Below are 285,504 nucleotides of genomic sequence, written 5' to 3'. Positions count from 1 at the left end.
ATGGTCCGATGTATTTGGGCCCTAGCTTTTTACAGGGAACCTGGCCATGTAGATACTTAGTAGACAGGTAGACCAGGTCCCCCACCTTCGGGACTGCGAACGCTTTTCGCTTCTTATCGGCCTGCTCCTTATTCGTTATCGCAGCCCGCTCCAGCGCTTTTTTCACTGCACCCCAGGCCCCCTCAATCTGCCTCATCTATTCCTGTGGCTGACAGGGATCCTCGTGCCCCGGGCTGCATTCGGGGATGGGGACAAAATCATTACCCATAACCACTTTGAAGGGGGAAAACCCCGTACTTCTCATGTACAGCGTTGTTATACGCTACTTCCGCAAACGCTAAAAGATCCACCCAGTTGGTTTGCTGGTACGATACGTAGCAACGTAGATACCGCTCAACGGCGGCATTGGCTCGTTCGGCTGCGCCATTGGTGCTAGGGTGGTACGCCGTACTGAGTCCTTGGGTTGACCCGATGAATCTAACAAACTCTTTCCAGAAACGCGCCGTGAACTGTACTCCCCTGTCCGAAATGATACGGCGTGGTACCCCATGTAGACGGTAGACGTGAGTTACAAAGAGCCAAGCCAACCGACGTGCTGAGGGCAACCCTTTACAGGGAATAAAGTGGGCCTGCTTGGAAAATAAGTCCACCACTGTCCAAATAACATTATGGCCCTTACTTTCGGGTAACTCAACAATGAAGTCCATAGCTATATCCTGCCATGGACGAGTAGGGTCGGCCACCCTCTGTAGGAGGCCCAAAGGTTTTCCCACCATAGGCTTTGTGGTAGCACAAACGTGGCATCGCCGTACATAGTCCTCCACCGTTTTTGTCATGTGTGGCCACCAAAATTGCCGACGTGCCAAATGCAGGGTCTTCAGAAACCCATAGTGTCCAGCTTGCTTGGTGTCATGACACCGATACAGCACTCGTTCCCGTAAAGGGGCTGGTACATAAATGCGGGTCCCATGCCAAGCTAAACCATCACGCATGGCCACGAACTCTGGGTGGGCCTGTAGCCAGGTATCCCCCTGAAGGGCCTTCCTAAGGTCTTAACAGAACTCGTCCTGCGCTGCTAGAGCGGTGTCCCCCTCCTGACCTGGACCTTCGGTAGGCACAAGCGCTTGTACAACGTCCTCCCTCTTCCCCTCAAACTGCGGCATGCGCGACAGCGCGTCCGCCAGGAAATTTTTCCCCCCCGGAACATACTTCAATGTGAAGCGGAATCGACGGAAGTACAGTGCCCACCGTACATGCTTGGGGGACAGCCGTCGGGGTGTCTGCAACGCCATCAGATTCTTATGATCCGTCCACACCTCAAACGGGTGGACAGCCCCCTCCAAGTGATGTCGCCACAGTTCCAATGCCCAGCGTACCGCAAAAGCCTCCTTCTCCCATATTGCCCAGGCACGCTCTGCAGGAGACAATTTCTTAGACGCATAGGCACATGGTTGAAGCACCCCGTCGTTGTTTCGTTGAAGAAGGACGGCTCCGAGGGCAACGTCGCTTGCGTCTGCTTGGACCACGAAAGGCAGGGCAGGGTTTGGGTGTCGTAAGATCGGTTCTTTAGCAAAAAGAGCTTTTAACGTATCAAAAGCTCGTTGGCACTCTGCAGTCCACCCCACCCGTAATCCGGGACGTGGTTGCACTGTTAGCTGTCGTGTGCGAAGAAGGTCCGTAAGTGGCAGGGCTATGGCCGCAAAACAGGGTATGAATTGGCGATAAAAGTTCGCGAAGCCTAGAAACCCTTGCAACTGCCGCCGTGTCCGCGGGGCCTGCCACTGCTGGATGGCCTCCACCTTTTTTGGGTCCATTTCCACCCCCCCTGCAGAGATTCTGTACCCCAAATAATCAAGTTGCTGCCGATGGAACTCGCACTTGGACAGTTTCACAAAGAGCCATGCGTCCCGCAATTTGGTTAGCACCTGCCTAACCAAGGCGACGTGCTCCTCCATCGTCTCGGTGTAAACCAGGATGTCGTCTAGGTAAACCAAGACCCCACGATATAAGAATTCATGCAAGACCTGGTTAATCAATTGCATGAAGACGGCAGGGGCACCTTGTAGCCCAAACGGCATCACCCTAAACTGGAAACTCCCCAGAGGACAGTTGAACGCCGTCTTCCACTCGTCCCCTGCTTTGATTCGGACACGATAATAGGCCTCCCTGAGGTCCAGTTTGGTAAAGACCCGGCCTTTAGCCAGGTGGGCCAACAGGTCTTTCATTAGTGGGAGCGGGTAAAGGTGCTCAACGCACACCGCGTTCACACCGCGATAGTCCACGCACAGTCTAAGCCCACCATCCTTTTTCTCGCGGAACAGCACGGGCGCCGCCATCCTAGACCGTGCTGGCTGGATGAATCCCCGCTCCAGGTTCTTGTCGATGTACCGCCGGAGTTCCTGCATTTCTTTCGGGGACATAGCGTACATCCGGGGTTTTGGTAGCTTAGCGCCCGGTTCCAGCTCAATGGCGCAATCCGTGGAGCGATGAGGTGGTAGCATGTCGCACTCTCGTTCATCGAAGACGTCCAACAGGTCGGAGTATTCGCGGGGTACCTGAGCCTCTTGCACTAACCCACCCGCACAGGCCCTCTCTCGTTTCCCCGTGTGTAGTGGTCCCAGGAATGCATGCTCTTGCGGAGGCTGTGGGCCCAACCCCAACCGGAGATGGCGGCAACCCCCCTCCCACCAGATCGTAGGGCCCCACCGATCCAACCATGTGAGCCCCAGAATCACTGCCTCGGTCATAGAAGGCACCACTATAAACCGCAATGTCTCCCAGTGATCGCCCATCTCCAACCGGATTGGTTCAGTGACGTGAGTGACAGGTGCCCCCCCCAAAAGAGACCCATCCACCTGCTGAAAGCGTAGAGGGCTAGTTAGCCGCTTCACCGTAACCCCCAGTCCTACCACCACCGCTTGGCTCATTAGGCACCGTGTGCTACCTGAGTCAACGAGGGCTTTATATGCTTTCCTCTGACCGGTGCGGGGACTAACCAGCACCACAGGGAATACGAAGGGACAGACCGGAGCACTTACCATTGGGTCTTCGTCTGGATCCTGTTCCTCTGGACTCTCGTACGGTGGGGGCTGTGTTTCCACCGGCGTCTCCACCCGAACAGGAGCAGTTGGTCTGGAGACATCTCCGCCTAGCTGGTGAGCGGCCCGTGTCCGTTCCATGGATCTCCGGGTTCCGGTCCTCCGTGCTGGGGAGGCAGAAGGAGCTGGCTGGGCAGGAGGCAGAGGACAATCGACTGCCCGGTGTCCTGGCTGGTCACATCTGAAACACCTCAGGACAGCCCGTGCTGGCTGGGAGGAAGGCCGTGTAGACGCCACCACAGATGGCTCTTCCACTTTCATCTTCTCGGCCGGCCGTCGGCTTCCAGAAGGAGGATCGAACCGGCCTCGCACGTCCTGCAAACCCACGTCCAGCTCCACGGCCACACGTAACCACTCCTGCAGTCGCGCTGGAACGCCGCGGACCACACAAGCCCGGCGGAGAGCCCCATCCAAGCCAGCCCTAAAATGGTGGACAAGAAGACACTCCGGCCACGAACGCAACTTCCCGGCCACCTTACGGAACTCCCTCACGTACTCCACCGCGGGTCTGCCTCCCTGCCGTAGGGAAAGGATGTCGGCTTCGGCCCGCTGCACCCGGGAAATGTCCTCGAAACGAGTCCGCAACGACTCCAAAAACAGGCCAACATCCCCGAGCTCCCGAGCGTGGTCACTGTATAAATCGGCTGCCCAAGCCGCTGCCTCCCCTTGCAGGCAAGCTGTTACTGCCACCACCATAGCCCGCTGGGACACGTAAGCCTGGGCATACTGGTCCATATGTCCTATCACCTGGCCCAGGAACATCGCTAGGCGGTCAGGGTGGCCATCATAAGTAACTGACAAAGGTGGAGGTCCCCATACCACTCCGGGTCCCCACGAAGCCACTTGCGGGCCCAGCACCGGAGAGGCTCCAACTCGCCGTGTCGTCGACTGGCCAGGCCTATCGTCCGTCCCTGACCACATCCCTGCAACACCTCGCCCGAGGCCTACAGGAGCAGAACCCTCACAAGGCATGCCAAGACCAGGTTGGTTCTGGTGGGATGGCGCATCCAGAGGTGAATGGGTTGGTGCAGCCCGTCCCGCCGGAGCCCCGGCAGGGGACCATTGGCCTGGCTCTTGGCCACCAGCCTCCCCGAACCTGTTCCGCAGAATGTCCATAGTCCGGTTGCCTGGGGTGGTGGAATAACTCCACTCCTCCCCCTCGTCCTCCACAAGGCACCGCTCCCTCCACACCGACGAAGGACCCCTCAGCCGGGGTTCGTGGGCCTCCTCGTATCCTCTATGGCCCAGGGCAAGGCCCGGCCTCCTCCCTCTGCCGAGGCCCTGGCCCCCTGCCTCCATTGGCTCCACCATGCAATCCTCGAGTAACGGTGGCCGCTGCCTAGGCCGAACCGCCGGAAGCACAACCTCCCCCACATCCACTGTCCTGGAGGAGGCTACACCAGCCCCGGCCCCCATCTCAGGCCCGACCTCTTTCTCGGAAGCAGCCGCCGAGGCGAGCCCCTGCAATCCCTCCGCCATACAACTCACCCAGTTGTCGCTCGGAAGGAAAAATGAAAGGGTGAAAACGCTGGCTTTCTCTCCAACCTCGTCCGGAGAGCAGGAGATTCAAGCAACCGAGACGAAAGCTGAGTTTCCAAAACGGTTTAATAAGCAAAAGCAAACGATCTTCAAACGAAACAAAGCCAGCGTTGGCTGCTACCCGCATCCAACGCTGTTAAATACACATTGCCTGTAGACACCCACGCCCCACCCAGCCGCACCCTCTTCCGCCCATCCCCTATTTAACTCCCATTTCTCCCAAACACCTTCCTTTGCAACACGCCCCGCCACCCGGCACCCTCTATCTCCCAGGTGAGTCTTCTCGCGAACGCTCGTCCCCTCGCCGCCAGTCACCACCCCCACCCCGTCCCTGCTCCCGGCACCTTCCCCCCTGTGGTGGACACACCTCTGCCCTGCTGCTTGGCCCCCCCTCGCAAGGCTGGCAAGCCTCCAGTCCTGTCTTGTCGTGAACGGGCTCCGCTGCCGAGGGCCCCGCCCGCCAGCACCGCAGGGGCCGAGTCACTGACTGGCTTGTGCCCATGGTCCTGCGAGGCCACCGTAGCCGGCAGGACGAAGCTGAGGCCAGGACCCTGCGAGGCCACCGTAGCTAGCAGGGCGGGGCCGGGTTGCACGACGCGCGTGCGCACTAACGGGGCTTCAGCCAGCTCGGCGGTCGTGCGTGGAGGCTGTTGTTGCTGCCGCAGCTGATGGGCGCTCTCCCGACCCGAGCCGTTGGGCAGAGGAGCAGAGGAAGCCGGCGCCGGTGAGTGTCGCGCCCGTGGCGCCGCTGGGCGTCGAGCCCGCGGGGCGCGACAGCATTATCTTAAGTTTAACTCTCGGTCTCTTCCCTGCCCAAATGAATTTATTTAATACCTCTCTGCCATTCCTCCAAATTTGAATCTTTTTTAAGTATAGGTATCATTTGAAACAAGAATAAGAATTTAGGTAAAACATTCATTTTCACAGCTGCAGTTCTTCCCAATAAAGACAATTGTATGTTTTTCCAACTATCTAATTCTTTTTGTATTTTTCACCATAACAATTCATAATTATTTTTATATAATTTCGCATTTGAAGCTGAAAGATATACCCCCAAGTATTTAATCTTCTTAACTATTTCAAATCCCGTTAGTTTTCCTAAAACTTCCTTTTGTTCTTTAGTCATATTTTTAGACAATATTTTAGGTTTTTGCCTATTTAACTTAAATCCAGAGACTTGTCCATATTGTAAAATTATTTCCATTAAATCTATAACCGATTGAGTTGGTTGACTTAATGTAATAACCAAGTCATCCGCAAACACTTTCAATCTATAATCTTGATCTTTAATTTTAATTCTCTTTATTTTCTTTGATTCATGTATCTTGATCAACAATATTTCCAATGTTAAAACAAACAATAATGGCGACAGCGGTCAACCTTTTCAATTTTACAAGCTTCTGTTAAACTACCATTGATTAATTCTTTTTTAAATTTTGCATTTTCATGTTCTTTTTTAGTTTTTATTGTTGTGAGCCGCCCTGAGTCCTTAGGGAGAAGGGCGGCATATAAATATAATCAATCAATCAAACTGATCAAGGAGAGTATTTATAGCTAAAGGTTGACATGAGGGGTCCTTGGTGCTCTCTGAACTTGGCTGTTTTCTTGCAGATTTTCATTACCCCAATTGTGAAACATCAGCAGTGCTAGTAGGGAATGGGGTTTGCTGTTAATTTATATTCTTGTAGTGGGTTGCCCTGTTAGTATAGGAAGGAGTGATCTTAAAGGTTTTTTGTTTCTTTGCAACAAAGTTCAGAGAGCGCTATGCTTTGATTCAAACTGGCAGAAATTTTGTATGAAAAGTAAAGTAATTAAAATTTGGGGGGCCAAGGATCTTGATGTGTAACATATTACAACTGACAGGAAGAAATAAGAAACTTTGGAGAAATCAAGTAGATCGAGATTGAAAGAGATTATAACTGCTTGAAAACTGTAGCTAATCAAGGAAATTACAATTAAGCAGATTCAAACAAGAGAGACAATGCATGTAGTGAAGATGTCAGGGTAGATCTCACTAGAAAGGGAATTCTAAGGAAAACATCCTTAGAAAGTCCACTTTTCTCTCCATTATCAGATGTATATAATGGCAGAGGAGTTTTCTGTAAAGATGAAGTCTCCAGAAGTCTCCCTTCTGCCTTGCTGTGTCCACGATCTGGAGACCTCCCCTCCAAGAAGAACATCTGTAATGTCAAAGCCCTTCCCTTCCCTTCCTTCCATCCCATCTCCTCTTCCTTCCCTCCCCGCTATTCTGAAAGCTTGAGTAAATACTACAAGGAAAGAATTGGGACGCACAGCACAGGGAATCTGAGCAGCAGAGCTGAGCAACACACACAGAAAGGAAAGTGAAACAAAAACACAGACTCAGGAATGCAAGATCAGCTCAGAACGTCTCCAACGTTTCGCTTTCTGCAAGGAAAGATTGGGGACGCGCAGCAGGGGGATTCCACATTTCTGATCAGCTGATGACTGTACCCCCAGCCCCAACCTCTACCGTCGGGCCCAGCTGCACAGAGTCACCAGCGGGGGGGGGAGTCAGGTGGGCACGTTTTTCCCTCCACGTTCTGATGGCTTCGCCTAACTTGGCGCAGATCAGAAAAAAAACATGTGCCTTGATTCCCACCTGCTGCTGCGGGTTGAGTCCTGGGGACTCATTGCCGCTTTGCTTTCCCCTCCATAAAGAACATCGGGAAGAGGAGAGGGAGGAGGAAAAGAAAATGGACAACCTACCTGCCGATGCTGTCTCTGTCACCTTCAGGCTCAGGCTTGCTTCTGGGGGAAGGTTGCTGACAATGAGTCCAAGGAGAGGGCGGGGCCTCACTTTGCGCCTGCGCTCTTCACCTGCAGGCTGCCAGCAAGCAGCATGTTTTCTGGCAGCAAGTGAGCTGCTAAGCACATTGATTTGTGCTTTATTTATTTATTTATTTATTTATTTAATTTGTATACCGCCCTTCTCCCGAAGGACTCAGGGCGGTGAACAGGGCAATAGATAAAACAAGATACAAAAATTAAAAATTATTAAAAAGTAATTAAACAGTGCCCATAATAAATTAATACAGATTAAAAATTAAAATCCATTTATAAAATCCCACCCCGTCCCATCAGGCCAGGCCAGCTTGTTCAAAGAGATGGGTTTTAAGATCGCGCCGGAAAGAGCGGAGATTGGGCGCCATCCGGAGCTCGACCGGAAGATGGTTCCATAAATCCGGTGCACCCACAGAGAACGCCCTCCCCCTGGGGGCCACCGGTTGGCATTCTTTGACTGGTGGCACCCTGAGGAGGCCCTCTCTGTGGGAGCGTACTGGGCGGAGGGAAGTTGACACCGGCCACAGGTGCTCCCCAAGGTATTTAGATTGTAAGCCGCCCTGAGTCTTTGGAGAAGGGCGGGATATAAATAGGATTTTTTTAAAAAAGTGCAGGGGGGGGCAGGAAGGCAATGCCGTGTACCACCAGCCATGTGCTCACGTACCACCAGTGGTACGTGTACCACTGGTTGAAAAGCCCTGTCCTATATAACAATTTGGAGATATCACATCCTGGCTAGCCAAATGGATTGTACTGAACTTGGAATGCAGATTTGCATGTTTTTGAGGGGCACCCTTCTAAATTTTAATCAGAATATTAATTTTCATTTTTTTTTCCATGCAGATGATGTCTCTGTGAATGAGAACGACAAGGAACCAATGTTAAATCTACTCGAAATAGAGAAGCATAAAATAAAAGCAGTCCTTTGCCATCAGAGGGACACCAAAATGCTAAGGAGAAAACAGCCACAAAATGGAAGGGAGAAGCCATCCACTTTTCTTGGTATTTGTGGCTTCCTATCCAAGCAAGCTCAGAAAGAAATGAGAAAAGAAAAATATAGAAAAGAAGAAAACATGAATTTGAATTACATAACTATGGCAGAAACCAGACTAAAAAAAACATGGATACCTCATAACTCCTTCGCTTCTACTTCATCAAAGAAACCAAATACCTTTGTAAAAACTGGGGGGGATTGCAGTCTGAGCAGGAAGAGGAAACTCTGCATGAAATGTGGAAAGAGTTTCAGTAACAAAACGAATCTTACTTACCACCAAAGGATCCACACTGGAGAGCGACCGTATAAATGCCTGGAATGTGGAAAGGCCTTTACCCAGAAGGGACACTTTAATCTTCATGAGACGATCCACACTGGGGACAGACCATATAAATGCCTGGAATGTGGAAAGACCTTTAGCCAGAAGGGAAGCCTTAAACTTCATGAGAGGATCCACAGTGGGGACAAACCATATAAATGCATGGAATGTGGAAAGTGTTTCATTACCAACAGTCATCTTAATTACCACCAAAGGATCCATACTGGGGACAGACCATATAAATGTATGGAATGTGGAAAGAGCTTTACCCAGAAAGGAGAACTTAATCGTCACGAAAGGATCCACATTGGGGACAGACTGTATAAATGCATGGAATGTGGAAAGAGCTTTACCCACAAAGAATATCTTAAACGTCATGAAAGGATCCATACTGGGGACAGACCATATAAATGCATGGAATGTGAAAAGAGCTTTACCCAGAAAGTAAGTCTTAATCGTCATAAAAGGATCCATACTGGGGAGATACCATATAAATGCATGGAATGTGGAAAGACCTTTACCCAGAAAGGAAAACTTAATCGTCATGAAAGGATCCACATTGGGGACAGACCATATAAATGCATGGAATGTGGAAAGAGCTTTACCCAGAAAGTAAGTCTTAATCGTCATAAAAGGATCCATACTGGGGAGAGACCATATAAATGCATGGAATGTGGAAAGACCTTTACCCAGAAAGGAGAACTTAATCGTCACGAAAGGATCCACATTGGGGACAGACCATATAAATGCATGGAATGTGGAAAGAGCTTTACCCATAAAGTAAGTCTTAATCGTCATAAAAGGATCCATACTGGGGAGAGACCATATAAATGCATGGAATGTGGAAAGACCTTTACCCAGAAAGGAAAACTTAATCGTCATGAAAGGATCCACACAGGGGAGAGACCGTATAAATGCATGGAATGTGGAAAGAGCTTTACCCAGAAAGGAGATCTTAATCGTCACGAAAGGATCCACACTGGGGACAAGCCGTAGAAATGCACAGAATGTGGAAAGAGCTTCATTAGCAAAAGTAGCACTGGGCTACTCAGCATGCTTCTCTTTTGCTGTCAAAGAGACTGGCTGAAAATGTCCCCCATCAAAAGGTGTTCTACGGGCAACTCCTGGACTAGGCTGGCTAAATGAACTTTGGATTTCAAGGATCTGAGCCTTCTTCAGCCTGCATTTTATCCTCTGAAAAGGGAAAGGAGAGCTGTCATGCTGCAAAGGACTATAAGGTGCAACCCCCTCCAGCTCCAAAGCTGAATAACATTCCAGAGTGTTCCATGCTTATTATTTTCCAACTGGAATAATCTAGATGCAGAAATGATCACTGAACAGTCAGTGGGAAAAGGACATCCGGAGAAGACTTACGATCTCTATTGTGAAGTTAGAGACCTGCATGTTCTTGATGTGTTACTAATTTAACAATTTCAGTGATTCACCTAACAAATGGGGCAAGTAAAGTCTTAAAGAAGCTTCTTTTCTCCGTCTCTCTTTCTGTGTCCCATTCTCTTTCCCCATTGGGTTTTTTTTCTCTCTCTCCCTCCAAAATATCCCTTTGTATCCTCTCCTTTCCCCCCCCCCTCCTCTTCTGTTTGGTGTAGTTGCAGCTGAGTCCTTTCACTGAGGCTACTTCCAGAAGGGCCAATTAAATGGAGCCCCCCTGGTGATCCTGGGCACTCAGTGCCCTGGCAACACCATAGCTCCAGCTGACACTCTCTCAGGCTTGTGTGGTTTGCCACCAGTTCAGCTCACCCCCCAGTACACTTTTCCACTCCCCCCCCTTTTTTTACACTGCTTTTCAACCCGCCATATGTGTTCTACCTGCCCACTTGCAAAGTACCACCAGTGGTACAAGTACAACAGGTTGAAAAGCACTAATTTAAAGAATGGAAGAAAAACATATCAAAATATTATTTACTATTTTTATTTGCTGCCTGTCTCGCCACAAGGGGGCTTGGTGCTTACAGAATTAAAAGCAATTAAAAAATGTGTGTGGTCCTTACTCAGTGTGTGGTCTTCAATGGAACTGCATCTATTTGGAGGGAAGTGTGTAGTGGGGTGCGCCAGGGCTGTGTTCTAGGCCCAGTGCTCTTCAGAAGATAGGCTTAAGATTTGTCTAGTTTAATGTAGAGAAGGGCGAGGGGTGACATGATATCTCCAATATCTCAGGGGTTGCGGCAAAGAAGAGTCAAGCTATTCTCCAAAGCAGCTGAGGTGGGAGAAGAAGCAACAGATGGAAACTAATCAAAGAGAGATGCAACCTAGAACTAAGGAGAAACTTGCTGACAGTTTGAACAATTAACCAATGGAACAACCTGCCTCCAGAAGGTCTGAATGCTCCAACAATTGAAGTTTTTAGGAAGAGACTGGACAGCCAATTGTCTGAAATGCTATAGGGTTTCCTGCCTGAGCATGGGGTTGGACTAGATGACCTCCAAAGTCCCTTCCAACTTCACATCATCATCATTATAAAAATAAAAATATGTATAGCAATAAAATTATAATACCTCTGAAATAACAAAAATAAAAATTCATGAAAGGAACAATCGAACTATTGTACGTGGGTGTTAACCTGACAAATGAACTGTATGTTGTTTCAAAATAATTAAGGTATGGGTTGAAGTTGATGAAGATATGGTGAGGGAAAAGCTACAGTTGTTCGGGATAATTTCTATTATTAAGAAGAGAGATTTATATTGAATATTATTTTGTTGCAGACAAAACCTACCAGTATTTTTCGGATCATAAGACGCACTTTTTCCCTCCAAAAAGGGGGAGGGGAGGGAAACAAGGGTGCGTCTTATGGTCCAAAGGTGATCTGTATGGCCAGCCTCAACCTCCGCAAGTGGAAAGCAAGGGAGATTGCCAGGAGCATGAATCGGCACGTGCTGAGAAATGCCGATCTCGCGCTCCTGCAATCTCCCTTGCTCAGTTTCAGCTTCCCTTGCTACAAGAGAAAGCAGGCTGAAACGGAGCAAGGGAGAGTGCCAGGAGCGTGAGATCGGCTGATTCGCATTCCTGGCAATCTCCCTCGCTCCGTTTCAGCTTGCTTTCTGCAAGAGAAAGCCAGGCCACAGGGCTGCCTCCGCGGGTACTGCTCTAACACGGAGAGGGAAGGACAAAGAGGGAGGGAAGAAAGGAAAGAAGGAAGGGACAATGGGAGATGGAGGGAGAAAGAAATAGAAAGGGAGAGAGAAGGAGAAAAAGGCAGAGAGAAGGAGAAAGAAAGGGAAAGAAAGATGGAGAAAGGGAGAAATAGAGGGAAAGAAAAATAGGGAGAGAAAGGGAGGGAAATGGAGAGAGGGAGAAATAGAGGGAAAGAAAAAAATAGAGAGAGAGAGAGGAGAGAAAGAGGGAGGGGAAGAGAGGGAGGGAAAGAGAAGGAGAGAGAAATTATTAGTAACATGATTGTTAAGTGAATCTGGTTTCCCCACTAACTGCTTGTCAGAAGGTTCCAAAAGGTGATCACATGACCCTGGAACAATGTGACCATCATAAATATGAATCGATTGCCAAACATCCAAATGTAAATCACATGACCCTGGGGATGCTGCAATGGTCATAAGTGTGAAAAATGGTCATAAGTCACTTTTTTCAGTGCCGCCGTAACTTTGAACAGTCACTAAATGAATCGTTGTAAGTCGAGGACTACCTGTACTTTATCATTTTTTTTCTTTTTTGGGGGTGGGGGGGTCAGATTTTTGACACCTTGCTGGGTGACTGGTGGTACTCGGACATTGCCTTGTCCTAAAACAGAGCCTTGGTGGAGCAGTGGGCTAATGCCTCCTTAAGTAACATCAGCTGCCTGAATTAGTGCAGGTTCGCATCCCACCAGGCTCAAGGTTGACTCAGCCTTCCATCCTTCCGAGGTAGGTAAAATGAGGACCCAGACTGTTGGGGGCAATAAGCTGACTTTGTAATAATGCCGCTTGGGGGGGGGGCAAAAGCCCTAATAAGCAGGCATATACATAGAATGAAGGCTATTGCTAAACACATTGATTTATGCTTAGATTGTAAGCCGCCCTGAGTCTTCGGAGAAGGGCGGGATATAAATGGGATTAAAATAAAATAAATAAATAAAATAAAAAGGTACAGAGGATGAAAAGGTGGAAAAGCCCTGTTTTAGTATACCGGTACTATTTGGTTCAGAATATTTTTTTTCTTTTTTTCCTGCTCTAAAAACTGGGTACGTCTTATGGTCAGGTGCGTCTTATGGTCCGAAAAATACGGTATTCTCTCAACTGATGTAACATTTAAAGCAGGGCTCTTCAACCTTTTCACAGATTGTAGCACTTTTAGGATATGGCAATATTTGAGTACCACCAGTCACCTACCAAGGTATCAAAAACCTGGTGACCGAAAAGGGAAAATGTGATAAAGTACAGGTAACCCTCGATTTACAACAGTTCACTTAGTGACTGTTCAAAGTCACCATGGCACTGGAAAAAGTGATTTCTGACCATTTTTTACACTTATGACCATTGCAGCATGCCAAAGGTCATGTGATTTACATTTGGATGGTTGGCAACTGATTCATATTGATGATGTCCCGGGGTCATGTGATCCTCTTTTGCAACCTTCTGACCATCAAAGTCAATGGGGAAGACAGATTCACTTAAGAAATGTGTTACTAATTTAACAATTTCAGTGATTCACCTGACAAATGGGGCAAGTAAAATAATAAAATGTGACAAAACTCATTTAATGAATTTCTGTGTTCCATTCTCTTTCCCCATTGGGTTTTTTTTCTCCCTTTCCCTCCAAAACATCCTTTTATATCCTCTCCTCTCTCCCCACCTCCTTTTCCATGTAGTTGCAGGTGACTCCTTTCCCCAAAGCTATTTCTAGAAGCGCCAATCAGATGGAGCCCCCTGGTGATCCTGGGTGCTCAGCACAGCCCTGGCCAACACCATAGCTCCAGCTGACTCACAGGCCTGTGCAGGTTGCCACTGCTTCAGCTCATCCCCCGCTACACTTTCCCACTTCCCCCCCACACTTTTTTTTACATTGCTTTTCAACCCACCATACGTGTTCCACCTGACGAAGTACCACCAGTGGTACATGTACAATGGGTGCAAGAGCACCAATTTAAAGAATGGCAGAAAAACATATCAAAATAATATTTAGTAAATTTATTTGCTACCTGTCTCAACACAAGGGGGCTAGGTGCTTACAAAGGTAAAGGCAATCAAACAGTGTGTACACTGAGGGAACTGTGTAGTGGGGTGCCCCAGTGCTCTGTTCTAGGCCCAATGCTTTTCAACATATTCACCAATGATTTGGATGGGTAACTCATCAAATTTGCAGATGATGCCAAGCTGGCAAGAATAGCCAACACCCCATGACCTTGACAGACTTGAACATTGGGCGCTATCTAATAAAATGAAATTCAATGGTGAAAAATATAAGGTTCTACATTTAGGCAAGAAAAACCAAATGCACAGGTATAGTATAGGTGGTATCTTGCTCAATAGTAGTAACTGTGGAAGGAATCTCTTACTCCTAGTGGACCAGACATGTCAAACCCATGACATCACAGGACATCGTGTGACATATCGGAGCTTTTTCCCCATGGCCAGCCATAGGGTGGGCACGGTTTCTTTGTGACACGTCTGGCCCACGGGCCAGCGGTTTAACACCCCTGTAGTGGACACTCAACTTAAATATGAGCCAGCAGTGCTGTGATGCCACCACGTGGCTGTTTTAGAGTAATTACAATGTGGGCAGTCAGACCCTCCTACCCTATGATGTATTTGCTCTTCCCTCCCCTTTCTAGGATGGACTTCCTCCTCCTTTGTCTCTGGAGAGAATCTCATCCTCCATTATTCGGCTAACGTGACAACAGCAGACTTACACAGACGCTGGGAATATTACCATTTTCTGACCTTGGAGATACCTTGGAAATATCTTGAAAATGCTGTACAAATGTCATCTTACTCTACATGCAATAAAGGTATTTCTATATGATAAAGGGTGTTTCCACGAGTTCAAACTATCTGGAGAGAACTGTTAATGGTAATGGCCTGCTTATATAGACCATAGAAGTCTTATCAAGGGGTTAATTACAGTACAACGGCTTTGGATCCAAAATAAGTGCGCTACAGCTGCAAAAAAACCCAATACACTGCTAGGCTGCATTAGCAGTGGAATAGAATCAAGATCACAAGAAGTGCTAATACCACTTTACAATGCCTTAGTAAGACGACACTTGGAATACTGCAACCAGTTTTGGTCACCACGATGTAAAAAACATGTTGGGACTCCAGAAACAGTACAGAGAAGAGTAACAAAGATGATAAGCGGACTGAAGGGTAAAACACATAGGGAACGGTTGCTGGAATTGGGTTTGTCTAGTTTAAAGAAGAGAAGGACGAGGGGTGACATGATAGCAGTGTTCCAATATCTCAGCGGTTGCCACAAAGAAGAGAGTCAGGCTATTTTCCAAAGCGCCTGAAGGCAGGAGAAGAAGCAACAGATGGAAACTATCCAAAGAGTTAAGTAACATAGAACTAAGCAAAAACTTCCTGACTGAACAATTAATAGGTGGAACGATCTGCCTCCAGAGGCTGTGAATACTCCAACACTGGAAGTTTTTAGGAAGAGACTGGACAGCCAATTGTCTGAAATGGTATAGGGTTTCCTGCCTGAGGAGGGGGTTGGATTAGATAGCCTCCAAGGTCCCTTCCAACTTAATCATCATCTTCATCATCATAAAAATACAAATATATATAGCAATAAAATTATAATACTGAAATAACAAAAATAAAAAATCATGAAAGGAACAATCAAACTACTGTACAAATGCATAATTTTCCAGGTGGCTTCCCTCTTCACAGGAATTTATCACCCAAACCCCACTGTAACAGCCAGAGTTGAGTTGGGACTGGAAGTAAGCAGTTCTTGTTTCCTATTTACAAACTGTGAGGTGTTCTCACAATGAATCGTTAAAGGTGCTTCCAAGCAAAGGCATCACGCAGAGATGCAATCATATTAGCTTTATTCATGATAGATCAAAAAGAAAGAAATACTTGGCATGAAAGCATTCATGCCTGCATGTGAGAGAGAAATAAAATAAAACAAGCTAGCATAACATGACTAAAAGAAGGACTAAGAACTAGAAGGAGAAATGGAGACTAGAAGCTAGAAGTAAGAGCAGCCCCTCGTGCAGAGGTATTTATGGGGGGTCTTGGTCCCTCCCTGACCATAAAACACTCTCACCAATGGGGCTGTGGGTCCGAGACCCTTGGCTCATCAGTGGAAGCAAAGAAGCCTCTTTGCCTCCATCTGATGACCCTTTTGGGGAACTGCCAATGGCTGGCACTAAACATCTAACAATTCCCCTTCTTGCCAGCCAATGACAGGGACCAGTGAATGTATGTAAGGGGCGAGCAGGTGTCATAGACATGCATGAAAACATTCAGAAGGCCAAACACAAACGCTTACACAGAAGGTTGTGCCGGTCAATGGGAACAGGCTTGGTAAACAGATCAGCTATCTGGTCAGCTGTATTACAGTGCTCAACATGTATAAAACCCCTTTTGGTAAGCTGCCTGACATTTTTATAGCGTATGTCTATATGGCAAGATCTGGAGCCTACTGCATAAGCCTCCGAGATTGCAATTGCGGCAGTGTTGTCCTCTAGAATTTGGATGGGCAGAGGGGGAGATGCCCAGATGCTTGTTATCAGCTCATTAAACCAAGTCAAATCATTGGCCGTGTCTGACAGGCTGGCATATTCAGCCTCGGCCGTGGAGCAAGAAATAAATTTTTGCTGCCTAACATGCCAATGTACTGGGCAGCCATTTAGCAATATGAGGAAACCAGAAGTGCTCCGTCTAGTTTTGGTGTCGCCAGCCCAGTCTGCGTCTGAGTAAGCGGAGAGCTGGGCCGTCTTCCCCTTCTCTGGTTCTAGCATAAGGAGAGCATCAGCTGTGCCCTTTAGGTATCTAAGCACCCTTTTAACAGCAGTCCAGTGGAATTGCTTTGGGTGTTCCACGTGCCTGGAAAATAGATTCACAGCTAAAGCTATGTCAGGTCTGCTCCAATTGCTGATGTATAGCAAGGAGCCAATCACAGATCTGTAAAGCGTGTTATCTGTGAACTCAGGACCGTCCTTATGGGTGTGGTTGTAAAAGTCGCTTTGCATTGGGCTATGCCTAGGATTAGATTCTGTCATTTTGCATTTGGCCAGTAATTCCTCTATCTTTTCTTTTTGAGATAGAGCGAACCCCCCTTTAGTGGCCAAAATATGCACACCCAAGTACTTGTCAACCCGCCCCAAAGACTTCAGAGTAAATTTTTCTTCCAGGGCCTTGGCAAATTCATCACACCCTTTCTTGTTAGGCCCTACATATAATAGGTTGTCCACATAAACTAACACCCGTTCTGTGGTTCCCTTGGAATTGCGTGTGAAAACGCATTGATCTGCATGAGATGCTGAGAAACCAACTTGTTCTAAACTCTTTCTAAGACAGTCATACCATAATTTCCCTGACTGCTTGAGTCCATATAACCCTTTGTGGAGCAACCATGTATTTCCCCCTTCTTGCTGGTAGCCAGGTGGGGCCCTCACGTAGATCTGCCGGTCCAAGTTGGCGTGGAGGTAAGCCGTCTGGATGTCGAATTGGAAGACTTCTTCTCCCAGAGCGGCTGCAGTCACGAGGGCGGCCTTGACGCTCTCTGCCCGGACGGTTGGAGAGTAAGTCTCCAAATAGTCCTCCATATAACGCTGAGCGAAGCCCTGGGCTACCAAACGGGCCTTATACAGGTAGAGACCATTGGCAAGTGGTTTGGCCTTGTAAACCCACCTTGTGCCAATGACTTTCCTCTCCTTTGGAGGTTGCTGGGGGGTGAAGACCTTAAGTTGTTTTAAGCTCTGCATTTCCTTCTCCATCGCGAGCTGCCATTTCTCTTGCTCTTCGATGGGCAGCTCCTGAATGTCAGAGAAGGATTTTGGGGTGACCACAACGCTGTTGACAGACGCGATGTGGCCAATGTCAATTCTCTTTGGCGGGACCCCCTTGTTGGACCGCTTTGACCTCCTTACCTTCTGCCACTCACCGCTCTTTTCTTCCGCGGGTCTCTGAGGTGTCGCTGGGGGTGAAGTCTTCCTCCATGGGACTGGACGTATCTTCGTCTTGTTCCTCACTTTCGTCGGTGGCAGGATACGAGGTCGCCTCTGGTGATGTCGCGGTCGGTGTGTCCTTGCTGGGTCGGTTGGCATATGGGCTCAGATCATTTGAGTGGATCTGGGTCCAATTGGAATCCTCTTCGAAAGAGGCAGATTGGGAAGTCACAGGCCTGCCCCCTTCTCCCAGGAAACGATAGGCCTTGCAGCCAGGAGCATAGCCCAAGAACCTTAGTCTCTGAGAAACAGATTTCCCCTTCTTCCGCAGCTGCTTGGGGATGTGTACCCATGCATAGGAACCAAACACGCGCAAATGTGCCAGATTTGGTTTCCTACCGTGAACTAGGAAATATGGGGTCTGGTTCACAACACTGCTCCAGGTGCGGTTTAAAGTGTAATTGGCATAATGAATTGCCTCCCCCCAGTATGATTCTGCGACACCCGCGTCTGCAATCAGACTACGCATCATGGTTTGCAGGATTCCATTCCTTTTCTCAGCTACACCATTCTGCGACGGGGTGAACGGTGCAGTTATAAAATGGCGGATGCCCTTACGCCTTACCCAGTCCTGGAACTTCTGAGACATGAACTCAGCCCCGCGATCGCTCTGCAATTGTGCGATCTTGGTCTTGTACTGGGTCTCTACGAAGTTGTACAGCGACTTTATGGCGTCAAAGGCTTCAGATTTCTCTGTGAGAGTATACACGTGACCGTAACGTGAAAAATCATCAACGGCAGTGAGAAAATACCTTTTCTTTCCTAGGGATCGTGTAAAAGGCCCAACCAAATCAACATGTACTAGTTGTTATGGGTATTGAGTCTTACGGGATGACACCTTTGGTATAGGGGCAGCCTTCCTCTTTGTTTTCTTGCAAATGGCACAGTCCAGAAACACGTCACAGTCCTTGAGCTGGACTCCCTCAGCAAATTCTCCCATCTTTTTAATTACAGGGAAGCTTGCATGTCCTAGCCTTCTGTGCATGAGGTGGACGCACTTATTGTGCATTGGCTTCCCCATTGACACTCTCTTGGCTCTGGTTGCCTTGAGTGGTGCTGTAGGTGCCTGCTGAGATTCAGGCTCCTTGCCCACACTGCCCTTGGAAAGCCTTGGGGCAGGCTGTGGTGGCTTGGGAGAAAAATATGGTAAGCCATTTATTATGGTAATATTTCCAATGACCCTCTGGTCTCGGGTGACATGACCTCCCCCCTTGTGAAATAAGACTTCCACTTTGTCATCGTCACACAATTTGGTAATGCTTAAAAGGTTGTTGGCTATAGAAGGGGCGTGCAAGACACCTTCTACTTTTCCAAGTCCAGGTACAGAAACAAAACCCTCCCCAACAATTAAAGCAGTATCACCGTTTGCAACCTTGACAGATGAGTTAATTTTCTTTAACCTTTTAAAACCTTGACTCATATTAGTAATGTGAGAAGAAGCTCCAGAGTCCAGTAACCATAAGTCAGTGGAGCTATCAGCCTTTGTTCTGGGGGTGAGGGAACAAGTAGGCAGAAAATTTCCTTTGCCCCTGCCATGCCCCCTTTCTTGATTGGGACCACGTTTAGGGGCTTGATGTTGATGGGGGCAGTCTTTCTTGAGGTGCTCCTCAGAGCCACAGATGAAACTCTTTTCAGTTCCTTTATCATTAAAAGGGAAAGGTATCCCTCTAGTGGACAAGGAGGGAATTTTTTCTTGTTGATTTAGTAACTCCAGATGGGCGTGCCCGGAGACCATGTGATCCGGGGGAGGGCGTTGTTCAGGGTTTCTCCCTTCTTCCCATGAGGCATTGGGGGGGCGGAGCCCAGATTTACCAGCCCAGAGTTGCCGCAATGGATTCTCCCGAGAATTAAAGCCACATGGATTTTCATCATTGCCTGGCTTGCCTGGCTGGTCCTGAAGACCTGAAGAGAAGGTGGGAGGCCGCAGGGGTTGATTGTTGGGAGGCTGCAGGCTGGATTCCCCCCGGAAGTTGGGCCCTGGGGAGAGGATGGGAGGCCTTGGGGGGGGGTGGGCACCCCCGATGTCTGTTTGGCCGCTGTCTTGCCGGCCTCAAAGGCAGTGGCCAGGGCTTGCATGGCTGTCTGGAGAGCCGTTGTAACAGTTTTGGCTGGACAGACATCATTGTCCTCATAGCATTTTAGGCTTTGTGGTGGGGAGAACTCAGGATTTTGCATGCTGTCTTGGCCGGAAGCCAGGGATTGCATGTTATTTCTGCTGTATGCCAGGGACTGCTGGCTATTTTGGTTGGATGCCAGGGACTGCTGGCTTTCCAGACTTAAAAGAATCAAGTCTTTGTTAGATTTAGTGGGGGCCGCCATCTTGTTTCCTGTGCCAGACCACGTGGGCGGAGCCATCTTGTTTCCGCTTGCTCCAGGAAGCTGTAGCTCACGGCTGGGCGGGGGGGTTCGCGCCAAAAGCCCTGGGGTCCCGGGGTCACTAAGGGTGGCGGTCGCCATATTTGGAGGCCTCGTGGCCGTTAGGGAAAGACTCACCAGGGTTTCTGAGGCTCCCTGCGGGGTTTCCTGGGCTGCCCCCCCTTTCTCCTGCATTGCAAAGATCTCTTTAAGCAGCTCTTCACATTCCTGTGCAGTCAGCTTACTCACGCGGCGTTTGGTTTCAGCCAGGTCCGTCTCTGCAGCATCTGAGCAGTCTTGGACAGTCTGCAAACCTTGTATGCTCTCCTCTGTGGCGTTCAGTTGTAGAGAGGCATGTGAAGGGGTCCTGGACGCTCTGCTGGATCCTCTGACGGGATGAAGGCCATCCGCGGTTTCATCTGCAGCTGAGGTTGCATCAGGGGCTGTTGATCTTGATTGAAGACTTCTGGTCACAATCTGGTACCTCCGGCCATCCATTTCAGTTTCAAATCTAGGCGTTTTACTGCTATCTGCAAGCTTGGAAGCTTTTCTTTAAACCATCCTCTGCTACCAACTTGTGAGGTGTTCTCACAATGAATCGTTAAAGGTGCTTCCAAGCAAAGGCATCACGCAGAGATGCAATCATATTAGCTTTATTCATGATAGATCAAAAAGAAAGAAATACTTGGCATGAAAGCATTCATGCCTGCATGTGAGAGAGAAATAAAATAAAACAAGCTAGCATAACATGACTAAAAGAAGGACTAAGAACTAGAAGGAGAAATGGAGACTAGAAGCTAGAAGTAAGAGCAGCCCCTCGTGCAGAGGTATTTATGGGGGGTCTTGGTCCCTCCCTGACCATAAAACACTCTCACCAATGGGGCTGTGGGTCCGAGACCCTTGGCTCATCAGTGGAAGCAAAGAAGCCTCTTTGCCTCCATCTGATGACCCTTTTGGGGAACTGCCAATGGCTGGCACTAAACATCTAACACAAACTACCTATAATGCTTGACCAGACAGAAAAAAGCTTCCTACAAATGCCTGCACCACCTGCACTGCCAGTGGCTGCAGCTGGAGAGGAGCAGCAAAGGGAAGATGCTGGATCTGGTGGTGCTGGAGCAGCTGCTGGCCCTGCTGCCCGCGGAGATGGCGAGCTGGGTGAGGGAGTGCGGAGCCGAGAGCTGTTCGCAGGTGGAGGCCCTGGCCAAAGGCTTCCTCCTCAGCCAAGCTCAGTGGGAAGAGCCGGGAAAGGGGCAGGTGAGGAGGGGGGTGGGTGGATTAGTCCTGGGAGCTCCTTTGGGGGGCTAGGGGAGAAGGATCAGAGTTTCATCTAGCTATGTCTGTAATAAAACAGATGAAAAATATGACTCTGCAGCCTTTTCTGAAATTCCTCACTTTTGAAGAATTGATTTTTTTAAGGCAAATGCTTCTATTTCCTAAATTAATTTATCCCTTTACACCTCTGTTATCCACATCTCATAATAATCAGTGTTTACTTTGTGATCTGCTGTTACCTGAATCTAGGTAAAGGTAAGCAACTGGATGATTTACATTTAATAAACTCTATAATTCCACAATAGTAAGACAAACAAATTAAAACACAGTTTATGTATGGCTTCAAGATGGCAGGGAATTCCTGTTGTTCCTAAAAGTTCAATTTCCTCTCCTGTAATACAGCCTGCAGTGCAATCCACATTGAAGCCCAAATCTCCTCCACCTTCTCCCCCACCACCTGCATTTACATTTAAGGATTTGCAGGATGCTTTGAAGCTTCAAGCTCAACAAACAGCTCAACAAATAAAGGAGGAGATGGCTGATCTTTTTGAGAGTAAAAATAGAGAGATGAGAGAAGACATATTGCTTGCACTCCAAGGGCTGGCCACACACATTGAACGTTTAGATGATCATGTGGATAAGGTTGTGGAAAACAGTGCAAAATTAGAAAGTAGAATTGCCACAGTTGGAAATAAAATTGAAAGAACGGAGGATGAGGTGACTATCTCACAATATAGAGACATGGAATTTGCCTTGAGAATAAGAGGATTGAAAGAGAACCCACGTGAAGACTTGAAGGAGGAGGTAGCAAAAGATATAGCTCCCATTTTGGGATGTGATCCTGAGGAATTATCAAGAGAGGTAGATAAAATATTTAGGGTTAACTCTTGGATTGCGAGGCAGAAAACAATTACCTAGAGATGTGGTGATTTATTTCTCTAAGAGGTCACTCCGAAATGCAATTATCCAGGCCTTTTATCAACAGAGATTTCAAATTGCAGGTCAGGATATTAGAATTTTAATAGAAATACCTCCAAAAATTTTGAGAAAGAGAAAAGATTTTGGTTTCCTGTCTGAGGAGCTCAAAAATTGACAGATTCAGTTCAGATGGGAGATACCTATCGGAATGGTGGTGAATTATGCAGGGACACGATATCGACTTAATACGATTTCAAAGGCAAAAGATTTTTATATTCATGTCCTGAAAGCAGGTTCTCCACCATCTCCACGACTTAAGAGAAAAGAAGAAAAGTTGGATGATAAACAGCAAACTGAAGGTGCAATGTCATTGGTTGCTGGAGAGGCACAGCAGGCTGAGTCTACTGAACAGTTTTTGGTGTTAAAGGATGATCCAAAGGAACAGAGAATGACACGCGCATAAACGTAAAGAAAAGGAGCAATTGAAACAGAAGATAGATACTGGTTCTACAATACAAGGTCCTGTTATTACTGAGGCGGTGGGAGGAGCAAGACCGAAGAGACCAACTGAGGATCTTCAGGCATTGTTTTATAGGCTTCAGGTCGCAAAGAATGGCGACAAAGTTCCTGACTTGGAATGTTAATGGTCTGAATTCACCACAAAAAAGAAATAAAGTATTTCATTACCTGAAGCAACATAAAAATGATATTGTTTGCTTACAAGAAACTCATACCAGTTAGATTAATTGAGACTAATATACAAGGAAGATATGTTATTATTGAACTACTGTTACAAGGCAAGAAAGTTCTTATTATTGGATTATATGCACCTAATCAACAGCAAAGAAAGTTTTATAAGCTTTTACATGACAAAATAACTCAATTGGATTATAAATCTGTAATTATGATGGGTGACTGGAATGGTGTTTTGGACTCATGAAAGGATAAGAAGGGATCTTTTAAAAATACCCCTAATCATTCTAAACAGCCCAAAGCCTTTTTTTGATTTGAAAGATGATTTGGAATTAAGAGATATTTGGCGGGAGTGAAATTTGGAGGACAGAGACTTTACCTTCTTTTCAGATAGGCATCAATCGTTTTCCAGAATTGATTTTTTTTAATTACTAATGATCTTTTTTCTAGGGTCAAAAAGGTCAAGATTTTTTCTAGAACACTATTGGATCATAGTCCGGTTTGGATGGAGTTGTTTAATGAAGATGGGATCAGAAGATCTTGGAGACTGAATGAAAATTTATTTAGATATGATGAGTTCTTGGAGAAATGTAGGGAACATTTGAAAGAATTTTTTGCTTTGAATATGCATAAAGGTACTTTGATTGAAATGGTTTGGGATGCTAGTAAAGCTTATATGAGAGGGGTTTTGATTTATATGCATAATAGACATAGGTGTAAGCAGATGCAAAAACGTAAAGAGTTGGAAGAAGAAATTAAGTTGAAAGAGAAAGCTCTTATTTTGAATCCATTAGATAAGAGAGTAAGGGACTCAATAAATTTGCTGAAAGAGCAATTTAATATGTTAATGGTGGATCAGGTTGCAACTAACTTGCGGTATGCGAAACATAATACTTTTTATAATGCAAATAAACCTGGTAGGTGGTTAGCTTATCAATTAAGGAAAAAACAAAAAATACGTACTATAGAGAAAATAGAATATAAGGGTAAAGAGGTTTATCATCAAAATTTGATTAAAAAGGGTTTTTTAGATTTTTATGCAAATTTATATGCTAGTGAGAATATACAAGCTTTAGATATAGATAAGTATTTACAGGAAGCACATATTCCTATGCTCTCAAATGAGCAACGGGAGGAGATGAATCGATTAATCACTTCTGAGGAAATCATTTTAGCAATTAAACAGTTAAAATTGGGTAAGGCTCCTGGTACAGATGGGTTATCAGCAACTTATTATAAATTATTATTTGCAGAGATGATAGAACCGTTAAAGGAATTATTTAATAATATCCAGGCTGGAGGGGGGGTGCCTCCATCCTGGAGAAGGGCTTTTATATCGTTGATTCCAAAGGAGGAGCAAGATCCCACTCAACCAAAGAATTATAGACCTATATTGCTTTTAAATATAGATTTTAAATTCTTTGCAAAAATATTGGCAAATAGATTAATGCAGGTTTTGAAACAAATGATTCATAGTGATCAGTCTGGATTTATAACTGGAAGACATATGAAACATAATGTAAGACAAATTGTAAATTTGTATTAGGATAAGAACAACCAAGTCCCTGCGGCACTGATATTTTTAGATGCTGAAAAAGCATTTGATCAATTGAACTGGCAATTTTTATTGAAAGTTGTTGATAAGATGAATTTTGGGGATAAATTTTTGCAATCTATTAAGGCTATATATCAACAACAATTGGCACAAATTATAATTAATGGGGGATTAACAGATGCATTTAAAATTGAAAAAGGTACAAGACAGGGATGCCCCCTTTCACCATTGTTGTTTGTTTTAACATTGGAGATTTTACTGATTAAAATTCGTGTATCAACTAAAATAAGGGGAATAAAAATAAAACAAAATGATTATAGGTTAAGAGCATTTGCGGATGACTTGGTTGTTACACTATCTCAAGCGACTCAATCGGTTACAGATTTAATGGAAATTATAACTCAATATGGGAAAGTTTCTGGTTTTAAAATAAATAATTATAAGAGTAAAATATTATCTAAAAATATGACTATGAATGAAAAAGAAAAGTTAGTAAAACTAACGGGTTTTGAAATAGTGAAAAAGGTTAAATATTTGGGAGTATATATTTCAGCTTCAAATGTGAAATTATATAAGAACAATTATGAGATATTATGGCAAAAAGTACAAAAGGAGTTAGATAGTTGGGAAAAATTACAATTATCTCTGTTGGGGAGAATTGCAGCTGTTAAAATGAATGTTCTACCAAAGTTTCTTTTTTTGTTTCAAATGATACCTATATTGAAAAAGGATGCCAATTTGGATGAGTGGCAGAAGGATATTAATAAATTTCTTTGGGCAGGGAAAAGACCAAGAGATAAATTTAAGATCTTACAAGATGTACGGGAAAGAGGAGGACTTAAAGTGCCTAATTTGAAATTATATTATGATGCGGTTGTTTTATCAGCAGTTAGTGATTGGCTTAATTTAACAAATGAAAGATTACTTTAACTTGAGAGATGGGACTTACTATATGGGTGGCATGCATATTTAGTTTATGATAAAAAAGTGGATAAGACATTTAAATCTCACATTTTAAGAAGCGCTCTATTGCGCGTGTGGAAAAAATATTATTATAAGTTAAATTATACCAATTTGGGGGATTCCTGGGCATGCGATACAGGGTGTATCTATGGGTGTGAGTTTGGATATGACTTCATATAAGGAATTACTTAGATGGATCAGGAATGGTTGGCAATTAAAATCATTAGGTGAGTTAAAACAAGAAAATATACAATCTTGGTTTCAATATACTCAATTGCAAACGAGGTGGAAGATAGATCAGAAAATTGGTATTACATTAACTCAGGGGTGTCAAACTCAATTTCATTGAGGGTCGCATCAGCATTGCGGTTGCCCTCGGGGGGGGTATGACCAGGGTGGGCATGGCTAGAGTGCGTATGGCCTACTGGGTGGGCGTGGCCAGCTCTACATCGTTCGCATCAAGGGTGCCTATGGGGGCCTGGGCAGGAGAGGGACAGATCTGAGGGTCTCTGGCAGAAGGAGGGTCTCTGGGCCAGGGCCAAGGCAGTGGGGGCCGTTCCCTCACTGTTTCCAGGATGGCTTCGTGGGCCACATGAAACCAGTTTGCGGGCCGGATCCGGCCCCCGGGCCTTGTGTTTGACATGTATGCATTAACTAATGAAAATTTGGTAAAACAAATTAAAGATCAAAACCGAGCGCATATAAAGAGAATATATAATACCTTAATAGAATTGGATTCTGAAACAGAATTAGTTAAAGACTGTATGATAAAGTGGGCCCAAAATATTCAAGAACCAATTTCATTGGATACATGGGAGGTAATTTGGGTTAGAAATGTGAAATTTACCCAGGCTCAAAATTTAAGAGAAAACTTTTATAAAATGTTTTATAGATGGCATTTGGATCCAAAAAACCTGTCCTGTATGTATCCTAACTTACAGCCCAAATGTTGGAGATGTGGTAGTTTGGATGCTACCTATTATCATATATGGTGGACTTGTAGAAATGTTAAAGCTTTTTGGATTAAAATTTGGTGGAATATTCAAAAGATTTTTAAGAGAAAGATAAAATTTTCTCCACAATTGTTTTTATTGGGTATTGTTATAGATTGTGATACCAAAGAAACAAATTTGATGTTGAATTTGATAACAGCAGCAAGACTCTTGGTAGGTCAATATTGGAAGAAAGATAGTTAGCCTACTATAGAAGATTGGACACTTAAGGTGTCAAATTTGGCAGAAATGGCTAAGATTTCTGCTTATTTGAAGGATCATTCACAAGAAAGATACATTTCGGTCTGGAGAAGATGGATAAGATTATATTCAGAACAAATATGGGACTAAAAAGTTTCATCTAGCTTATGAATGAACTACCGAATGATATTAATATTAGTATGTTTTTATGGTATTTTTATTAGTTATTATATTTTATTGTTATTTTTATTATTAGCATTGTTTAATAATATATTATCTTGCTTTTATGTTATTATTATTATCTTTATTTTTATCTTGTTTGCCTTCATGTTAAAGGGGAGTTAAAGTGCGTTAGGAACTTGGTTACATATATAGTTGGTTAAATGTTATTTAGATTTTGATTATTTTTGTAACTCTGTATTCAGTTCTGGGAAGAGGGGGACGGGGTGGTTTGGGGGTGGATTTGTATTGTAACTTTATAAAACTTTTTAATAATAATAAAAAGTAAAATACTTGAGTGTTAATCTGACAAATATGAACTTCATGTTGTTTCAAAATAATTATGTTATGGGTTAAAGTTAATGAAGATGTGGTAAAAAGGGAAAAGCTACAGTTGTTGGAGACAATTTCTATGATTAAGAAGAGAGATTTATCTTGAACATTATTATTGTTCCAGACAAAACCTATTCTCTCAAGTGATGTAACAGTTAAAGCAGGGCTTTTCAAGCTTTTCACAGATTGTTCCGTTCGTCCTGCGCTGGAGCCAGAGACCAAGGAGAGCCCCAACTTTCAGCGGAGGCTCCCCAACTTTCCTGCAGAGCGCAGGACCCGGGCAGCAGCAAGCTGCCGATGAAGAGGGGCGACGCCGAGATCATCAGTCCTTCCCCGCCCTTTGCAGGAATCGCCGCCCCAGCCTCCGTTTCCGCCGCCCTCCTTTCGGCGAACCCCGCCCCCCTCGGAAGAAGGGCAGCGACGTAGAGATTCCGGGAGGCCGGAAAAGGAAGGTCCCCTTTCATTCTCTTCTATCAGATCCCCTCTAGGAAGCACATATCTCTCGTTCTGGCTTCTTGTTGAGCAGGGGTCTTCAAACGTGCGTGGCTGAGGAATTCTGGGAGTTGAAGTCCAGAAGTCATTAAAGGGCCGACTTTGAAGACCGCTGTTTCCTCAGGCGGGTAAAGCCCGAGTGAGCGGAGAGCCATTTCTTCCCTCCTGCACACCGGAGAAGGGGCTGCGGAGGGGCTGAGGGACATTTGGGACTGCCTCGGGCTTCTTTTGGCTGCCCTCGAGCAGGAGACCCGAAGGGATCCCCAGGGATGGAGGCCGCCCTCAACCCAGAGATCCACCGCCGGCGCTTCCGCGGTCTCGACGGCTGCAGCCAGGAGGCCGAGACGCCCCGGGAGCTTTGCAGCCGCCTTCACCGCCTGTGCCGCCAGTGGCTGCGGCCGGAGAGGAGCAGCAAAGGGGAGATGCTGGACCTGGTGGTGCTGGAGCAGCTGCTGGCCCTGCTGCCCGCGGAGATGGCGAGCTGGGTGAGGGAGTGCGGGGCCGAGAGCTGTTCGCAGGCGGTGGCCCTGGCCGAAGGCTTCCTCCTCAGCCAAGCCCAGCGGGAAGAGCCGGGAAAGGGGCAGGTGAGGAGGACGGGGGGGCTTCATCCCGGGAGCTCCATTGGGGGGTGGAATGATCAAGAATCTAATCACTTCTGCAAGAAAACAAAGGGATTAGAAATATGACTCTGTAGCCTTTATTAAAACTATATTATCAAATATTTTGATAACTAATTTCATTTTTTTCCTAAATTAATTTATCCCTTTACATCTCTGTATCCTTGTGCTGTTATACATATATGTCATAATAATCAGTGTTTAGGTTCTGATCTGTGCTATCTGAATCTAGATAAGGGGAAGGAACTGGATTATGTGAATGGCCTCTGATACCCCTAGAATACCACAATAGTAAGAGAAACAAACTGATTAACACACCCTTACAGTTTATCTACTTAAAAACACAACCTGCTGTTTTAACTCCCATTTACTCAGAAATATAAGTCACATGCAGAGTCCCTGAAGTGTCTCTGATTTCAGTTAGGGAAAGCAAAATGTAAGGAATGTGAACTATCATAGATATTGTCCTCTGAAAATGGATTATGAATCAGGCTGTTCTTCAAATGCAGGAGCCGTTCACAGGGGAGATTTCAACAGAGCTCTGGGGCAGAGTAGATCGATCCAGCTCTATTCAAGAGGTGATTTACAGGAGGACCCAATTCTGGCCACCTTGCCAGGTAGGTGCAGGTTTCTTCTGAGAATAGTAGCGTTCCAGCTCCATCCATTCAGGAGCTGTGTTTAATACTAAAAGCTGAGTCTATGTGGACATGAACACAGTGTCCACCTACATTTGGCAACCTGGAAGCAGCTAAGCCGTGATTTTTAAGGTGCAACTTCCCAGCCCCATGGACTATGTGGACAAGATGACATGAATCCGTCCTGAATGTTCATTTGGCTCTTGCAAATCTGTGTTTTCCCTTGTGTGCATTGAGACAGAGAACTTTCAACTGTTTCCTGGGATTGTCTACTTTTTTCTCTTTCTAGAACACTGATCCCTTTGAGGAGGTGACTGTGGACTTCACAGATGAGGAATGGAGGCTGCTAGATTCTGGGCAGAAGGCCTTGTGCATAGAAGTCATGCAGGAGGTTACCGTCAATATGGCTGCTCTGGGTAAGGGCACACAGTTCAATTCGCTATAAGGTCGTGGCAGAAACATTCACCATAGAATTAAGAAAGATCCTAGATAGCCCATTGAAGTGACTGAACAGATTGACTGATTCAACACTAATGCTTTAATCTGTGTTTTAGATGACAACATTATTTCTATGTGATGAAGATTCTCCTATATAACAATTTGGAGATATCACATCCTGGCTAGCCAAATGGATTGTACTAAACTTGGAATGCAGATTGGTATGTTTTTGAGTGGGACCCTTCTAAATTTTAATCAGAATATTAATTTTCATTTCCCCCCCCCCCCGCATGCAGATGATGTGTCTGTGAATGAGAACGACAAGGAGGCAATGTTATATCTACTCGAAATAGAGAAAAATAAAATAAAAGTGATCCTTCGCCATCAGAGGGACACCAAAATGCTAAGGAGAAAACAGCCACAAAATGGAAGGGAGAAGCCATCCACTTTTCTTGGTATTTGTGGCTTCCTATCCAAGCAAGATCAAAAAGAAATGAGAAAAGAAAAATACAGAAAAAAAGAAAACTTGAATTCAAATTACATAACTATGGCAGAAACCAGACTAAAAAAAACATGCATGCCTCTAAAAACTATGGAGAATAACTCCTTCGCTTCTACTTCAAAGAAACCAAATACCTCTGTAAAAACTGGGGGGGATTGCAGTCTGAGCAGAAAGAGGAAAGTCTGCATGAAATGTGGAAAGAGTTTCAGTAACAAATGTCATCTTATTTACCACCAAAGGATCCACACTGGGGAACGACCGTATAAATTCATGGAATGTGGAAAGACCTTTACCCAGAAAAAAGATCTCAATCGTCATGAAAGGATCCACACTGGGGACAGACCGTATAAATGCATGGAATGTGGAAAGACCTTTACCCAGAAAGGACCTCTTATTCTTCATGAGAGGATCCACACTGGGCAGCGACCATATAAATGCATGAAATGTGGAAAGAGCTTTAACCAGAAAAGAGAACTTAATCGTCACGAAAGATTCCACACTAGGGACAGACCATATAAATGCATGGAATGTGGAAAAAGCTTTACCCAAAAAGGAGATCTTAATCTTCATGAGAGGATCCACACAGGGGAGAGACCGTATAAATGCATGGAATGTGGAAAGACCTTTATCCAGAAAGGACATCTTAAATGTCATGAAAGGATGCACACAAGGGAGAGACCGTATAAATGCATGGAATGTGGAAAGACCTTTACCCTGAAAGGACCTCTTATTCTTCATGAGAGGATCCACAGTGGGCAGCGACCGTATAAATGCATGGAATGTGGAAAGACCTTTACCCAGAAAGGACATCTTAATCTTCATGAGAGGATCCACACAGGGGAGAGACCGTATAAATGCATGGAATGTGGAAAGACCTTTACCCAGAAAGAACTTCTTAAATGTCATGAAAGGATCCACACTGGGGAGCGACCGTATAAATGCATGGAATGTGGAAAGACCTTTACCCGGAAAGAACTTCTTAAATGTCATGAAAGGATCCACACACAGGAGAGACCGTATAAATGCATGGAATGTGGAAAGACCTTTACCCGGAAAGGAGATCTTAATCTTCATGAGAGGATCCACACAGGGGAGAGACCGTATAAATGCATGGAATGTGGAAAGACCTTTACCAAGAAAGGAGCTCTTATTCTTCATGAGAGGATCCACACTGGGGAGCGACCATATAAATGCATGGAATGTGCAAAGACCTTTACCCGGAAAGAACTTCTTAAATGTCATGAAAGGATCCACACTGGGGAGCGACCGTATAAATGCATGGAATGTGGAAAGACCTTTACCCGGAAAGAACTTCTTAAATGTCATGAAAGGATCCACACACGGGAGAGACCGTATAAATGCATGGAATGTGGAAAGACCTTTACCCAGAAAGGACATCTTAGACTTCATGAGAGGATCCACACTGGGGACAGACCGTATAAATGCATGGAATGTGGAAAGACCTTTACCCAGAAAAGACCTCTTATTCTTCATGAGAGGATCCACACAGGGGAGAGACCCTATAAATGCATGGAATGTGGAAAGACCTTTACCCGGAAAGGAGCTCTTAAACTTCATGAGAGGATCCACACTGGGGAGAGACCGTATAAATGCATGGAATGTGGAAAGACCTTTACCCAGAAACATCAGCTTAAATGTCACGAAAGGATCCACACTGGGGACAAGCTGTAGAAATGCACGGAATGTGGAAAGAGCTTCATTACCAAAAGTAGCACTGGGCTACTCAGCATGCTTCTCTTTTGCTCTCAAAGAGACTGGCTGAAAATGTCCCCCATCAAAAGGTGTTCTAGGGGCAACTCCTGAACTAGGCTGGCTAAATGAACTTTGGATTCCAAGGATCTGAGCCTTCTTCAGCTTGCATTTTATCCTCTGAAAAGGGAAAGGAGAGCTGTCATGCTGCAAAGGAGTATGAGCTGCAACCCCCTCCAGTTCAAAAACTGAATAACATTCCAGTGTTCCATGCTTGTTATTTTCCAACTGGAATAATCTGGATGCAGAAATGATCACTGAACAGTCAGTGGGAAAAGGACATCCGGAGAAGAGTTACAATCTCTATTCCTAACAATTTCAGTGATTCACCTAACAAGTGGGGCATGTAAAGTCATAAAATGGGACAATACTCATTTAACAAATTTCTCCATTAGCAACATCAATTTTGGGCTCAATTCTGGTTGTAGGTTGAAGACTGTCTACACACCCACTTACCACACTTTAAATAGAAAATTTGTGCTTCTTTCTCTGCCATTAATCTTTGCACTGTTCTATCCCCTTCTCTCCCTCTCCTTGTCTTAAAGAAGCTTCTCTTCTCCGTCTCTGTGTCCCGTTCTCTTTCCCCATTGGTTTTTTTTTCTCTCTCTTTCGCTCCAAAACGTCCCTTTGTATCCTTTCCTCTCCCCCCCCTCCTCTTCTGTTTGGTGTAGTTGCAGCTGAGTCCTTTCCCTGAGGCAACTTCCAGAAGGGCCAATCAAATGGAGCCCCACTGGTGATCCTGGGCGCTCAGCAGTGCCCTGGCAACACCGTAGCTCCAACTGACCCTCTCACAGGCCTGTGTGGTGTGCCACCAGTTCAGCTCATCCCCCGGCACACTTTTCCATTCCCCCCCCTTTTTTTTTTACACGGCTTTTCAACCCACCGTACGTGTTATACCTGCCCAGTGCCAAACTACCACCAGTGGTACAAGTACAACAGGTTGAAAAGCACTAATTTAAAGAATGGCAGAAAAACATCAAAATATTATTTACTATTTTTATTTGCTGCCTGTCTCGCCACAAGGGGGCTCCGTGCTTACAAAGTTAAAAGCAATAAAAAAGTGTGTGTGGTCCTTACTCAGTGTGTGGTCTTCAATGGAACTGCATTTATATGGAGGGAAGTGTGTAGTGGGGTGCGCCAGGGCTGTGTTTTAGGCCCAGTGCTCTTCACAAGATAGGCTTAAGATATAGAAGGATCTTGACAGACTTGAACATTGGGCACTATCTAACAAAACGAAATTCAGTGGTGAAAAAAATAAGGTTCTACATTTAGGCAAGAAAAACCAAATGCACAGGTGTAGTATAGGTGGTATCTTGCTCAATAGTAATAACTGAAAGGGATCTCGGACTCCTAGTGGACCAGACATATCAAACTCCTGACGTCATTTGACGTTGTGTGACATATTGGAGCTTTTTCCCCATTGCCAGCCATGGGGTGGGTGCGGTTTCCTTGTGACGTGTCTGGCCAGCGGTTTGACACCCCTGTCGTGGATGATCCACTTAAATATGACACAGCAGTGCGCTACAGCTGCAAAAAAAAACCCAACACACTGCTAGGCTTCATTAACAGAAGGATAGAATCAAGATCACATGAAGTACTAATACCACTTTACAATGCCTTAGTACAGACATGTCAAACACAAGGCCCGATCCTGCAACGCCCTGGCCGAGACATGCCCCCAGCAGTGGAGCCACTCTGGCTCCTCTGCCGAGCTGCTCTGGCACGCGGGCTCCTGGGCCACTCGCTGCCGAGGGCAAGAAAGTGGGCAAGCGGAGGCGCCCGGCTGGCCTGGCCCAGATCCTGGAAGAGGTAACTTGCATAAATTTAAAGAGTAGATCCCAGTATAGAGACTTCTGTGATGGTTGAACAACCCATGAGATAGTCCAAACATGACCTACTTTTATGCATCTGGGTTTTTTTCTGTGTAAAACTGAAGTTATTTTGCCAATATAGGTAGTCTTTGACTTATGACCACAATTGAGCCCAAAATTTCTGTTGCTAAGTGAGACCATTGTTAAATGAGTTTTTCCCCATTTTACGACCTTTTTTCCACAATTGTTAAAGTGGTTAAATTAGTAACAGTGGTTAAGTGAATCTGGCTTCCCCATTGAGTTTGCCTGTCAGAAGGTTGCAAAAGGTGATTATGTGACCCTGGGACGCTGCAACTCTCCTAAATATGAGCCGGTTGCCACCTATCCAAATTTTGATCATATGGGTATAGTGATACTGTGATGGTCATAAGTGTGAAAAACATAAGTTTTTCAGTGCCATTGCAACTTTGAACAGTCACAAAATGAAATGGTGTAAGTCGAGGACTATCTGCAATTGACAAAGTCACCACCTTAACTTAGAATTAAAGTTCCACTTTTAAGGTTTATTGTGGGACACTAGAGGCAGGATCTGTATAATGTGTTTAGACATAATGATATTTCTTAGTCTTTAATCATTCGGATTTTTGAACCATGATTTATGAAGTAGCCTGATGGTCTACATGCAGCTAATTGCTCATTTGGTACTTCATGTATTAAATAATCCATCACTTCCCAGAGTGTATGAATCCGGACAGTATTTTAATCATGAAAATTAAATTAAAATCAAAACTTTGCTGGTATGATGCTACAAAACATTAAGTTAGCAAACATGGAAGCCAAGAGTCAGCTGCGCTGAGTGAGCAGCATTGAGCTGGCCACGCCCGCCTGGCAACACCCACTTGGCCATGCCCACCTGGCCACACCCACCTGCCCCGCCCCCGGGCAACCATAATGCTGATGTGGCCCTAAATGAAATTGGGTTTGACACCCCTGCCTTAGTAAGACCACACTTGGAATACTGCATCCAGTTTTGCTCACCACGATGTAAAAACGATGTTGAGAATCTAGAAAGAGTACAGAGAAGAGCAACAAAGTGATCATGCAATATTGGAATTCAACATTCTGGAGGCACAAGCAATAGAACACAGCCAAACTAGAGTCTTGGACTTTAAAAGAGCTATTTTCAATAAATTTAGAGAGACCATGGGAAGAATTCCATGGATGAGAATCCTACAGGGGACAACAACTCAAGAAGCTTGGGAAATTTTGAAAAGTGAGATAGTAAAGGCCCAGTCTAGTACAATACCAACAAAGAAGAAAAATAACAGCTCTCAAAAGAAACCAGCATGGCTGCATAAAGAACTCTCTGATAAATTGAAAGATAAAAAGGACAAGTATAAGAATTGGAAAGAGGGGCACATAACTAAGTCAGAATATCAGCAAATAGCCCGTGCCTGCAAAGATAAAGTGAGGAAAGCTAAGGCTCAAAATGAACTAAGGCTTGCGACCAAAGTCAAAAATAACAAAAAAAGCTTCTTTCAACATATAAAAAACAAGAAAAAAGTTAAGGAAATGATTGGTCCATTAGTGGGGGAAAGTGGCAAGAAGGTGACAAGCAATAGGGAGAAAGCAGAACTATTTAATTCGTTTTTTGCATCTGTCTTTACACAAAGGGAAAAAACAGTCCAACCTACCCAAACCAGTGCCATAAAAAACAGAATAGAAACGCAAGTTAAGATAGGCAAGAAAATGGTAAGTGAGCACCTGTCCAGCCTAGACGAGTTCAAATCACCAGGACCAGATGGATTACACCCCAAGGTTCTCAAGGAACTGGCAGACGTGATCTCAGAACCACTGAACTATATTTTTCAAAGATCCTGGAGCACTGGGGAACTACCAGAGGACTGGAAGAGAGCTGATGTAGTTCCCATCTTCAAAAAAGGGAAAAAAATAAATCCAGGAAACTACAGACCTATCAGCCTGACCTCAATACCTGGGAAGATTCTGGAAAAGATAATCAAACAACAAATCAGCGAACACCTTGATGCAAACAAAGTCATCACTAAAAGTCAACATGGGTTTGTCAAAAACAGATCATGCCAGACAAATCTTATTACATTCTTTGACCAAGTGACAAAATTAGTGGACCAGAGGAACGCTGTAGATATAATTTACTTGGACTTCAGTAAGGCATTTGATAAAGTAGATCACAACCTACTACTTGATAAGATAGAAAAATGTGGGTTAGATAGCATTACCACCAGATGGATTCGTAGCTGGCTGACAGGCCGTACTCAGCGTGTGGTCCTCAATGGAACCGCATCTACATGGAAGGAAGTGTGTAGTGGGGTGCCCCAGGGCTCTGTTCTGGGCCCAGTGCTCTTCAATATCTTCATTAATGATTTGGATGAGGGGATAGATGGGGAACTCATCAAATTTGCAGACGACACCAAGCTGGCAGGAATAGCCAATACTCCAGAAGATAGGCTTAAGATACAGAAAGATCTGGACAGACTCGAACACTGGGCACTATCTAACAAAATGAAATTCAATGGTGAAAAAAGTAAGGTTCTACATTTAGGCAGGAAAAATCAAATGCATAGGTATAGTATAGGTGGTACCTTGCTCAATAGTAGTAACTGTGAGAGGGACCTCGGAGTCTTAGTAGACAATCACTTCAATATGAGCCAGCAGTGTGCTGCAGCTGCCAAAAAAGCCAACACAGTGCTAGGCTGCATTAACAGAGGGATAGAATCAAGATCAAGTGAAGTACTAATACCACTTTACAATGCTTTGGTAAGGCCACACCTGGAATACTGCATCCAGTTTTGGTCACCACGATGTAAAAAAGATGTCAAGACTCTAGAAAGGGTACAGAGAAGAGCAACAAAGATGATTAGGGGGCTGGAGGCTAAAACATATAGGGAACGGTTGCTGGAATTGGGTATGTGTAGTTTAATGAAGAGAAGGGTGAGGGGTGACATGATAGCAGTGTTCCAATATCTCAGGGGCTACCACAAAGAAGAGGGAGTCAAGCTATTCTCCAAAGCACCTGAAAGCAGGACAAGAAGCAATGGATGGAAACTAGTCAAGGAGAGAAGCAACCTAGAACTAAGGAGAAACTTCCTGACAGAACAATTAACCAGTGGAACAACCTGCCTCCAGAGGTGCTGAATGCTCCAACACTGGAGGTTTTTAAGAAGAGATTGGACAGCCATTTGCCTGAAATGGTATAGGGTTTCCTGCCTGAGCAGGGGGTTGGACTAGATGACCTCCAAGGTCCCTTCCAACTTTATATTATTATTATTATTATTATTATTATTATTATTATTATTATTATTATTATTATTATTATTATTATTATTATTATTATTATTATTATTAGCCTGAAGGGTAAAACATATAGGGAATGGTTGCTGGAATTGGATTTGTCTAGTTTAATGAAGAGAAGGGCGAGGGGTGACATGATAGCAGTGTTCCAATATCTCAGGGGTTGCCGCAAAGAAGAGTCAAGCTATTCTCCAAAGCACCTGAGGGTGGGAGAAGAAGCAACAGATGGAAACTAATCAAAGAGAGATGCAACCTAGAACTAAGGAGAAACTAGCTGACAGTTTGAACAATTAACCAATGGAACAACCTGCCTCCAGAAGCTCTGAATGCTCCAACAATGGAAGTTTTTAGGAAGAGACTGGACAGCCAATTGTCTGAAATGGTATAGGGTTTCCTGCCTGAGCAGGGGGTTGGACTAGATGACCTCCAAAGTCATGGAATGTGGAAAGATCCTTTACCCAGAAAGGAAATCTTACTCTTCATGAGAGGATCCACACAGGGGAGAGACCGTATAAGTGTGGAAAGACCTTTACCCGGAAAGGAAATCTTAATCGCCACAAAAGGATCCACACTGGGGATAGGCTGTATAAATGCACGGAATGTGGAAAGAGTTTCATTAGAAACAGTCATCTTAATTATCATCAAAGGATTCACAGTGGGAAGTGACCATATAAGTGCATAGACTGGAAAAAGCTATACTGGAAAGCTCATCTCAATTGTCATAAAAGGATCCACACTGGGGATAGAATGCACAGTGTGTGGAAATAGTTTTACTTGGAAAACACAATTCTCATAAAGAGCATATAAGTCTATGGAGGGTAGAAAGAGCCTTGCTGAGGAGAGAGGCGATATTGGCCACCAAAGTATCCAGAGGGGAACCAGCCCACAAATGTATTCAGTTTGGGGGGGGAAAGCCTTTAGTTACAGGTAGTTCTCGAATTACAACCACAATTTAGCTCAAAATTTCTCATTAAGTGAGACCTTTTTTAAGTGAATTTTGCCCCATTTCACTGCATTTCTTGACTATGTTGTTAAGTGAGTAACTGCAGTTGATAAATTAGTAATCTGGTTGTTAACTGAATCTGGATTCCCCATTGACTTTGCTTTTCAGAACATCACAAAAGAAAATTACATGATCTTGGGACACAGCAACAGGTTTTTCGTTAACATCGAGTACAAACGTCAGGAAGCCATGTTTTACAGTAGAATGCAATATTATATTAGGTTGAATATAGTTACGGTGTCTCTAGTGCTTTCCTGCCTGTTCCCAAGTGCCCTATAATCATGTGATTAATCGCAACTTCTCGGCAGACTTTACCGAAGGTCAATGAAGAAGCCTGAAAGCAAGGAGTGATTTGTGGGGCCTGACTGAAAAAGGTCCACTCCAAAATCCAAACTAACCTTTTTCAACCGGCCTATTGAACACTGGGCTACTCAGCATGCTTCTCTTTTGCTTTCAGAGAGACTGGCTGAAAATGTCCCCCATCAAAAGGTGTTTCTAGGGGCAACTCCTGGACTAGGCTGGCTAAATGAACTTTGGATTCCAAGGATCTGAGCCTTCTTCAGCATAGCTCAAGAACTTTCCAGATTGTACAATGCTTGCTGTCCTTTTCCAACTGGAATAATCTGGATGCAGAAATGATCACTGAACAGCCAGTGGGAAAAGGACATCTGCAGGAGACTTACCATCGCTATTCCTATCTAAGAGATCTGCCTGTTCTTGATGTCTCCAAAGGCAACTCCAAGATATCTCCTTGGGAAGGCACCTTTTTATCTTTAAATATAGTCCCCTTTTGAAGAGGATAACTTGTACACACAAACACACAAACCCACAAAGAACGGAGCAAAAATGGATAATAGGGGAATGCAGGTGATAGGCTGATATTTCAGCACCAAAATGGGAGTGACTAGGGCAATGATGGTGAACCTTTTAGAGACCAAGTGCCCAAACTACAACCCAAAACCCACTTATCAATTCTTGATAAATTGATTATGGGGCATCAAATGAGTATTGATTAATCAGATAGGTAAGAGTTTCTCCAAGATAATCTGCTCTTTCACGATTTCCAGAGGAGGAGTATTTAAACAGACATAAAAAACGAGGGAATCGGTGCCAGCTCGGTTAAACCGAAACCCTCGGTCCTCTGCGCTCACTTCTGCTCTAGCAACCCGGCAAACGAACCAGCGGGAGAAACGCTTTACGCCTAGAGAGCAAGTCTCGTCTCCAGGAAGGGAGCACAGAGGAGAGGAAGCTCTCTGCTCCAGCCATCCTGACAACCTCCAGGGCGAGGCAGAGGGCGAGGCTTCCCCTCGTTGGCAGCCCCGGATCCAACCTGCCTTCCCCTCCCGTCGCCCTCCCCGATTTCCATCCTGCATCACTCTCTGCATCTGATGGAGGCGGCTGCACTCACGAAGCTCTCGTTTTGCAAGGAAAGGGGTCAGTGGGAAAAGGGGCTAACAGGCGCCTTCCGACTTTCAGCTCGCGATCCATCCGTCCTGCGCTGGACCCAGAGGCCAAGCAGAGCCCCAACTTCCAGAGGAGGCTCCCCGAGTTCCCTGCAGGGCGCAGGATCCAGGCAGGAGCAAGCGGCCGATGAAGAGTGGCGACGCCGAGATCATTGCTTCTTTCATACCCTTTGCAGGCAACGCTTCCACCGCCTTCTTTCAGCGAAACTCGCCCCACTCCAAAGAAGAGCGTAGACACTCCGGGATACCGGAAAAAGAACGTCCCCTTTCATTCTCATTTTGCGTGATCCCCTCTAGGAAGCTTATATCTATCGTTCTCCCTCCTTCTCGAGCAGGAGTCTTCAAACCTGACCCTTTTGTCTTGTGGACTTCAACTCCCAGAAATCCTCAGACAGCGTGCCTTTGGTTGAGACACGTGAGGCCAGGAGCGCTCAGGAAATTGGCGGGAAAGATTTGCCGTTGCTCTCCTCAGGCGGGTAAAGCCCGAGTGAGCGGAGAGCCATTTCTTCCCTCCTGCACACCGGAGAAGGGGCTGCGGAGGGGCTGAGGGACATTTGGGACTGCCTCGGGCTTCTTTTGGCTGCCCTCGAGCAGGAGACCCGAAGGGATCCCCAGGGATGGAGGCCGCCCTCAGCCCAGAGATCCACCGCTGGCGCTTCCGCGGTCTCGACGGCTGCCGCCAGGAGGCCGAGACACCCCGGGAGCTTTGCAGCCGCCTTCACCGCCTGTGCCGCCAGTGGCTGCGGCCGGAGAGGAGCAGCAAAGGGGAGATGCTGGACCTGGTGGTGCTGGAGCAGCTGCTGGCCCTGCTGCCCGCAGAGATGGCGAGCTGGGTGAGGGAGTGCGGAGCCGAGAGCTGTTCGCAGGCGGTGGCCCTGGCCGAAGGCTTCCTCCTCAGCCAAGCCCAGCGGGAAGAGCCGGGAAAGGGGCAGGTGAGGAGGGGGGGTGGATTAGTCCTGGCAGCTCCTTTGGTGGGGGGCGGGTAAGGGGGAAGGATCAGAGTTTCATCTAGCTATGTCTGTAATAAAACAGATGAAAAATATGACTCTGCAGCCTTTTCTGAAATTCCTCACTTTTGAAGAATTAATTTTTTTTGAGGCAAATGCTTCTATTTCCTAAATTAATTTTATCCACATATCTCATAATAATCAGTGTTTACTTTATGATCTGCTGTTACCTGAATCTAGGTAAGGGTAAGCAACTGGATGATTTACATTTAATAAACTATAATTCCACAATAGTAAGACAAACAAATTTTATGTCCATAAAAACACAGCCTGCTGTTTTAACTCCCATTTACTCAGAAATTTAAGTCACATGCACAGTCTCTGAAGTGTGTCTGAATTCTGTTGGGGAAATTCAAGTAGGAAAGCAAAATTTATGGAATTGTCTAGATATTGTCCTCTGAAAATGGATTATAAATCAGGCTGTTCTTCAAATGCAGGAGCCGTTCACAGAGGAGATTTCAGCAGAGCTCTGGGGTAGAGGAGATGGATCCAGCTCTATTCAGGAGCAGTTTTTTAGGAGGACCCAATTCTGGTCACCTTGCCAGGTAGGTGCAGGTTTTATCTGAGAACAGTAGCGTTCCAGCTCCATCCATTCAGGAGCTGTGTCTAATACCAAAAGCTGAGTCTGTGCACTTGAAAACACTGTCCACCCACATTTGGCTTTCAAGATTGTGCTGGAAATGCAAATGCAACAATTCATAGTCAGGAACCTTTTGTTAGAAATGAAATTTAATTGTAGAAAGAGTTTAATATTTCTTAATGCTATTAAGAAGAGTGCTGAAAATAGTTAGAAATGAAGCCCATGAATAGATGGGGAACTCATCAAATTTGCAGACGACACCAAGCTGGCAGGAATAGCCAATACTCCAGAAGATAGGCTTAAGATACAGAAGGATCTGGACAGACTCGAACACTGGGCACTATCTAACAAAATGAAATTCAATGGTGAAAAAAGTAAGGTTCTACATTTAGGCATGAAAAATCAAATGCACAGGTATAGTATATGTGGTACCTTGCTCAATAGTAGTAACTGTGAGAGGGATCTCGGAGTCCTAGTAGACAATCACTTCAATATGAGCCAGCAGTGTGCTGCAGCTGCCAAAAAAGCCAACACAGTGATAGGCTGCATCAACAGAGGGATAGAATCAAGATCAAGTGAAGTAGTAATACCACTTTACAATGCTTTGGTAAGGCCACACCTAGAATACTGCATCCAGTTTTGGTCACCACGATGTAAAAAAGATGTCGAGACTCTAGAAAGGGTACAGAGAAGAGCAACAAAGCTGATTAGGGGGCTGGAGGCCAAAACATGTAGGGAATGGTTGCTGGAATTGGGTATGTGTAGTTTAACGAAGAGAAGAGTGAGGGGTGACATGATAGCAGTGTTCCAATATCTCAGGGGCTACCACAAAGAAGAGGGAGTCAAGCTATTCTACAAAGCACCTGAAGGCAGGACAAGAAGCAATGGATGGAAACTAGTCAAGGAGAGAAGCAACCTAGAACTAAGGAGAAACTTCCTGACAGTTAGAACAATTAACCAGTGGAACAACCTGCCTCCAGAGGTGGTGAATGCTCCAACACTGGAGGCTTTTAAGAAGAGATTGGACAGCTGTTTGCCTGAAATGGTATAAGGTTTCCTGCCTGAGCAGGGGGTTGGACTAGATGACCTCCAAGGTCCCTTCCAACTTATTATTATTATTATTATTATTATTATTATTATTATTATTATTATTAATAATAATAATAATAATTGAAACTATAACACTGGGAATAAACATACCTGAGAAGTGTGTGTTTAGTTTATTAAATATTTATACCACGTGTCTCCCTTGTAATTGTAAGTATACCAAGAAAAATATAGCACATGAAGGATAAGCCAGTAAGTCAACACTAAGTGGCTGTAACAATAAAACTGTTGTTGAACGTTGGCTGTGTTCAATTCTACAACCTGGAAGCAGCTAAGCCGTGATTTGTTAAGGTGCAACTTCCCAGCCCCATGGAGAGAACTTTCAACTGTTTCCTCGAATTGTCTACTTTTTTCTCTTTCTAGAACACTGATCCCTTTGAGGAGGTGACTGTGCACTTCACAGAGGAGGAGTGGAGGCTGCTAGATTCTGGGCAGAAGGCCTTGTGCATAGAAGTCATGCAGGAGGTTTCTATCAATATGGCTGCTCTGGGTAAGGCCAGGCTGTTCAATTTGGTATAAGGTCGTGGTAGAAACATTCACCTTACATTTGAGAGATATCCTAGATCACAGGTCTGCAACCCGCAGCTCCGGAGCCGCATGCGGCTCTTTCAGCCGTCTCCTGTGGCTCCCAGTCCTCTGCCATGTGCAGTCCAAAAAAAAAAGTGGGACTAAAAAAGTTCAACCAATCAATTCAAATATGCAGGGCAGGTGCATATCTTGCCTTGGCACCACTCTTCAGTCAAACCCTGTTCTGCGCATGCATGCATCTATGCGCATGTGGACATATTTTTGGCGGCTCCCAGTTTTTCCTTTTGTGAGGGAACCGGTTCCGACTGGCTCTTTCACTGTTTCATGTTGCTGACCCCTGTCCTAGATACTCCATGGAAGTGACTGAACAGATTGATTGAACACCAAAAATTTAATTTGTGTTTTAGATGAAAACATTATTTCCATAAAATCAAGTCTCCTATATAACAATTTTCAGGTATCACATGCTGGTTAGAGAAATGGATTATACTACACCTGGAACGCAGATTGGCATGCTTTTAAGGGGTCCTTCTAAATATTACTCAGAATATTAATTCTCATTTTTTCCCATGCAGATGATGTCTCTGTGAAGGACAACAAGGAGGCAAGGTTAAATCTACTTGAAATAGAGAAGAATAAAATAAAAGTGATCCTTGGCCATCAGAGGGACACCAAAATGCTAAGGAGAAAACAGCCACAAAATGGAAGGGAGAAGCCATCCACTTCTCTTGGTATTTGTGGCTTCCTATCCCAGCATGATCAGAAGGAAATGAGAAAAGAAAAGTATAGAAAAAGAGAAAACATGAATTTGAATTACATAACTATGGCAGAAACCAGACTAAAAAAAACATGCATGCCTGTAAAAACTATGGAGAATAAGTCCTTCGCTTCTACTTCACCAAAGACACCAAATACCTCTGTAACAACTGGGTGGGATTCCAGTCTGAGCAGAAAGAGGAAACTTTGCATGCAATGTGGAAAGAGTTTCAGTAACAAAAGTCATCTTATTTACCACCAAAGGATCCACACTGGGGAGAGACCATATAAATGCATGGAATGTGGAAAGACTTTTACCCGGAAAGGATATCTTAATTGTCACAACTGGATCCACACTGGGGAAAAACCGTATAAATGCATGGAATGTGGAAAGAGCTTTACCAGGAAGGGAGATCTTAATCGTCACAACTGGATCCACACTGGTGACAGACCGTATAAATGCATGGAATGTGAAAAGACCTATGCCCGGAAAGAAGATCTTAATCGTCACGAAAGGATCCACACTGGGGACAGACCGTATAAATGCATGGAATGTGGAAAGAGTTTCATTAGCAACAGTCTTCTTAATTACCACCAAAAGAGCCACACTGAGGAGCGACCATATAAATGTATGGAATGTGGAAAGACCTTTACCCAGAAAGGACCTCTTAATCTTCATGAGAGGATCCACACTGGGGACAGACCATATAAATGCATGGAATGTGGAAAGAGCTTTACCCGGAAAGGAGATCTTAATCGTCACGAAAGAATCCATACTGGGGACAGACCGTATAAATGCATGGAATGTGGAAAGAGCTTCATTAGCAACAGTCATCTTAATTGCCACCAAAGGACTTACAGTGTGAAGTGATCATATAAGTTCATAGACTGGAAGATGCTATACTTGGAAAGCTCATTTGAATTGTCATGAAAGGATCCACAGTGGGGATATACCGCATTAATGCACAGAGTGTGGAAATAGCTATACTTGGAAAACATAATTCTCATAAAAGCATATAAATCCATGGAGGCTAGAAAGAGTCTTTCTGAGGCGAGAAGCGATACTGGCCTCCAAGGTATCTAGGGGAACAAGCCCACAAATGTCTTGAGTTGGGGGGGAGCCTTTATTCACTACAGGTAGTCTTTGATTTACAACTACAATTGAGCCTAAAATTTCTCTTAAGTGAGACATTTGTTAAGTGAATTTTGCTCCATATTATGACATTTCTTTCCTATGTTGTTAAATGAATAACTGCAGTTGATAAGTTAGTAATCTGTTAAGTGAATCTGGATTCCCCATTGACTTTACTTGTCAGAACATCACAAAAGGGGATCACATGATCTTGGGACACAGAAACAGTCATGAATATAAACCAGTTGCCAAGCATCTTAATGCTGATCACATGATCATCAGGATATTGGAATGGCTGTTAAGTGTGAAAATTGTCATAAGTCACTTTTTTCAGTGGCGTTGTAACTTTGAAAGGTCACTAAATAAACTGTAAGTCAAGGACTTCCTGTTCAGCAGACATGTCAAACACAAGGCCTGCGGGTGAAATCCGGCTCGCTATGTGGTTATATTCAGCCCCTGGAAATGCCGAAAGACCGTCCCACAGTGCCTTAGCCTGGCCCAGGCTGACTGGGCGCTGATTTACAGGAAAAAACAAATGGATCCATGCATTCAGCTTTATTTGCAACAGTCAACTTATTATTCATCCAAGGATCTAGACATTGCAGGAAGTTTATTAAAGCATGGAAAGTGAAAAAAATCTCTGGTCACACAGGAGAAAAGCTATAAGCAATCGAATATCAAAATTGCTGAGGGCAGATCAGTGACCTTAGTTATAGGGTGATTTATTTCTTCTTTAGGCAAAGGTATTCACTCAGAAATAATTCATAGTAGGAAAAGAAATTCAAGCCTATTTCAACCTCCCGGACACCTTAGGGATGTAAGAAGCTCCAGCTTTTGAGGAAGTGGCCAGAATTCCTTCTTTCTTCTCTCCCATTCTTTCCTCTAATGCAGGAATTAACTGACTCCTTTCAGCTCATATTCTAACTATTCATTCTCATTGTAAATTAAATAAATAAATAAATAAACCTTTATTGTCAAAGTACAACGTGTATATTGAGATTAGCTGAGCCTCCCCCCATGCTCTCTCCCCCCAACACACAGTGACAACAAACCCTCCATCCTACCATACCATGTGAACCAACTACGCCACACACCGGCCTCCCAAGTCAATTCTGCATACGATTATGTCCCATTTAAAAGCCTAACAGCCCACGGATAAAAGCTATTTTTCAGCCTGTTGGTACGGCTGGCTATATTCCTATATCTCCTACCAGATGGTAGGAGAGTAAAGAGATACCGTCCAGGGTGTGAGTCATCCCTGAGAATCTTCCTCACTCTTCCAAGGCAACGAGCCCTGGCGATGTCATCCAGTGGTGTCAGAGAACAGCCCACAATGTCTTGTGCTGTGCTCACTACCCTCTGTAATACTTTCCTGTCCACGGCTGTCAGACCAGCATACTAAACCACAATACCATACGAGAGGACGCTCTCTATAGTAGACCGGTAAAAGAGGGTCATTAGCCGTTGTTCTACCCTGTTCTTCCGCAAGACCCTAAGAAAGTGAAGCCTCTGTTGGGCCTTTCTAGCCACCTGGGTTGTGTTAACTTTCCAGGTCAGATCTTCACAGAGGTAGACTCCCAGAAATTTAAAGGAGGAAACTCTCTACACAGGAAACCTTATTATATAGGAAACCTTATTAGAAAGTCTCACATGCCTTTGTTTCTCTTCTTTATAAACAAACAATGGAAAAGACTTCTGGAGAACATGGGTAGGGATGGGGTAATGGGAGAATGAGAAAGACTTTGCGAGGTGTGGGGAAAGCCTTAGGCTGAACAACTATTATCTAAAAGAACCTAGTCCCCACGAGGAGATTGTGAAGGTGTCTGGGCATTGGAAGAATTGTAAGAGAAAGTCCCTAATTTGTCAAAGAGTAAAAGGAGAGGATGGAAAAAATTCGTTCAGAATTGCAGGATTTTGTTTGGTAGCTTCACAGAAGAGATAGCACTAGTATAGGAAGAGAGACACAGTAATACAAATATACCTTCTCAAAGATGCACACACAAAAAAAATGCAGTCACAAATCTGCCCATATCTCAATTGGAGTATCCCATTTCTGTGATCATTTTAGAAATCTTGTATCATAACCTAAGTACTTAATAAGCACAAATAAATGCTCTTTTTCATGGAGAGAACATGTAAACCAAACCAGGTATTAGAAAGTTATTTTTCTTCTAGGCAGGCAAATATTTTAGGCAAAAAGAAGGAAGCAACCGTATTTATATTACAAGGCTATGAATTAGTGTGTTGCGCTGGACGACTGATCAGGGTTCTGGCCTCAACTCTTAGAGCCCCGTAACAGGGGTGAGAATTTAGAGGGACCCTCGCAAGGGTGAACACCTTGAATATGGAAGGATTTTGCCCTTTGCCACCGACCCAGTGTGCCGGACGTTCCAACGGTCACACTTGGGAACTGCGATGGCCCAGGAACACGATCCTAGGACAAACTGAGGCACCGACACAAGTTTGTTCAAGGTGAGAGAGCACAGAGTGCCCGGGGTGGATGGTGTTGCCCCCCGAACAGCTTTGCACACCCTCTTTTATTGGGCAGTTTCATCAGGGCGGGGGGAAGTACACATAAGGAATTAACATATGTGAGGTCATAGGAGAACATAGTTCGTAGCATACAACTGCTAATGAGGAGGGCAAAGGTCATCACAGGAAACAATAAAGCATAGTTTATGCTAACAGAGAACTGCTAATGAAGAGGGCAAAAGTCATTACAGGAAACAATAATGCATAGCTTATCTTATACAAATGTTAACCAAGAAGACAAGGATTATCATAGGAAGACATAACTTGAGGCAGGGATAATTGCAGGAGACAGGAACCATATACAAATGCTAACAGGGAAGACAAAGGTTATCACAGGAAGACATGACTTAAAAGACATAACTTGAAGCAAAGATAATTACAGGAGACAGGAAGCCATATCTTGAGGCATGGGCAATTACATGAAACAAGTCTTGTTATATACAATTGTAAATGAAGAATCACCAGAGGCAGGAATGTGATTGTAAATGGAGAAGAAAAGAGTTTTATCACCAGAGGCAGGAATGGAATGCAGGAATGTGACTTTACAATTGCAAATGGGGGGAAGGCAGAGGTGTTATCACTAGAGACAGGAAGGGAGAACTTTTGTAACTTTTAATATAGGAATCAAAAAGGTCTTTTGGTAGTCTGGGATAACTACATTAGTGCAAAGAATAGACAAAATGTTACAAAAGTTATTAAATAAAATATGAATGTGTTTAGGTAAACCGAACTGTATATTTGAAAACCAGTTTAATGTTAGAAACTGAACAAGACCCCTCAAGATTTTTGGTTACAAGGAGTACAAACGTCAGAAAGCCACATTTTACAGTAGAATGCAATATTATATTAGGTTGAATATAGTCGCGGTGTCTCTAGTGCTTTCCTGCCTGTTCCCAAGTGCCCTATAATGATGTCATTAATATTTGCAAGTTCTCTGCAGACTACCATAAGTCAATGAAGAAGCCTGCAAGGAAGGAGTGATTTGTGGGGCCTGACTGAAAAAGGTCCACTCCAAAATCCAAACTAACCTTTTTCAGCCGGCCTATTGAACACTGGGCTACTCAGCATGCTTCTCTTTTGCTTTCAGAGAGACTGGCTGAAAATGTCCCTGGGGCAATTCCTGGACTAGGCTGGCTAAATGAACTGGATTCCAAGGATCCAAGCCTTCAGCCTGCATTTTATTCTCTGAAGAGGGAAAGGAGAGCCGTCATGCTGCATAAGCTGCAACCACCTCCAGCTGCAAAGCTCAAGAACATTCCAGAGTGTTCCATGCCTGCTCTTTTCCAGCTGGAATAATCTGGATGCAGAAATAATCACTGAACAGTCAGTGGGAAAAGGACATCCGGAGAAGACGTACCATCGCTATTGCTATGTAAGAGATCTGCATATTCTTTACGTCTCCAAAGGCAAATCCAAGATGCCACCTTGAGGAAGGCCCCTTTGTATCTTTAAATATAGTCCCCTCTGGAAGAAGATAACGTGTACACACAAAACCACAAAGACACAAAGAAAGGAGCAGAAATGGATACTAGGGGAATGCAGGTGAAAGTCTGGTATTTCTGCACCAAAATGGAACTGACTAGGGAGTCCCCGCACACACTTGCAGCCAAATTGCCTCTCCTCCAATTTCCACTGCAGCAGGCATATCTCACAGAAAGTTTTATCTCTTCAGCCCCTCCCTAACTATAATGCACCCCCAGTCCTCCCATTGATCCAGAACTTTCACTGTGTTCTTCTGCAGTCTTCTTAAAGTGCCCCTAACGACTCTTACCGGCAACTCCTTCCACAGCTGGTATTTGGCGGAGTGGCCCCCTAAGGGACAGCTTGGACCCTCCTATAAATGGATCATTATGTTGAGACTTAATAGGCTCCAAAGCTGGAGTGAGGCAAACAGCAACACGATCCCACATGAAATTTCATCCAGTGAAAGAGCAAAGGATCAACAACTTAGGTGAAAGATCCATTTATTTCCAGCAGAACACTCACCAAAGTTTCTCAGGCTAGACAACCCTGTCAAAGCCATAAAACTCTCTTCTCATGTGATCTTCTGCACATTGCAGATTTGTGTGGACAATGATTTTTTCACTGTTGCCGCCAAGGGAAGCAGAATTGAATGAACTGAGTCCTACCCGTCAGGACATTTAAAAAGTTGAACAGCTTACCTCCAGAAGTTGTGGGTACTTCCACACTGGAGGTTTTTAAGAAGAGACTTGATTTGTATGAAATAGTAAAGAGTCTCCTGCTTGAGCAGGGGGCTGTACTAGAAGACCTTCAATGTCCCTTCTCGCTCTATTCTAATTGATTGATTGATTGACTGATTAATTGATTGATTGATTGATTGATTGAATGGATGCATTTTCTCCCCAAATTACGAAAACTTCCAAAAGAATTAAATGTCCCCAAGGAGAAATTAAATTAGGCATCATAGGACTCTACAACAATGTTCTGTGTCAGTGGCAATTTAATTGGGGCAATTTCAGCCCCCTTTCCTAACAGGTATCAGTGATAAGAAAAACTAAAAAAATTATAGGAATGTTTTCTCCATCATAGAATGCAGAGTATAGTACATTTTGAATAGAATTAATTATTTTTAGTTAATATTGCAAATATGTAGAGAAATTCAAGAATGGGATGACAGCAAGATAGTGGCTGAGCAGGGCTTACGTATCTCTTAAGAGAAAAATCGCGACCGCAATCTGGATATTTATGTAAAATAAAATGACAGCAACCATATGAAACAGAATGTACCATTAAATTGGGCAATACCCAGAAGCTAACAAAATATATCCTGAGGGAAAATATTAAAAGGCGGGTGGAGAGAGAGAAACTTTGTATGGCAACCAGTGCTGGCGAACCTTTTAGAGACTGAGTGCCCAAATTGCAACCCCAAACCCACTTATGTATCATTGGGTGCTGGATGGGTGTGGCCCATTGGGTGGGCGTGCCTGCAGTGGTAATAGCAGACTGGGTGGGACTAAAAAGTTCAATCAATCAATTCCAATTTTGCAAGTTTTTTTTTCTCGTAAGTTGAAATTGATTGATTGACTGACCTCTCTTTTTTTTGCACACAGCGGCAGAGGCCTAAAGCAAAAAGGTTTTATAAAACCCAGCTGAAGCCCTAGGAGTGGGGCCAATGGCGCGTGGGACCATAGAGAGGACTATGCGTGCCACCTGTGGCAAGCGTGCCATAGGTTCGCCACCACAGTAGTATACCCAGGAAGCAAGGAATGTGGACTGTCAGATGGCAAGAACAGGAAAAAAATACAATATTCTGCCAAACGATAGGGACAATTAATCAGCAGGATAATCATTGTATTCCAGAAAATAAGAGAAAGAATGTGCAAAGTCGCGTGGTCGCACAGAGAGACGGACACTTGAGCTGGGTAGTATTTCTTTTATTCGGATCAGGAATGAATCTGGGACAAAGGGGTTTACCTGGTGTTTCTTATACCTGCCCAGGTGAATGATGGCCAATAGAATTGAACCTGGGCTTCCCGCCAGTGCATGTGGCCAATAGGTTTAAACCCTGGCTTCCCGCCAGAGCTGACCATGCCGGGGGCTGTCAAACTTGCTCCGTCCGGCTTTTCCCGCCTCAGCGGTTATCGCCTGGAGCTGTCCAGCCCCCTGCTGCGCTGGCATTTCCTGTGTATGCTAGCAGCATACACTACACCCCTTCCCCCATAGTGAGGATTTTCCTCTGTCATACCATCTCCAACTATATACACATATTTACAAAACAAGGTTACAATGGATACAGTTGTTGATCTGTTGCCCCCTTATGAACGTACATAGTCAGCGAGGTAGCTTGACGCTTTGTGTGGCCTACTTGACCTTCTTGGTAAATGATCTTCCGGAGGTATGGTGGCGTGGCTATTCATTCCTTCGTGAAGCTCCTGTTGAGGAAGGTTGCTGTGTGTCTGTGTGTGTGATTTGCTGATTCCTGGTGACTGCCTGGTTTCTCTATCAGACTCCTGCCTGTACAGGGGTTGCCATTGCTCCCCCCCAACCATCCTCCTTGGTGAATGTGTTTGTATTGGCTTTTGTGTTGGATCTTCCTCCTCACCCCCCAGTGTGTCCTCTGCCACCCTTTCAGGAGTCCTTTTCCTCAGTTGATCCAGATGCCTTTTCCACAGGAGTCCCCCCTCCACCCTTACTCTGTAGGAAAGGGGCCCTGTTTGCTCTATAATTTCTCCTGGCACCCATGGATAACCCGTACTGTAGTTCCTGGCCCAAATGAGGTCCCCTGAGGTAAAATGTGTCTTGATGTTGGGGTTCCCCGTGTCTGCGGCTACTCTGTCTGGATGGAGCCTGTCTAAAGTTGTAATGAGGCGTCTCCCCCATCTGAGTTCCGCTGGGCTTTTGCCTGTGGCAGTGCAAGGTGTTGCGTGTTGGTGAAGGAGGAATGTGGCTAGTCTTTGCTTCCAATCTCCCTGTACTATGCGCTTGAGTGCATCTTTTGTTGTTCTCACGAATCGTTCTGCCAATCCGTTACTGGCAGGGTGGAAGGGGGCCGAGGTGACGTGTCTAATCCCCGAGGTCCTCAGGAACACCTGGAAATCCGAGGAAGTAAATTGCGTTCCATTATCTGACACGATTACATCAGGCAACCCATGTGTAGCAAATATCCCCCTCAATGCTTGGATGGTCCCTGCTGATGTCATGCTGCTTACAGGTACCACCTCAAGCCATTTTGAATGACTATCCACAACTACCAGAAATGTGTGACCTTGGAATGGGCCAGCGTAGTCTATGTGCATCCTGGACCAGGGTGAGTGTGTTTCCTCCCACTTATGGACTGGTGCATGTTGTTGTTCTGGCCGTGTCCTCTGGCATGTGTAGCACCCCGCTACCTGTGCTTCTATCTCCTTGTCCAACCCTGGCCACCACAGGTAACTCCTTGCTAGAGCCTTCATTCTTACTATCCCTGGGTGTCCTTCATGTAGTGATTGGAGAACTCTTTCCCTGAGCCTTGTGGGAATTATGACTCTGTTTCCCCACAAAAGGCACCCTTTGTGTGTGGTCAGTTCAAACCTTCTTGAGAAGTAAGCAGTGAACTCTTGCCCTGGTGATTTGTCTTGCCACCCACTACTCACCCACAAATGAACCCTGCTCAGAACCTTGTCTTTTGGTGTCTCTGTGGCTATGTCCTTCGCGTTGAGGGGGCATTCTGGCAGTTCTTGGATTGCCAGGATTTGGGCAGCCGGTGCTGGGTCCGGCTCCCTGTCCATTAGGGGCAGTCTGCTGAGACCATCAGCATGCCCCATCTCCTTCCCTGGTCTGTGTATCAATTTACAAGAATATGCAGAGAGAAATATTGACCATCTTAGCATTCTAGGTGACAAAATCTGTGGTGTTTGTTTCTCTGTTGTGAATAGTCCTAATAAAGGTTTATGGTCTGTGAAGATTATGAAATCTCTGCCATACAGGTAATCATGAAATTTCTTTACTCCAGCAACCACTGCCAGTGCCTCCTTGTCTATCTGGGCGTAGTTCCGCTCTGCAGCTGACACTGTTCTGGAGTAGTAGGCGATGGGAGCCTCAGTTCCATCCTCCTTGAGATGGCTGAGCACTGCTCCAATCCCATAAGGGGATGCATCGCACGCAAGACAGATTGGCTGATCTTCCCTGAAATGGGTGACAGTTGCATCGCTTGCTAACATGTTTTTTAGTGTTTGGAATGCTTTTGTATGTTTGTCAGTCCATTCCCAAGGCGCTTGCTTGTCAAGTAGCCTATGTAGGGGTTCTGCAATTGAGGCTTTGTGAGGCAGGAATGTGTGGTAGAAATTGAGGAGCCCCAAGAACGCCTGCAATTCAGGCTTGTTTTTGGGAGCAGGGGCTTCTTTGATTGCCCTCACCTTTGATGCAGATGGGTGGATGCCTTGAGCATCTATCCTGAACCCCAGGAATTCTGTCTCTGGGACCCCAATCCTGCACTTCTCCCTTTTGAGTTTGAGACCTGCCCCCCTGAACCTCTCAAGGACCGTCCTTAAACGGGTCGCCAGCACGTCTGGGGAGCTGGCTGCGATCAGGACATCATCAAAATAAGGGCAAACCCCTGGTATTCCCTTAAGCGTCCTTTCCATCACCTCCTGAAATATCCCCGGCGCTACGCTAACCCCAAACTGCAACCGGTCTACCCGGAACGCTCCCTTGTGAGTGATGATCGTTTGTGCTCTAGCAGCCCCTGGGTCTACCGGCAATTGCTGATAAGCTTGGGCGAGGTCCAATTTAGCAAACACCGACCTGCCTTGTAGGGACGCTAAGATGCTGCTGACTGCAGGGACCGGATAGGAATGGGCACTTAAAGCTCGGTTTATAGTCCCTTTATAATCAGCGCAGATACGAATTTCCCCATTTGCTTTAATTGGCGTTACGATGGGAGTTTCCCAATCTGCTCCATCAACTGGTGTTAACACCCCCTGGTCGACCAGCTTATCCAATTCCCGCTCTATCTTTTGCTTTAACGCGAATGGAACACACCTCGCCTTCATCCTTATGGGTTGTACCTGGGGATCTAGTCTAAATGAGATTGGGGGACCCGTGTACTTTCCCAACTGCCCATCGAACACGTCCGCGAATTCCTCGCAGACTGCTTCTAGGGACAAATGGCTCCGTGTCTGATTAATCCCTGTGATTTTGATGCCCAAGGCGTTAAACCACCCTAACCCCACAAGGCTAGTCCGCTGGCCCTCGACGACCAACACACTTAATTTACCCTTGAATCCCTTGTACTGCACCCACAACAACGCCTCCCCCCAGATTTTGATCGGTGAATTTTGAAAGTCAGAGAGGGTCAGTCTGGATGTCCTCAAGGGAACCCGTTGGCCGCTCCGCTTGCAAATGTCTAAAAACGTTCTGGCGGAGATGATGGATACGGCTGACCCTGAGTCCAGCTCCATCAAGCAGGGGACCCCTTGCAGCCTCACCCTCAGTTTTATTTTTCGGGCTAGCGCCGCAGGAGCCCCTGTTTTGAAAATGCCCGGCCGTCCCGACGTGTGACTCACAGTCAGACCCAGCGACCGCTTCCCAGTACCTGTGGCATACTGGAACTCGGCTTCCACCTCGTGTAGGCTGTCCCGCTGCTTGCTTCTGCAGACTGCCGCGATGTGCCCCGTTTTTCCGCACGACCGACACTTCGCCAACTTGAAACGGCAGGTAGACCGGGGATGCTGTCCTCCGCAGCTTGCACAGCGGGTAGACCGGGAGCCGCTCACGCCGCAGCTGGAGCACTGGGTAGACCGGGGCTGTCCGTAGCCGCTGTTCAGGGTAGACCGGGAGTTGCAGCCGCAATGCTGAGTAGACCGAGGGCGATTCGTGCTGTGACCGTGAGGCTGGGTAGACCGGGGTCCGCTCGCTCCGCATCTGCACTCCTGGTCTCTCTTGCCTGCCGTGGTTGGTCTCGGTTCTTTTCTGTAGTCTCGGTCGGGGTGGAAGGATCGCTGAGGTCGGTTGATGGCATCCACCTCCAGCTCTGCCCCGTCTGCGTCGGTGCCTCTTCTCACCTGGTGGATGGATCCGCCTTCCCTCGTCTCGGGCTCCTCGGCTGCATCCCAGGCTAGGAGTTCGTCTTGGACATCCCTCAGGGTCAGTTTCTGCTTAGCAAAAAGTTTCTGGCGCAGCTTCCTGTCCCTCACCCCACAAACGAGCTGATCCCGCTGCCTAATTTCTAGATTTTCGAAATTGCAGAGGCGAGCTGCCAGCCTCAGAGCTGCCATATACTGTTTGGCAGACTCACCTGGTCGCTGATCCCGTTTTTCAAAACGATACCGCCAGGCGATCTCGGACGTCTCAGGCTTGAAATGTTCAGACAGCTTCACCAGCAATTCGTTGTAGCCGACGGAGTGAATGTCATCGGGTGCGCAGAGACCGACCGCCAGCTGGTAGGTTTCTGTGCCACAGCTGCAGAGCAGTACCGCCGCTCTCTGCCGGTCCTCCTTCACCCCGTTCGCCCTCAGGTAGCATTCTATCTGCCCCACGAAGGCTTCCCACTCCTCGGGGCGGCCGCTATTAAAAAGGGGATACTGACCCAGTTGTGTCATCTTGTCATCTCGGTTGTCCTGCGTCTGGATCCGGGGCTGCCGATTGGATTCCGTCCGCGGCTACCGTTGTCCGATGCAGGATCCCACCTTCGTCGCCAGTGCAAAGTCGCGTGGTCGCACAGAGAGACGGACACTTGAGCTGGGTAGTATTTCTTTTATTCGGATCAGGAATGAATCTGGGACAAAGGGGTTTACCTGGTGTTTCTTATACCTGCCCAGGTGAATGATGGCCAATAGAATTGAACCTGGGCTTCCCGCCAGTGCATGTGGCCAATAGGTTTAAACCCTGGCTTCCCGCCAGAGCTGACCATGCCGGGGGCTGTCAAACTTGCTCCGTCCGGCTTTTCCCACCTCAGCGGTTATCGCCTGGAGCTGTCCAGCCCCCTGCTGCGCTGGCATTTCCTGTGTATGCTAGCAGCATACACTACAGAATGAAAATAATTTTGAAGTGTTAAAAAAGAATTGTATTAATGGGCAATGTGGCTATAACACTAATGAAAACATGTTAACAAAATATGTAGAAGGTGAAATGATGAAAAAATCAGGTTTTGAGATTGAATAAAAAGTAAAATACTTGGGTGTTAATCTGACAAATATAAACTGTATATTGTTTCAAAATAATTATGTTAAGCTACGGGTTGAAGTTGATAAAGATATGTTTAAGAGAGAAAAACTACAATTGTTGGGGAGAATTTCTATGATTAACATGACATCCTTGAATGTTACTTTTGTTCCAGACAAAACCTGTTCTCACAACTCAAGTAGCATTTAAAGAATGGCAGAAAAACTTATCAAAATTTATAACTTAGGGCCATGGTGGCGAACCTATAGCACTTATACCACAGGTAACACGCAGAGCCCTCTCTGTGGCACGCACACCATCGTCCCAGTCCTCGGCCGCCACCGTGTCCGCCCCCCCAAAAAAGTTACAATCAATCAATTTCAAGTTCTGGTGGGGGAAAAAAGATCTCGCAAAGTTGGAATTGTTTGATTGAACTTTATTTTCAGTCCCACACAGCAGTGGAGGAAGTGATGCGTTGGAGCTGGAAAAAAGGTTCCGTGTGGGGGTGGGGGGAGTGGTGGGAGAAGGGCACTCCATGCGAGGGGTGGGACAGGGCCTGTTGCTTCCCTCTCCCTACCAGACACTAATCTGCATTTCAGCTGCATTCCGTTTCTCCATTTGCTTCTCAGCCTTTGCCATGCGTTTCTGGGACAAAACGTTCCATCAGACTCGCAAGAAGTTAGAAAATCTCATGGAACTTTTTTTTTTACCAATAGTCCTACAAACACGAGGACTTGGGTCTAATGTATGAGGGGCTGCTGCCTCGCTTTCCGTACCGGAGTTGGGATGGACTGGGCGTGGAGACTGCTTGCTGCTTCTTCTGCCGCGGACATTGGGAGCGCCCACCCCACCTACCGCTTGTCCCAGGGAACCTGCCACCATCCCACGCTCTCCAGCCCGTCGCTGCCCAGCTGGGCTTGCCAAGCTCAGGCCTTGGCAGATGGAGGCCAGAGGGGAATGAGAGCCATGGCTACCCAGCTCCTCCACTTGAGGACATGTGCGGGGAGAGGGGTGCCCAGCTCGGTAAGCCGCAGTCCGCCCACAGAAGGCGCAGAAGGATGGAGGAGGAGGGCTGGCCGGGGACAGGCGCAGGGCTGCCCACAGAGTAATCTCACCCTAACCCTGCCCTATCTGCCAGAGCAACATAAAGTTGGCCATGCCCACCCAGTCTGCCATTTCCACCATAGCCACGCCCACCAGACGGGTCATGCCCACCCGCCACCCAGGGATACATAAGTGGGTTTTGGGTTGCAGTTTGGGCACTCGGTCACTAAAGTTTTTGCCACCAGTGCCTTAGGGTAAAAAACCTGGAGTTAAATATAACATGTCACTAGATGCTAAAGAAAGAGGAAGTTTAAGTTAACCAAATTTGAAACTATATTTTGCAGCTTGTAGTTTAGTTTGGATGAAAGATTAGGTGAAATTAAGCACATAGGCCTTGTTCATAGACCTTCAGCTTTGCTCAGGCAGCTGCTCGTTCCTTTTCTATTCTAGCAGAACGTACTGTGACTTTAGTTGATGTGGATCTATGTGATCTGGTCTCCTGCAGTTCAGCAATACAGATTTCTGCATTATTCTTTGCAACTTCCACAATTCTTGTTCCCTAATTACAAACTACCCCCCTTCATGGATTACTGCCTTGTCGTGGCGAAGGGGCTTGCGTAATTCAATGAAGCTATGAGCTATGCCGTGCAGGGCCACCCAAGACGGACAGGTCATAGCAGAGAGTTCTGACAAAACGTGATCCACTGGAGAAGGAAATGGCAACCCACTCCAGTATCTTTGCCATGAAAACCCTATGGACAGTACCAAAAGGCAAAACGATATGACGCTGGAAGATGAGCCCCTCAGGTCGGAAGGCGTCCAATATGCTACTGGGGAAGAGCAGAGGGCTAGTACTAGTAGCGCCAGAAAGAATGAAGCGACTGGGCCAAAGCCGAAAGGACGCTCAGCTGTGGATGTGTCTGGTGGTGAAAGGAAAGTCCAATGCTGTAAAGATTTTTTCTCCATAGGAACCTGGAATGTAAGATCCATGAATCAAGGAAAGCTGGACGTGGTCAAACAAGAGATGACAAGACTGAACATTGACATCTTAGGTATCAGCGAACTAAAATGGACAGGAATGGGTGAATTTAATTCAGATGACCATCAGGTATACTACTGTGGGCAAGAATCCTTCAGAAGAAATGGAGTAGCCTTCATAGTCAATAAAAGAGTAGGAAAAGCAATACTGGGATACAATCCTCAAAATGACAGAATGATCTCAGTTCGAATCCAAGGCAAACCATTCAATATCACAGTAGTCCAAGTCTATGCCCCAACCACCAGTGCTGAAGAGGATGAAATTGACCAGTTCTATGAAGCACTACAGCACCTTATAGAACTAACACCAAAAAATGATGTTCTTATCATCATGGGGGATTGGAATGCTAAAGTAGGAAGCCAAAAGATAACTGGAATAACAGGCAAGTTTGGCCTTGGAGTGCAAAATGAAGCAGGGCACAGGCTGATAGAATTCTGTCAAGAGAATGCGATGGTCATAGCAAACACTCTTTTCCAACAACCCAAGAGACGGCTCTACACATGGACATCACCAGATGGTCAACACAGAAATCAGATTGACTATATGCTCTGCAGCCAAAGATGGAGAAGCTCTATACAGTCAGTAAAAACAAGACCAGGAGCTGACTGTGGCTCAGACCATGAGCTTCTCCTTGCAAAGTTTAGGCTTAAACTGAAGAAAGTAGGGAAAAGCACTAGGCCACTCAGGTATGAATTAAATCATATCCCTGTTGAATATACAGTAGAGGTGACAAATAGATTTAAGGAATTAGATCTGATAGACAGAGTGCCTGAAGAACTATGGACAGAGGTTCGCGACATTGTACAAGAGGTAGCAACCAAAATCGTCCCAAAGAAAAATAAATGCAAGAAAGCAAAATGGCTGTCTGAGGAAGCTTTGCAAATAGCTGAGGAAAGGAGGGAAGCGAAAGGCAAGGGAGAAAAAGAAAGATACGCCCAATTGAATGCAGAATTCCAGAGAATAGCTAGAAGAGATAAGAATGCCTTCTTAAATGAACAGTGCAAAGAAATAGAAGAAAACAATAGAATAGGGAGGACCAGAGATCTTTTCAAGAAAATTGGAGAAATGAAGGGCACGTTTAATGCAAAAATGGGCATGATAAAGGACCAAAATGGCAGGGACCTAACAGAGGCAGAAGAGATTAAGAAGAGGTGGCAAAATTACACAGAAGAACTATACAAGAATGAGCTTAACGTCCCTGATAATCACAATGAGGTGGTCACTGACCTCGAGCCAGACATCCTAGAATGTGAAGTGAAGTGGGCCTTAGAAAAACTGAGCAACAACAAAGCTAGTGGAAGTGACAGTATTCCAGCTGAGCTATTCAAAATCTTAAAAGACAATGCAGTAAAAGTGCTACACTCAATTTGCCAGCAAATTTGGAAAACTCAACAGTGGCCACAGGATTGGAAAAGATCAGTTTACATTCCAATTCCAAAGAAAGGCAGTGCCAAAGAATGTTCAAACTATCGCACCATTGCACTCATTTCTCATGCTAGTAAAGTCATGCTTAAAATCCTACAAGCTAGACTTCAGCAGTATGTGGATCGAGAACTACCAGAAGTACAGGCAGGATTTCGAAGAGGCAGAGGAACTAGAGATCAAATTGCCAATATACGCTGGATCATGGAGAAAGCTAGGGAGTTCCAGAAAAACATCTACTTCTGCTTCATTGACTATGCTAAAGCCTTTGATTGTGTGGATCACAACAAACTGTGGCAAGTTCTTAAAGAGATGGGAGTACCAGACCATCTTATTTGTCTCTTGAGAAACCTATATGCGGGTCAAGAAGCAACAGTGAGAACTGGACACGGAACCACTGATTGGTTCAAAATTGGGAAAGGAGTCCGGCAAGGCTGTATACTGTCGCCCTGCCTATTTAACTTATATGCAGAGCACATCATGAGAAAGGCAGGGCTAGATGAATCAAAAGTTGGAATTAAGATTGCCGGAAGAAATATCAACAACCTAAGATACGCAGATGATACCACTCTAATGGCAGAAAGTGAAGAAGAACTAAAGAGCCTCTTGTTGCAGGTGAAGAAGGAGAGTGCAAAACTTGGGTTGAAACTTAACATTAAGAAAACCAAGATCATGGCATCTGGCCCTCTCAATTCCTGGCAAATAGATGGGGAAGAAATGGAGGTAGTGACAGATTTTATTTTCCTGGGCTCCAAGATCACTGCAGACGGGGACTGTAGCCAAGAAATTAAAAGACGCTTGCTCCTGGGGAGGAAAGCCATGGCAAATCTAGACAGCACACTAAAAAGCAGAGACATCACCCTGTCAACAAAAGTGCGTATAGTCAAGGCTATGGTCTTCCCAGTTGCAATGTATGGCAGTGAAAGTTGGACCATAAGAAAGGCTGAGCGCCAAAGAATTGAGGCCTTTGAACTATGGTGCTGGAGAAGACTCCTGCGAGTCCCTTGGACTGCAAGGCGATCAAACCGGTCAGTCCTAGAGGAGATCAATCCTGACTGCTCTTTAGAAGGCCAGATTCTGAAGCTAAAACTCAAGTACTTTGGCCACCTAATGAGAAGGAAGGACTCACTGGAGAAGAGCCTAATGCTGGGAAAGATCGAGGGCAATAGAAGAAGGGGACGACAGAGAATGAGGTGGCTGGATGGAGTCACTGAAGCAGTAGGCGCGAGCTTAAATGGACTCCAGAAGATGGTAGAGGACAGGAAGGCCTGGAGGAATGTTGTCCATAGGGTCGCGATGGGTCGGACACGACTTCGCAGCTAACAACAAAAAAATTACAAACTACCAGTAATATTTGACCAGAAAGACCTCCAATAACAAGTGCTTAAATTTGGGGGTGAGGTAAGAACCAATTTTGCTACTAGATTCAACATGTAAAGGAGAAAAGTATAATTCCTGTGTAAAACATATGCAAATTGCTATTCTGAGAAGTCTATTTAGTTATCATATGAAATTAAGAATTTTGTTTAGCTTATTCTTGATCTTTAGTTATACAAATTCTTGATAAATTGATTATGGGCCATCAAATGAGTATTGATTAATCAGATAGGTAAGATTTACTCCAAGATGATCTTTCACGATTTCCAGAGGAGTATTTAAACAGAGACATAGAAAAAGAGGGGATCGGTTCCCGCTCCGTTAAACCAAAACTCTCGGTCCTCTAGGCTCACTTCTGCAAACGAACCAGTGGGAGAAACGCTTTACGCCTAGAGAGCAAGTCTCATCTCCAGGAAGGGAGCATAGAGGAGAGGAAGTTCTCTGCTCCAGGCATCCTGCCAACCTCCAGGGCGAGGCAGAGGGCAAGGCTTCCCCCCCCCCTCGTTCACAGCCGCAGATCTAACCTGCCTTCCCCTCCTGTCGCCCTCCCCGATTTCTCTCCTGCACCAGTCTTTGCATGTGATGGAGGCGGGTGCACTCAAAAAGCTCTCGTTTTGCAAGGAAAGGGGTCAGTGGGAAAAGGGGCTACCAGGCTACTCTGTTCCATCCGTCCTGTGCTGGACCCAGAGGCCAAGGAGAGCCCCTTTAATCACAAGAAAGGAACATGTCATAGAATGCAGACTATATTTTGAATAGAATTTGTTATCTTCAGTTAACATTAGAAATTCGCAGAAAAATTCAAGCATGGGATGAGCATTAGGTACTGGTTGTGCTGAGCAGGGCTTATGTACATTTTAAGAGAAAAATCACGACTGCAATCTGGATATTTATGTAAAATAAAATGACAACACCCATATCAAACAGAATGCACCATTAAATTGGGCAAAACCCAGAAGTTGACAAAATATTGGGGGGGGGAAACTTTGTATTCCAAATTAGTATACCCAGGAACGAAGGAATGTGGAGTGTTTGTCAAATGGCAAGAACTGCGGTGGGGGGGGGGGAATTCTACCAAAGGACAGGGTCAATTGATCAGCTGGATAACCTTTCTACTCCAGAAAATAACAAGAGGAAAAATAAAAATAATTTTGAAATTTATAACACTAATAAACAAGATGTTACCAAAATAAATAGAAGGTGAAACAGAAATGATAAAAAAATCAGGTTTTGAGATTGAATAAACAGTAAAATACGTGGGTGTTAATCTGACAAATATGAACTTCATGTTGTTTCAAAATAATTACGTTAAGGTATGGGTTGAAATTGAAGATACGATAAAGAGGGAAAAGCTACAGTTGTTGGCGACAATTTCTATGATTAAGAAGAGAGATTTATCTTGAACATTATTTTTGTTCCAGACAAAACCTATTCTCTCAAGTGATGTAACAGTTAAAGCAGGGCTTTTCAAGCTTTTCACAGATTGTTCCGTTCGTCCTGCGCTGGAGCCAGAGACCAAGGAGAGCCCCAACTTTCAGCGGAGGCTCCCCAACTTTCCTGCAGAGCGCAGGACCCGGGCAGCAGCAAGCTGCCGATGAAGAGGGCGACGCCGAGATCATCAGTCCTTCCCCGCCCTTTGCAGGCATCGCCGCCCCAGCCTCCGTTTCCGCCGCCCTCCTTTCGGCAAACCCCGCCCCCCTCGGAAGAAGGGCAGCGACGTAGAGATTCCGGGAGGCCGGAAAAGGAAGGTCCCCTTTCATTCTCTTCTATCAGATCCCCTCTAGGAAGCACATATCTCTCGTTCTGGCTTCTTGTTGAGCAGGGGTCTTCAAACGTGCCTGTCTGAGGAATTCTGGGAGTTGAAGTCCAGAAGTCATTAAAGGGCCGACTTTGAAGACCGCTGTCTCCTCAGGCGGGTAAAGCCCGAGTGAGCGGAGAGCCATTTCTTCCCTCCTGCACACCGGAGAAGGGGCTGCGGAGGGGCTGAGGGACATTTCGGACTGCCCTCGAGCAGGAGACCCGAAGGGATCCCCAGGGATGGAGGCCGCCCTCAGCCCAGAGATCCACCGCCGGCGCTTCCGCGGTCTCGACGGCTGCCGCCAGGAGGCCGAGACGCCCCGGGAGCTTTGCAGCCGCCTTCACCGCCTGTGCCGCCAGTGGCTGCGGCCGGAGAGGAGCAGCAAAGGGGAGATGCTGGACCTGGTGGTGCTGGAGCAGCTGCTGGCCCTGCTGCCCGCGGAGATGGCGAGCTGGGTGAGGGAGTGCGGAGCCGAGAGCTGTTCGCAGGCGGTGGCCCTGGCCGAAGGCTTCCTCCTCAGCCAAGCTCAGCGGGAAGAGCCGGGAAAGGGGCAGGTGAGGAGGCGGGGGGGGGGCTTCATCCCGGGAGCTCCATGGGGGGGGGGGGAGAGAAAAGATTAGCGATCTAGCTATATCTGCAATAGGACTAAAATATGACTGCAGCCTTTTCTGGAATTACTCACATTTGAATAATTTTTTATTCCTGAGGTAAATGTTTCCTAATTTAACATTTCTCTTCCATTACAGCTCTGTGTCCTTTGTGATGTTATCCATTTATCTCATAATAATCAGTGTTTAGGTTCTGATCTGTGCTATCTGAATCTAGATAAGGGGAAGGAACTGGATTATGTGAATGGCCTCTGATACCCCTAGAATACGACAATAGTAAGAGAAACAAACTGATTAACACACCCTTACAGTTTATCTACTTAAAAACACAGCCTGCTGTTTTAACTCCCATTTACTCAGAAATATAAGTCACATGCAGAGTCCCTGAAGTGTCTCTGATTTCAGTTGGGGAAAGCAAAATGTAAGGAATGTGAACTATCATAGATATTGTCCTTTGAAAATGGATTATAAATCAGGTTGTTCTTCAAATGCAGGAGCTGTTCACAGGGGAGATTTCAACAGAGCTCTGGGGCAGAGTAGATCAATCCCGCTCTATTCAAGAGGTGATTTACAGGAGGACCCAATTCTGGCCACCTTGCCAGGTAGGTGCAGGTTTCTTCTGAGAACAGTAGTGTTCCAGCTCCATCCATTCAGGAGCTGTGTTTAATACCAAAAGCTGAGTCTATGTGGACTTGAACACAGTGTCCACCCACATTTGGCTTTCAAGATTGTGCTGGAAATTGAAATGCGACAATTCATAGGCAGGAACCTTTTGTTAGAAATGAAATTTAATTGTTGAAAGAATTTAATATTTCTTAATGCTATTAAGAAAAGTGCCTAAAATAGTTAGAAATGAAGCCCATGAATTGAAACTATAACAGTGGGAATAAACATACCTGAGAAGTGTTTATTTAGTTTATTAAATATTTATGCCACCTGTCTCCCTTGTAATGTGTCTGTAAGTATACCAAGAAAAATACAGCACATGAAGGATATGCCAGTAAGTCAACACTAAGTGGCTGTAACAATAAAACTGTTGTTCAACCTTGGCTATGTTCAATTCTGCAACCTGGAAGCAACTAAGCCGTGATTTGTTAAGGTGCAACTTCCCAGCCCCATGGACTATGTGGACAAGATGACATGAATCCATCCTGAATGTTCATTTGGCTCTTGCAACTCTGTGTTTTCCCTTGTGTGCATTGAGACAGAGAACTTTCAACTGTTTCCTGGGATTGTCTACTTTTTTCTCTTTCTAGAACACTGATCCCTTTGAGGAGGGGACTGTGGACTTCACAGATGAGGAATGGAGGCTGCTAGATTCTGGGCAGAAGGCCTTGTGCATAGAGGTCATGCAGGAGGTTACCGTCAATATGGCTGCTCTGGGTAAGGGCACACAGTTCAATTCGCTATAAGGTCGTGGCAGAAACATTCACCATAGAATTAAGAAAGATCCTAGATAGCCCATTGAAGTGACTGAACAGATTGACTGATTCAACACTAATGCTTTAATCTGTGTTTTAGATGACAACATTATTTCTATGTGATGAAGATTCTCCTATATAACAATTTGGAGATATCACATCCTGGCTAGCCAAATGGATTGTACTAAACTTGGAATGCAGATTGGTATGTTTTTGAGTGGGACCCTTCTAAATTTTAATCAGAATATTAATTTTCATTCCCCCCCCCCGCATGCAGATGATGTGTCTGTGAATGAGAACGACAAGGAGGCAATGTTATATCTACTCGAAATAGAGAAGAATAAAATAAAAGTGATCCTTCGCCATCAGAGGGACACCAAAATGCTAAGGAGAAAACAGCCACAAAATGGAAGGGAGAAGCCATCCACTTTTCTTGGTATTTGTGGCTTCCTATCCAAGCAAGATCAAAAAGAAATGAGAAAAGAAAAATACAGAAAAAAAGAAAACTTGAATTCAAATTACATAACTATGGCAGAAACCAGACTAAAAAAAACATGCATGCCTCTAAAAACTATGGAGAATAACTCCTTCGCTTCTACTTCAAAGAAACCAAATACCTCTGTAAAAACTGGGGGGGATTGCAGTCTGAGCAAAAAGAGGAAAGTCTGCATGAAATGTGGAAAGAGTTTCAGTAACAAATGTCATCTTATTTACCACCAAAGGATCCACACTGGGGAACGACCGTATAAATTCATGGAATGTGGAAAGACCTTTACCCAGAAAAAAGATCTTAATCGTCATGAAAGGATCCACACTGGGGACAGACCGTATAAATGCATGGAATGTGGAAAGAGTTTCATTAGCAACAGTCTTCTTAATTACCACCAAAAGAGCCACACTGGGGAGCGACCATATAAATGCATGGAATGTGAAAAGACCTTTACCCAGAAAGGACCTCTTATTCTTCATGAGAGGATCCACACTGGGCAGCGACCATATAAATGCATGGAATGTGGAAAGAGCTTTAACCAGAAAAGAGAACTTAATCGTCACGAAAGATTCCACACTAGGGACAGACCATATAAATGCATGGAATGTGGAAAGAGCTTTACCCAAAAAGGAGATCTTAATCTTCATGAGAGGATCCACACAGGGGAGAGACCGTATAAATGCATGGAATGTGGAAAGACCTTTATCCAGAAAGGACATCTTAAATGTCATGAAAGGATGCACACAAGGGAGAGACCGTATAAATGCATGGAATGTGGAAAGACCTTTACCCTGAAAGGACCTCTTATTCTTCATGAGAGGATCCACAGTGGGCAGCGACCATATAAATGCATGGAATGTGGAAAGACCTTTACCCAGAAAGGACATCTTAATCTTCATGAGAGGATCCACACAGGGGAGAGACCGTATAAATGCATGGAATGTGGAAAGACCTTTGCCCAGAAAGAATATCTTAAACTTCATGAAAGGATCCACATAGGGGAGAGACCGTATACATGCATGGAATGTGGAAAGACCTTTACCCGGAAAGGAGATCTTAATCTTCATGAGAGGATCCACACAGGGGAGAGACCGTATAAATGCATGGAATGTGGAGAGACCTTTACCAAGAAAGGAGCTCTTATTCTTCATGAGAGGATCCACACTGGGGAGCGACCATATAAATGCATGGAATGTGGAAAGACCTTTACCCGGAAAGAACTTCTTAAATGTCATGAAAGGATCCACACTGGGGAGCGACCGTATAAATGCATGGAATGTGGAAAGACCTTTACCCGGAAAGAACTTCTTAAATGTCATGAAAGGATCCACACACGGGAGAGACCGTATAAATGCATGGAATGTGGAAAGACCTTTACCCAGAAAGGACATCTTAGACTTCATGAGAGGATCCACACTGGGGACAGACCGTATAAATGCATGGAATGTGGAAAGACCTTTACCCAGAAAAGACCTCTTATTCTTCATGAGAGGATCCACACAGGGGAGAGACCCTATAAATGCATGGAATGTGGAAAGACCTTTACCCGGAAAGGAGCTCTTAAACTTCATGAGAGGATCCACACTGGGGAGAGACCGTATAAATGCATGGAATGTGGAAAGACCTTTACCCAGAAACATCAGCTTAAATGTCACGAAAGGATCCACACTGGGGACAAGCTGTAGAAATGCACGGAATGTGGAAAGAGCTTCATTACCAAAAGTAGCACTGGGCTACTCAGCATGCTTCTCTTTTGCTCTCAAAGAGACTGGCTGAAAATGTCCCCCATCAAAAGGTGTTCTAGGGGCAACTCCTGAACTAGGCTGGCTAAATGAACTTTGGATTCCAAGGATCTGAGCCTTCTTCAGCTTACATTTTATCCTCTGAAAAGGGAAAGGAGAGCTGTCATGCTGCAAAGGATTATGAGCTGCAACCGCCTCCAGTTCAAAAACTGAATAACATTCCAGTGTTCCATGCTTGTTATTTTCCAACTGGAATAATCTGGATGCAGAAATGATCACTGAACAGTCAGTGGGAAAAGGACATCCGGAGAAGAGTTACAATCTCTATTCCTAACAATTTCAGTGATTCACCTGACAAGTGGGGCTTGTAAAGTCATAAAATGGGACAATACTCATTTAACAAATTTCTCCATTAGCAACATCAATTTTGGGCTCAATTCTGGTTGTAGGTTGAAGACTGTCTACACACCCACTTACCACACTTTAAATAGAAAATTTGTGCTTCTTTCTCTGCCATTAATCTTTGCACTGTTCTATCCCCTTCTCTCCCTCTCCTTGTCTTAAAGAAGCTTCTCTTCTCCGTCTCTGTGTCCCGTTCTCTTTCCCCATTGGTTTTTTTCTCTCTCTCTTTCGCTCCAAAACGTCCCTTTGTATCCTTTCCTCTCCCCCCCCCTCCTCTTCTGTTTGGTGTAGTTGCAGCTGAGTCCTTTCCCTGAGGCAACTTCCAGAAGGGCCAATCAAATGGAGCCCCACTGGTGATCCTGGGCACTCAGCAGTGCCCTGGCAACACCGTAGCTCCAACTGACCCTCTCACAGGCCTGTGTGGTGTGCCACCAGTTCAGCTCATCCCCCGGCACACTTTTCCATTCCCCCTCCCTTTTTTTTACACGGCTTTTCAACCCACCGTACGTGTTATACCTGCCTACTGCCAAAGTACCACCAGTGGTACAAGTACAACAGGTTGAAAAGCACTAATTTAAAGAATGGCAGAAAAACATCAAAATATTATTTACTATTTTTATTTGCTGCCTGTCTCGCCACAAGGGGGCTCCGTGCTTACAAAGTTAAAAGCAATAAAAAAGTGTGTGTGGTCCTTACTCAGTGTGTGGTCTTCAATGGAACTGCATTTATATGGAGGGAAGTGTGTAGTGGGGTGCGCCAGGGCTGTGTTTTAGGCCCAGTGCTCTTCACAAGATAGGCTTAAGATATAGAAGGATCTTGACAGACTTGAACATTGGGCACTATCTAACAAAACGAAATTCAGTGGTGAAAAAAATAAGGTTCTACATATAGGCAAGAAAAACCAAATGCACAGGTGTAGTATAGGTGGTATCTTGCTCAATAGTAATAACTGAAAGGGATCTCGGACTCCTAGTGGACCAGACATATCAAACTCCTGACGTCATTTGACGTTGTGTGACATATTGGAGCTTTTCCCCCATTGCCAGCCATGGGGTGGGCGCGGTTTCCTTGTGACGTGTCTGGCCAGCGGTTTGACACCCCTGTCGTGGATGATCCACTTAAATATGACACAGCAGTGCGCTACAGCTGCAAAAAAAACCAACACACTGCTAGGCTTCATTAACAGAAGGATAGAATCAAGATCACATGAAGTACTAATACCACTTTACAATGCCTTAGTACAGACATGTCAAACACAAGGCCCGATCCTGCAACGCCCTGGCCGAGACATGCCCCCAGCAGTGGAGCCACTCTGGCTCCTCTGCCGAGCTGCTCTGGCACGCGGGCTCCTGGGCCACTCGCTGCTGAGGGCAAGAAAGTGGGCAAGCGGAGGCGCCCGGCTGGCCTGGCCCAGATCCTGGAAGAGGTAACTTGCATAAATTTAAAGAGTAGATCCCAGTATAGAGACTTCTGTGATGGTTGAACAACTCATGAGATAGTCCAAACATGACCTACTTTTATGCATTGGGTTTTTTTCTGTGTAAAACTGAAGTTATTTTGCCAATATAGGTAGTCTTTGACTTATGACCACAATTGAGCCCAAAATTTCTGTTGCTAAGTGAGACCATTGTTAAATGAGTTTTTCCCCATTTTACGACCTTTTTTCCACAATTGTTAAAGTGGTTAAATTAGTAACACAGTTGTTAAGTGAATCTGGCTTCCCCATTGAGTTTGCCTGTCAGAAGGTTGCAAAAGGTGATTATGTGATCCTGGGACGCTGCAACTCTCCTAAATATGAGCCGGTTGCCACCTATCCGAATTTTGATCATATGGGTATAGGGATACTGTGATGGTCATAAGTGTGAAAAACATAAGTTTTTCAGTGCCATTGCAACTTTGAACAGTCACAAAATGAAATGGTGTAAGTCGAGGACTATCTGCAATTGACAAAGTCACCACCTTAACTTAGAATTAAAGTCCCACTTTTAAGGTTTATTGTGGGACACTAGAGGCAGGATCTGTATAATGTGTTTAGACATAATGATATTTCTTAGTCTTTAATCATTCGGATTTTTGAACCATGATTTATGAAGTAGCCTGATGGTCTACATGCAGCTAATTGCTCATTTGGTACTTCATGTATTAAATAATCCATCACTTCCCAGAGTGTATGAATCCGGACAGTATTTTATTCATGAAAATTAAATTAAAATCAAAACTTTGCTGGTATGATGCTACAAAACATTAAGTTAGCAAACATGGAAGCCAAGAGTCAGCTGCGCTGAGTGAGCAGCATTGAGATGGCCACGCCCGCCCGGCAACACCCACTTGGCCATGCCCACCTGGCCACACCCACCTGCCCCGCCCCCGGGCAACCATAATGCTGATGTGGCCCTAAATGAAATTGAGTTTGACACCCCTGCCTTAGTAAGACCACACTTGGAATACTGCATCCAGTTTTGCTCACCACGATGTAAAAACGATGTTGAGAATCTAGAAAGAGTACAGAGAAGAGCAACAAAGTGATCATGCAATATTGGAATTCAACATTCTGGAGGCACAAGCAATAGAACACAGCCAAACTAGAGTCTTGGACTTTAAAAGAGCTATTTTCAATAAATTTAGAGAGACCATGGGAAGAATTCCATGGATGAGAATCCTAAAGGGGAAAACAACTCAAGAAGCTTGGGAAATTTTGAAAAGTGAGATAGTAAAGGCCCAGTCTAGTACAATACCAACAAAGAAGAAAAATAACAGCCCTCAAAAGAAACCAGCATGGCTGCATAAAGAACTCTCTGATAAATTGAAAGATAAAAAGGACAAGTATAAGAATTGGAAAGAGGGGCACATCACTAAGTCAGAATATCAGCAAATAGCCCGTGCCTGAAAAGATGAAGTGAGGAAAGCTAAGGCTCAAAATGAACTAAGGCTTGCGACCAAAGTCAAAAATAACAAACAAAGCTTCTTTCAACATATAAAAAACAAGAAAAAAGTTAAGGAAATGATTGGTCCATTAGTGGGGGAAAGTGGCAAGAAGGTGACTGTCAGATCCCACCCCAAACCACGTCTTAGGAAGACAAAAACTCTTGGAGTCAGGTTTTGAGTCCAAAAGAAATCTTTACTATGACATGCTCGGTTGTAGGAAATGAGACAGGGCTTAATGGTTCCACGATGTAAATCCTTATAAAGAGTTCCCGGTTTAACCCCCCTTAATCCCCATTTGGTCAGTCCCCCCATCCTTCCTCTCGTATCATCCATCTCGTGGGAAAGAGGAAGTTAGGACCCTTTTGTTTATTGCTGTCTACCGTGACAAAAGCCAGATGCTAGCCCCCCCTTTTGTTTCCCCAGTTCAAAAGGCTTCTCCTTTCCTTTGAAATGCCTATTGCCGGTTCAATACACATCTATCCTCTTCTCTTCGGGAGATGGCAGAATCCATGAGATATGTTTGAAACATTCCATTTATGAATATGATATAAATGGAGAAAGCAGAACTATTTAATTCGTTTTTTGCATCTGTCTTTACACAAAGGGAAAAAACAGTCCAACCTACCCAAACCAGTGCCATAAAAAACAGAATAGAAACGCAAGTTAAGATAGGCAAGAAAATGGTAAGTGAGCACCTGTCCAGCCTAGACGAGTTCAAATCACCAGGACCAGATGGATTACACCCCAAGGTTCTCAAGGAACTGGCAGATGTGATCTCAGAACCACTGAACTATATTTTTCAAAGATCCTGGAGCACTGGGGAACTACCAGAGGACTGGAAGAGAGCTGATGTAGTTCCCATCTTCAAAAAAGGGAAAAAAATAGATCCAGGAAACTACAGACCTATCAGCCTGACCTCAATACCTGGGAAGATTCTGGAAAAGATAATCAAACAACAAATCAGCGAGCACCTTGATGCAAACAAAGTCATCACTAAAAGTCAACATGGGTTTGTCAAAAACAGATCATGCCAGACAAATCTTATTACATTCTTTGACCAAGTGACAAAATTAGTGGACCAGAGGAACGCTGTAGATATAATTTACCTGGACTTCAGTAAGGCATTTGATAAAGTAGATCACAACCTACTACTTGATAAGATAGAAAAATGTGGGTTAGATAGCATTACCACCAGATGGATTCGTAGCTGGCTGACAGGCCGTACTCAGCGTGTGGTCCTCAATGGAACCGCATCTACATGGAAGGAAGTGTGTAGTGGGGTGCCCCAGGGCTCTGTTCTGGGCCCAGTGCTCTTCAATATCTTCATTAATGATTTGGATGAGGGGATAGATGGGGAACTCATCAAATTTGCAGACGACACCAAGCTGGCAGGAATAGCCAATACTCCAGAAGATAGGCTTAAGATACAGAAGGATCTGGACAGACTTGAACACTGGGCACTATCTAACAAAATGAAATTCAATGGTGAAAAAAGTAAGGTTCTACATTTAGGCAGGAAAAATCAAATGCATAGGTATAGTATAGGTGGTACCTTGCTCAATAGTAGTAACTGTGAGAGGGACCTCGGAGTCTTAGTAGACAATCACTTCAATATGAGCCAGCAGTGTGCTGCAGCTGCCAAAAAAGCCAACACAGTGCTAGGCTGCATTAACAGAGGGATAGAATCAAGATCAAGTGAAGTACTAATACCACTTTACAATGCTTTGGTAAGGCCACACCTGGAATACTGCATCCAGTTTTGGTCACCACGATGTAAAAAAGATGTCAAGACTCTAGAAAGGGTACAGAGAAGAGCAACAAAGATGATTAGGGGGCTGGAGGCTAAAACATATAGGGAACGGTTGCTGGAATTGGGTATGTGTAGTTTAATGAAGAGAAGGATGAGGGGTGACATGATAGCAGTGTTCCAATATCTCAGGGGCTACCACAAAGAAGAGGGAGTCAAGCTATTCTCCAAAGCACCTGAAAGCAGGACAAGAAGCAACGGATGGAAACTAGTCAAGGAGAGAAGCAACCTAGAACTAAGAAGAAACTTCCTGACAGAACAATTAACCAGTGGAACAACCTGCCTCCAGAGGTGCTGAATGCTCCAACACTGGAGGTTTTTAAGAAGAGATTGGACAGCCATTTGCCTGAAATGGTATAGGGTTTCCTGCCTGAGCAGGGGGTTGGACTAGATGACCTCCAAGGTCCCTTCCAACTTTATATTATTATTATTATTATTATTATTATTATTATTATTATTATTATTATTATTATTATTATTATTATTATTATTATTGGCCTGAAGGGTAAAACATATAGGGAATGGTTGCTGTAATTGGATTTGTCTAGTTTAATGAAGAGAAGGGCGAGGGGTGACATGATAGCAGTGTTCCAATATCTCAGGGGTTGCCGCAAAGAAGAGTCAAGCTATTCTCCAAAGCACCTGAGGGTGGGAGAAGAAGCAACAGATGGAAACTAATCAAAGAGAGATGCAACCTAGAACTAAGGAGAAACTAGCTGACAGTTTGAACAATTAACCAATGGAACAACCTGCCTCCAGAAGCTCTGAATGCTCCAACAATGGAAGTTTTTAGGAAGAGACTGGACAGCCAATTGTCTGAAATGGTATAGGGTTTCCTGCCTGAGCAGGGGGTTGGACTAGATGACCTCCAAAGTCATGGAATGTGGAAAGATCCTTTACCCAGAAAGGAAATCTTACTCTTCATGAGAGGATCCACACAGGGGAGAGACCGTATAAGTGTGGAAAGACCTTTACCCGGAAAGGAAATCTTAATCGCCACAAAAGGATCCACACTGGGGATAGGCTGTATAAATGCACGGAATGTGGAAAGAGTTTCATTAGAAACAGTCATCTTAATTATCATCAAAGGATTCACAGTGGGAAGTGACCATATAAGTGCATAGACTGGAAAAAGCTATACTGGAAAGCTCATCTCAATTGTCATAAAAGGATCCACACTGGGGATAGACCGCATAAATGCACAGTGTGTGGAAATAGTTTTACTTGGAAAACACAATTCTCATAAAGAGCATATAAGTCTATGGAGGGTAGAAAGAGCCTTGCTGAGGAGAGAGGCGATATTGGCCACCAAAGTATCCAGAGGGGAACCAGCCCACAAATGTATTCAGTTTGGGGGGGGGGGAAAGCCTTTAGTTACAGGTAGTTCTCGAATTACAACCACAATTTAGCTCAAAATTTCTCATTAAGTGAGACCTTTTTTAAGTGAATTTTGCCCCATTTCACTGCATTTCTTGACTATGTTGTTAAGTGAGTAACTGCAGTTGATAAATTAGTAATCTGGTTGTTAACTGAATCTGGATTCCCCATTGACTTTGCTTTTCAGAACATCACAAAAGAAAATCACATGATCTTGGGACACAGCAACAGGTTTTTCGTTACATCGAGTACAAACGTCAGGAAGCCATGTTTTACAGTAGAATGCAATATTATATTAGGTTGAATATAGTTACGGTGTCTCTAGTGCTTTCCTGCCTGTTCCCAAGTGCCCTATAATCATGTGATTAATCGCAACTTCTCGGCAGACTTTACCGAAAGTCAATGAAGAAGCCTGAAAGCAAGGAGTGATTTGTGGGGCCTGACTGAAAAAGGTCCACTCCAAAATCCAAACTAACCTTTTTCAACCGGCCTATTGAACACTGGGCTACTCAGCATGCTTCTCTTTTGCTTTCAGAGAGACTGGCTGAAAATGTCCCCCATCAAAAGGTGTTTCTAGGGGCAACTCCTGGACTAGGCTGGCTAAATGAACTTTGGATTCCAAGGATCTGAGCCTTCTTCAGCATAGCTCAAGAACTTTCCAGATTGTACAATGCTTGCTGTCCTTTTCCAGCTGGAATAATCTGGATGCAGAAATGATCACTGAACAGCCAGTGGGAAAAGGACATCTGCAGGAGACTTACCATCGCTATTCCTATCTAAGAGATCTGCCTGTTCTTGATGTCTCCAAAGGCAACTCCAAGATATCTCCTTGGGAAGGCACCTTTTTATCTTTAAATATAGTCCCCTTTTGAAGAGGATAACTTGTACACACAAACACACAAACCCACAAAGAAAGGAGCAAAAATGGATAATAGGGGAATGCAGGTGATAGGCTGATATTTCAGCACCAAAATGGGAGTGACTAGGGCAATGATGGTGAACCTTTTAGAGACCAAGTGCCCAAACTACAACCCAAAACCCACTTATCAATTCTTGATAAATTGATTACGGGGCATCAAATGAGTATTGATTAATCAGATAGGTAAGAGTTTCTCCAAGATAATCTGCTCTTTCACGATTTCCAGAGGAGGAGTATTTAAACAGACATAAAAAACGAGGGAATCGGTGCCAGCTCGGTTAAACCGAAACCCTCGGTCCTCTGCGCTCACTTCTGCTCTAGCAACCCGGCAAACGAACCAGCGGGAGAAACGCTTTACGCCTAGAGAGCAAGTCTCGTCTCCACAAGGGAGCACAGAGGAGAGGAAGCTCTCTGCTCCAGCCATCCTGACAACCTCCAGGGCGAGGCAGAGGGCGAGGCTTCCCCTCGTTGGCAGCCCCGGATCCAACCTGCCTTCCCCTCCCGTCGCCCTCCCCGATTTCCATCCTGCGTCAGTCTCTGCATCTGACGGAGGCGGCTGCACTCACGAAGCTCTCGTTTTGCAAGGAAAGGGGTCAGTGGGAAAAGGGGCTAACAGGCGCCTTCCGACGTTCAGCTCGCGATCCATCCGTCCTGCGCTGGACCCAGAGGCCAAGCAGAGCCCCAACTTCCAGAGGAGGCTCCCCGAGTTCCCTGCAGGGCGCAGGATCCGGGCAGGAGCAAGCGGCCGATGAAGAGTGGCGACGCCGAGATCATCGCTTCTTTCATACCCTTTGCAGGCAACGCTTCCACCGCCTTCTTTCAGCGAAACTCGCCCCACTCCAAAGAAGAGCACCGGCGTAGACACTCCGGGATACCGGAAAAAGAACGTCCCCTTTCATTCTCATTTTGCGTGATCCCCTCTAAGAAGCTTATATTTATCGTTCTCCCTCCTTCTCGAGCAGGAGTCTTCAAACCTGAGCCTTTTGTCTTGTGGACTTCAACTCCCAGAAATCCTCAGACAGCGTGCCTTTGGTTGAGACACGTGAGGCCAGGAGCGCTCAGGAAATTGGCGGGAAAGATTTGCCGTTGCTCTCCTCAGGCGGGTAAAGCCCGAGTGAGCGGAGAGCCATTTCTTCCCTCCTGCACACCGGAGAAGGGGCTGCGGAGGGGCTGCGGAGGGGCTGAGGGACATTTGGGACTGCCTCGGGCTTCTTTTGGCTGCCCTCGAGCAGGAGACCCGAAGGGATCCCCAGGGATGGAGGCCGCCCTCAGCCCAGAGATCCACCGCCGGCGCTTCCGCGGTCTCGACGGCTGCCGCCAGGAGGCCGAGACGCCCCGGGAGCTTTGCAGCCGCCTTCACCGCCTGTGCCGCCAGTGGCTGCGGCCGGAGAGGAGCAGCAAAGGGGAGATGCTGGACCTGGTGGTGCTGGAGCAGCTGCTGGCCCTGCTGCCCGCGGAGATGGCGAGCTGGGTGAGGGAGTGCGGAGCCGAGAGCTGTTCGCAGGCGGTGGCCCTGGCCGAAGGCTTCCTCCTCAGCCAAGCCCAGCGGGAAGAGCCGGGAAAGGGGCAGGTGAGGAGGGGGGGGGGGTGGATTTGTCCTGGCAGCTCCTTTGGTGGGGGGCGGGTAAGGGGGAAGGATCAGAGTTTCATCTAGCTATGTCTGTAATAAAACAGATGAAAAATATGACTCTGCAGCCTTTTCTGAAATTCCTCACTTTTGAAGAATTAATTTTTTTTGAGGCAAATGCTTCTATTTCCTAAATTAATTTTATCCACATATCTCATAATAATCAGTGTTTACTTTATGATTTGCTGTTACCTGAATCTAGGTAAGGGTAAGCAACTGGATGATTTACATTTAATAAAGTATAATTCCACAATAGTAAGACAAACAAATTTTATGTACATAAAAACACAGCCTGCTGTTTTAACTCCCATTTACTCAGAAATTTAAGTCACATGCACAGTCTCTGAAGTGTGTCTGAATTCTGTTGGGGAAATTCAAGTAGGAAAGCAAAATTTATGGAATTGTCTAGATATTGTCTTCTGAAAATGGATTGTGAATCAGGTTGTTTTTGAAATGCAGGAGCCGTTCACAGAGGAGATTTCAGCAGAGCTCTGGGGTAGAGGAGATCGATCCAGCTCTATTCAGGAGCAGTTTTTCAGGAGGACCCAATTCTGGTCACCTTGCCAGGTAGGTGCAGGTTTTATCTGAGAACAGTAGCGTTCCAGCTCCATCCATTCAGGAGCTGTGTCTAATACCAAAAGCTGAGTCTGTGCACTTGAAAACACTGTCCACCCACATTTGGCTTTCAAGTTTCTGCTGGAAATGCAAATGCGACAATTCATACAAATGTTAGAAATGAAATTTAATTGTAGAAAGAGTTTAATATTTCTTAATGCTATTAAGAAGAGTGCTGAAAATAGTTAGAAATGAAGCCCATGAATAGATGGGGAACTCATCAAATTTGCAGACGACACCAAGCTGGCAGGAATAGCCAATACTCTAGAAAATAGGCTTAAGATACAGAAGGATCTGGACAGACTCGAACACTGGGCACTATCTAACAAAATGAAATTCAATGGTGAAAAAAGTAAGGTTCTACATTTAGGCAGGAAAAATCAAATGCACAGGTATAGTATAGGTGGTACCTTGCTCAATAGTAGTAACTGAGAGGGATCTCGGAGTCCTAGTAGACAATCACTTCAATATGAGCCAGCAGTGTGCTGCAGCTGCCAAAAAAGCCAACACAGTGCTAGGCTGCATTAACAGAGGGATAGAATCAAGATCAAGTGAAGTACTAATACCATTTTACAATGCTTTGGTAAGGCCACACCTGGAATACTGCATCCAGTTTTGGTCACCACGATGTAAAAAAGATGTCGAGACTCTAGAAAGGGTACAGAGAAGAGCAACAAAGCTGATTAGGGGGCTGGAGGCCAAAACATATAGGGAACGGTTGCTGGAATTGGGTATGTGTAGTTTAACGAAGAGAAGAGTGAGGGGTGACATGATAGCAGTGTTCCAATATCTCAGGGGCTACCACAAAGAAGAGGGAGTCAAGCTATTCTCCAAAGCACCTGAAAGCAGGACAAGAAGCAACAGATGGAAACTAGTCAAGGAGAGAAGCAACCTAGAACTAAGGAGAAACTTCCTGACAGTTAGAACAATTAACCAGTGGAACAACCTGCCTCCAGAGGTGCTGAATGCTCCAACACTGGAGGTTTTTAAGAAGAGATTGGACAGCCATTTGCCTGAAATGGTATAGGGTTTCCTGCCTGAGCAGGGGGTTGGACTAGATGACCTCCAAGGTCCCTTCCAACTTTAATAATAATAATAATAATAATAATAGAAACTATAACACTGGGAATAAACATACCTGAGAAGTGTTTATTTAGTTTATTAAATATTTATACCACGTGTCTCCCTTGTAATTGTAAGTATACCAAAAAAAATATAGCACATGAAGGATAAGCCAGTAAGTCAACACTAAGTGGCTGTAACAATAAAACTGTTGTTGAACGTTGGCTGTGTTCAATTCTACAACCTGGAAGCAGCTAAGCCGTGATTTGTTAAGGTGCAACTTCCCAGCCCCATGGAGAGAACTTTCAACTGTTTCCTTGAATTGTCTACTTTTTTCTCTTTCTAGAACACTGATCCCTTTGAGGAGGTGACTGTGCACTTCACAGAGGAGGAGTGGAGGCTGCTAGATTCTGGGCAGAAGGCCTTGTGCATAGAAGTCATGCAGGAGGTTTCTATCAATATGGCTGCTCTGGGTAAGGCCAGGCTGTTCAATTTGCTATAAGGTCGTGGTAGAAACATTCACGTTACATTTGAGAGATATCCTAGATCACAGGTCTGCAACCCGCAGCTCTGGAGCCACATGCGGCTCTTTCAGCCGTCTCCTGTGGCTCCCAGTCCTCTGCCATGTGCAGTCCAAAAAAAAAATGGGACTAAAAAAGTTCAACCAATCAATTCAAATATGCAGGGCAGGTGCATATCTTGCCTTGGCACCACTCTTCAGTCAAACCCTGTTCTGCGCATGCGTGCATCTATGCGCATGTGCACATATTTTTTCCAGCTCCCAGTTTTTCCTTTTGTGAGGGAACCGGTTCCGACTGGCTCTTTCACTGTTTCATGTTGCTGACCCCTGTCCTAGATACTCCATGGAAGTGACTGAACAGATTGATTCAACACCAAAAATTTAATTTGTGTTTTAGATGAAAACATTATTTCCATAAAATCAAGTCTCATATATAACAATTTTCAGGTATCACATCCTGGTTAGAGAAATGGATTGTACTACACCTGGAACGCAGATTGGCATGCTTTTAAGGGGTCCTTCTAAATATTACTCAGAATATTAATTCTCATTTTTTCCCATGCAGATGATGTCTCTGTGAAGGACAACAAGGAGGCAAGGTTAAATCTACTTGAAATAGAGAAGAATAAAATAAAAGTGATCCTTGGCCATCAGAGGGACACCAAAATGCTAAGGAGAAAACAGCCACAAAATGGAAGGGAGAAGCCATCCACTTTTCTTGGTATTTGTGGCTTCCTATCCCAGCATGATCAGAAGGAAATGAGAAAAGAAAAGTATAGAAAAAGAGAAAACATGAATTTGAATTACATAACTATGGCAGAAACCAGACTAAAAAAAACATGCATGCCTGTAAAAACTATGGAGAATAAGTCCTTCGCTTCTACTTCACCAAAGACACCAAATACCTCTGTAAAAACTGGGTGGGATTCCAGTCTGAGCAGAAAGAGGAAACTTTGCATGCAATGTGGAAAGAGTTTCAGTAACAAAAGTCATCTTATTTACCACCAAAGGATCCACACTGGGGAGAGACCATATAAATGCATGGAATGTGGAAAGACTTTTACCCGGAAAGGATATCTTAATTGTCACAACTGGATCCACACTGGGGAAAAACCGTATAAATGCATGGAATGTGGAAAGAGCTTTACCAGGAAGGGAGATCTTAATCGTCACAACTGGATCCACACTGGTGACAGACCATATAAATGCATGGAATGTGAAAAGACCTATGCCCGGAAAGAAGATCTTAATCGTCACGAAAGGATCCACACTGGGGACAGACCGTATAAATGCATGGAATGTGGAAAGAGTTTCATTAGCAACAGTCTTCTTAATTACCACCAAAAGAGCCACACTGAGGAGCGACCATATAAATGTATGGAATGTGGAAAGACCTTTACCCAGAAAGGACCTCTTAATCTTCATGAGAGGATCCACACTGGGGACAGACCATATAAATGCATGGAATGTGGAAAGAGCTTTACCCGGAAAGGAGATCTTAATCGTCACGAAAGAATCCATACTGGGGACAGACCGTATAAATGCATGGAATGTGGAAAGAGCTTCATTAGCAACAGTCATCTTAATTGCCACCAAAGGACTTACAGTGTGAAGTGATCATATAAGTTCATAGACTGGAAGATGCTATACTTGGAAAGCTCATTTGAATTGTCATGAAAGGATCCACAGTGGGGATATACCGCATTAATGCACAGAGTGTGGAAATAGCTATACTTGGAAAACATAATTCTCATAAAAGCATATAAATCCATGGAGGCTAGAAAGAGTCTTTCTGAGGCGAGAAGCGATACTGGCCTCCAAGGTATCTAGGGGAACAAGCCCACAAATGTCTTGAGTTGGGGGGGAGCCTATATTCACTACAGGTAGTCTTTGATTTACAACTACAATTGAGCCTAAAATTTCTCTTAAGTGAGACATTTGTTAAGTGAATTTTGCTCCATTTTATGACATTTCTTTCGTATGTTGTTAAATGAATAACTGCAGTTGATAAGTTAGTAATCTGTTAAGTGAATCTGGATTCCCCATTGACTTTACTTGTCAGAACATCACAAAAGGGAATCACATGATCTTGGGACACAGAAACAGTCATGAATATAAACCAGTTGCCAAGCATCTCAATGCTGATCACATGATCATCAGGATATTGGAATGGCTGTTAAGTGTGAAAATTGTCATAAGTCACTTTTTTCAGTGCCGTTGTAACTTTGAAAGGTCACTAAATAAACTGTAAGTCAAGGACTTCCTGTTCAGCAGACATGTCAAACACAAGGCCTGCGGGTGAAATCCGGCTCGCTATGTGGTTATATTCAGCCCCTGGAAATGCCGAAAGACCGTCCCACAGTGCCTTAGCCTGGCCCAGGCTGACTGGGCGCTGATTTACAGGAAAAAACAAATGGATCCATGCATTCAGCTTTATTTGCAACAGTCAACTTATTATTCATCCAAGGATCTAGACATTGCAGGAAGTTTATTAAAGCATGGAAAGTGAAAAAAATCTCTGATTTGACCTGGAACATTATCTACCATCCAAGTGGTCACACAGGAGAAAAGCTATAAGCAATCGAATATCAAAATTGCTGAGGGCAGATCAGTGACCTTAGTTATAGCGTGATTTATTTCTTCTTTAGGCAAAGGTATTCACTCAGAAATAATTCATAGTAGGAAAAGAAATTCAAGCCTATTTCAACCTCCCGGACACCTTAGGGATGTAAGAAGCTCCAACTTTTGAGGAAGTGGCCAGAATTCCTTCTTTCTTCTCTCCCTTTCTTTCCTCTTCTAATGCAGGAATTAACTGACTCCTTTCAGCTCATATTCTAACTATTCATTCTCATTGTAAATTAAATAAATAAATACCGTAAATAAACCTTTATTGTCAAAGTACAACATGTGTACATTGAGATTAGCTGAGCCTCCCTCCATGCTCTCTCCCCCCAACACACAGTGACAACAAACCCTCCATCCTACCACACCATGTGAACCAACTACGCCACACACCGGCCTCCCAAGTCAATTCTGCATACAATTATGTCCCATTTAAAAGCCTAACAGCCCACAGATAAAAGCTATTTTTCAGCCTGTTGGTACGGCTGGCTATATTCCTATATCTCCTACCAGATGGTAGGAGAGTAAAGAGATACCGTCCAGGGTGTGAGTCATCCCTGAGAATTTTCCTCACTCTTCCAAGGCAACGAGCCCTGGCGATGTCATCCAGTGGTGTCAGAGAACAGCCCACAATGTCTTGTGCTGTGCTCACTACCCTCTGTAATACTTTCCTGTCCACGGCTGTCAGACCAGCATACTAAGCCACAATACCATACGAGAGGACGCTCTCTATAGTAGACCGGTAAAAGAGGGTCATTAGCCGTTGTTCTACCCTGTTCTTCCGCAAGACCCTAAGAAAGTGAAGCCTCTGTTGGGCCTTTCTAGCCACCTGGGTTGTGTTAACTTTCCAGGTCAGATCTTCACAGAGGTAGACTCCCAGAAATTTAAAGGAGGAAACTCTCTACACAGGAAACCTTATTATATAGGAAACCTTATTAGAAAGTCTCACATGCCTTTGTTTCTCTTCTTTATAAACAAACAATGGAAAAGACTTCTGGAGAACATGGGTAGGGATGGGGTAATGGGAGAATGAGAAAGACTTTGCGAGGTGTGGGGAAAGCCTTAGGCTGAACAACTATTATCTAAAAGAACCCAGTCCCCACGAGGAGATTGTGAAGGTGTCGGGGCATTGGAAGAATTGTAAGAGAAAGTCCCTAATTTGTCAAAGAGTAAAAGGAGAGGATGGAAAAAATTCGTTCAGAATTGCAGGATTTTGTTTGGTAGCTTCACAGAAGAGATAGCACTAGTATAGGAAGAGAGACACAGTAATACAAATATACCTTCTCAAAGAAGCACACACAAAAAAACGCAGTCACAAATCTGCCCATATCTCAATTGGAGTATCCCATTTCTGTGATCATTTTAGAAATCTTGTATCATAACCTAAGTACTTAATAAGCACAAATAAATGCTCTTTTTCATGGAGAGAACATGTAAACCAAACCAGGTATTAGAAAGTTATTTTTCTTCTAGGCAGGAAAATATTTTAGGCAAAAAGAAGGAAGCAACCGTATTTATATTACAAGGCTATGAATTAGTGCAAAGAATAGACAAAATGTTACAAAAGTTATTAAATAAAATATGAATGTATTTAGGTAAACCGAACTGTATATTTGAAAACCAGTTTAATGTTAGAAACTGAACAAGACCCCTCAAGATTTTTGGTTACAAGTAGTACAAACTTCAGAAAGCCACATTTTACAGTAGAATGCAATATTATATTAGGTTGAATATAGTCGCAGTGTCTCTAGTGCTTTCCTGCCTGTTCCCAAGTGCCCTATAATGATGTCATTAATATTTGCAAGTTCTCTGCAGACTACCATAAGTCAATGAAGAAGCCTGCAAGGAAGGAGTGATTTGTGGGGCCTGACTGAAAAAGGTCCACTCCAAAATCCAAACTAACCTTTTTCAGCCGGCCTATTTGAACACTGGGCTACTCAGCATGCTTCTCTTTTGCTTTCAGAGAGACTGGCTGAAAATGTCCCTGGGGCAATTCCTGGACTAGGCTGGCTAAATGAACTGGATTCCAAGGATCCAAGCCTTCAGCCTGCATTTTATTCTCTGAAGAGGGAAAGGAGAGCTGTCATGCTGCATAAGCTGCAACCACCTCCAGCTGCAAAGCTCAAGAACATTCCAGAGTGTTCCATGCCTGCTCTTTTCCAGCTGGAATAATCTGGATGCAGAAATAATCACTGAACAGTCAGTGGGAAAAGGACATCCGGAGAAGACGTACCATCGCTATTGCTATGTAAGAGATCTGCATATTCTTTACGTCTCCAAAGGCAAATCCAAGATGCCACCTTGAGGAAGGCCCCTTTGTATCTTTAAATATAGTCCCCTCTGGAAGAAGATAACGTGTACACACAAAACCACAAAGACACAAAGAAAGGAGCAGAAATGGATACTAGGGGAATGCAGGTGAAAGTCTGGTATTTCTGCACCAAAATGGAACTGACTAGGGAGTCCCCGCACACACTTGCAGCCAAATTGCCTCTCCTCCAATTTCCACTGCAGCAGGCATATCTCACAGAAAGTTTTAACTATTCAGCCCCTCCCTAACTATAATGCACCCCCAGTCCTCCCATTGATCCAGAACTTTCACTGTGTTCTTCTGCAGTCTTCTTAAAGTGCCCCTAACGACTCTTACCGGCAACTCCTTCCACAGCTGGTATTTGGCGGAGTGGCCCCCTAAGGGACAGCTTGGACCCTCCTATAAATGGATCATTATGTTGAGACTCAATAGGCTCCAAAGCTGGAGTGAGGCAAACAGCAACACGATCCCACATGAAGTTTCGTCCAGTGAAAGAGCAAAGGATCAACAACTTAGGTGAAAGATCCATTTATTTCCAGCAGAACACTCACCAAAGTTTCTCAGGCTAGACAACCCTGTCAAAGCCATAAAACTCTCTTCTCATGTGATCTTCTGCACATTGCAGATTTGTGTGGACAATGATTTTTTCACTGTTGCCGCCAAGGGAAGCAGAATTGAATGAACTGAGTCCTACCCGTCAGGACATTTAAAAAGTTGAACAGCTTACCTCCAGAAGTTGTGGGTACTTCCACACTGGAGGTTTTTAAGAAGAGACTTGATTTGTATGAAATAGTAAAGAGTCTCCTGCTTGAGCAGGGGGCTGTACTAGAAGACCTTCAATGTCCCTTCTCGCTCTATTCTGATTGATTGATTGACTGATTGATTGATTGATTGATTGAATGGATGCATTTTCTCCCCAAATTACGAAAACTTCCAAAAGAATTAAATGTCCCCAAGGAGAAATTAAATTAGGCATCATAGGACTCTACAACAATGTTCTGTGTCAGTGGCAATTTAATTGGGGCAATTTCAGCCCCCTTTCCTAACAGGTATCAGTGATAAGAAAAACTAAAAAATTTATAGGAATGTTTTCTCCATAGAATGCAGAGTATAGTACATTTTGAATAGAATTAATTATTTTTAGTTAATATTGCAAATATGTAGAGAAATTCAAGAATGGGATGACAGCAAGATAGTGGCTGAGCAGGGCTTACGTATCTCTTGAGAGAAAAATCGCGACTGCAATCTGGATATTTATGTAAAATAAAATGACAGCAACCATATGAAACAGAATGTACCATTAAATTGGGCAATACCCAGAAGCTAACAAAATATATCCTGAGGGAAAATATTAAAAGGCGGGTGGAGAGAGAGAAACTTTGTATGGCAACCAGTGCTGGCGAACCTTTTAGAGACTGAGTGCCCAAATTGCAACCCCAAACCCACTTATGAGTGCTGGATGGGTGTGGCCCATTGGGTGGGCGTGCCTGCGGTGGTAATAGCAGACTGGGTGGGACTAAAAAGTTCAATCAATCAATTCCAATTTTGCAAGTTTTTTTTTTCTCGTAAGTTGAAATTGATTGATTGACTGACCTCTTTTTTTTTTGCACACAGCGGCAGAGGCCTAAAGCAAAAAGGTTTTATAAAACCCAGCTGAAGCCCTAGGAGTGGGGCCAATGGCGCATGGGACCATAGAGAGGACTATGCGTGCCACCTGTGGCAAGCGTGCCATAGGTTCGCCACCACAGTAGTATACCCAGGAAGCAAGGAATGTGGACTGTCAGATGGAAAAAACAGAAAAAAAATACAATATTCTGCCAAACGATAGGGACAATTAATCAGCAGGATAATCATTGTATTCCAGAAAATAAGAGAAAGAATGAAAATAATTTTGAAGTGTTAAAAAAGAATTGTATTAATGGGCAATGTGGCTATAACACTAACGAAAACATGTTAACAAAATATGTAGAAGGTGAAATGATGAAAAAATCAGGTTTTGAGATTGAATAAAAAGTAAAATACTTGGGTGTTAATCTGACAAATATAAACTGTATATTGTTTCAAAATAATTATGTTAAGCTATGGGTTGAAGTTGATAAAGATATGTTTAAGAGAGAAAAACTACAATTGTTGGGGAGAATTTCTATGATTAACATGACATCCTTGAATGTTATTTTTGTTCCAGACAAAACCTGTTCTCACAACTCAAGTAGCATTTAAAGAATGGCAGAAAAACTTATCAAAATTTATAACTTAGGGCCATGGTGGCGAACCTATAGCACTTATACCACAGGTATCACGCAGAGCCCTCTCTGTGGCACGCACACCATCGTCCCAGTCCTCGGCCGCCACCGTGTCTGCCCCCCCAAAAAAGTTACAATCAATCAATTTCAAGTTCTGGTGGGGGAAAAAAGATCTCGCAAAGTTGGAACTGTTTGATTGAACTTTATTTTCAGTCCCACACAGCGGTGGAGGAAGTGATGCGTTGGAGCTGGAAAAAAGGTTCCGTGTGGGGGTGGGGGGAGTGGTGGGAGAAGGGCACTCCATGCGAGGGGTGGGACGGGGCCTGTTGCTTCCCTCTCCCTGCCAGACACTAATCTGCATTTCAGCTGCATTCCGTTTCTCCATTTGCTTCTCAGCCTTTGCCAAGCGTTTCTGGGACAAAACGTTCCATCAGACTCGCAAGAAGTTAGAAAATCTCATGGAACTTTTTTTTTTACCAATAGTCCTACAAACACGAGGACTTGGGTATAATGTATGAGGGGCTGCTGCCTCGCTTTCCGTACCGGAGTTGGGATGGACTGGGCGTGGAGACTGCTTGCTGCTTCTTCTGCCGCGGACATTGGGGGCGCCCACCGCACCTACCGCTTGTCCCAGGGAACCTGCCACCATCCCACGCTCTCCAGCCCGTCGCTGCCCAGCTGGGCTTGCCAAGCTCAGGCCTTGGCAGATGGAGGCCAGAGGGGAATGAGAGCCATGGCTACCCAGCTCCTCCACTTGAGGACATGTGCGGGGAGAGGGGTGCCCAGCTCGGTAAGCCGCAGTCCGCCCACAGAAGGCGCAGAAGGATGGAGGAGGAGGGCTGGCCGGGGACAGGCGCAGGGCTGCCCACAGAGTAATCTAACGCTAACCCTGCCCTATCTGCCAGAGCAACATAAAGTTGGCCATGCCCACCCAGTCTGCCATTTCCACCATAGCCACGCCCACCAGACGGGTCATGCCCACCCGCCACCCAGGGATACATAAGTGGGTTTTGGGTTGCAGTTTGGGCACTCGGTCACTAAAGTTTTTGCCACCAGTGCCTTAGGGTAAAAAACCTGGAGTTAAATATAACATGTCACTAGATGCTAAAGAAAGAGGAAGTTTAAGTTAACCAAATTTGAAACTATATTTTGCAGCTTGTAGTTTAGTTTGGATGAAAGATTAGGTGAAATTAAGCACATAGGCCTTGTTCATAGACCTTCAGCTTTGCTCAGGCAGCTGCTCGTTCCTTTTCTATTCTAGCAGAACGTACTGTGACTTTAGTTGATGTGGATCTATGTGATCTGGTCTCCTGCAGTTCAGCAATACAGATTTCTGCATTATTCTTTGCAACTTCCACAATTCTTGTTCCCTAATTACAAACTACCAGTAATATTTGACCAGAAAGACCTCCAATAACAAGTGCTTAAATTTGGGGGTGAGGTAAGAACCAATTTTGCTACTAGATTCAACATGTAAAGGAGAAAAGTATAATTCCTGTGTAAAACATATGCAAATTGCTATTCTGAGAAGTCTATTTAGTTATCATATGAAATTAAGAATTTTGTTTAGCTTATTCTTGATCTTTAGTTATACAAATTCTTGATAAATTGATTATGGGCCATCAAATGAGTATTGATTAATCAGATAGGTAAGATTTACTCCAAGATGATCTTTCACGATTTCCAGAGGAGTATTTAAACAGAGACATAGAAAAAGAGGGGATCGGTTCCCGCTCCGTTAAACCAAAACTCTCGGTCCTCTAGGCTCACTTCTGCAAACGAACCAGTGGGAGAAACGCTTTACGCCTAGAGAGCAAGTCTCATCTCCAGGAAGGGAGCATAGAGGAGAGGAAGTTCTCTGCTCCAGGCATCCTGCCAACCTCCAGGGCGAGGCAGAGGGCAAGGCTTCCCCCCCCCTCGTTCACAGCCGCAGATCTAACCTGCCTTCCCCTCCTGTCGCCCTCCCCGATTTCTCTCCTGCACCAGTCTTTGCATGTGATGGAGGCGGGTGCACTCAAAAAGCTCTCGTTTTGCAAGGAAAGGGGTCAGTGGGAAAAGGGGCTACCAGGCTACTCTGTTCCATCCGTCCTGTGCTGGACCCAGAGGCCAAGGAGAGCCCCTTTAATCACAAGAAAGGAACATGTCATAGAATGCAGACTATATTTTGAATAGAATTTGTTATCTTCAGTTAACATTAGAAATTCGCAGAAAAATTCAAGCATGGGATGAGCATTAGGTACTGGTTGTGCTGAGCAGGGCTTATGTACATTTTAAGAGAAAAATCACGACTGCAATCTGGATATTTATGTAAAATAAAATGACAACACCCATATCAAACAGAATGCACCATTAAATTGGGCAAAACCCAGAAGTTGACAAAATATTGGGGGGGGGAAACTTTGTATTCCAAATTAGTATACCCAGGAACGAAGGAATGTGGAGTGTTTGTCAAATGGCAAGAACTGCGGTGGGGGGGGGGAATTCTACCAAAGGACAGGGTCAATTGATCAGCTGGATAACCTTTCTACTCCAGAAAATAACAAGAGGAAAAATAAAAATAATTTTGAAATTTATAACACTAATAAACAAGATGTTACCAAAATAAATAGAAGGTGAAACAGAAATGATAAAAAAATCAGGTTTTGAGATTGAATAAACAGTAAAATACGTGGGTGTTAATCTGACAAATATGAACTTCATGTTGTTTCAAAATAATTACGTTAAGGTATGGGTTGAAATTGAAGATACGATAAAGAGGGAAAAGCTACAGTTGTTGGCGACAATTTCTATGATTAAGAAGAGAGATTTATCTTGAACATTATTTTTGTTCCAGACAAAACCTATTCTCTCAAGTGATGTAACAGTTAAAGCAGGGCTTTTCAAGCTTTTCACAGATTGTTCCGTTCGTCCTGCGCTGGAGCCAGAGACCAAGGAGAGCCCCAACTTTCAGCGGAGGCTCCCCAACTTTCCTGCAGAGCGCAGGACCCGGGCAGCAGCAAGCTGCCGATGAAGAGGGCGACGCCGAGATCATCAGTCCTTCCCCGCCCTTTGCAGGCATCGCCGCCCCAGCCTCCGTTTCCGCCGCCCTCCTTTCGGCAAACCCCGCCCCCCTCGGAAGAAGGGCAGCGACGTAGAGATTCCGGGAGGCCGGAAAAGGAAGGTCCCCTTTCATTCTCTTCTATCAGATCCCCTCTAGGAAGCACATATCTCTCGTTCTGGCTTCTTGTTGAGCAGGGGTCTTCAAACGTGCCTGTCTGAGGAATTCTGGGAGTTGAAGTCCAGAAGTCATTAAAGGGCCGACTTTGAAGACCGCTGTCTCCTCAGGCGGGTAAAGCCCGAGTGAGCGGAGAGCCATTTCTTCCCTCCTGCACACCGGAGAAGGGGCTGCGGAGGGGCTGAGGGACATTTCGGACTGCCCTCGAGCAGGAGACCCGAAGGGATCCCCAGGGATGGAGGCCGCCCTCAGCCCAGAGATCCACCGCCGGCGCTTCCGCGGTCTCGACGGCTGCCGCCAGGAGGCCGAGACGCCCCGGGAGCTTTGCAGCCGCCTTCACCGCCTGTGCCGCCAGTGGCTGCGGCCGGAGAGGAGCAGCAAAGGGGAGATGCTGGACCTGGTGGTGCTGGAGCAGCTGCTGGCCCTGCTGCCCGCGGAGATGGCGAGCTGGGTGAGGGAGTGCGGAGCCGAGAGCTGTTCGCAGGCGGTGGCCCTGGCCGAAGGCTTCCTCCTCAGCCAAGCTCAGCGGGAAGAGCCGGGAAAGGGGCAGGTGAGGAGGCGGGGGGGGGGCTTCATCCCGGGAGCTCCATGGGGGGGGAGAGAAAAGATTAGCGATCTAGCTATATCTGCAATAGGACTAAAATATGACTGCAGCCTTTTCTGGAATTACTCACATTTGAATAATTTTTTATTCCTGAGGTAAATGTTTCCTAATTTAACATTTCTCTTCCATTACAGCTCTGTGTCCTTTGTGATGTTATCCATTTATCTCATAATAATCAGTGTTTAGGTTCTGATCTGTGCTATCTGAATCTAGATAAGGGGAAGGAACTGGATTATGTGAATGGCCTCTGATACCCCTAGAATACGACAATAGTAAGAGAAACAAACTGATTAACACACCCTTACAGTTTATCTACTTAAAAACACAGCCTGCTGTTTTAACTCCCATTTACTCAGAAATATAAGTCACATGCAGAGTCCCTGAAGTGTCTCTGATTTCAGTTGGGGAAAGCAAAATGTAAGGAATGTGAACTATCATAGATATTGTCCTTTGAAAATGGATTATAAATCAGGTTGTTCTTCAAATGCAGGAGCTGTTCACAGGGGAGATTTCAACAGAGCTCTGGGGCAGAGTAGATCAATCCCGCTCTATTCAAGAGGTGATTTACAGGAGGACCCAATTCTGGCCACCTTGCCAGGTAGGTGCAGGTTTCTTCTGAGAACAGTAGCGTTCCAGCTCCATCCATTCAGGAGCTGTGTTTAATACCAAAAGCTGAGTCTATGTGGACTTGAACACAGTGTCCACCCACATTTGGCTTTCAAGATTGTGCTGGAAATTGAAATGCGACAATTCATAGGCAGGAACCTTTTGTTAGAAATGAAATTTAATTGTAGAAAGAATTTAATATTTCTTAATGCTATTAAGAAAAGTGCCTAAAATAGTTAGAAATGAAGCCCATGAATTGAAACTATAACAGTGGGAATAAACATACCTGAGAAGTGTTTATTTAGTTTATTAAATATTTATGCCACCTGTCTCCCTTGTAATGTGTCTGTAAGTATACCAAGAAAAATACAGCACATGAAGGATATGCCAGTAAGTCAACACTAAGTGGCTGTAACAATAAAACTGTTGTTCAACCTTGGCTATGTTCAATTCTGCAACCTGGAAGCAACTAAGCCGTGATTTGTTAAGGTGCAACTTCCCAGCCCCATGGACTATGTGGACAAGATGACATGAATCCATCCTGAATGTTCATTTGGCTCTTGCAACTCTGTGTTTTCCCTTGTGTGCATTGAGACAGAGAACTTTCAACTGTTTCCTGGGATAGTCTACTTTTTTCTCTTTCTAGAACACTGATCCCTTTGAGGAGGTGACTGTGGACTTCACAGATGAGGAATGGAGGCTGCTAGATTCTGGGCAGAAGGCCTTGTGCATAGAAGTCATGCAGGAGGTTACCGTCAATATGGCTGCTCTGGGTAAGGGCACACAGTTCAATTCGCTATAAGGTCGTGGCAGAAACATTCACCATAGAATTAAGAAAGATCCTAGATAGCCCATTGAAGTGACTGAACAGATTGACTGATTCAACACTAATGCTTTAATCTGTGTTTTAGATGACAACATTATTTCTATGTGATGAAGATTCTCCTATATAACAATTTGGAGATATCACATCCTGGCTAGCCAAATGGATTGTACTAAACTTGGAATGCAGATTGGTATGTTTTTGAGTGGGACCCTTCTAAATTTTAATCAGAATATTAATTTTCATTCCCCCCCCGCATGCAGATGATGTGTCTGTGAATGAGAACGACAAGGAGGCAATGTTATATCTACTCGAAATAGAGAAGAATAAAATAAAAGTGATCCTTTGCCATCAGAGGGACACCAAAATGCTAAGGAGAAAACAGCCACAAAATGGAAGGGAGAAGCCATCCACTTTTCTTGGTATTTGTGGCTTCCTATCCAAGCAAGATCAAAAAGAAATGAGAAAAGAAAAATACAGAAAAAAAGAAAACTTGAATTCAAATTACATAACTATGGCAGAAACCAGACTAAAAAAAACATGCATGCCTCTAAAAACTATGGAGAATAACTCCTTCGCTTCTACTTCAAAGAAACCAAATACCTCTGTAAAAACTGGGGGGGATTGCAGTCTGAGCAAAAAGAGGAAAGTCTGCATGAAATGTGGAAAGAGTTTCAGTAACAAATGTCATCTTATTTACCACCAAAGGATCCACACTGGGGAACGACCGTATAAATTCATGGAATGTGGAAAGACCTTTACCCAGAAAAAAGATCTTAATCGTCATGAAAGGATCCACACTGGGGACAGACCGTATAAATGCATGGAATGTGGAAAGAGTTTCATTAGCAACAGTCTTCTTAATTACCACCAAAAGAGCCACACTGGGGAGCGACCATATAAATGCATGGAATGTGGAAAGACCTTTACCCAGAAAGGACCTCTTATTCTTCATGAGAGGATCCACACTGGGCAGCGACCATATAAATGCATGGAATGTGGAAAGAGCTTTAACCAGAAAAGAGAACTTAATCGTCACGAAAGATTCCACACTAGGGACAGACCATATAAATGCATGGAATGTGGAAAGAGCTTTACCCAAAAAGGAGATCTTAATCTTCATGAGAGGATCCACACAGGGGAGAGACCGTATAAATGCATGGAATGTGGAAAGACCTTTATCCAGAAAGGACATCTTAAATGTCATGAAAGGATGCACACAAGGGAGAGACCGTATAAATGCATGGAATGTGGAAAGACCTTTACCCTGAAAGGACCTCTTATTCTTCATGAGAGGATCCACAGTGGGCAGCGACCATATAAATGCATGGAATGTGGAAAGACCTTTACCCAGAAAGGACATCTTAATCTTCATGAGAGGATCCACACAGGGGAGAGACCGTATAAATGCATGGAATGTGGAAAGACCTTTGCCCAGAAAGAATATCTTAAACATCATGAAAGGATCCACACAGGGGAGAGACCGTATACATGCATGGAATGTGGAAAGACCTTTACCCGGAAAGGAGATCTTAATCTTCATGAGAGGATCCACACAGGGGAGAGACCGTATACATGCATGGAATGTGGAAAGTCCTTTACCCGGAAAGGAGATCTTAATCTTCATGAGAGGATCCACACAGGGGAGAGACCGTATAAATGCATGGAATGTGGAAAGACCTTTACCAAGAAAGGAGCTCTTATTCTTCATGAGAGGACCCACACTGGGGAGCGACCATATAAATGCATGGAATGTGGAAAGACCTTTACCCGGAAAGAACTTCTTAAATGTCATGAAAGGATCCACACACGGGAGAGACCGTATAAATGCATGGAATGTGGAAAGACCTTTACCCAGAAAGGACATCTTAGACTTCATGAGAGGATCCACACTGGGGACAGACTGTATAAATGCATGGAATGTGGAAAGACCTTTACCCAGAAAGGACCTCTTATTCTTCATGAGAGGATCCACACTGGGGAGAGACCGTATAAATGCATGGAATGTGGAAAGACCTTTACCCAGAAAGGACCTCTTATTCTTCATGAGAGGATCCACACAGGGGAGAGACCCTATAAATGCATGGAATGTGGAAAGACCTTTACCCAGAAAGGAAAACTTAATCGTCATGAAAGGATCCACACAGGGGAGAGACCGTATAAATGCATGGAATGTGGAAAGACCTTTACCCAGAAACATCAGCTTAAATGTCACGAAAGGATCCACACTGGGGACAAGCTGTAGAAATGCACGGAATGTGGAAAGAGCTTCATTACCAAAAGTAGCACTGGGCTACTCAGCATGCTTCTCTTTTGCTCTCAAAGAGACTGGCTGAAAATGTCCCCCATCAAAAGGTGTTCTAGGGGCAACTCCTGAACTAGGCTGGCTAAATGAACTTTGGATTCCAAGGATCTGAGCCTTCTTCAGCTTGCATTTTATCCTCTGAAAAGGGAAAGGAGAGCTGTCATGCTGCAAAGGAGTATGAGCTGCAACCCCCTCCAGTTCAAAAACTGAATAACATTCCAGTGTTCCATGCTTGTTATTTTCCAACTGGAATAATCTGGATGCAGAAATGATCACTGAACAGTCAGTGGGAAAAGGACATCCGGAGAAGAGTTACAATCTCTATTCCTAACAATTTCAGTGATTCACCTAACAAGTGGGGCATGTAAAGTCATAAAATGGGACAATACTCATTTAACAAATTTCTCCATTAGCAACATCAATTTTGGGCTCAATTCTGGTTGTAGGTTGAAGACTGTCTACACACCCACTTACCACACTTTAAATAGAAAATTTGTGCTTCTTTCTCTGCCATTAATCTTTGCACTGTTCTATCCCCTTCTCTCCCTCTCCTTGTCTTAAAGAAGCTTCTCTTCTCCGTCTCTGTGTCCCGGTTTTTTTTTCTCTCTCTTTCGCTCCAAAACGTCCCTTTGTATCCTTTCCTCTCCCCCCCGTCCTCTTCTGTTTGGTGTAGTTGCAGCTGAGTCCTTTCCCTGAGGCAACTTCCAGAAGGGCCAATCAAATGGAGCCCCACTGGTGATCCTGGGCGCTCAGCAGTGCCCTGGCAACACCATAGCTCCAACTGACCCTCTCACAGGCCTGTGTTGTGTGCCACCAGTTCAGCTCATCCCCCGGCACACTTTTCCATTCCCCCCCCTTTTTTTTTTAACACGGCTTTTCAACCCACCGTACGTGTTATACCTGCCCACTGCCAAAGTACCACCAGTGGTACAAGTACAACAGGTTGAAAAGCACTAATTTAAAGAATGGCAGAAAAACATCAAAATATTATTTACTATTTTTATTTGCTGCCTGTCTCGCCACAAGGGGGCTCTGTGCTTACAAAGTTAAAAGCATTAAAAAAGTGTGTGTGGTCCTTACTCAGTGTGTGGTCTTCAATGGAACTGCATTTATATGGAGGGAAGTGTGTAGTGGGGTGCGCCAGGGCTGTGTTTTAGGCCCAGTGCTCTTCACAAGATAGGCTTAAGATATAGAAGGATCTTGACTGACTTGAACATTGGGCACTATCTAACAAAACGAAATTCAGTGGTGAAAAAAATAAGGTTCTACATTTAGGCAAGAAAAACCAAATGCACAGGTGTAGTATAGGTGGTATCTTGCTCAATAGTAATAACTGAAAGGGATCTCGGACTCCTAGTGGACCAGACATATCAAACTCCTGACGTCATTTGACGTTGTGTGACATATTGGAGCTTTTTCCCCATTGCCAGCCATGGGGTGGGCGCGGTTTCCTTGTGACGTGTCTGGCCAGCGGTTTGACACCCCTGTCGTGGATGATCCACTTAAATATGACACAGCAGTGCGCTACAGCTGCAAAAAAAACCCAACACACTGCTAGGCTTCATTAACAGAAGGATAGAATCAAGATCACATGAAGTACTAATACCACTTTACAATGCCTTAGTACAGACATGTCAAACACAAGGCCCGATCCTGCAACGCCCTGGCCGAGACATGCCCCCAGCAGTGGAGCCACTCTGGCTCCTCTGCCGAGCTGCTCTGGCACGCGGGCTCCTGGGCCACTCGCTGCCGAGGGCAAGAAAGTGGGCAAGCGGAGGCGCCCGGCTGGCCTGGCCCAGATCCTGGAAGAGGTAACTTGCATAAATTTAAAGAGTAGATCCCAGTATAGAGACTTCTGTGATGGTTGAACAACCCATGAGATAGTCCAAACATGACCTACTTTTATGTATCTGGGGTTTTTTCTGTGTAAAACTGAAGTTATTTTGCCAATATAGGTAGTCTTTGACTTATGACCACAATTGAGCCCAAAATTTCTGTTGCTAAGTGAGACCATTGTTAAATGAGTTTTTCCCCATTTTACGACCTTTTTTCCACAATTGTTAAAGTGGTTAAATTAGTAACACAGTTGTTAAGTGAATCTGGCTTCCCCATTGAGTTTGCCTGTCAGAAGGTTGCAAAAGGTGATTATGTGACCCTGGGACGCTGCAACTCTCCTAAATATGAGCCGGTTGCCACCTATCCAAATTTTGATCATATGGGTATAGGGATACTGTGATGGTCATAAGTGTGAAAACCATAGGTTTTTCAGTGCCATTGCAACTTTGAACAGTCACAAAATGAAATGGTGTAAGTCGAGGACTATCTGCAATTGACAAAGTCACCACCTTAACTTAGAATTAAAGTTCCACTTTTAAGGTTTATTGTGGGACACTAGAGGCAGGATCTGTATAATGTGTTTAGACATAATGATATTTCTTAGTCTTTAATCATTCGGATTTTTGAACCATGATTTATGAAGTAGCCTGATGGTCTACATGCAGCTAATTGCTCATTTGGTACTTCATGTATTAAATAATCCATCACTTCCCAGAGTGTATGAATCCGGACAGTATTTTATTCATGAAAATTAAATTAAAATCAAAACTTTGCTGGTATGATGCTACAAAACATTAAGTTAGCAAACATGGAAGCCAAGAGTCAGCTGCGCTGAGTGAGCAGCATTGAGCTGGCCACGCCCGCCCGGCAACACCCACTTGGCCATGCCCACCTGGCCACACCCACCTGCCCCGCCCCCGGGCAACCATAATGCTGATGTGGCCCTAAATGAAATTGAGTTTGACACCCCTGCCTTAGTAAGACCACACTTGGAATACTGCATCCAGTTTTGCTCACCACGATGTAAAAACGATGTTGAGAATCTAGAAAGAGTACAGAGAAGAGCAACAAAGTGATCATGCAATATTGGAATTCAACATTCTGGAGGCACAAGCAATAGAACACAGCCAAACTAGAGTCTTGGACTTTAAAAGAGCTATTTTCAATAAATTTAGAGAGACCATGGGAAGAATTCCATGGATGAGAATCCTAAAGGGGAAAACAACTCAAGAAGCTTGGGAAATTTTGAAAAGTGAGATAGTAAAGGCCCAGTCTAGTACAATACCAACAAAGAAGAAAAATAACAGCTCTCAAAAGAAACCAGCATGGCTGCATAAAGAACTCTCTGATAAATTGAAAGATAAAAAGGACAAGTATAAGAATTGGAAAGAGGGGCACATAACTAAGTCAGAATATCAGCAAATAGCCCGTGCCTGCAAAGATGAAGTGAGGAAAGCTAAGGCTCAAAATGAACTAAGGCTTGCGACCAAAGTCAAAAATAACAAAAAAAAAAAGCTTTCAACATATAAAAAACAAGAAAAAAGTTAAGGAAATGATTGGTCCATTAGTGGGGGAAAGTGGCAAGAAGGTGACAAGCAATAGGGAGAAAGCAGAACTATTTAATTCGTTTTTTGCATCTGTCTTTACACAAAGGGAAAAAACAGTCCAACCTACCCAAACCAGTGCCATAAAAAACAGAATAGAAACGCAAGTTAAGATAGGCAAGAAAATGGTAAGTGACGAGTTCAAATCACCAGGACCAGATGGATTACACCCCAAGGTTCTCAAGGAACTGGCAGATGTGATCTTAGAACCACTGAACTATATTTTTCAAAGATCCTGGAGCACTGGGGAACTACCAGAGGACTGGAAGAGAGCTGATGTAGTTCCCATCTTCAAAAAAGGGAAAAAAATAGATCCAGGAAACTACAGACCTATCAGCCTGACCTCAATACCTGGGAAGATTCTGGAAAAGATAATCAAACAACAAATCAGCGAGCACCATGATGCAAACAAAGTCATCACTAAAAGTCAACATGGGTTTGTCAAAAACAGATCATGCCAGACAAATCTTATTACATTCTTTGACCAAGTGACAAAATTAGTGGACCAGAGGAACGCTGTAGATATAATTTACTTGGACTTCAGTAAGGCATTTGATAAAAGTAGATCACAACCTACTACTTGATAAGATAGAAAAATGTGGGTTAGATAGCATTACCACCAGATGGATTCGTAGCTGGCTGACAGGCCGTACTCAGCGTGTGGTCCTCAATGGAACCGCATCTACATGGAAGGAAGTGTGTAGTGGGGTGCCCCAGGGCTCTGTTCTGGGCCCAGTGCTCTTCAATATCTTCATTAATGATTTGGATGAGGGGATAGATGGGGAACTCATCAAATTTGCAGACGACACCAAGCTGGCAGGAATAGCCAATACTCCAGAAGATAGGCTTAAGATACAGAAGGATCTGGACAGACTCGAACACTGGGCACTATCTAACAAAATGAAATTCAATGGTGAAAAAAGTAAGGTTATACATTTAGGCAGGAAAAATCAAATGCATAGGTATAGTATAGGTGGTACCTTGCTCAATAGTAGTAACTGTGAGAGGGACCTCGGAGTCTTAGTAGACAGTCACTTCAATATGAGCCAGCAGTGTGCTGCAGCTGCCAAAAAAGCCAACACAGTGCTAGGCTGCATTAACAGAGGGATAGAATCAAGATCAAGTGAAGTACTAATACCACTTTACAATGCTTTGGTAAGGCCACACCTGGAATACTGCATCCAGTTTTGGTCACCACGATGTAAAAAAGATGTCAAGACTCTAGAAAGGGTACAGAGAAGAGCAACAAAGATGATTAGGGGGCTGGAGGCTAAAACATATAGGGAACGGTTGCTGGAATTGGGTATGTGTAGTTTAATGAAGAGAAGGATGAGGGGTGACATGATAGCAGTGTTCCAATATCTCAGGGGCTACCACAAAGAAGAGGGAGTCAAGCTATTCTCCAAAGCACATGAAAGCAGGACAAGAAGCAACGGATGGAAACTAGTCAAGGAGAGAAGCAACCTAGAACTAAGGAGAAACTTCCTGACAGAACAATTAACCAGTGGAACAACCTGCCTCCAGAGGTGCTGAATGCTCCAACACTGGAGGTTTTTAAGAAGAGATTGGACAGCCATTTACCTGAAATGGTATAGGGTTTCCTGCCTGAGCAGGGGGTTGGACTAGATGACCTCCAAGGTCCCTTCCAACTTTATATTATTATTATTATTATTATTATTATTATTATTATTATTATTATTATTATTATTATTATTAGCCTGAAGGGTAAAACATATAGGGAATGGTTGCTGGAATTGGATTTGTCTAGTTTAATGAAGAGAAGGGCGAGGGGTGACATGATAGCAGTGTTCCAATATCTCAGGGGTTGCCGCAAAGAAGAGTCAAGCTATTCTCCAAAGCACCTGAGGGTGGGAGAAGAAGCAACAGATGGAAACTAATCAAAGAGAGATGCAACCTAGAACTAAGGAGAAACTAGCTGACAGTTTGAACAATTAACCAATGGAACAACCTGCCTCCAGAAGCTCTGAATGCTCCAACAATGGAAGTTTTTAGGAAGAGACTGGACAGCCAATTGTCTGAAATGGTATAGGGTTTCCTGCCTGAGCAGGGGGTTGGACTAGATGACCTCCAAAGTCATGGAATGTGGAAAGATCCTTTACCCAGAAAGGAAATCTTACTCTTCATGAGAGGATCCACACAGGGGAGAGACCGTATAAGTGTGGAAAGACCTTTACCCGGAAAGGAAATCTTAATCGCCACAAAAGGATCCACACTGGGGATAGGCTGTATAAATGCACGGAATGTGGAAAGAGTTTCATTAGAAACAGTCATCTTAATTATCATCAAAGGATTCACAGTGGGAAGTGACCATATAAGTGCATAGACTGGAAAAAGCTATACTGGAAAGCTCATCTCAATTGTCATAAAAGGATCCACACTGGGGATAGACCGCATAAATGCACAGTGTGTGGAAATAGTTTTACTTGGAAAACACAATTCTCATAAAGAGCATATAAGTCTATGGAGGGTAGAAAGAGCCTTGCTGAGGAGAGAGGCGATATTGGCCACCAAAGTATCCAGAGGGGAACCAGCCCACAAATGTATTCAGTTTGGGGGGGGAAAGCCTTTAATTACAGGTAGTTCTCGAATTACAACCACAATTTAGCTCAAAATTTCTCATTGAGACCTTTTTTAAGTGAATTTTGCCCCATTTCACTGCATTTCTTGACTATGTTGTTAAGTGAGTAACTGCAGTTGATAAATTAGTAATCTGGTTGTTAACTGAATCTGGATTCCCCATTGACTTTGCTTTTCAGAACATCACAAAAGAAAATCACATGATCTTGGGACACAGCAACAGGTTTTTGGTTACATCGAGTACAAACGTCAGGAAGCCATGTTTTACAGTAGAATGCAATATTATATTAGGTTGAATATAGTTACGGTGTCTCTAGTGCTTTCCTGCCTGTTCCCAAGTGCCCTATAATCATGTGATTAATCGCAACTTCTCGGCAGACTTTACCGAAAGTCAATGAAGAAGCCTGAAAGCAAGGAGTGATTTGTGGGGCCTGACTGAAAAAGGTCCACTCCAAAATCCAAACTAACCTTTTTCAACCGGCCTATTGAACACTGGGCTACTCAGCATGCTTCTCTTTTGCTTTCAGAGAGACTGGCTGAAAATGTCCCCCATCAAAAGGTGTTTCTAGGGGCAACTCCTGGACTAGGCTGGCTAAATGAACTTGGGATTCCAAGGATCTGAGCCTTCTTCAGCATAGCTCAAGAACTTTCCAGATTGTACAATGCTTGCTGTCCTTTTCCAACTGGAATAATCTGGATGCAGAAATGATCACTGAACAGCCAGTGGGAAAAGGACATCTGCAGGAGACTTACCATCGCTATTCCTATCTAAGAGATCTGCCTGTTCTTGATGTCTCCAAAGGCAACTCCAAGATATCTCCTTGGGAAGGCACCTTTTTATCTTTAAATATAGTCCCCTTTTGAAGAGGATAACTTGTACACACAAACACACAAACCCACAAAGAAAGGAGCAAAAATGGATAATAGGGGAATGCAGGTGATAGGCTGATATTTCAGCACCAAAATGGGAGTGACTAGGGCAATGATGGTGAACCTTTTAGAGACCAAGTGCCCAAACTACAACCCAAAACCCACTTATCAATTCTTGATAAATTGATTACGGGGCATCAAATGAGTATTGATTAATCAGATAGGTAAGAGTTTCTCCAAGATAATCTGCTCTTTCACGATTTCCAGAGGAGGAGTATTTAAACAGACATAAAAAACGAGGGAATCGGTGCCAGCTCGGTTAAACCGAAACCCTCGGTCTTCTAGGCTCACTTCTGCTCTAGCAACCCGGCAAACGAACCAGCGGGAGAAACGCTTTACGCCTAGAGAGCAAGTCTCGTCTCGAGGAAGGGAGCACAGAGGAGAGGAAGCTCTCTGCTCCAGCCATCCTGACAACCTCCAGGGCGAGGCAGAGGGCGAGGCTTCCCCTCGTTGGCAGCCCCGGATCCAACCTGCCTTCCCCTCCCGTCGCCCTCCCCGATTTCCATCCTGCGTCACTCTCTGCATCTGACGGAGGCGGCTGCACTCACGAAGCTCTCGTTTTGCAAGGAAAGGGGTCAGTGGGAAAAGGGGCTAACAGGCGCCTTCCGACGTTCAGCTCGCGATCCATCCGTCCTGCGCTGGACCCAGAGGCCAAGCAGAGCCCCAACTTCCAGAGGAGGCTCCCCGAGTTCCCTGCAGGGCGCAGGATCCGGGCAGGGTGAAAGGGGCCGATGAAGAGGGGCGACGCCGAGATCATTGCTTCTTTCATACCCTTTGCAGGCATCGCCGTCCCAGCCTCCGCTTCCGCCGCCTCCTTTCAGCGAAACTCACCCCACTCCGAAGAAGAGCACCGGCGTAGACACTCCGGGATACCGGAAAAAGAACGAACCCTTTCATTCTCATTTTACGTGATCCCCTCTAGGAAGCTTATATCTATCGTTCTCCCTCCTTCTCGAGCAGGGGTCTTCAAACCTGACCCTTTTGTCTTGTGGACTTCAACTCCCAGAAATCCTCAGACAGCGTGCCTTTGGTTGAGACACGTGAGGCCAGGAGCGCTCAGGAAATTGGCGGGAAAGATTTGCCGTTGCTCTCCTCAGGCGGGTAAAGCCCGAGTGAGCGGAGAGCCATTTCTTCCCTCCTGCACACCGGAGAAGGGGCTGCGGAGGGGCTGCGGAGGGGCTGAGGGACATTTGGGACTGCCTCGGGCTTCTTTTGGCTGCCCTCGAGCAGGAGACCCGAAGGGATCCCCAGGGATGGAGGCCGCCCTCAGCCCAGAGATCCACCGCCGGCGCTTCCGCGGTCTCGACGGCTGCCGCCAGGAGGCCGAGACGCCCCGGGAGCTTTGCAGCCGCCTGCACCGCCTGTGCCGGCAGTGGCTGCGGCCGGAGAGGAGCAGCAAAGGGGAGATGCTGGACCTGGTGGTGCTGGAGCAGCTGCTGGCCCTGCTGCCCGCGGAGATGGCGAGCTGGGTGAGGGAGTGCGGAGCCGAGAGCTGTTCGCAGGCGGTGGCCCTGGCCGAAGGCTTCCTCCTCAGCCAAGCCCAGCGGGAAGAGCCGGGAAAGGGGCAGGTGAGGAGGGGGGGGGTGGATTAGTCCTGGCAGCTCCTTTGGTGGGGGGCGGGTAAGGGGGAAGGATCAGAGTTTCATCTAGCTATGTCTGTAATAAAACAGATGAAAAATATGACTCTGCAGCCTTTTCTGAAATTCCTCACTTTTGAAGAATTAATTTTTTTTAGGCAAATGCTTCTATTTCCTAAATTAATTTTATCCACATATCTCATAATAATCAGTGTTTACTTTATGATCTGCTGTTACCTGAATCTAGGTAAGGGTAAGCAACTGGATGATTTACATTTAATAAACTAATTCCACAATAGTAAGACAAACAAATTTTATGTCCATAAAAACACAGCCTGCTGTTTTAACTCCCATTTACTCAGAAATTTAAGTCACATGCACAGTCTCTGAGGTGTGTCTGAATTCTGTTGGGGAAATTCAAGTAGGAAAGCAAAATTTATGGAATTGTCTAGATATTGTCCTCTGAAAATGGATTATAAATCAGGTTGTTCTTCAAATGCAGGAGCCGTTCACAGAGGAGATTTCAGCAGAGCTCTGGGTTAGAGGAGATCGATCCAGCTCTATTCAGGAGCAGTTTTTCAGGAGGACCCAATTCTGGTCACCTTGCCAGGTAGGTGCAGGTTTTATCTGAGAACAGTAGTGTTCCGGCTCCATCCGTTCAGGAGCTGTGTCTAATACCAAAAGCTGAGTCTGTGCACTTGAAAACACTGTCCACCCACATTTGGTTTTCAAGATTGTGCTGGAAATGCAAATGCAACAATTCATAGTCTGGAACCTTTTGTTAGAAATGAAATTTAATTGTAGAAAGAGTTTAATATTTCTTAATGCTATTAAGAAGAGTGCTGAAAATAGTTAGAAATGAAGCCCATGAATAGATGGGGAACTCATCAAATTTGCAGACGACACCAAGCTGGCAGGAATAGCCAATACTCCAGAAGATAGGCTTAAGATACAGAAGGATCTGGACAGACTCGAACACTGGGCACTATCTAACAAAATGAAATTCAATGGTGAAAAAAGTAAGGTTCTACATTTAGGCAGGAAAAATCAAATGCACAGGTATAGTATATGTGGTACCTTGCTCAATAGTAGTAACTGTGAGAGGGATCTCGGATTCTTAGAAGACAATCACTTCAATATGAGCCAGCAGTGTGCTGCAGCTGCCAAAAAAGCCAACACAGTGCTAGGCTGCATTAACAGAGGGATAGAATCAAGATAAAGTGAAGTACTAATACCACTTTACAATGCTTTGGTAAGGCCACACCTGGAATACTGCATCCAGTTTTGGTCACCACGATGTAAAAAAGATGTCGAGACTCTAGAAAGGGTACAGAGAAGAGCAACAAAGATGATTAGGGGGCTGGAGGCCAAAACATATAGGGAACGGTTGCTGGAATTGGGTATGTGTAGTTTAACGAAGAGAAGAGTGAGGGGTGACATGATAGCAGTGTTCCAATATCTCAGGGGCTACCACAAAGAAGAGGGAGTGAAGCTATTCTCCAAAGCACCTGAAAGCAGGACAAGAAGCAACAGATGGAAACTAGTCAAGGAGAGAAGCAACCTAGAACTAAGGAGAAACTTCCTGACAGTTAGAACAATTAACCAGTGGAACAACCTGCCTCCAGAGGTGGTGAATGCTCCAACACTGGAGGTTTTTAAGAAGAGATTGGACAGCTGTTTGCCTGAAATGGTATAAGGTTTCCTGCCTGAGCAGGGGGTTGGACTAGATGACCTCCAAGGTCCCTTCCAACTTAATAATAATAATAATAATAATAATAGAAACTATAACACTGGGAATAAACATACCTGAGAAGTGTTTATTTAGTTTATTAAATATTTATACCACGTGTCTCCCTTGTAATTGTAAGTATACCAAGAAAAATATAGCACATGAAGGATAAGCCAGTAAGTCAACACTAAGTGGCTGTAACAATAAAACTGTTGTTGAACGTTGGCTGTGTTCAATTCTACAACCTGGAAGCAGCTAAGCCGTGATTTGTTAAGGTGCAACTTCCCAGCCCCATGGAGAGAACTTTCAACTGTTTCCTCGAATTGTCTACTTTTTTTCTCTTTCTAGAACACTGATCCCTTTGAGGAGGTGACTGTGCACTTCACAGAGGAGGAGTGGAGGCTGCTAGATTGTGGGCAGAAGGCCTTGTGCATAGAAGTCATGCAGGAGGTTTCTATCAATATGGCTGCTCTGGGTAAGGCCAGGCTGTTCAATTTGCTATAAGGTCGTGGTAGAAACATTCACCTTACATTTGAGAGATATCCTAGATCACAGGTCTGCAACCCGCAGCTCCGGAGCCGCATGCGGCTCTTTCAGCAGTCTCCTGTGGCTCCCAGTCCTCTGCCATGTGCAGTCCCAAAAAAAAGTGGGACTAAAAAGGTTCAACCAATCAATTCAAATATGCAGGGCAGGTGCATATCTCGCCTTGGCACCACTCTTCAGTCAAACCCTGTTCTGCACATGCGTGCATCTATGCGCATGTGCACATATTTTTTTGCGGCTCCCAGTTTTTCCTTTTGTGAGGGAACCGGTTCCGACTGGCTCTTTCACTCTTTCATGTTGCTGACCCCTGTCCTAGATACTCCATGGAAGTGACTGAACAGATTGATTCAACACCAAAAATTTAATTTGTGTTTTAGATGAAAACATTATTTCCATAAAATCAAGTCTCCTATATAACAATTTTCAAGTATCACATCCTGGTTAGAGAAATGGATTGTACTACACCTGGAACGCAGATTGGCATGCTTTTAAGGGGTCCTTCTAAATATTACTCAAAATATTCTCATTTTTTCCCATGCAGATGATGTCTCTGTGAAGGACAACAAGGAGGCAAGGTTAAATCTACTTGAAATAGAGAAGAATAAAATAAAAGTGATCCTTGGCCATCAGAGGGACACCAAAATGCTAAGGAGAAAACAGCCACAAAATGGAAGGGAGAAGCCATCCACTTCTCTTGGTATTTGTGGCTTCCTATCCCAGCATGATCAGAAGGAAATGAGAAAAGAAAAGTATAGAAAAAGAGAAAACATGAATTTGAATTACATAACTATGGCAGAAACCAGACTAAAAAAAACATGCATGCCTCTAAAAACTATGAAGAATAACTCCTTCGCTTCTACTTCACCAAAGACACCAAATACCTCTGTAAAAATTGGGTGGGATTCCAGTCTGAGCAGAAAGAGGAAACTTTGCATGCAATGTGGAAAGAGTTTCAGTAACAAAAGTCATCTTATTTACCACCAAAGGATCCACACTGGGGAGAGACCATATAAATGCATGGAATGTGGAAAGACTTTTACCCGGAAAGGATATCTTAATTGTCACAACTGGATCCACACTCGGGAAAAACCGTATAAATGCATGGAATGTGGAAAGAGCTTTACCAGGAAGGGAGATCTTAATCGTCACAACTGGATCCACACTGGTGACAGACCGTATAAATGCATGGAATGTGAAAAGACCTATGCCCAGAAAGAAGATCTTAATCGTCACGAAAGGATCCACACTGGGGACAGACCGTATAAATGCATGGAATGTGGAAAGAGTTTCATTAGCAACAGTCTTCTTAATTACCACCAAAAGAGCCACACTGAGGAGCGACCATATAAATGTATGGAATGTGGAAAGACCTTTACCCAGAAAGGACCTCTTAATCTTCATGAGAGGATCCACACTGGGGACAGACCATATAAATGCATGGAATGTGGAAAGAGCTTTACCCGGAAAGGAGATCTTAATCGTCACGAAAGAATCCATACTGGGGACAGACCGTATAAATGCATGGAATGTGGAAAGAGCTTCATTAGCAACAGTCATCTTAATTGCCACCAAAGGACTTACAGTGTGAAGTGATCATATAAGTTCATAGACTGGAAGATGCTATACTTGGAAAGCTCATTTGAATTGTCATGAAAGGATCCACAGTGGGGATATTCCGCATTAATGCACAGAGTGTGGAAATAGCTATACTTGGAAAACATAATTCTCATAAAAGCATATAAATCCATGGAGGCTAGAAAGAGTCTTTCTGAGGCGAGAAGCGATACTGGCCTCCAAGGTATCTAGGGGAACAAGCCCACAAATGTCTTGAGTTGGGGGGGAGCCTTTATTCACTACAGGTAGTCTTTGATTTACAACTACAATTGAGCCTAAAATTTCTCTTAAGTGAGACATTTGTTAAGTGAATTTTGCTCCATTTTATGACATTTCTTTCGTATGTTGTTAAATGAATAATTGCAGTTGATAAGTTAGTAATCTGTTAAGTGAATCTGGATTCCCCATTGACTTTACTTGTCAGAACATCACAAAAGGGGATCACATGATCTTGGGACACAGAAACAGTCATGAATATAAACCAGTTGCCAAGCATCTTAATGCTGATCACATGATCATCAGGATATTGGAATGGCTGTTAAGTGTGAAAATTGTCATAAGTCACTTTTTTCAGTGGCGTCGTAACTTTGAAAGGTCACTAAATAAACTGTAAGTCAAGGACTTCCTGTTCAGCAGACATGTCAAACACAAGGCCTGCGGGTGAAATCCGGCTCGCTATGTGGTTATATTCAGCCCCTGGAAATGCCGAAAGACCGTCCCACAGTGCCTTAGCCTGGCCCAGGCTGACTGGGCGCTGATTTACAGGAAAAAACAAATGGATCCATGCATTCAGCTTTATTTGCAACAGTCAACTTATTATTCATCCAAGGATCTAGACATTGCAGGAAGTTTATTAAAGCATGGAAAGTGAAAAAAATCTCTGGTCACACAGGAGAAAAGCTATAAGCAATCGAATATCAAAATTGCTGAGGGCAGATCAGTGACCTTAGTTATAGGGTGATTTATTTCTTCTTTAGGCAAAGGTATTCACTCAGAAATAATTCATAGTAGGAAAAGAAATTCAAGCCTATTTCAACCTCCCGGACACCTTAGGGATGTAAGAAGCTCCAACTTTTGAGGAAGTGGCCAGAATTCCTTCTTTCTTCTCTCCCTTTCTTTCCTCTAATGCAGGAATTAACTGACTCCTTTCAGCTCATATTCTAACTATTCATTCTCATTGTAAATTAAATAAATAAATAAATAAATAAACCTTTATTGTCAAAGTACAACATGTGTACATTGAGATTAGCTGAGCCTCCCTCCATGCTCTCTCCCCCCAACACACAGTGACAACAAACCCTCCATCCTACCACACCATGTGAACCAACTACGCCACACACCGGCCTCCCAAGTCAATTCTGCATACGATTATGTCCCATTTAAAAGCCTAACAGCCCACAGATAAAAGCTATTTTTCAGCCTGTTGGTACGGCTGGCTATATTCCTATATCTCCTACCAGATGGTAGGAGAGTAAAGAGATACCGTCCAGGGTGTGAGTCATCCCTGAGAATTTTCCTCACTCTTCCAAGGCAACGAGCCCTGGCGATGTCATCCAGTGGTGTCAGGGAACAGCCCACAATGTCTTGTGCTGTGCTCACTACCCTCTGTAATACTTTTCTGTCCACGGCTGTCAGACCAGCATACCAAACCACAATACCATACGAGAGGACGCTCTCTATAGTAGACCGGTAAAAGAGGGTCATTAGCCGTTGTTCTACCCTGTTCTTCCGCAAGACCCTAAGAAAGTGAAGCCTCTGTTGGGCCTTTCTAGCCACCTGGGTTGTGTTAACTTTCCAGGTCAGATCTTCACAGAGGTAGACTCCCAGAAATTTAAAGGAGGAAACTCTCTACACAGGAAACCTTATTATATAGGAAACCTTATTAGAAAGTCTCACATGCCTTTGTTTCTCTTCTTTATAAACAAACAATGGAAAAGACTTCTGGAGAACATGGGTAGGGATGGGGTAATGGGAGAATGAGAAAGACTTTGCGAGGTGTGGGGAAAGCCTTAGGCTGAACAACTATTATCTAAAAGAACCTAGTCCCCACGAGGAGATTGTGAAGGTGTCGGGGCATTGGAAGAATTGTAAGAGAAAGTCCCTAATTTGTCAAAGAGTAAAAGGAGAGGATGGAAAAAATTCGTTCAGAATTGCAGGATTTTGTTTGGTAGCTTCACAGAAGAGATAGCACTAGTATAGGAAGAGAGACACAGTAATACAAATATACCTTCTCAAAGAAGCACACACAAAAAAACGCAGTCACAAATCTGCCCATATCTCAATTGGAGTATCCAATTTCTGTGATCATTTTAGAAATCTTGTATCATAACCTAAGTACTTAATAAGCACAAATGAATGCTCTTTTTCATGGAGAGAACATGTAAACCAAACCAGGTATTAGAAAGTTATTTTTCTTCTAGGCAGGCAAATATTTTAGGCAAAAAGAAGGAAGCAACCGTATTTATATTACAAGGCTATGAATTAGTGCAAAGAATAGACAAAATGTTACAAAAGTTATTAAATAAAATATGAATGTGTTTAGGTAAACCGAACTGTATGTGGCTCAGTGGGTTAGGACGCTGAGCTTGTCGATCAGAAGGTCGGCAGTTTGGCGGGTCGAATCCCGAGTGCCGCGTAACAGAGTGAGCGCCTGTTACTCGTCCCAGCTTCTGCCCACCTAGCAGTTCGAAAGCACGTAAAAATGCAAGTAGAAAAATAGGGACCACTATGGTGGGAAGGTAACAGCGTTCCGTGCGCCTTTGGCGTCTAGTCATGCCGGCCACATGACCACGGAGACGTCCTCGGACAAACGCTGGCTCTTCGGCTATGAAACGGAGATGAGCACCGGCCCCTAGAGTCGGAAACGACTAGCACGCATGTGCGGGGGAACCTTTACCTTTACCTTTACTTTAATGTTAGAAACTGAACAAGACCCCTCAATATTTTTGGTTACAAGGAGTACAAACGTCAGAAAGCCACATTTTACAGTAGAATGCAATATTATATTAGGTTGAATATAGTCGCGGTGTCTCTAGTGCTTTCCTGCCTGTTCCCAAGTGCCCTATAATGATGTCATTAATATTTGCAAGTTCTCTGCAGACTACCATAAGTCAATGAAGAAGCCTGCAAGGAAGGAGTGATTTGTGGGGCCTGACTGAAAAAGGTCCACTCCAAAATCCAAACTAACCTTTTTCAGCCGGCCTATTGAACACTGGGCTACTCAGCATGCTTCTCTTTTGCTTTCAGAGAGACTGGCTGAAAATGTCCCTGGGGCAATTCCTGGACTAGGCTGGCTAAATGAACTGGATTCCAAGGATCCAAGCCTTCAGCCTGCATTTTATTCTCTGAAGAGGGAAAGGAGAGCTGTCATGCTGCATAACCTGCAACCACCTCCAGCTGCAAAGCTCAAGAACATTCCAGAGTGTTCCATGCCTGCTCTTTTCCAGCTGGAATAATCTGGATGCAGAAATAATCACTGAACAGTCAGTGGGAAAAGGACATCCGGAGAAGACGTACCATCGCTATTGCTATGTAAGAGATCTGCATATTCTTTACGTCTCCAAAGGCAAATCCAAGATGCCACCTTGAGGAAGGCCCCTTTGTATCTTTAAATATAGTCCCCTCTGGAAGAAGATAACGTGTACACACAAAACCACAAAGACACAAAGAAAGGAGCAGAAATGGATACTAGGGGAATGCAGGTGAAAGTCTGGTATTTCTGCACCAAAATGGAACTGACTAGGGAGTCCCCGCACACACTTGCAGCCAAATTGCCTCTCCTCCAATTTCCACTGCAGCAGGCATATCTCACAGAAAGTTTTATCTCTTCAGCCCCTCCCTAACTATAATGCACCCCCAGTCCTCCCATTGATCCAGAACTTTCACTGTGTTCTTCTGCAGTCTTCTTAAAGTGCCCTAACCACTCTTACCGGCAACTCCTTCCACAGCTGGTATTTGGCGGAGTGGCCCCCTAAGGGACAGCTTGGACCCTCCTATAAATGGATCATTATGTTGAGACTTAATAGGCTCCAAAGCTGGAGTCAGGCAAACAGCAACACGATCCCACATGAAGTTTCGTCCAGTGAAAGAGCAAAGGATCAACAACTTAGGTGAAAGATCCATTCATTTCCAGCAGAACACTCACCAAAGTTTCTCAGGCTAGACAACCCTGTCAAAGCCATAAAACTCTCTTCTCATGTGATCTTCTGCACATTGCAGATTTGTGTGGACAATGATTTTTTCACTGTTGCCGCCAAGGGAAGCAGAATTGAATGAACTGAGTCCTACCCGTCAGGACATTTAAAAAGTTGAACAGCTTACCTCCAGAAGTTGTGGGTACTTCCACACTGGAGGTTTTTAAGAAGAGACTTGATTTGTATGAAATAGTAAAGAGTCTCCTGCTTGAGCAGGGGGCTGTACTAGAAGACCTTCAATGTCCCTTCTCGCTCTATTCTGATTGATTGATTGATTGATTGACTGACTGATTGATTGATTGATTGATTGATTGAATGGATGCATTTTCTCCCCAAATTACGAAAACTTCCAAAAGAATTAAATGTCCCCAAGGAGAAATTAAATTAGGCATCATAGGACTCTACAACAATGTTCTGTGTCAGTGGCAATTTAATTGGGGCAATTTCAGCCCCCTTTCCTAACAGGTATCAGTGATAAGAAAAACTAAAAAATTTATAGGAATGTTTTCTCCATCATAGAATGCATAGTACATTTTGAATAGAATTAATTATTTTTAGTTAATATTGCAAATATGTAGAGAAATTCAAGAATGGGATGACAGCAAGATAGTGGCTGAGCAGGGCTTACGTATCTCTTAAGAGAAAAATCGCAACTGCAATCTGGATATTTATGTAAAATAAAATGACAGCAACCATATGAAACAAAATGTACCATTAAATTGGGCAATACCCAGAAGCTAACAAAATATATCCTGAGGGAAAATATTAAAAGGCGGGTGGAGAGAGAGAAACTTTGTATGGCAACCAGTGCTGGCGAACCTTTTAGAGACTGAGTGCCCAAATTGCAACCCCAAACCCACTTATGTATCATTGGGTGCTGGATGGGTGTGGCCCATTGGGTGGGCGTGCCTGTGGTGGTAATAGCAGACTGGGTGGGACTAAAAAGTTCAATCAATCAATAACAATTTTGCAAGTTTTTTTTTCTCGTAAGTTGAAATTGATTGATTGACTGACCTCTTTTTTTTTTTGCACACAGCGGCAGAGGCCTAAAGCAAAAAGGTTTTATAAAACCCAGCTGAAGCCCTAGGAGTGGGGCCAATGGCGCGTGGGACCATAGAGAGGACTATGCGTGCCACCTGTGGCAAGCGTGCCATAGGTTCGCCACCACAGTAGTATACCCAGGAAGCAAGGAATGTGGACTGTCAGATGGAAAAAACAGAAAAAAATACAATATTCTGCCAAAGGATAGGGACAATTAATCAGCAGGATAATCATTGTATTCCAGAAAATAAGAGAAAGAATGAAAATAATTTTGAAGTGTTAAAAAAGAATTGTATTAATGGGCAATGTGGCTATAACACTAATGAAAACATGTTAACAAAATATGTAGAAGGTGAAATGATGAAAAAATCAGGTTTTGAGATTGAATAAAAAGTAAAATACTTGGGTGTTAATCTGACAAATATAAACTGTATATTGTTTCAAAATAATTATGTTAAGCTATGGGTTGAAGTTGATAAAGATATGTTTAATAGAGAAAAACTACAATTGTTGGGGAGAATTTCTATGATTAACATGACATCCTTGAATGTTATTTTTGTTCCAGACAAAACCTGTTCTCACAACTCAAGTAGCATTTAAAGAATGGCAGAAAAACTTATCAAAATTTATAACTTAGGGCCATGGTGGCGAACCTATAGCACTTATACCACAGGTATCACGCAGAGCCCTCTCTGTGGCACGCACACCATCGTCCCAGTCCTCGGCCGCCACCGTGTCTGCCCCCCCAAAAAAGTTACAATCAATCAATTTCAACTTCTGGTGGGGAAAAAAGATCTCACAAAGTTGGAATTGTTTGATTGAACTTTATTTTCAGTCCCACACAGCAGTGGAGGAAGTGATGCGTTGGAGCTGGAAAAAAGGTTCCGTGTGGGGGTGGGGGGAGTGGTGGGAGAAGGGCACTCCATGCGAGGGGTGGGACGGGGCCTGTTGCTTCCCTCTCCCTACCAGACACTAATCTGCATTTCAGCTGCATTCCGTTTCTCCATTTGCTTCTCAGCCTTTGCCATGCGTTTCTGGGACAAAACGTTCCATCAGACTCGCAAGAAGTTAGAAAATCTCATGGAACTTTTTTTTTTTACCAATAGTCCTACAAACACGAGGACTTGGGTCTAATGTATGAGGGGCTGCTGCCTCGCTTTCCGTACCGGAGTTGGGATGGACTGGGCGTGGAGACTGCTTGCTGCTTCTTCTGCCGCGGACATTGGGAGCGCCCACCCCACCTACCGCTTGTCCCAGGGAACCTGCCACCATCCCACGCTCTCCAGCCCGTCGCTGCCCAGCTGGGCTTGCCAAGCTCAGGCCTTGGCAGATGGAGGCCAGAGGGGAATGAGAGCCATGGCTACCCAGCTCCTCCACTTGAGGACATGTGCGGGGAGAGGGGTGCCCAGCTCGGTAAGCCGCAGTCCGCCCACAGAAGGCGCAGAAGGATGGAGGAGGAGGGCTGGCCGGGGACAGGCGCAGGGCTGCCCACAGAGTAATCTCATCCTAACCCTGCCCTATCTGCCAGAGCAACATAAAGTTGGCCATGCCCACCCAGTCTGCCATTTCCACCATAGCCACGCCCACCAGACGGGTCATGCCCACCCGCCACCCAGGGATACATAAGTGGGTTTTGGGTTGCAGTTTGGGCACTCGGTCACTAAAGTTTTCGCCACCAGTGTTGTGACTCAGGGTCAGCCTGTGGGTCCGACAGCCGGCTCCGATGTATCGGAGGACTCAGATGTGGGGGAGGAGGGAAACGAACCGGCTGATGATGATTTGGAGACTTTGCAGAGTCCTCAGCCGGGAACCTCTGCTCAGCTGTGTGAGCCCGAGAGTGCGGAGGATGATGACCCACAGCTGGCCCTGTTCAAGGACGCCCGACGCAGGAGGCAGTCGAGCAGGGACAAACAAAGGAAGGCTATGGGACTCCTCGGGAGGAGGCACAGGGAGACCACGCCCTGAGCTCTCTATAAAAGGAGTGTTTGGGGAGGGGCTGGTTGCTGAAAGCAACTCTTTTGCTTGAGAAGATAAGCTCTTGTGTGTTTACTATTAAATCTTGGCAGAAGCCTTTTAGCCTTGGACGCTTTCCAGTCTCTTCTTTTGATTAGGGGTGCGAGAAGAGGGCTGGTTCAGAACAACCAGTGCCTTAGGGTAAAAAACCTGGAGTTAAATATAACATGTCACTAGATGCTAAAGAAAGAGGAAGTTTAAGTTAACCAAATTTGAAACTATATTTTGCAGCTTGTAGTTTAGTTTGGATGAAAGATTAGGTGAAATTAAGCACATAGGCCTTGTTCATAGACCTTCAGCTTTGCTCAGGCAGCTGCTCGTTCCTTTTCTATTCTAGCAGAACGTACTGTGACTTTAGTTGATGTGGATCTATGTGATCTGGTCTCCTGCAGTTCAGCAATACAGATTTCTGCATTATTCTTTGCAACTTCCACAATTCTTGTTCCCCAATTACAAACTACCGGTAATACTTGACCAGAAAGACCTCCAATAACAAGTGCTTAAATTTGGGGGTGAGGTAAGAACCAATTTTGCTACTAGATTCAACATGTAAAGGAGAAAAGTATAATTCCTCTGTAAAACATATGCAAATTGCTACTCTGAGAAGTCTATTTAGTTATCATATGAAATTAAGAATTTTGTTTAGCTTATTCTTGATCTTTATTTATTTATTTTATTTATTTTAATTCCATTTATATTCCGCCCTTCTCCAAAGACTCAGGGCGGCTTACAAGCTTAGCAGTAGCCTTCATTCCATGTATATGCCTGCTTATTAGGGCTTTCACACACCCCCGCAAGCGGCATTATTACAAATTCAGCTTAATTGCCCCCAACAATCTGGGTCCTCATTTAGTTATACAAATTCTTGATAAATTGATTATGGGCCATCAAATGAGTATTGATTAATCAGATAGGTAAGATCTACTCCAAGATGATCTTTCACGATTTCCAGAGGAGGAGTATTTAAACAGAGACATAGAAAAAGAGGGGATCGGTTCCAGCTCCGTTAAACCAAAACCCTCGGTCCTCTAGGCTCACTTCTGCAAACGAACCAGCAGGAGAAACGCTTTACGCCTAGAGAGCAAGTCTCATCTCCAGGAAGGGAGCACAGAGGAGAGGAAGTTCTCTGCTCCAGCCATCCTGACAACCTCCAGGGCGAGGCAGAGGGCAAGGCTCCCCCCCCTTCGCAGCCGCAGATCTAACCTGCCTTCCCCTCCTGTCGCCCTCCCCGATTTCTCTCCTGCATCAGTCTCTGCATGTGATGGAGGCGGGTGCACTCACAAAGCTCTTGTTTTGCAAGGAAAGGGGTCAGTGGGAAAAGGGGCTACCAGGCTACTCTGTTCCATCCGTCCTTTGCTGGACCCAGAGGCCAAGGAGAGCCCCTTTAATCACAAGAAAGGAACATGTCATAGAATGCAGACTATATTTTGAATAGAATTTATTACCTTCAGTTAACATTAGAAATTCGCAGAAAAATTCAAGCATGGGATGAGCATTAGGTACTGGTTGTGCTGAGCAGGGCTTATGTACATTTTAAGAGAAAAATCACGACTGCAATCTGGATATTTATGTAAAATAAAATGACAACATCCATATCAAACAGAATGCACCATTAAATTGGGCAAAACCCAGAAGTTGACAAAATATTGGGGGGGGAAACTTTGTATTCCAAATTAGTATACCCAGGAACGAAGGAATGTGGAGTGTTTGTCAAATGGCAAGAACTGCGGGGGGGGGGGGGGGAATTCTACCAAAGGACAGGGTCAATTGATCAGCTGGATAACCTTTCTACTCCACAAAATAACAAAAGAGAAAAAATAAAAATAATTTTGAAATTTTAAACAAGAGTTATATTAATGACCAATGGGGTTATAACACTAATAAACAAGATGTTACCAAAATAAATAGAAGGTGAAAGAGAAATAAAAAAATGAGATTTTGAGATTGAATAAACAGTAAAAAACGTGGGTGTTAATCTGACAAATATGAACTTCATGTTGTTTGAAAATAATTATGTTAAGGTATGGGTTGAAGTTAAAGAAGATGTGTTAAAAAGGGAAAAGCTACAGTTGTTGGAGACAATTTCTATGATTAAGAAGAGAGATTTATCTTGAACATTATTTTTGTTCCAGACAAAACCTATTCTCTCAAGTGATGTAACAGTTAAAGCAGGGCTTTTCAAGCTTTTCACAGATTGTTCCGTTCGTCCTGCGCTGGAGCCAGAGACCAAGGAGAGCCCCAACTTTCAGCGGAGGCTCCCCAACTTTCCTGCAGAGCGCAGGACCCGGGCAGCAGCAAGCTGCCGATGAAGAGGGGCGACGCCGAGATCATCAGTCCTTCCCCGCCCTTTGCAGGCATCGCCGCCCCAGCCTCCGTTTCCGCCGCCCTCCTTTCGGCGAACCCCGCCCCCCTCGGAAGAAGGGCAGCGACGTAGAGATTCCGGGAGGCCGGAAAAGGAAGGTCCCCTTTCATTCTCTTTCTATCAGGTCCCTTCTAGGAAGCACATATCTCTCGTTCTGGCTTCTTGTTGAGCAGGGGTCTTCAAACGTGCCTGGCTGAGGAATTCTGGGAGTTGAAGTCCAGAAGTCATTAAAGGGCCGACTTTGAAGACCGCTGTTTCCTCAGGCGGGTAAAGCCCGAGTGAGCGGAGAGCCATTTCTTCCCTCCTGCACACCGGAGAAGGGGCTGCGGAGGGGCTGAGGGACATTTGGGACTGCCTCGGGCTTCTTTTGGCTGCCCTCGAGCAGGAGACCCGAAGGGATCCCCAGGGATGGAGGCCGCCCTCAGTCCAGAGATCCACCGCCGGCGCTTCCGCGGTCTCGACGGCTGCCGCCAGGAGGCCGAGACGCCCCGGGAGCTTTGCAGCCGCCTTCACCGCCTGTGCCGCCAGTGGCTGCGGCCGGAGAGGAGCAGCAAAGGGGAGATGCTGGACCTGGTGGTGCTGGAGCAGCTGCTGGCCCTGCTGCCCGCGGAGATGGCGAGCTGGGTGAGGGAGTGCGGAGCCGAGAGCTGTTCGCAGGCGGTGGCCCTGGCCGAAGGCTTCCTCCTCAGCCAAGCCCAGCGGGAAGAGCCGGGAAAGGGGCAGGTGAGGAGGAGGAGGGGGGGCTTCATCCCGGGAGCTCCATGTGGGGGGGGAAAGAAAAGATTAGCGATCTAGCTATATCTGCAATAGGACTAAAATATGACTGCAGCCTTTTCTGGAATTACTCACATTTGAATATTTTTTTATTCCTGAGGTAAATGTTTCCTAATTTAACATTTCTCTTCCATTACAGCTCTGTGTCCTTTGTGATGTTATCCATTTATCTCAAAGGTCTTCAAACTCGGCCCTTTTATGACTCATGGACTTCAACTCCCAGAATTCCTCAGCCAGGCACGCTGGCTGAGGAATTCTGGAAATTGAAGTCCATGAGTCATAAAAGGGCCGAGTTTGAAGACCCCTGATTTATCTCATAATAATCAGTGTTTAGTTTCTGATCTGTGCTATCTGAATCTAGATAAGGGGAAGGAACTGGATTATATGAATGGTCTCTGATACCCCTAGAATACCACAATAGTAAGAGAAACAAACTAATTAACACACCCTTACAGTTTATCTAAAACACAGCCTGCTGTTTTAATTCCCATTTACTCAGAAATATAAGTCACATGCAGAGTCCCTGAAGTTTCTCTGATTTCAGTTGGGGAAAGCAAAATGTAAGGAATATGAACTATCATAGATATTGTCCTCTGAAAATGGATTATAAATCAGGCTGTTCTTCAAATGCAGGAGCCGTTCACAGGGGAGATTTCAACAGAGCTCTGGGGCAGAGTAGATCGATCCCGCTCTATTCAAGAGGTGATTTACAGGAGGACCCAATTCTGGCCACCTTGCCAGGTAGGTGCAGGTTTCTTCTGAGAATAGTAGCGTTCCAGCTCCATCCATTCAGGAGCTGTGTTTAATACCAAAAGCTGAGTCTATGTGGACTTGAACACAGTGTCCACCCACATTTGGCTTTCAAGATTGTGCTGGAAATTGAAATGCGACAATTCATAGGCAGGAACCTTTTGTTAGAAATGAAATTTAATTGTAGAAATAATTTAATATTTCTTAATGCTATTAAGAAAAGTACCTAAAATTGTTAGAAATGAAGCCCATGAATTGAAACTATAACAGTGGGAATAAACATACCTGAGAAGTGTTTATTTAGTTTATTAAATAATTATGCCACCTGTCTCCCTTGTAATGTGTCTGTAAGTATACCAAGAAAAATACAGCACATGAAGTATATGCCAGTAAGTCAACACTAAGTGGCTGTAACAATAAAACTGTTGTTCAACGTTGGCTGTGCTCAGTTCTGCAACCTGGAAGCAGCTAAGCCGTGATTTGTTAAGGTGCAACTTCCCAGCCCCATGGACTATGTGGACAAGATGACATGAATCCATGCTGAATGTTCATTTGGCTCTTGCAACTCTGTGTTTTCCCTTGTGTGCATTGAGAGAGAACTTTCAACTTTTTCCTGGGATTGTCTACTTTTTTCTCTTTCTAGAACACTGATCCCTTTGAGGAGGTGATTGTGGACTTCACAGATGAGGAATGGAGGCTGCTAGATTCTGGGCAGAAGGCCTTGTGCATAGAGGTCATGCAGGAGGTTTCCGTCAATATAGCTGCTCTGGGTAAGGGCACACAGTTCAATTCGCTATAAGGTCGTGGCAGAAACATTCACCATAGAATTAAGAAAGATCCTAGATAGTCCATTGAAGTGACTGAACAGATTGACTGATTCAACACTAAAGCTTTAATCTGTGTTTTAGATGACAACATTATTTCTATGTGATGAAGATTCTCCTATATAACAATTTGGAGATATCACATCCTGGCTAGCCAAATGGATTGTACTAAACTTGAATTGCAGATTGGCATGTTTTTGAGTGGGACCCCTTCTAAATTTTAATCAGAATATTAATTTTCATTTCCCCCCCATGCAGATGATGTGTCTGTGAATGAGAACAAGGAGGCAAGGTTAAAACTACTCGAAATAGAGAAGAATAAAATAAAAGTGATCCTTGGCCATCAAAGGGACACCAAAAGGCTAAAGAGAAAACAGCCAGAAAATGGAGGGGACAAGTCATCCACTTCTCTTGGTTTTTGTGGCTTCCTATCCAAGCATGATCAGAAAGAAATGAGAAAAGAAAAGTATAGAAAAAAAGAAAACATGAATTTGAATTACATAACTATGGCAGAAACCAGACTAAAAAAAACATGCATGCCTCTAAAAACTATGGAGAATAACTCATTCGCTTCTACTTCAAAAACCCCAAATACCTCTGTAAAAACTGGGGGGGATTGCAGTCTGAGCAGGAAGAGGAAACTCTGCATGAAATGTGGAAAGAGTTTCAGTAACAAAAGACATCTGATTTACCACCAAAGGATCCACACTGGAGAGGGACCGTATAAATGCCTGGAATGTGGAAAGAGTTTTATCCAGAAGGGAAACTTTAATCTTCATGAGAGGATCCACACTGGGGACAGACCGTATAAATGCATGGAATATGGAAAGAGTTTCAGTAACAAAAGTCATCTTAATCACCACCAAAGGATCCACGCTGGGGAGAGACCATATAAATGCATGGAATGTGGAAAGAGCTTTACCCAGAAAGGAGATCTTAATCTTCATGAGAGGATCCACACAGGGGAGAGACCGTATAAATGCATGGAATGTGGAAAGAGCTTTACCCAGAAAGGAGATCTTAATCTTCATGAGAGGATCCACACAGGGGAGAGACCGTATAAATGCATGGAATGTGGAAAGAGCTTTGCCCGGAAAGAATATCTTAAATGTCATGAAAGGATCCACACAGGGGAGAGACCGTATAAATGCATGGAATGTGGAAAGACCTTTACCCAGAAAGGATCTCTTATTGTTCATGAGAGGATCCACACTGGGGAGCGACCACATAAATGCATGGAATGTGGAAAGACCTTTGCCCGGAAAGAAGATCTTAATCGTCACAAAAGGATCCACTCTGGGGACAGACCATATAAATGCATGGAATGTGGAAAGAGTTTCATTAGAAACTGTCATCTTAATAACCACCAAAGGATCCACACTGGAGAGCGACCATATAAATGCATGGAATGTGGAAAGACCTTTACCCAGAAAAAAGATCTTAATCGTCACAAAAGGATCCACTCTGGGGACAGACCGTATAAATGCATGGAATATGGGAAGAGTTTCATTAGCAGCAGTCATCTTAATCACCACCAAAGGATCCACACTTGGGAGCGACCATATAAATGCATGGAATGTGGAAAGACCTTTACCCAGAAAGGAGATCTTAATCTTCACGAGAGGATCCACACAGGGGAGAGACCGTATAAATGCATGGAATGTGGAAAGAGCTTTGGCCAGAAAGGACCTCTTATTCTTCATGAAAGGATCCACACTGGGCAGCGACCATATAAATGCATGGAATGTGGAAAGAGCTTTACCCAGAAAGGAGATCTTAATCTTCATGAGAGGATCCACACAGGGGAGAGACCGTATAAATGCATGGAATGTGGAAAGAGCTTTGCCCGGAAAGAATATCTTAAATGTCATGAAAGGATCCACACAGGGCAGAGACCGTATAAATGCATGGAATGTGGAAAGACCTTTACCCAGAAAGGATCTCTTATTGTTCATGAGAGGATCCACACTGGGGAGCGACCATATAAATGCATGGAATGTGGAAAGACCTTTACCCGGAAAGAACTTCTTAAATGTCATGAAAGAATCCACACACGGGAGAGACCGTATAAATGCATGGAATGTGGAAAGACCTTTACCCAGAAAAAACAGCTTAAATATCATGAAGTGATCCACACTGGGGACAGACTATATAAATGCATGGAATGTGGAAAGACCTTTACCCAGAAAGGACCTCTTATTCTTCATGAGAGGATCCACACAGAGGAGAGACCATATAAATGCATGGAATGTGGAAAGACCTTTACCCAGAAACATCAGCTTAAATGTCACGAAAGGATCCACACTGGGGACAAGCCGTAGAAATGCACGGAATGTGGAAAGAGCTTCATTAGCAAAAGTAGCACTGGGCTACTCAGCATGCTTCTCTTTTGCTCTCAAAGAGACTGGCTGAAAATGTCCCCCATCAAAAGGTGTTCTAGGGGCAACTCCTGGAGTAGGTTGGCTAAATGAACTTTGGATTCCAAGGATCTGAGCCTTCTTCAGCCTGCATTTTATCCTCTGAAAAGGGAAAGGAGAGCTGTCATGCTGCAAAGGACTATAAGCTTCAACCCCCTCCAGCTCAAAAACTGAATAACATTCCAGTGTTCCATGCTTGTTATTTTCCAACTGGAATAATCTGGATGCAGAAATGATCACTGAACAGTCAGTGGGAAAAGGACATCCTGAGAAGAGTTACAATCTCTATTCCTAAGTAAGAAACCTGCATGTTCTTGATGTGTTACTAATTTAACAATTTCAGTGATTCACCTAACAAATGGGGCACGTAAAGTCATAAAATGGGACAAAACTCATTTAACAAATTTCTCCATTAGCAACATCAATTTTGGACTCAATTCTGGTTGTAGGTTGAAGACTGTCTACACACCCACTTACCACAATTTAAATAGAAAAATTGTGCTTCTTTCTCTACCATTAATCTTTGCACTGTTCTATCCCCTTCTCTCCCTCTCCTTGTCTTAAAGAAGCTTCTCCTCTGGCAACACCGTAGCTCCAGCTAACACTCAGTCCTGTGTGGTTTGCGACCAGTTCAGCTCATCCCCCGGCAAACGTTTCCACTCCCCCCCCTTTTTTACACTGCTTTTCAACCCACCGTATGTGTTGTACCTGCCCACTGCCAAAGTACCACCAGTTGGACAAGTACAACAGGTTGAAAAGCACTAATTTAAAGAATGGCAGAAAAACATCAAAATATTATTTACTGTTTTTATTTGCTGCCTGTCTCGCCACAAGGGGGCTCGGTGCTTACAAAGTTAAAAGCAATAAAAAAGAGTGTGTGGTCCTTACTCAGTGTGTGGTCTTCAATGGAACTGCATCTATATGGAGGGAAGTGTGTAGTGGCGTGCGCCAGGGCTGTGTTCTAGGCCCAGTGCTCTTCAGAAGATAGGCTTAAGATACAGAAGGATCTTGACAGACTTGAACATTGGGCACTATCTAACAAAACGAAATTCAGTGGTGAAAAAAATAAGGTTCTACATTTAGGCAAGAAAAACCAAATGCACAGGTATAGTATTGGTGGTATCTTGCTCAATAGTAATAACTGTGAAAGGGATCTCTGACTCCTAGTGGACCAGACATATCAAACTCGTGACGTCACTTGACGTTGTGTGACATATCGGAGCTTTTTCCCCATTGCCAGCCATGGGGTGGGCGTGGTTTCCTTGTGACGTGTCCGGCCAGCGGTTTGACACCCCTGTCGTGGATGATCCACTTAAATATGACCCAGCAGTGCGCTACAGCTGCAAAAAAACCCAACACACTGCTAGGCTTCATTAACAGAAGGATAGAATCAAGTTCACATAAAGTACTAATACCTCTTTACAATGCCTTAGTACAGACATGTGAAACACAAGGCCCAATCCTGCAACGCCCTGGCCGAGACGTGCCCCCAGCAGTGGAGCCACTCTGGCTCCTCTGCCGGGCTGCTCTGGCACGCGGGCTCCTGGGTCAGGCGCTGCCGAGGGCAAGAAAGTGGGCAAGCGGAGGCGCTCCGCTGGCCCGGCCTAGATCCTGGAAGAAGTCACTTGCATAGATTTGAAGAGTAGATCCCAGTATAGAGACTTCTGTGATGGTTGAACAACCCATAAGATAGTCCAAACATGACCTACTTTTATGCATCTGGGTTTTTTTCTGTGTAAAACTGAAGTTATTTTGCCAATATAGGTAGTCTTTGACTTATGACCACATTTGAGCCCAAAATTTCTGTTGCTACGTGAGACCATTGTTAAGTGAGTTTTGCCCCATTTTACGACCTTTTTCTCCACAATTGTTAAAGTGGTTAAATTAGTAACACAGTTGTTAAGTGAATCTGGCTTCCCCATTGAGTTTGCCTGTCAGAAGGTTGCAAAAGGTGATTATGTGACCCTGGGACACTGCAACTCTCCTAAATATGAGCCGGTTGCCACCTATCTGAATTTTGATCATATGGGTATAGGGATACTGTGATGGTCATAAGTGTGAAAAACATTCATAAGTTTTTCAGTGCCATTGCAACTTTGAACAGTCACAAAATGAAATGGTGTAAGTTGAGGACTATCTGCAATTGACAAAGTCACCACCTTAACTTAGAATTAAAGGCCTACTTTTAAGGTTTATTGTGGGACACTAGAGGCAGGATCTGTATAATGTGTTTAGACATAATGATATTTCTTAATCTTTAATCATTCAGATTTTTGAACCATGATTTATGAAGTAGCCTGATGGTCTACATGCAGCTAATTGCTCATTTGGTACTTCATGTTTTAAATAATCCATCACTTCCCAGAGTGTATGAATCCGGACAGTATTTTATTCATGAAAATTAAATTAAAATCAAAACTTTGCTGGTATGATGCTACAAAACATTAAGTTATCAAACATGGAAGCCAAGAGTCAGCTGCGCTGAGTGAGCAGCATTGAGCTGGAAAGAGTACAGAGAAGAGCAACAAAGATGATTAGGGGCCTGAAGGGTAAAACATAGGGAATGGTTGTTGGAATTGGATTTGTCTAGTTTAATGAAGAGAAGGGTGAGGGGTGACATGATAGCAGTGTTCCAATATCTCAGGGGTTGCCGCAAAGAAGAGTCACGCTATTCTCTGGAGAAGAGAAGAATTGGATTTGTCTAGTTTAATGAAGAGAAGGGTGAGGGGTGACATGATAGCAGTGTTCCAATATCTCAGGGGTTGCCGCAAAGAAGAGTCACGCTAGTCTATGGAGGGTAGAAAGCACCTGAGGGTGGGAGAAGAAGCAACAGATGGAAACTAATCAAAGAGAGATGCAACCTAGAACTAAGGAAAAACTTGCTGACAGTTTGAAAAATTAACCAATGGAACAATCTGCCTCCAGAAGCTGTGAATGCTCCAACAATGGAAGTTTTTAGGAAGAGACTGGACAGCCAATTGTCTGAAATGGTATAGGGTTTCCTGCCTGAGCACGGGGTTGGACTAGATGACCTCCAAAGTCATGGAATGTGGAAAGATCCTTTACCCAGAAAGGAAATCTTAGTCTTCATGAGAAGATCCACACAGGGGAGAGACCGTATAAGTGTGGAAAGACCTTTATCCAGAAAGGAAATCTTAATCACCACAAAAGGATCCACACTGGGGACAGACCGTATAAATGCATGAAATGTGGAAAGAGCTTCATAAGCAACAGTCATCTTAATTACCACCAAAGGATTCACAGTGGGAAGCAACCATATAAGTGCATAGACTAGAAAATGCTATATTGGGAAAGCTCATCTTAATTGTCATGAAAGGAGCCCCACTGGGGAGAGACCATATAAATGCATGAAGTGTGGAAAGACCTTTAACCGGAAATGAAATCTTAATCATCACAAAAGGATCCACACTGGGGACAGGCCGTATAAATGCACGGAATGTGGAAAGAGTTTCATTAGAAACAGTCATCTTAATTATCATCAAAGGATTCACAGTGGGAAGTGACCATATAAGTGCATAGACTGGAAAAAGCTATACTGGAAAGCTCATCTCAATTGTCATGAAAGGATCCACACTGGGGATAGACCGCATTAATGCACAGTGTGTGGAAATAGTTTTACTTGGAAAACACAATTCTCATAAAGAGCATATAAGTCTATGGAGGGTAGAAAGAGCCTTGCTGAGGAGAGAGGCGATATTGGCCACCAAAGTAACCAGAGGGGAACCAGCCCACAAATGTATTCATTTTGGGGGGGGGGGAAGCCTTTAATGACTACAGGTAGTTCTCGAATTACAACCACAATTTAGCTCAAAATTTCTCATTAAGTGAGACCTTTGTTAAGTGAATTTTGCCCCATTTTACTGCATTTCTTGACTATGTTGTTAAGTGAGTAACTGCAGTTGATAAATTAGTAATCTGGTTGTTAACTGAATCTGGATTCCCCATTGACTTTGCTTGTCAGAACATCACAAAAGAAAATCACATGATCTTGGGACACAGCAACAGGTTTTTCGTTACATCGAGTACAAACGTCAGGAAGCCATGTTTTACAGTAGAATTCATTTATATTAGGTTGAATGTACTTACAGTGTCTCTAGTGCTTTCCTGCCTGTTCCCAAGTGCCCTATAATCATATGATTAATTGCAACTTCTCAGCAGACTTTACTGAAAGTCAATGAAGAAGCCTGCAAGCAAGGAGTGATTTGTGGGGCCTGACTGAAAAAGGTCCACTCCAAAATCCAAACTAACCTTTTTCAACCGGCCTATTGAACACTGGGCTACTCAGCATGCTTCTCTTTTGCTTTCAGAGAGACTGGCTGAAAATGTCCCCCATCAAAAGGTGTTTCTAGGGGCAACTCCTGGACTAGGCTGGCTAAATGAACTTTGGATTCCAAGGATCTGAGCCTTCTTCAGCATAGCTCAAGAACTTTCCAGATTGTACAATGCTTGCTGTCCTTTTCCAGCTGGAATAATCTGGATGCAGAAATGATCACTGAACAGCCAGTGGGAAAAGGACATCTGCAGGAGACTTACCATCGCTATTCCTATGTACCGGTAAGAGATCTGCCTGTTCTTGATGTCTCCAAAGGCAACTCCAAGATGTATCCTTGGGGAAGACACCTTTTTATCTTTAAATATAGTCCCCTTTTGAAGAGGATAACACGTATACACAAACACACCAAACCACAAAGAAAGGAGCAAAAATGGATAATAGGGGAATGCAGGTGATAGGCTGGTATTTCTGTACCAAAATGGGAGTGACTAGGGCAATGATGGTGAACCTTTTAGAGACCGAGTGCCCAAACTACAACCCAAAACCCACTTATGTATCCTCGGGTTCTGGGTGAGTGGGGGATTTGGTGGGCATGGCCATTTGGGTGGGTATAGCTGTGGTGGTAATGGCAGACTGGGGGGGGGGACTAAAAAGTTCAATCAATCAACTCCAACCTTGTGAGATCTTTTTTTTCCTGCAAGAAGTTGAAATTGATTAATTGATTGAACTTTTTTTTGCACATGGCGGAGGCCTAAAGCAGAAAGATTTTATACAACCCAGCTGAAGGCCTAAGACTGGGATGACGGCGTTCGTGCCCAGAGAGGGCTCTGCGTGCCACCTGTGGGACACATGCCATAGGTTCGCCAGCACGGCACTAGGGAGTCCCCACAAACACTAGCAGGCAAATTGCCCCTCCCCCAATTCCCACTGCAGCAGGCATATCTCTGAAACTTTTCTCTCTTTGGCCCCTCCCCAACTATAGTGCAGCCCCAGTAGTCCCATTGATCCAGAACTTTCACTGCGTTCTTCTGCAGTCCTCTTAAAGTGCCCCCAACCACTGTTACCGGCAACTCCTTCCACAGCTGGTATTTGGCGGAGTGCCCCGCTAAGGGACAGCTCAGACCTATAAATGAATCACTTATGTTCAGACCTAATAGGCTCCAAAGCTGGAGTTAGGCAAATATCAACACTATCCCACATGGAGGCTCTTCCGGTGAAAGAGCAAAGGATGAAGAACTTAGGCGAGGGATCCACTCGTTTCCACTTTGAAAGCTGTCTTTCCCCGCCACTGTCCCCTGACATTACAGGAGCAGCAGAACACTTGCCAAAGTTTCTCAGGCTGGACAATCCTGTCAAAGCCCTCAAACTCTCTTCTCGTGTGATCTGCGCATTGCAGAAGATTTGTGTGGACATTGTTGCCTCCAAGGGAAGCAGAATTGAGTGACTGAGTCCTACTCGTGAGGACATTTGAACAGTGGAACAGCTTACCTCTGGAAGTTGTGGATGCTTCCTCACTGAAGATTTTTAAGAAGAGCCTTGACAGTTACTTGTACGAAATAGTAAGGAGTCTCCTGCTTGACAGGGGGCTGGACTAGATGACCTCCAATGTCCCTTGGCACTCTATTCTGATTGATTGATTGGACGCATTTTCTCCCCAAATTACGGAAACTTCCAGAAGAATTAAATGTCCCCAAGGAGAAATTAAATTAGTCATGGTAGGACTCTACAGTCTACAACAATGTTCTGTGTCAGTGGCAATTTAATTGGGGCAATTTCATGCAGCCCCCTTTCCTAACAGATATCAGCAATAAGAAAAACAAAAAATTCATAGGAATGTTTTCTCTATCATTAATTCCATCATAGAATGCAGAGTACAGTACATTTTGGATAGAATTCATTAATTTTAGTTAACGTTGCAAATATGTACAGAAATTCAGGAAATGGGATGAGAGCAAGATACTGGCTAAGCAGGGCTTATGTATATTTTTACAGAAAAATTGTGACTGCAATCTGGATATTTATGTAAAATAAAATGACAGCATCCATATCAAAGAGGATGAACCACTAAATTGGGCGATACCCAGAAGCTGACAAAATATATCCTGAGGGAAAATATTAAAGGCGGGGGGGGGAGAGAAAAACTTTGTACGGCAATATAGTATATCCAGGAAGCAAGAAATGTGGGAATATTTGTCAGATGGCAAGAACCGAAAAAAAATTACCATATTCTGCCAAAGGACAGGGACAATTGATCAGCAGGATAATCATTGTACTCAACAAAATAAGAGAGAATGAAAATAATTTCAAAAATGTTAAAAAAGAATTGTATTAATGGGCAATGAAAACACTAATGAAAACATGTTAACAAAAATGTAGAGGGTCAAACGATGAAAAAATCAGGTTTTGAGATTCAATAAAAAGAAAAATACTTGGGTGTTAAACTGACAAATATGAACTGTATATTGTTTCAAAATAATTATGTTAAACTATGGGTTGAAGCTGATAAAGATATGTTTAAGAGAGAAAAACTACAATTGTTGGGGAGAATTTATATGATTATATCCTTTTATCCTTGAATATTATTTTTGTTCCAGGCAAAAGCTGTTCTCACAACTCATGTAGCATTTAAAGAATGGCAGAAAAACATATCAAAATTTATACCTTAGGGTAAAATACCTGGAGTTAAAAATAACATGTCACTAGATGCTAAAGAAAGAGGAAGTTTAAGTTAACCAAAATTGAAATTATATTTTGCAGCTTGTTGTTTAGTTTGGATGAAAGATTGGGTGAAGTTAAGGACATAGGAGATCACTGGAGAAGAAACACATGAACACAGATTTAGGTGGCAAGGGTATTTATGCACAAATACTCAGTCTAAGCCATTCTCCAATGAGCTGATTAAATTATTACTGTTAATTATTGTTTATTTTCCACCTGTCTCATCAAAGGAACTCTGGCCCACTTACAAAGTTAAAAGTAATAAAAAATAGAAAATCTATATAGCAACAAAATTACAATACCTCTAAAATAAGAAAAATAAAAATTCATGGCACAGAAATAATCAAACTACAAATGCCACTCCTCAGCTAAAACCCACTGGAACCGCCAGAGTTAATATTGGAAGTAAGCGGTTCTTGTTCCCCATTTACAAAGGACCAGTAATATTTGACCAGAAAAGGAAAAGCCGCCCATAACAAATTTGTGGGTGGGTTATTTAAAAAACAACTTTGCTACTCTTTATTCTGAGTTCACTTGTCTTTTAGCAGAGGACCTAAACTGAAAGCAAGGGTCTGATTTTCAAAGAGCTTTGGATGGTAAATAATAAATATTTCTATATTATAAATTCAACATGTAAAGGAGGAAAGTATAATTCCTGTGTAAAATATATGCAAATTGCTACTCTGAGAAGTCTATTTAGTTATCATATGAAATTAAGAATTTTCTTTAGCTTATTCTTGATCTTTAGTTATACAAATTCTTGATAAATTGATTACGGGGCATCAAATGAGTATTGATTAATCAGATAGGTAAGAGTTTCTCCAAGATAATCTGCTCTTTCACGATTTCCAGAGGAGTATTTAAACAGAGACATAAAAAACGAGGGAATCGGTGCCAGCTCGGTTAAACTGAAACCCTCGGTCTTCTAGGCTCACTTCTGCTCTAGCACCCTGGCAAACAAACCAGCGGGAGCTAGAGAGCAAGTCTCGTCTCCAGGACGGGAGCACAGAGGAGAGGAAGCTCTCTGCTCCAGGCATCCTGACAACCTCCAGGGCGAGGCAGAAGACGAGGCTTCCCCTCATTGGCAGCCAGGGATCCAACCTGCCTTCCCCTCCCGTTGACCTTCCCGATTTCCATCCTGCGTCAGTCTCTGCATCTGACGGAGGTGGCTGCACTCACGAAGCTCTCGTTTTACAAGGAAAGGGGTCAGTGGCAAAAGGGGCTACCAGGCTACTCTGTTCCATCCGTCCTGCGCTGGACCCAGAGGCCAAGGAGAGCCCCTTTAATCACAAGAAAGGAACATGTCATAGAATGCAGACTATATTTTGAATAGAATTTATTATCTTCAGTTAACATTAGAAATTCGCAGAAAAATTCAAGCATGGGATGAGAATTAGGTACTGGTTGTGCTGAGCAGGGCTTATGTACATTTTAAGAGAAAAATCACGACTGCAATCTGGATATTTATGTAAATTAAAATGACAATATCCATATCAAACAGAATGCACCATTAAAATGGGCAATACCCAGAAGTTGACAAAATATTGGAAGAGGGGGGGGAAAGAGAAACTTTGTATTCCAAATTAGTATACCCAGGAACCAAGGAATGTGGAGTGTTTGTCAAATGGCAAGAACCGCGGGGGAGGGGATTCTACCAAAGGACAGGGACAATTGATCAGCTGGATAACCTTTCTACTCCACAAAATAACAAGAGGAAAAATAAAAATAATTTTGAAATTTTAAACAAGTGTTATATTAATGACCAATGGGGTTATAACACTAATAAACAAGATGTTACCAAAATAAATAGGTGAAAGAGAAATGATAAAAAAATCAGGTTTTGAGATTGAATAAACAGTAAAATACTTGGGTGTTTATCTGACAAATACGAACTTCATGATGTTTCAAAATAATTACGTTAAGGTATGGGTTGAAGTTAATGAAGATGTGTTAAAAAGGTAAAAGCTACAGTTGTTGGCGACAATTTCTATGATTAAGAAGAGAGATTTATCTTGAACATTATTTTTGTTCCAGACAAAACCTGTTCTCTCAAGTGATGTAACAGTTAAAGCAGGGCTTTTCAAGCTTTTCACAGATTGTTCCGTTCGTCCTGCGCTGGAGCCAGAGACCAAGGAGAGCCCCAACTTTCAGCGGAAGCTCCCCAACTTTCCTGCAGAGCGCAAGTCCCGGGCAGCAGCAAGCTGCCGATGAAGAGGGGCGACGCCGAGATCATCAGTCCTTCCCCGCCCTTTGCAGGCATCGCCGCCCCAGCCTCCGTTTCCGCCGCCCTCCTTTCGGCGAACCCCGCCCCCCTCGGAAGAAGGGCAGCGACGTAGAGATTCCGGGAGGCCGGAAAAGGAAGGTCCCCTTTCATTCTCTTTCTATCAGATCCCCTCTAGGAAGCACATATCTCTCGTTCTGGCTTCTTGTTGAGCAGGGGTCTTCAAACGTGCCTGGCTGAGGAATTCTGGGAGTTGAAGTCCAGAAGTCATTAAAGGGCCGACTTTGAGGACCGCTGTCTCCTCAGGCGGGTAAAGCCCGATTTCTGGGACTTCAACTCCCAGAAATCCTCAGCCAGCGTGTCTGTTGTTGAGGCACGTGAGCTAGGAGTCCTCAGGAAATTGGTGGGAATGATTTGCCGTTGCTCTCGTCAGGCGGGTAAAGGCTGAGCGAACGGAGAGCCATTTCTTCCGTCCTGCAAACCGGAGAAGGGGCTGCGGAGGGGCTGGGGGACATTTGGGACTGCCTCGGGCTTCTTTTGGCTGCCCTCGAGCAGGAGACCCGAAGGGATCCCCAGGGATGGAGGCCGCCCTCAGCCCAGAGATCCACCGCCGGCGCTTCCGCGGTGTCGACGGCTGCCGCCAGGAGGCCGAAACGCCCCGGGAGCTTTGCAGCCGCCTGCACCGCCTGTGCCGCCAGTGGCTGCGGCCGGAGAGGAGCAGCAAAGGGGAGATGCTGGACCTGGTGGTGCTGGAGCAGCTGCTGGCCCTGCTGCCCGCGGAGATGGCGAGCTGGGTGAGGGAGTGCGGAGCCGAGAGCTGTTCGCAGGCGGTGGCCCTGGCCGAAGGCTTCCTCCTCAGCCAAGCCCAGCGGGAAGAGCCGGGAAAGGGGCAGGTGAGGAGGCGGGGGGGGGCTTCATCCCGGGAGCTCCATGGGGGGGGGGGAGAGAAAAGATTAGCGATCTAGCTATATCTGAATAGGACTAAAATATGACTGCAGCCTTTTCTGGAATTACTCACATTTGAATAATTTTTTATTCCTGAGGTAAATGTTTCTGTTTCCTAATTTAACATTTCTCTTCCATTACAGCTCTGTGTCCTTTGTGATGTTATCCATTTTCTCATAATAATCAGTGTTTAGGTTCTGATCTGTGCTATCTGAATCTAGATAAGGGGAAGGAACTGGATTATGTGAATGGCCTCTGATACCCCTAGAATACCACAATAGTAAGAGAAACAAACTGATTAACACACCCTTACAGTTTATCTACTTAAAAACACAGCCTGCTGTTTTAACTCCCATTTACTCAGAAATATAAGTCACATGCAGAGTCCCTGAAGTGTCTCTGATTTCAGTTGGGGAAAGCAAAATGTAAGGAATGTGAACTATCATAGATATTGTCCTTTGAAAATGGATTATAAATCAGGTTGTTCTTCAAATGCAGGAGCCGTTCACAGGGGAGATTTCAACAGAGCTCTGGGGCAGAGTAGATCAATCCCGCTCTATTCAAGAGGTGATTTACAGGAGGACCCAATTCTGGCCACCTTGCCAGGTAGGTGCAGGTTTCTTCTGAGAACAGTAGCGTTCCAGCTCCATCCATTCAGGAGCTGTGTTTAATACCAAAAGCTGAGTCTATGTGGACTTGAACACAGTGTCCACCCACATTTGGCTTTCAAGATTGTGCTGGAAATTGAAATGCGACAATTCATAGGCAGGAACCTTTTGTTAGAAATGAAATTTAATTGTAGAAAGAATTTAATATTTCTTAATGCTATTAAGAAAAGTGCCTAAAGTAGTTAGAAATGAAGCCCATGAATTGAAACTATAACAGTGGGAATAAACATACCTGAGAAGTGTTTATTTAGTTTATTAAATATTTATGCCACCTATCTCCTTTGTAATGTGTCTGTAAGTATACCAAGAAAAATATAGCACATGAAGGATAAGCCATTAAGTCAACACTAAGTGGCTGAAACAATAAAACGGTTGATCAACGTTGGCTGTTTCAATTCTGCAACCTGGAAGCAGCTAAGCCGTGATTTATAAAGGTGCAACTTCCCAGCCCCATGGACTATGTGGACAAGATGACATGAATCCGTCCTGAATGTTCATTTGGCTCTTGCAACTCTGTGTTTTCCCTTGTGTGCATTGAGACAGAGAACTTTCAACTGTTTCCTGGGATTGTCTACTTTTTTCTCTTTCTAGAACACTGATCCCTTTGAGGAGGTGACTGTGGACTTCACAGATGAGGAATGGAGGCTGCTAGATTCTGGGCAGAAGGCCTTGTGCATAGAAGTCATGCAGGAGATTTCCGTCAATATGGCTGCTCTGGGTAAGGGCACACAGTTCAATTCGCTATAAGGTCGTGGCAGAAACATTCCACAAAGAATTAAGAAAGATCCTAGATAGTCCATTGAAGTGACTGAACAGATTGACTGATTCAAAACTAAAGCTTTAATCTGTGTTTTAGATGACAACATTATTTCTATGTGATGAAGATTCTCCTATATAACAATTTGGAGATATCACATCCTGGCTAGCCAAATGGATTGTACTAAACTTGAAATGCAGATTGGCATATTTTTGAGTGGGACCCTTCTAAATTTTAATCAGAATATTAATTTTCATTTCCCCCCTCATGCAGATGATGTGTCTGTGAATGAGAACAACAAGGAGGGAAGGTTAAATCTACTCGAAATAGAGAAGAATAAAATAAAAGTGATCCTTCGCCATCAGAGGGACACCAAAATGCTAAGGAGAAAACAGCCAGAAAATGGAAGGGAGAAGCCATCCACTTTTCTTGGTATTTCTGGCTTCTTATCCAAGCAAGATCAGAAAGAAATGAGAAAAGAAAAATATAGAAAAAAAGAAAACATGAATTCAAATTACATAACTATGGCAGAAACCAGACTAAAAAAAACATGCATGCCTCTAAAAACTATGGAGAATAACTCCTTCGTTTCTACTTCAAAGAAACCACATACCTCTGTAAAAACTGGGGGGGATTGCAGTCTGAGCAGAAAGAGGAAACTGTGCATGAAATGTGGAAAGAGTTTCAGTAACAAATGTCATCTTATTTACCACCAAATGATCCACACTGGGGAACGACCATATAAATGCATGGAATGTGGAAAGACCTTTACCCAGAAAAAAGATCTTAATCGTCATGAAAGGATCCACACTGGAGAGCGACCGTATAAATGCCTGGAATGTGGAAAGACCTTTATCCAGAAGGGAAACTTTAATCTTCATGAGAGGATCCACACTGGGGACAGACCATATAAATGCATGGAATGTGGAAAGAGTTTCATTAGAAACTGTCATCTTAATAACCACCAAAAAATCCACACTGGGGAGCGACCATATAAATGCATGGAATGTGGAAAGAGCTTTACCCAGAAAGGAGATCTTAATCTTCATGAGAGGATCCACACAGGGGAGAGACCGTATAAATGCATCGAATGTGGAAAGACCTTTGCCCGGAAAGATGATCTTAATCGTCACAAAAGGATCCACTCTGGGGACAGACCGTATAAATGCATGGAATGTGGAAAGAGCTTCATTAGCAACAGTCATCTTAATTGCCACCAAAGGACTTACAGTGTGAAGTGATCATATAAGTTCATAGACTGGAAGATGCTATACTTGGAAAGCTCATTTGAATTGTCATGAAAGGATCCACAGTGGGGATATACCGCATTAATGCACAGAGTGTGGAAATAGCTATACTTGGAAAACATAATTCTCATAAAAGCATATAAATCCATGGAGGCTAGAAAGAGTCTTTCTGAGGCGAGAAGCGATACTGGCCTCCAAGGTATCTAGGGGAACAAGCCCACAAATGTCTTGAGTTGGGGGGGAGCCTATATTCACTACAGGTAGTCTTTGATTTACAACTACAATTGAGCCTAAAATTTCTCTTAAGTGAGACATTTGTTAAGTGAATTTTGCTCCATTTTATGACATTTCTTTCGTATGTTGTTAAATGAATAACTGCAGTTGATAAGTTAGTAATCTGTTAAGTGAATCTGGATTCCCCATTGACTTTACTTGTCAGAACATCACAAAAGGGAATCACATGATCTTGGGACACAGAAACAGTCATGAATATAAACCAGTTGCCAAGCATCTCAATGCTGATCACATGATCATCAGGATATTGGAATGGCTGTTAAGTGTGAAAATTGTCATAAGTCACTTTTTTCAGTGCCGTTGTAACTTTGAAAGGTCACTAAATAAACTGTAAGTCAAGGACTTCCTGTTCAGCAGACATGTCAAACACAAGGCCTGCGGGTGAAATCCGGCTCGCTATGTGGTTATATTCAGCCCCTGGAAATGCCGAAAGACCGTCCCACAGTGCCTTAGCCTGGCCCAGGCTGACTGGGCGCTGATTTACAGGAAAAAACAAATGGATCCATGCATTCAGCTTTATTTGCAACAGTCAACTTATTATTCATCCAAGGATCTAGACATTGCAGGAAGTTTATTAAAGCATGGAAAGTGAAAAAAATCTCTGATTTGACCTGGAACATTATCTACCATCCAAGTGGTCACACAGGAGAAAAGCTATAAGCAATCGAATATCAAAATTGCTGAGGGCAGATCAGTGACCTTAGTTATAGCGTGATTTATTTCTTCTTTAGGCAAAGGTATTCACTCAGAAATAATTCATAGTAGGAAAAGAAATTCAAGCCTATTTCAACCTCCCGGACACCTTAGGGATGTAAGAAGCTCCAACTTTTGAGGAAGTGGCCAGAATTCCTTCTTTCTTCTCTCCCTTTCTTTCCTCTTCTAATGCAGGAATTAACTGACTCCTTTCAGCTCATATTCTAACTATTCATTCTCATTGTAAATTAAATAAATAAATACCGTAAATAAACCTTTATTGTCAAAGTACAACATGTGTACATTGAGATTAGCTGAGCCTCCCTCCATGCTCTCTCCCCCCAACACACAGTGACAACAAACCCTCCATCCTACCACACCATGTGAACCAACTACGCCACACACCGGCCTCCCAAGTCAATTCTGCATACAATTATGTCCCATTTAAAAGCCTAACAGCCCACAGATAAAAGCTATTTTTCAGCCTGTTGGTACGGCTGGCTATATTCCTATATCTCCTACCAGATGGTAGGAGAGTAAAGAGATACCGTCCAGGGTGTGAGTCATCCCTGAGAATTTTCCTCACTCTTCCAAGGCAACGAGCCCTGGCGATGTCATCCAGTGGTGTCAGAGAACAGCCCACAATGTCTTGTGCTGTGCTCACTACCCTCTGTAATACTTTCCTGTCCACGGCTGTCAGACCAGCATACTAAGCCACAATACCATACGAGAGGACGCTCTCTATAGTAGACCGGTAAAAGAGGGTCATTAGCCGTTGTTCTACCCTGTTCTTCCGCAAGACCCTAAGAAAGTGAAGCCTCTGTTGGGCCTTTCTAGCCACCTGGGTTGTGTTAACTTTCCAGGTCAGATCTTCACAGAGGTAGACTCCCAGAAATTTAAAGGAGGAAACTCTCTACACAGGAAACCTTATTATATAGGAAACCTTATTAGAAAGTCTCACATGCCTTTGTTTCTCTTCTTTATAAACAAACAATGGAAAAGACTTCTGGAGAACATGGGTAGGGATGGGGTAATGGGAGAATGAGAAAGACTTTGCGAGGTGTGGGGAAAGCCTTAGGCTGAACAACTATTATCTAAAAGAACCCAGTCCCCACGAGGAGATTGTGAAGGTGTCGGGGCATTGGAAGAATTGTAAGAGAAAGTCCCTAATTTGTCAAAGAGTAAAAGGAGAGGATGGAAAAAATTCGTTCAGAATTGCAGGATTTTGTTTGGTAGCTTCACAGAAGAGATAGCACTAGTATAGGAAGAGAGACACAGTAATACAAATATACCTTCTCAAAGAAGCACACACAAAAAAACGCAGTCACAAATCTGCCCATATCTCAATTGGAGTATCCCATTTCTGTGATCATTTTAGAAATCTTGTATCATAACCTAAGTACTTAATAAGCACAAATAAATGCTCTTTTTCATGGAGAGAACATGTAAACCAAACCAGGTATTAGAAAGTTATTTTTCTTCTAGGCAGGAAAATATTTTAGGCAAAAAGAAGGAAGCAACCGTATTTATATTACAAGGCTATGAATTAGTGCAAAGAATAGACAAAATGTTACAAAAGTTATTAAATAAAATATGAATGTATTTAGGTAAACCGAACTGTATATTTGAAAACCAGTTTAATGTTAGAAACTGAACAAGACCCCTCAAGATTTTTGGTTACAAGTAGTACAAACTTCAGAAAGCCACATTTTACAGTAGAATGCAATATTATATTAGGTTGAATATAGTCGCAGTGTCTCTAGTGCTTTCCTGCCTGTTCCCAAGTGCCCTATAATGATGTCATTAATATTTGCAAGTTCTCTGCAGACTACCATAAGTCAATGAAGAAGCCTGCAAGGAAGGAGTGATTTGTGGGGCCTGACTGAAAAAGGTCCACTCCAAAATCCAAACTAACCTTTTTCAGCCGGCCTATTTGAACACTGGGCTACTCAGCATGCTTCTCTTTTGCTTTCAGAGAGACTGGCTGAAAATGTCCCTGGGGCAATTCCTGGACTAGGCTGGCTAAATGAACTGGATTCCAAGGATCCAAGCCTTCAGCCTGCATTTTATTCTCTGAAGAGGGAAAGGAGAGCTGTCATGCTGCATAAGCTGCAACCACCTCCAGCTGCAAAGCTCAAGAACATTCCAGAGTGTTCCATGCCTGCTCTTTTCCAGCTGGAATAATCTGGATGCAGAAATAATCACTGAACAGTCAGTGGGAAAAGGACATCCGGAGAAGACGTACCATCGCTATTGCTATGTAAGAGATCTGCATATTCTTTACGTCTCCAAAGGCAAATCCAAGATGCCACCTTGAGGAAGGCCCCTTTGTATCTTTAAATATAGTCCCCTCTGGAAGAAGATAACGTGTACACACAAAACCACAAAGACACAAAGAAAGGAGCAGAAATGGATACTAGGGGAATGCAGGTGAAAGTCTGGTATTTCTGCACCAAAATGGAACTGACTAGGGAGTCCCCGCACACACTTGCAGCCAAATTGCCTCTCCTCCAATTTCCACTGCAGCAGGCATATCTCACAGAAAGTTTTATCTCTTCAGCCCCTCCCTAACTATAATGCACCCCCAGTCCTCCCATTGATCCAGAACTTTCACTGTGTTCTTCTGCAGTCTTCTTAAAGTGCCCCTAACGACTCTTACCGGCAACTCCTTCCACAGCTGGTATTTGGCGGAGTGGCCCCCTAAGGGACAGCTTGGACCCTCCTATAAATGGATCATTATGTTGAGACTTAATAGGCTCCAAAGCTGGAGTGAGGCAAACAGCAACACGATCCCACATGAAGTTTCGTCCAGTGAAAGAGCAAAGGATCAACAACTTAGGTGAAAGATCCATTTATTTCCAGCAGAACACTCACCAAAGTTTCTCAGGCTAGACAACCCTGTCAAAGCCATAAAACTCTCTTCTCATGTGATCTTCTGCACATTGCAGATTTGTGTGGACAATGATTTTTTCACTGTTGCCGCCAAGGGAAGCAGAATTGAATGAACTGAGTCCTACCCGTCAGGACATTTAAAAAGTTGAACAGCTTACCTCCAGAAGTTGTGGGTACTTCCACACTGGAGGTTTTTAAGAAGAGACTTGATTTGTATGAAATAGTAAAGAGTCTCCTGCTTGAGCAGGGGGCTGTACTAGAAGACCTTCAATGTCCCTTCTCGCTCTATTCTGATTGATTGATTGATTGATTGACTGATTGATTGATTGATTGATTGAATGGATGCATTTTCTCCCCAAATTACGAAAACTTCCAAAAGAATTAAATGTCCCCAAGGAGAAATTAAATTAGGCATCATAGGACTCTACAACAATGTTCTGTGTCAGTGGCAATTTAATTGGGGCAATTTCAGCCCCCTTTCCTAACAGGTATCAGTGATAAGAAAAACTAAAAAATTTATAGGAATGTTTTCTCCATCATAGAATGCAGAGTATAGTACATTTTGAATAGAATTAATTATTTTTAGTTAATATTGCAAATATGTAGAGAAATTCAAGAATGGGATGACAGCAAGATAGTGGCTGAGCAGGGCTTACGTATCTCTTGAGAGAAAAATCGCGACTGCAATCTGGATATTTATGTAAAATAAAATGACAGCAACCATATGAAACAGAATGTACCATTAAATTGGGCAATACCCAGAAGCTAACAAAATATATCCTGAGGGAAAATATTAAAAGGCGGGTGGAGAGAGAGAAACTTTGTATGGCAACCAGTGCTGGCGAACCTTTTAGAGACTGAGTGCCCAAATTGCAACCCCAAACCCACTTATGAGTGCTGGATGGGTGTGGCCCATTGGGTGGGCGTGCCTGCGGTGGTAATAGCAGACTGGGTGGGACTAAAAAGTTCAATCAATCAATTCCAATTTTGCAAGTTTTTTTTTTCTCGTAAGTTGAAATTGATTGATTGACTGACCTCTTTTTTTTTTGCACACAGCGGCAGAGGCCTAAAGCAAAAAGGTTTTATAAAACCCAGCTGAAGCCCTAGGAGTGGGGCCAATGGCGCATGGGACCATAGAGAGGACTATGCGTGCCACCTGTGGCAAGCGTGCCATAGGTTCGCCACCACAGTAGTATACCCAGGAAGCAAGGAATGTGGACTGTCAGATGGAAAAAACAGAAAAAAAATACAATATTCTGCCAAACGATAGGGACAATTAATCAGCAGGATAATCATTGTATTCCAGAAAATAAGAGAAAGAATGAAAATAATTTTGAAGTGTTAAAAAAGAATTGTATTAATGGGCAATGTGGCTATAACACTAATGAAAACATGTTAACAAAATATGTAGAAGGTGAAATGATGAAAAAATCAGGTTTTGAGATTGAATAAAAAGTAAAATACTTGGGTGTTAATCTGACAAATATAAACTGTATATTGTTTCAAAATAATTATGTTAAGCTATGGGTTGAAGTTGATAAAGATATGTTTAAGAGAGAAAAACTACAATTGTTGGGGAGAATTTCTATGATTAACATGACATCCTTGAATGTTATTTTTGTTCCAGACAAAACCTGTTCTCACAACTCAAGTAGCATTTAAAGAATGGCAGAAAAACTTATCAAAATTTATAACTTAGGGCCATGGTGGCGAACCTATAGCACTTATACCACAGGTATCACGCAGAGCCCTCTCTGTGGCACGCACACCATCGTCCCAGTCCTCGGCCGCCACCGTGTCTGCCCCCCCAAAAAAGTTACAATCAATCAATTTCAAGTTCTGGTGGGGGAAAAAAGATCTCGCAAAGTTGGAACTGTTTGATTGAACTTTATTTTCAGTCCCACACAGCGGTGGAGGAAGTGATGCGTTGGAGCTGGAAAAAAGGTTCCGTGTGGGGGTGGGGGGAGTGGTGGGAGAAGGGCACTCCATGCGAGGGGTGGGACGGGGCCTGTTGCTTCCCTCTCCCTGCCAGACACTAATCTGCATTTCAGCTGCATTCCGTTTCTCCATTTGCTTCTCAGCCTTTGCCAAGCGTTTCTGGGACAAAACGTTCCATCAGACTCGCAAGAAGTTAGAAAATCTCATGGAACTTTTTTTTTTACCAATAGTCCTACAAACACGAGGACTTGGGTATAATGTATGAGGGGCTGCTGCCTCGCTTTCCGTACCGGAGTTGGGATGGACTGGGCGTGGAGACTGCTTGCTGCTTCTTCTGCCGCGGACATTGGGGGCGCCCACCGCACCTACCGCTTGTCCCAGGGAACCTGCCACCATCCCACGCTCTCCAGCCCGTCGCTGCCCAGCTGGGCTTGCCAAGCTCAGGCCTTGGCAGATGGAGGCCAGAGGGGAATGAGAGCCATGGCTACCCAGCTCCTCCACTTGAGGACATGTGCGGGGAGAGGGGTGCCCAGCTCGGTAAGCCGCAGTCCGCCCACAGAAGGCGCAGAAGGATGGAGGAGGAGGGCTGGCCGGGGACAGGCGCAGGGCTGCCCACAGAGTAATCTAACGCTAACCCTGCCCTATCTGCCAGAGCAACATAAAGTTGGCCATGCCCACCCAGTCTGCCATTTCCACCATAGCCACGCCCACCAGACGGGTCATGCCCACCCGCCACCCAGGGATACATAAGTGGGTTTTGGGTTGCAGTTTGGGCACTCGGTCACTAAAGTTTTTGCCACCAGTGCCTTAGGGTAAAAAACCTGGAGTTAAATATAACATGTCACTAGATGCTAAAGAAAGAGGAAGTTTAAGTTAACCAAATTTGAAACTATATTTTGCAGCTTGTAGTTTAGTTTGGATGAAAGATTAGGTGAAATTAAGCACATAGGCCTTGTTCATAGACCTTCAGCTTTGCTCAGGCAGCTGCTCGTTCCTTTTCTATTCTAGCAGAACGTACTGTGACTTTAGTTGATGTGGATCTATGTGATCTGGTCTCCTGCAGTTCAGCAATACAGATTTCTGCATTATTCTTTGCAACTTCCACAATTCTTGTTCCCTAATTACAAACTACCAGTAATATTTGACCAGAAAGACCTCCAATAACAAGTGCTTAAATTTGGGGGTGAGGTAAGAACCAATTTTGCTACTAGATTCAACATGTAAAGGAGAAAAGTATAATTCCTGTGTAAAACATATGCAAATTGCTATTCTGAGAAGTCTATTTAGTTATCATATGAAATTAAGAATTTTGTTTAGCTTATTCTTGATCTTTAGTTATACAAATTCTTGATAAATTGATTATGGGCCATCAAATGAGTATTGATTAATCAGATAGGTAAGATTTACTCCAAGATGATCTTTCACGATTTCCAGAGGAGTATTTAAACAGAGACATAGAAAAAGAGGGGATCGGTTCCCGCTCCGTTAAACCAAAACTCTCGGTCCTCTAGGCTCACTTCTGCAAACGAACCAGTGGGAGAAACGCTTTACGCCTAGAGAGCAAGTCTCATCTCCAGGAAGGGAGCATAGAGGAGAGGAAGTTCTCTGCTCCAGGCATCCTGCCAACCTCCAGGGCGAGGCAGAGGGCAAGGCTTCCCCCCCCCCTCGTTCACAGCCGCAGATCTAACCTGCCTTCCCCTCCTGTCGCCCTCCCCGATTTCTCTCCTGCACCAGTCTTTGCATGTGATGGAGGCGGGTGCACTCAAAAAGCTCTCGTTTTGCAAGGAAAGGGGTCAGTGGGAAAAGGGGCTACCAGGCTACTCTGTTCCATCCGTCCTGTGCTGGACCCAGAGGCCAAGGAGAGCCCCTTTAATCACAAGAAAGGAACATGTCATAGAATGCAGACTATATTTTGAATAGAATTTGTTATCTTCAGTTAACATTAGAAATTCGCAGAAAAATTCAAGCATGGGATGAGCATTAGGTACTGGTTGTGCTGAGCAGGGCTTATGTACATTTTAAGAGAAAAATCACGACTGCAATCTGGATATTTATGTAAAATAAAATGACAACACCCATATCAAACAGAATGCACCATTAAATTGGGCAAAACCCAGAAGTTGACAAAATATTGGGGGGGGGGGAAACTTTGTATTCCAAATTAGTATACCCAGGAACGAAGGAATGTGGAGTGTTTGTCAAATGGCAAGAACTGCGGTGGGGGGGGGGGAATTCTACCAAAGGACAGGGTCAATTGATCAGCTGGATAACCTTTCTACTCCAGAAAATAACAAGAGGAAAAATAAAAATAATTTTGAAATTTATAACACTAATAAACAAGATGTTACCAAAATAAATAGAAGGTGAAACAGAAATGATAAAAAAATCAGGTTTTGAGATTGAATAAACAGTAAAATACGTGGGTGTTAATCTGACAAATATGAACTTCATGTTGTTTCAAAATAATTACGTTAAGGTATGGGTTGAAATTGAAGATACGATAAAGAGGGAAAAGCTACAGTTGTTGGCGACAATTTCTATGATTAAGAAGAGAGATTTATCTTGAACATTATTTTTGTTCCAGACAAAACCTATTCTCTCAAGTGATGTAACAGTTAAAGCAGGGCTTTTCAAGCTTTTCACAGATTGTTCCGTTCGTCCTGCGCTGGAGCCAGAGACCAAGGAGAGCCCCAACTTTCAGCGGAGGCTCCCCAACTTTCCTGCAGAGCGCAGGACCCGGGCAGCAGCAAGCTGCCGATGAAGAGGGCGACGCCGAGATCATCAGTCCTTCCCCGCCCTTTGCAGGCATCGCCGCCCCAGCCTCCGTTTCCGCCGCCCTCCTTTCGGCGAACCCCGCCCCCCTCGGAAGAAGGGCAGCGACGTAGAGATTCCGGGAGGCCGGAAAAGGAAGGTCCCCTTTCATTCTCTTCTATCAGATCCCCTCTAGGAAGCACATATCTCTCGTTCTGGCTTCTTGTTGAGCAGGGGTCTTCAAACGTGCCTGTCTGAGGAATTCTGGGAGTTGAAGTCCAGAAGTCATTAAAGGGCCGACTTTGAAGACCGCTGTTTCCTCAGGCGGGTAAAGCCCGAGTGAGCGGAGAGCCATTTCTTCCCTCCTGCACACCGGAGAAGGGGCTGCGGAGGGGCTGAGGGATATTTGGGACTGCCTCGGGCTTCTTTTGGCTGCCCTCGAGCAGGAGACCCGAAGGGATCCCCAGGGATGGAGGCCGCCCTCAGCCCAGAGATCCACCGCCGGCGCTTCCGCGGTCTCGACGGCTGCCGCCAGGAGGCCGAGACGCCCCGGGAGCTTTGCAGCCGCCTTCACCGCCTGTGCCGCCAGTGGCTGCGGCCGGAGAGGAGCAGCAAAGGGGAGATGCTGGACCTGGTGGTGCTGGAGCAGCTGCTGGCCCTGCTGCCCGCGGAGATGGCGAGCTGGGTGAGGGAGTGCGGAGCCGAGAGCTGTTCGCAGGCGGTGGCCCTGGCCGAAGGCTTCCTCCTCAGCCAAGCCCAGCGGGAAGAGCCGGGAAAGGGGCAGGTGAGGAGGGGGGGGCGCTTCATCCCGGGAGCTCCATGGGGGGGGAGAGAAAAGATTAGCGATCTAGCTATATCTGCAATAGGACTAAAATATGACTGCAGCCTTTTCTGGAATTACTCACATTTGAATAATTTTTTATTCCTGAGGTAAATGTTTCCTAATTTAACATTTCTCTTCCATTACAGCTCTGTGTCCTTTGTGATGTTATCCATTTATCTCATAATAATCAGTGTTTAGGTTCTGATCTGTGCTATCTGAATCTAGATAAGGGGAAGGAACTGGATTATGTGAATGGCCTCTGATACCCCTAGAATACGACAATAGTAAGAGAAACAAACTGATTAACACACCCTTACAGTTTATCTACTTAAAAACACAGCCTGCTGTTTTAACTCCCATTTACTCAGAAATATAAGTCACATGCAGAGTCCCTGAAGTGTCTCTGATTTCAGTTGGGGAAAGCAAAATGTAAGGAATGTGAACTATCATAGATATTGTCCTTTGAAAATGGATTATAAATCAGGTTGTTCTTCAAATGCAGGAGCTGTTCACAGGGGAGATTTCAACAGAGCTCTGGGGCAGAGTAGATCAATCCCGCTCTATTCAAGAGGTGATTTACAGGAGGACCCAATTCTGGCCACCTTGCCAGGTAGGTGCAGGTTTCTTCTGAGAACAGTAGTGTTCCAGCTCCATCCATTCAGGAGCTGTGTTTAATACCAAAAGCTGAGTCTATGTGGACTTGAACACAGTGTCCACCCACATTTGGCTTTCAAGATTGTGCTGGAAATTGAAATGCGACAATTCATAGGCAGGAACCTTTTGTTAGAAATGAAATTTAATTGTTGAAAGAATTTAATATTTCTTAATGCTATTAAGAAAAGTGCCTAAAATAGTTAGAAATGAAGCCCATGAATTGAAACTATAACAGTGGGAATAAACATACCTGAGAAGTGTTTATTTAGTTTATTAAATATTTATGCCACCTGTCTCCCTTGTAATGTGTCTGTAAGTATACCAAGAAAAATACAGCACATGAAGGATAAGCCAGTAAGTCAACACTAAGTGGCTGAAACAATAAAACGGTTGATCAACGTTGGCTGTTTCAATTCTGCAACCTGGAAGCAGCTAAGCCGTGATTTATAAAGGTGCAACTTCCCAGCCCCATGGACTATGTGGACAAGATGACATGAATCCGTCCTGAATGTTCATTTGGCTCTTGCAACTCTGTGTTTTCCCTTGTGTGCATTGAGACAGAGAACTTTCAACTGTTTCCTGGGATAGTCTACTTTTTTCTCTTTCTAGAACACTGATCCCTTTGAGGAGATGACTGTGGACTTCACAGATGAGGAATGGAGGCTGCTAGATTCTGGGCAGAAGGCCTTGTGCATAGAAGTCATGCAGGAGGTTACCGTCAATATGGCTGCTCTGGGTAAGGGCACACAGTTCAATTCGCTATAAGGTCGTGGCAGAAACATTCACCATAGAATTAAGAAAGATCCTAGATAGCCCATTGAAGTGACTGAACAGATTGACTGATTCAACACTAATGCTTTAATCTGTGTTTTAGATGACAACATTATTTCTATGTGATGAAGATTCTCCTATATAACAATTTGGAGATATCACATCCTGGCTAGCCAAATGGATTGTACTAAACTTGGAATGCAGATTGGTATGTTTTTGAGTGGGACCCTTCTAAATTTTAATCAGAATATTAATTTTCATTCCCCCCCCCCCGCATGCAGATGATGTGTCTGTGAATGAGAACGACAAGGAGGCAATGTTATATCTACTCGAAATAGAGAAGAATAAAATAAAAGTGATCCTTCGCCATCAGAGGGACACCAAAATGCTAAGGAGAAAACAGCCACAAAATGGAAGGGAGAAGCCATCCACTTTTCTTGGTATTTGTGGCTTCCTATCCAAGCAAGATCAAAAAGAAATGAGAAAAGAAAAATACAGAAAAAAAGAAAACTTGAATTCAAATTACATAACTATGGCAGAAACCAGACTAAAAAAAACATGCATGCCTCTAAAAACTATGGAGAATAACTCCTTCGCTTCTACTTCAAAGAAACCAAATACCTCTGTAAAAACTGGGGGGGATTGCAGTCTGAGCAAAAAGAGGAAAGTCTGCATGAAATGTGGAAAGAGTTTCAGTAACAAATGTCATCTTATTTACCACCAAAGGATCCACACTGGGGAACGACCGTATAAATTCATGGAATGTGGAAAGACCTTTACCCAGAAAAAAGATCTTAATCGTCATGAAAGGATCCACACTGGGGACAGACCGTATAAATGCATGGAATGTGGAAAGAGTTTCATTAGCAACAGTCTTCTTAATTACCACCAAAAGAGCCACACTGGGGAGCGACCATATAAATGCATGGAATGTGAAAAGACCTTTACCCAGAAAGGACCTCTTATTCTTCATGAGAGGATCCACACTGGGCAGCGACCATATAAATGCATGGAATGTGGAAAGAGCTTTAACCAGAAAAGAGAACTTAATCGTCACGAAAGATTCCACACTAGGGACAGACCATATAAATGCATGGAATGTGGAAAGAGCTTTACCCAAAAAGGAGATCTTAATCTTCATGAGAGGATCCACACAGGGGAGAGACCGTATAAATGCATGGAATGTGGAAAGACCTTTATCCAGAAAGGACATCTTAAATGTCATGAAAGGATGCACACAAGGGAGAGACCGTATAAATGCATGGAATGTGGAAAGACCTTTACCCTGAAAGGACCTCTTATTCGTCATGAGAGGATCCACAGTGGGCAGCGACCATATAAATGCATGGAATGTGGAAAGACCTTTACCCAGAAAGGACATCTTAATCTTCATGAGAGGATCCACACAGGGGAGAGACCGTATAAATGCATGGAATGTGGAAAGACCTTTGCCCAGAAAGAATATCTTAAACTTCATGAAAGGATCCACATAGGGGAGAGACCGTATACATGCATGGAATGTGGAAAGACCTTTACCCGGAAAGGAGATCTTAATCTTCATGAGAGGATCCACACAGGGGAGAGACCGTATAAATGCATGGAATGTGGAGAGACCTTTACCAAGAAAGGAGCTCTTATTCTTCATGAGAGGATCCACACTGGGGAGCGACCATATAAATGCATGGAATGTGGAAAGACCTTTACCCGGAAAGAACTTCTTAAATGTCATGAAAGGATCCACACTGGGGAGCGACCGTATAAATGCATGGAATGTGGAAAGACCTTTACCCGGAAAGAACTTCTTAAATGTCATGAAAGGATCCACACACGGGAGAGACCGTATAAATGCATGGAATGTGGAAAGACCTTTACCCAGAAAGGACATCTTAGACTTCATGAGAGGATCCACACTGGGGACAGACCGTATAAATGCATGGAATGTGGAAAGACCTTTACCCAGAAAAGACCTCTTATTCTTCATGAGAGGATCCACACAGGGGAGAGACCCTATAAATGCATGGAATGTGGAAAGACCTTTACCCGGAAAGGAGCTCTTAAACTTCATGAGAGGATCCACACTGGGGAGAGACCGTATAAATGCATGGAATGTGGAAAGACCTTTACCCAGAAACATCAGCTTAAATGTCACGAAAGGATCCACACTGGGGACAAGCTGTAGAAATGCACGGAATGTGGAAAGAGCTTCATTACCAAAAGTAGCACTGGGCTACTCAGCATGCTTCTCTTTTGCTCTCAAAGAGACTGGCTGAAAATGTCCCCCATCAAAAGGTGTTCTAGGGGCAACTCCTGAACTAGGCTGGCTAAATGAACTTTGGATTCCAAGGATCTGAGCCTTCTTCAGCTTACATTTTATCCTCTGAAAAGGGAAAGGAGAGCTGTCATGCTGCAAAGGATTATGAGCTGCAACCGCCTCCAGTTCAAAAACTGAATAACATTCCAGTGTTCCATGCTTGTTATTTTCCAACTGGAATAATCTGGATGCAGAAATGATCACTGAACAGTCAGTGGGAAAAGGACATCCGGAGAAGAGTTACAATCTCTATTCCTAACAATTTCAGTGATTCACCTGACAAGTGGGGCTTGTAAAGTCATAAAATGGGACAATACTCATTTAACAAATTTCTCCATTAGCAACATCAATTTTGGGCTCAATTCTGGTTGTAGGTTGAAGACTGTCTACACACCCACTTACCACACTTTAAATAGAAAATTTGTGCTTCTTTCTCTGCCATTAATCTTTGCACTGTTCTATCCCCTTCTCTCCCTCTCCTTGTCTTAAAGAAGCTTCTCTTCTCCGTCTCTGTGTCCCGTTCTCTTTCCCCATTGGTTTTTTTTTCTCTCTCTTTCGCTCCAAAACGTCCCTTTGTATCCTTTCCTCTCCCCCCCCTCCTCTTCTGTTTGGTGTAGTTGCAGCTGAGTCCTTTCCCTGAGGCAACTTCCAGAAGGGCCAATCAAATGGAGCCCCACTGGTGATCCTGGGCACTCAGCAGTGCCCTGGCAACACCGTAGCTCCAACTGACCCTCTCACAGGCCTGTGTGGTGTGCCACCAGTTCAGCTCATCCCCCGGCACACTTTTCCATTCCCCCTCCCTTTTTTTTACACGGCTTTTCAACCCACCGTACGTGTTATACCTGCCTACTGCCAAAGTACCACCAGTGGTACAAGTACAACAGGTTGAAAAGCACTAATTTAAAGAATGGCAGAAAAACATCAAAATATTATTTACTATTTTTATTTGCTGCCTGTCTCGCCACAAGGGGGCTCCGTGCTTACAAAGTTAAAAGCAATAAAAAAGTGTGTGTGGTCCTTACTCAGTGTGTGGTCTTCAATGGAACTGCATTTATATGGAGGGAAGTGTGTAGTGGGGTGCGCCAGGGCTGTGTTTTAGGCCCAGTGCTCTTCACAAGATAGGCTTAAGATATAGAAGGATCTTGACAGACTTGAACATTGGGCACTATCTAACAAAACGAAATTCAGTGGTGAAAAAAATAAGGTTCTACATATAGGCAAGAAAAACCAAATGCACAGGTGTAGTATAGGTGGTATCTTGCTCAATAGTAATAACTGAAAGGGATCTCGGACTCCTAGTGGACCAGACATATCAAACTCCTGACGTCATTTGACGTTGTGTGACATATTGGAGCTTTTCCCCCATTGCCAGCCATGGGGTGGGCGCGGTTTCCTTGTGACGTGTCTGGCCAGCGGTTTGACACCCCTGTCGTGGATGATCCACTTAAATATGACACAGCAGTGCGCTACAGCTGCAAAAAAAACCAACACACTGCTAGGCTTCATTAACAGAAGGATAGAATCAAGATCACATGAAGTACTAATACCACTTTACAATGCCTTAGTACAGACATGTCAAACACAAGGCCCGATCCTGCAACGCCCTGGCCGAGACATGCCCCCAGCAGTGGAGCCACTCTGGCTCCTCTGCCGAGCTGCTCTGGCACGCGGGCTCCTGGGCCACTCGCTGCTGAGGGCAAGAAAGTGGGCAAGCGGAGGCGCCCGGCTGGCCTGGCCCAGATCCTGGAAGAGGTAACTTGCATAAATTTAAAGAGTAGATCCCAGTATAGAGACTTCTGTGATGGTTGAACAACTCATGAGATAGTCCAAACATGACCTACTTTTATGCATTGGGTTTTTTTCTGTGTAAAACTGAAGTTATTTTGCCAATATAGGTAGTCTTTGACTTATGACCACAATTGAGCCCAAAATTTCTGTTGCTAAGTGAGACCATTGTTAAATGAGTTTTTCCCCATTTTACGACCTTTTTTCCACAATTGTTAAAGTGGTTAAATTAGTAACACAGTTGTTAAGTGAATCTGGCTTCCCCATTGAGTTTGCCTGTCAGAAGGTTGCAAAAGGTGATTATGTGACCCTGGGACGCTGCAACTCTCCTAAATATGAGCCGGTTGCCACCTATCCGAATTTTGATCATATGGGTATAGGGATACTGTGATGGTCATAAGTGTGAAAAACATAAGTTTTTCAGTGCCATTGCAACTTTGAACAGTCACAAAATGAAATGGTGTAAGTCGAGGACTATCTGCAATTGACAAAGTCACCACCTTAACTTAGAATTAAAGTCCCACTTTTAAGGTTTATTGTGGGACACTAGAGGCAGGATCTGTATAATGTGTTTAGACATAATGATATTTCTTAGTCTTTAATCATTCGGATTTTTGAACCATGATTTATGAAGTAGCCTGATGGTCTACATGCAGCTAATTGCTCATTTGGTACTTCATGTATTAAATAATCCATCACTTCCCAGAGTGTATGAATCCGGACAGTATTTTATTCATGAAAATTAAATTAAAATCAAAACTTTGCTGGTATGATGCTACAAAACATTAAGTTAGCAAACATGGAAGCCAAGAGTCAGCTGCGCTGAGTGAGCAGCATTGAGATGGCCACGCCCGCCCGGCAACACCCACTTGGCCATGCCCACCTGGCCACACCCACCTGCCCCGCCCCCGGGCAACCATAATGCTGATGTGGCCCTAAATGAAATTGAGTTTGACACCCCTGCCTTAGTAAGACCACACTTGGAATACTGCATCCAGTTTTGCTCACCACGATGTAAAAACGATGTTGAGAATCTAGAAAGAGTACAGAGAAGAGCAACAAAGTGATCATGCAATATTGGAATTCAACATTCTGGAGGCACAAGCAATAGAACACAGCCAAACTAGAGTCTTGGACTTTAAAAGAGCTATTTTCAATAAATTTAGAGAGACCATGGGAAGAATTCCATGGATGAGAATCCTAAAGGGGAAAACAACTCAAGAAGCTTGGGAAATTTTGAAAAGTGAGATAGTAAAGGCCCAGTCTAGTACAATACCAACAAAGAAGAAAAATAACAGCTCTCAAAAGAAACCAGCATGGCTGCATAAAGAACTCTCTGATAAATTGAAAGATAAAAAGGACAAGTATAAGAATTGGAAAGAGGGGCACATAACTAAGTCAGAATATCAGCAAATAGCCCGTGCCTGAAAAGATGAAGTGAGGAAAGCTAAGGCTCAAAATGAACTAAGGCTTGCGACCAAAGTCAAAAATAACAAACAAAGCTTCTTTCAACATATAAAAAACAAGAAAAAAGTTAAGGAAATGATTGGTCCATTAGTGGGGGAAAGTGGCAAGAAGGTGACTGTCAGATCCCACCCCAAACCACGTCTTAGGAAGACAAAAACTCTTGGAGTCAGGTTTTGAGTCCAAAAGAAATCTTTACTATGACATGCTCGGTTGTAGGAAATGAGACAGGGCTTAATGGTTCCACGATGTAAATCCTTATAAAGAGTTCCCGGTTTAACCCCCCTTAATCCCCATTTGGTCAGTCCCCCCATCCTTCCTCTCGTATCATCCATCTCGTGGGAAAGAGGAAGTTAGGACCCTTTTGTTTATTGCTGTCTACCGTGACAAAAGCCAGATGCTAGCCCCCCCTTTTGTTTCCCCAGTTCAAAAGGCTTCTCCTTTCCTTTGAAATGCCTATTGCCGGTTCAATACACATCTATCCTCTTCTCTTCGGGAGATGGCAGAATCCATGAGATATGTTTGAAACATTCCATTTATGAATATGATATAAATGGAGAAAGCAGAACTATTTAATTCGTTTTTTGCATCTGTCTTTACACAAAGGGAAAAAACAGTCCAACCTACCCAAACCAGTGCCATAAAAAACAGAATAGAAACGCAAGTTAAGATAGGCAAGAAAATGGTAAGTGAGCACCTGTCCAGCCTAGACGAGTTCAAATCACCAGGACCAGATGGATTACACCCCAAGGTTCTCAAGGAACTGGCAGATGTGATCTCAGAACCACTGAACTATATTTTTCAAAGATCCTGGAGCACTGGGGAACTACCAGAGGACTGGAAGAGAGCTGATGTAGTTCCCATCTTCAAAAAAGGGAAAAAAATAGATCCAGGAAACTACAGACCTATCAGCCTGACCTCAATACCTGGGAAGATTCTGGAAAAGATAATCAAACAACAAATCAGCGAGCACCTTGATGCAAACAAAGTCATCACTAAAAGTCAACATGGGTTTGTCAAAAACAGATCATGCCAGACAAATCTTATTACATTCTTTGACCAAGTGACAAAATTAGTGGACCAGAGGAACGCTGTAGATATAATTTACCTGGACTTCAGTAAGGCATTTGATAAAGTAGATCACAACCTACTACTTGATAAGATAGAAAAATGTGGGTTAGATAGCATTACCACCAGATGGATTCGTAGCTGGCTGACAGGCCGTACTCAGCGTGTGGTCCTCAATGGAACCGCATCTACATGGAAGGAAGTGTGTAGTGGGGTGCCCCAGGGCTCTGTTCTGGGCCCAGTGCTCTTCAATATCTTCATTAATGATTTGGATGAGGGGATAGATGGGGAACTCATCAAATTTGCAGACGACACCAAGCTGGCAGGAATAGCCAATACTCCAGAAGATAGGCTTAAGATACAGAAGGATCTGGACAGACTTGAACACTGGGCACTATCTAACAAAATGAAATTCAATGGTGAAAAAAGTAAGGTTCTACATTTAGGCAGGAAAAATCAAATGCATAGGTATAGTATAGGTGGTACCTTGCTCAATAGTAGTAACTGTGAGAGGGACCTCGGAGTCTTAGTAGACAATCACTTCAATATGAGCCAGCAGTGTGCTGCAGCTGCCAAAAAAGCCAACACAGTGCTAGGCTGCATTAACAGAGGGATAGAATCAAGATCAAGTGAAGTACTAATACCACTTTACAATGCTTTGGTAAGGCCACACCTGGAATACTGCATCCAGTTTTGGTCACCACGATGTAAAAAAGATGTCAAGACTCTAGAAAGGGTACAGAGAAGAGCAACAAAGATGATTAGGGGGCTGGAGGCTAAAACATATAGGGAACGGTTGCTGGAATTGGGTATGTGTAGTTTAATGAAGAGAAGGATGAGGGGTGACATGATAGCAGTGTTCCAATATCTCAGGGGCTACCACAAAGAAGAGGGAGTCAAGCTATTCTCCAAAGCACCTGAAAGCAGGACAAGAAGCAACGGATGGAAACTAGTCAAGGAGAGAAGCAACCTAGAACTAAGAAGAAACTTCCTGACAGAACAATTAACCAGTGGAACAACCTGCCTCCAGAGGTGCTGAATGCTCCAACACTGGAGGTTTTTAAGAAGAGATTGGACAGCCATTTGCCTGAAATGGTATAGGGTTTCCTGCCTGAGCAGGGGGTTGGACTAGATGACCTCCAAGGTCCCTTCCAACTTTATATTATTATTATTATTATTATTATTATTATTATTATTATTATTATTATTATTATTATTATTATTATTATTATTATTATTATTATTATGGGCCTGAAGGGTAAAACATATAGGGAATGGTTGCTGTAATTGGATTTGTCTAGTTTAATGAAGAGAAGGGCGAGGGGTGACATGATAGCAGTGTTCCAATATCTCAGGGGTTGCCGCAAAGAAGAGTCAAGCTATTCTCCAAAGCACCTGAGGGTGGGAGAAGAAGCAACAGATGGAAACTAATCAAAGAGAGATGCAACCTAGAACTAAGGAGAAACTAGCTGACAGTTTGAACAATTAACCAATGGAACAACCTGCCTCCAGAAGCTCTGAATGCTCCAACAATGGAAGTTTTTAGGAAGAGACTGGACAGCCAATTGTCTGAAATGGTATAGGGTTTCCTGCCTGAGCAGGGGGTTGGACTAGATGACCTCCAAAGTCATGGAATGTGGAAAGATCCTTTACCCAGAAAGGAAATCTTACTCTTCATGAGAGGATCCACACAGGGGAGAGACCGTATAAGTGTGGAAAGACCTTTACCCGGAAAGGAAATCTTAATCGCCACAAAAGGATCCACACTGGGGATAGGCTGTATAAATGCACGGAATGTGGAAAGAGTTTCATTAGAAACAGTCATCTTAATTATCATCAAAGGATTCACAGTGGGAAGTGACCATATAAGTGCATAGACTGGAAAAAGCTATACTGGAAAGCTCATCTCAATTGTCATAAAAGGATCCACACTGGGGATAGACCGCATAAATGCACAGTGTGTGGAAATAGTTTTACTTGGAAAACACAATTCTCATAAAGAGCATATAAGTCTATGGAGGGTAGAAAGAGCCTTGCTGAGGAGAGAGGCGATATTGGCCACCAAAGTATCCAGAGGGGAACCAGCCCACAAATGTATTCAGTTTGGGGGGGGGGGAAAGCCTTTAGTTACAGGTAGTTCTCGAATTACAACCACAATTTAGCTCAAAATTTCTCATTAAGTGAGACCTTTTTTAAGTGAATTTTGCCCCATTTCACTGCATTTCTTGACTATGTTGTTAAGTGAGTAACTGCAGTTGATAAATTAGTAATCTGGTTGTTAACTGAATCTGGATTCCCCATTGACTTTGCTTTTCAGAACATCACAAAAGAAAATCACATGATCTTGGGACACAGCAACAGGTTTTTCGTTACATCGAGTACAAACGTCAGGAAGCCATGTTTTACAGTAGAATGCAATATTATATTAGGTTGAATATAGTTACGGTGTCTCTAGTGCTTTCCTGCCTGTTCCCAAGTGCCCTATAATCATGTGATTAATCGCAACTTCTCAGCAGACTTTACCGAAAGTCAATGAAGAAGCCTGAAAGCAAGGAGTGATTTGTGGGGCCTGACTGAAAAAGGTCCACTCCAAAATCCAAACTAACCTTTTTCAACCGGCCTATTGAACACTGGGCTACTCAGCATGCTTCTCTTTTGCTTTCAGAGAGACTGGCTGAAAATGTCCCCCATCAAAAGGTGTTTCTAGGGGCAACTCCTGGACTAGGCTGGCTAAATGAACTTTGGATTCCAAGGATCTGAGCCTTCTTCAGCATAGCTCAAGAACTTTCCAGATTGTACAATGCTTGCTGTCCTTTTCCAGCTGGAATAATCTGGATGCAGAAATGATCACTGAACAGCCAGTGGGAAAAGGACATCTGCAGGAGACTTACCATCGCTATTCCTATCTAAGAGATCTGCCTGTTCTTGATGTCTCCAAAGGCAACTCCAAGATATCTCCTTGGGAAGGCACCTTTTTATCTTTAAATATAGTCCCCTTTTGAAGAGGATAACTTGTACACACAAACACACAAACACACAAAGAAAGGAGCAAAAATGGATAATAGGGGAATGCAGGTGATAGGCTGATATTTCAGCACCAAAATGGGAGTGACTAGGGCAATGATGGTGAACCTTTTAGAGACCAAGTGCCCAAACTACAACCCAAAACCCACTTATCAATTCTTGATAAATTGATTACGGGGCATCAAATGAGTATTGATTAATCAGATAGGTAAGAGTTTCTCCAAGATAATCTGCTCTTTCACGATTTCCAGAGGAGGAGTATTTAAACAGACATAAAAAACGAGGGAATCGGTGCCAGCTCGGTTAAACCGAAACCCTCGGTCCTCTGCGCTCACTTCTGCTCTAGCAACCCGGCAAACGAACCAGCGGGAGAAACGCTTTACGCCTAGAGAGCAAGTCTCGTCTCCAGGAAGGGAGCACAGAGGAGAGGAAGCTCTCTGCTCCAGCCATCCTGACAACCTCCAGGGCGAGGCAGAGGGCGAGGCTTCCCCTCGTTGGCAGCCCCGGATCCAACCTGCCTTCCCCTCCCGTCGCCCTCCCCGATTTCCATCCTGCGTCAGTCTCTGCATCTGACGGAGGCGGCTGCACTCACGAAGCTCTCGTTTTGCAAGGAAAGGGGTCAGTGGGAAAAGGGGCTAACAGGCGCCTTCCGACGTTCAGCTCGCGATCCATCCGTCCTGCGCTGGACCCAGAGGCCAAGCAGAGCCCCAACTTCCAGAGGAGGCTCCCCGAGTTCCCTGCAGGGCGCAGGATCCGGGCAGGAGCAAGCGGCCGATGAAGAGTGGCGACGCCGAGATCATCGCTTCTTTCATACCCTTTGCAGGCAACGCTTCCACCGCCTTCTTTCAGCGAAACTCGCCCCACTCCAAAGAAGAGCACCGGCGTAGACACTCCGGGATACCGGAAAAAGAACGTCCCCTTTCATTCTCATTTTGCGTGATCCCCTCTAAGAAGCTTATATTTATCGTTCTCCCTCCTTCTCGAGCAGGAGTCTTCAAACCTGAGCCTTTTGTCTTGTGGACTTCAACTCCCAGAAATCCTCAGACAGCGTGCCTTTGGTTGAGACACGTGAGGCCAGGAGCGCTCAGGAAATTGGCGGGAAAGATTTGCCGTTGCTCTCCTCAGGCGGGTAAAGCCCGAGTGAGCGGAGAGCCATTTCTTCCCTCCTGCACACCGGAGAAGGGGCTGCGGAGGGGCTGAGGGACATTTGGGACTGCCTCGGGCTTCTTTTGGCTGCCCTCGAGCAGGAGACCCGAAGGGATCCCCAGGGATGGAGGCCGCCCTCAGCCCAGAGATCCACCGCCGGCGCTTCCGCGGTCTCGACGGCTGCCGCCAGGAGGCCGAGACGCCCCGGGAGCTTTGCAGCCGCCTTCACCGCCTGTGCCGCCAGTGGCTGCGGCCGGAGAGGAGCAGCAAAGGGGAGATGCTGGACCTGGTGGTGCTGGAGCAGCTGCTGGCCCTGCTGCCCGCGGAGATGGCGAGCTGGGTGAGGGAGTGCGGAGCCGAGAGCTGTTCGCAGGCGGTGGCCCTGGCCGAAGGCTTCCTCCTCAGCCAAGCCCAGCGGGAAGAGCCGGGAAAGGGGCAGGTGAGGAGGGGGGGGGGTGGATTTGTCCTGGCAGCTCCTTTGGTGGGGGGCGGGTAAGGGGGAAGGATCAGAGTTTCATCTAGCTATGTCTGTAATAAAACAGATGAAAAATATGACTCTGCAGCCTTTTCTGAAATTCCTCACTTTTGAAGAATTAATTTTTTTTGAGGCAAATGCTTCTATTTCCTAAATTAATTTTATCCACATATCTCATAATAATCAGTGTTTACTTTATGATTTGCTGTTACCTGAATCTAGGTAAGGGTAAGCAACTGGATGATTTACATTTAATAAAGTATAATTCCACAATAGTAAGACAAACAAATTTTATGTACATAAAAACACAGCCTGCTGTTTTAACTCCCATTTACTCAGAAATTTAAGTCACATGCACAGTCTCTGAAGTGTGTCTGAATTCTGTTGGGGAAATTCAAGTAGGAAAGCAAAATTTATGGAATTGTCTAGATATTGTCTTCTGAAAATGGATTGTGAATCAGGTTGTTTTTGAAATGCAGGAGCCGTTCACAGAGGAGATTTCAGCAGAGCTCTGGGGTAGAGGAGATCGATCCAGCTCTATTCAGGAGCAGTTTTTCAGGAGGACCCAATTCTGGTCACCTTGCCAGGTAGGTGCAGGTTTTATCTGAGAACAGTAGCGTTCCAGCTCCATCCATTCAGGAGCTGTGTCTAATACCAAAAGCTGAGTCTGTGCACTTGAAAACACTGTCCACCCACATTTGGCTTTCAAGTTTCTGCTGGAAATGCAAATGCGACAATTCATACAAATGTTAGAAATGAAATTTAATTGTAGAAAGAGTTTAATATTTCTTAATGCTATTAAGAAGAGTGCTGAAAATAGTTAGAAATGAAGCCCATGAATAGATGGGGAACTCATCAAATTTGCAGACGACACCAAGCTGGCAGGAATAGCCAATACTCTAGAAAATAGGCTTAAGATACAGAAGGATCTGGACAGACTCGAACACTGGGCACTATCTAACAAAATGAAATTCAATGGTGAAAAAAGTAAGGTTCTACATTTAGGCAGGAAAAATCAAATGCACAGGTATAGTATAGGTGGTACCTTGCTCAATAGTAGTAACTGAGAGGGATCTCGGAGTCCTAGTAGACAATCACTTCAATATGAGCCAGCAGTGTGCTGCAGCTGCCAAAAAAGCCAACACAGTGCTAGGCTGCATTAACAGAGGGATAGAATCAAGATCAAGTGAAGTACTAATACCATTTTACAATGCTTTGGTAAGGCCACACCTGGAATACTGCATCCAGTTTTGGTCACCACGATGTAAAAAAGATGTCGAGACTCTAGAAAGGGTACAGAGAAGAGCAACAAAGCTGATTAGGGGGCTGGAGGCCAAAACATATAGGGAACGGTTGCTGGAATTGGGTATGTGTAGTTTAACGAAGAGAAGAGTGAGGGGTGACATGATAGCAGTGTTCCAATATCTCAGGGGCTACCACAAAGAAGAGGGAGTCAAGCTATTCTCCAAAGCACCTGAAAGCAGGACAAGAAGCAACAGATGGAAACTAGTCAAGGAGAGAAGCAACCTAGAACTAAGGAGAAACTTCCTGACAGTTAGAACAATTAACCAGTGGAACAACCTGCCTCCAGAGGTGGTGAATGCTCCAACACTGGAGGTTTTTAAGAAGAGATTGGACAGCCATTTGCCTGAAATGGTATAGGGTTTCCTGCCTGAGCAGGGGGTTGGACTAGATGACCTCCAAGGTCCCTTCCAACTTTAATAATAATAATAATAATAATAATAATAATAATAATAATAATAATAATAATAATAATAATAATAGAAACTATAACACTGGGAATAAACATACCTGAGAAGTGTTTATTTAGTTTATTAAATATTTATACCACGTGTCTCCCTTGTAATTGTAAGTATACCAAAAAAAATATAGCACATGAAGGATAAGCCAGTAAGTCAACACTAAGTGGCTGTAACAATAAAACTGTTGTTGAACGTTGGCTGTGTTCAATTCTACAACCTGGAAGCAGCTAAGCCGTGATTTGTTAAGGTGCAACTTCCCAGCCCCATGGAGAGAACTTTCAACTGTTTCCTTGAATTGTCTACTTTTTTCTCTTTCTAGAACACTGATCCCTTTGAGGAGGTGACTGTGCACTTCACAGAGGAGGAGTGGAGGCTGCTAGATTCTGGGCAGAAGGCCTTGTGCATAGAAGTCATGCAGGAGGTTTCTATCAATATGGCTGCTCTGGGTAAGGCCAGGCTGTTCAATTTGCTATAAGGTCGTGGTAGAAACATTCACGTTACATTTGAGAGATATCCTAGATCACAGGTCTGCAACCCGCAGCTCTGGAGCCACATGCGGCTCTTTCAGCCGTCTCCTGTGGCTCCCAGTCCTCTGCCATGTGCAGTCCAAAAAAAAAAATGGGACTAAAAAAGTTCAACCAATCAATTCAAATATGCAGGGCAGGTGCATATCTTGCCTTGGCACCACTCTTCAGTCAAACCCTGTTCTGCGCATGCGTGCATCTATGCGCATGTGCACATATTTTTTCCAGCTCCCAGTTTTTCCTTTTGTGAGGGAACCGGTTCCGACTGGCTCTTTCACTGTTTCATGTTGCTGACCCCTGTCCTAGATACTCCATGGAAGTGACTGAACAGATTGATTCAACACCAAAAATTTAATTTGTGTTTTAGATGAAAACATTATTTCCATAAAATCAAGTCTCATATATAACAATTTTCAGGTATCACATCCTGGTTAGAGAAATGGATTGTACTACACCTGGAACGCAGATTGGCATGCTTTTAAGGGGTCCTTCTAAATATTACTCAGAATATTAATTCTCATTTTTTCCCATGCAGATGATGTCTCTGTGAAGGACAACAAGGAGGCAAGGTTAAATCTACTTGAAATAGAGAAGAATAAAATAAAAGTGATCCTTGGCCATCAGAGGGACACCAAAATGCTAAGGAGAAAACAGCCACAAAATGGAAGGGAGAAGCCATCCACTTTTCTTGGTATTTGTGGCTTCCTATCCCAGCATGATCAGAAGGAAATGAGAAAAGAAAAGTATAGAAAAAGAGAAAACATGAATTTGAATTACATAACTATGGCAGAAACCAGACTAAAAAAAACATGCATGCCTGTAAAAACTATGGAGAATAAGTCCTTCGCTTCTACTTCACCAAAGACACCAAATACCTCTGTAAAAACTGGGTGGGATTCCAGTCTGAGCAGAAAGAGGAAACTTTGCATGCAATGTGGAAAGAGTTTCAGTAACAAAAGTCATCTTATTTACCACCAAAGGATCCACACTGGGGAGAGACCATATAAATGCATGGAATGTGGAAAGACTTTTACCCGGAAAGGATATCTTAATTGTCACAACTGGATCCACACTGGGGAAAAACCGTATAAATGCATGGAATGTGGAAAGAGCTTTACCAGGAAGGGAGATCTTAATCGTCACAACTGGATCCACACTGGTGACAGACCATATAAATGCATGGAATGTGAAAAGACCTATGCCCGGAAAGAAGATCTTAATCGTCACGAAAGGATCCACACTGGGGACAGACCGTATAAATGCATGGAATGTGGAAAGAGTTTCATTAGCAACAGTCTTCTTAATTACCACCAAAAGAGCCACACTGAGGAGCGACCATATAAATGTATGGAATGTGGAAAGACCTTTACCCAGAAAGGACCTCTTAATCTTCATGAGAGGATCCACACTGGGGACAGACCATATAAATGCATGGAATGTGGAAAGAGCTTTACCCGGAAAGGAGATCTTAATCGTCACGAAAGAATCCATACTGGGGACAGACCGTATAAATGCATGGAATGTGGAAAGAGCTTCATTAGCAACAGTCATCTTAATTGCCACCAAAGGACTTACAGTGTGAAGTGATCATATAAGTTCATAGACTGGAAGATGCTATACTTGGAAAGCTCATTTGAATTGTCATGAAAGGATCCACAGTGGGGATATACCGCATTAATGCACAGAGTGTGGAAATAGCTATACTTGGAAAACATAATTCTCATAAAAGCATATAAATCCATGGAGGCTAGAAAGAGTCTTTCTGAGGCGAGAAGCGATACTGGCCTCCAAGGTATCTAGGGGAACAAGCCCACAAATGTCTTGAGTTGGGGGGGAGCCTATATTCACTACAGGTAGTCTTTGATTTACAACTACAATTGAGCCTAAAATTTCTCTTAAGTGAGACATTTGTTAAGTGAATTTTGCTCCATTTTATGACATTTCTTTCCTATGTTGTTAAATGAATAACTGCAGTTGATAAGTTAGTAATCTGTTAAGTGAATCTGGATTCCCCATTGACTTTACTTGTCAGAACATCACAAAAGGGAATCACATGATCTTGGGACACAGAAACAGTCATGAATATAAACCAGTTGCCAAGCATCTCAATGCTGATCACATGATCATCAGGATATTGGAATGGCTGTTAAGTGTGAAAATTGTCATAAGTCACTTTTTTCAGTGCCGTTGTAACTTTGAAAGGTCACTAAATAAACTGTAAGTCAAGGACTTCCTGTTCAGCAGACATGTCAAACACAAGGCCTGCGGGTGAAATCCGGCTCGCTATGTGGTTATATTCAGCCCCTGGAAATGCCGAAAGACCGTCCCACAGTGCCTTAGCCTGGCCCAGGCTGACTGGGCGCTGATTTACAGGAAAAAACAAATGGATCCATGCATTCAGCTTTATTTGCAACAGTCAACTTATTATTCATCCAAGGATCTAGACATTGCAGGAAGTTTATTAAAGCATGGAAAGTGAAAAAAATCTCTGATTTGACCTGGAACATTATCTACCATCCAAGTGGTCACACAGGAGAAAAGCTATAAGCAATCGAATATCAAAATTGCTGAGGGCAGATCAGTGACCTTAGTTATAGCGTGATTTATTTCTTCTTTAGGCAAAGGTATTCACTCAGAAATAATTCATAGTAGGAAAAGAAATTCAAGCCTATTTCAACCTCCCGGACACCTTAGGCATGTAAGAAGCTCCAACTTTTGAGGAAGTGGCCAGAATTCCTTCTTTCTTCTCTCCCTTTCTTTCCTCTTCTAATGCAGGAATTAACTGACTCCTTTCAGCTCATATTCTAACTATTCATTCTCATTGTAAATTAAATAAATAAATACCGTAAATAAACCTTTATTGTCAAAGTACAACATGTGTACATTGAGATTAGCTGAGCCTCCCTCCATGCTCTCTCCCCCCAACACACAGTGACAACAAACCCTCCATCCTACCACACCATGTGAACCAACTACGCCACACACCGGCCTCCCAAGTCAATTCTGCATACAATTATGTCCCATTTAAAAGCCTAACAGCCCACAGATAAAAGCTATTTTTCAGCCTGTTGGTACGGCTGGCTATATTCCTATATCTCCTACCAGATGGTAGGAGAGTAAAGAGATACCGTCCAGGGTGTGAGTCATCCCTGAGAATTTTCCTCACTCTTCCAAGGCAACGAGCCCTGGCGATGTCATCCAGTGGTGTCAGAGAACAGCCCACAATGTCTTGTGCTGTGCTCACTACCCTCTGTAATACTTTCCTGTCCACGGCTGTCAGACCAGCATACTAAGCCACAATACCATACGAGAGGACGCTCTCTATAGTAGACCGGTAAAAGAGGGTCATTAGCCGTTGTTCTACCCTGTTCTTCCGCAAGACCCTAAGAAAGTGAAGCCTCTGTTGGGCCTTTCTAGCCACCTGGGTTGTGTTAACTTTCCAGGTCAGATCTTCACAGAGGTAGACTCCCAGAAATTTAAAGGAGGAAACTCTCTACACAGGAAACCTTATTATATAGGAAACCTTATTAGAAAGTCTCACATGCCTTTGTTTCTCTTCTTTATAAACAAACAATGGAAAAGACTTCTGGAGAACATGGGTAGGGATGGGGTAATGGGAGAATGAGAAAGACTTTGCGAGGTGTGGGGAAAGCCTTAGGCTGAACAACTATTATCTAAAAGAACCCAGTCCCCACGAGGAGATTGTGAAGGTGTCGGGGCATTGGAAGAATTGTAAGAGAAAGTCCCTAATTTGTCAAAGAGTAAAAGGAGAGGATGGAAAAAATTCGTTCAGAATTGCAGGATTTTGTTTGGTAGCTTCACAGAAGAGATAGCACTAGTATAGGAAGAGAGACACAGTAATACAAATATACCTTCTCAAAGAAGCACACACAAAAAAACGCAGTCACAAATCTGCCCATATCTCAATTGGAGTATCCCATTTCTGTGATCATTTTAGAAATCTTGTATCATAACCTAAGTACTTAATAAGCACAAATAAATGCTCTTTTTCATGGAGAGAACATGTAAACCAAACCAGGTATTAGAAAGTTATTTTTCTTCTAGGCAGGAAAATATTTTAGGCAAAAAGAAGGAAGCAACCGTATTTATATTACAAGGCTATGAATTAGTGCAAAGAATAGACAAAATGTTACAAAAGTTATTAAATAAAATATGAATGTATTTAGGTAAACAGAACTGTATATTTGAAAACCAGTTTAATGTTAGAAACTGAACAAGACCCCTCAAGATTTTTGGTTACAAGTAGTACAAACTTCAGAAAGCCACATTTTACAGTAGAATGCAATATTATATTAGGTTGAATATAGTCGCAGTGTCTCTAGTGCTTTCCTGCCTGTTCCCAAGTGCCCTATAATGATGTCATTAATATTTGCAAGTTCTCTGCAGACTACCATAAGTCAATGAAGAAGCCTGCAAGGAAGGAGTGATTTGTGGGGCCTGACTGAAAAAGGTCCACTCCAAAATCCAAACTAACCTTTTTCAGCCGGCCTATTTGAACACTGGGCTACTCAGCATGCTTCTCTTTTGCTTTCAGAGAGACTGGCTGAAAATGTCCCTGGGGCAATTCCTGGACTAGGCTGGCTAAATGAACTGGATTCCAAGGATCCAAGCCTTCAGCCTGCATTTTATTCTCTGAAGAGGGAAAGGAGAGCTGTCATGCTGCATAAGCTGCAACCACCTCCAGCTGCAAAGCTCAAGAACATTCCAGAGTGTTCCATGCCTGCTCTTTTCCAGCTGGAATAATCTGGATGCAGAAATAATCACTGAACAGTCAGTGGGAAAAGGACATCCGGAGAAGACGTACCATCGCTATTGCTATGTAAGAGATCTGCATATTCTTTACGTCTCCAAAGGCAAATCCAAGATGCCACCTTGAGGAAGCCCCTTTGTATTTTTAAATATAGTCCCCTCTGGAAGAAGATAACGTGTACACACAAAACCACAAAGACACAAAGAAAGGAGCAGAAATGGATACTAGGGGAATGCAGGTGAAAGTCTGGTATTTCTGCACCAAAATGGAACTGACTAGGGAGTCCCCGCACACACTTGCAGCCAAATTGCCTCTCCTCCAATTTCCACTGCAGCAGGCATATCTCACAGAAAGTTTTATCTCTTCAGCCCCTCCCTAACTATAATGCACCCCCAGTCCTCCCATTGATCCAGAACTTTCACTGTGTTCTTCTGCAGTCTTCTTAAAGTGCCCCTAACGACTCTTACCGGCAACTCCTTCCACAGCTGGTATTTGGCGGAGTGGCCCCCTAAGGGACAGCTTGGACCCTCCTATAAATGGATCATTATGTTGAGACTTAATAGGCTCCAAAGCTGGAGTGAGGCAAACAGCAACACGATCCCACATGAAGTTTCGTCCAGTGAAAGAGCAAAGGATCAACAACTTAGGTGAAAGATCCATTTATTTCCAGCAGAACACTCACCAAAGTTTCTCAGGCTAGACAACCCTGTCAAAGCCATAAAACTCTCTTCTCATGTGATCTTCTGCACATTGCAGATTTGTGTGGACAATGATTTTTTCACTGTTGCCGCCAAGGGAAGCAGAATTGAATGAACTGAGTCCTACCCGTCAGGACATTTAAAAAGTTGAACAGCTTACCTCCAGAAGTTGTGGGTACTTCCACACTGGAGGTTTTTAAGAAGAGACTTGATTTGTATGAAATAGTAAAGAGTCTCCTGCTTGAGCAGGGGGCTGTACTAGAAGACCTTCAATGTCCCTTCTCGCTCTATTCTGATTGATTGATTGATTGATTGACTGATTGATTGATTGATTGATTGAATGGATGCATTTTCTCCCCAAATTACGAAAACTTCCAAAAGAATTAAATGTCCCCAAGGAGAAATTAAATTAGGCATCATAGGACTCTACAACAATGTTCTGTGTCAGTGGCAATTTAATTGGGGCAATTTCAGCCCCCTTTCCTAACAGGTATCAGTGATAAGAAAAACTAAAAAATTTATAGGAATGTTTTCTCCATCATAGAATGCAGAGTATAGTACATTTTGAATAGAATTAATTATTTTTAGTTAATATTGCAAATATGTAGAGAAATTCAAGAATGGGATGACAGCAAGATAGTGGCTGAGCAGGGCTTACGTATCTCTTGAGAGAAAAATCGCGACTGCAATCTGGATATTTATGTAAAATAAAATGACAGCAACCATATGAAACAGAATGTACCATTAAATTGGGCAATACCCAGAAGCTAACAAAATATATCCTGAGGGAAAATATTAAAAGGCGGGTGGAGAGAGAGAAACTTTGTATGGCAACCAGTGCTGGCGAACCTTTTAGAGACTGAGTGCCCAAATTGCAACCCCAAACCCACTTATGAGTGCTGGATGGGTGTGGCCCATTGGGTGGGCGTGCCTGCGGTGGTAATAGCAGACTGGGTGGGACTAAAAAGTTCAATCAATCAATTCCAATTTTGCAAGTTTTTTTTTTCTCGTAAGTTGAAATTGATTGATTGACTGACCTCTTTTTTTTTTGCACACAGCGGCAGAGGCCTAAAGCAAAAAGGTTTTATAAAACCCAGCTGAAGCCCTAGGAGTGGGGCCAATGGCGCATGGGACCATAGAGAGGACTATGCGTGCCACCTGTGGCAAGCGTGCCATAGGTTCGCCACCACAGTAGTATACCCAGGAAGCAAGGAATGTGGACTGTCAGATGGAAAAAACAGAAAAAAAATACAATATTCTGCCAAACGATAGGGACAATTAATCAGCAGGATAATCATTGTATTCCAGAAAATAAGAGAAAGAATGAAAATAATTTTGAAGTGTTAAAAAAGAATTGTATTAATGGGCAATGTGGCTATAACACTAATGAAAACATGTTAACAAAATATGTAGAAGGTGAAATGATGAAAAAATCAGGTTTTGAGATTGAATAAAAAGTAAAATACTTGGGTGTTAATCTGACAAATATAAACTGTATATTGTTTCAAAATAATTATGTTAAGCTATGGGTTGAAGTTGATAAAGATATGTTTAAGAGAGAAAAACTACAATTGTTGGGGAGAATTTCTATGATTAACATGACATCCTTGAATGTTATTTTTGTTCCAGACAAAACCTGTTCTCACAACTCAAGTAGCATTTAAAGAATGGCAGAAAAACTTATCAAAATTTATAACTTAGGGCCATGGTGGCGAACCTATAGCACTTATACCACAGGTATCACGCAGAGCCCTCTCTGTGGCACGCACACCATCGTCCCAGTCCTCGGCCGCCACCGTGTCTGCCCCCCCAAAAAAGTTACAATCAATCAATTTCAAGTTCTGGTGGGGGAAAAAAGATCTCGCAAAGTTGGAACTGTTTGATTGAACTTTATTTTCAGTCCCACACAGCGGTGGAGGAAGTGATGCGTTGGAGCTGGAAAAAAGGTTCCGTGTGGGGGTGGGGGGAGTGGTGGGAGAAGGGCACTCCATGCGAGGGGTGGGACGGGGCCTGTTGCTTCCCTCTCCCTGCCAGACACTAATCTGCATTTCAGCTGCATTCCGTTTCTCCATTTGCTTCTCAGCCTTTGCCAAGCGTTTCTGGGACAAAACGTTCCATCAGACTCGCAAGAAGTTAGAAAATCTCATGGAACTTTTTTTTTTACCAATAGTCCTACAAACACGAGGACTTGGGTATAATGTATGAGGGGCTGCTGCCTCGCTTTCCGTACCGGAGTTGGGATGGACTGGGCGTGGAGACTGCTTGCTGCTTCTTCTGCCGCGGACATTGGGGGCGCCCACCGCACCTACCGCTTGTCCCAGGGAACCTGCCACCATCCCACGCTCTCCAGCCCGTCGCTGCCCAGCTGGGCTTGCCAAGCTCAGGCCTTGGCAGATGGAGGCCAGAGGGGAATGAGAGCCATGGCTACCCAGCTCCTCCACTTGAGGACATGTGCGGGGAGAGGGGTGCCCAGCTCGGTAAGCCGCAGTCCGCCCACAGAAGGCGCAGAAGGATGGAGGAGGAGGGCTGGCCGGGGACAGGCGCAGGGCTGCCCACAGAGTAATCTAACGCTAACCCTGCCCTATCTGCCAGAGCAACATAAAGTTGGCCATGCCCACCCAGTCTGCCATTTCCACCATAGCCACGCCCACCAGACGGGTCATGCCCACCCGCCACCCAGGGATACATAAGTGGGTTTTGGGTTGCAGTTTGGGCACTCGGTCACTAAAGTTTTTGCCACCAGTGCCTTAGGGTAAAAAACCTGGAGTTAAATATAACATGTCACTAGATGCTAAAGAAAGAGGAAGTTTAAGTTAACCAAATTTGAAACTATATTTTGCAGCTTGTAGTTTAGTTTGGATGAAAGATTAGGTGAAATTAAGCACATAGGCCTTGTTCATAGACCTTCAGCTTTGCTCAGGCAGCTGCTCGTTCCTTTTCTATTCTAGCAGAACGTACTGTGACTTTAGTTGATGTGGATCTATGTGATCTGGTCTCCTGCAGTTCAGCAATACAGATTTCTGCATTATTCTTTGCAACTTCCACAATTCTTGTTCCCTAATTACAAACTACCAGTAATATTTGACCAGAAAGACCTCCAATAACAAGTGCTTAAATTTGGGGGTGAGGTAAGAACCAATTTTGCTACTAGATTCAACATGTAAAGGAGAAAAGTATAATTCCTGTGTAAAACATATGCAAATTGCTATTCTGAGAAGTCTATTTAGTTATCATATGAAATTAAGAATTTTGTTTAGCTTATTCTTGATCTTTAGTTATACAAATTCTTGATAAATTGATTATGGGCCATCAAATGAGTATTGATTAATCAGATAGGTAAGATTTACTCCAAGATGATCTTTCACGATTTCCAGAGGAGTATTTAAACAGAGACATAGAAAAAGAGGGGATCGGTTCCCGCTCCGTTAAACCAAAACTCTCGGTCCTCTAGGCTCACTTCTGCAAACGAACCAGTGGGAGAAACGCTTTACGCCTAGAGAGCAAGTCTCATCTCCAGGAAGGGAGCATAGAGGAGAGGAAGTTCTCTGCTCCAGGCATCCTGCCAACCTCCAGGGCGAGGCAGAGGGCAAGGCTTCCCCCCCCCTCGTTCACAGCCGCAGATCTAACCTGCCTTCCCCTCCTGTCGCCCTCCCCGATTTCTCTCCTGCACCAGTCTTTGCATGTGATGGAGGCGGGTGCACTCAAAAAGCTCTCGTTTTGCAAGGAAAGGGGTCAGTGGGAAAAGGGGCTACCAGGCTACTCTGTTCCATCCGTCCTGTGCTGGACCCAGAGGCCAAGGAGAGCCCCTTTAATCACAAGAAAGGAACATGTCATAGAATGCAGACTATATTTTGAATAGAATTTGTTATCTTCAGTTAACATTAGAAATTCGCAGAAAAATTCAAGCATGGGATGAGCATTAGGTACTGGTTGTGCTGAGCAGGGCTTATGTACATTTTAAGAGAAAAATCACGACTGCAATCTGGATATTTATGTAAAATAAAATGACAACACCCATATCAAACAGAATGCACCATTAAATTGGGCAAAACCCAGAAGTTGACAAAATATTGGGGGGGGGGGGAAACTTTGTATTCCAAATTAGTATACCCAGGAACGAAGGAATGTGGAGTGTTTGTCAAATGGCAAGAACTGCGGTGGGGGGGGGGAATTCTACCAAAGGACAGGGTCAATTGATCAGCTGGATAACCTTTCTACTCCAGAAAATAACAAGAGGAAAAATAAAAATAATTTTGAAATTTATAACACTAATAAACAAGATGTTACCAAAATAAATAGAAGGTGAAACAGAAATGATAAAAAAATCAGGTTTTGAGATTGAATAAACAGTAAAATACGTGGGTGTTAATCTGACAAATATGAACTTCATGTTGTTTCAAAATAATTACGTTAAGGTATGGGTTGAAATTGAAGATACGATAAAGAGGGAAAAGCTACAGTTGTTGGCGACAATTTCTATGATTAAGAAGAGAGATTTATCTTGAACATTATTTTTGTTCCAGACAAAACCTATTCTCTCAAGTGATGTAACAGTTAAAGCAGGGCTTTTCAAGCTTTTCACAGATTGTTCCGTTCGTCCTGCGCTGGAGCCAGAGACCAAGGAGAGCCCCAACTTTCAGCGGAGGCTCCCCAACTTTCCTGCAGAGCGCAGGACCCGGGCAGCAGCAAGCTGCCGATGAAGAGGGCGACGCCGAGATCATCAGTCCTTCCCCGCCCTTTGCAGGCATCGCCGCCCCAGCCTCCGTTTCCGCCGCCCTCCTTTCGGCGAACCCCGCCCCCCTCGGAAGAAGGGCAGCGACGTAGAGATTCCGGGAGGCCGGAAAAGGAAGGTCCCCTTTCATTCTCTTCTATCAGATCCCCTCTAGGAAGCACATATCTCTCGTTCTGGCTTCTTGTTGAGCAGGGGTCTTCAAACGTGCCTGTCTGAGGAATTCTGGGAGTTGAAGTCCAGAAGTCATTAAAGGGCCGACTTTGAAGACCGCTGTTTCCTCAGGCGGGTAAAGCCCGAGTGAGCGGAGAGCCATTTCTTCCCTCCTGCACACCGGAGAAGGGGCTGCGGAGGGGCTGAGGGATATTTGGGACTGCCTCGGGCTTCTTTTGGCTGCCCTCGAGCAGGAGACCCGAAGGGATCCCCAGGGATGGAGGCCGCCCTCAGCCCAGAGATCCACCGCCGGCGCTTCCGCGGTCTCGACGGCTGCCGCCAGGAGGCCGAGACGCCCCGGGAGCTTTGCAGCCGCCTTCACCGCCTGTGCCGCCAGTGGCTGCGGCCGGAGAGGAGCAGCAAAGGGGAGATGCTGGACCTGGTGGTGCTGGAGCAGCTGCTGGCCCTGCTGCCCGCGGAGATGGCGAGCTGGGTGAGGGAGTGCGGAGCCGAGAGCTGTTCGCAGGCGGTGGCCCTGGCCGAAGGCTTCCTCCTCAGCCAAGCCCAGCGGGAAGAGCCGGGAAAGGGGCAGGTGAGGAGGGGGGGAGGGGCTTCATCCCGGGAGCTCCATGGGGGGGGAGAGAAAAGATTAGCGATCTAGCTATATCTGCAATAGGACTAAAATATGACTGCAGCCTTTTCTGGAATTACTCACATTTGAATAATTTTTTATTCCTGAGGTAAATGTTTCCTAATTTAACATTTCTCTTCCATTACAGCTCTGTGTCCTTTGTGATGTTATCCATTTATCTCATAATAATCAGTGTTTAGGTTCTGATCTGTGCTATCTGAATCTAGATAAGGGGAAGGAACTGGATTATGTGAATGGCCTCTGATACCCCTAGAATACGACAATAGTAAGAGAAACAAACTGATTAACACACCCTTACAGTTTATCTACTTAAAAACACAGCCTGCTGTTTTAACTCCCATTTACTCAGAAATATAAGTCACATGCAGAGTCCCTGAAGTGTCTCTGATTTCAGTTGGGGAAAGCAAAATGTAAGGAATGTGAACTATCATAGATATTGTCCTTTGAAAATGGATTATAAATCAGGTTGTTCTTCAAATGCAGGAGCTGTTCACAGGGGAGATTTCAACAGAGCTCTGGGGCAGAGTAGATCAATCCCGCTCTATTCAAGAGGTGATTTACAGGAGGACCCAATTCTGGCCACCTTGCCAGGTAGGTGCAGGTTTCTTCTGAGAACAGTAGTGTTCCAGCTCCATCCATTCAGGAGCTGTGTTTAATACCAAAAGCTGAGTCTATGTGGACTTGAACACAGTGTCCACCCACATTTGGCTTTCAAGATTGTGCTGGAAATTGAAATGCGACAATTCATAGGCAGGAACCTTTTGTTAGAAATGAAATTTAATTGTAGAAAGAATTTAATATTTCTTAATGCTATTAAGAAAAGTGCCTAAAATAGTTAGAAATGAAGCCCATGAATTGAAACTATAACAGTGGGAATAAACATACCTGAGAAGTGTTTATTTAGTTTATTAAATATTTATGCCACCTGTCTCCCTTGTAATGTGTCTGTAAGTATACCAAGAAAAATACAGCACATGAAGTATATGCCAGTAAGTCAACACTAAGTGGCTGTAACTATAAAACTGTTGTTCAACCTTGGCTATGTTCAATTCTGCAACCTGGAAGCAACTAAGCCGTGATTTGTTAAGGTGCAACTTCCCAGCCCCATGGACTATGTGGACAAGATGACATGAATCCATCCTGAATGTTCATTTGGCTCTTGCAACTCTGTGTTTTCCCTTGTGTGCATTGAGACAGAGAACTTTCAACTGTTTCCTGGGATAGTCTACTTTTTTCTCTTTCTAGAACACTGATCCCTTTGAGGAGGTGACTGTGGACTTCACAGATGAGGAATGGAGGCTGCTAGATTCTGGGCAGAAGGCCTTGTGCATAGAAGTCATGCAGGAGGTTACCGTCAATATGGCTGCTCTGGGTAAGGGCACACAGTTCAATTCGCTATAAGGTCGTGGCAGAAACATTCACCATAGAATTAAGAAAGATCCTAGATAGCCCATTGAAGTGACTGAACAGATTGACTGATTCAACACTAATGCTTTAATCTGTGTTTTAGATGACAACATTATTTCTATGTGATGAAGATTCTCCTATATAACAATTTGGAGATATCACATCCTGGCTAGCCAAATGGATTGTACTAAACTTGGAATGCAGATTGGTATGTTTTTGAGTGGGACCCTTCTAAATTTTAATCAGAATATTAATTTTCATTCCCCCCCCCCCCCGCATGCAGATGATGTGTCTGTGAATGAGAACGACAAGGAGGCAATGTTATATCTACTCGAAATAGAGAAGAATAAAATAAAAGTGATCCTTCGCCATCAGAGGGACACCAAAATGCTAAGGAGAAAACAGCCACAAAATGGAAGGGAGAAGCCATCCACTTTTCTTGGTATTTGTGGCTTCCTATCCAAGCAAGATCAAAAAGAAATGAGAAAAGAAAAATACAGAAAAAAAGAAAACTTGAATTCAAATTACATAACTATGGCAGAAACCAGACTAAAAAAAACATGCATGCCTCTAAAAACTATGGAGAATAACTCCTTCGCTTCTACTTCAAAGAAACCAAATACCTCTGTAAAAACTGGGGGGGATTGCAGTCTGAGCAAAAAGAGGAAAGTCTGCATGAAATGTGGAAAGAGTTTCAGTAACAAATGTCATCTTATTTACCACCAAAGGATCCACACTGGGGAACGACCGTATAAATTCATGGAATGTGGAAAGACCTTTACCCAGAAAAAAGATCTTAATCGTCATGAAAGGATCCACACTGGGGACAGACCGTATAAATGCATGGAATGTGGAAAGAGTTTCATTAGCAACAGTCTTCTTAATTACCACCAAAAGAGCCACACTGGGGAGCGACCTTATAAATGCATGGAATGTGGAAAGACCTTTACCCAGAAAGGACCTCTTATTCTTCATGAGAGGATCCACACTGGGCAGCGACCATATAAATGCATGGAATGTGGAAAGAGCTTTAACCAGAAAAGAGAACTTAATCGTCACGAAAGATTCCACACTAGGGACAGACCATATAAATGCATGGAATGTGAAAAGAGCTTTACCCAAAAAGGAGATCTTAATCTTCATGAGAGGATCCACACAGGGGAGAGACCGTATAAATGCATGGAATGTGGAAAGACCTTTATCCAGAAAGGACATCTTAAATGTCATGAAAGGATGCACACAAGGGAGAGACCGTATAAATGCATGGAATGTGGAAAGACCTTTACCCTGAAAGGACCTCTTATTCTTCATGAGAGGATCCACAGTGGGCAGCGACCATATAAATGCATGGAATGTGGAAAGACCTTTACCCAGAAAGGACATCTTAATCTTCATGAGAGGATCCACACAGGGGAGAGACCGTATAAATGCATGGAATGTGGAAAGACCTTTGCCCAGAAAGAATATCTTAAACATCATGAAAGGATCCACACAGGGGAGAGACCGTATACATGCATGGAATGTGGAAAGACCTTTACCCGGAAAGGAGATCTTAATCTTCATGAGAGGATCCACACAGGGGAGAGACCGTATACATGCATGGAATGTGGAAAGACCTTTACCCGGAAAGGAGATCTTAATCTTCATGAGAGGATCCACACAGGGGAGAGACCGTATAAATGCATGGAATGTGGAAAGACCTTTACCAAGAAAGGAGCTCTTATTCTTCATGAGAGGATCCACACTGGGGAGCGACCATATAAATGCATGGAATGTGGAAAGACCTTTACCCGGAAAGAACTTCTTAAATGTCATGAAAGGATCCACACACGGGAGAGACCGTATAAATGCATGGAATGTGGAAAGACCTTTACCCAGAAAGGACATCTTAGACTTCATGAGAGGATCCACACTGGGGACAGACTGTATAAATGCATGGAATGTGGAAAGACCTTTACCCAGAAAGGACCTCTTATTCTTCATGAGAGGATCCACACTGGGGAGAGACCGTATAAATGCATGGAATGTGGAAAGACCTTTACCCAGAAAGGACCTCTTATTCTTCATGAGAGGATCCACACAGGGGAGAGACCCTATAAATGCATGGAATGTGGAAAGACCTTTACCCAGAAAGGAAAACTTAATCGTCATGAAAGGATCCACACAGGGGAGAGACCGTATAAATGCATGGAATGTGGAAAGACCTTTACCCAGAAACATCAGCTTAAATGTCACGAAAGGATCCACACTGGGGACAAGCTGTAGAAATGCACGGAATGTGGAAAGAGCTTCATTACCAAAAGTAGCACTGGGCTACTCAGCATGCTTCTCTTTTGCTCTCAAAGAGACTGGCTGAAAATGTCCCCCATCAAAAGGTGTTCTAGGGGCAACTCCTGAACTAGGCTGGCTAAATGAACTTTGGATTCCAAGGATCTGAGCCTTCTTCAGCTTGCATTTTATCCTCTGAAAAGGGAAAGGAGAGCTGTCATGCTGCAAAGGAGTATGAGCTGCAACCCCCTCCAGTTCAAAAACTGAATAACATTCCAGTGTTCCATGCTTGTTATTTTCCAGCTGGAATAATCTGGATGCAGAAATGATCACTGAACAGTCAGTGGGAAAAGGACATCCGGAGAAGAGTTACAATCTCTATTCCTAACAATTTCAGTGATTCACCTAACAAGTGGGGCATGTAAAGTCATAAAATGGGACAATACTCATTTAACAAATTTCTCCATTAGCAACATCAATTTTGGGCTCAATTCTGGTTGTAGGTTGAAGACTGTCTACACACCCACTTACCACACTTTAAATAGAAAATTTGTTCTTCTTTCTCTGCCATTAATCTTTGCACTGTTCTATCCCCTTCTCTCCCTCTCCTTGTCTTAAAGAAGCTTCTCTTCTCCGTCTCTGTGTCCCGTTCTCTTTCCCCATTGGTTTTTTTTTCTCTCTCTTTCGCTCCAAAACGTCCCTTTGTATCCTTTCCTCTCCCCCCCCCCTCCTCTTCTGTTTGGTGTAGTTGCAGCTGAGTCCTTTCCCTGAGGCAACTTCCAGAAGGGCCAATCAAATGGAGCCCCACTGGTGATCCTGGGCGCTCAGCAGTGCCCTGGCAACACCGTAGCTCCAACTGACCCTCTCACAGGCCTGTGTGGTGTGCCACCAGTTCAGCTCATCCCCCGGCACACTTTTCCATTCCCCCCCCCTTTTTTTTTTAACACGGCTTTTCAACCCACCGTATGTGTTGTACCTGCCCACTGCCAAAGTACCACCAGTGGTACAAGTACAACAGGTTGAAAAGCACTAATTTAAAGAATGGCAGAAAAACATCAAAATATTATTTACTATTTTTATTTGCTGCCTGTCTCGCCACAAGGGGGCTCTGTGCTTACAAAGTTAAAAGCAATAAAAAAGTGTGTGTGGTCCTTACTCAGTGTGTGGTCTTCAATGGAACTGCATTTATATGGAGGGAAGTGTGTAGTGGGGTGCGCCAGGGCTGTGTTTTAGGCCCAGTGCTCTTCACAAGATAGGCTTAAGATATAGAAGGATCTTGACTGACTTGAACATTGGGCACTATCTAACAAAACGAAATTCAGTGGTGAAAAAAATAAGGTTCTACATTTAGGCAAGAAAAACCAAATGCACAGGTGTAGTATAGGTGGTATCTTGCTCAATAGTAATAACTGAAAGGGATCTCGGACTCCTAGTGGACCAGACATATCAAACTCCTGACGTCATTTGACGTTGTGTGACATATTGGAGCTTTTTCCCCATTGCCAGCCATGGGGTGGGCGCGGTTTCCTTGTGACGTGTCTGGCCAGCGGTTTGACACCCCTGTCGTGGATGATCCACTTAAATATGACACAGCAGTGCGCTACAGCTGCAAAAAAAACCCAACACACTGCTAGGCTTCATTAACAGAAGGATAGAATCAAGATCACATGAAGTACTAATACCACTTTACAATGCCTTAGTACAGACATGTCAAACACAAGGCCCGATCCTGCAACGCCCTGGCCGAGACATGCCCCCAGCAGTGGAGCCACTCTGGCTCCTCTGCCGAGCTGCTCTGGCACGCGGGCTCCTGGGCCACTCGCTGCCGAGGGCAAGAAAGTGGGCAAGCGGAGGCGCCCGGCTGGCCTGGCCCAGATCCTGGAAGAGGTAACTTGCATAAATTTAAAGAGTAGATCCCAGTATAGAGACTTCTGTGATGGTTGAACAACCCATGAGATAGTCCAAACATGACCTACTTTTATGTATCTGGGTTTTTTTCTGTGTAAAACTGAAGTTATTTTGCCAATACTGTATAGGTAGTCTTTGACTTATGACCACAATTGAGCCCAAAATTTCTGTTGCTAAGTGAGACCATTGTTAAATGAGTTTTTCCCTATTTTACGACCTTTTTTCCACAATTGTTAAAGTGGTTAAATTAGTAATACAGTGGTTAAGTGAATCTGGCTTCCCCATTGAGTTTGCCTGTCAGAAGGTTGCAAAAGGTGATTATGTGACCCTGGGACGCTGCAACTCTCCTAAATATGAGCCGGTTGCCACCTATCCGAATTTTGATCATATGGGTATAGGGATACTGTGATGGTCATAAGTGTGAAAAACATAAGTTTTTCAGTGCTATTGCAACTTTGAACAGTCACAAAATGAAATGGTGTAAGTCGAGGACTATCTGTAATTGACAAAGTCACCACCTTAACTTAGAATTAAAGTCCCACTTTTAAGGTTTATTGTGGGACACTAGAGGCAGGATCTGTATAATGTGTTTAGACATAATGATATTTCTTAGTCTTTAATCATTCGGATTTTTGAACCATGATTTATGAAGTAGCCTGATGGTCTACATGCAGCTAATTGCTCATTTGGTACTTCATGTATTAAATAATCCATCACTTCCCAGAGTGTATGAATCCGGACAGTATTTTATTCATGAAAATTAAATTAAAATCAAAACTTTGCTGGTATGATGCTACAAAACATTAAGTTAGCAAACATGGAAGCCAAGAGTCAGCTGCGCTGAGTGAGCAGCATTGAGCTGGCCACGCCCGCCCGGCAACACCCACTTGGCCATGCCCACCTGGCCACACCCACCTGCCCCGCCCCCGGGCAACCATAATGCTGATGTGGCCCTAAATGAAATTGAGTTTGACACCCCTGCCTTAGTAAGACCACACTTGGAATACTGCATCCAGTTTTGCTCACCACGATGTAAAAACGATGTTGAGAATCTAGAAAGAGTACAGAGAAGAGCAACAAAGTGATCATGCAATATTGGAATTCAACATTCTGGAGGCACAAGCAATAGAACACAGCCAAACTAGAGTCTTGGACTTTAAAAGAGCTATTTTCAATAAATTTAGAGAGACCATGGGAAGAATTCCATGGATGAGAATCCTAAAGGGGAAAACAACTCAAGAAGCTTGGGAAATTTTGAAAAGTGAGATAGTAAAGGCCCAGTCTAGTACAATACCAACAAAGAAGAAAAATAACAGCTCTCAAAAGAAACCAGCATGGCTGCATAAAGAACTCTCTGATAAATTGAAAGATAAAAAGGACAAGTATAAGAATTGGAAAGAGGGGCACATAACTAAGTCAGAATATCAGCAAATAGCCCGTGCCTGCAAAGATGAAGTGAGGAAAGCTAAGGCTCAAAATGAACTAAGGCTTGCGACCAAAGTCAAAAATAACAAAAAAAAGCTTTCAACATATAAAAAACAAGAAAAAAGTTAAGGAAATGATTGGTCCATTAGTGGGGGAAAGTGGCAAGAAGGTGACAAGCAATAGGGAGAAAGCAGAACTATTTAATTCGTTTTTTGCATCTGTCTTTACACAAAGGGAAAAAACAGTCCAACCTACCCAAACCAGTGCCATAAAAAACAGAATAGAAACGCAAGTTAAGATAGGCAAGAAAATGGTAAGTGACGAGTTCAAATCACCAGGACCAGATGGATTACACCCCAAGGTTCTCAAGGAACTGGCAGATGTGATCTCAGAACCACTGAACTATATTTTTCAAAGATCCTGGAGCACTGGGGAACTACCAGAGGACTGGAAGAGAGCTGATGTAGTTCCCATCTTCAAAAAAGGAAAAAAAATAGATCCAGGAAACTACAGACCTATCAGCCTGACCTCAATACCTGGGAAGATTCTGGAAAAGATAATCAAACAACAAATCAGCGAGCACCTTGATGCAAACAAAGTCATCACTAAAAGTCAACATGGGTTTGTCAAAAACAGATCATGCCAGACAAATCTTATTACATTCTTTGACCAAGTGACAAAATTAGTGGACCAGAGGAACGCTGTAGATATAATTTACTTGGACTTCAGTAAGGCATTTGATAAAAGTAGATCACAACCTACTACTTGATAAGATAGAAAAATGTGGGTTAGATAGCATTACCACCAGATGGATTCGTAGCTGGCTGACAGGCCGTACTCAGCGTGTGGTCCTCAATGGAACCGCATCTACATGGAAGGAAGTGTGTAGTGGGGTGCCCCAGGGCTCTGTTCTGGGCCCAGTGCTCTTCAATATCTTCATTAATGATTTGGATGAGGGGATAGATGGGGAACTCATCAAATTTGCAGACGACACCAAGCTGGCAGGAATAGCCAATACTCCAGAAGATAGGCTTAAGATACAGAAGGATCTGGACAGACTTGAACACTGGGCACTATCTAACAAAATGAAATTCAATGGTGAAAAAAGTAAGGTTCTACATTTAGGCAGGAAAAATCAAATGCATAGGTATAGTATAGGTGGTACCTTGCTCAATAGTAGTAACTGTGAGAGGGACCTCGGAGTCTTAGTAGACAATCACTTCAATATGAGCCAGCAGTGTGCTGCAGCTGCCAACACAGTGCTAGGCTGCATTAACAGAGGGATAGAATCAAGATCAAGTGAAGTACTAATACCACTTTACAATGCTTTGGTAAGGCCACACCTGGAATACTGCATCCAGTTTTGGTCACCACGATGTAAAAAAGATGTCAAGACTCTAGAAAGGGTACAGAGAAGAGCAACAAAGATGATTAGGGGGCTGGAGGCTAAAACATATAGGGAACGGTTGCTGGAATTGGGTATGTGTAGTTTAATGAAGAGAAGGATGAGGGGTGACATGATAGCAGTGTTCCAATATCTCAGGGGCTACCACAAAGAAGAGGGAGTCAAGCTATTCTCCAAAGCACCTGAAAGCAGGACAAGAAGCAACGGATGGAAACTAGTCAAGGAGAGAAGCAACCTAGAACTAAGAAGAAACTTCCTGACAGAACAATTAACCAGTGGAACAACCTGCCTCCAGAGGTGCTGAATGCTCCAACACTGGAGGTTTTTAAGAAGAGATTGGACAGCCATTTGCCTGAAATGGTATAGGGTTTCCTGCCTGAGCAGGGGGTTGGACTAGATGACCTCCAAGGTCCCTTCCAACTTTATATTAATATTATTATTATTATTATTATTATTATTATTATTATTATTAGTATTATTATTATTATTATTATTATTATTATTATTATTAGCCTGAAGGGTAAAACATATAGGGAATGGTTGCTGGAATTGGATTTGTCTAGTTTAATGAAGAGAAGGGCGAGGGGTGACATGATAGCAGTGTTCCAATATCTCAGGGGTTGCCGTAAAGAAGAGTCAAGCTATTCTCCAAGGCACCTGAGGGTGGGAGAAGAAGCAACAGATGGAAACTAATCAAAGAGAGATGCAACCTAGAACTAAGGAGAAACTAGCTGACAGTTTGAACAATTAACCAATGGAACAACCTGCCTCCAGAAGCTCTGAATGCTCCAACAATGGAAGTTTTTAGGAAGAGACTGGACAGCCAATTGTCTGAAATGGTATAGGGTTTCCTGCCTGAGCAGGGGGTTGGACTAGATGACCTCCAAAGTCATGGAATGTGGAAAGATCCTTTACCCAGAAAGGAAATCTTACTCTTCATGAGAGGATCCACACAGGGGAGAGACCGTATAAGTGTGGAAAGACCTTTACCCGGAAAGGAAATCTTAATCGCCACAAAAGGATCCACACTGGGGATAGGCTGTATAAATGCACGGAATGTGGAAAGAGTTTCATTAGAAACAGTCATCTTAATTATCATCAAAGGATTCACAGTGGGAAGTGACCATATAAGTGCATAGACTGGAAAAAGCTATACTGGAAAGCTCATCTCAATTGTCATAAAAGGATCCACACTGGGGATAGACCGCATAAATGCACAGTGTGTGGAAATAGTTTTACTTGGAAAACACAATTCTCATAAAGAGCATATAAGTCTATGGAGGGTAGAAAGAGCCTTGCTGAGGAGAGAGGCGATATTGGCCACCAAAGTATCCAGAGGGGAACCAGCCCACAAATGTATTCAGTTTGGGGGGGGAAAGCCTTTAATTACAGGTAGTTCTCGAATTACAACCACAATTTAGCTCAAAATTTCTCATTAAGTGAGACCTTTTTTAAGTGAATTTTGCCCCATTTTACTGCATTTCTTGACTATGTTGTTAAGTGAGTAACTGCAGTTGATAAATTAGTAATCTGGTTGTTAACTGAATCTGGATTCCCCATTGACTTTGCTTTTCAGAACATCACAAAAGAAAATCACATGATCTTGGGACACAGCAACAGGTTTTTGGTTACATCGAGTACAAACGTCAGGAAGCCATGTTTTACAGTAGAATGCAATATTATATTAGGTTGAATATAGTTACGGTGTCTCTAGTGCTTTCCTGCCTGTTCCCAAGTGCCCTATAATCATGTGATTAATCGCAACTTCTCGGCAGACTTTACCGAAAGTCAATGAAGAAGCCTGAAAGCAAGGAGTGATTTGTGGGGCCTGACTGAAAAAGGTCCACTCCAAAATCCAAACTAACCTTTTTCAACCGGCCTATTGAACACTGGGCTACTCAGCATGCTTCTCTTTTGCTTTCAGAGAGACTGGCTGAAAATGTCCCCCATCAAAAGGTGTTTCTAGGGGCAACTCCTGGACTAGGCTGGCTAAATGAACTTTGGATTCCAAGGATCTGAGCCTTCTTCAGCATAGCTCAAGAACTTTCCAGATTGTACAATGCTTGCTGTCCTTTTCCAACTGGAATAATCTGGATGCAGAAATGATCACTGAACAGCCAGTGGGAAAAGGACATCTGCAGGAGACTTACCATCGCTATTCCTATCTAAGAGATCTGCCTGTTCTTGATGTCTCCAAAGGCAACTCCAAGATATCTCCTTGGGAAGGCACCTTTTTATCTTTAAATATAGTCCCCTTTTGAAGAGGATAACTTGTACACACAAACACACAAACCCACAAAGAAAGGAGCAAAAATGGATAATAGGGGAATGCAGGTGATAGGCTGATATTTCAGCACCAAAATGGGAGTGACTAGGGCAATGATGGTGAACCTTTTAGAGACCAAGTGCCCAAACTACAACCCAAAACCCACTTATCAATTCTTGATAAATTGATTACGGGGCATCAAATGAGTATTGATTAATCAGATAGGTAAGAGTTTCTCCAAGATAATCTGCTCTTTCACGATTTCCAGAGGAGGAGTATTTAAACAGACATAAAAAACGAGGGAATCGGTGCCAGCTCGGTTAAACCGAAACCCTCGGTCTTCTAGGCTCAGTTCTGCTCTAGCAACCCGGCAAACGAACCAGCGGGAGAAACGCTTTACGCCTAGAGAGCAAGTCTCGTCTCCAGGAAGGGAGCACAGAGGAGAGGAAGCTCTCTGCTCCAGCCATCCTGACAACCTCCAGGGCGAGGCAGAGGGCGAGGCTTCCCCTCGTTGGCAGCCCCGGATCCAACCTGCCTTCCCCTCCCGTCGCCCTCCCCGATTTCCATCCCGCGTCAGTCTCTGCATCTGACGGAGGCGGCTGCACTCACGAAGCTCTCGTTTTGCAAGGAAAGGGGTCAGTGGGAAAAGGGGCTAACAGGCGCCTTCCGACGTTCAACCCCGGATCCGTCCGTCCTGCGCTGGACCCAGAGGCCAAGCAGAGCCCCAACTTCCAGAGGAGGTTCCCTGCAGGGCGCAGGATCCGGGCAGGGTGAAAGGGGCCGATGAAGAGGGGCGACGCCGAGATCATCGCTTCTTTCATACCCTTTGCAGGCAACGCTTCCGCCGCCTCCTTTCAGCGAAACTCGCCCCACTCCGAAGAAGAGCACCGGCGTAGACACTCCGGGATACCGGAAAAAGAACGTCCCCTTTCATTCTCATTTTGCGTGATCCCCTCTAAGAAGCTTATATTTATCGTTCTCCCTCCTTCTCGAGCAGGAGTCTTCAAACCTGACCCTTTTGTCTTGTGGACTTCAACTCCCAGAAATCCTCAGACAGCGTGCCTTTGGTTGAGACACGTGAGGCCAGGAGCGCTCAGGAAATTGGCGGGAAAGATTTGCCGTTGCTCTCCTCAGGCGGGTAAAGCCCGAGTGAGCGGAGAGCCATTTCTTCCCTCCTGCACACCGGAGAAGGGGCTGCGGAGGGGCTGAGGGATATTTGGGACTGCCTCGGGCTTCTTTTGGCTGCCCTCGAGCAGGAGACCCGAAGGGATCCCCAGGTATGGAGGCCGCCCTCAGCCCAGAGATCCACCGCCGGCGCTTCCGCGGTCTCGACGGCTGCCGCCAGGAGGCCGAGACGCCCCGGGAGCTTTGCAGCCTCCTTCACCGCCTGTGCCGCCAGTGGCTGCGGCCGGAGAGGAGCAGCAAAGGGGAGATGCTGGACCTGGTGGTGCTGGAGCAGCTGCTGGCCCTGCTGCCCGCGGAGATGGCGAGCTGGGTGAGGGAGTGCGGAGCCGAGAGCTGTTCGCAGGCGGTGGCCCTGGCCGAAGGCTTCCTCCTCAGCCAAGCCCAGCGGGAAGAGCCGGGAAAGGGGCAGGTGAGGAGGGGGGGGGGGGTGGATTAGTCCTGGCAGCTCCTTTGGTGGGGGGCGGGTAAGGGGGAAGGATCAGAGTTTCATCTAGCTATGTCTGTAATAAAACAGATGAAAAATATGACTCTGCAGCCTTTTCTGAAATTCCTCACTTTTGAAGAATTAATTTTTTTTTAGGCAAATGCTTCTATTTCCTAAATTAATTTTATCCACATATCTCATAATAATCAGTGTTTACTTTATGATCTGCTGTTACCTGAATCTAGGTAAGGGTAAGCAACTGGATGATTTACATTTAATAAACTATAATTCCACAATAGTAAGACAAACAAATTTTATGTCCATAAAAACACAGCCTGCTGTTTTAACTCCCATTTACTCAGAAATTTAAGTCACATGCACAGTCTCTGAGGTGTGTCTGAATTCTGTTGGGGAAATTTAAGTAGGAAAGCAAAATTTATGGAATTGTCTAGATATTGTCCTCTGAAAATGGATTATAAATCAGGTTGTTCTTCAAATGCAGGAGCCGTTCACAGAGGAGATTTCAGCAGAGCTCTGGGTTAGAGGAGATCGATCCAGCTCTATTCAGGAGCAGTTTTTCAGGAGGACCCAATTCTGGTCACCTTGCCAGGTAGGTGCAGGTTTTATCTGAGAACAGTAGTGTTCCGGCTCCATCCATTCAGGAGCTGTGTCTAATACCAAAAGCTGAGTCTGTGCACTTGAAAACACTGTCCACCCACATTTGGCTTTCAAGATTGTGCTGGAAATGCAAATGCAACAATTCATAGTCAGGAACCTTTTGTTAGAAATGAAATTTAATTGTAGAAAGAGTTTAATATTTCTTAATGCTATTAAGAAGAGTGCTGAAAATAGTTAGAAATGAAGCCCATGAATAGATGGGGAACTCATCAAATTTGCAGACGACACCAAGCTGGCAGGAATAGCCAATACTCCAGAAGATAGGCTTAAGATACAGAAGGATCTGGACAGACTCGAACACTGGGCACTATCTAACAAAATGAAATTCAATGGTGAAAAAAGTAAGGTTCTACATTTAGGCAGGAAAAATCAAATGCACAGGTATAGTATATGTGGTACCTTGCTCAATAGTAGTAACTGTGAGAGGGATCTCGGATTCTTAGAAGACAATCACTTCAATATGAGCCAGCAGTGTGCTGCAGCTGCCAAAAAAGCCAACACAGTGCTAGGCTGCATTAACAGAGGGATAGAATCAAGATCAAGTGAAGTACTAATACCACTTTACAATGCTTTGGTAAGGCCACACCTGGAATACTGCATCCAGTTTTGGTCACCACGATGTAAAAAAGATGTTGAGACTCTAGAAAGGGTACAGAGAAGAGCAACAAAGATGATTAGGGGGCTGGAGGCCAAAACATAGGGAACGGTTGCTGGAATTGGGTATGTGTAGTTTAACGAAGAGAAGAGTGAGGGGTGACATGATAGCAGTGTTCCAGTATCTCAGGGGCTACCACAAAGAAGAGGGAGTGAAGCTATTCTCCAAAGCACCTGAAAGCAGGACAAGAAGCAACAGATGGAAACTAGTCAAGGAGAGAAGCAACCTAGAACTAAGGAGAAACTTCCTGACAGTTAGAACAATTAACCAGTGGAACAACCTGCCTCCAGAGGTGGTGAATGCTCCAACACTGGAGGTTTTTAAGAAGAGATTGGACAGCTGTTTGCCTGAAATGGTATAAGGTTTCCTGCCTGAGCAGGGGGTTGGACTAGATGACCTCCAAGGTCCCTTCCAACTTAATAATAATAATAATAATAATAATAATAATAATAATAATAATAATAATAATAATAATAATAATAATAGAAACTATAACACTGGGAATAAACATACCTGAGAAGTGTTTATTTAGTTTATTAAATATTTATACCACGTGTCTCCCTTGTAATTGTAAGTATACCAAGAAAAATATAGCACATGAAGGATAAGCCAGTAAGTCAACACTAAGTGGCTGTAACAATAAAACTGTTGTTGAACGTTGGCTGTGTTCAATTCTACAACCTGGAAGCAGCTAAGCCGTGATTTGTTAAGGTGCAACTTCCCAGCCCCATGGAGAGAACTTTCAACTGTTTCCTCGAATTGTCTACTTTTTTTCTCTTTCTAGAACACTGATCCCTTTGAGGAGGTGACTGTGCACTTCACAGAGGAGGAGTGGAGGCTGCTAGATTCTGGGCAGAAGGCCTTGTGCATAGAAGTCATGCAGGAGGTTTCTATCAATATGGCTGCTCTGGGTAAGGCCAGGCTGTTCAATTTGCTATAAGGTCGTGGTAGAAACATTCACCTTACATTTGAGAGATATCCTAGATCACAGGTCTGCAATCCGCAGCTCCGGAGCCGCATGCGGCTCTTTCAGCAGTCTCCTGTGGCTCCCAGTCCTCTGCCATGTGCAGTCCAAAAAAAAAGTGGGACTAAAAAAGTTCAACCAATCAATTCAAATATGCAGGGCAGGTGCATATCTCGCCTTGGCACCACTCTTCAGTCAAACCCTGTTCTGCGCATGCGTGCATCTATGCGCATGTGCACATATTTTTTTGCGGCTCCCAGTTTTTCCTTTTGTGAGGGAACCGGTTCCGACTGGCTCTTTCACTCTTTCATGTTGCTGACCCCTGTCCTAGATACTCCATGGAAGTGACTGAACAGATTGATTCAACACCAAAAATTTAATTTGTGTTTTAGATGAAAACATTATTTCCATTAAATCAAGTCTCCTATATAACAATTTTCAAGTATCACATCCTGGTTAGAGAAATGGATTGTACTACACCTGGAACGCAGATTGGCATGCTTTTAAGGGGTCCTTCTAAATATTACTCAAAATATTCTCATTTTTTCCCATGCAGATGATGTCTCTGTGAAGGACAACAAGAAGGCAAGGTTAAATCTACTTGAAATAGAGAAGAATAAAATAAAAGTGATCCTTGGCCATCATAGGGACACCAAAATGCTAAGGAGAAAACAGCCACAAAATGGAAGGGAGAAGCCATCCACTTCTCTTGGTATTTGTGGCTTCCTATCCCAGCATGATCAGAAGGAAATGAGAAAAGAAAAGTATAGAAAAAGAGAAAACATGAATTTGAATTACATAACTATGGCAGAAACCAGACTAAAAAAACATGCATGCCTCTAAAAACTATGAAGAATAACTCCTTCGCTTCTACTTCACCAAAGACACCAAATACCTCTGTAAAAATTGGGTGGGATTCCAGTCTGAGCAGAAAGAGGAAACTTTGCATGCAATGTGGAAAGAGTTTCAGTAACAAAAGTCATCTTATTTACCACCAAAGGATCCACACTGGGGAGAGACCATATAAATGCATGGAATGTGGAAAGACTTTTACCCGGAAAGGATATCTTAATTGTCACAACTGGATCCACACTGGTGACAGACCGTATAAATGCATGGAATGTGAAAAGACCTATGCCCGGAAAGAAGATCTTAATCGTCACGAAAGGATCCACACTGGGGACAGACCGTATAAATGTATGGAATGTGGAAAGAGTTTCATTAGCAACAGTCTTCTTAATTACCACCAAAAGAGCCACACTGAGGAGCGACCATATAAATGTATGGAATGTGGAAAGACCTTTACCCAGAAAGGACCTCTTAATCTTCATGAGAGGATCCACACTGGGGACAGACCATATAAATGCATGGAATGTGGAAAGAGCTTTACCCGGAAAGGAGATCTTAATCGTCACGAAAGAATCCATACTGGGGACAGACCGTATAAATGCATGGAATGTGGAAAGAGCTTCATTAGCAACAGTCATCTTAATTGCCACCAAAGGACTTACAGTGTGAAGTGATCATATAAGTTCATAGACTGGAAGATGCTATATTTGGAAAGCTCATTTGAATTGTCATGAAAGGATCCACAGTGGGGATATACCGCATTAATGCACAGAGTGGAAATAGCTATACTTGGAAAACATAATTCTCATAAAAGCATATAAATCCATGGAGGCTAGAAAGAGTCTTTCTGAGGCGAGAAGCGATACTGGCCTCCAAGGTATCTAGGGGAACAAGCCCACAAATGTCTTGAGTTGGGGGGGAGCCTTTATTCACTACAGGTAGTCTTTGATTTACAACTACAATTGAGCCTAAAATTTCTCTTAAGTGAGACATTTGTTAAGTGAATTTTGCTCCATTTTATGACATTTCTTTCCTATGTTGTTAAATGAATAACTGCAGTTGATAAGTTAGTAATCTGTTAAGTGAATCTGGATTCCCCATTGACTTTACTTGTCAGAACATCACAAAAGGGGATCACATGATCTTGGGACACAGAAACAGTCATGAATATAAACCAGTTGCCAAGCATCTTAATGCTGATCACATGATCATCAGGATATTGGAATGGCTGTTAAGTGTGAAAATTGTCATAAGTCACTTTTTTCAGTGGCGTCGTAACTTTGAAAGGTCACTAAATAAACTGTAAGTCAAGGACTTCCTGTTCAGCAGACATGTCAAACACAAGGCCTGCGGGTGAAATCCGGCTCGCTATGTGGTTATATTCAGCCCCTGGAAATGCCGAAAGACCGTCCCACAGTGCCTTAGCCTGGCCCAGGCTGACTGGGCGCTGATTTACAGGAAAAAACAAATGGATCCATGCATTCAGCTTTATTTGCAACAGTCAACTTATTATTCATCCAAGGATCTAGACATTGCAGGAAGTTTATTAAAGCATGGAAAGTGAAAAAAATCTCTGGTCACACAGGAGAAAAGCTATAAGCAATCGAATATCAAAATTGCTGAGGGCAGATCAGTGACCTTAGTTATAGGGTGATTTATTTCTTCTTTAGGCAAAGGTATTCACTCAGAAATAATTCATAGTAGGAAAAGAAATTCAAGCCTATTTCAACCTCCCGGACACCTTAGGGATGTAAGAAGCTCCAGCTTTTGAGGAAGTGGCCAGAATTCCTTCTTTCTTCTCTCCCTTTCTTTCCTCTAATGCAAGAATTAACTGACTCCTTTCAGCTCATATTCTAACTATTCATTCTCATTGTAAATTAAATAAATAAATAAATAAACCTTTATTGTCAAAGTACAACATGTGTACATTGAGATTAGCTGAGCCTCCCCCCATGCTCTCTCCCCCTAACACACAGTGACAACAAACCCTCCATCCTACCACACCATGTGAACCAACTACGCCACACACCGGCCTCCCAAGTCAATTCTGCATACGATTATGTCCCATTTAAAAGCCTAACAGCCCACAGATAAAAGCTATTTTTCAGCCTGTTGGTACGGCTGGCTATATTCCTATATCTCCTACCAGATGGTAGGAGAGTAAAGAGATACCGTCCAGGGTGTGAGTCATCCCTGAGAATTTTCCTCACTCTTCCAAGGCAACGAGCCCTGGCGATGTCATCCAGTGGTGTCAGGGAACAGCCCACAATGTCTTGTGCTGTGCTCACTACCCTCTGTAATACTTTTCTGTCCACGGCTGTCAGACCAGCATACTAAGCCACAATACCATACGAGAGGACGCTCTCTATAGTAGACCGGTAAAAGAGGGTCATTAGCCGTTGTTCTACCCTGTTCTTCCGCAAGACCCTAAGAAAGTGAAGCCTCTGTTGGGCCTTTCTAGCCACCTGGGTTGTGTTAACTTTCCAGGTCAGATCTTCACAGAGGTAGACTCCCAGAAATTTAAAGGAGGAAACTCTCTACACAGGAAACCTTATTATATAGGAAACCTTATTAGAAAGTCTCACATGCCTTTGTTTCTCTTCTTTATAAACAAACAATGGAAAAGACTTCTGGAGAACATGGGTAGGGATGGGGTAATGGGAGAATGAGAAAGACTTTGCGAGGTGTGGGGAAAGCCTTAGGCTGAACAACTATTATCTAAAAGAACCCAGTCCCCACGAGGAGATTGTGAAGGTGTCGGGGCATTGGAAGAATTGTAAGAGAAAGTCCCTAATTTGTCAAAGAGTAAAAGGAGAGGATGGAAAAAATTCGTTCAGAATTGCAGGATTTTGTTTGGTAGCTTCACAGAAGAGATAGCACTAGTATAGGAAGAGAGACAGTAATACAAATATACCTTCTCAAAGAAGCACACACAAAAAAACGCAGTCACAAATCTGCCCATATCTCAATTGGAGCATCCCATTTCTGTGATCATTTTAGAAATCTTGTATCATAACCTAAGTACTTAATAAGCACAAATGAATGCTCTTTTTCATGGAGAGAACATGTAAACCAAACCAGGTATTAGAAAGTTATTTTTCTTCTAGGCAGGCAAATATTTTAGGCAAAAAGAAGGAAGCAACCGTATTTATATTACAAGGCTATGAATTAGTGCAAAGAATAGACAAAATGTTACAAAAGTTATTAAATAAAATATGAATGTGTTTAGGTAAACCGAACTGTATATTTGAAAACCAGTTTAATGTTAGAAACTGAACAAGACCCCTCAAGATTTTTGGTTACAAGGAGTACAAACGTCAGAAAGCCACATTTTACAGTAGAATGCAATATTATATTAGGTTGAATATAGTCGCGGTGTCTCTAGTGCTTTCCTGCCTGTTCCCAAGTGCCCTATAATGATGTCATTAATATTTGCAAGTTCTCTGCAGACTACCATAAGTCAATGAAGAAGCCTGCAAGGAAGGAGTGATTTCTGGGGCCTGACTGAAAAAGGTCCACTCCAAAATCCAAACTAACCTTTTTCAGCCGGCCTATTGAACACTGGGCTACTCAGCATGCTTCTCTTTTGCTTTCAGAGAGACTGGCTGAAAATGTCCCTGGGGCAATTCCTGGACTAGGCTGGCTAAACGAACTTTGGATTCCAAGGATCCAAGCCTTCAGCCTGCATTTTATCCTCTGAAGAGGAAAAGGAGAGCCGTCATGCTGCATAAGCTGCAACCACCTCCAGCTGCAAAGCTCAAGAACATTCCAGAGTGTTCCATGCCTGCTCTTTTCCAGCTGGAATAATCTGGATGCAGAAATAATCACTGAACAGTCAGTGGGAAAAGGACATCCGGAGGAGACGTACCATCGCTATTGCTATGTAAGAGATCTGCATATTCTTTACGTCTCCATAGGCAAATCCAAGATGCCACCTTGAGGAAGGCCCCTTTATATCTTTAAATATAGTCCCCTCTGGAAGAAGATAACGTGTACACACAAAACCACAAAGACACAAAGAAAGGAGCAGAAATGGATACTAGGGGAATGCAGGTGAAAGTCTGGTATTTCTGCACCAAAATGGAACTGACTAGGGAGTCCCCACACACACTTGCAGCCAAATTGCCTCTCCTCCAATTCCCACTGCAGCAGGCATATCTCACAGAAAGTTTTATCTCTTCAGCCCCTCCCTAACTATAATGCACCCCCAGTCCTCCCATTGATCCAGAACTTTCACTGTGTTCTTCTGCAGTCTTCTTAAAGTGCCCCTAACGACTCTTACCGGCAACTCCTTCCACAGCTGGTATTTGGTGGAGTGGCCCCCTAAGGGACAGCTTGGACCCTCCTATAAATGGATCATTATGCTGAGACTTAATAGGCTCCAAAGCTGGAGTCAGGCAAACAGCAACACTATCCCACATGAAGTTTCGTCCAGTGAAAGAGCAAAGGATCAACAACTTATGTGAGGGATCCATTCATTTCCAGCAGAACACTCACCAAAGTTTCTCAGGCTAGACAACCCTGTCAAAGCCATAAAACTCTCTTCTCATGTGATCTTCGGCACATTGCAGATTTGTGTGGACAATGATTTTTTCACTGTTGCCGCCAAGGGAAGCAGAATTGAATGAACTGAGTCCTACCCGTCAGGACATTTAAAAAGTTGAACAGCTTACCTCCAGAAGTTGTGGGTACTTCCACACTGGAGGTTTTTAAGAAGAGACTTGATTTGTATGAAATAGTAAAGAGTCTCCTGCTTGAGCAGGGGGCGGTACTAGAAGACCTTCAATGTCCCTTCTCGCTCTATTCTGATTGATTGATTGATTGAATGGATGCATTTTCTCCCCAAATTACGAAAACTTCCAAAAGAATTAAATGTCCCCAAGGAGAAATTAAATTAGGCATCATAGGACTCTACAACAATGTTCTGTGTCAGTGGCAATTTAATTGGGGCAATTTCAGCCCCCTTTCCTAACAGGTATCAGTGATAAGAAAAACTAAAAAATTTATAGGAATGTTTTCTCCATCATAGAATGCAGAGTATAGTACATTTTGAATAGAATTAATTATTTTTAGTTAATATTGCAAATATGTAGAGAAATTCAAGAATGGGATGAGAGCAAGATAGTGGCTGAGCAGGGCTTACGTATCTCTTAAGAGAAAAATCGCGACTGCAATCTGGATATTTATGTAAAATAAAATGACAGCAACCATATGAAACAGAATGTACCATTAAATTGGGCAATACCCAGAAGCTAACAAAATATATCCTGAGGGAAAATATTAAAAGGCGGGTGGAGAGTGAGAAACTTTGTAAGGCAACCAGTGCTGGTGAACCTTTTAGAGACTGAGTGCCCAAATTGCAACCCCAAACCCACTTATGTATCATTGGGTGCTGGATGGGTGTGGCCCATTGGGTGGGCGTGCCTGCGGTGGTAATAGCAGACTGGGTGGGACTAAAAAGTTCAATCAATCAATTCCAATTTTGCAAGTTTTTTTTTTCTCGTGAGTTGAAATTGATTGATTGACTGACCTCTTTTTTTTTGCACACAGCGGCGGAGGCCTAAAGCAAAAAGGTTTTATAAAACCCAGCTGAAGCCCTAGGAGTGGGGCCAATGGCGCGTGGGACCATAGAGAGGACTATGCGTGCCACCTGTGGCAAGCGTGCCATAGGTTCGCCACCACAGTAGTATACCCAGGAAGCAAGGAATGTGGACTGTCAGATGGCAAGAACAGGAAAAAAATACAATATTCTGCCAAACGATAGGGACAATTAATCAGCAGGATAATCATTGTATTCCAGAAAATAAGAGAAAGAATGTGCAAAGTCGCGTGGTCGCACAGAGAGACGGACACTTGAGCTGGGTAGTATTTCTTTTATTCGGATCAGGAATGAATCTGGGACAAAGGGGTTTACCTGGTGTTTCTTATACCTGCCCAGGTGAATGATGGCCAATAGGTTTAAACCCTGGCTTCCCGCCAGTGCATGTGGCCAATAGGTTTAAACCCTGGCTTCCCGCCAGAGCTGACCATGCCGGGGGCTGTCAAACTTGCTCCGTCCGGCTTTTCCCACCTCAGCGGTTATCGCCTGGAGCTGTCCAGCCCCCTGCTGCGCTGGCATTTCCTGTGTATGCTAGCAGCATACACTACAGAATGAAAATAATTTTGAAGTGTTAAAAAAGAATTGTATTAATGGGCAATGTGGCTATAACACTAATGAAAACATGTTAACAAAATATGTAGAAGGTGAAATGATGAAAAAATCATGTTTTGAGATTGAATAAAAAGTAAAATACTTGGGTGTTAATCTGACAAATATAAACTGTATATTGTTTCAAAATAATTATGTTAAGCTACGGGTTGAAGTTGATAAAGATATGTTTAAGAGAGAAAAACTACAATTGTTGGGGAGAATTTCTATGATTAACATGACATCCTTGAATGTTACTTTTGTTCCAGACAAAACCTGTTCTCACAACTCAAGTAGCATTTAAAGAATGGCAGAAAAACTTATCAAAATTTATAACTTAGGGCCATGGTGGTGAACCTATAGCACTTATACCACAGGTATCACACAGAGCCCTCTCTGTGGCACGCACACCATCGGCCCAGTCCTCGGCTGCCGCCGTGTCCGCCCCCCAAAAAAAGTTACAATCAATCAATTTCAAGTTCTGGTGGGGAAAAAAAGATCTCACAAAGTTGGAATTGTTTGATTGAACTTTATTTTCAGTCCCACACAGCGGTGGAGGAAGTGATGCGTTGGAGCTGGAAAAAAGGTTCCATGTGGGGGTGGGGGGAGTGGTGGGAGAAGGGCACTCCATGCGAGGGGTGGGACGGGGCCTGTTGCTTCCCTCTCCCTGCCAGAAACTAATCTGCATTTCAGTTGCATTCCGTTTCTCCATTTGCTTCTCAGCCTTTGCCATGCGTTTCTGGGACAAAAAGTTCCATCAGACTCGCAAGAAGTTAGAAAATCTCATGGAACTTTTTTTTTTTACCAATAGTCCTACAAACACGAGGACTTGGGTATAATGTATGAGGGGCTGCTGCCTCGCTTTCCGTACCGGAGTTGGGATGGACTGGGCGTGGAGACTGCTTGCTGCTTCTTCTGCCGCGGACATTGGGAGCGCCCACCCTACCTACCGCTTGTCCCAGGGAACCTGCCACCATCCCACGCTCTCCAGCCCGTCGCTGCCCAGCTGGGCTTGCCAAGCTCAGGCCTTGGCAGATGGAGGCCAGAGGGGAATGAGAGCCATGGCTACCCAGCTCCTCCACTTGAGGACATGTGCGGGGAGAGGGGTGCCCAGCTCGGTAAGCCGCAGTCCGCCCACAGAAGGCGCAGAAGGATGGAGGAGGAGGGCTGGCCGGGGACAGGCGCAGGGCTGCCCACAGAGTAATCTAACGCTAACCCTGCCCTATCTGCCAGAGCAACATAAAGTTGGCCATGCCCACCCAGTCTGCCATTTCCACCATAGCCACGCCCACCAGACGGGTCATGCCCACCCGCCACCCAGGGATACATAAGTGGGTTTTGGGTTGCAGTTTGGGCACTCGGTCACTAAAGTTTTTGCCACCAGTGCCTTAGGGTAAAAAACCTGGAGTTAAATATAACATGTCACTAGATGCTAAAGAAAGAGGAAGTTTAAGTTAACCAAATTTGAAACTATATTTTGCAGCTTGTAGTTTAGTTTGGATGAAAGATTAGGTGAAATTAAGCACATAGGCCTTGTTCATAGACCTTCAGCTTTGCTCAGGCAGCTGCTCGTTCCTTTTCTATTCTAGCAGAACGTACTGTGACTTTAGTTGATGTGGATCTATGTGATCTGGTCTCCTGCAGTTCAGCAATACAGATTTCTGCATTATTCTTTGCAACTTCCACAATTCTTGTTCCCCAATTACAAACTACCGGTAATACTTGACCAGAAAGACCTCCAATAACAAGTGCTTAAATTTGGGGGTGAGGTAAGAACCAATTTTGCTACTAGATTCAACATGTAAAGGAGAAAAGTATAATTCCTGTGTAAAACATATGCAAATTGCTATTCTGAGAAGTCTATTTAGTTATCATATGAAATTAAGAATTTTGTTTAGCTTATTCTTGATCTTTATTTATTTATTTATTTTAATTCCATTTATATTCTGCCCTTCTCCAAAGACTCAGGGCGGCTTACAAGCTTAGCAGTAGCCTTCATTCTATGTATATGCCTGCTTATTAGGGCTTTCACACACCCCCGCAAGCGGCATTATTACAAAGTCAGCTTAATTGCAATCTGGGTCCTCATTTAGTTATACAAATTCTTGATAAATTGATTATGGGCCATCAAATGAGTATTGATTAATCAGATAGGTAAGATCTACTCCAAGATGATCTTTCACGATTTCCAGAGGAGGAGTATTTAAACAGAGACATAGAAAAAGAGGGGATCGGTTCCAGCTCCGTTAAACCAAAACCCTCGGTCCTCTAGGCTCACTTCTGCAAACGAACCAGCGGGAGAAACGCTTTACGCCTAGAGAGCAAGTCTCATCTCCAGGAAGGGAGCACAGAGGAGAGGAAGTTCTCTGCTCCAGCCATCCTGACAACCTCCAGGGCGAGGCAGAGGGCAAGGCTCCCCCCCCTTCGCAGCCGCAGATCTAACCTGCCTTCCCCTCCTGTCGCCCTCCCCGATTTCTCTCCTACATCAGTCTCTGCATGTGATGGAGGCGGGTGCACTCACAAAGCTCTTGTTTTGCAAGGAAAGGGGTCAGTGGGAAAAGGGGCTACCAGGCTACTCTGTTCCATCCGTCCTTTGCTGGACCCAGAGGCCAAGGAGAGCCCCTTTAATCACAAGAAAGGAACATGTCATAGAATGCAGACTATATTTTGAATAGAATTTATTACCTTCAGTTAACATTAGAAATTCGCAGAAAAATTCAAGCATGGGATGAGCATTAGGTACTGGTTGTGCTGAGCAGGGCTTATGTACATTTTAAGAGAAAAATCACGACTGCAATCTGGATATTTATGTAAAATAAAATGACAACATCCATATCAAACAGAATGCACCATTAAATTGGGCAAAACCCAGAAGTTGACAAAATATTGGGGGGGGAAACTTTGTATTCCAAATTAGTATACCCAGGAACGAAGGAATGTGGAGTGTTTGTCAAATGGCAAGAACCGCGGGGGGGGGGGGAATTCTACCAAAGGACAGGGTCAATTGATCAGCTGGATAACCTTTCTACTCCACAAAATAACAAAAGAGAAAAAATAAAAATAATTTTGAAATTTTAAACAAGAGTTATATTAATGACCAATGGGGTTATAACACTAATAAACAAGATGTTACCAAAATAAATAGAAGGTGAAAGAGAAATAAAAAATGAGATTTTGAGATTGAATAAACAGTAAAAAACGTGGGTGTTAATCTGACAAATATGAACTTCATGTTGTTTGAAAATAATTATGTTAAGGTATGGGTTGAAGTTAAAGAAGATGTGTTAAAAAGGGAAAAGCTACAGTTGTTGGAGACAATTTCTATGATTAAGAAGAGAGATTTATCTTGAACATTATTTTTGTTCCAGACAAAACCTATTCTCTCAAGTGATGTAACAGTTAAAGCAGGGCTTTTCAAGCTTTTCACAGATTGTTCCGTTCGTCCTGCGCTGGAGCCAGAGACCAAGGAGAGCCCCAACTTTCAGCGGAGGCTCCCCAACTTTCCTGCAGAGCGCAGGACCCGGGCAGCAGCAAGCTGCCGATGAAGAGGGGCGACGCCGAGATCATCAGTCCCTCCCCGCCCTTTGCAGGCATCGCCGCCCCAGCCTCCGTTTCCGCCGCCCTCCTTTCGGCGAACCCCGCCCCCCTCGGAAGAAGGGCAGCGACGTAGAGATTCCGGGAGGCCGGAAAAGGAAGGTCCCCTTTCATTCTCTTTCTATCAGGTCCCTTCTAGGAAGCACATATCTCTCGTTCTGGCTTCTTGTTGAGCAGGGGTCTTCAAACGTGCCTGGCTGAGGAATTCTGGGAGTTGAAGTCCAGAAGTCATTAAAGGGCCGACTTTGAAGACCGCTGTTTCCTCAGGCGGGTAAAGCCCGAGTGAGCGGAGAGCCATTTCTTCCCTCCTGCACACCGGAGAAGGGGCTGCGGAGGGGCTGAGGGACATTTGGGACTGCCTCGGGCTTCTTTTGGCTGCCCTCGAGCAGGAGACCCGAAGGGATCCCCAGGGATGGAGGCCGCCCTCAGCCCAGAGATCCACCGCCGGCGCTTCCGCGGTCTCGACGGCTGCCGCCAGGAGGCCGAAACGCCCCGGGAGCTTTGCAGCCGCCTTCACCGCCTGTGCCGCCAGTGGCTGCGGCCGGAGAGGAGCAGCAAAGGGGAGATGCTGGACCTGGTGGTGCTGGAGCAGCTGCTGGCCCTGCTGCCCGCGGAGATGGCGAGCTGGGTGAGGGAGTGCGGAGCCGAGAGCTGTTCGCAGGCGGTGGCCCTGGCCGAAGGCTTCCTCCTCAGCCAAGCCCAGCGGGAAGAGCCGGGAAAGGGGCAGGTGAGGGGGGGGGCTTCATCCCGGGAGCTCCATGGGGGGGGGAAAGAAAAGATTAGCGATCTAGCTATATCTGCAATAGGACTAAAATATGACTGCAGCCTTTTCTGGAATTACTCACATTTGAATATTTTTTTATTCCTGAGGTAAATGTTTCCTAATTTAACATTTCTCTTCCATTACAGCTCTGTGTCCTTTGTGATGTTATCCATTTATCTCAAAGGTCTTCAAACTCGGCCCTTTTATGACTCATGGACTTCAACTCCCAGAATTCCTCAGCCAGGCACGCTGGCTGAGGAATTCTGGAAATTGAAGTCCATGAGTCATAAAAGGGCCGAGTTTGAAGACCCCTGATTTATCTCATAATAATCAGTGTTTAGTTTCTGATCTGTGCTATCTGAATCTAGATAAGGGGAAGGAACTGGATTATATGAATGGTCTCTGATACCCCTAGAATACCACAATAGTAAGAGAAACAAACTAATTAACACACCCTTACAGTTTATCTAAAACACAGCCTGCTGTTTTAATTCCCATTTACTCAGAAATATAAGTCACATGCAGAGTCCCTGAAGTTTCTCTGATTTCAGTTGGGGAAAGCAAAATGTAAGGAATATGAACTATCATAGATATTGTCCTCTGAAAATGGATTATAAATCAGGCTGTTCTTCAAATGCAGGAGCCGTTCACAGGGGAGATTTCAACAGAGCTCTGGGGCAGAGTAGATCGATCCCGCTCTATTCAAGAGGTGATTTACAGGAGGACCCAATTCTGGCCACCTTGCCAGGTAGGTGCAGGTTTCTTCTGAGAATAGTAGCGTTCCAGCTCCATCCATTCAGGAGCTGTGTTTAATACCAAAAGCTGAGTCTATGTGGACTTGAACACAGTGTCCACCCACATTTGGCTTTCAAGATTGTGCTGGAAATTGAAATGCGACAATTCATAGGCAGGAACCTTTTGTTAGAAATGAAATTTAATTGTAGAAATAATTTAATATTTCTTAATGCTATTAAGAAAAGTACCTAAAATTGTTAGAAATGAAGCCCATGAATTGAAACTATAACAGTGGGAATAAACATACCTGAGAAGTGTTTATTTAGTTTATTAAATATTTATGCCACCTGTCTCCCTTGTAATGTGTCTGTAAGTATACCAAGAAAAATACAGCACATGAAGTATATGCCAGTAAGTCAACACTAAGTGGCTGTAACAATAAAACTGTTGCTCAACGTTGGCTGTGTTGTCTACTTTTTTCTCTTTCTAGAACACTGATCCCTTTGAGGAGGTGATTGTGGACTTCACAGATGAGGAATGGAGGCTGCTAGATTCTGGGCAGAAGGCCTTGTGCATAGAGGTCATGCAGGAGGTTTCCGTCAATATAGCTGCTCTGGGTAAGGGCACACAGTTCAATTCGCTATAAGGTCGTGGCAGAAACATTCACCATAGAATTAAGAAAGATCCTAGATAGTCCATTGAAGTGACTGAACAGATTGACTGATTCAACACTAAAGCTTTAATCTGTGTTTTAGATGACAACATTATTTCTATGTGATGAAGATTCTCCTATATAACAATTTGGAGATATCACATCCTGGCTAGCCAAATGGATTGTACTAAACTTGAAATGCAGATTGGCATGTTTTTGAGTGGGACCCCTTCTAAATTTTAATCAGAATATTAATTTTCATTTCCCCCCGCATGCAGATGATGTGTCTGTGAATGAGAACGACAAGGAGGCAAGGTTAAAACTACTCGAAATAGAGAAGAATAAAATAAAAGTGATCCTTGGCCATCAAAGGGACACCAAAAGGCTAAAGAGAAAACAGCCAGAAAATGGAGGGGACAAGTCATCCACTTCTCTTGGTTTTTGTGGCTTCCTATCCAAGCATGATCAGAAAGAAATGAGAAAAGAAAAGTATAGAAAAAAAGAAAACATGAATTTGAATTACATAACTATGGCAGAAACCAGACTAAAAAAAACATGCATGCCTCTAAAAACTATGGAGAATAACTCATTCGCTTCTACTTCAAAAACCCCAAATACCTCTGTAAAAACTGGGGGGGATTGCAGTCTGAGCAGGAAGAGGAAACTCTGCATGAAATGTGGAAAGAGTTTCAGTAACAAAAGTCATCTGATTTACCACCAAAGGATCCACACTGGAGAGGGACCGTATAAATGCCTGGAATGTGGAAAGACTTTTATCCAGAAGGGAAACTTTAATCTTCATGAGAGGATCCACACTGGGGACAGACCGTATAAATGCATGGAATATGGAAAGAGTTTCAGTAACAAAAGTCATCTTAATCACCACCAAAGGATCCACGCTGGGGAGCGACCATATAAATGCATGGAATGTGGAAAGAGCTTTACCCAGAAAGGAGATCTTAATCTTCATGAGAGGATCCACACAGGGGAGAGACCGTATAAATGCATGGAATGTGGAAAGAGCTTTACCCAGAAAGGAGATCTTAATCTTCATGAGAGGATCCACACAGGGGAGAGACCGTATAAATGCATGGAATGTGGAAAGAGCTTTGCCCGGAAAGAATATCTTAAATGTCATGAAAGGATCCACACAGGGGAGAGACCGTATAAATGCATGGAATGTGGAAAGACCTTTACCCAGAAAGGATCTCTTATTGTTCATGAGAGGATCCACACTGGGGAGCGACCACATAAATGCATGGAATGTGGAAAGACCTTTGCCCGGAAAGAAGATCTTAATCGTCACAAAAGGATCCACTCTGGGGACAGACCATATAAATGCATGGAATGTGGAAAGAGTTTCATTAGAAACTGTCATCTTAATAACCACCAAAGGATCCACACTGGAGAGCGACCATATAAATGCATGGAATGTGGAAAGACCTTTACCCAGAAAAAAGATCTTAATCGTCACAAAAGGATCCTTTCTGGGGACAGACCGTATAAATGCATGGAATATGGGAAGAGTTTCATTAGCAGCAGTCATCTTAATCACCACCAAAGGATCCACACTTGGGAGCGACCATATAAATGCATGGAATGTGGAAAGACCTTTACCCAGAAAGGAGATCTTAATCTTCACGAGAGGATCCACACAGGGGAGAGACCGTATAAATGCATGGAATGTGGAAAGAGCTTTGGCCAGAAAGGACCTCTTATTCTTCATGAAAGGATCCACACTGGGCAGCGACCATATAAATGCATGGAATGTGGAAAGAGCTTTACCCAGAAAGGAGATCTTAATCTTCATGAGAGGATCCACACAGGGGAGAGACCGTATAAATGCATGGAATGTGGAAAGAGCTTTGCCCGGAAAGAATATCTTAAATGTCATGAAAGGATCCACACAGGGGAGAGACCGTATAAATGCATGGAATGTGGAAAGACCTTTACCCAGAAAGGATCTCTTATTGTTCATGAGAGGATCCACACTGGGGAGCGACCATATAAATGCATGGAATGTGGAAAGACCTTTACCCGGAAAGAACTTCTTAAATGTCATGAAAGAATCCACACACGGGAGAGACCGTATAAATGCATGGAATGTGGAAAGACCTTTACCCAGAAAAAACAGCTTAAATATCATGAAGTGATCCACACTGGGGACAGACTATATAAATGCATGGAATGTGGAAAGACCTTTACCCAGAAAGGACCTCTTATTCTTCATGAGAGGATCCACACAGAGGAGAGACCGTATAAATGCATGGAATGTGGAAAGACCTTTACCCAGAAACATCAGCTTAAATGTCACGAAAGGATCCACACTGGGGACAAGCCGTAGAAATGCACGGAATGTGGAAAGAGCTTCATTAGCAAAAGTAGCACTGGGCTACTCAGCATGCTTCTCTTTTGCTCTCAAAGAGACTGGCTGAAAATGTCCCCCATCAAAAGGTGTTCTAGGGGCAACTCCTGAACTAGGCTGGCTAAATGAACTTTGGATTCCAAGGATCTGAGCCTTCTTCAGCCTGCATTTTATCCTCTGAAAAGGGAAAGGAGAGCTGTCATGCTGCAAAGGACTATAAGCTTCAACCCCCTCCAGCTCAAAAACTGAATAACATTCCAGTGTTCCATGCTTGTTATTTTCCAACTGGAGTAATCTGGATGCAGAAATGATCACTGAACAGTCAGTGGGAAAAGGACATCCAGAGAAGAGTTACAATCTCTATTCCTAAGTAAGAAACCTGCATGTTCTTGATGTGTTACTAATTTAACAATTTCAGTGATTCACCTAACAAATGGGGCACGTAAAGTCATAAAATGGGACAAAACTCATTTAACAAATTTCTCCATTAGTAACATCAATTTTGGACTCAATTCTGGTTGTAGGTTGAAGACTGTCTACACACCCACTTACCACAATTTAAATAGAAAAATTGTGCTTCTTTCTCTACCATTAATCTTTGCACTGTTCTATCCCCTTCTCTCCCTCTCCTTGTCTTAAAGAAGCTTCTCCTCTGGCAACACCGTAGCTCCAGCTAACACTCAGTCCTGTGTGGTTTGCGACCAGTTCAGCTCATCCCCCGGCAAACGTTTCCACTCCCCCCCCCTTTTTTTACACTGCTTTTCAACCCACCGTATGTGTTGTACCTGCCCACTGCCAAAGTACCACCAGTTGGACAAGTACAACAGGTTGAAAAGCACTAATTTAAAGAATGGCAGAAAAACATCAAAATATTATTTACTGTTTTTATTTGCTGCCTGTCTCGCCACAAGGGGGCTCGGTGCTTACAAAGTTAAAAGCAATAAAAAACAGTGTGTGGTCCTTACTCAGTGTGTGGTCTTCAATGGAACTGCATCTATATGGAGGGAAGTGTGTAGTGGCGTGCGCCAGGGCTGTGTTCTAGGCCCAGTGCTCTTCAGAAGATAGGCTTAAGATACAGAAGGATCTTGACAGACTTGAACATTGGGCACTATCTAACAAAACGAAATTCAGTGGTGAAAAAAATAAGGTTCTACATTTAGGCAAGAAAAACCAAATGCACAGGTATAGTATTGGTGGTATCTTGCTCAATAGTAATAACTGTGAAAGGGATCTCTTGACTCCTAGTGGACCAGACATATCAAACTCGTGACGTCACTTGACGTTGTGTGACATATCGGAGCTTTTTCCCCATTGCCAGCCATGGGGTGGGCGTGGTTTCCTTGTGACGTGTCCGGCCAGCGGTTTGACACCCCTGTCGTGGATGATCCACTTAAATATGACCCAGCAGTGCGCTACAGCTGCAAAAAAACCCAACACACTGCTAGGCTTCATTAACAGAAGGATAGAATCAAGTTCACATGAAGTACTAATACCTCTTTACAATGCCTTAGTACAGACATGTGAAACACAAGGCCCAATCCTGCAACGCCCTGGCCGAGACGCGCCCCCAGCAGTGGAGCCACTGTGGCTCCTCTGCCGGGCTGCTCTGGCACGCGGGCTCCTGGGTCAGGCGCTGCCGAGGGCAAGAAAGTGGGCAAGCGGAGGCGCTCCGCTGGCCCGGCCCAGATCCTGGAAGAAGTCACTTGCATAGATTTGAAGAGTAGATCCCAGTATAGAGACTTCTGTGATGGTTGAACAACCCATAAGATAGTCCAAACATGACCTACTTTTATGCATCTGGGTTTTTTTCTGTGTAAAACTGAAGTTATTTTGCCAATATAGGTAGTCTTTGACTTATGACCACATTTGAGCCCAAAATTTCTGTTGCTACGTGAGACCATTGTTAAGTGAGTTTTGCCCCATTTTACGACCTTTTTCTCCACAATTGTTAAAGTGGTTAAATTAGTAACACAGTTGTTAAGTGAATCTGGCTTCCCCATTGAGTTTGCCTGTCAGAAGGTTGCAAAAGGTGATTATGTGACCCTGGGACACTGCAACTCTCCTAAATATGAGCCGGTTGCCACCTATCTGAATTTTGATCATATGGGTATAGGGATACTGTGATGGTCATAAGTGTGAAAAACATTCATAAGTTTTTCAGTGCCATTGCAACTTTGAACAGTCACAAAATGAAATGGTGTAAGTTGAGGACTATCTGCAATTGACAAAGTCACCACCTTAACTTAGAATTAAAGGCCTACTTTTAAGGTTTATTGTGGGACACTAGAGGCAGGATCTGTATAATGTGTTTAGACATAATGATATTTCTTAATCTTTAATCATTCGGATTTTTGAACCATGATTTATGAAGTAGCCTGATGGTCTACATGCAGCTAATTGCTCATTTGGTACTTCATGTTTTAAATAATCCATCACTTCCCAGAGTGTATGAATCCGGACAGTATTTTATTCATGAAAATTAAATTAAAATCAAAACTTTGCTGGTATGATGCTACAAAACATTAAGTTATCAAACATGGAAGCCAAGAGTCAGCTGCGCTGAGTGAGCAGCATTGAGCTGGAAAGAGTACAGAGAAGAGCAACAAAGATGATTAGGGGCCTGAAGGGTAAAACATAGGGAATGGTTGTTGGAATTGGATTTGTCTAGTTTAATGAAGAGAAGGGTGAGGGGTGACATGATAGCAGTGTTCCAATATCTCAGGGGTTGCCGCAAAGAAGAGTCACGCTATTCTCCAAAGCACCTGAGGGTGGGAGAAGAAGCAACAGATGGAAACTAATCAAAGAGAGATGCAAACTAGAACTAAGGAGAAACTTGCTGACAGTTTGAAAAATTAACCAATGGAACAACCTGCCTCCAGAAGCTGTGAATGCTCCAACAATGGAAGTTTTTAGGAAGAGACTGGACAGCCAATTGTCTGAAATGGTATAGGGTTTCCTGCCTGAGCACGGGGTTGGACTAGATGACCTCCAAAGTCATGGAATGTGGAAAGATCCTTTACCCAGAAAGGAAATCTTACTCTTCATGAGAAGATCCACACAGGGGAGAGACCGTATAAGTGTGGAAAGACCTTTACCCGGACAGGAAATCGTAATCACTCAAAAGGATCCACACTGGGGACAGACCGTATAAATGCATGAAATGTGGAATGACCTTTACCTGGAAAGAAGATCTTAATCGTCAACGAAATGATCCATACTGGGGACAGACCATATAAATGCATGAAATGTGGAAAGAGCTTCATAAGCAACAGTCATCTTAATTACCACCAAAGGATTCACAGTGGGAAGCAACCATATAAGTGCATAGACTAGAAAATGCTATATTGGGAAAGCTCATCTTAATTGTCATGAAAGGAGCCCCACTGGGGAGAGACCATATAAATGCATGATGTGTGGAAAGACCTTTAACCGGAAATGAAATCTTAATCATCACAAAAGGATCCACACTGGGGACAGGCCGTATAAATGCACGGAATGTGGAAAGAGTTTCATTAGAAACAGTCATCTTAATTATCATCAAAGGATTCACAGTGGGAAGTGACCATATACGTGCATAGACTGGAAAAAGCTATACTGGAAAGCTCATCTCAATTGTCATGAAAGGATCCACACTGGGGATAGACCGCATTAATACACAGTGTGTGGAAATAGTTTTACTTGGAAAACACAATTCTCATAAAGAGCATATAAGTCTATGGAGGGTAGAAAGAGCCTTGCTGAGGAGAGAGGCGATATTGGCCACCAAAGTATGCAGAGGGGAACCAGCCCACAAATGTATTCATTTTGGGGGGGGGAAGCCTTTAATGACTACAGGTAGTTCTCGAATTACAACCACAATTTAGCTCAAAATTTCTCATTAAGTGAGACCTTTGTTAAGTGAATTTTGCCCCATTTTACTGCATTTCTTGACTATGTTGTTAAGTGAGTAACTGTAGTTGATAAATTAGTAATCTGGTTGTTAACTGAATCTGGATTCCCCATTGACTTTGCTTGTCAGAACATCACAAAAGAAAATCACATGATCTTGGGACACAGCAACAGGTTTTTCGTTACATCGAGTACAAACGTCAGGAAGCCATGTTTTACAGTAGAATTCATTTATATTAGGTTGAATGTACTTACAGTGTCTCTAGTGCTTTCCTGCCTGTTCCCAAGTGCCCTATAATCATGTGATTAATTGCAACTTCTCAGCAGACTTTACTGAAAGTCAATGAAGAAGCCTGCAAGCAAGAAGTGATTTGTGGGGCCTGACTGAAAAAGGTCAACTCCAAAATCCAAACTAACCTTTTTCAACCGGCCTATTGAACACTGGGCTACTCAGCATGCTTCTCTTTTGCTTTCAGAGAGACTGGCTGAAAATGTCCCCCATCAAAAGGTGTTTCTAGGGGCAACTCCTGGACTAGGCTGGCTAAATGAACTTTGGATTTCAAGGATCTGAGCCTTCTTCAGCATAGCTCAAGAACTTTCCAGATTGTACAATGCTTGCTGTCCTTTTCCAACTGGAATAATCTGGATGCAGAAATGATCACTGAACAGCCAGTGGGAAAAGGACATCTGCAGGAGACTTACCATCGCTATTCCTATGTACCGGTAAGAGATCTGCCTGTTCTTGATGTCTCCAAAGGCAACTCCAAGATGTATCCTTGGGGAAGACACCTTTTTATCTTTAAATATAGTCCCCTTTTGAAGAGGATAACACGTATACACAAACACACCAAACCACAAAGAAAGGAGCAAAAATGGATAATAGGGGAATGCAGGTGATAGGCTGGTATTTCTGCACCAAAATGGGAGTGACTAGGGCAATGATGGTGAGCCTTTTAGAGACCGAGTGCCCAAACTACAACCCAAAACCCACTTATGTATCCTCGGGTTCTGGGTGAGTGGGGGATTTGGTGGTCATGGCCATTTGGGTGGGTATAGCTGTGGTGGTAATGGCAGACTGAGGGGGGGACTAAAAAGTTCAATCAATCAACTCCAACCTTGTGAGATCTTTTTTTTCCTGCAAGAAGTTGAAATTGATTAATTGATTGAACTTTTTTTTGCACATGGCGGAGGCCTAAAGCAGAAAGATTTTATACAACCCAGCTGAAGGCCTAGGACTGGGATGACGGCGTTCGTGCCCAGAGAGGGCTCTGCGTGCCACCTGTGGGACACATGCCATAGGTTCGCCAGCATGGCACTAGGGAGTCCCCACAAACACTAGCAGGCAAATTGCCCCTCCCCCAATTCCCACTGCAGCAGGCATATCTCAGAAACTTTTCTCTCTTTGGCCCCTCCCCAACTATAGTGCAGCCCCAGTAGTCCCATTGATCCAGAACTTTCACTGCGTTCTTCTGCAGTCCTCTTAAAGTGCCCCCAACCACTGTTACCGGCAACTCCTTCCACAGCTGGTATTTGGCGGAGTGCCCCGCTAAGGGACAGCTCAGACCTATAAATGAATCACTTATGTTCAGACCTAATAGGCTCCAAAGCTGGAGTTAGGCAAATATCAACACTATCCCACATGGAGGCTCTTCCGGTGAAAGAGCAAAGGATGAAGAACTTAGGCGAGGGATCCACTCGTTTCCACTTTGAAAGCTGTCTTTCCCCGCCACTGTCCCCTGACATTACAGGAGCAGCAGAACACTTGCCAAAGTTTCTCAGGCTGGACAATCCTGTCAAAGCCCTCAAACTCTCTTATCTTGTGATCTGCGCATTGCAGAAGATTTGTGTGGACATTGTTGCCTCCAAGGGAAGCAGAAGTGAGTGACTGAGTCCTACTCGTGAGGACATTTGAACAGTGGAACAGCTTACCTCTGGAAGTTGTGGATGCTTCCTCACTGAAGATTTTTAAGAAGAGCCTTGACAGTTACTTGTACGAAATAGTAAGGAGTCTCCTGCTTGACAGGGGGCTGGACTAGATGACCTCCAATGTCCCTTGGCACTCTATTCTGATTGATTGATTGGACGCATTTTCTCCCCAAATTACGGAAACTTCCAGAAGAATTAAATGTCCCCAAGGAGAAATTAAATTAGTCATGGTAGGACTCTACAGTCTACAACAATGTTCTGTGTCAGTGGCAATTTAATTGGGGCAATTTCATGCAGCCCCCTTTCCTAACAGATATCAGCAATAAGAAAAACAAAAAATTCATAGGAATGTTTTCTCTATCATTAATTCCATCATAGAATGCAGAGTACAGTACATTTTGGATAGAATTCATTAATTTTAGTTAACGTTGCAAATATGTAGAGAAATTCAGGAAATGGGATGAGAGCAAGATACTGGCTAAGCAGGGCTTATGTATTTTTTTACAGAAAAATTGTGACTGCAATCTGGATATTTATGTAAAATAAAATGACAGCATCCATATCAAAGAGGATGAACCACTAAATTGGGCGATACCCAGAAGCTGACAAAATATATCCTGAGGGAAAATATTAAAGGCGGCGGGGAGAGAAAAGCTTTGTACGGGAATATAGTATATCCAGGAAGCAAGAAATGTGGGAATATTTGTCAGATGGCAAGAACCGAAAAAAAATTACCATATTCTGCCAAAGGACAGGGACAATTGATCAGCAGGATAATCATTGTACTCAACAAAATAAGAGAGAATGAAAATAATTTCAAAAATGTTAAAAAAGAATTGTATTAATGGGCAATGAAAACACTAATGAAAACATGTTAACAAAAATGTAGAGGGTCAAACGATGAAAAAATCAGGTTTTGAGATTCAATAAAAAGAAAAATACTTGGGTGTTAAACTGACAAATATGAACTGTATATTGTTTCAAAATAATTATGTTAAACTATGGGTTGAAGCTGATAAAGATATGTTTAAGAGAGAAAAACTACAATTGTTGGGGAGAATTTATATGATTATATCCTTTTATCCTTGAATATTATTTTTGTTCCAGGCAAAACCTGTTCTCACAACTCATGTAGCATTTAAAGAATGGCAGAAAAACATATCAAAATTTATACCTTAGGGTAAAATACCTGGAGTTAAAAATAACATGTCACTAGATGCTAAAGAAAGAGGAAGTTTAAGTTAACCAAAATTGAAATTATATTTTGCAGCTTGTTGTTTAGTTTGGATGAAAGATTGGGTGAAGTTAAGGACAAAGGAGATCACTGGAGAAGAAACACATGAACACAGATTTAGGTGGCAAGGGTATTTATGCACAAATACTCAGTCTAAGCCATTCTCCAATGAGCTGATTAAATTATTACTGTTAATTATTGTTTATTTTACACCTGTCTCATCAAAGGAACTCTGGCCCACTTACAAAGTTAAAAGCAATAAAAAATAGAAAATCTATATAGCAACAAAATTACAATACCTCTAAAATAAGAAAAATAAAAATTCATGGCACAGAAATAATCAAACTACAAATGCCACTCCTCAGCTAAAACCCACTGGAACCGCCAGAGTTAATATTGGAAGTAAGCGGTTCTTGTTCCCCATTTACAAAGGACCAGTAATATTTGACCAGAAAAGGAAAAGCCGCCCATAACAAATTTGTGGGTGGGTTATTTAAAAAACAACTTTGCTACTCTTTATTCTGAGTTCACTTGTCTTTTAGCAGAGGACCTAAACTGAAAGCAAGGGTCTGATTTTCAAAGAGCTTTGGATGGTAAATAATAAATATTTCTATATTATAAATTCAACATGTAAAGGAGGAAAGTATAATTCCTGTGTAAAATATATGCAAATTGCTACTCTGAGAAGTCTATTTAGTTATCATATGAAATTAAGAATTTTCTTTAGCTTATTCTTGATCTTTAGTTATACAAATTCTTGATAAATTGATTACGGGGCATCAAATGAGTATTGATTAATCAGATAGGTAAGAGTTTCTCCAAGATAATCTACTCTTTCACGATTTCCAGAGGAGTATTTAAACAGAGACATAAAAAACGAGGGAATCGGTGCCAGCTCGGTTAAACTGAAACCCTCGGTCTTCTAGGCTCACTTCTGCTCTAGCACCCTGGCAAACAAACCAGCGGGAGCTAGAGAGCAAGTCTCGTCTCCAGGAAGGGAGCACAGAGGAGAGGAAGCTCTCTGCTCCAGGCATCCTGACAACCTCCAGGGCGAGGCAGAAGACGAGGCTTCCCCTCATTGGCAGCCAGGGATCCAACCTGCCTTCCCCTCCCGTTGACCTTCCCGATTTCCATCCTGCGTCAGTCTCTGCATCTGACGGAGGTGGCTGCACTCACGAAGCTCTCGTTTTACAAGGAAAGGGGTCAGTGGCAAAAGGGGCTACCAGGCTACTCTGTTCCATCCGTCCTGCGCTGGACCCAGAGGCCAAGGAGAGCCCCTTTAATCACAAGAAAGGAACATGTCATAGAATGCAGACTATATTTTGAATAGAATTTATTATCTTCAGTTAACATTAGAAATTCGCAGAAAAATTCAAGCATGGGATGAGAATTAGGTACTGGTTGTGCTGAGCAGGGCTTATGTACATTTTAAGAGAAAAATCACGACTGCAATCTGGATATTTATGTAAATTAAAATGACAATATCCATATCAAACAGAATGCACCATTAAAATGGGCAATACCCAGAAGTTGACAAAATATTGGAAGAGGGGGGGGGGAAGAGAAACTTTGTATTCCAAATTAGTATACCCAGGAACGAAGGAATGTGGAGTGTTTGTCAAATGGCAAGAACCGCGGGGGGGGGAGGGGATTCTACCAAAGGACAGGGACAATTGATCAGCTGGATAACCTTTCTACTCCACAAAATAACAAGAGGAAAAATAAAAATAATTTTGAAATTTTAAACAAGTGTTATATTAATGACCAATGGGGTTATAACACTAATAAACAAGATGTTACCAAAATAAATAGGTGAAAGAGAAATGATAAAAAAATCAGGTTTTGAGATTGAATAAACAGTAAAATACTTGGGTGTTTATCTGACAAATACGAACTTCATGTTGTTTCAAAATAATTACGTTAAGGTATGGGTTGAAATTGAAGATACGATAAAGAGGGAAAAGCTACAGTTGTTGGCGACAATCTCTATGATTAAGAAAAGAGATTTATCTTGAACATTATTTTTGTTGCAGACAAAACCTGTTCTCTCAAGTGATGTAACAGTTAAAGCAGGGCTTTTCAAGCTTTTCACAGATTGTTCCGTTCGTCCTGCGCTGGAGCCAGAGACCAAGGAGAGCCCCAACTTTCAGCGGAGGCTCCCCAACTTTCCTGCAAAGCGCAGGACCCGGGCAGCAGCAAGCTGCCGATGAAGAGGGGCGACGCCGAGATCATCAGTCCTTCCCCGCCCTTTGCAGGCATCGCCGCCCCAGCCTCCGTTTCCGCCGCCCTCCTTTCGGCGAACCCCGCCCCCCTCGGAAGAAGGGCAGCGACGTAGAGATTCCGGGAGGCCGGAAAAGGAAGGTCCCCTTTCATTCTCTTCTATCAGGTCCCCTCTAGGAAGCACATATCTCTCGTTCTGGCTTCTTGTTGAGCAGGGGTCTTCAAACGTGCCTGGCTGAGGAATTCTGGGAGTTGAAGTCCAGAAGTCATTAAAGGGCCAACTTTGAAGACCGCTGTTTCCTCAGGCGGGTAAAGCCCGAGTGAGCGGAGAGCCATTTCTTCCCTCCTGCACACCGGAGAAGGGGCTGCGGAGGGGCTGAGGGACATTTGGGACTGCCTCGGGCTTCTTTTGGCTGCCCTCGAGCAGGAGACCCGACGGGATCCCCAAGGATGGAGGCCGCCCTCAGCCCAGAGATCCACCGCCGGCGCTTCCGCGGTCTCGACGGCTGCCGCCAGGAGGCCGAGACGCCCCGGGAGCTTTGCAGCCGCCTTCACCGCCTGTGCCGCCAGTGGCTGCGGCCGGAGAGGAGCAGCAAAGGGGAGATGCTGGACCTGGTGGTGCTGGAGCAGCTGCTGGCCCTGCTGCCCGCGGAGATGGCGAGCTGGGTGAGGGAGTGCGGAGCCGAGAGCTGTTCGCAGGCGGTGGCCCTGGCCGAAGGCTTCCTCCTCAGCCAAGCCCAGCGGGAAGAGCCGGGAAAGGGGCAGGTGAGGAGGGGGGGGGGCTTCATCCCGGGAGCTCCATGGGGGGTGGAATGATCAAAAATCTAATCACTTCTGCAAGAAAACAAAGGGATTAGAAATATGACTCTGTAGCCTTTATTAAAACTATATTATCAAATATTTTGATAACTAATTTCATTTTTTTCCTAAATTAATTCATCCCTTTACATCTCTGTATCCTTGTGCTGTTATACATATATGTCATAATAATCAGTGTTTAGGTTCTGATCTGTGCTATCTGAATCTAGATAAGGGGAAGGAACTGGATTATGTGAATGGCCTCTGATACCCCTAGAATACCACAATAGTAAGAGAAACAAACTGATTAACACACCCTTACAGTTTATCTACTTAAAAACACAGCCTGCTGTTTTAACTCCCATTTACTCAGAAATATAAGTCACATACAGAGTCCCTGAAGTGTCTCTGATTTCATTTGGGGAAAGCAAAATGTAAGGAATGTGAACTATCATAGATATTGTCCTCTGAAAATGGATTATGAATCAGGCTGTTCTTCAAATGCAGGAGCCGTTCACAGGGGAGATTTCAACAGAGCTCTGGGGCAGAGTAGATCGATCCAGCTCTATTCAAGAGGTGATTTACAGGAGGACCCAATTCTGGCCACCTTGCCAGGTAAGTGCAGGTTTCTTCTGAGAATAGTAGCGTTCCAGCTCCATCCATTCAGGAGCTGTGTTTAATACCAAAAGCTGAGTCTACTGTATGTGGACATGAACACAGTGTCCACCTACATTTGGCAACCTGGAAGCAGCTAAGCCATGATTTTTAAGGTGCAACTTCCCAGCCCCATGGACTATGTGGACAAGATGACATGAATCCGTCCTGAATGTTCATTTGGCTCTTGCAACTCTGTGTTTTCCCTTGTGTGCATTGAGAGAGAGAACTTTCAACTGTTTCCTGGGATTGTCTACATTTTTCTCTTTCTAGAACACTAATCCCTTTGAGGAGGTGATTGTGGATTTCACAGATGAGGAATGGAGGCTGCTAGATTCTGGGCAGAAGGCCTTGTATGTACAAGTCATGCAGGAGGTTTCCGTCAATATGGCTGCTCTTGGTAAGGGCACACAGTTCAATTCGCTATAAGGTCGTGGCAGAAACATTCACCATAGAATTAAGAAAGATTCTAGATTGACTGATTCAACACGAAAGCTTTAATCTGTGTTCTAGATGGCTAGCCAAATGGATTGTATTAAACTTGGAACGCAGATTGGCATATTTTTGAGTGGGAGCCTTCTACATTTTAATCAGAATATTATTTTTCATTCCCCCCCCCCCATGCAGATGATGTGTCTCTGAATGAGAACGACAAGGAGGGAAGGTTAAATCTACTCGAAATAGAGAAGAATAAAATAAAAGTGATCCTTCGCCATCAGAGGGACACCAAAATGCTAAGGAGAAAACAGCCACAAAATGGAAGGAAGAAGCCACCCACTTTTCTTGGTATTTGTGGCTTCCTATCCAAGGAAGATCAGAAACAAATGAGAAAAGAAAAATATAGAAAAAGAGAAACCTTGAATTCGAATTACATAACTATGGCAGAAATCAGACTAAAAAGAACATGCATGCCTCTGAAAACTATGGAGAATAACTCCTTCACTTCCACTTCATCAAAGACACCAAAAACCTCTGTAAAAACTGGGGGAGACTGCAGTTTGAGCAGGAAGAGGAAACGCTGCATTAAACGTGGAAAGAGTTTCAGTAACAAAAGTCATCTTATTTACCACCAAAGGATCCACACTGGAGAGCGAACGTATAAATGCCTGGAATGTGGAAAGACCTTTATCCAGAAGGGACACTTTAATCTTCATGAGAGGATCCATACTGGGGAGAGACCATATAAATGCATGGAATGTGGAAAGACCTTTACCCAGAGAAAAGATCTTAATCGTCACAAAAGGATCCACTCTGGGGACAGACCGTATAAATGCGTGGAATATGAAAAGAGTTTAAGTAACAAAAGTCATCTTAATCAACACCAAAGGATCCACACTAGGGAGCGACCATATAAATGCATGGAATGTGGAAAGAGCTTTACCCGGAAAGGAGATCTTAATCTTCATGAGAAGATCCACACAGGGGAGAGACCGTATAAATGCATGGAATGTGGAAAGAGCTTTGCCCGGAAAGAATATCTTAAATGTCATGAAAGGATCCACACAGGGGAGAGACCGTATAAATGCATGGAATGTGGGAAGACCTTTACCCAGAAAGGATCTCTTAAACCTCATGAGAGGATCCACACTGGGGAGCGACCATATAAATGCATGGAATGTGGAAAGACCTTTACCCAGAAACATCAGCTTAAATGTCATGAAGGGATCCACACTGGGGACAGACTGTATAAATGCATGGAATGTGGAAAGATCTTTACCCAGAAAGGACCTCTTATTCTTCATCAGAGGATCCACACTCGGGAGCGACCATATAAATGCATGGAATGTGGAAAGACCTTTACCCGGATAAAACTTCTTAAATGTCATGAAACGATCCACACACGGGAGAGACCGTATAAATGCATGGAATGTGGAAAGACCTTTGCCCGGAAAGGACATCTTAAACTTCATGAGAGGATCCACACTGGGGAGAGACCGTATAAATGCATGGAATGTGGAAAGAGCTTTGCCCAGAAAGGACATTTTAATATTCATGAGAGGATCCACACTGGGGAGAGACCATATAAATGCATGGAATGTGGAAAAACCTTTACCTGGAAAGGACATCTTAATCTTCATGAGAGGATCCACACAGGGGAGAGACCGTATAAATGCATGGAATGTGGAAAGACCTTTACCCAGAAAAATCAGCTTAAATATCACGAAGGGATGCACGCTGGGGAGAGACCGCATAAATGCATGGAATGTGGAAAGACCTTTACCTGGAAAGCGCATCTTAAACTTCATGAGAGGGTCCACACAGGGGAGAGACCGTATAAATGCATGGAATGTGGAAAGACCTTTACCCAGAAAGGATCTCTTATTCTTCATGAGAGGATCCACACAGGGGAGAGACCATATAAATGCATGGAATGTGGAAAGACCTTTACTCAGAAACATCAGCTAAAAGGTCACGAAAGGATCCACACTGGGGACAAGCCGTAGAAATGCACGGAATGTGGAAAGAGCTTCATTAGCAAAAGTAGCACTGGGCTACTCAGCATGCTTCTCTTTTGCTCTCAAAGAGACTGGCTGAAAATGTCCCCCATCAAAAGGTGTTCTAGGGGCAACTCCTGGACTAGGCTGGCTAAATGAACTTTGGATTCCAAGGATCTGAGCCTTCTTCAGACTGCATTTTATCCTCTGTAAAGGGAAAGGAGAGCTGTCATGCTGCAAAGGACTATAAGCTGCAACCCCCTCCAGCTCAAAAACTGAATAACATTCCAGTGTTTCATGCTTGTTATTTTCCAACTGGAGTAATCTGGATGCAGAAATGATCACTGAACAGTCAGTGGGAAAAGGACATCCAGAGAAGAGTTACAATTTCTATTCCTAAGTAAGGGACCTGCATATTCTTGATGTGTTACTAATTTAACAATTTCAGTTATTCACCTAACAAATGGGGCACGTAAAGTCATAAAATGGGACAAAACTCATTTAACAAATTTCTCCATTAGCAACATCAATTTTGGGCTCAATTCTGGTTGTAAGTTGAAGACTGTCTACACACCCACTTACCACACTTTAAATACAAAATTTGTGCTTCTTTTTCTGCCATTAATCTTTGCACTGTTCTATCCCCTTCTCTCCCTCTCCTTGTCTTAAAGAAGCTTCTCCTCTTCTCCGTCTCTCTTTCTGTGTCCCATTCTCTTTCCCCATTGGGTTTTTTTTCTCTCTCTTTCGCTCCAAAATGTCCCTTTGTATCCTCTCCTCTCCCCCCTCCTCTTCTCTTTGGTGAGTCTTTTTCCCTGAGGCAACTTCCACAAGGGCCAATCAAGTGGAGCCCCACTGGTGATCCTGAGCGCTCAGCAGTGCCCTGGCAACACTGTAGCTCCAGCTGACACTCTCACAGGCCTATGTGGTGTGCCACCAGTTCAGCTCATCCCCCGGCACACTTTTCCAGTTCCCCCCCCTTTTTTACACTGCTTTTCAACCCACCGTATGTGTTGTACCTACCCACTGCCAAAGTACCACCAGTGGTAAAACTACAACAGGTTGAAAAGCACTAATTTAAAGAATGGCAGAAAAACATCAAAATATTTACTATTTTTATTTGCTGCCTGTCTCGCCACAAGGGGGCTCCGTGCTTACAAAGTTAAAAGCAATAAAAAAGAGTGTGTGGTCCTTACTCAGTGTGTGGTCTTCAATGGAACTGCATCTATATGGAGGGAAGTGTGTAGTGGCGTGCGCCAGGGCTGTGTTCTAGGCCCAGTGCTCTTCAGAAGATAGGCTTAAGATACAGAAGGATCTTGACAGACTTGAACATTGGGCACTATCTAACAAAACAAAATTGCTAAGCGCATTGATTTGTGCTTTAGATTGTAAGCCGCTCTGAGTCTTCGGAGAAGGGCAGGATATAAATGTGATTTTAAAAAAAAACAAAATTCAGTGGTGAAAATAAGGTTGTACATTTAGGCAAGAAAAACCAAATGCACTGGTATATTATAGGTGGTATCTTGCTCAATAGTAATAACTGTCAAAGGAATCTCTGACTCCTAGTGGACCAGACATATCAAACTCGTGACGTCACTTGACGTTGTGTAACATATCGGAGCTTTTTCCCCATTGCCAGCCATGGGGTGGGCGCGGTTTCCTTGTGATGTGTCCGGCCAGCGGTTTGACACCCGTGTCGTGGATGATCCATTTAAATATGACCCAGCAGTGCGCTACAGCTGCAAAAAAACCCAACACACTGCTAGGCTTCATTAACAGAAGGATAGAATCAAGATCACATGAAGTACTAATACCACTTTACAATGCCTTAGTACAGACATGTCAAACACAAGGCCCAATCCTGCAACGCCCTGGCCGAGACGCGCCCCCAGCACTGGAGCCACTCTGGCTCCTGGGCCAGGCGCTGCCGAGGGCAAGAAAGTGGGCAAGCAGAGGCGCCCAGCTGGCCCGGCCCAGATCCTGCAAGAGGTAACTTGCATAGATTTGAAGAGTAGATCCCAGTATAGAGACTTCTGTGATGGTTGAACAACCCATAAGATAGTCCAAACATGACCTACCTTTATGCATCTGGGTTTTTTCTGTGTAAAACTGAAGTTATTTTGCCAATATAGGTCGTCTTTGACTTTGAGCCCAAAATTTCTGTTGCTACGTGAGACCATTGTTAAGTGAGTTTTGCTCCATTTTACGACCTTTTTTCCACAATTGTTAAAGTGGTTAAATTAGTAACACAGTTGTTAAGTGAATGGCTTCCCCATTGAGTTTGCCTGTCAGAAGGTTGCAAAAGGTGATTATGTGACCCTGGGACGCTGCAACTCTCCTAAATATGAGCCGGTTGCCACCTATGCGAATTTTGATCATATGGGTATAGGGATACTGTGATGGTCATAAGTGTGAAAAACATTCTTAGGTTTTTCAGTGCCATTGCAACTTTGAACAGTCACAAAATGAAGTGGTGTAAGTCGAGGACTATCTGCAATTGACAAAGTCACCACTTTAACTTAGAATTAAAGGCCTACTTTTAAGGTTTATTGTGGGACACTAGAGGCAGGATCTGTATAATGTGTTTAGACATAATGATATTTCTTAAGGTCTTTAATCATTCGGATTTTTGAACCATGATTTATGAAGTAGTCTGATGGTCTACATGCAGCTAATTGCTCATTTGGTACTTCATGTTTTAAATAATCCATCAGTTCCCAGAGTGTATGAATCCGGACAGTATTTTATTCATGAAAATTAAATTAAAATCAAAACTTTGCTGGTATGATGCTACAAAACATTAAGTTAGCAAACATAGAAGCTAAGAGTCAGCTGCACTGAGTGAGCAGCATTGAGCTGGCCACGCCCACCTGGCCATGCCTACCTGGCCACACCCTCCTGCCCCGCCCCCGGGCAACCATAATGCTGATGTGGCCCTCAATGAAATTGAGTTTGACACCCCTGCCTTAGTAAGACCACACTTGGAATACTGCATCCAGTTTTGCTCGCCACGATGTAAAAACGATGTTGAGAGTCTAGAAAGAGTAGAGAAGAGCAACAAAGATGATTAGGGACCTGAAGGGTAAAACATATAGGGAATGGTTGCTGGAATTGTATTTGTCTAGTTTAATGAAGAGAAGGGCGAGGGGTGACATGATAGCAGTGTTCCAATATCTCAGGGGTTGCCTCAAAGAGTCAAGCTATTCTCCAAAGCACCTGAGGGTGGGAGAAGCAACAGATGGAAACTAATCAAAGAGAGATGCAACCTAGAACTAAGGAGAAACTTGCTGACAGTTTGAACAATAAACCAATGGAACAACCTGCCTCCAGAAGGTCTGAATGCTCCAACAATGGAAGTTTGTAGGAAGACACTAGACGGCCAATTGTCTGAAATGGTATAGGGTTTCCTGCCTGAGCAGGGGGTTGGACTAGATGACCTCCAAAGTCATGGAATGTGGAAAGATCCTTTACCCAGAAAGGAAATCTTACTCTTCATGACAGGATCCATACAGGGGAGAGACCGTATAAGTGTGGAAAGATCTTTACCTGGAAAGGAAATCTTAATCGCCACAAAAGGATCCACACTGGGGACAGACCGTATAAATGCATGAAATGTGGAATGACCTTTACCCGGAAAGATCTTAATCGTCACGAAATGATCCATACTGGGGACAGACCATATAAATGCACGGAATGTGGAAAGAGCTTCATAAGCAACAGTCATCTTAATTACCACCAAAGGATTCACAATGGGAAGTGACCATATAAGTGCATAGACTGGAAAAAGCTATACTGGAAAGCTCATCTCAATTGTCATGAAGGGATCCACACTGGGGATAGACCGCATTAATGCACAGTGTGTGGAAATAGTTTTACTTGGAAAACACAATTCTCATAAAGAGCATATAAGTCTATGGAGGGTAGAAAGAGCCTTGCTGAGGAGAGAGGCGATATTGGCCACCAAAGTATCTAGAGGAGAACCAGCCCACAAATGTATTCAGTTTGGGGGGGGGGGAAAGCCTTTAATGACTACAGGTAGTTCTCGATTTACAACCACAATTTAGCTCAAAATTTCTCATTGAGACCTTTGTTAAGTGAATTTTGCCCCATTTTACTGCATTTCTTGACTATGTTGTTAAGTGAGTAACTGCAGTTGATGTTAGTAATCTGGTTGTTAACTGAACCTGGATTCCCCATTGACTTTGCTTGTCAGAACATCACAAAAGGAAATCACATGATCTTGGGACACAGCAACAGGTTTTTGGTTACATCGAGTACAGACGTCAGGAAGCCATGTTTGACAGTAGAATTCATTTATATTAGGTTGAATGTACTTACAGTGTCTCTAGTGCTTTCCTGCCTGTTCCCAAGTGCCCTATAATCATGTGATTAATTGCAACTTCTCAGCAGACTTTACTGAAAGTCAATGAAGAATCCTGCAAGGAAGGAGTGATTTGTGGGGCCTGACTGAAAAAGGTCCACTCCAAAATCCAAACTAACCTTTTTCAACCGGCCTATTGAACACTGGGCTACTCAGCATGCTTCTCTTTTGCTTTCAGAGAGACTGGCTGAAAATGTCCCCCATCAAAAGGTGTTTCTAGGGGCAACTCCTGGACTAGGCTGACTAAATGAACTTTGGATTCCAAGGATCTGAGCCTTCTTCAGCAAAGCTCAAGAACTTTCCAGATTGTACAATGCTTGCTGTCCTTTTCTAGCTGGAATAATCTAGATGCAGAAATGGTCATTGAACAGCCAGTGGGAAAAGGACACCTGCAGCAGACTTACCATCGCTATTCCTATCTAAGAGATCTGCCTGTTCTCGATGTCTCCAAAGGCAACTCCAAGATGTCTCCTTGGGGAAGGCACCTTTGTATCTTTAAATATAGTCCCCTTTTGAAGAGGATAACGTGTATACACAAACACACAAAACTACAAAGAAAGGAGCAAAAATGGATAATAGGGGAATGCAGGTGATAGGCTGGTATTTCTGCTTCCTCTAGGAAGCACATATCTCTTGTTCTGGCTTCTTGGTGAGCAGGGGTCTTCAAACGTGCCTGGCTGAGGAAGTCCAGAAGTCATTAAAGGGCAGACTTTGAAGACCGCTGTCTCCTCATAAAGAGCATATAAACCCATGGGGAACAGAAAGAGCGTTGCTGAGGAAAGTGGCAATACTGGCCACCAAAGTATTCACAGGGTAACCAGCGCATGAATGCATTGAGTTTAGGGGGAGGGGGTAAATGCCTTTTATGACTACAGGTAGTCCTCGATTTAGAACCACAACTGAGCCCAAAATTTCTCTTGTTAAGTGAGACATTTGTTAAGTGAATTTTGCCCCATTTTACTGCATTTCTTGCCTATGTTTTTAAGTGAATAACTGCAGTTGATAAGTTAGTAATCTGGTTGTTAAGTGAATCTGGCTTCCTCATTGACTTTGCTTGTCACAACATCACAAAAGAGGATCACATGATCTTGGGGCACAAGCAACAGTCCTGAATATAAACCAGTTGCCAAGCATCTGGATTTTGATCACATGATCCTCAGGATGTTGCAATGGTTGTTAAGTGTGAAAATTGTCATAAGTCACTTTTTTCAGTGCCGTTGTAACTTTGAAAGGTCACTAAACAAACTTATAAGTCGAGGACTTCCTGTTCAGCAGACATGTCAAACACAAGGCCTGTGGGCAATATCTGGCCTGCTGCGTGGTTATGTTCGGCTCCCGGAGCTGCCCTGGAAATGGTGAAGGACTAGCCCACGGTGCCTTGGCCTGGCCCAGGCTGACCAGGCGCTGATCTACAGGAAAAAACAAATGAATCCATGCATTGAGCTTTATTTGCAACAGTCAACTTATTATTTATCCAAGGATGTAGATATTATAGGAAGTTTATTAAACAATGGAAAGTGAAAAAAAATCTCTGGTTTGAACTGGAATATTATCTACCATCCAAGTGGTCACACAGGAGAAAAGCTATAAGCATCGAATATCAAAATTGCTGAAGGAAGATCAGTGACCTTAGTTATAGGATGATTTATTTCTTGTTTAGGCAAATGTTTGTTTCCACTCAGAAATAATTCATAGGAGGAAAAAGAAATTGAAGCCTATTTCAACCTCCCACCCTCCTCAGGGATGTAAGAAGCTCAAGATTTTAAGGGAGAGGCCAGGTATTCATTCATTCATCTCTCCCTTTCTTTCCTCTTAATACAGGAATTAATTGACTCCTTTCCGCTCTTATTCTAACTATTTGAAAATATAACAAACCTTATTCAACAGTCTCACATGCCTTTGTTTCTCTTCTTTACAAACAAACGATGGAAAAGACTTCTGGAGAACATAGATAGGGCTGGGGTAATGGGAGAATGAGAAACTTTGGGAGATGTGGGGAAAGCCTTTGGCTGAACAACTATTATCTAAAAGAACCTAGTTCCCACAAGGAGATTGTGAGGATAATGGGGCATTGGAAGAATTGCAAGAGAAACTCCCTAATTTTTCAAAGAGTAAAAGGAGAGGATGGAAAAAATACTTCCAGAGTTGCAGGATTTTGTATTGTGCCCTCGCAGTAGATTCATACGCACTAGTATTCATACTTCTCTAGACTATCTTGAATGGCTGACAAAATGTCCTTCCAGTCAGGATTCCCAGACCAGGAATGCAGACCCCAACCCTGAATCCAAGACGATTTATGTACCCAACAATAGCCCTTCCAAAAGATAGGAAGAAAGAGACAGAGGTACAAATATACCTTCTGAAAGAAGCACACAAAGAAAACGCAGTCACAAACCTGCCCATATCTCAATTGGAGCATCCCATTTCTGTGATCATTTTAGAAATTTTGTATCATAACCTAAGTACTTAATAACCACAAATAAATGCTCTTTTTCATGGAGAGAAAATTTAACCTAACCAGGTATTAGAAAGTTATTTTTCTTCTAGGCAGGCAAATATTTTAGGCAAAAAGAAGGAAGCAACCATATTCATATTACAAGGCTGCGAATTAGTGCAAAGAATAGACAAAAGATTACAAAAGTTATTAAATAAAAGATGAATGTGTGTAGGTGGATCAGATAAGAGCTTAGTTTGTATATTTCAAAACGGAGGTTAATGTTAGAAACTGAACAAGCCCCCTCGAGGTTTTTGGTTATATCGAGTACAAATGTCAGGAAGCCACGTTTTACAGTAGAATGCATTATTATATTAGGTTGCATATACTTACGGTATCTCTAGTGCTTTCCCGCCTGTTGCCAAGTGCCCTATGATCACTAATATTTGCAACTTCTCTGCAGACTTTACCGAAAGTCAATAAAGAAGCCTGCAAGGAAGGACTGATTTCTGGGGCCTGACTGAAAAAGGTCCACTCCAAAATTCAAACTAACCTTTTTCAGCCGGCCTATTGAACACTGGGCTACTCAGCATGCTTCTCTTTTGCTCTCAAAGAGACTGGCTGAAAATGTCCCCCATCAAAAGGTATTTCTAGGGGCAACTCCTGGACTAGGCTGGCTAAATGAATTTTGGATTCCAAGGATCTGAGCCTTCTTCAGCCTGCATTTTATCATCTGAAAAGGAAAAGGAGATGTAATGTGGGAGTGTTTTGTCAGATGGCAAGAACAGGAAAAAAAATACAATATTCTGCCAAAGGATAGGGACAATTGATCAGCAGGATAATCATTGTACCCAACAAAATAAGAATGAAAATAGTTTTGAAACTAAGTTATATTAATGGACAATGGGACTATAACACTAATAATAAAATATGTAGAAGATGAAACAATTGATAAAAAAATCAGGTTTTGAAACTGAATAAAAAGAAAAATAATTGGGTGTTAATCTGAAAAATATAAATTGTATATTGTTTCAAAATAATTATGTTAAGCTATGGGTTGAAGTTGATAAAGATATGTTAAAGAGAGAAAAACTACAATTGTTGGGGACAATTTCTATGATTAAGATGACATTTATCCTTGAATGTTATTTTTGTTCCAGACAAAACCTGTTCTCACAACTCATGTAGCATTTAAAGAATGGCAGAAAAACACATCAAAATTTATATCTTAGGGTAAAATACCTGGAGTTAAATATCACGTCACTAGATGCTAAAGAAAGAGGAAGTTTAAGTTAACAAAACTTGAAATTATATTTTACAGCTTGTTGCTTAGTTTGGATGAAAGATTGAGTGAAATTAAGCACATAGGAGCTCACTAGAGCAGAAACACATGTACAGAAATTTAGGTGGCAAGGTATTTATGCAGAAAGACTCCGTATAAGCCATTCTCCAATGAGTTAATTAAATTATTATTAATTGTTTTACAACTGTCTCACCACGGAACTCTGGCCTACTTACAATGTTAAAAGCAATAAAAAATACCAATCTATACAGCAACAAAATTGCAATACCTCCAAAATAAGAAAAATAAAAATTCATGGCAGAGGAATCGTCAAAGTACAAATGCATGATTTAGCAGGGGGCTTCCCTCTTCCCAGCCACTGCTCAGCCAAAGCCCACTGGAACCACAAAGAGCTGACTTAGGATTGGAAGTAAGCAGTTCTTGTTCCCCATTTACAAACTACCAGTAATATTTGACCAGAAAGGAAAAAGCGCCCTATAACAAATGTTTAAATTTGGGGGTGGGGGTATTTAAGAACCAACTTTGCTACTCTTTATTCTGAGTTCACTTGTCTTTTAGCACAGGGCTTTTCAACCAGTGATACGGGTACCACCTGTAGTACATTGGCACCTGGCAGGTGATATGCAACCATCCTAGGAAAGTGGTAGCAAAGGAGGGGAATGAACTCAGCTGGTGGCACCACTGCACAAGCCTGAGCGAGACGGTTGGAGCTGCAGGGTTGTCAGGGCTCAGCGGAAGCGCCAGGATCAGCGCCAGGCTCCAGCTGGAGCTTGGTGCTGATCCCGCAGCTTCTGCTGAGTCCAGAAGAAGCGCCGATCAGCTGGAATGTTGCAGCATCTCCAGGGTCGTGTGATTTACATTCAGATGCTTGGCAACTGATTGATATTTATTACGGTCACAGTGTCCCAGGGTCATGTGAAGTGACCAAAACCTGCTGCAACCACCCAGCAGAGGGGGAGGGGAATAAAAACCAAACACCCCCCCCCCGCCCCACCCCCGCTGCCAATCCTCAACAGAAATGCTCACAACAATGAAAACCTCGGACAGGAGGAAGAGCGCTGCTGGGCGGGCAGGCTGGTGTCTTGCTCGGCTGTGGCGTGGAGGGCACTTTTTTCAGTGCCATTGTAACTTTGAACAGTCACTAAGCAAACTGTTGTAAGTCAAGGACTACTTGTCCTTCATCACTTTTTCCCTTTTTTGGGGGGTCATTAAGTTTTTGACACCTTGCTAGGCGACTGGTTGTACTCGAATGTTGCCATATCCTAGAAGTGGTACAGTGAGCGGAAAGGTTGAAAAGCCCTGTTTCAGCAAAGGACATAAACTGAAAACAACAGTCCGGTATTCAAAGAACTTTGGATGGTAAATAATACTTTCATATTATAAATTCAACAAGGAGAAAAGTATAATTCCTGTATAAAATATATGCAAATTGCTACTATGAGAAATCTGTTTAGTTATCATATGAAATTAAGAATTTTGTTTAGCTTATTCTTGATCTTTAGTTATACAAATTCTTGATAAATTGATTACGGGCCATCAAATGAGTATTGATTAATCAGATAGGTAAGATTTTCTCCAAGATGAACTTTCACGATTTCCAGAGTATTTAAACAAAGACATGAAAAAAGAGGGGATTGGTGCCAGCTCTGTTAAACCGAAACCCTCGGTCCTCTAGGCTCACTTCTGCTCTAGGAACCCGACAAACGATCCAGCGGGAGAAACGCTTTACGCCTAGAGAGTGTAAAGGAAGGGAGCACAGAGGAGAGGAAGCTCTCTGCTCCAGCCATCCTGACGACCTCCAGGGCGAGGCAGAGGGCGAGGCTTCCCCTCGTTCCCAGCCCCGGATCCAACCTGCCTTCCTCTCCCGTCGCCCTCCCGGATTTCCATCCTGCCTCAGTCTCTGCCTCTGACGGAGGCGTCTACACTCAGGAAGCTCTCGTTTTACAAGGAAAGGGGTCAGTGGGAAAAGGGGCTAACAGGCGCCTTCCGACGTTCAACCCCGGATCCGTCCGTCCTGCGCTGGATCCAGAGGCGAAGCAGAGCCCCACCTTTCAGCGAACCCCGCCCCCCTCGGAAAAAGAGCACCGGCGTAGACATTCCATGATACCGGAAATTCACTCTCATTTTACGTGACCCTCTCTAGGAAGCGTATATCTCTCGTTCTGGCTCCTTGTTGAGCAGAGATCTTCAAACCTAAACCTTCAATTTCCGGACTTCAACTCCCAGAAATCCTCAGCCAGCGTGTCTGTTGTTGAGGCACGTGAGCTAGGAGTCCTCAGGAAATTGGCGGGAATGATTTGCCGTTGTTCTCGTCAGGCGGGTAAAGGCTGAGCGAACGGAGAGCCATTTCTTCCCTCCTGCAAACCGGAGAAGGGGCTGCGGAGGGGCTGGGGGACATTTGGGACTTCGTCAGGCTTCTTTTCGCTGCCCTCGAGCAGGAGACCTGAAGGGATCCCCACGGATGGAGGACGCCCTCAACCCAGAGATCCACCGCCGGCGCTTCCGCGGTCTCGACGGCTGCCGCCAGGAGGCCGAGACGCCCCGGGAGCTTTGCAGCCGCCTTCACCGCCTGTGCCGCCAGTGGCTGCGGCCGGAGAGGAGCAGCAAAGGGGAGATGCTGGACCTGGTGGTGCTGGAGCAGCTGCTGGCCCTGCTGCCCGCGGAGATGGCGAGCTGGGTGAGGGAGTGCGGAGCCGAGAGCTGTTCGCAGGCGGTGGCCCTGGCCGAAGGCTTCCTCCTCAGCCAAGCCCAGCGGGAAGAGCCGGGAAAGGGGCAGGTGAGGAGGCGGGGGGGGGGGGGCTTCATCTGCAAGAAAACAAACGATTAAAAATATGACTGCAGCCTTTACTGAAACTAGTCATATTTTGAGATCTAATTTCTTTTTGTTTCCTAAACTAATTTATCCCTTTACAACTCTATATACTTTGTTATGTTATCCATACATTTCATAATAATCAGTGTTTCCTTTCTGATCTGTGCCATCTGAATTTAGATAAGGGGAAGGAGCTGGATTATGTGAATGGCCTCTGATACCCCTAGAATACCACAATAGTAAGAGAAACAAACTGTAACACACCCTTACACTTACATACTTAAAAACACAGCCTGCTGTTTTAACTCAGAAATTTATTCAGAAATGTAAGTCACATGCAGAGTCCCTGATATTGCCCTTTGAAAATGTCAAGGTAAAAATCACCTTTGTAGAGGGCGACGGACCGTGCCTCAGAGAATGCATGATGTGCGTGCAGGAAGGCAATAAAAACACGACGCATAATCTTACTAAATACCTTTTACTTACAAAAATATAAAAACTAAATATATATTATACAGAGCTAGCTCACTACATCCTAAACGTAACAGTCAGTAACAGCAAAGTGAAGACTCAAGTAAGGCACATCTTCTCACGCAGATACTCATGCTGGGCTGTAGGAAGTGGTTTGTTCAGCATGTCAGCGATTTGATCACGTGTAGGTACATACTGTAATGTCACAAAACCTTGTTTCACCAGTTGCCTTATGTTTTGATATCGGATGTCAATGTGTCTGGACCTTGAACCTGTAAAACGTGTTTCGGAAATATAAACCACAGATTCATTATCTTCCATCACTGTGATCGGTCGAATCGGATGTGTCCAGATATCTGTGACTAAAGCATCAAACCAGGTTAAAGAATTGCATGCATCAGACACACAAGCATACTCAGCTTCTGTAGAGGAACAAGAAACAAAATTCTGTTTACGCACATGCCAGTAAACAGGACATCCATTTAAGAACATCATATAACCTGATGTACTTTTCCGTGACTTCTTATCACTCGCCCAATCTGAATCTGCAAAACAACATAACTCTGCATAGTCAGTATGTGTGGGTTCCAACAACAACTTCATGTCTTTGGTGTGTTTTAGATACCTCAATAACTTTTTAACACATGTCCAATGAAACTGTTTTGCCTTGCCTACGTGTCGTGATAAAAGATTAACACTAAGTGCAATGTCGGGTCTAGTCCAACTACTAATATACAGCAACGACCCAATGACTGAGCGATATAGTGTTTGATCTTCGAACTCAGGACTTGGTTCATGTGCCAAAATGTGAAAATCAGTTTGCATGGGTATACTCACAGGCTTAGCGTCCTCCATGTTACAGTGATGTAACAGTTGTTCAATCTTCTCTTCTTGTGTGAGACTAAACCCCTTCTGAGTTTTGGCAATTTGAACACCTAAATAAGTGTTAATACACCCTAAAGACTTCAACGTGAAAAACTTTTGTAAAGCTTTAGCAAAAACCTCACTCATCTGCTTATTTGGACCAATATAAACAATATCATCGACATAAACAAGAATTATCTCATACCTATTACCGGATCTTTTAGTAAACACGCATTCATCTGTTTCGGACTTAATAAAGCCCATTGAATTTAGTTTGTCAGAAAGACATAAGTACCACATTAAATCAGACTGTTTCAGACCATAAAGACTTTTGTGTAGAAACCAGGTATCCCCTTCTTGCTGTCTGAAACCTGGAGGACCTTTGACGTAGATTTCTTCATCAAGATCAGCGTGTAGATAAGCCGTTTCAACGTCGAACTGGAAAACTTCCAGGCCAAGGATAGTTGCAGTGGCTAAAGCAATTTTCACACTTTCAGTTCGCACCGTGGGTGAGTATGTATTTGTATAGTCCTCAGGATAACGTTGAGCGAAACCCTGGGCTACGAGTCTGGCCTTGTACAACGACTCACCATTCGGCTTCTTTTTGATCCTGTAGACCCATCGAGTACCAATAACTTTCTTGTTTGCTGGAGGGCTTGCAGGCGTAAACACTTGGAGCTTCTTTAGACTGTCCATTTCAGCCTGCATTGCCTCAAACCATTTATCTTGTTCTGATTCAGGAAGATGTTTGATCTGTGTGAACTTCTCAGGTGGAAGTGTAACATTACAAATCAAAGGTACAGGTGTTTTTGTTACTTGCCACGAATACCGTTTTGGAGGGATTCCCTTTGTGGTCCTCTTGGAACGTCTCGGGCCAACCGTCCATTCTTCTTCTGTGTCGTCCTCGTCTTCATCGTTGTCGCCAGCAGCAACATCAGCGGCTTGCGAAGACGGAACAGTAGGTTGAGAAGAACTCGTGGAAGGAACATTCTCCTGTGATTCTTGATCAGGTTGCGTGGCATCAGCAACATCATCTCTAGGAAAATAAACTCCAGGATCGTTAGAATGAATCCTGGACCAGTCAGCATCTTCCTCAAAAGTAGCAGATTGTGAAACCACAATAACATGATGAGAGTCAATGTACTTGCTCCATTTTGAATTATCATCAATGCCCATAAATCTCATCCTTTTTGCTGCAGGACCCCCTTTCTTTCTTTGGGCTAAAGGAATATTCACCATAGCATAGGAACCAAAAATATGGAGATGTGAGAGATCAGGCTTGTGTCCATACAACATGAAATAAGGGGTCTGATTTATCACACTACTCCAAGTGCGGTTGATGATATGGTTAGCATATTTGATAGCTTCACCCCAGTATGGAAGACCAAGGTTAGCATCTTCAAGGAGGCAACGCATCATGGTTTGCAGAACTCCATTTCTGTGTTCTGCCACCCCATTTTCAGCTGGAGTATAAGGAGCGGATGTCTGATGTACTATCCCATTCTCACGCATCCAGTCCTGGAAACGCTGAGACATGAATTCAGCACCGCGATCACTCTGGATTCTGGCAATGTTGACCTCGAATTGGGTATAGACAAGACTAGCAAAGTCTTTAAAGATCTGAAAGGTCTCAGAGTTTTCTTTCATAGGATATACATATCCATATCTAGAATAATTATCAACGATTGTCAAGAAATATCTTTTACCACCAAGTGTTGGTGCAAAAGGACCAACTATGTCAGTGTGTACCAAATCAAAAATGCGCGTTGACAGGCGTGTAGCGCGTTTTGGAATTGCTGCTGCTTTGGATTTGGCTTTCTTGCAGACAGCACAGTCCAAAAACACCTTACACCCCTTTAGATCCAAACCTCTTGCGAACTCTGGTATCTTCTTCAGAACACGGAAACTGGCATGACCCAATCTTCTGTGCCACTTATGGATACACCTGGAATGCAAAGGTTTACCTGTTAGTGAATTCTCAACATTAGCATTTTTGTTAGGAACCCCAGGCTTGCTGTGAGCAACCTGTGTCTTTTTTGTCTTTTTATCATTATTAGGAACCTTTGGAGTAGCAACAGGATCTCTCTCTGGGACGTCTCTCTCTGGGCCTGTGCTTTTTGGAACGTGTATACTTGCCTGCTCTTGCTGCTTAGACTTTGGTTTTAAGTAATAAACACCACCAATCAACATGGTTTCAGCAACAATATCTCCGTCTTTGACTATATAACTTGCTTTTTCAAGATGGTGGACCTGAAAATGAGAAAACCTAGACAAATGACTCTGACTAAGCAGATTACTACTGGCAGACGGAACATAGTAAACATTTGGAATGAGAGCACCGAGCTCTTCAATATAAACAGTTCCTTTTCCCATGACCTGAACAGGATGATTGGAAAAAGAGTAAAGTTCACGAAGTTCAGGTTCAGGCTCGTGCATCTCTGTGTAAAGCTCTTTTCTGTAGGTAACATGTAATGCTGCTCCACTGTCCAAAGTCCAAAGAAGTCGTCTGTCGTACTCTGGTTGAGGCTGTGGATCGTTGGTCACAACTAATGTGACAAGTGGAGCTTGTGGATCACGCCTGGAACCACGACCACGACTTTGTCGTCCGCCTCTACCTCTGCCTCCTCTGGAATCTGTTCCTCTGGGCTGGTATGTGACGGGCGCTGGAACTCGTTGGGGACAATCCCGGGTGGCATGTCCCACACGATTGCAGATGTAGCATCTTGGCATCCTTGGAACGTAGGTCCTTCCACGGAAGGCACGCCTCGCTGAAGCTCTTGATGCAGGTGGTTCCCTTAAATGTGGCGCAGCTTGCATAAGTGCCTCTTCTTCAGCTAAAATTCTGCATACATGATCCACTGTGCGTTGAGCAATAGGCACTTGATTGATCTTGGAAATAGCATCTTTCCACTCATGATTCAAAGAATTGATGATAATGCTGATCATTTGAAAATCATCAATAGGATAGCCTTTTTCACCCAGTTCTTTTCTAATACCTTTCATTTTAGTCAAAAGTGCTCCAATATGTTCACCAGGTTTTAATCTGGAACCATGGAACTCAGACAAAAGCAAACATGTAGACTCAATTGATGTAGGCCGATAACATGCCTCTAACTGAATCCAAATTTGTTGGGCAGTTGCATCTTGTGAAAACGTGAGCTGCAATTCAATGTCCATTGACATCAATAATGTTGTGCATGCTCTATTATCCAAGTCCCATATGTCAGGAGTCCATGGCTGGGCAGGAGGATTAAACACCATCATGTGAGTACCTTCTCTGCGTAACAAAAGTCCAACCTCACTGACCCATGCCCTGTAATTCTGTCCTGACTTCTTTAATTTTGAGTCACCAGCCAGTGGTACAATGGAAGGTGTTTGATGAGGAATATACAATTGAGGTACTGGCTGTGCAGGTTGTGCAATCCGACCATAACCTGCAGGGGGCACCAGTGGCGTCTGTGCCTGTGCCTGGACATGCGGCAGTTGCATTGAAGCTGCCGGTAGTCTTGGTGCTGGCTGTGACTGTCTTTGAGCTGCTATTCCACCCTGGCCAGCAGGAGGCGCTGGCGCTGGGGCTGGTGCATTAGCATAACCTGCAGATGACACAGGCCTTCGCATATAAGAACCCGGTGGCAATTGCATGTGGGTTAAATATGGCTGTGTTCTGCCAGGTAGAGGGGCTTGCATAGAAGCAATATTAACAGGAGAAGCAACAGTAACAGGAATCCTAGCACCATCAGGGGCTGGAGCCTCAGATAACGGCAGAAATCTTGTATCTCTGAGCAAAGACTCCTCCATAGACAATTGCGAGAGTGAGAGCTCCAATTCATGTCTTAATGCAGCTTCACCAGTAGATGGTGCTATAACATTTGCTTCAGGCATCACTGTGGCTCTGTATGTCATTTGGGACAGCCCATAATCATGTGACATAGGAGCCTCCGGTTCCCATTCGTCTTGCATGACACTTAATGATGGGCGTGACCTTGGCTTTGGGGAAGAAGGAGGCAATATGGCTTCTCCTTGTGGGTGTGGCAATATGGCCGGTTCATGCTCATAATTCCTCTCATATTGCTGAACCATTGACACATATTCCTTTGCCTGCTGCAAATGCCTTTCAAAAACCCCAATTTGTTCACAGTAGCCTTGCATAGCCCTATCTCGCATAGTTTGCTTGGGGCTTGAAGGAGCAGAAGGAATTTTCTTCGGCTGAACTTTAGGTTTCGCTCCAAGCCTTTGAAATTCATCTTGAGCCCCTGGAGTGTGAACATTTCCAAGAGCAGCTGCCAGGGAGCTTGGAAAAGTAGAAAAAGGAGTGACTGACCTTGCATCGTCGACAGGAGCAGGTGCGTCTTCTCCAAGGCGTGTGGCCGAAGCTATCGGAGTTTTTAAGGTCGAAGGGAGATGCCCCACAGAAAGACTCCTTTTCAGCCGTGGCTTCCTTCCTGACATGTTTCAGCAGTTAATCACCGCTGCCTCACTAGCACTAACTAACTGATAACAGCCGCAGAAACATGCATCTCCAAAAACATAAATCAAACCATCCTCGATACCAAAATGTCAAGGTAAAAATCTCCTTTGTAGAGGGCGACGGACCGTGCCTCAGAGAATGCATGATGTGCGTGCAGGAAGGCAATAAAAACACGACGCATAATCTTACTAAATACCTTTTACTTACAAAAATATAAAAACTAAATATATATTATACAGAGCTAGCTCACTACATCCTAAACGTAACAGTCAGTAACAGCAAAGTGAAGAAAAGAATAGAGATAAACACTGTGAACTTTTTCTAGACATGCGCACTAAACAGACTGAAACCATAACATAACTGGTCATATGGGATTCACTATGGTTACCAGATAAGTTATCACAACAGGTGCAGAGAGCAGGGGAAAATGTACAGTTAGAAATGAACTTTTCTGACGAACATAAAAAAATGTGCAGTGACAGAAAATGGATTATGAATCAGGCTGTTCTTCAAATGCAGGAGCTGTTCACAGAGGAGATTTCAACAGAGCTCTGGGGCAGAGGAGATCAATCCAGCTCTATTCAAGAGGTGATTTACAGGAGGACCCAATTCTGGTCACGTTGCCAGGTAGGTTCAGGTTTCTTCTGAGAACAGTAGCGTTCCAGCTCCATCCATTCAGGAGCTGTGTTTGATACCAAAAGCTGAGTGTATGTGGACTTGAACATAGTGTCCACATACATTTGGCTTTCAAGATTGTGCTGGAAATGCAAATGCGACAATTCATAGGCAGGAACATTTTGTTAGAAATGAAATTTAGAAATTGTAGAAAGAGTTTAATATTTCTTAATGCTATTAAGTAGAGTGCCGAACATAGTTAGAAATGAAGCCCATGAATTGAAACTATAACAATGGGATTAAACGTACCTGAGAAGTGTTTGTTTATTTTATTAAATATTTGTGCCACCTGTCTCCCTTGTAAGGTAACTGTAAGTATACCAAGAAAAATATAGCACATGAAGGATAAGCCATTAAGTCAACACTAAGTGGCTGTAACAATAAAACTGTTGTTCAACGTTGGCTGTGTTCAATTCTGCAATCTGGAAGCAGCTAAGCTGTGATTTGTTAAGGTGCAACTTCTCAGCCCCATGGACTATGTGGACAAGATGACATGAATCCGTCCTGAATGTTCATTTGGCTCTTGCAACTGTGTGTTTTCTGTTGTGTGCAATAAGGAAGAGAACTTACAACTGTTTCCTGGGATTGTCTGCTTTTTTCTCTTTCTAGAGCGCTGATCCCTTTGAGGAGGTGACTGTGGACTTCACAGAGGAGGAGTGGAGACTGCTAGATTCTGGCCAGAAGGCCTTGTGCATAGAAGTCATGCAGGAGGTTTCCATCACTATGGCTCCTCTGGGTAAGGCCAGGCTGTTCAATTCGTTATAAGGTTGTGGCAGAAACATTCACCATAGAATTAAGAAAGATCCTAGATACTCCATGGAAGTCACTGAACAGATTCACTGATTCAGCACCAAAGCTTTAATCTCTGTAGATGAAAACATTATTTCTATGTGATCAAGAGCTTCCTATATAACAATTTGTAGATATCACATCCTGGCTAGCCAAATGGATTGTAGTAAACATGGAACACAGATTGGCATGTTTTTGAGGGGGATCCTTCTAAATTCTAATCAGAATATTAATTTTCATTTTTTTCCCAATACAGATGTGTCTGTGAATGAGAACGACAAGGAGGCAAGGTTAAATCTACTCGAAGTAGAGAAGAATAAAATAAAAGTGATCCTTGGCCATCAGAGGAACTCCAAAATGTTACGGAGAAAACAGCCACAAAATGGAAGGGAGAAGCCATCCACTTCTCTTGGTATTTGTGACTTCCTATCCAAGCAAGATGAGAAAGAAATGAGAATAGAAAAATATAGAAAAAAAGAAAACATGAATTTGAATTACATAACTGTGGCAGAAACCAGACAAAAAAAAACAATGGAGAATGACTCCTTCACTTCTACTTCACCAAAGACACCAAATACCTCTGTAAAAACTGGGTGGGATTCCAGTCTGAGCAGAAAGAGGAAACTTTGCATGCAATGTGGAAAGAGTTTCAATAACAAAAGTCATCTTATTTACCACCAAAGGATCCACACTGGGGAACGACCATATAAATGCCTGGAATGTGGAAAGACCTTTATCCAGAAAGGAAATCTTAATGTTCATGAGAGGATCCACGCTGGGGACAGACCATATAAATGCCTGGAATGTGGAAAGACCTTTACCCAGAAGGGAAATCTTAATCTTCATGAGAGGATCCACGATGGGGAGAAACCATATAAATGCATGGAATGTGGAAAGTGTTTCATTAGAAACAGTCGTCTTAATTGCCACCAAAGAATCCATACTGGGGACAGACAGAATAAATGCCTGGAATTTGGAAAGAGCTTTACCCAGAAAGGAGAACTTAATTGTCGTGAAAGGCTCCACAAAGGGGAGAGACCGTATAAATGCATGCAATGTGAAAAGAGCTTTACCCGGAAAGGAGAACTTAATCGTCACGAAAGGATCCATACTGGGGACAGACCATATAAATGCATGCTATGTGGAAAGATTTTTACCCATAAAGGAGAACTTAATCGTCATGAAAGGATCCACACAGGGGAGAGACTGTATAAATACATGCAATGTGGAAAGAGCTTTACTCAGAAAGGAGAAGTTGATCATCACGAAAGCATTCATACTGGGGACAGACCGTATAAATGCATGGAATGTGGAAAGAGCTTTATCCGGAAAGGAGAACTTAATCGTCACAAAAGGATCCACACAGGGGAGAGACCATATAAATGCATGCAATGTGGAAAGAGCTTTACCCGGAAAGGAGAACTTAATTGTCACAAAAGGATCCATACTGGGGACAGACCATATAAATGCATGCAATGTGGAAAGACTTTTACCCAGAAAAGAGAACTTAATCGTCACGAAAGGATCCACACAGGGGAGAGACCATATAAATGCATGCGATGTGGAAAGAGCTTTACCCGGAAAGAAGGTCTTAATTATCACGAAATGATCCATACTGGGGACAGACCGTATAAATGCATGGAATGTGGAAAGAGCTTTGTCTGGAAAAGAACTCTTAAACTTCATGAGAGGATCCACACTGGGGACAGACCATATAAATGCATGGAATGTGGAAAGAGCTTCATTACCAAAAGTCATCTTAATTGCCACCAAAGGACTCACAGTGGGAAGTGACCATATAAGTGCATAGCCTGAAAAAATCTATACTGGGAAAGCCCATCTTAAATGTCATGAAAGGATACAAACTGGGGATAGACGGCATTAATGTACAGAGTTTGAAAATAGCTTTACTTAGAAAACACAATTCTCATAAAGAGTATATAAATCCATAGAGGGTAGAAAGAGCATTGCTGCGGAGAGAGGCAATACTGGCCACCAAAGTATCCACAGGGGAAGCAGCCCATGAATGTATTGAGTTTGGGAGGGGGACACCTTTAATGACTACCGGTAGTCCTCAATTTAGAACTATAAGTGAGCTGAAAATTTTTCTTGTTAAGTGAAACATTTGTTAAGTGAATTTTGCCCCATTTTACCTTATTTCTTGTCTATGTTGTTAAGTGAATAACTGCAATTGATAAATTAGTAATCTGGTTGTTAAGTGAATCTGGCTTCCTCATTGACTTTGCTTTTTCCAGTTACCAAGCATCTGGATTTTGGTCACATGATCATCAGGATGTTGAAATCATTCTTAAGTGTGAAAATTGTCATAAGTGACTTTTTTTAGTCCCATTGTAACTTTGAAAGGTCACTAAACAAATTTATAAGTCAAGGACACTGTTCAGCAGACATGTCAAACACAAGGCCTGTGGGCAAAATCTGGCCCGCAGCTGCCCTGGAAATGGTGAAGGACCAGGCCACAGTGCCTTGGCCTGGCCCAGGGTGATCGGGCGCTGATCTACAGCAGACATGTCAAACACAAGGCCCGGGGGCCGCATTCGGCCCGCAAAGTGGTTTCATGCGGCCCGTGAAGCCATCCTGGAAACAGTGAGGGAACGGCCCCCACTGCCTTGGCCCTGGCCCAGAGACCCTCCTCCTGCCAGAGACCCTCAGATCTGTCCCACTCCTGCCCAGGCCCCCATAGGCACCCTTGATGCGAATGATGTAGAGCTGGCCACGCCCACCCAGTAGGCCATACGTACCCTAGCCCCGCCCACCCAGTAGGCCACGCCCACCCTGGCCATACCCACCCGGCCCCCTGAGGGCAACCGCAATGCTGATGCGGCCCTCAGTGAAATTGAGTTTGACACCCCTGATCTACAGGATAAAACAAATGAATCCATGCATTGAGCTTTATTTGCAACAGTCAACTTATTATTTATCCAAGGATCTAGATAATGCAGGAAGTTTATTAAAGCATGGAAAGTGAAAAAAATATCTGGTTTGAACTGGAATATTATCTACCATCCAAGGGGTCAGACAGGAAAAATGCTATAAGCATTGAATATCAAAATTGCTGAGAAGATCAGTGACCTTAGTCATAGGATGATTTATTTCTTCTTTAGGCAAATGTTTGTTTCCACTCAGAAATAATTCATAGGACGAAAAAGAAATTCAAGCCTATTTCAACCTCCCAGGATCATCAGGGATATAAGAAGGTGCAGATTTTGAGGGAGTGGCCAGAATTCATTCATTCTTCTCCCTTTCTTTCCTCTAATGCAGGAATTAACTGATTCCTTCCAGCTCATATTCTAACCATTCATTCTCATTGAAAATGTAGGAAACATTAGAAAGTCTTACACGCCCTTGTTTCTCTTCTTTACAAACAAAGAATGAAAATGACTTCTGGGGAACATGGTAGGGATGGAGTAATGGGATAATCAGAACCTTTGGGAGATGTGGGGAAAGCCTTCGGCTGGACAACTATTATGTAAACAATAATCTAGTCCTTACAAGGATATTGTGAGAATGACGGGGCATTGGAAGAATTGCAAACAAAACTCCATAAATTTTCAAAGAGTAAAAGGAGAGGATGGAAAAAATACTTTCAGACTTTCAGAATTTTGTATTGTGCCCTTGCAGCAGATATAGCACTAGTATTCATTCTCGTGCCTCTTGACTGCCTTGAAGGACTGACAAAATGTCCTTCCAGTCAGGATTCCCAGACCAAGAATGCAGACCCTAATCCTGTATCCAAGATGATTTATGTATCCAACAATAGCCCTTCCCAAAGATAGGAAGAGAGAGACAGAGGTACCTCATTCTCTGTCGTCCCCTGTTCTCTTGATGTCCCCCATGAAAAGGTGTTCTAGGCGCAACTCCTGGACTGTAGTTGTAAGTTGCAAAGTCGTCTCCGACCCATCGCAACCCCATGGACAACGTTCCTCCAGGCCTTTCTGTCTTCTACCATCTTCTGGAGTCCATTTAAGCTCACGCCTGCTGCTTCAGTGACTCCATCCAGCCACCTCATTCTCTGTCCCCTTCTGTCGCCCTCAATCTTTCCCAGCATTAGGCTCTTCTCCAGTGAGTCCTTCCTTCTTATTAGGTGGCCAAACTATTTGAGTTTTAGCTTCAGGATCTGGCCTTCTAAAGAGTAGTCAGGGTTGATCTCATCTAGGACTGACCGGTTTGATCTCCTTGCAGTCCAAGGGACTTGTAGGAGTCTTCTCCAGCACCAGAATTCAAAGGCCTCAATTCTTTGGCGCTCAGCCTTTTTTATGGTCCAACTTTCACAGCCATATATTGCAACTGGGAAGACCATAGCCTTGACTATACACACTTTTGTTGGCAGGGTGATGTCTGCTTTTTAGAGTGCTGTCTAGATTTGCCACGCCTTTCCTCCCCAGGAGCAAGCTTCTTAATTTCTTGGCTGCAGTCCCCATCTGCGGTGATCTTGGAGCCCAGGAAAATAAAATCTGTCACTACCTCCATTTCTTCCCCATGCATTTTCCAGGAATTGAGAGGGCCCGATGCCATGACCTTGGTCTTCTTAATGTTAACTGTGAAGCCAACTTTTGCACTCTCCTTCACTTGCAACAAGAGGTTCTTTAGTTCCTCTTCACTTTCTGCCATTACAGTGGTATCATCTGCATATCTTAGGTTGTTGATATTTCTCTTGGCAATCTTAATTCCAACTTTTGATTCATCTAGCCCTGCCTTTGTCATGATGGGCTCTGCATATAAGTTAAATAAGCAGGGCGACAGTATATAGCCTTGCCGGACTCCTTTCCCAAATTTGAACTAATCAGTGGTTCCGTGTCCAGTTCTCACAGTTGCTTCTTGACTGGCATATAGTTTTCTCAAGAGACAAATAAGATGGTCTGCTACGCCCATCTCTTAAGAACTTGCCATCCTTTGTTTTGATCCACACAATCAAATGCTTTAGCATAGTCAGTGAATAGAAGATGTTTTTTCTGGAACTGTTTGTTTATGTTTATTGGACTTATATACCGCCCTTCTCCTGTAGGACTCAGGGTGGTTCACAAGGTATTTAAAATAGCATTACAAATTACAAAAGTTAAGAACAATTAAAATAATTAAATTTAGTCCTTGAATAAAGTATAAAACCCCTATTAAACTCCAATTAAAACCCAATAAAATTAAAATTAAAATTAAAATTCTCAATCCTGGCCGTAAAGCTCAAAGAGCCAGGTCTTCTGGTCCCGGCAGAATGAATGAAGGTCAGGGGCAGCCCTGAGCTCTATGGGCAGCTGGTTCCAAAGGGCAGGTGCACCCACAGAGAAGGCCCTCCCCCTGGGTGATACCCGCTGGCAATCTTTTGCCAGCGGCACCCTGAAAAGGCCCTGTGGGAGCGCACAGGACAAAGGGAACTTGATGCCGGCAGCAGGTGTTCCCTCAGATATCCCGGACCCAAGCCATTTAGGGCTTTATAGGTCATCGTCCCCACCCGGAGGGCAACCGGAAGCCAATGCAGCTCGCGGAGCAGAGGTGTTACATGGGAGTATCAGGAAACCCCCATCACAACTCGCGTGGCTGCATTCTGCACAAGCTAAAGCCTCCGAGTGGTTTTCAAGGGCAGCCCCATGTAGAGAGCGTTGCAGTAGTCCAACTGGGAGATCACGAGCGCATGAGTGACTGTGCGTAGGACATCTTGGTCCAGATAGGGCCGCAACTGGCGCACCAGGCGAACCTGGGCAAAGGCCCCCCTGGTCACGGCTCCTATATGATCTTCAAAACTGAGCTGCGAATCCAGGAGGACACCCAAGTTGCGAGTCCTATCTACGGAGGGTAACACCTCACTCCCCATCATTAAAGGTGGAATGGACTGGTTAACCCGAGATGCCGGTACCCACAGCCACTCAGTCTTGGCAGGATTATGTCAAAGCCTGTTTCTCCCCATCCAGACCCGGACTGCCTCCAGGCAACGGGACATCACGGCGAGGGCATCGCTGGGTTAGTTCGGGGTGGAGAAAAAAAGTTGGGTATCATCAGCATACTGATGATACCCCACCCCGAAACCACGAATGATCTCGCCCAGCGGCTTCATATAGATGTTGAACAGGAGGGGAGAGAGAACCGACCCCTGAGGAACTCCACAAACGAGAGGCCTCGGGGTGGATCTCTGCCCTCCCGTCAACACCAACTGCGAGCGGCCCCTGAGACGCCGCAGTAGGATACCATGGTCGATGGTATCAAAAGCCGCTGAGAGATCTAATAGGACTAGGACAGAGGAACAACCCCTGTCCTGAGCCCGCCAGAGATCATTCACCAGTGCAACCAATGCCGTCTCCGTGCTGTACCCAGGCCTGAAGCCTGATTGGTACGGGTCAAGGTAATCAGTTTCCTCCAGGAACAGAGAAAGCTGAGGCGCCACCACACTCTCAACAACCTTCGCCAAAAAGCAAAGGTTGGAGACTGGATGATAATTATTTAAAATCGCTAGGTCCAGGGCAGGCTTCTTGAGAAGGGGCCTCACCACCGCCTCCTTCAAAGCGGCGGGAAGACACCCTCACTCAAAGAGGCAGATATTACTGCCTGGAACCAGCTTCGTGTCTCCTCCCGAGCTGCATAAATCAGCCAGGAGGGACACGGGTCCAATAAACAGGTGGTGGAGCTCAGCCTCCCCATAATCCTGTCCACACCATCAGGGGAAACAGGATCAAACTCAGTCCAGATAACATGCTCAAGACTGTCCGATTCCTCCACATCAGACTGCCCAGTCAGAGTCCAAAACAGCCCGGATCTGAGCGATTTTGCCCGTCAGATGATGACTAAACTCCTCGGCCCGACCCTGCAAGGGCTCCTCTCACCTCCTGATTAAGAAGGGAGCGAGTCACCCTAAACAGGGCGGCCGGGCGATTATCTGCAGACGCGATGAGGGCAGCGAAGTAGTTAGCCCTCGCTGTCCTCATTGCTGCAAGATAAGACCTTACAAAGATTCTTAACTGCAATCGGAACGGCTGGACCTCCAACCGCTCTCTAGACCCCGTCTCCGACACTTCATCTCCCGGAGCTCCACAGAGAACCATGGAGCCCAACGGGATCTGCGCCGGGTCAGGGGTCACAAGGGTACAACACAGTCGAGTGCCTCGGCAGCCGCTCTTTCCCAAGCATCCACCAAGGCATCCACTGGGCTGAGAGTGAGGGCCATAGGTATAGACACAAGCGCCGTCTGGAACCGTTCTGGGTCCATTAGGCGCCTGGGGTGGAACCACCTGGTCGGTTCCGCAGCCCAGCAGCGGGGGGTGGCATAACGGAAGACCAGCCGCAGGAGGTGATGATCGGACCATGACAGGGGAACAATAGCTGGCGAACCCCCTCCCAAATCATCCAGCCACTGTCCAGACAGGAAAACTAGGTCGAGAGTGTGACCCCCCACATGAGTCGGCCCCTGAGTTACTTGGGTCAGGTCCATGACCGTCATGGAAGCCACGAACTCCTGAGCTAACTCAGATGACCCAGGGAAGGCAGGTTGAAGTCACCCAGAACTATAAGCCTGGGGAACTCCACCACCAACCCTGAGAGGGTTTCGAGCAGCTCGGGCAGGGCTGTTGCCACACAGCTGGGCACCAGGTATGTGAGTAACAAGCCCATCTGAACCCGGGGGCCACATCTCAGGAGGAGGGACTCACTACCGCCCATCTAGACATTGGTGGTCTCCCGCGGACATAAAGTCTCCCGGATAACCACCGCCACCCCTCCACCCCTACCCTGAGCCCATGGCCGGTGTAGCACACGGAAACCTGGGGGGGCATAACTTGGTCAGAGGAACCCCTCCGAGCCCAACCAAGTTTCCGTGATGCATGCCAGATCCACACATTCCTCCTTGATCAAGTCATGAACGAGGGGAGACTTGTTAACAACGGATCTGGTATTAAGATAGACCAGCCTAAGCTCAGGGACCCGATCACCCTCATCCCCAGGCAAAAGGGTGCTAACCGGAGGGTCGGAGCACGCCACCGCTCAAAGACAGTGGGGGTGTGATCCCAGATGTTGATGCGGCCCTCCGTGCAACCACGTGCTGCCATTCCCTATCGGGGGGATTTGAAACCCCACCCCAGCATACACAGAACCAGCAGCCTCCACTCCCAACCCCATCCCGCCGGAACTCCTAACAGGCCCAGACTGAGTGCCGGTTAATAATTCCCTCTCCACCCTACTATTCCTCCCCCTCCCTAACCCTTTAAAATAACCGGCTAAAAATATATATCAGGGGCCTCTTAATGCGTCTCCACGAGAGGCCTCTGTCTGAGCCCAACCACCTCTCGGGGTCCCAACAATTGGACCCGTCATTAAGGGGAATGCAGGAAAAGGCGGCAGGTCGTACCCAGGAGGGAGGAACCCTCCTGAGGGCATACAACTCAGCACCAGAATAACACAAGCGAGCCATATGATAATAAAAGTGTCCACATAGGGCAAATATTAACAATGGGTAGTCCGATGGTGTAAAATAATATCCAGATGACAATGATATTGAGTACGGTAAATATACCTCAGTCCACTAATCCAGCTCAGCTCTCACCTGAGCTGGTAATCAGAAAAAGAAATCCTAGCCGTCCTCTCACTACAGCTGAGGAGTCCAGCCTGGGGTGGACAGAGTAAGGAATCCCAGGGCAAGCCTAACTGGTCTCCCACACCAGTGGGGCGGTTGATGGCCAATCCAAGATCGCCCTCCCACCACGGACAAGTCCCAGGTCCATTCCAGACTATCTTAGCTCCAACCGGGCATTGAAACGCAGCCATGGCCGATCTTCGGGCCGTCATAGTAGTACCGGCCACTGCTACCACTTCAAGCGGGGGAAAGGGCCTCCACGTCATGGAACGGTCATTGCCACCATTCAAAGGGGCATCTATGCCGCAAAAGTGCCCACCAGCTAATCCAAAGCGCTGGGCCAGGCTGTGGTCGATCTTCGGGCCACCAGTTCGTAACTGCCGCTCCCAGAAGCGGGGGTCCCCACGCCGTAAGAGCGGCACCGGCCAGCCAGCACAAGGAAATGGGCCAGGCCACGACCGATCTTCAGGCCGCCGGCCACTGCCGCTATTCCGTGGGGGGGGGGCAAAGGCATCCCCACCCACAAGCGCCCGCCGCCTGATCCAAATGATGGTTCAGGCTGCAGACGACGTTCAAGTTGTTTTACTCCTGCCAGATCTTCCGAGTCGGGTCGCCCCCATTCCTCCCTAGCTTTCTCCATGATCCAGTGTATGTTGGCAATTTGATCTCTAGTTCCTCTGCCTCTCCAATATCCTGCCTGTACTTCTGGTAGTTCTTGATCCACATACTGCTGGAGTCTAGCTTGTAGGATTTTAAGCATAACTTTACTAGCATGTGAAATGGTGCTTTAATTTGAACAGTATTTCTATGATTAGGATGACTTTTATCTTTGAATATTATTTTTGTTCCAGACAAAACCTTTTTCTCACAACTCATGTAGCATTTAAAGAATGGCAGGAAAACATCAAAATTTATACCTTAGGGTAAAATACCTGGAATATATAAATATAACTTATCACTAGATGCTAAAGAAAGAGGAAGTTTGAGTTAACCAAATTTGAAATTATATTTTACAGCTTGTTTATTGTGGATGAAAGATTACGTGAAATTAAGCACATAGGAGGTCACTGGAGCAGAAACACATGAACACAGGTTTAGGTGGCAAGGGTATTTATGCAGAAAGACTCTGTCTAAGGCATTCTCCAATCAGCTGATTAAATTATTATTATTTATTTCAGGGTTTTTCAACTGGTGGTGCGCATACTACTGGTGGTATGGGAGCACCTGGCTGGTGGTACGCGGCGTCACTTTCCTCCCTTCTGCCTCCCCCCCCGCTCAAGGCAACGGTTTTGTCGAGGCCCATGGGGGGTTTCCAGTTCTTGCTTTTCCCCTTTGCAAAATGGGCTTCAATTGAACTGCGCTCTGACTTTGGGCGCCGTTCCTTGGGTATCCTACCCCAAGGGCTTTTACTTGCTTTTCGCACCAGCACGCTTTGCACGACTCACCTCTTCGCTGGAGTGATTTGTGCAAAGTGCATTGGCGCATAAAGCAACTAAAAGCAAAAGGTCTGGGAACTGGCGCCTCCCAGGACTGGCTGCCGTCCTCCCAGTGGGTGAAGGTGGCGAGGGGAGACATCCTCACCATGCTCCTCCTGCCTCAGCAAGACCCCCACTTGCTCTCCCACCCTGCATGCAGACCCGCCACCTCGACTTCCTCTGCAGGCGCCGATCCCACCTCAGGAAAGTCTCTTCCCAGAAAAATCTCCCCTTGAAACTGAGGAGGGGCACCGCTGCCTCCTTTGGGCATCCCTCCGCGGCCGGAGCTTGGGCCTGACAGACAAAAGGGGGGGGGGACCCCAGTGCCGGGCTGCCACCTCCCTCTCAGCCTCCTCATCAACTGGGGCTGCCACCGGGAAGCTGTTGATCTGCCAAGAGCTCTCTGTGGATTGGAGCCCATCAGAGGTCGGGGCTGGCTGTACGGATGCGCTCCCGGGCACACGGGGTTGACACAGCAAGGCTGGGCATTACTTTATTTCCTCTCGGAGGACACTTCCCAGGGCTGAAGACCATGGCGAGTTGGGACTGCCACATCTTCCCGGAGGGAGTGGAGGCAGGGTTGTGTGGGAAGTGTGTCTGCCAGGCAGCCGAGCGGGCCCCAGAGAGAGAGGGCTTCACCCAGGATTGTATGCATGCCCGTGTCCAGTGTGCCACGGTCAGGAAAGCAGGGATGTGAGACACGGGTCCCTGCAGCCAGGGTTCTAGGAAGGCTAAAGCAGGTCAGCCGGGAAGGCGAGAGGCTGGTGGCGGCTGTCAGCGCAAACCAGTCTCAGCTCTGCCTGCCTGAAGATGATTTTTTTACTTACATCAACCTTCCATCCACCCCCACACGGCTTCAGTATCTTCGTCACAGGCCCATCGCTCCCCTTCATCTTGGGGGAGAGAGCATCGGGGGGCCACCCCCCTTTCTGTCAGTGGAGTTCCGTGTTCACCTGGGGTGCCTTGAACGTGTGGAGAGGTTTCACGGGGCATTAACCCTTTCTGTGCCACGCCTAGGATGCTCCGCAGGGACAGCTGCATGTTCCAGCCACGAACAGATTCTCGAAGGAGGCAGCGGTCCCCCTCCTCAGTTTCAAGGGGAGATTTTTCTGGGAAGAGCCTTTCACAGGGTGGGATCGGTGCCCGCAGAAGAAGCCGAGGCGGCGGGTCTGTGTGCATGGTGGGAGAGCAAGTAAGGAGCCTTGCCGAGGTGGGAGGAGCGTGATGAGGCAGTCTCCCCTCACCATCTTCACCCACTGGGAGGAGGGTGGCCAGTCTCGGAGGGTGCCAGTTCCTGGGACTTTTGCTTTTATTCTTTTCGCACTGCTCTACTTTGCACGACTTACCTCAGTCGTGAACAGATGAGTTGTGCAAAGTGCAGCGGCGTTAAAAGTGAGTAAAATCCCTGCTTATTTGGGGGAGAGGATTCCCACCCCAGTCCAACCCCCCTCCACCAGAGACCCATGGAATTCCCCCCACACACATGCACGCTGCAACAGAAGTGATGAGCTGCCCACGCCCCCCCTCCCTTGACTTTGCTTGTCAAAAAGTTGGAAAAGTTGATCACATGACCCTGAGACACAGAACGTCATAAGTATGATCAGTTGCCAAGCAACCTAAGTGATGAGCTGGCCACAGCCTCCCTCCCTTGTCTTCGCTTGTCAAAAAGTTGGAAAAGTTGATCACATGACCCTGAGACACAGAACATCATAAGTATGATCAGTTGCCAAGCATCCAAATGTAAATCATATAGCCCTGGGGATGCTGCAACAGTCATACGTGTGAAAAATGGTCATAATCACTTTTTCAGTGCCGTTGTAACTTCAGTCACTAAACGATTTGTTGTAACTAAAGGACTACCTCTACCATTTTTTCCTTTTTTTCCTTCCTTTTTTTTGGTCATGTTTTTGACACCTTGCTGGGCGACTGGTGGTACTCGGATATTCCCTTATCCTAAAAGTGGTATAGTGGGTGAAAAGGTTGAAAAGCCCTGGTTTATTTTACACCTGTCTCACCAAAGGAACCCTGGCCGACTTACAAAGTTAAAAGTGGTAAAAAATACAGATCTATATAGCAACAAAGTTACAATACCTCTAAAACAAGAAAAATAAAAATTCATGGCAGAGGAATAATCAAAGTACAAATGCATGATTTAGCAGGTGGCTTCCTTCTTCCCAGCCACTCCTCAGCCAAAGCCCACTGGAACCGCCAGAGTTGAATTAGGAATGGAAGTACAAGGTTCTTGTTCCCCATTTACTAACTACCAGTAATACTTGTCCAGAAAGGGAAAAGCCTCCTATAACATATGCTTAAACTTGGGGCTGGGGGTGTTTTAAGAACCAACTTTGCTACCCTTTATTCTAAGTTCACTTCTTGTCTTTTAACAGAGGACCTAAACTGAAAACAACGGTCTGATTTTCAAAGAGCTTTGGATGGTAAATAATAAATATTTTTATGTTATAAATTGAACACATAAAGAAGAAAAGTATAATTCCTGTGTAAAACATGCAAATTGCTACTCTGAGAAGTCTATTTAGATATTATATGAAATTAAGAATTTTGTTTAGCTTATTCTTGATCTTTAGTTATACAAATTCTTGATAAATTGATTACGGGCCATCAAATGAGTATTGATTAATCAGATAGGTAATCGATTTTCTCCAAGATGATCTCTTCTTTCACGATTTGCAGAGGAGGAGTATTTAAACAGAGACATAGAAAAAGAGGGGATTGGTTCCAGCTCCATTAAACCAAAACCCTCGGTCCTCTAGGCTCACTTCTGCTCTAGCAACCCGGCAAACGAACCACCGGGAGAAATGCTTTACGCCTAGACAGCAAGTCTCGTCTCCAGGAGGGAGCATAGAGGAAAGGAAGCTCTCTACTCCAGCCATCCTGCCAACCTCCACAGTGAGGCAGAGGGCGAGGCTTCCCCTCGTTGGCAGCCAGGGATCCAACCTGCCTTCCCCTCCCGTCGCCCTCCCCGATTTCCATCCCGTCAGTCTCTGCATCTGACGGAGGCGGCTGCACTCACAAAGCTCTCGTTTTGCAAGGAAAGGGGTCAGTGGGAAAAGGGGCTACCAGGCGAATTCCAACATTCAGCCCCTGATCCATTCGCCCTGCGCTGAACCCCGAGACCCTGAAACCAAGGAGAGCCCCTTTAATCACAAGAAAGGAACACATCATAGAATGCAGACTACAGTGTATAGTATATTTTGAATAGAATTTATTACCTTCAGTTAACATTAGAAATACACAGAGAAATTCAAACATGGAATGAGAACAAGGTACTGGTAGTGCTGAGCAGGGCTTATATACATTTTAAGAGAAAAACCATGACTGCAATCTGGGTATTTATGTAAAATAAAATGACAACATCCATATCAAACAGAATGTGCCAATAAATTGGGCAATACCCAGAAGTTGACAAAATATATCCTGAAGGAAAATATTAGACGGGGTGGGGAGAAACTTTGTATGACAACTTAGTACATCCAGGAACCAAGGAACATGGAGTGTTTGTCAAATGGCAAGAACTGAACCCCCCCCCCAATATTCTGAACATTATTTTTGTTCCAGACAAAACCTATTCTCTCAACTGATGTAATATATAAAGCAGGGCTTTTCAACCTTTTCACAGATTGTACCACTTTTAGGATATGGCAATATTCGAGTGCCACCAGTCACCTAGCAAGGTATCAAAAACTTGGTGACCAAGAAAAAGTGATAAAGTACAGGTAGCCCTCGACTTACAACAGTTCGCTTAGTGACTGTTCAAAGTCACAATGGCCCTGAAAAAAGTGATTTCTGACCACTTTTTACACTTATGACCATTGCAGCAATCTAGGGTCATGTGATTTACATTTGGATGATTGGCAACTGATTCATATTGATAATGGTTTGGGGGTCACGTGATCCCCTTTTGCAACCTTCTGACCATCAAACTCAAAAGATTTGTCATTGGAAAACAGATTCACTTAAGAACTTACTAATTTAATAATTTCAGTGATTCACCTAACAAACGGGGCAAGTAAAGTCATAAAATGTGACAAAACTCATTTAACAAATTTCTGTGTCCCATTCTCTTTCCCCATTGGGTGTTTTTCCCCCCTTTTCCTCCAAAACGTCCTTTTATATCCTCTCCCCTCCTCTCTCCCCCCTCCTCCTCTTCTCTTTGGTTTACTTGCAGCTGACTCCTTTCCCAAAGGCTACTTCCAGAACCGCCAATCAGATGGAGCCCCCTGGTGATCTTGGGCGCTCAGCACTGCTCTGGCCAACACCATAGCTCCAGCTGACTCACAGGCCTGTGTAGGTTGCCAGTGCTTCAGCTCATACCCCGCTACACTTCCCTCCACACAAACTGCTTTTCAACCCACCATACGTGTTCCACCTGACACCTGATGAAGTACCACCAGTGGTACATGTACAAAGGGTTCAAGAACACTGATTTAAAGAATGGCAGAAAAACATATCAAAATATTATTTACTAAATTTATTTGCTGCCTGCCTCGCCACAAGGGGGCTGGGTGCTTACAAAAGTAAAGACAATCAAAGAGTGTGTGGACCGTACTCAACGTGTGGTCCTGAATGGAACTGCATCTACACAGATGGAATGTGTAGTGGGGTGCCCCAGGGCTCTGTTCTAGGCCCAGTGCTCTTCAACGTATTCATCAATGATTTGGATGAGGGGATAGATGGGGAATTCATCAAATTTGCAGACGATACCAAGCTGGCAGAAATAGCCAACACCCAAGAAGACAGGCTTAAGACACAGAAGGATCTTGACAGACTTGAACATTGGGCGCTATCTAATCAAATGAAATTCAATGGTGAAAAAAATAAGGTTCTTCATTTAGGCAAGAAAAAGCAAATACAAAGCTATAGTATAGATGTTAATTTGGTCAATAGTAATAACTCTGAAAGGGATCTCGGAGTCCTAGTGGACAATCAACTTAAATATGAGGTAGCAGTGCGCTGCAGCTGCCAAAAAACCCAACACAGTGTTAGGCTGCATTAACGGAGGGATAGAATCAAGATCAGATGAAGTGCTAATACCACTTTACAATGCCTTAGTAAGACCACACTTGGAATACTGCATCCAATTTTGCTCACCACGATGTAAAAAAGATGTTGAGACTCTAGAAAAAGTACAGAGAAGAGTAACAAAGATGATTAGGGGACTGAAGGGTAAATCATCAGGAATGGTTGCTGGAATTGGATTTGTCTAGTTTAATGAAGAGAAGGAGAAGGGCAAGGGGTGACATGATAGCAGTGTTCCAATATCTCAGGGGTTGCCACAAAGAAGAGAGAGTCAGGCTATTCTCCAAAGCACCTGAAGGCAGGACAAGAAGCAACAGATGGAAAGTATCCAAAGAGTTAAGTAACATAGAACTAAACAAAAACTTCCTGACAGAACAATTAATAGGTGGAACGATCTGCCTCCAGAGGCTGTGAATGCTCCCTCACTGGAAGTGTTTAGGAAGAGACTGGACAGCCAATTGTCTGAAATGGTATAGGGCACGGGTGTCAAACTCAATTTCATTGAGGGCCGCATCAGCATTGCGGTTGCCCTTAGGGGGCCGGGTGGGTATGGCCAGGGTGGGCGTGGCCTACTGGGTGGGCATGGCCAGCTCTACATCATTTGCATCAAGGGTGCCTATGGGGGCCTGGGCAGGATTGGGACAGATCTGAGGGTCTCTGGCAGAAGGAGGGTCTCTGGGCCAGGGCCAAGGCAGTGGGGGCCGTTCCCTCACTGTTTCCAGGATGGCTTTGCGGGCCACATGAAACCACTTCGCAGGCCGGATCCGGCCCCCGGGCCTTGTGTTTGACATGTCTGGTATAGGGTTTCCTGCCTGAGCAGTGGGTTGGATTAGATAGCCTCCAAGGTCCCTTCCAACTTAATAATCATCATCAAAATACAAATATATATAGCAATAAAATTATAATGCCTCTGAAATAACAAAAATAAAAATTCATGAAAGGAACAATCAAACTACTGTACAAATGCATAATTTTGCAAGTGGCTTCCCTCTTCACAGGAATTTATGACCCAAACCCTATTGTAACAGCCAGAGCTGAGTTGGGACTGGAAGTAAGAGGTTCTTGTTTCCTATTTACAAACTACCTGTAATGCTTGACCAGACAGAGAAAAGCCTCCTACAACAAATGCTTAAATTTAGGGGTGGGTATAAGAAGCAACTTTGCAACGTTTTATTCTGAGTTCACTTTTTCTAGTCTTTTAGCAGAAAAGTGAGCACAACGATTTGATTTTCAAAGAACTTTGGTTCTTAAATAATAAATCATATTTTTATATTGTAAATTAAATACCTAAAGGAGAAAGGTATGTGTAAAACATGCAAATTGCTACTCTGAGAAGTCTATTTAGTTGTTATATGGAATTAAGAATTTTTTTAGCTTGTTCCTGATCTTTAGTTATACAGATTTTTATAAATTGTTTATGGGCAATGAAATCAGCATTGACTAACATGGGTCAGATTTTCTCCAAGATAAAATCTCTCCTTTCACTATTTCCAAAGGAGGAGTATTTAAACAGAGATGGAAAAAGAGGGGATCGGTGCCAGCTCCGTTAAACCGAAACCCTCGGTCCTCTAGGCTCACTTCTGCCCTAGCAACGCGGCAAACGAACCAGCGGGAGAAACGCTTTACGCCCAGAGAGCAAGTCTCGTCTCCAGGAAGGGAGCACAGAGGAGAGGAAGCTCTCTGCTCCAGCCATCCTGACAACCTCCAGGGCGAGGCAGAGGGCGAGGCTTCCCCACGTTGGCAGCCCCGGATCCAACCTGCCTTCCCCTCCCGTCGCCCTCCCGGATTTCCATCCTGCATCAGTCTCTGCATCTGACGGAGGCGGCTGCTGTTCTCGTTTTGCAAGGAAAGGGGTCAGTTGGAAAAGGGGCTACCAGGCGCCTTCCGACGTTCAGCCCCCGATCCGTCCGTCCTGCGCTGGACCCAGAGGCCAAGCAGAGCCCCAACTTTCAGCGGAGGCTTCCCGACTTCCATGCAGGGCGCAGGAGCAAGTGGCCGATGAAGACAGGCGACGCGGAGATCATCGGCTCTTCCCTGCCCTTTGCAGGCATCGCCGTCCCAGGCTCCCCTTCAGCCGCCCTCCTTTCAGCGAACCCCGCCCCCCCTCGGAAAAAGAGCAGCGGAGTAGATATTCCGGGAGGCCGGAAAAGGAGAATCCTGTTTCATCCTCTTCCTTCCATGTCTACTCTAGGAAGAACATATCTATCGTTCTTGCTCTTTTTTGAGGCACGTGAGCCCATGAGCGCTCAGGAAATTGGCGGGAAAGATTTGCCGTTGCTCTCCTCAGGCGGGTGAAGCTCGAGTGACCGGAGAGCCATTTCTTCACTCCTGCAAACCGGAGAAGAGGTTTTGGAGGGGCCGGTTGGCATCTGGGACTGCCTCGTACCTCTTTTGGCTACCCTCGAGCAGGGGACCTGAAAGGATCTCCAGGGATGGAGGCCGCTCTCAGCCCAGAGATCCACCGCCGGCGCTTCCGCGGTCTCGACGGCTGCAGCCAAGAGGCCGAGGGGCCCCGGGAGCTTTGCAGCCGCCTGCACCGCCTGTGCCGCCAGTGGCTGCGGCCGGAGAGGAGCAGCAAAGGGGAGATGCTGGACCTGGTGGTGCTGGAGCAGCTGCTGGCCCTGCTGCCCGCGGAGATGGCGAGCTGGGTGAGGGAGTGCGGAGCCGAGAGCTGTTCACAGGCGGTGGCCCTGGCCGAAGGCTTCCTCCTCAGCCAAGCTCAGCGGGAAGAGCCGGGAAAGGGGCAGGTGAGGAGGCGGGGGGGGGGCTTCAGCCTGGGAACTTCATGGGGGGGGAGATCAGGAATCTAATCGCTTCTGCAAGAAAACAAAGCGATTAAAATATGAGACTGCAGCCTTTACTGAAACTATATTATCAAATATTTTGATAACTGATTTCTTTTTGTTTCCTAAATTAATTTATCCCTTTACACCTCTGTTATCCACATATCTCATAATAATCAGTGTATACTTTGTGATCTGTGCTATGTGAATCTGGATAAGAGGAAGCAACTGGATTATGTGAATGGCCTCTGATACCCCTAGAATACCACAATAGTAAGAGAAGCAAGCTAATTAACACATGTACATAAAAATACAGCCTGCTGTTTTAACTCCCATTTACTCAGAAATATAAGTCACATACAGAGTCCCTGAAGTGTCTCTGATTTCAGTTGGGGAAAGCAAAATGTAAGGAATGTGAACTATCATAGATATTGTCCTCTGAAAATGGATTATGAATCAGGCTGTTCTTCAAATGCAGGAGCCGTTCACAGAGGAGATTTCAGCAGAGCTCTGGGGCAGAGGAGATCGATCCAGCTCTAATCAAGTGGTGTTTTACAGGAGGACCCAATTCTGGCCACCTTGCCAGGTAGATTCAGGTTTCTTCTGAGAACAGTAGTGTTCCAGCTCCATCCATTCAGAAGCTGTGTTTAATACCAAAAGCTGAGTCTATGTGGACTTGAACATAGTGTCCACACGCATTTGGCTTTCAAGTTTGTGCTTGAAATGCAAGTGCAACAATTCATAGGCAGGAACCTTTTATTACAAATGAAATTTAATTGTAGAAGGAATTTAACTTTTCTTAATGCTATTAAGAAGAGTGCCTAAAATAGCTAGAAATGAAGTCCATGAATTGAAACTATAACAGTGGAAATAAACATACCGGAGAAGTGTTTGTTTATTTTATTAAATATTTATGCCACCTGTCTCCCTTGTAAGGTAACTGTAATTATACCAAGAAAAATACAGCACATGAAGGATAAGCCACTAAGTCAACACTAAGTGGCTGTAACAATAAAACTGTTGTTCAACGTTGGCTGTGTTCAATTCTGCAACCTGGAAGCAGCTAAGCCGTGATTTGTTAAGGTGCAACTTCTCAGCTCCATGGACTATGTGGACAAGATGACATGAATCCATCCTGAATGTTCATTTGGCTTTTGCAACTGAGTGTTTTCTGTTGTGTGCATTAAGGGATAGAACTTTCAACTGTTTCCTGGGATTGTCTATTTTTTTTCTCTTTCTAGAGCGCTGATCCCTTTGAGGAGGTGACTGTGGACTTCACAGAGGAGGAGTGGAGGCTGCTAGATTCTGGCCAGAAGGCCTTGTGCAGAGAAGTCATGCAGGAGGTTTCCTTCAATATGGCTGCTCTGGGTAAGGCCAGGCTGTTCAATTCGCTATAAGGTCATGGCAGAAACATTCACCGTAGAATTAAGAAAGATCCTAGATATTCCATGGAAGTGACTGAACAGATTGACTGATTCAACACTAAAGGTTTAATCTGTGTTTTATATGACAACATTATTTCTATGTGATGAAGAGTCTTCTATATAACAGTTTGCAGATATCACATTTTGGCTAGCCGAATGGATTGTATAAACCTGGAACGCAGATTGGCATGTTTTTGAGTGGGACCCTTCTAAATTCTTATCAGAATGTTAATTTTCATTTTTCCCCCCATGTAGATTTGTCTGTCAGTGAGTACGACAAGGAGGCAAGGTTACATCTACTCGAAGTAGAGAAAAATAAAATAAAAGTGATCCTTGGCCATCAGAGGAACTCCAAAATGTTACGGAGAAAACAGCCACAAAATGGAAGGGAGAAGCCATCCACTTCTCTTGGTATTTGTGACTTCCTATCCAAGCAAGATGAGAAAGAAATGAGAATAGAAAAATATAGAAAAAAAGAAAACATGAATTTGAATTACATAACTGTGGCAGAAAGCAGACTAAAAAAACCATGCGTGCCTCTAAAAACTATGGAGAATAACTCCTTCACTTCTACTTCACCAGAGACACCAAATACCTCTGTAAAAACTGGATGGGATTCCAGTCTGAGCAGAAAGAGGAAAGTTTGCATGCAATGTGGAAAGAGTTTCAGTAAGAAAACTCATCTTACTTACCACCAAAGGATACACACTGGGGAGCGACCATATAAATGCCTGGAATGTGGAAAGACCTTTACCCAGAAAGGAAATCTTAATCTTCATGAGAGGATCCACACAGGGGACAGACCATATCAATGCATGGAATGTGGAAAGAGTTTCATTAGCAACAGTCATCTTAATCACCACCAAAGAATCCACATTGGGGACGGACCATATAAATGTATGAAATGTGGAAAGACCTTTACCCAGAAAGGAGATCTTAATCTTCATGAGAGGATCCACACTGAGGAGCAACCATATAAATGCATGGAATGTGGAAAGAGCTTTACCCAGAAAGGAGATCTTAATCTTCATTTGAGGATCCATACAGGGGAGAGACCGTATAAATGCCTGGAATGTGGAAAGACCTTTACCCAGAAAGGAAATCTTAATCTTCATGAGAGGATCCACACAGAGGACAGACCATATAAATGCATGGAATGTGGAAAGAGTTTCGTTAGCAACAGTCATCTTAATCACCACCAAAGAATCCACACAGTGGAGAGACCGTATAAATGCATGAAATGTGGAAAGACTTTTACCCGGAGAGAACATCTTAAACTTCATGAGAGGATCCACACTGGGGAGAGACCATATAAATGCATGGAATGTGGAAAGAGCTTTATCCAGAAAGGAGATCTTAATCTTCATTTGAGGATCCATACAGGGGAGAGACCGTATAAATGCATGGAATGTGGAAAGACTTTTACCCGGAAAGAACATCTTAAATGTCATGAAAGGATCCACAGACGGGAGAGACCGTATCAATGCATGGAATGTGGAAAGAGCTTTACCCAGAAAGGAGATCTTAATCTTCATGAGAGGATCCACACAGGGGAGAGACCGTATAAATGCATGGAATGTGGAAAGACTTTTACCCGGAAAGCACATCTTAAATCTCATGAAAGGATCCACACACGGGAGAGACTGTATCAATGCATGGAATGTGGAAAGACCTTTACCCAGAAAAGGCATCTTAATTATCACAAAATGATCCACACTGGGAACAGACCATAGAAATGCACAGAATGTGGAAAGTGCTTCATTAGCAAAGGTAGCACTGGGCTACTCAGCATGCTTCTCTTTTGCTCTCAGAGATTGGCTGAAAATGTCCCCCATCAAAAGGTGTTCTAGAGGCAACTCCTGGACTTTGCCACCTAAATGAACTTTGGATTCCAAGGATCTGAGCCTTCTTCAGCCTGTATTTTATCCTCTGAAAAGGAAAAGGAGAGCTGTCATGCTGCAAAGGACTATAAGCTGCAACCCCCTCCATCTCCAAAGCTGAATAACATTCCAGAGTGTTCCATTCTTGTTATTTTCCAACTTGAATAATCTGGATGCAGAAATGATCACTGAACAGTCAGTGGGAAAAGGACATTCGGAGAACACTTACAAGCTCTATTCCTAAGTAAGAGACCTGCATGTAAACAATTTCAGTGATTCACCTAACAAGTGGGGCTAGTAAAGTCATAAAATGGGACAAAACTCATTTAACAAATTTCTCCATTAGCAATATAAATTTTGGGCTCAATTCTGGTTGTAGGTTGAAGACTGTCTACACACCCACTTACCACACTTTAAATGGGAAATGTGTGCTTCTTTCTCTGCCATTAATCTTTGCACTGTTCTATCCCCTTCTTTCCCTCTCCTTGTCTTAAAGAAGCCACTTCTCTTCTCCTTCTCTCTTTCTGTGTCCCGTTCTCTTTCCCCATTGGGTTTTTTTCTCTCTTTTCCTCCAAAACGTCCCTTTGTATCCTCCTCTCGCCCCCCTCCTCTTCTGTTAGGTATACTTGTAGCTGAGTCTTTTTCCCTGAGGCAACTTCCAGAAGGGCCAATCAAATGGAGCCCCACTGGTGATCCTGAGCACTCAGCAGTGCCGTGGCAACACCGTAGCTCCAGCTGATTCTCTCACAGGCCTGTGTGGTTTGCCACCAGTTCAGCTCATTCCCTGGTACACTTTTCCACTTTCCCCCCCTTTTTTTACACTGCTTGTCAACCCGCTGTACGTGTTCTACCTGCCCACTGCCAAAGTACCAAGTACAACAGGTTGAAAAGCACTAATATAAAGAATGGCATAAATACATATCAAAATATTATTTACTGTTTTTATTTGCTGCCTGTCTTGCCACAAGGGGGCTCAGTGCTTACAAAGTTAAAAGCAATAAATGTGTGTGGTCCTTACTCAGTGTGTGGTCTTCAATGGAACTGCATCTATATGGAGGGAAGTGTGTAGTGGGGTGCGCCAGGGCTGTGTTCTAGGCCCAGTGCTCTTCAGAAGATAGGCTTAAGATACAGAAGGATCTTGACAGAGTTGAACATTGGGCACTATCTAACAAAATGAAATTCAGTGGTGAAAAAAATAAGGTTGTACATTTAGGCAAGAAAAACCAAATGCACTGGTACAGGATAGGTGGTATCTTGCTCAATAGTAATAACTGTGAAAGGGATCTCGGTCTCCTAGTGGACCAGACATATCAAACTCGTGATGTCATTTGATGTTGTGTGACATATTGGAGCTTTTTCCCCATTGCCAGCCTTGAGGTGGGCGCAGTTTCCTTGTGACGTGTCCAGCTAGCCGTTTGACACCCCTGTCATGGTTGATCCACTTAAATATGACGCAGCAGTGCGCTATAGCTGCAAAAAAACCTGAACACACTGCTAGGCTGCATTAACAGAAGGATAGAATCAAGATCACATGAAGTACTAATACCACTTTACTCTAGGAAGAACATATCTATCGTTCTGGCTCCTTCTTGAGGCACGTGAGCCCATGAGTGCTCAGGAAATTGGTGGGAAAGATTTGCACTTGCTCTCCTCAGACGGGTAAAGTCTGAATGACCGGAGAGCCATTTCTTCACTCCTGCACACCGGAGAAGGGCTTGGGGAGGGGCCGGTTGGCATTTTGGACTACCTCATACCTGTTTTGGCTGCCCTCAACAGGGAGGCCCAAGGATGGAGGCCGCCCAAAGCCCAGTGATCCACTGCTGGCGCTTCTGCAGTCTCGACGGTGGCTGCCTGCACCGCCTGTGCCAGCAGTGGCTGCGGCCGGAGATCAGCAGCAAAGGGGAGATGCTGGACCTGGTGGTGCTGGAGCAGCTGCTGGCCCTGCTGCCCACGGAGATGGCGAGCTGGGTGAGGGAGTGCGGAGCCGAGAGCTGTTGGCAGGCAGTGGCCCTGGCCGAAGGCTTCCTCCTCAGCCAAGTCCAGCGGGAAGAGCCAGAAAAGGGGCAGGTTAAGAGGAGCGGGGGGGGGGGCCTTCATCCTGGGAGCTCCATGGGGGAGGGGAAGAAAAGATTAGCGATCAAGCTATATCTGCTATATCTGCAATAGGACTAAAATATGACTGTAGCCTTTTCTGGAATTACATTTGAATAATTTTTTATTGCTGAGGTAAATGTTTCTGTTTCCTAATTTAACATTTTTCTTCCATTACAGCTCTGTGTCCTTTGTGATGTTATCCATATATCTCATAATAATCAGTGTTTGTGATCTGTGCTATCTGAATCTAGATAAGGGAAAGCAACTGGATTATGTGAATGGCCTGTGATACCCCTAGAATACCACAATAGTAAGAGAAACAAACTAATTAACACACCCTTACAGATTATCTACTTAAAAACACAGCCTGCTGTTAGTGAAGATATGGTAAAAAGGGAAAAGCTACAGTTGTAGGAGACAATTTCTATGATTAAGAAGATTTATCTTGAACATTATTTTTGTTCCAGACAAAACCTGTTCTCTCAAGTGATGTAACAGTTAAAGCAGGGCTTTTCAAGCTTTTCACAGATTGTTCCGTTCGTCCTGCGCTGGAGCCAGAGACCAAGGAGAGCCCCAACTTTCAGCGGAGGCTCCCCAACTTTCCTGCAGAGCGCAGGACCCGGGCAGCAGCAAGCTGCCGATGAAGAGGGGCGACGCCGAGATCATCAGTCCTTCCCCGCCCTTTGCAGGCATCGCCGCCCCAGCCTCCGTTTCCGCCGCCCTCCTTTCGGCGAACCCCGCCCCCCTCGGAAGAAGGGCAGCGACGTAGAGATTCCGGGAGGCCGGAAAAGGAAGGTCCCCTTTCATTCTCTTTCTATCAGGTCCCCTCTAGGAAGCACATATCTCTCGTTCTGGCTTCTTGTTGAGCAGGGGTCTTCAAACGTGCCTGGCTGAGGAATTCTGGGAGTTGAAGTCCAGAAGTCATTAAAGGGCCGACTTTGATGAACCGCTGTCGTCTCAGGCGGGTAAAGCCCGAGTGAGCGGAGAGCCATTTCTTCCCTCCTGCACACCGGAGAAGGGGCTGCGGAGGGGCTGAGGGACATTTGGGACTGCCTCGGGCTTCTTTTGGCTGCCCTCGAGCAGGAGACCCGAAGGGATCCCCAGGGATGGAGGCCGCCCTCAGTCCAGAGATCCACCGCCGGCGCTTCCGCGGTCTCGACGGCTGCCGCCAGGAGGCCGAGACGCCCCGGGAGCTTTGCAGCCGCCTTCACCGCCTGTGCCGCCAGTGGCTGCGGCCGGAGAGGAGCAGCAAAGGGGAGATGCTGGACCTGGTGGTGCTGGAGCAGCTGCTGGCCCTGCTGCCCGCGGAGATGGCGAGCTGGGTGAGGGAGTGCGGAGCCGAGAGCTGTTCGCAGGCGGTGGCCCTGGCCGAAGGCTTCCTCCTCAGCCAAGCCCAGCGGGAAGAGCCGGGAAAGGGGCAGGTGAGGAGGGGGGGCGCTTCATCCTGGGAACTCCATGGGGGGTCGGGTAGAGGGGGAAAGATCAGAGATCTATCTAGCCGTGTCTGTAGTAAGACAGATGGAAAATATGACTGCAGCCTTGTCTGGAGTGCCTCACCTCTGAAGAATTGATTTCTTCTTGAGGCAAATGCTTCTATTTCCTAAATTAATTTATCCCTTTGCACCTCTGTTATCCACATATCTCATAATAATCTCATAATAATACTTTGTGATCTGCTGTTACCTGAATCTAAAGGGGAAGCAACTGGATTATGTGAATGGTCTCTGATAGGCAGCCACATTTAATAGTTAGAGAAGTGAAGTTTACTTTGTGATCTGCTGTCACCTGAATCTAAAGGGGAAGCAACTGGATTATGTGAATGGCCTCTGATAGACAGCCACATTTAATCACATTTAATAAAGAAGTGAAGCAATTAACACACCCTTACACTTTATGTACATAAAAGCACAGCCTGCTGTTTTAACTCCCCCCCTTTTCATCATTTACTCAGAAATATAAGACACATGCAGTGTGCCAGAGGTGTATCTGAATTGGGTTGGGGAAGAACAGGTGGGGAAGGAAAAGATAAGGTATGCAAACTAACATGGATATGGTCTTCTGAAAGTGGATCATGAATCAGGCTTTTCTTGTTATGCAGGAGCTGTTCACAGAGGAGATTTCAGCAGAGCTCCGGGGCAGAGATCGATTCCGCTCTATTCAGGAGCTGTTTTTCTGGAGGATCCAACTCTGGCCACCTTGCCAGGTAAGTGCAGGTTTCTTCTCAGAACAGTAGCGTTCCAGAACAGTAGCGTTCCAGCTCCATCCATTCATGAGCTGTGTTTAATACCAAAAGCTGAGTCTATGTGCACTTAAACACAGTGTCCACCCACATTTCTTTCAAGATTGTTTTGGAGATGCAAATGAAACAATTTACAGGTAGGAACTTTGTTTTGGAAATGTAATTTAAGTGTAGAAAAAGTTTAATATTTCTGAATATTAAGTGCCTATAATAGTTACAAATGAAATCCATGAATTGAAACAGTAACAGTGGGATTAAACATACCTGATCAGTGTTTATTTTATTAAATATTTATGCCACCCGTCTTCCTTGTAATGTGTCTATAAGAATACCAACAAAAATATACCATATGAAGGATAAGCCAGTAAGTTAACACTAAGTGGCTGTAACAATAAAACTGTTGTTCAAGTGACTTGGGATTTCAAGGACATTACCAAAAATTTAAAATAGGTTAGGAAAGAAGTTCCTAGTGGCTATGTCCTGTTTACTCAGGAATTTGGTCAACGAGGAAGGTAGATTTAGGGGATTTTCTGCCGAAAACCTACTTGATGAGTTACTCCAGGCCACTGGGAAGCTCCCCAAGGTTGGCTGTGTTGCATTCTACAACCTGGAAGCAGCTAAGCCGTGATTTGTTCAGCTGTAGCTTTCCAGCCCCACAGACTATGTGGACAGGATGACATGAATCCGTCTTGAAAGAAAATGTCCATTTGGCTCTTGCAACTGTGTGTTTTCTGTTATGTGCAGTAAGAGAGAACTTTCAACTATTTCCTGGGATTGTTTGCTTTTTTTTCTCTTTCTAGAGCTCTGATTCCTTTAACGGAGTGACTGTGGACTTCACGGATGAGGAGTGGAGGCTGCTAGATTCTGGCCAGAAGGCCTTGTGCAGAGAAGTCGTGCAGGAGTTTTCTAGGAATAAGGCTGCTCTGGGTAAGGCCAGGCTGTTCAATTCTCAATAAGGCCGTTGCAGAAATATTCACCGTACAATTGAAAAATGTCCTAGATACTCCATGGAAATGACTGAATAGATTAACTGAACAACACCAAAGCTTTAACCTGTTCTTTGGCTGAAAACATTCTTTCTATACAATCAGGAGACTACTAGATAATAATTTGCGGATATCACATCCTGACTAAACAAATGGATTTAACTAAATGTGGAACGCAGATTGGCATGTTTTTGCAGGGGCGGGGGGAGCTTCTAAGTCTAATCAATGTTAATTTTCTTTTTTTTTCTTGCAGATGATGTGTCTATGAATGAGAATGATAAGCAGGCAAGGTTAAATCTACTAGAAATAGAGAAGAACGAGGTAAAAATAATCCTTGGCCATCAGAGGGACACCAAAATGTTAAGGACAAAAGAGCCAGAAAATGGAGGGGAGAGGTCATCCACTTCTCTTGGTATTCCTGGGTTCCTATCCCAGCAAGATCAAAAAGAAATGAGAAAAGGAAAATGTAGAAAAAAAGAAACCATGAATTTGAGTTACATAACTACAGCAGAAACCAGACTAAAAAAAACATGCATGCCTCTAGAGACTATGGAGAATAACTCCTTCGCTGCTACTTCACCAAACAAACTCTATTGGAAATGCAAACCACATACCTCTGTAAAAACTGGTGGGGATTCCAGTCTGAGCAGAAAGAGGAATGTTTGCATGCAGTGTGGAAAGAGTTTCAGTAGGAAAAGTCAACTTATTTGCCACCAAAGGATCCACACTGGGGAGAGACCATATAAATGCATGGAATGTGGAAAGACCTTTAGCCAGAAAGGACATCTTAATCATCACAAAAGGATTCACACTGGGGACAGGCCGTATAAATGCACGGAATGTGGAAAGAGTTTCATTAGAAACAGTAATCGTGTTTGTCACCAAAAGATCCACACTGGGAAGCGACCGTTTAAATGCGTGGAATGTGGAAAGACCTTTACCCAGAAAGGACATCTTAAACATCATGAAAAGATCCACACAGGGGAGAGACCATATAAATGCATGGAATGTGGAAATACCTTTACCCGGAAAGGAAATCTTAATCGTCACAAAAGGATCCACAGTGGGGACAGACCGTATAAATGCATGGAATGTGGAAAGAGCTTCATTAGCAACAGTCATCTTAATTATCACCAAAGGATTCACAGTGAGAAGTGACCATATAAGTAGACTGGAAAAAGCTATACTGGAAAGCTCACCTTAATTCTCATGAAAAGGTCCACACTGGGCATAGACCACATTGATGCACACGGTGTGGAAATAGCTTTACTTGGAAAACATAATTCTCGTAAAGAGCATATAAATCCGTGGAGGGTAGAAAGAGCCTTTCTGAGGAGAGAGGCGATACTGGCCTCCAAAGTATCCACAGGGGAACCAGCCCTCAAATGTATTGAGTTTGGGAGAAAAAAGCCTTTAATGACTACAGGTAGTCCTTGATTTACAACCACAATTGAGCCCAAAATTTCTCTTGTTAAGTGAGACATTTGTTAAGTGAATTTTGCCCCATTTTATGACATTGCTTTCCTATGTTGTTAAATGAATAACTGCAGTTGATAGGTTAGTAATCTGGTTGTTAACTGAATATGGCTTCCCCATTGACTTTACTTGTCAGAACATCACAAAAGAGGATCACATGATCTTGGGACACCGCAACAGTCATGGATATAAACCAATTGCCAAGCATCTGGATGTTGATCACATGATCATCAGGATGTTGCAATGGCTGTCAAGAGTGAAAATTGTTACTTTTTTCAGTGCTGTTGTAACTTTGAAAGGTCACTAAACAAACTGTTATAAGTCAAGGACTTCCTGTTCAGCAGACATGTGAAACACAAGGCCCGTGGGCAAAATCTGGCCTGCTATGTGGTTATGTTCGGCCCCTGGAGCTGCCCTGGAAATGCCAAAAGACCAACCCACGGTGTCTTGGCTTGGCCCAGGCTGACCGGGCACTGATCTACAGGAAAAAACAAAATGAATTCATTTATTTATTTATTTTAATTCCATTTATATCCCGCCCTTCTCTGAAGACTCAGGGCGGCTTACAAGCTTAGCAGTAGCCTTCATTCTATGTATATTCCTGCTTATTAGGGCTTTCGCCCCCCCCCCCCAGCGGCATTATTACAAAGTCAGCTTAATTGCCCCCAACAATCTGGGTCCTCATTTTACCTACCTCGGAAGGATGGAAGGCTGAGTCAACCTTGAGCCTGATGGGACTCGAACCTGCACTAATTGCAGGCAGCTGGTGTTACTTAAGGAGGCATTAGCCACCAAGTCATTGAGCTTTATTTGCAACAGTCAACTTATTATTTATCCAAGGATCTAGATATTGCAGGGAGTTTATTAGAGAATGGAAAGTGAAAAAAATATCTGGTTTGAACTGGAATATTATTACCATCCAAGTGGTCACACAGGAGAAAAGTTATAAGCAATCAAATATCAAAATTGCTGAGGGCAGATCAGTGACCTTAGTTATAAGATGATTTATTTCTTCTTTAGGCAAAGGTTTCCACACAGAAATAATGCATAGGAGGAAAAGAAATTCAAGCCTATTTCAACCTCCCAGCCACCAAAGGGATGTAAGAAGCTCCATCTTTTAAGGGAGTGGCCAGAATTCATTCATTCTTCTCTCCCTTTCTTTCCTCTAATGCAGGAATTAATTGATTCACCTCATATTCTAACTATTCATTCTCATTGAAAATATAGGAAACCTTATTAGAAAGTCTTATATGCCTGTCAACGCTGCTAACATCAGATTTTTTTTGCCTTGACAACATATGGAGAGGCAGCTTTGTGTCTTTAAAAGTTGTGTGTTACTTTTAGAGTTAGAATTAGTTGATGCTGGGGGGAGTAGGAAGAATCTCTTAAGGCTGTTTTGAAATAAGAGAAGATAAGAATTTGGCGGGTTTAACGGGAGGGAAAGCTTACAATTCAAACTAATTGAAGAATGTGATTTATTACAGTTAATTAGAGGAACTGTGCTTTGATGTGTGATTAGGGGAAGGGAATTTTGACCATGTACGTGCCGAAGCCATGCTGTTTTGATTAAAGACTCCTTAAGGTAAACAATGCCTTGAGGTTCTTTGAAGAATTGGATCTGTCAGAACCATGACATTAAGCCAAAATCCAAAAACTTTTGAAACTATCTAGGAGTCCTGAACCCTGGCCACTTTCCCTAAACATGGAGGAAGCTGGGAAAGATTCAGGGAAGATTTCATCATGGAGAGAGATACATCACGAATATGAGTGATCATATAAAGCTGGTGAGAGAAGTGTTAAAGCAACTATTGAATGCCAAATTTTATGTGAAATTATCGAAATGTGAATGTCATCAAACCTGATTAGATTACGGTATCTTGGCTACAGAATTTCCAATGAGGGCATTAAAATGGACCCAGCCAAAGTGAAAACTATAATTGAATGGTAGCCCCCAAAGACTCGCAAACAACTCCAGAGCTTCCTAGGTTTTGCCAACTTCTACCATCAATTCATCCCCTCCTTTGCTGAGATTGCCCTACCCCTTACAGAACTACTCAAAACAAGCAAAGGAGGAGGAAAAACAGTGACCGGGCCAACCACTAGCATGGAGTATGAGCTGTCAAATCGCTTTTGAGAATTTAAAAAGACTATTTGCTGCTGAACCAGTCTTAAAGCACTCCTGCCCAGAGGAGCCTTTCATACTTCAAGCTGATGCCAGTGACGTGGCAGTCGGAGCTGTATTACTGCAAAAGAATAAAAAAAATTACCTCTAAAAAATTTACTGAAAGTGAGAGGAGATGGGCAGTCTGGGAGAAGGTGGCCTTCGCCATTAGATAATAATAATTTATTTATTTATTTTATTTTAATTCCATTTATATCCCGCCCTTCTCCGAAGACTCAGGGCGGCTTACAAGCTTAGCAGAATAATAATAATAATAATAATAATAATAATAATAATAATAATAATAATAATAATAATAATAATAATAATAATAATAATAAGTTGGAAGGGGCCTTGGAGGTCATCTAGTCCAAGCCCCTGCTCAGGCAGGAAACCTTATACCATTTCAGGCAAATGGCTGTCCAGTCTCTTCTTAAAAACCTCCAGTGTTGGAGCATTCACCACCTCTGGAGGCAGGTTGTTCCACTGGTTAATTGTTCTAACTGTCAGGAAGTTTCTCCTTAGTTCTAGGTTGCTTTTCTCCTTGACTAGTTTCCATCCTTGCTTCTTCTCCTGCTTTCAGGTGCTTTGGAGAATAGCTTGACTCCCTCTTCTTTGTGGTAGCCCCTTAGATATTGGAACACTGCTATCATGTCACCCCTCACTCTTCGTTAAACTACACATACCCAATTCCAGCAACCGTTCCCTATGTTTTAGCCTCCAGCCCCCTAATCATCTTTGTTGCTCTTCTCTGTACCCTTTCTAGAGTCTCGACATCTTTTTTACATTGTGGTGACCAAAACTGGATGCAGTATTCCAGGTGTGGCCTTACCAAAGCATTGTAAAGTGGTATTAGTACTTCACTTGATCTTGATTCTATCCCTCTGTTAATGCAGCCTAGCACTGTGTTGGCTTTTTTGGCAGCTGCAGCACACTGCTGGCTCATATTGAAGTGATTGTCTACTAAGACTCCGAGATCCCTCTCACAGTTACTACTATTGAGCAAGGTACCACCTATACTATACCTATGCATTTGATTTTTCCTGCCTAAATGTAGAACCTTACTTTTTTCACCATTGAATTTCATTTTGTTAGATAGTGCCCAGTGTTCGAGTCTGTCCAGATCCTTCTGTATCTTAAGCCTATCTTCTGGAGTATTGGCTATTCCTGCCAGCTTGGTGTCGTCTGCAAATTTGATGAGTTCCCCATCTATCCCCTCATCCAAATCATTAATGAAGATATTGAAGAGCACTGGGCCTAGAACAGAGCCCTGGGGCACCCCACTACACACTTCCTTCCATGTAGATGGGGTTCCATTGAGGACCACACGCTGAGTACGGCCTGTCAGCCAGCTACGAATCCATCTGGTGGTAATGCTATCTAACCCACATTTTTCTATCTTATCAAGTAGTAGGTTGTGATCTACTTTATCAAATGCCTTACTGAAGTCCAAGTAAATTATATCTACAGCATTCCTCTGGTCCACTAGTTTTGTCACTTGGTCAAAGAATGTAATAGATTTGTCTGGCATGATCTGTTTTTGACAAACCCATGTTGACTTTTAGTGATGACTTTGTTTGCATCAAGGTGTTCGCTGATTTGTTGTTTGATTATCTTTTCCAGAATCTTCCCAGGTATTGAGGTCAGGCTGATAGGTCTGTAGTTTCCTGGATCTATTTTTTTCCCTTTTTTGAAGATGGGAACTACATCAGCTCTCTTCCAGTCCTCTGGTAGTTCCCCAGTGCTCCAGGATCTTTGAAAAATATAGTTCAGTGGTTCTGAGATCACGTCTGCCAGTTCCTTGAGAACCTTGGGGTGTAATCCATCTGGTCCTGGTGATTTGAACTCGTCTAGGCTGGACAGGTGCTCACTTACCATTTTCTTGCCTATCTTAACTTGCGTTTCTATTCTGTTTTTTATGTCACTGGTTTGGGTAGGTTGGACTGTTTTTTCCCTTTGTGTAAAGACAGATGCAAAAAACGAATTAAATAGTTCTGCTTTCTCCCTATTGCTTGTCACCTTCTTGCCACTTTCCCCCACTAATGGACCAATCATTTCCTTAACTTTTTTCTTGTTTTTTATATGTTGAAAGAAGCATTTTTTGTTATTTTTGACTTTGGTCGCAAGCCTTAGTTCATTTTGAGCCTTAGCTTTCTTCACTTCATCTTTGCAGGCACAGGCTATTTGCTGATATTCTGACTTAGTTATGTGCCCCTCTTTCCAATTCTTATACTTGTCCTTTTTATCTTTCAATTTATCAGAGAGTTCTTTATGCAGCCATGCTGGTTTCTTTTGAGAGCTATTATTTTTCTTCTTTGTTGGTATTGTACTAGACTGGGCCTTTATTATCTCACTTTTCAAAATTTCCCAAGCTTCTTGAGTTGTTTTCCCCTTTAGGATTCTCATTCATGGAATTCTTCCCATGGTCTCTCTAAGTTTATTGAAATTAGCTCTTTTAAAGTCCAAGACTCTAGTTTGGCTGTGTTCTATTGCTTGTGTCTCCAGAATGTTGAATTCCAATATTGGTAACATTATCTAGAAGGGAGCAAGGTAACTTGAAGTATGGACAGATCATAAAAATCTGGAGGCACTAGAGAACTCTCTGCCAATTGTCCCCCAATCATTTCAACTTCACTCTAAAGTACATCCTGGGAGGAAAAAACTTCCTAGCGGATGCATTATCAAGATTACCCCAGTACAAAAGAGAATGTGAAGAGGTTAACGAGGCAATCATCCCCAGTGAACTCACACCTTACAGGGCCCCTAACCCTGATGACCCTGGGGTAAAGAAAATAAAACTAGCTCCTCACCGATCAATGGTTCAAAGACAATCAATCCTCCCTAACATGCAGGGATGGTTTGCCTTGCAGGGGGGGGCGGGCTGTATTTGCCTTAAGCCTTCCGTCTTAATGCTCTCAAACACAGCCATGACGTAAAACAGGCTGGACACTTTGGATGCTTAAAAAAACTACATCTCATCCACCGGCAATTTTGGTGGCCGGGACTAAAATGGGATGTGGAAAACTATGTCAGGAGTTGTACTGTATGTGCCACCATGGAACGAATTCCAGGGAAAACCCCTGGGTTATTGCAGCTGGTGGCAGACCCTTCTCAAACACGGGAAGAAATAGCTATGTACTTTATAGTAGACCTACCTGAAAGGAAATACTGTCATCTGGACTGTGATAGACCTGTTCTCTAAGCAGGCTCATTTCATCACTTGCAAAGGACTCCCATTGGCCCAAAGACTCACTAAATTGTTCCTGAAACATATCTACACGCTGCATTGCACCCCTAAGCGAATAATTTCAGACGGGGTGCAGTTCACAGCAAAGTTTTGGAGGAGTTTTCTTTAATTGGATCATCTCAAGTCCTATCATCTGCTTTCCATCCAGCTACCAATGTGGCTGTGGAATCCGCTAACAAGATGGTGGAGCAATATCTCAGAAGTTATGTTTCATACCAACAAATAAACTGAACAGACCTCCTCCCTTTCGCAGAGGTGGCTTACAGTAATTCTGTTCACAGCAGCACCGGCTACACATCTTTTAGGGTAGCCACAGGAAAAGAATTCAGCCCAATACCTGAATACCCTCAACTGCTCTCCGCTTCCCAGATACTTGATCATTGGGTGAGGGACTGGGAAGAAGTTTGGAGAAACACGAAAACGGTGTTAAAAAAGACTTTCAAAACTTATAAAAAATAGGCTGATAAAAAGAGGGCTCCCCAAAGAACATTCCAACTTGAGGAAAAGTTTATCTGTCGACTAAATATTTACAGCTCAAATTACCCAGCAAGAAATTAGGACCGAAATTCTTGGGGCCTTTCCCCATTGTAAGGATCATCAACCTAGTCACAGTAGGATTGAAACGCCTTAGGCTTTTAGGGAGAATTCACCCTGTCTTTCATTGCAGCTTGTTGAAACCTTTTTGAGAATCCACTTTAAGACCTCCCCCTAAGAAGGCACCCGGGCCCCTCGTAGTGGCGGGTCAAACTCACTATGAAGTAAAGCGTATTCTTGATTCTCCAATTTTTAAAGGGAAATTGCAGTACCTAGTAAATAATGGAAGGGATACTCGTTGTCTGAAGCCACTTGAGTGAAATCTAGTGATGTGAAAGCCGACCGACTCATCAAAAGGTTTTATGAGAAACACCTCAACAAACCAAGAGACAGTCCCTAACATATGTTTTTGTTTACGCTACAGGGTCTGTCCTTTTGGTAAGGGGGGCCGGATATCAATGCTGCTAACATCAGATGTTCTTGCTTTGACAACGTGGAGAGGCAGCTTTGCTTCTTTAAAACGTGTGTTACTTTTAGAGTTAGAATTAGTTAATGTTCGGGGGAGTAGGAAGAATGTCTCAAGGCTGTTTTGAAATAAGAATTTGGCGGGTTGTTTAAGAGGGAAAGCTTACAATTCAAACTAATTGGAGAACGTGATTTATCACGGTTAATTAGAGGGAGGAACTGTGCTTTGATACTGTGTGCTTTGGGGAGGGGAATCCAGATTTCAGCTTGACCATGTACGTGCCAAAGCTATGATCTTTTGATTAAAGACCTCTTAAGGTAAACAATGCCTTTTTGGTTCTTTGAAGAATTGCATCTGTTGGAACCATGACAATGCCTTTGTTTCTCTTCTTTACAAACAAACAATGGAAAAGACTTCTGGAGAACATGGATAGGGATGGGGTAATGGGAAAATGAGAAAGACTTTGGGAGACGTGGGGAAAGCCTTAGGCTGAACAACTATTATCTAAAATATAACTTAGTCTCCACAAGAAGATTGTGAAGATGATGGGGCAATGAAAGAATTGTAGAAGAAACTCCCTAATTTTTTTCAGAGTAAAGGGAGAGGAGGGAAGAAATATTTGCAGAGATTCAGGATTTAGTATTGTAGCCTCGCAGTAGAGATAGTGCTAGTATTCATTCTCGTGCCTCTTGTCTAGGCTACAAGATTCTCATAGCAGGAATGCAGACCCCAGCCCTGTATCCAAGACATCTTATGTACCCAACAATAGGCCTTCCTAAAGATAGGAAGAGAGAGACAGAGTTACAAATATAGCTTCTCAAAGAAGCACACAAAGAAAAACACAGTCACAAACCTGCCCATATCTTAATTCGAGCATCCCATTTCTGTGATCATTTTAGAAATCTTGCATTATAACCTAAGTACTTAATAACCACAAATGAATGCTCTTTTTCACGGAGAAAACATGTAAACCAAACCAGCTATTAGATTTTTTTTTTCTAGGGAGGCAAATATTTTATGAAAAAAGGAAGCAACCGTATTTATATTACAAGGCTGCAAATTAGTGGAAAGACTAGAAAAACGATTACGAGTTGTACCCCTGCGGCCTCTGACCCGGCGCAGATCCCAGCGAGCCCCATGGTTCACTGCGGAGCTCCGGGAGATGAAGCGTCGGAGACGGGGCCTAGAGAGCCGTTGGAGATCCAGTCGATCCGAATCCGACCGATTGCAATTAAGAATCCTCACCAGGTCTTATCTCGCTGCGATAAGGGTGGCAAAATCCAACTACTTTTCCACCCTCATCGCGTCCGCAGATAATCGCCCGGCTGCCTTGTTCAGGGTGACTCGCTCCCTACTGAACCAAGAGGTGAGGGAGGAACCCTTGCAGGGTCGAGCCGAGGAATTCGGTCAATATCTGTTGGATAAAATTGCTCGGATTCGAACCGGCCTGGACTCCAACTGGGCAGAGTTGGAAGAACAAGACATGGGCAGTCTTGTCGACGTCATCTGGGAGGAATTTGATCCTGTGACTCCTAAGGAAGTGGACAGGATAATGAGGAGGTTGAGCTCCTCCACATGCTTACTGGACCCGTGCCCTTCCTGGCTGGCTTATGCGGCTCGAGAGGGGACACGAGGCTGGTTCCTGGCGGTCATCTCTGCTTCTCTGAGTGAGGGTCACTTCCCCACCGCCTTGAAGGAGGCGGTGGTGAGACCTCTCCTCAAGAAGCCCACCTTGGACCCATCCTCATTGAATAACTTTCGTCCAGTCTCCAATCTTCGCTTCCTTGCGAAGGTTGTTGAGAGCGTGGTGGCGCACCAACTTCCTCAGATCCTGGATGAAGCGGTTTATCTAGACCCGTGCCAATCGGGCTTCAGGCCGGGCTACAGCACGGAGACGGCATTGGTCGCTCTGATGAATGATCTCTGGAGAGCCCGGGACAGGGGCCATTCCTCTGTCCTAGTCTTATTAGACCTTTCAGCGGCTTTCGATACCATCGACCATGGTATCTTGCTGCGGCGCCTCAGGGGACTGGGAGTGGGAGGCACGGTTCTGCATTGGTTCTCCTCCTTTCTCCAGGGTCGCTCGCAGTCGGTGCTGGCAGGGGGACAGAGGTCGACCCCGAGGCCTCTCGTTTGCGGAGTCCCTCAGGGGTCGGTCCTCTCGCCTCTCCTGTTCAACATCTACATGAAGCCGCTGGGCGAGATCATTCGTAGCTTTGGAGTAGGGTACCATCAGTATGCTGATGACACCCAGCTTTTCATCTCAACTCCAAACAGCATCAGTGATGCCCTCGACGTGATGTCCCGCTGCCTGAAAGCGGTCCGGGAATGGATGGGGAGGAACAGGCTTCAATTGAACCCGGACAAGACTGAATGGCTGTACGTACCGGCAAGCCAGGATACTCAGAGCATCCCACCCCTTAACATCGGGGATGAGTTACTACCCCCTGTTGATAGGGCCCGCAACCTGGGTGTCCTCCTAGACTCACAACTATCCCTGGAAGATCACATAGGAGCTGTGACCAAGGGGGCCTTCTCCCGGGTTCGACTGGTGCGCCAACTACGGCCTTATCTGGACCTGGATGCCTTACGTACAGTCACCCATGCCCTTGTGACCTCTCGCCTAGACTACTGTAACGCTCTCTACATGGGGCTGCCCTTGAGATACACTCGGAAGCTTCAACTGGTGCAAAGTGCAGCGGCACGGACACTTTTGGGAGCCTCCCGATACTCCCATATCACACCTCTCCTCCGTGCGCTGCACTGGCTTCCGGTTGCCTTCTGAGTGAAGTTCAAGGTGCTAACAATGACATACAAAGCCCTACATGGCATGGGTCCGGACTACCTACGGGAGCACCTTCTGCCAATGTCAACACCCCACCGCCCTGTGCGCTCCCAAACAGTTTGTATAATTGAAAACCAGTTTAATGTTAGAAACTGAACAAGACCCCTCCAAACTTTTGGTTACACCATGTAGAAACATCAGAAAGCCACATTTTACAGCAGAGTGCATTATCATATCACAGTCTGAATATGCTTACAGTTCTCTAGTGCTTTCCCGCCTGTTGCCGAGTGCCCTATAATCAGGGCTTTTTTTCTAAAAAGAAGGTGCTGGAACTCAGAGGTGCTGTCACTGGGAGCGATGCCGGTGTCTGTAAGAACCCACTCTTGTTGCACCCCTGCCCCTGTGGCTTGGAGCCACAGGCCGTGGGGATTCCCATCCCTGCAGTTGCCACGCCGCAGCCCATGCTGAGCCCCCACCCGGAGTTGCTCCAAACCCCGACCCAGAGCTCGTGGCAGCGGTCTCCGGCGCTGAACAGCTGACAGCCTCTGGCACTGTCCCTGACACCAGCTGAAGATGCCCCAGCCACGGAGCGCTGCATCGGGCCACCCGGCGTCTCCAATGCCAAACAGCTGATGGCCTCTTGCCCTGGCACTCATTCACTTACTGCCCTGTCGCTTCCAAACACAGTAAGTGAGCGAGCAAGTGGTGTTTGGAGGCATTTAAAAGCGACAGGGCAGTAAGTGAGTGAATGAGCAAATGGCATTTGGAAGCATTTAGAAGCAACGGGGCAGTAAGTGAGTGTGCGAATGAGCAAATTGCGTTTGGAAGCGATGGGGCAGTAAGTGAGCGAGCAAGCAAGAGGCCTTTGAAGGAGACTGAGTGAGTGGGGGAGAGACTGAACGAGGTGCCTTTGAAAGATACGGAGGAGTGAGTGAGAGCGACGAGACTTTTGTGAGCAAAGTGTGAGTGGGGGGGGGGCTTTTGTGAGCAAAGGGTGAGAGAAAAAGGGAAAAGTGAGGGGAGAAGGGAAAAAGAAAAGGCACTGACTTCTGACTTCCTCTGTTGCAGGAGTAGAAGGAAGCATTAACATTGAACCTCAACTTTTTACTTTTCTATAACATTATAAACTAGCCAATTCTATGATAGCATTTTCAAAATAAAAGACATTATGGGTGAGTGAGTGAGTGAGTGAGTGAGAGAGATGAGATTCTTAACTGAAATGTACAGTTAACATCAGGAAGTACACAGAAGATTTATCCCTTTTCTCCCGTTGTGATGCAGACTAAAAAAAATCCTATGTGTCGCTAAGAGACTTATATATAAAAAAGTTTTTATTGGAGCCTATAGGAAGTTTAAAAACACATGTTAAGGTATTTTTATATAGTCCATAGCTGCAGAGAAGGCTTTCCAGCACAGTGATTCTAGGAAAATTAAGACATCCTGCTTACATAGACCTGTCATTAACAAAAGACCTAAAGATACAGCTGTTTGGACTCATTTACAAGTAGTCCTTCAATTATGACCACAATTGAACCCAAAATTTCTGTTGCTAAGTGAAACATTTGTTAAGTGAGTTTTGCCCCATTTTACGACCTTTCTTGCCACATTTATTAAGTGAATCACTGCAGGTGTTAAGTTAGTAACACGGTTGTTAAATCAATCTGGCTTCCCCATTGACTGTGCTTGTCAGAAGGTCGCAAAAGATGATCACATGACCCAGGACACTGCAACGTCATAAATATGAGTCAGTTGCCAAGCATCTGAATTTTGATCAAGTAACCATAGGGCTATTGCAATGGTCATAAGTGTGAAAAACGGTCATAAGTTACTTTTTCAGTGCTATTATAACTTCGAATGGTCACTAAATGAACTGTTGTAAGTCGAGGACTACCTGTATCATCAAGGGCACTGTTTTTTCAGAGTTTATATCCAAACTCTGGAGCACCCTTTTGTTTGGAGGAATGGAGAATCACTAAAAAATTTCAAGGTGGAAAATCTAATGCGTAAGGTAAAAATAAAATTGGGCAAGGGATATGGGTTACACACACTTATTAAAGAATAATAAGTGCTCACACACTTATTAAAGAATAAGTTGGGATGTGCAGAAAATTTGGTAGCATCTGAGGAAACTTCTGCTAAACTTCTCATATTTTTAAAAATTTCTGTTTTTACTTTAGATTTTTTATCCCACCTTTATTACTGTTTTATTAATAACTCAAGGTGGCCAACATATCTAATACTCTTCCTCCTTCTATTTTTCCCACAACAACAACCTTGTGAGGTGGGTTGGACTGAAAGGGAGGGACTGGCCCAAAGTCACCTAGCTGACTTTTGTGTCTACGGAAGGACTAGAACTCACAGCCTCCTGGTGACTGGCTGAAAATCAGCCAGCCAGTTTTTATGCCATAGGCAGGGCTAAAACTCACACTCTCTTAGTGATTGGTGAAAAGTCAGCCAGCAGTCTCTGGCAGTTTTCCTTTTTTTCACAATACAATAGCCTCTCATTATAATAATTGAGAGCCAGGGTTGCTAGCAATTGTTAAGGGGCTGAAGTTAATTTAAAGGGATTTGATAAATCATATTCTCCTTTTTGGTAAAGTGGAAAAAATGGGCTTAATGGCCCCACTGTGCATGGATTCACAGTTGACTTCAGGGTCATCCTGGTGAGATAATCAGCATATAAATTTAATAAATTTTTTTTTCAAATGCCCCTATCAGGAATTGAATTTGAATGAAGTTTCAGAAAAGCAAAGATCTAGCATGGGATAAATGAATTCTTCCTTATAAAAATAACTTCCTGCCTTTTTCTAATCATTATTTCTTCCCTACAGCAATTTGAAAAGTAAAGTGAAACAAACCACTACTCTCTCCATGCAGGGAAAATTTCCTTGAGTCATACTTGGATATCCTATTTGTAAATAATATCTTACCTAGTTGAGATGGTGTAGTTGGGGAGCAGGGCTAGATGAATCAAAAGTTGGAATTAAGATTGCCGGAAGAAATATCAACAACCTAAGATACGCAGATGATACCACTCTAATGGCAGAAAGTGAAGAAGAACTAAAGAGCCTCTTGTTGCGGGTGAAGAAGGAGAGTGCAAAACTTGGGTTGGAAACTTAACATTAAGAAAACCAAGATCATGGCATCTGGCCCTCTCAATTCCTGGCAAATAGATGGGGAAGAAATGGAGGTAGTGACAGATTTTATTTTCCTGGGCTCCAAGATCACTGCAGATGGGGACTGTAGCCAAGAAATTAAAAGACGCTTGCTCCTGGGGAGGAAAGCCATGGCAAATCTAGACAGCACACTAAAAAGCAGAGACATCACCCTGTCAACAAAAGTGCGTATAGTCAAGGCTATGGTCTTCCCAGTTGCAATGTATGGCAGTGAAAGTTGGACCATAAGAAAGGCTGAGCGCCAAAGAATTGAGGCCTTTGAACTATGGTGCTGGAGAAGACTCCTGCGAGTCCCTTGGACTGCAAGGCGATCAAACCGGTCAGTCCTAGAGGAGATAAACCCTGACTGCTCTTTAGAAGGCCAGATCCTGAAGCTAAAACTCAAATACTTTGGCCACCTAATGAGAAGGAAGGACTCACTGGAGAAGAGCCTATTGCTGGGAAAGATTGAGGGCAATAGAAGAAGGGGACGACAGAGAATGAGGTGGCTGGATGGAGTCACTGAAGCTGTAGGCGTGAGCTTAAATGGACTCCAGAAGATGGTAGAGGACAGGAAGGCCTGGAGGAACATTGTCCATAGGGTCGCGATGGGTCGGACACGACTTCGCAGCTAACAACAAAAGTTGGGGAGCAGGGAGGAGTGCAAAGTTCCTGGCTTCACTGCAACATTTGCCAGCTTTTTTTTTTTTTTTGCAAAAAAAGGTGCCGGAACACCGTTCTGAGCGTTCTATGAGGGAAAAAAAGCCCTGCCTATAATCATGTGATTAATATTTGCAACTTCAATCCAAACTTTACCGAAAGTCAATGAAGAAGCCTGCAAGGAAGGACTGGTTTCTGGGGCCTGACTGAAAAAGGTCCACTCCAAAATCCAAATTAACCTTTTTCAGCCGGCCTATTGAACACTGGGCTACTCAGCATGCTTCTCTTTTGCTTTCAGAGAGACTGGCTGAAAATGTCCCCCATCAAAAAGTGTTTCTATGGGCAACTCCTGGACTAGGCTGGCTATATGAACTTTGGATTCCAAGGATCTGAGCCTTCTTTAGCCTGCATTTTATCCTCAGAAGAGGAAACAGAATTTGTCATGCTGCAAAGGACCATAAGCTGCAACCACCTCCAGCTGCAAAGCTCAAGAACTTTCCAGAGTGTACAATGCTTGCTGTCCTTTTTCAGCTGGAATAATCTGGATATAGAAATGATCACTGAACAGCCAGTGGGGAAAGGACATCCACAGGAAACTTACCTTCTCTTTTCCTACGTAAGAGATCTGCACGTTCTTGATGTCTCCATAGGCAAATCCAAGATGCCACCTTGAGGAAGGCCCCTTTGTATCTTTAAATATAGTCCCCTCTGGAAGAGGATAATGTGTATACACACACACACACACACACACACACACACACTCACAGACAGAAAGATACAAAGAAAGGAGTAGAAATGGATACTAGGGGAATGCTGTTGAAGAAAGGCTGGTATTTCTGCCTTTGGCTTGAGCAGGGAGTCCCCGCACACACTAGCAACCAAATTGCCCCTTCCCCAATTCCCACTGCAGCAGACATATCTCCCAGACAGTTTTCTCTCTTCAGCCCCTCCCCATTTATAGTGCAGTCCCAGTCCTCCCATTGATCCAGAACTTTCACTGCGTTCTTCTGCAGTCCTGTTAAAGTGCCCCCAACACTACTATTACCAGCAACCCCTTCCTCAGCTGGTATTTGGCGGAGTTCCCCCCTAAGGGACAGCTAAACGAATCCCTTATGTTGAGAGCTAATAGGCTCCAAAGATTTGTGTGAACAATGATTTGTTCACTGTTGCCTCCAAGGGAAGCAGAATTGAGTGAACTGAGTCCTAATCGTGAGGACATTTAAACAGTGGAACAGCTTACCTCCAGAAGTTGTGGGTGCTTCCTCACCGGAGGTTTTTAAGAAGAGACTAGACAATGATTTGTACGAAATAGTAAAGAGTCTCCTGCTTGAGCAGGAGGCTGGACTAGTGCAGGGCTTTTCAACCAGTGGTACGTGTACTACCTGTGGTACACTGGCACCTGGCAGGTGGTACGCGACCATTCTAGAAAAGTGGTAGCGGGGGAGGGGAATGAGCTGAACAGGTGGCAGCACTGCACAAGCCTGAGCGAGAGACGGCTGGAGCTGCAGGGCTGTCAGGGCTCAGCAGAAGCGCCAGGATCAGCACCAGGCTCCAGCTGGAGCTCAGCACTGATCCTGGCGCTTCTGAGCCCAGAAGCACCAATCAGCTAGAATGTTGCAGCATCTCCAGGGTCTTACGATTTGCATTCAGATGCTTGGCAACTAATTTATGACAGTCACAATGTCCTTGGGCCATGTGAAGTGACCAAAACCTGCTGCAACCACCCAGCAGATGTGGGGGGGGGGGGAAATAAAAACCAAACATCTACCCACCCCACCCCTGCTGCCAATCCTCAACAGAAATGCTCACAACAATGAAAACCTCGGACAGGAAGAAGAGTGCCACCGGGCGGGCAGGGAGGTGTCTTGCTCAGCTGTGGCTTGCGGGGGCACTTTTTTCAGTGTCATTATAACTTCAAACAGTCACTAAGCAAACTGTTGTAAGTCGAGGACTACCTGTACTTCATCACTTTTTTCCTTTTTTTTTGTCATCAGGGTTTTGACACCTTGCTAGGCGACTAGTGGTACTCGGATGTTGCCATATCCTAAAAGTGGTACAATGGATGAAAAGGTTGAAAAGCCATGGACTAGAAGACCTCCAAGGTCCCTTCCCGCTCTATTCTGATTGATTGATTGACTGAATGGATGTGTTTTCTCTCCAAATTACGGAAACTTCCAGAAGAATTAAATGAATGAACCTTTATTGTCAATGTACAACATGTATACAGTGAGATTGGCTTGAGCCTCCCTTCGAGCCCCCCCCAGGAGAAATTAAATCAGGGATCGTAGGACTCTACAATAATGTTGTCTGTCAGTGGCAATTTAATTGGAGCAATTTCATGCAGCCCCCTTTTCCTAACAGATATCAGCAATAAGAAAAACTAAAAATTTGTAGGAATGTTTTCTCTATCATTAATTCCATCACAGAATGCAGAGCACGGTACATTTTGAATAGAATTGATTATTTTTAGTTAATATTGCAAATATGTAGAGAAATTCAAGAATGGGATTGAGAGCAAGATACTGGTTGAGCAGTATCTTTTAAGAGAAAAATCACAACTGCAATCTGGATATTTATGTAAAATAAAATGACAGCATCCATATCAAAGTGGATGCACCACTAAATTGGCTAATACCCAGAAGCTGACAAAATGTTTGTCAAAGTGTTTGTCAAATGGCAAGAACCAAAAAAAATTACCATATTCTGCCAAAGGACAGGGACAATTAATTGATCAGCAGGATAATCATTGTACTCAACAAAATAAGAGAGAATGAAAATAATTTCAAAAATGTTAAAAAAGAGTTGTATTAATGGGCAATGAAAACACTAATGAAAACATGTTAACAAAAATGTAGAGGGTCAAACGATGAAAAAATCAGGTTTTGAGATTCAATAAAAAGAAAAATACTTGGGTGTTAAACTGACAAATATGAACTGTATATTGTTTCAAAATAATTATGTTAAGCTATGGGTTGAAGTTGACAAAGATATGTTTAAGAGAGAAAAACTACAACACAACACCTCTGAAATAAGAAAAATAAAAATTCACGGCAGAGGAATCATCAAAGTACAAATGCATGATTTAGCAGGGGACTTCCCTCTTCCCAGTCACTTCTTAGCCAAAGCCCACTGGAACCACACAGAGCTGACTTAAGCATTGGAAGTAAGAGGTTCTTGTTACCCATTTACAAACTCCCAGTAATAAAGGGAAAAGCCTCCTATAACAAATGCTTAAATTTGGCAGTGGGGGTGTTTAAGAACCAACTGTGCTACTCTTGATTCTGAGTTCACTCCTTGTCTTTTTGAAAAAGACCTAAATTGAAAACAACGGTCTGATTTTCAAAAAGCTTTGGATGGTAAATAATAAATACTTTTATAATATAAATTCAATAGGTAAAGGAGAAAAGTATAATTCCTGGGTACAACATACCCAAATTGCTACTCTGAGGAGTGTATTTTGTTATCATGAAATTAAGAATTTCTTTAGCTTATTCTTGATCTTTAGTCACACAAATACTTGATAAATTGATTATGGGCCATCAAATGAGAATTAAGCAGAAAGATACGATTTTCTCCAAGATGATATCTTCTTTCACGGTTTCCAGAGCAGGAGTATTTAAACAGAGACATAAAAAACGAGGGAATCGGTGCCAGCTCGGTTAAACCGAAACCCTCGGTCCTCTAGGCTCACTTCTGCTCTAGCAACCCGGCAAACGAACCAGCGAGAGAAACGCTTTACGCCCAGAGAGCAAGTCTCGTCTCCAGGAAGGGAGCACAGAGGAGAGGAAGCTCTCTGCTCCAGCCATCCTGACAACCTCCAGGGCGAGGCTTGGCAGCCCCGGATCCAACCTGCCTTCCCCTCCCGTCGCCCTCCCCGATTTCCATCCCGCGTCAGTCTCTGCATCTGACGGAGGCGGCTTCACTCACGAAGCTCTCGTTTTGCAAGGAAAGGGGTCAGTGGGAAAAGGGGCTACCAGGCGCCTTCCGACGTTCAGTCCCGATCCGTCCGTCCTGCGCTGGACCCAGAGGCCAAGCAGAGCCCCAACTTTCAGCGGAGGCTCCCCGACTTCCATGCAGGGCGCAGGACCCGGGCAGGGTGAAAGGGGCCGATGAAGAGGGGCGACGCCGAGATCACCGGTTCTTCCCTGCCCTTTGCAGGCATCGCCGTCCCAGCCTCCGCTTCCGCCACCCTCGGAAGAAGAGCAGCGGAGCAGACATTCCGGGAGGCCGGAAAAAAGAAGTTCCCCTTTGCTTCGCTTCCTTACAGGTCCCCTCTAGGAAGCACATATCTATCGTTCTGGCTCCTTCTCGAGACACGGGAGCCCAGGAGCGCTCTGGAAATTGGCTAGAACGATTTGCAGTTGCTCTCAGGCGCAGAAGATTCGAGTGAGCGGAGAGCCATTTCTTCCGTCCTGCAAACCGGAGAAGGGGCTGCGGAGGGGCTGGGGGACATTTGGGACTGCCTCGGGCTTCTTTTGGCTGCCCTCGAGCAGGAGACCCGAAGGGATCCCCAGGGATGGAGGCCGCCCTCAGCCCAGAGATCCACCGCCGGCGCTTCCGCGGTCTCGACGGCTGCCGCCAGGAGGCCGAGACGCCCCGGGAGCTTTGCAGCCGCCTGCACCGCCTGTGCCGCCAGTGGCTGCGGCCGGAGAGGAGCAGCAAAGGGGAGATGCTGGACCTGGTGGTGCTGGAGCAGCTGCTGGCCCTGCTGCCCGCGGAGATGGCGAGCTGGGTGAGGGAGTGCGGAGCCGAGAGCTGTTCGCAGGCGGTGGCCCTGGCCGAAGGCTTCCTCCTCAGCCAAGCCCAGCGGGAAGAGCCGGGAAAGGGGCAGGTGAGGGGGTTTCATTCTGGGAGCTCCATAGGAGGTGTGGAGGGGGAAGATCAGGAATCTAATCACTTCTGCAAGACGACAAAGGGATTAAAAATATGACTCTATAGCCTTTTCTGAAATTCTCCCTATTTGGAGAACTAATTTCTTCTTGTTTCCTTAATTAACCTTCGTTAACATCCTTTGGGATGTTATCCACATATGTCATAATAATGTTTATGTTGTGATCTGTTATCTGAATCTAGATAAGGGGATACAACTGGATTATGTGAATGTCCTCTGACAGAGCCACATTTAATAAGCCCTATAATACCACAATAGTAACAGAATTAAGCTAATTAACACACCCTTATAGTTTATGTACATGAAAACACACCCTGCTGTTCTAACTGTTCTAACTGTTCTATCCTTCCGAGGTAGGTAAAATGAGGACCCAGATTGTTGGGGGCAATTAAGCTGACTTTGTAATAATGCCGCTTGGGGTGTGTGTGAAAGCCCTAATAAGCAGGCATATACATAGAATGAAGGCTACTGCTAAGCTTGTAAGCTGCCCTGAGTCTTCGGAGAAGGGCGGGATATAAATGGAATTAAAATAAAAAATAAAAAATAACTCCCCTTCGTTCATAATTTACTCAGAAATATAAGTCACATGTGAAGTCCCTGAATTCTGTCTGAATTGGGTTTGGGAACTACAAGTAGGGAAGGAAAGTGTAAGGAATGCGAACTAACTTGGATATAGTCCTCTGGAAATGGATTATGAATCAAGCTGTTCTTCACATGCAGGAGCTGCTCACAGAGGAGATTTCAGCAGAGTTTTGGGGTGGAGGAGATAGATCCAGCTCTATTCAGGAGTTTTTTTTCTGGAGGCCCCACCTCTGGCCACCTTGCCAGGTAAGTGTAGGTTTCTTCTGCAAACAGTAGCGTTCCAGCTCCATCCATTCATGAGCTGTGTTTAATACCAGATGCTGAGTGTGTGTATTTGAATAAAATGTCCACCCACATTTGGCTTTCAAAATTGTTCTGGAGATGTAAACGAGACAACAGGGAGGAACTTTGAGCAATGTAATTTATTTGTACAAAGAGTTTAGGACTCCATAAAACTGTTCAAAAGTGTTCTTAGAACAAGTTAGAAATGAAACCTATGAATTGAAACAATAACAATGGGATTAAACATACTTGAGAAGTGTTGTTTCTTTAATTTCTTAAATATTTTTACCACCTATCTCCCTTTTAAGGTGACTGTAAGTATACCAGCAAAAATGGACCACATGAAGGACAAGCCAGTAAGTTAACATTAAGTGGCTGCAACAATAAGACTGTGGTCAAGTGACTTCAGATTTTAAGGATGTTACCAATATTTTGAAATAGGTTAGGAAAGAGCTTCCTAGTGTCTATGTCCTGTTTTCTCAGGAATTTGGTCAGCGAGTAAGTCTAGGGGATTTTCTGCCGAAAACCTATTTGTTCAGTTATTCCAGGCCACTGGGAAGCTCCCCAAAGGTGGCTTTGCTGCATTCTACAACCTGGAAGAAGCTAAGCCATGATTTGTGCAGCTGCAGCTTCGCTACCTCAAGGTCTATGTGGACATGAAGACGTGAATCTATCCTGAAAGAAAATGTCCATTTGGTCTCTTGCAAATGTGTGTTTTCTGTAAGAGAGAAAACTGTCGACTGTTTCCTGGGATTGTCTGCTTTTTTCTCTTTCTAGCTCTCTGATGCCTTTAAGGAGGTGACTGTGAACTTCACAGATGACGAGTGGAGGATGCTGGATTTTGGCCAGAAGGCCTTCTGCAGAAAAGTCATGCAGGAGGTTGCTGGGAATATGGCTGCTCTGGGTAAGGCCAGGATGTTCATCTCTCTATAAGGCTGTGGCAAAAATACTCATCATAAATTTGGGAAATATCCTAGATGGTCCGTGGAAGGGACTGAGTAGATTGACTGATCCGCACCAAAGCTTTAATCTGGTTTTTTGGCTGAAAAAATTCTTTCTGTACAATCAGAGACTGTTAGATACCAATTTGCAGATACCACATTCTGCCTACACAAGTGGATTGTACCAAACCTGGAACAAAGTTTCTCATGTTTTTTGAGCAGTGGGGACGACATGCCTCTTTAATCTTCTAAATTCTAATCAGAATGTTTTCTTTTTTTTTTGAAACAGATGAAGTATTTGTGAATGAGAACGACAAGCTGGGAAGGTTAAATCTACTCCATATAGAGAAGAATGAATTAGAAGTACTAACCCTAGGCCATCAACGTGACACCAAAAGGCTAATGAGAAATGAACCAGAAGATGGAGTGGAGAAGTCATCCACTTCTCTTCCTGTTGGTATTTGTGGCTTCCTATCCCAGCAAGTTCAGAGGGAAATGAGAAAAGGAAAATATAGAAAAAGAGAAAAAGTGAATTTGAATAACATAAATATGGCAGAAACCAGACTAGAGAAAAACTACAAGCCTCTAGACACTATGGAGAATAACTCCTTCACTCCAACTTCACCAAAGAACCTGTATAAGAAAGACAAATCACATACCTCTGTAAATTCGGGGGGGAATTCCAGTCTGAGCAAAAAGAGGAAATTGTGCATGCAGTGTGGAAAGTGTTTTTGTAGCAAAAGTAATTTTAATCGCCACCAAAAAATCCACACTGGGGAGAGACCATATAAATGCATGGAATGTGGAAAGACCTTTATCCAGAAAGGACATGTTAATCTTCATCAAAGGATCCATACTGGGGAGAGACCGTATAAATGCACAGAATGTGGAAAGAGCTTCATTAGCAACAATAATCTTAATCGCCACCAAAAGATTCATATTGGGGAGCGATCATATAAATGTATGGAATGTGGAAAGACCTTTATCCAGAAAGGACATCTTAATCTTCATAAAAGGATCCATACTGGGGAGAGACCGTATAAATGCACAGAATGTGGAAAGAGTTTCATTAGCAACAATAAACTTAGTAGCCACCAAAAGACTCATACCACAGAGAGACCACATAAATGCATGAAATGTGGAATGACCTTTACATGGAAAGAACATCTTAATCTCCACCAAAAGATCCACACAGGGGAGAGACCATATAAATGCACAGAATGTGGAAAGACCTTTATCCAGAAAGGACATCTTAATCTTCATGAAAGGATCCATACTGGGGAGAGACCATATAAATGCACGAAATGTGGAATGACCTTTATCCAGGAAGGACATCTTAATCTTCATCAAAGAATCCATACTCAAGAGAGACCATATAAATGCATGGAATGTGGAAAGACCTTTACCCAGAAAGGAGATCTTAATCGTCACAAATGGATCCACACTGTGGATAAACCGTATAAATGCACGGAATGTGGAAAGAGTTTCATTAGCAACAGTAATCTTATTTGCCACCAAAGGAACCACACCGGGGAGCGACCATATAAATGTATGGAATGTGGAAAGACCTTTACCCGGAAAGGGTATCTTAATCTTCATGAAAAGATGCACACTGGGGAAAGACCGTATAAATGCATGGAATGTGGAAAGAGCTTTACTCAGAAAGAAAAACTTAATTGTCACGAAAGGATCCACACAGGAGAGAGACCGTATAAATGCACGGAATGTGGAAAGAGCTTCATTAGCAACAATAAACTTAATCGCCACCAAAAGATCCACACTGGGGAGCAAGCATATAAATGCATGAAATGTGGAAAGATCTTTACCCGAAAAGGATATCTTAATCTTCATGAAAGGATGCACACTGGAGAGAGAACATATAAATTCATGGAATGTGGAAAGAGCTTTACTCAAAAAAGATAAACTTAGTCATCATGAGCCACAAGATTCTGTCAGGTTTTTTTCCTAAAGTGCCCAGCCTCTGCAAGGTTGTTTTTTTAAAGTGCTGAGACCATGCCAAATATAACTTTAACATTGTAGCACCTTTGGTTGTTACATTGGCATCCACACAGGATACAATTGGAAGTACCTGAGAAGCGGAACCACCATAACTGAGTGTGCTTAATTGTGATAAAATGATCCACACAGAAAAAATAAATCCATGGATTGAGCTTTATTCTCAGCAATCAACTTAATTGTCATCCCACGATGCAGACATGGCAGAGACCTTACTAATTCATGCAATGTGCAACAACCTGGTTTGTACTGACCTTACTGATGCCTTTCCTCTTGAAGCCAGTACCGTGTTTCCCTCAACGTAAGACCCGGTCTTGCTTTCTTTTGGGCTCTAAAATAAACACTTGGACTTACTTTTGAGTAGGGCTTACTTTTTGCCGGTACTAGCAAGCCGCAAGCGCGCAGGGGCAGGGCCTGTGCATGGGGCAGGGCCTGTGCATGGGGCAGGGCAGGGCCTGTGCATGGGGTGCAGAAGAAATGCGGTGAGATCATGGTGATGGACCAAATACCCGGGCAGACGGGGTATGTTCCCTTTGTGTGCTAGACCAGCCCCTGCAACCCAGAGGTGGCCATGTGGGGCGGTGGCGGGAAGGACGCCGAGGTGGTGGCGGCCAGGCCGACACTCCTCCAGTTTGAGTGGCCTTTGCCCCGGGGATCTGGGGAGGCCTCCTTCCTAGCCTGGCCGGGCCCGCCTGAGAGGTGAGCCGGGAGGTGGCAGCCCAGGACCAAAGCAGCAGTGCCAGATCCTCGGGGACGGAGGGTTCTGATGTGAGTGGGCATCCTGCTATCAGTGCCTGTGCTGGCTGCCCCTTCTCTGTGCAGGGAAACAAAAGAAGTTGGGGGGAGGGGGAAGCTCAATTCCAATACAAACAAAGAAGAAAAATAACAGCTCTCAAAAGAAACCAGCATGGCTGCATAAAGAACTCTCTGATAAATTGAAAGATAAAAAGGACAAGTATAAGAATTGGAAAGAGGGGCACATAACTAAGTCAGAATATCAGCAAATACCCCGTGCCTGCAAAGATGAAGTGAGGAAAGCTAAGGCTCAAAATGAACTAAGGCTTGTGACCAAAGTCAACAATAACAAAAAATGCTTCTTTCAACATATAAAAAACAAGAAAAAAAGGAAATGATTGGTCCATTAGTGGGGGAAAGTGGCAAGAAGGTGACAAGCAACAGGGAGAAAGCAGAACTATTTAACTCGTTTTTTGCATCTGTCTTTACACAAAGGGAAAAAACAGTCCAACCTACCCAAACCAGTGCCATAAAAAACAGAATAGAAACGCAAGTTAAGATAGGCAAAAAAATGGTAAGTGAACACCTGTCCAGCCTAGACGAGTTCAAATCACCAGGACCAGATGGATTACACCCCAAAGTTCTCAAGGAACTGTCAGACGTGATCTCAGAACCACTGAACTATATTTTTCATAGATCCTGGAGCACTGCGGAACTACCAGAGGACTGGAAGAGAGCTGATGTAGTTCCCATCTTCAAAAAAGGGGGGGAAAAAGATCCAGGAAACTACAGACCTATCAGCCTGACCTCAATATCTGGGAAGATTCTGGAAAAGATAATCAAACAACAAATCAGCGAACACCTTGATGCAAACAAAGTCATCACTAAAAGTCAACATGGGTTTGTCAAAAACAGATCATGCCAGACAAATCTTATTACATTCTTTGACCAAGTGACAAAACTAGTGGACCAGAGGAATGCTGTAGATATAATTTACTTGGACTTCAGTAAGGCATTTGATAAAGTAGATCACAACCTACTACTTGATAAGATAGAAAAATGTGGGTTAGATAGCATTACCACCAGATGGATTCGTAGCTGGCTGACAGGCCGTACTCAGCGTGTGGTCCTCAATGGAACCGCATCTACATGGAAGGAAGTGTGTAGTGGGGTGCCCCAGGGCTCTGTTCTGGGCCCAGTGCTCTTCAATATCTTCATTAACAATTTGGATGAGGGGATAGATGGGGAACTCATCAAATTTGCAGACGACACCAAGCTGGCAGGAATAGCCAATACTCCAGAAGATAGGCTTAAGATACAAAAGGATCTGGACAGACTCGAACACTGGGCGCTATCTTAACAAAATGAAATTCAATTGTGAAAAAGTAAGGTTCTACATTTAGGCAGGAAAAATCAAACGCACAGGTATAGTATAGGTGGTACCTTACTCAATAGTAGTAACTGTGAGAGGGATCTCGGAGTTCTAGTAGACAATCACTTCAATATGAGCCAGCAGTGTGCTGCAGCTGCCAAAAAAGCCAACACAGTGCTAGGCTGCATTAACAGAGGGATAGAATCAAGATCAAGTGAAGTACTAATACCACTTTACAATGCTTTGGTAAGGCCACACCTGGAATAGTGCATCCAGTTTTGGTCACCACGATGTAAAAAAGATGTTGAGACTAGAAAGGGTACAGAGAAGAGCAACAAAGATGATTAGGGGGCTGGAGGCTAAAACATAGGGAACGGTTGCTGGAATTGGGTATGTGTAGTTTAATGAAGAGAAGGGTGAGGGGTGACATGATAGCAGTGTTCCAATATCTAAGGGGCTGCCACAAAGAAGAGGGAGTCAAGCTATTCTTCAAAGCACCTGAAAGGACAAGAAGCAAGGATGGAAACTAGTCAAGGAGAGAAGCAACCTAGAACTAAAGAGAAACTTCCTGACAGTTAGAACAATTAACCAGTGGAACAACCTGCCTCCAGAGGTGGTGAATGCTCCAACACTGGAGGTTTTTAAGAAGAGACTGGACAGCCATTTGCCTGAAATGGTATAAGGTTTCCTGCCTGAGCAGGGGGTTGGACTAGATGACCTCCAATGTCCCAACTTCTTCTTCTAATTCTTATTATTCTCACAAAAAATTCTCAGGAAGTTGGGATTGATTGACCTTCCCGCCCCTCCCCCAAATGTCTTTTGACTGCCTGCATGCGGCAGCAGAGAAGGGTGAAGGAGAAATGGGACAGAGCCATAAGTCAGGTAACCAAAGACATGCAGTTCCTAAGGGAGGTGAGGGCATCTGGGTGGTGGTGTGGCAAGCTCTCCTGCTCCATGCAGAAGGAGCAGTTGGCATGGGCGCTGAAGGCAGGATGCCTGCTCAGTTGAGCACCCTCATTAGGAAGGTGGGCCCCCAGATTCCCAGGGTAAAGCCCCACCTTCAGGTGGAGAAGCATCGGCCTGGCTGCTCCTACCTCAGCGTCCTTCCTGTCGCCGCCCATCATGGGCATCCCGGAGCTGCAGGGGCTGGCCTGGGACGGGAAAGGAACATGTCCCGCCCACGCACACAGGTAATTGGTCTGTGAAACAAGCCAGGTGGTGATAAGAAACCGGTATGCCATTAGCTAATAGGGCATGTGGGATAGATCTCTCCCATCAGCTTTGCCTCGTTGCAGAGGCACTGGTATATGGAAATACCCCAGAAGACGACTGGGTGAGTGGGGCACATTGTAAGAATGACAGAAGAAACTCTCCCTAGTTTTCTAGAGAGTAAAAGGAGGGGAAGGGACAAATCCATTCAGAGCTGCTGGATTTTGTATTATGGCCTCACAGTAGAGATAGAGCTAGTATTCATTTGTGTGCATTTTGTTTGGAATAGCTCAAAAGGGCTGGCAGATGGGTTCCTCCAGTCAGGATTCCCAGACCTGGAATGTAGACCTCAAGCCTGTATGCAAGGTGATTTCTGTACCCAACAATAGCCCTTCCCAAGGATACACTCAGAGAGAGAAAGAAAAAACTTGTCCACAAGTACAGAAACCTCCAGCCTGCTTGGTCCTGCAACAAGGGGCAGAGTAAGAATTGGCCAGGTGATTCCAGAGGAAGAGTGATCCAAAATCCACAGTGCTATTTAGTGGTTCCCAGAGGTCCCTCTGGACAAGTTTACCTGCAGGGCTGATCCTCCTCTGCCTTTGAAGGAGTTTAGATCTCAGATTCTGAGGGAAGAGCTTCAGGAAGGAAAGTGTAAAGGAGATATCTAACTGGTGCCCAGTAGCTGGCTTCTTTCCAGGGGAAGCCATCAATGGCAGGAGGGGCATTTGTTCCTCAGTCCAGGATCACACATTGCCTGGCTGGTTGTCTTGGATGCCCTCCACCCCCACCCAAGAGGAATTGTAGGAAGGAAAATGTGGTGGCCTTTGAATGTGCGAAGGAAAATGTAGCCTTTTTCATTTTTGGAGAAAGCTGAGGAGTGACCCTTGAGACCGGTCCTGTCCACAGACGAGGAGGAAAGCAGTCCCCCAAACGAAAAAAGTATCTGGACATAGGGCAGGGCCCTGCTTCCGGGCAGGTGATTGGTGGGGTAAAGCATGGAGAAAGCTACTGCAGTGGTGCACAGCAGCAGTGGAGCCCAGGCCTACTCTGCTCATCCTCTGTACAGTAGCATGGCAGTCCGGCTCGGGAGGGGAGTGAAAGGGAGCAAGGAATGCCCTGGCTGGGGGAAGCCTGAAGGAAGCAGGTGTGGGGCACATGGGGCAGCTCCACTCCCTTGCCCACTTGCTTCGCCTTGGGGCAACAGTGGCATGATTGCCACACGGCCTCCTGCCCATTGCGGCAGCCAGGTGGGACGGAGGGGGCAGGGTCCTAATCAGAGCTTAATTTTGGCGTAGGGCTTATATTAGACCTACTCCCCAAAATTAGGGTAGGTCTTTTTGGGGGAGGTGGGGCTTACTTTTGGGAAAACATGGTAAGTATAGGAAACACAAAGTACGTATCTGTAAAATCTGGCGGGGGGGGCGGGATTCCAGTCTGAGCAGAAAGAAGAAACTGTATACAGAATGGAAAGAGTTTCAGTAAGAAGACTAATCTTAAAACTCCACCAAGAGATCCGCTCTGTGGACATTATAAATGCACAGAATCTGGAAAGAGTTTTATTCAAAAAGAAGAAAAATTCTCATGAAAGGATCCACACAAAGGACAAGCTGTATACATGCCTGGAATGTGGAAATAGCTTCAAGAACAAGTAGTCTTATTCACCACTGAGGTATCCGCATGGGAGAGAAACCATACAAAAACCTGGAGTGTGGAAAGAGCTTTTTTTTTTGCTAAAAGTGCCCTTACTGATCACCACAGTATCCACACGAAAGAAACCATATAAATACACACAGTGTGGAAAAAGCTTTACTCCTAAAGCTCATCTTAACTCTCATGAAAGAATCCACACTGGGTAGAGAGACATTAATGTGTGGAAAGAGCTTTACTTACAAAACACAATTTTCATAAAGGACATGTAAGTTCACGGAGGGTAGAAAGAGCTTTTCTGAGGAGAGAGGCATTACTGTCCACCAAAAGAGTCCACAGGGAAGCCAACCCAGAAGAGTGTGAGAAAAAAAAACCTTTATTGATTACAGCACCTTTAGTTGACATAGAGGGAACAACACAACAGAAAAATAGAAATGAATGGAATAAAGAACAGGCTTCACTGAGAATAATGGGCTTCTCTTAAAACGATACAGGGAAAAACGAATCAATGTATTGAGCTTTATTCACGACAGTCATTCAACATCCAAGGATCTAGACATGGCGGAAAGTTTATTAATGCATGGAGGAACATTTATCAATGCATGGAAAGTGAAAAAAATCTCTGAACTGGTCACACAGGAGAAAAGCTATAAGCAATCGAACATCAAAGTTGCTGAGGGCAGATCAGTGACCTTAGTTATAGGATGTTTTATTTCTTCTTTAGGCAAATGTTTGTTTCCACTCAAGAGATAATTCATGGGGGGAAAAGAAATTCAAGCCTATTTCAACCTCCCAGCCTCCACAGGGATGTAAGAAGCTCCAGCTTTTGAGGAAATGGCCAGAATTCCTTCTTCCTTCTCTCCCTTTCTTTTCTCTAAGGCAGGAATTAATGGACTCCTTTCAGCTGATATTGTTCAAACTATTCATTCTCATTGAAAATACAGTTAACCTTATTAGAAACTCTTATGTGCCTTTGTTTTTCTTCTTTACAAACAAACGAGAAAAGACTTCTGGAGAACATGGATAGGGATGGGGTAATGGGAGAATGAGAATGACTTTGGAAGACATGGGAAGAGCCTTAGGCTGGACAATCATTATCTAAAAGATAACTAGTCCCCACAAGGAGATTGTGAGGGTCATGGGACAATGGAAGAACTGTAGAAGAAACTCCCTAATTTTTTTCAGAGTAAAGGGAGAGGAGGGAATAAATATGTGCAGAGTTTCAGGATTTTGTATTGTGGCCTCACAGTAGAAATAGCACTAGTATTCATTCTAGTGCTTCTTGTCTGTATTTAGCTCAAAAGGCTGACAGAGGAATGCAGATCCCAAACCTTTATCCAAGACCATTTCAGTACCCAACAATTTCCCTTCCCAAAGATGCACAGGTATAAAAACACAAACACATGCATTCATATCTCAAACGGAGCATCTGATTTCTGTGATCATTCTAGAAATTTAGTGGGATCAACTTTCTACTTAATAACCAGAAATACTCTTTTTCATGAGCAGAACATGTTAACTAAACAGGGTGTTAGAAAGTTATTTTTCTTCTGGAAAAATATTTTTGGCAGGAAGGAAGCAAGATTATTTAGGATGCAAAGAATGTACAAAGGCTTACACAAGAAATTATTAAACACACATTTGAAAATGTGTTTAATGCTAGAAACTGAACAAATGGAATGTCCTTTTTTCCCTCCTCAAGGTTTTTGGGTGAACTGAATACAAACACAACAGAAAGGCACATTTTACAGTAAAATACATTATCAAACACTATGACACAGAGTTTGAATATACCTTAGGTATCCATACTTAACTTTTCCGCTTTTTGCCAAACGCCTTACAATCGTGATCAATATTAACAATTTCTATGCAGGCTTCCTTGAAATTCAATGAGGAAGCCTGCAAGGAAGGATTCAGGCCACTGTCCCCTGGCTGGTTCCTGGTTACTCATCTTAGTTACACAGATTTTTTATAAATTGATTACGGGTGATGAAAGCAAGAGGGAAATCTAGCAAGTCTCCTCTCCAGGAAGGGAGCACAGAGGAGAGGAAGCTCTCTGCTCCAGCCATCCTGACAACCTCCAGGGCGAGGCAGAGGGCGAGGCTTCCCCTCGTTGGCAGCCCGGGATCCAACCT

The 285,504-nt window shown here is 44.2% G+C and overlaps 16 protein-coding genes and 1 long non-coding RNA gene across 26 annotated transcripts; all 17 read left to right on the top strand.

Moving 5' to 3' along the window:
• Positions 1-28,538: 28,538 nt before the first annotated feature.
• Positions 28,539-34,396, top strand: LOC308662383 (uncharacterized protein). The gene is made up of 3 exons (XM_081318124.1): positions 28,539-29,112; positions 29,420-29,546; positions 29,865-34,396. The coding sequence occupies exons 1-3, from the start codon at positions 28,978-28,980 to the stop codon at positions 31,760-31,762; spliced, it is 2,160 nt and encodes a 719-aa protein (XP_081174250.1). The 5' UTR covers positions 28,539-28,977; the 3' UTR covers positions 31,763-34,396.
• Positions 34,397-39,574: 5,178 nt separating this feature from the next.
• Positions 39,575-45,556, top strand: LOC308662993 (zinc finger protein 202-like; the record flags this gene model as incomplete). The annotated part of the gene is made up of 5 exons (XM_081319136.1): positions 39,575-39,677; positions 40,042-40,379; positions 40,892-40,999; positions 42,505-42,631; positions 43,245-45,556. 5 exons carry the CDS (start codon positions 39,575-39,577, stop codon positions 44,294-44,296), a joined length of 1,728 nt encoding a protein of 575 aa, XP_081175262.1. The 3' UTR covers positions 44,297-45,556.
• Positions 45,557-63,025: 17,469 nt separating this feature from the next.
• On the top strand, positions 63,026-69,259 carry LOC308664622 (uncharacterized protein). 2 transcript variants are annotated; one of them, XM_081322027.1, is made up of 4 exons: positions 63,027-63,251; positions 63,470-63,577; positions 64,232-64,358; positions 64,674-69,259. In XM_081322027.1, the coding sequence occupies exons 3-4, from the start codon at positions 64,325-64,327 to the stop codon at positions 66,569-66,571; spliced, it is 1,932 nt and encodes a 643-aa protein (XP_081178153.1). In that variant the 5' UTR covers positions 63,027-63,251; positions 63,470-63,577; positions 64,232-64,324; the 3' UTR covers positions 66,572-69,259. The 2 variants fall into 2 exon arrangements, with proteins under 2 accessions (XP_081178152.1, XP_081178153.1); XM_081322026.1 differs by having other exon boundaries at positions 63,026-63,577.
• Positions 69,260-75,313: 6,054 nt separating this feature from the next.
• Positions 75,314-80,757, top strand: LOC308662992 (zinc finger protein 202-like; the record flags this gene model as incomplete). The annotated part of the gene is made up of 4 exons (XM_081319135.1): positions 75,314-75,628; positions 76,145-76,252; positions 77,709-77,835; positions 78,448-80,757. 4 exons carry the CDS (start codon positions 75,314-75,316, stop codon positions 79,497-79,499), a joined length of 1,602 nt encoding a protein of 533 aa, XP_081175261.1. The 3' UTR covers positions 79,500-80,757.
• An 8,148-nt stretch (positions 80,758-88,905) lies between these two features.
• Positions 88,906-95,225, top strand: LOC308664621 (uncharacterized protein). Of its 2 annotated transcripts, XM_081322025.1 has the most exons (4): positions 88,909-89,148; positions 89,367-89,474; positions 90,129-90,255; positions 90,569-95,225. In XM_081322025.1, exons 3-4 carry the CDS (start codon positions 90,222-90,224, stop codon positions 92,548-92,550), a joined length of 2,016 nt encoding a protein of 671 aa, XP_081178151.1. In that variant the 5' UTR covers positions 88,909-89,148; positions 89,367-89,474; positions 90,129-90,221; the 3' UTR covers positions 92,551-95,225. The 2 variants fall into 2 exon arrangements, with proteins under 2 accessions (XP_081178150.1, XP_081178151.1); XM_081322024.1 differs by having other exon boundaries at positions 88,906-89,474.
• Positions 95,226-100,309: 5,084 nt separating this feature from the next.
• Positions 100,310-106,219, top strand: LOC308662990 (zinc finger protein 202-like; the record flags this gene model as incomplete). Its single annotated transcript, XM_081319133.1, has 5 exons — positions 100,310-100,433; positions 100,809-101,146; positions 101,658-101,765; positions 103,233-103,359; positions 103,969-106,219. 5 exons carry the CDS (start codon positions 100,310-100,312, stop codon positions 105,018-105,020), a joined length of 1,749 nt encoding a protein of 582 aa, XP_081175259.1. The 3' UTR covers positions 105,021-106,219.
• A 5,232-nt stretch (positions 106,220-111,451) lies between these two features.
• Positions 111,452-133,517, top strand: LOC308662989 (uncharacterized protein; the record flags this gene model as incomplete). The annotated part of the gene is made up of 7 exons (XM_081319132.1): positions 111,452-111,688; positions 114,563-114,734; positions 115,036-115,274; positions 116,058-116,165; positions 116,818-116,944; positions 117,257-119,173; positions 131,952-133,517. The coding sequence occupies 7 exons, from the start codon at positions 111,452-111,454 to the stop codon at positions 132,257-132,259; spliced, it is 3,108 nt and encodes a 1,035-aa protein (XP_081175258.1). The 3' UTR covers positions 132,260-133,517.
• An 8,188-nt stretch (positions 133,518-141,705) lies between these two features.
• On the top strand, positions 141,706-147,947 carry LOC308661142 (uncharacterized protein). 2 transcript variants are annotated; one of them, XM_081315934.1, is made up of 4 exons: positions 141,707-141,940; positions 142,159-142,266; positions 142,920-143,046; positions 143,363-147,947. In XM_081315934.1, the coding sequence occupies exons 3-4, from the start codon at positions 142,941-142,943 to the stop codon at positions 145,258-145,260; spliced, it is 2,004 nt and encodes a 667-aa protein (XP_081172060.1). In that variant the 5' UTR covers positions 141,707-141,940; positions 142,159-142,266; positions 142,920-142,940; the 3' UTR covers positions 145,261-147,947. The 2 variants fall into 2 exon arrangements, with proteins under 2 accessions (XP_081172059.1, XP_081172060.1); XM_081315933.1 differs by having other exon boundaries at positions 141,706-142,266.
• Positions 147,948-154,003: 6,056 nt separating this feature from the next.
• On the top strand, positions 154,004-159,479 carry LOC308662988 (zinc finger protein 202-like; the record flags this gene model as incomplete). Its single annotated transcript, XM_081319131.1, has 4 exons — positions 154,004-154,318; positions 154,834-154,941; positions 156,437-156,563; positions 157,177-159,479. The coding sequence occupies 4 exons, from the start codon at positions 154,004-154,006 to the stop codon at positions 158,226-158,228; spliced, it is 1,602 nt and encodes a 533-aa protein (XP_081175257.1). The 3' UTR covers positions 158,229-159,479.
• An 8,188-nt stretch (positions 159,480-167,667) lies between these two features.
• LOC308662377 (uncharacterized protein) lies at positions 167,668-174,015 on the top strand. 2 transcript variants are annotated; one of them, XM_081318116.1, is made up of 4 exons: positions 167,670-167,909; positions 168,128-168,235; positions 168,890-169,016; positions 169,335-174,015. In XM_081318116.1, exons 3-4 carry the CDS (start codon positions 168,983-168,985, stop codon positions 171,314-171,316), a joined length of 2,016 nt encoding a protein of 671 aa, XP_081174242.1. In that variant the 5' UTR covers positions 167,670-167,909; positions 168,128-168,235; positions 168,890-168,982; the 3' UTR covers positions 171,317-174,015. The 2 variants fall into 2 exon arrangements, with proteins under 2 accessions (XP_081174241.1, XP_081174242.1); XM_081318115.1 differs by having other exon boundaries at positions 167,668-168,235.
• Positions 174,016-180,084: 6,069 nt separating this feature from the next.
• LOC308662382 lies at positions 180,085-184,990 on the top strand. Its single transcript, XR_014025180.1, has 3 exons — positions 180,085-180,542; positions 182,050-182,176; positions 182,786-184,990. It is a non-coding gene; the product is annotated as an uncharacterized lncRNA (long non-coding RNA).
• Positions 184,991-192,936: 7,946 nt separating this feature from the next.
• On the top strand, positions 192,937-198,352 carry LOC308662376 (uncharacterized protein). 2 transcript variants are annotated; one of them, XM_081318113.1, is made up of 4 exons: positions 192,937-193,487; positions 194,263-194,370; positions 194,848-194,974; positions 195,288-198,352. In XM_081318113.1, the coding sequence occupies exons 1-4, from the start codon at positions 193,272-193,274 to the stop codon at positions 197,351-197,353; spliced, it is 2,517 nt and encodes an 838-aa protein (XP_081174239.1). In that variant the 5' UTR covers positions 192,937-193,271; the 3' UTR covers positions 197,354-198,352. The 2 variants fall into 2 exon arrangements, with proteins under 2 accessions (XP_081174239.1, XP_081174240.1); XM_081318114.1 differs by lacking the exon at positions 192,937-193,487 and adding an exon at positions 193,627-193,729.
• A 9,259-nt stretch (positions 198,353-207,611) lies between these two features.
• Positions 207,612-217,409, top strand: LOC308662378 (uncharacterized protein). 4 transcript variants are annotated; one of them, XR_014025177.1, is made up of 4 exons: positions 207,612-208,055; positions 208,368-208,494; positions 208,722-214,783; positions 216,014-217,409. XR_014025177.1 is itself a non-coding variant. In XM_081318117.1 (3 exons), exons 1-3 carry the CDS (start codon positions 207,921-207,923, stop codon positions 210,536-210,538), a joined length of 2,079 nt encoding a protein of 692 aa, XP_081174243.1. In that variant the 5' UTR covers positions 207,612-207,920; the 3' UTR covers positions 210,539-217,409. The 4 variants fall into 4 exon arrangements, 2 of the variants coding, with proteins under 2 accessions (XP_081174243.1, XP_081174244.1); XR_014025178.1 differs by lacking the exon at positions 216,014-217,409 and adding an exon at positions 215,086-215,101 and having other exon boundaries at positions 208,722-210,929; XM_081318117.1 differs by having other exon boundaries at positions 208,722-217,409.
• A 3,427-nt stretch (positions 217,410-220,836) lies between these two features.
• LOC308664677 (uncharacterized protein) lies at positions 220,837-230,977 on the top strand. The gene is made up of 4 exons (XM_081322117.1): positions 220,837-221,321; positions 227,779-227,886; positions 228,544-228,670; positions 228,980-230,977. The coding sequence occupies exons 1-4, from the start codon at positions 221,106-221,108 to the stop codon at positions 230,515-230,517; spliced, it is 1,989 nt and encodes a 662-aa protein (XP_081178243.1). The 5' UTR covers positions 220,837-221,105; the 3' UTR covers positions 230,518-230,977.
• Positions 230,978-245,249: 14,272 nt separating this feature from the next.
• On the top strand, positions 245,250-250,899 carry LOC308661333 (uncharacterized protein; the record flags this gene model as incomplete). Its single annotated transcript, XM_081316256.1, has 7 exons — positions 245,250-245,253; positions 245,394-245,540; positions 245,651-246,034; positions 246,214-246,551; positions 247,057-247,173; positions 247,829-247,955; positions 248,267-250,899. 7 exons carry the CDS (start codon positions 245,250-245,252, stop codon positions 249,742-249,744), a joined length of 2,595 nt encoding a protein of 864 aa, XP_081172382.1. The 3' UTR covers positions 249,745-250,899.
• A 2,192-nt stretch (positions 250,900-253,091) lies between these two features.
• Positions 253,092-257,268, top strand: LOC308662987 (zinc finger protein 263-like; the record flags this gene model as incomplete). The annotated part of the gene is made up of 4 exons (XM_081319130.1): positions 253,092-253,406; positions 254,084-254,188; positions 255,025-255,151; positions 255,464-257,268. 4 exons carry the CDS (start codon positions 253,092-253,094, stop codon positions 256,366-256,368), a joined length of 1,452 nt encoding a protein of 483 aa, XP_081175256.1. The 3' UTR covers positions 256,369-257,268.
• Positions 257,269-274,370: 17,102 nt separating this feature from the next.
• LOC308664422 (uncharacterized protein) lies at positions 274,371-278,759 on the top strand. 2 transcript variants are annotated; one of them, XM_081321654.1, is made up of 4 exons: positions 274,371-274,525; positions 275,306-275,413; positions 276,227-276,353; positions 276,680-278,759. In XM_081321654.1, exons 1-4 carry the CDS (start codon positions 274,415-274,417, stop codon positions 278,311-278,313), a joined length of 1,980 nt encoding a protein of 659 aa, XP_081177780.1. In that variant the 5' UTR covers positions 274,371-274,414; the 3' UTR covers positions 278,314-278,759. The 2 variants fall into 2 exon arrangements, with proteins under 2 accessions (XP_081177780.1, XP_081177781.1); XM_081321655.1 differs by lacking the exon at positions 274,371-274,525 and having other exon boundaries at positions 275,287-275,805.
• The last annotated feature ends 6,745 nt before the right edge of the window (positions 278,760-285,504 follow it).

The sequence above is a fragment of the Vipera berus genome (assembly GCF_964194415.1).
Source record: "Vipera berus genome assembly, chromosome: 2".
NCBI classification, from domain to species: Eukaryota; Metazoa; Chordata; class Lepidosauria; order Squamata; family Viperidae; genus Vipera; species Vipera berus.
Note: the sequence above shows the minus strand (reverse complement) of the source record. Positions and strands in the feature narration are given on the sequence as shown.

What these genes read in the sequence shown, in the direction of transcription:
- LOC308661142 (XM_081315933.1), top strand. Translation starts at nt 142,153, where the DNA reads ATGCAGGAGCTGTTCACAGGGGAGATTTCAACAGAGCTCTGGGGCAGA. An exon ending in AATTCTGGCCACCTTGCCAG is followed by an intron (nt 142,267 to 142,919) that starts GTAGGTGCAGGT and finishes TTCTCTTTCTAG; the next exon opens with AACACTGATCCCTTTGAGGA. An exon ending in CGTCAATATGGCTGCTCTGG is followed by an intron (nt 143,047 to 143,362) that starts GTAAGGGCACAC and finishes CCCCGCATGCAG; the next exon opens with ATGATGTGTCTGTGAATGAG.
- LOC308664622 (XM_081322026.1), top strand. Translation starts at nt 63,464, where the DNA reads ATGCAGGAGCTGTTCACAGGGGAGATTTCAACAGAGCTCTGGGGCAGA. An exon ending in AATTCTGGCCACCTTGCCAG is followed by an intron (nt 63,578 to 64,231) that starts GTAGGTGCAGGT and finishes TTCTCTTTCTAG; the next exon opens with AACACTGATCCCTTTGAGGA. An exon ending in CGTCAATATGGCTGCTCTGG is followed by an intron (nt 64,359 to 64,673) that starts GTAAGGGCACAC and finishes CCCCGCATGCAG; the next exon opens with ATGATGTGTCTGTGAATGAG.
- LOC308664422 (XM_081321654.1), top strand. Translation starts at nt 274,415, where the DNA reads ATGGCGAGCTGGGTGAGGGAGTGCGGAGCCGAGAGCTGTTCGCAGGCG. An exon ending in AAGAGCCGGGAAAGGGGCAG is followed by an intron (nt 274,526 to 275,305) that starts GTGAGGGGGTTT and finishes CTTCACATGCAG; the next exon opens with GAGCTGCTCACAGAGGAGAT. An exon ending in TGGGAATATGGCTGCTCTGG is followed by an intron (nt 276,354 to 276,679) that starts GTAAGGCCAGGA and finishes TTTTTGAAACAG; the next exon opens with ATGAAGTATTTGTGAATGAG.
- LOC308664677 (XM_081322117.1), top strand. Translation starts at nt 221,106, where the DNA reads ATGGAGGACGCCCTCAACCCAGAGATCCACCGCCGGCGCTTCCGCGGT. An exon ending in CCGCGGAGATGGCGAGCTGG is followed by an intron (nt 221,322 to 227,778) that starts GTGAGGGAGTGC and finishes CTTCAAATGCAG; the next exon opens with GAGCTGTTCACAGAGGAGAT. An exon ending in AATTCTGGTCACGTTGCCAG is followed by an intron (nt 227,887 to 228,543) that starts GTAGGTTCAGGT and finishes TTCTCTTTCTAG; the next exon opens with AGCGCTGATCCCTTTGAGGA.
- LOC308662376 (XM_081318113.1), top strand. Translation starts at nt 193,272, where the DNA reads ATGGAGGCCGCCCTCAGCCCAGAGATCCACCGCCGGCGCTTCCGCGGT. An exon ending in CCGCGGAGATGGCGAGCTGG is followed by an intron (nt 193,488 to 194,262) that starts GTGAGGGAGTGC and finishes CTTCAAATGCAG; the next exon opens with GAGCCGTTCACAGGGGAGAT. An exon ending in CGTCAATATAGCTGCTCTGG is followed by an intron (nt 194,975 to 195,287) that starts GTAAGGGCACAC and finishes CCCCGCATGCAG; the next exon opens with ATGATGTGTCTGTGAATGAG.
- LOC308662383 (XM_081318124.1), top strand. Translation starts at nt 28,978, where the DNA reads ATGAATCAGGCTGTTCTTCAAATGCAGGAGCCGTTCACAGGGGAGATT. An exon ending in AATTCTGGCCACCTTGCCAG is followed by an intron (nt 29,113 to 29,419) that starts GTAGGTGCAGGT and finishes TTCTCTTTCTAG; the next exon opens with AACACTGATCCCTTTGAGGA. An exon ending in CGTCAATATGGCTGCTCTGG is followed by an intron (nt 29,547 to 29,864) that starts GTAAGGGCACAC and finishes CCCCGCATGCAG; the next exon opens with ATGATGTGTCTGTGAATGAG.
- LOC308662378 (XM_081318117.1), top strand. Translation starts at nt 207,921, where the DNA reads ATGAATCAGGCTGTTCTTCAAATGCAGGAGCCGTTCACAGGGGAGATT. An exon ending in AATTCTGGCCACCTTGCCAG is followed by an intron (nt 208,056 to 208,367) that starts GTAAGTGCAGGT and finishes TTCTCTTTCTAG; the next exon opens with AACACTAATCCCTTTGAGGA. An exon ending in CGTCAATATGGCTGCTCTTG is followed by an intron (nt 208,495 to 208,721) that starts GTAAGGGCACAC and finishes CCCCCCATGCAG; the next exon opens with ATGATGTGTCTCTGAATGAG.
- LOC308662377 (XM_081318115.1), top strand. Translation starts at nt 168,122, where the DNA reads ATGCAGGAGCTGTTCACAGGGGAGATTTCAACAGAGCTCTGGGGCAGA. An exon ending in AATTCTGGCCACCTTGCCAG is followed by an intron (nt 168,236 to 168,889) that starts GTAGGTGCAGGT and finishes TTCTCTTTCTAG; the next exon opens with AACACTGATCCCTTTGAGGA. An exon ending in CGTCAATATGGCTGCTCTGG is followed by an intron (nt 169,017 to 169,334) that starts GTAAGGGCACAC and finishes CCCCGCATGCAG; the next exon opens with ATGATGTGTCTGTGAATGAG.
- LOC308664621 (XM_081322024.1), top strand. Translation starts at nt 89,361, where the DNA reads ATGCAGGAGCTGTTCACAGGGGAGATTTCAACAGAGCTCTGGGGCAGA. An exon ending in AATTCTGGCCACCTTGCCAG is followed by an intron (nt 89,475 to 90,128) that starts GTAGGTGCAGGT and finishes TTCTCTTTCTAG; the next exon opens with AACACTGATCCCTTTGAGGA. An exon ending in CGTCAATATGGCTGCTCTGG is followed by an intron (nt 90,256 to 90,568) that starts GTAAGGGCACAC and finishes CCCCGCATGCAG; the next exon opens with ATGATGTGTCTGTGAATGAG.